Here is a 288358-nt window from a genome sequence, read left to right on the forward strand (position 1 = left end):
GTGACTCTTTGCAATATTTCTGTAAATGCAACACATTTGGGGGGTTTGGTTGATGTATGGGGAACAGTTGCTCCCTATAGCGTGCAATATGAGTCCACACCGTTAGAAATGCTCATGCGACATAGTATTGCTAACCAATTATCACCCCACAGTAATAGTATTGCTTCTAAGTTGACCTTTAGTTTTGTTGAAAACAGTTTGCATTTTATTTGAAAAATGCAAGAACCAACGCCTCTTGCATTCATACGGCCGCATATCACTTCACTGCCACCTCAGTGCTTCCTTGTGGCGCATCTTCAGTCACAGTGGTCACCGTGGAGAGGCTCACATGCTGGAGCCAAATGCAATTATGTTGATCTTATCTGACCAAAAAATGTGCTCCCAGCCGTCAGCAGGCTTGGTTAATCTTGACGTTTTGTGCCAAGAAGAGATCAAGTTTTTTTTTTTTTGTCTTCAATTGAGATATTCACAGAAGGTGCCGTGCCCTTCTGTATGAGTTATCACAGAACGTCTAATTACGACTTTTGACCCCTTGTGGCAAGTCCTAAGCGTGTCTTTTTTTTTTGCATAGCTTGTGCAAGGTGTTGTTTTCATGGCCTTATCCCTCTTTTCATACTTTTTCACAGGTATAGACAAGAACTGCTGTTAAATGTGTCATATCAAAACAGCATTGAGGGTTTTTTTTTCAAACTGATCTAGCCAACAGAGTATAAAGAGAACGCTACTCTCTACTCAACTCTTTTTTTCCCATCGGATAGTCAGACTGCCTTGTCCGAATCGCCAGTGACCCAAAATGATCGTCTTGTACTTCTGTGGACCATGTAGCCCTGAGGGAGAGAAGTCACATCCCTCAGATCCGTGGAGTCTAACAGTCAAGCCTAAGCGCAATTTCACACACAAATTATCCTCTTGCGGTCTTCCCTGAAGATATTCTGCTGTCATAGAGGTCTACTGAAGAGGCCATGTTAGCCTTCTTTAAAGAAACTTAATGGAGCAGTGGTCATCACGTGAACTTTTTGCACCATTTCAAGAAGCTGTGTTCAGATCTGTAAGGGACCCGTTTCATTTTACATAAGTGTAGCACGAAACCTGAGGCAATGTGTTTGAAAAACTTCGGAACCCTTAAACAAATATGATTTGGTCCTCTAATTTTTCAAATATTCATTTGTTATTTCATTCTCTCTTTAATGTTGAAATAGGATTTTTAAATGCTGATAAGCATTTTCCAGCATAAGCGCTGAAAGATTACGATTGCTTCTTTAGTTCTTTAGTCCAACCTGATTCATTTGATACATTGATGTGTTTAATTTGACTTTGTATGCTTTACATCAGGGCTACCCAAATCCGGTCCTCGAGGGCCGACGTCCTGCAGGTTTTGGATGTTTCCCTGCTCCGTCACACCTGATTCAGATCGATGCTTCATCAGCTGGTTTAACAACCTTTTGAAGAGCTCCATTTCATCCGAATCAGCTGTGTTGAAGCAGGGAAACATCTGAAACCTGCAGGACGTCGGCCCTCGAGGACTGGATTTGGGTAGCCCTGCTTTACATGATTGAATTGTGGGAAGGAAAAGGCATTTTTTAGCATCTGTGCTGTCCTTATAGTTATTTCTGAGAGATTTTTTTTCATACAGCTTGTGAGATAGATGACTGGACTTCCTATAAGATTTGACATTTTCCTGATAAACGCAATTCAGATCAGTGTAACTGATAGAATAACTGATCCCTGCCTTCAGTTTAACTTCTCATGTTTCAGGGTCCTGGTGCGCACATACTTTGAAACTTGAAGAGAACAGGGACATTCCTAAGGTTATTGGTAACACCTGTGCTTTTCATCTTATGACCAGTCATATTTTCCAGTAAATAAGTGGAATTATTTGCAAACTGATCCTAAGACACACAAGAAGCACAAAGCTTTCCTGTGAATAGATCTTGAATACTTCAGTTTAAATGCCTTGTATGTCACTTTGGTTGAACTGAGAATAGAAAAAAAGACAATATCAAAAATTTGGAAGCTGAGATTTTATTTAATGGGCTCAGGAACACATCTTTAAACCATTGTCAGTCGAGACAGTTTGTCAATGCATCCGCTAATTCAAGGTTAAACACGATTCAATGCAAAGAAGAAAACACATCAACAAGATCCAGAAATGCTGCTGGCCCCATGCTCATTAAAGACGAGATAGACCAAGAAGTGGAAAACTCTCCTGTGGTGTGATTAATACATTTTTTTATTCATTAAAAATTGGGTGTATCACGTCCTCCAGTCTAAAGAGGAGAGGGGCTAACTGGTTAACAGCGGACAGTCTAAACGCCAGCATCAGGAATGCTATGGGGTGCACATGCACATCGGTTAAGGCACCAGTAATGCAGAAGCATATATATCCTAGTTTTGAACATACGTATGATGTCATTTAAAATCTTTTTCAGAAAAAGCCGTGTTTATGTCAGCAATACAATGGCAAACTATATTCTATACATATCTCAACAGAGTGGCACTGCAGTAAAAAGTCTGTCTGCAATTTAAACCTGTCACGCACTAAAAGGATTTCGTTATTTATGAAATAAACCATGCAAGGATGAACCAAACAGTCAGCACGTTTGGATCATACCAGGCACAAATTCATAATTTAATTAGTCAGAGGAAAACTAGATTTTAAAATGCATGTAAACACGTTTGTCCATTCAAAATGGAATAAAATCGAGCTTCTCAAAGACTAACACACATGCTCAACTAGACTCAATTAGGCCTAGGCACATTGCACATGTTGCCATGCTGTTTCTTTTTGCATTTTTTTGTAAAAGTGTAAGTGCAGCCAAATTCCCAATAAAGCTGTTCTCATTTCCATGTTTTTCTGTTTAGTTTGTCAGATGACGCAATGCGTCAGAAACTGTGATATTGAAAACCAACCTATCAAGACTACGTGCCACCTTGCAGTCACTTAAAGAATTTCCAGACTGTCGCTCTGCTCTAATAAAATTGTGATTTTTTTTTAACCACTGCCTCCTCAGACAAAATCACCATTTAAGTTACTTAAAGACATCTGAGCAGTGAATTCTTATATGCACGATTATATCTCACAGACCAAGTTAGAAGTGGCCGAATGTCTTAAATGTTTTCTGACACAGTCCACAGTGTTGTGGCGTCAGTTTGCTTCTGTCAGTCACCAAGTTCTGACTCAGAAGTTGCCGGTTCTGTCAAATGGCTAGGTCTAGTTGTAACTGTGGCTCGACTCAACAGTGCATGTAACCATGCTGAGTGTAGCAGCCAAAATTCTATGTCAACAAGAATAGGAAAAAAATTTACAGCAACTGCTCTCCTCAATTGGAAAATTATAATTACAGATATGACACAGTACAAAAGCAAAGCTCTGTCAAGGTCTACGGCATTTCAGTCAGGCTGAGGTCTAGACTTTGAATGGATACCTTGATTATTTTCTTTTTCAGACATTCTGTTGTAGATTTCTTGCTGTACTTGAGATGATTGTTGTGTTACATGACCCAATTTCAGCTCATCTGTAGCAGTTAGTGCCATCATATTTGACTCTGGAGTTCAAAGTCAACTCAATGACTGCAAAGTGCCCAGGCTCTGTGGCTGCAAAACAAACCCATATCATTAGACCTCCTCCACCATGCTTTACAATGACCTGTCCTGGGTGTACCCCACCTCTTGCCCAATGGCAGTTGGGATAGGCTCCAGTCCCTCTCGACCTGAGCTGGATTAAGTGGGTGTAGAAAGTGGATGGAAGAATCGAATGCTTTGTTTTTGGCGAAGTCTGATGAGGACCAGATGATTTTTTTTAAATTATGACCTTTTATGTAAAACTTTAGAGTTTAAGCGTTGTATTTTCTTTTTCACATGACTGAAAGCAATCAGAGAGATGAAGGAGGATCTTAATACAAGCCTCCTAACTCGCACGCAAACCTTTTGGGCTCACTTGGTCTTGGAAAGTCTTGGTTCTGTTTTGCTCCGTTGGTAATCCAACATATGTAGTAGAGTCATTTCATAACTTGGTACTGATCAAAGATTTGTTTTTCACTGATGAGGAAGAGACACAGTTTGTGTTTGATAACTGAAACCTAAACCTAAAACCTTAAACAGTAGCTTCAGATCTTCATATCCTGGTATTGAATTGTATAGATTTTTTGTCACATTAATAAAATCATGGAGGACACTATAATTGGGCTACTGTATTTATTCGGGCAAGCCACTTTTTCAAAATATGAAACATCATAATCAACGAAGAAGTTATTGTTTTAGTCTTATTTGTTATTTCTAATTGTGATTAGGAAAGTAGAAGCTTCTTCCTCTTCTTTTTTACGGGACATTTTTGGGACAGGACCAGCCTAACTACACTACAGCACTGTGGTGAGGAAGGTCATCATCGAGGAGGAGCCTGATGCTCGGCTTCCAGTACAATATAGCTGCCTGGCCACCGCCTTCTTTCCCCCCCTTCCTCCTCCTCCTCCTCCTCCTCCTCCTCCTCCTCCACCTCAGCCACTACTGCAGCATCAGAGCCCGGTGTCTCCTGGATGGATCCGTGAAGAAAGACCCCCCCCACCCCTCACGGCACCTCCTCCGCCACGATGGGCCGCGAGCTATTAACGGCGTTGTTGTGTTGATATTGAGATATTTCAGTTATCAAATATGAATCATGCGTTTGATATTTCTGGCCACTTTGCTCGTCAGCGTCCTTTCGCCTGGGCTTCATCCATCACTAGCTTCATCCGGTACGTATTGCAATAGCCAGCTGGCTTCTTTGATTTAATTTTTTTTCTTTTTTAAATGCACTTATTCTTATGGGTCTCTTTCATGTTGCTGGATACGCCTTTCCGTTTCTGTGTGTTGGGTAAAATTGTGTCTGATGGTGCACTGCGAGCTCGTCTGTTCGCGTTTATCTCCAAATATCACAGGGAATTATTCTGTTTAATATGCGGCGTCTCCAACGTGATGGTGCATGAAGGCACACTACAGCATCTCAGCATAATTTTGTTCAGCTCATAGAAAATAGTGATTTTTATTATGTTTGACTGCCACGTTAAAATTAACAGTCGGCTGGACTTTTAATTTGAAGATTTCATTTTAACATGAAGCCTTTAGTGAAAAGGAGCCATTTATATTTTGTATTCTGAATCACCTTAAATGTCATGTGTAGCTGTCAGTCTGCTGCTGCATGGAACCCGTGAAGCTGAGTTTTGCCATGAAGAATTTCCAATAAAGCTGAAGCCACTTTCCTTCAGTAGGCTTTAGAAACACAGGATGACAGCTCTTTGCGTGGACAAGTCAGGTTTCTCATGTCTGTGCGGCGGACTTTCCCTTGCAGTTACTCAAGGAGTAGAGGACGAGGCTGAGAGGGATGCAGCGCCAGCACTGCTGAAGCAACAGGCAACTGCAGCACCTGCCACAGACAACACAACCCACCATGCAGTAGAGCATGCGATCGCCTACCCCTCGCGGTTGATCTACTACCTAAACGAGGACTCGGAGAGCACCTACCATGACCTGAACACCCAGGCCAAGAACCAAGCCACAGAGGGCCAGGTAAGCTCACACTGAGCTGAGACCAAGAGGGGTGTTGATTGTGGGATATTAAAAGTTAGCAAGGCTTTGAAGCTGTAAGCTGATTTCAATTCTTATTAAAAGATTTTAACGTCAGATGACTGCACAGTGTGAGACAAAGCAGGCACGCATGACTTTAAAAGACATGTTGTACATGTTTCTCTACTAACTGGAGTGATTCTGAAGGAACTCTGTCTTTCTGTCTGCATTACAATGTCTCTGGGGTGGATGCTAGACTCTTGAAGATTTTTGCTCCGTAAACACTGCTGCAATCCTTTTTTTTTTTTTCTTTTCCTCTACAGACCGTCCACCTGGCTCAAGCCAGTTTCCAATTAGAGGCATTTGGCTCCAGATTTGTTCTGGATCTAGCACTGAACAAGTAAGTCCTCCCCATCTAATTTAACCGCAGTAGCAAAAGGAATCAATTTCACTGCTAAATCTTTGGTCTGTCGGAAGCTAATATTTTATACAAGAGCATGTTTTTATTAATCTCTTCTATGAAGGTGGAGAAGACAAAGTTAACAAATGCCAAAGAGCCACAATAACCTCATTTATGGAGGACATTTCAGGTGGAAACTAAACCAATGATTTTGATTGATCATACCAAGCATGGACATGTTGACTGCAGTGAGGAAATAGTTTAGCATGGCAGAATGTCAGTATCTTTTGTCATGCAAGGGTTTAAAACTTTCCTGCCGGAAACAAGCTCACTGGCACTATTCTCTCCACAGATAATATGCTAAATATCATGCAGCACAATAGATGTTATCAAGGCTACGATTGGAATGTTTTGCTGATTTTTGAGTCGACCGACTTTAGAAAATTCACGTGGCGGAAAAGATCAGCGAGAATAAAATTAAACAGTGCATTGCCTCAAGTTGAAAAAAATGATCATTGACGGGAATTCAAAATCTGAAAGTCAGTTCAAGACTCAAATCGAAGATACTAAAATGTTAATGCGTGAGACAATTGACATGGAAGAAAGTAGAAGTGTCGTGAAGCTTGCCTCGAGCCTCCAAAGACCAAAAATGAAGTTTAAAGTTTCGGTGCAGCTCAACGGCTAAAGGAAAAATGACAATGATGAAAACATCATTTGCTGACCGTTGTTTGTAAATGGTATGTATCATATATCAGGTCAGTTACCAATGCAGCATTAGCTGAAGATAATGCAATCAGGCTAACTGTAATTCAATTGGTCAGCATGCTGGTTTCAAAGTGCCACGAGCAGTTTTTGCTCAGGTGCCAGACTGCAGACGGAGACGTCTTAATAGGCAAGCATTGAAATGAGTAGAGAAGCAATCATTCTGTGGTCTGCCATCAGTGTCCCATTCAAGCCACTCAGTGATATTGATTCACTCCCTGCATAGAGTAGCTTGTCTACATGTATGACGGCTGAATACAAACAGTTAAAAATGCTGACTGGCTTTTAGATCCTTAAATTGGATTTAAAGCTTGATTCTGTTGTAAAATAATGTAATTTCGAATTGACTTAAGCTGAAGTTGTACAGTGGAAGTATTGCTTTTTTACTGTTGCAACACGCTCATGAAGCCAAACACTTGGCTGCTTAACTGTCTTTGCAGTAGTTTGTGTTGAAGTGCCAACACAGTTGTCTGGAGCAGCTAGCCTTATTTAAACAAATTTACTGAGAATATCTGTGTGGCTTTGTCCTGTTTGGAGTGCACACATTGTATGAGAAAGACAATGATGTTTGGAGTGGGATAGCGGGGAGATAACTTTCTCATCCTGTTCCCCAGATAACCCACACAGTACATCCAACATGTTTTTTTCGCACATTGTCAGGAATCGCTGTATGTAACAACCGAATAGCTCGTGACCTTGATTCCCAGCTGGTTGTGCGTAGGTTGTCTTTGAGAGGCCTTTTTTTTTTTTTTCGTGTGAGAACCGGGGTTTGAATTCTGCTTAGCGTTGTAGCTGCGACAGTACTGAGCTAAATATAGATAGGTCTGCAAGCTGCCAGTGGGTGCTTCTCTATCTGCTCACCTCTTGTTGTACCTGGAATTGCACACTGGTGAAAAGAGATGATTTAAGCCAGTTTTATCAATCTTGCAATGAAAGGAAGTGGATCTTGTCTACAAACTGTCATTTAGTGTTGGCATAGCGGGAATACTTTAGTACTGCTGACTTTTCCTTTGAGCATTTTATTCATTAAGATTTGGAGCAGATTGTTGTGTTTCATGAACAGCATGGCAGCTTTGTGTGTGGCTGCAAGACTTCCTTAGATGTGTTGCCAGACAAACTGCCAGCAGTTTTTGGTCCTCCCTCTCTGCTTCACCTCGTTCTCGCTGCCTCTTCTGCTGCTGCTGCTGCTGCTGCTGCAATGTGCCACTCTGTCTCCTGTTGGGACCTCGGGGCAGGAGTCCCTCCCCGTTGCCCCAACACGCTATCATAGCTCTCACAGACATTGAAGCAGACACACACCTCACGGTGCTCGTGTTCTAGGGCTTTAACCCCCCATACACATGCAAGCACCAAGACACTGTGGCGTGGCCCACTCTCCTTGCCTTGCTTCTTCTGTAAAGCTAAAAATAGCCCCTCACTCAGGAATCACTTAGAGATGCTGCTCATGCCTTGACTCCCCTCTCATAATGGTGCACTTCCTGCTCACGTGCTGCTAAACATCACTCAGAAATGTCACAATGTTCACGCTGCGACAACACTACATGTCCACCAAGAGGAGGGTGTTTTTGATTTGCAAGGTTACACGGAGAAAAAGCGCCATTGTGGCAGATATCGCAGTCTCTTGAAGTCAGCTTACAGATTGAGTGTGTGTAATGGTGAGGGACGCTGACTCAGACGGCAGAAGCTGCTGCCAGGAGGACTGCTGTGTTCAAGGTGAAGCTGATGCTTCATAGCCATTTATCACACGAAGCGTCATTGGCTGCTTTCAGCTTGTTTTGCTTGTTTCTGTTCCCGTTATTTGGGCTGTTCCTCAATCAGTGGTATGGTTTTGTTAGATCTAAGGGAGAAGCTCTATTATTTGCTTTAGATTTTCAGACTTAAAGCCAGAACTGCAGGCCCCTTTGCGACATTAACAAACAACTTAGCTTTCTGCATCTTATCACAGTGTTGCTTGTTTGCATGTTTTTCAGAGACTGCTCATCTGGCCAAAATCTGATGTTGTTTGCACAGCATGTGGCAGGGTTAAATCATCACCCTTAGGAGCACATTCATCATAGGGTTTCCTGAGGGCAGTTCACATCTCAACAACACTTTTTAGATGGATGTGTTTGCGCAAACTAATCCTGGCGCAGCGTGGTGATGAGAGTCTTGCTCAAATGCCAAACAAAGCAGTTTTCCCTGTGTGTTTCAAACCACAAAATGTGACTCAGAAAAATACAGGAAGGCAGGCTCCCTCTGTGTTTTCATTGCAACTGCATCACACTCCTCCAACTTGACTATGTTAAGTTTTTTTATCTCTGCTTTTATCAGTGACTTGCTGTCTTCAGATTATGTTGAGATCCACTACGAAGATGGGAAACCTATCCTGTCAAAGGTAATGTTGGATACTGTCTTTTTTTTTGTATTGTTTTGGTGGAGTCGGGCCCTGATGTTTTTATCTGAAGTAAAGTCAAGGCATATTTGATTGGCGCTGTTGGCAGTTTTGTTTTTTTTAGCTTTTTTACCATACTTTGGCAAAGTCATAGATAGATAGACAGACCGATAGATAGATAGATAGATAGATAGATAGATAGATAGATAGATAGATAGATAGATTAGAGTTAGAGATAGATAGAGTATGGTTTTGTAGAGCAGAAAGAGGGAGGAGACAGAAAGAAAGGGTGAGAGCTGGCCCCTGCTGCTGCTGATTCAGGCATCGAGCTGGGCTGGGCATACTGTAGCTGAATCAGCAGGGTTTCACTCCCCTGCAGCCTCCTGCTGGAGCTCTGGTCACATGATGAGGGAGGGAAAGCACTCTGCAGTATCAGTGCAGCCTGAGATGGATGAAGTGTGAGAGGCAGAGAGAAAGCGACAGTAAGGAAAAAAAGATAGAGGGAGGGGGATGTCCCCTGCTCACCCCGGGTCTGACAGCTGAGTCTCAAGTCGTGCCAGGAGCCACCACACAGGGTTTTAACTTCACATCTTAACAAGCATAGATTGAGACCCCCCTGCAGGAATGCATTGCAAATAAGCCCAACTGACATCTGTGAGACACGCTCTTACAGTCTTAGAACCACATGAAAATTCAAAGACACGATTGTTAAGCAGAGAACTGACACTTTGACGGAGTAATGGTGAAAGCTGCTGTGCCATGTTGCTGCATTAGAACTGTACTCTCTTCCCTCAGGGCGGTGAGCACTGTTACTACCACGGCCAGGTGAGGGGGAACGATAACTCCCACGTGGCCTTATCTACCTGCAACGGGTTGCAGTAAGTGAGCAGCAGAGTCGTGTGCAATCCTTGACGTGCTCAGAATATCTCTGGATATATTCATCTGTTCTCCTTCTCTCCCACTGACTCACTATCGAGTGGCTTCTCTCTTTTCTTCTCTCTCTGCTCGGCAGTGGGATGTTTGATGATGGAGACCATGTGTATCTAATTGAGCCCTTATATCAAACCCATTCAATTGTAAGTTGTTCCTGTTGCAGAGAGCTGCAAAACATGTCAGAGAAATTTCCCGACACCTCAGACACACATGAACAAGGTTTAACTGAAATGTTAATGTTTTCATGATCACAGTCAAGGATATCCTGATTTTTTTTTTTGTTCAAGGTTGTTCAGGAATAAAAAAAAATAAAATGTGTGATTTTTTAAAATTTTTACTGGTGTTTGGACATTGCTTACATTGTTAGCTTTTACTAAGTAGCTCATAAAAAATCAGATTTATTGAGATAGGAAAATATCAGATGACACTGATAGGAAACATATTTATTTCTCACGACCACAAGTTAGTACTTCAGGACTTTAATCGTAGCATCAAACAATGTGAGGGAACTGCAAGGTGTCCTTCCATCCTGCTGTTGCATTAGATCAATTATTGAGTGATCAAATTTTGACAAGGCATGACATATCTTGGCAGGAGTTGTGTTGTCAAACCTGATTTTCTTTTTTTTTAGAAAAAGTAATTCATGCAACCATTTGAGGAAACTCTCTCAGACTTCACCTTATACGAATCAATCGTTGGCATTATTTCATTTTCCAGTATTTTATATTAAGGTGTTGTAGTTAAAATCCATATCATGACATTTATCATAATTTCATTAGATTTCAGTTTGCATGATAAGAAACACTTTGCGTCGGTGAAACAAGACTCGGTTTTGTTATTCGTGACTTTCTTAAATGGCCTTGCTTTCCAATTTTCTCACTGCGCGTTACAGGAGAAGATTGATACCTCTCTATTGAGTGATATAGAATAATGCATCTTAACTAAGAGCTAGTTTCGCTTAGCAGAAACAATGGAAATTGACAAAAACAGCAGACCTCCCTATCCCTTGAATAGAAAAAAATAACTGCAGACAGCCTGTCAGAGCTTTTAGGCTCCATCTACTTCTGTCGGGAGATTAAGCAAATGAGATGTATACTATATCATTTTTATGTAATGTCAAATGCACTTGAGTGGGGCTGATGGGCAAGTGCTAAAGTAAGCTGCTGATGGAGCTTGTTTTTAAGACACATGAGTTTGTAAATATATGATATAAAACAAGCCTCTTGACTAAAAGGTCTATCTATTATTCTAGGACATGGTATTGAATTATCACCCTCTCAAAATAATTCATAAAAATGATTTCAATGATAAAAGTAAAGGTATAAATAAATTATTAAAAAAAAACATACAACTAATAGGAATTAGAATTAGAGTTATCGTGCCTCACATTTTAACTTTTCAGATACCTATTTCTGTGCCCAAATGCTAACTGGTTGTGTGGTCGTAACATCAGTCAAAAGCTAAAGTTTGGAGCCTCCACCTCATGAACACAGTTTGACTGTATTTTGCATGAAAGTTTGCTCTTACTTAGCAGTTTTCAGTACACTTTGCCTCCTCCTGCCTGTCCGAGTTCCTCTCCTGTCTTTCACATATGCTTGCCTATCTCCTACAGGATACAGCTGCAAGGCCTCACAAGCTAAGAAGAACAGCCTTGGATCTATGGAACAATGATTCAGAGGAAAATGGTAAAGTTGCCATTACCGTCACTCATCATCTTACATAAGCTTGTCTATCAGTCTCCGCCTCTGCCCGTCACCATACCTAAAAGCCCTGACACTGTCTTCCTTGCCAAAGCATTCAAGGGCACATGTGTTTGAACTATTTTTTTAATGGCTTTTAAACTTTAACATTTTATTTCGTGAATAGAACTGAGAAATTCACTGTAATGGTGATTGCAGTGTCAGAATTATGTTTGAATTAAGTCAAATAGACCAAATACTTAAAAAAAAAATACTTTAAAAGTTTATCTAAAATCTGTTTCCATTGAAATGTAAATGACATCTTCTTTAACATTTTAACCAGCATCTGAACCTTTTTTTGAGACAGGATTGTACCATTTTTACCTTAATAATAAGTGGCAAAAATAAGAGAAACTGTTTTTGGAATTTCTGGGAAAGGTTTCAAGTTCAAAACCCATCAATGTTGGGTTTAACTCATGACACAAACTTACACAGTTGCAAATACTCTATATGTGTGCTGAAGAGTCACTGTTTCCTTGCCTTGCGTGTATTTGCAGTTGAGGAGGAGCAGCTCCTCTCGGAGCTGGATGAATTATCTTGGCTGAAGCGCAGGAAAAAGCGAGCTGTAAGTCTCTGATCTCACCCTTCTCTGCGATGATACATCAACTTTAGCTCACCCTCCTTCGTGTTTACAATGATGCCTTTATGCTTGTGTACACACAGTCAAAGCTGTGGTGATGCTACAGTTCCAAATTGGAGGCTAAGGAGTGCAATGTCATTGCTGTTTTGTTTTGCAGATGCCGCGCAATGTATTTGAAGAGATGAAGTATATGGAAGTCATGATTGTCAGCGACCACAGTATGGTATGACGTTTTACTGAAAGTTTCAGTTTCAGCTTTGACTTCTTCCATTGTTTTATGCTCAATAATCTCTAGTTTCTAATACACTGTTGAAGTCACATATTTACAAGCAGACTGAAGTAATTACAGTTTATTTCCTCGCCACTGCACAGCCATCTTACCACTGTGAAAGGAGGCGCTTTCTGTCTCCTAATCTGCATTTTGTGAAGAAATCTTTTTGAGGAACTAAGATCTTATAGGGGGTCCTTTCCTTGTCCCTCTTCATGCCTATATCATGACCAAGGGCTAAACGAGTTCTAGTAGGAGAATAATAATAAGAAGTGGTACTTTCAGATTACCCAGAACCTTCTAAACATGTCTGATTTGATTGAATATTGCCAACATCTGTTTTCCATGTTTCTATCTCAGTCATTTCAGGTTTAGTGTCCACAATGTCTTCTAAAATCTCTTAAATCTAAAGTTGTGCTGCAGGAAATAGTTGTGACTCCCTGTAAACCCAACATTCAAACTAAGCCATTCTTTAAGCCCACTTTAATCAGCTGAGGAGACACACCGCAAGCCACAAGCTGGGGCGGTCGAACAAGCTCCACAATGAATGAGGAGATGTAGCAAAAAAGGTTGAATCTGAGCAATAAAAATCTCTGATTGTTAAGTGGTTACGTTCTAAAGCACAAATGAAAACAGCAAAAATCCATAGGAATGTATAACATTCGGATAATTTGGGTTAATACGGTTGGAGATGTTTTTACTGTTTCAGAGCTGGGTCGAAATGTACCTTTAAAAAATGGGTGTGCTACTGAAAATTACACTCAATTACATGTTGTTCTTGCACTTTGGGGGCATACTTCCTGAAGAAATGCCCTCAAGCGTTGAGCCATGACGACACTTGTTTTGCTGGGAAAATACGACAACAACTATGAAGCATGCTGGTGGCATCATCTCGTGGTTGGGATGCTCAGTTGGGCTGAATCAAAGCTCAGTTATCACAATAAATATACGTATGCTAATTTTAAAAAGGCATTAAATGGGATTTTTTTTTTTTGGTAGAACAGATGGCCAAACATGCTATGCAGTCAATGCAGTGCTAATGTTTTTTTGCCGACCATTTGCCCCCCCCATACACACACACACACACACACACACAAAAAAAACAAGTAGGCCTGCCTTATTCACCATCCACATCTTAATCTGAACTTCCATTGTCAGCTTGTTAGCTACAAGTCTGAGTTTGCTCTTTCTTGCAGTGAAAGAGGTTTTGAAACTGGTGTCATGTGGAAGGGAAGAAGAGTTCTACCGAAAATGACTGGCCAGTGGGCAGGCTTTTGACTATCAATACAGATCTCAGACCTCCTTACAGTAGAGACTGGGAATAAGCCAAAATTCCAACAATTTGTTGTCAGAATTTTTCTGGAGGCTCCCGGAAACATTTGACCCAAGCGAAACAGTGTAAACGTAATGCAACCGGGTACTCAAAAAGTGCCTGTAAACATTTGAACTATGGAATATGCAGTGAATTCAAGGCTGAGATAAATAACTCTCGTCATTATTTATGACATTTTGCATTCTTGAAACAAAGCAGTGGACCTTATTGACCTGAACCAGGAAATGTTCACGAGGATTAAATGTCAGGAAATGCTGTGCACTGACTCATTAATATTTTAGACCTACCCTGCTTTTTTCCCACAAGAGGGAGCATTGTCGCTGAATGTAGCACACTGCGCATCATGGAGTGTGCACCATGAAATCACTCTGCAGCTGCTTCATTTTGACTTTTTTTTTGTTTCTGTCTGCAGTATAAGCGACACAAGAACAAGCAGCACACAAGAAATTTTGCCAAGTCAGTGGTGAATCTTGTGGATGGTGTGAGTAAGCTTTTTAGTTATCCTTTGATAAATGTGTAGCTTTTTTCTTTATGTATATGAACCGAATTTAGCATTTTATATTCCGACAGGTATACATTTTCATAGGTGGCCATTAAGGTTCTCTCCTGCAAGTAAATCTGTTTGTCTCTTGACTTTTAGATCAGGTCTAGGTTCATACAGGAAAAACATCTGCAAATCTACAATTTGGATCAGCAGAAACTAATCAGCCCATCATAAGCCATCTTATCTTCAACATATTTCTCCCTGCTCCCAGTGTTATACATCGCATTGTGTGCCCTCCTCAGGCAGTTAGTAAATTCAAACTCACCCCTGGTGTTGTTTTCCTCTCCCTGTGCTGTTTTTTTTTTCTCTCTGTGTCCTTCTTCATTTCTCCCATTCACCGCACCTTTCAATGGCAGATCTTCAAAGAGCAGCTGCATACACGCGTGGTGCTCATTGGTGTGGAGATCTGGACAGATAAGGATCACATCCCCATAAGCGTGAAGCCACTGGAACTGCTGCGAGATTTCTCCAAATACCGGCAGCAAAGCATCAAGCTCCACGCCGATACTGTACAGCTCCTTTCGTAAGTTCTCTGCATTGCTGTTTAGTGAAGTTTAACTTTGGTGTATACAAATTCTTAGTGATTTGCTTTTATGAATCACAAGGTAAAATCTGAAAGAGGTATGTTTTATTTGAATGCAAAAATAATGACGAGAACGTGAGGAAATCTTCGTTTCATTACTAAATACATTTTTTGTTCTCAGTTAATTCAGTTCAGTCAGTTTGAAACACGAGGTTCAACGGGAACCTCTTTGCTTTGTAAGTTTCTTACTGTGCAGCAGCCTGAACTCCTGTGCCTCTTCAGCAGTCATATTACAGTCATGTGAAAAAGAAAGCACACCATCTTTCAAGTGTAAAGAAAAACATCTGGTCCTTACCAGGTGATAAAATTAAGTCAAGACAGCACTTGATATATTACACAGTATCCCTTTTTTATCAACAAAAACAAAAGCCAAAATGCAAAATACGAGTGAGAAAATGTTTTTTTTTGTGTATTTTTGCTGCTTCCATAGAAATGAAGAGGGTGAGTGCCACTCAGGTGCTGCTATTATAATTCACTTGATTAACCGATCATCTCTATTCAAGTATAAGTTTGGGTTGTTTGCTGATCTGGAGCATTTCAGGTCTGTGTTACCACAGCGCCAAGAAGTTAATTAACTGCAAACAACTCACAAGTTACATCTCAGATTCTACAGACCTCTGCAAGCGTGTTAAAAAGTTCATAACAGTGCAATTAGAAAAAAATTGGAGTAGAATAGCTTGTTTCTGGTAAAAGGGTTGTCAGCAGAAACCCTGACAAAGACTGAGGTTTGTAATGTAGGCCATGATTCATAAAACCAAACACAGCATATTAGCGCTTGGACAAACTGTGGGCTTGTTTGGCAGCCACAGGACCAGAGCATCTTGCACTCATTGAGTCAACCCTGAACTCCTCTCCACACCAAAGTATTCTGGAGTCAAATGTGAGGCTATCTCTCTGATAGCTAAAGCTTGGCTGACACTGGGTCAAGTACCAGAGCGATTCTCCCAAACTCAAATCTACAACAGAATGACTGAAAAAGAAAAGAATCAAGGTGGTGCAATGGTCCAGTCAAAGTAATGACCTCAACCTGATTGAAATGCTGTATTTGCACACACAAATACATGCAAAACTCAGTGGACTATAGCAACGTTGTAAAGAAGGGTGGACCAAAAAGACATCAATGTGAGAGCCTGAAAACATCATATAGAAAACAATTACCTCAAGTTATTGCTGCTAAAGGTGGTTCTACATATACTGAATCATGGGGTGCACTTACTGTAGTTTTTCACACAGTGCTTCTGTATTTTGACTTAGTTTTTGTGAAATACAGCAAATGATGACAGGACGTTTTCTTATGATAAGCGTTGCTCGTCGTTTGAGGTTATATTTTACTAATTGTACATTGTACATCTGATTGTACATCCTCTGTGTTGCTTTTAACCCTCCATGTGTTGTTCATGTCCTCCTCTTTGGCCTCCATCACTCCCATAGAAATGTGACCTTCCACTATCGCAGAAGCAGCACTGCATACTTTGGAGGCATGTGCTCTGTGAACCGTGGAGTGGGGGTCAATGAGGTCAGATTCACCGTCAAATATCCAGTGTCACTCTGTGCATGCATCACTACAGCTCGATAATCTCTGGTGTCTCTTGTGCCCACAGTATGGCACCACCTGGTCCATGGTAGGGTCTGTATCCCAGAGCTTGGCGCAGAACCTGGGCATCCAGTGGGACCCGGCATCCAAGAGAAGTATACATGATATATTTTGTTAACTCACCACTAGTGTAAGAGAGGTAGGAATGACAGGCTGGTCAGGGTCAATCTCACAGGGTCCATGGCATGGCAAGACACCACTTACCATCTGCCTGTCTGAGGTTCACTCTCCTTTTAGCTAATATTCAGTCACTCTCCTGCTTCATCTTCTATCACTTCAGTGGAAGCTACTTTTCTGTTGGCAGGCAGAGTTTTCACCAACCTTTACAAATCTATTTATTGCTACTGAGGAACACAAAAGGGCGATACTTTTCCTTTGAGCTATAAGTTTAGCCTTCATGTTCCCATAAGGTTATTTAGCTGGTGGCACAGATCTGCCTATTAAAAGCGTGGCTTATGGAAAGCCAGGCTGAATGCTGATGGTGTCGTTATTCTTTGGTTGTTATATTGTGGGGTTGACATTCACTAACAGTAAACAGGAGCATGGTGAAACTGTTGTACTCCTCTAAACCATAATGTCAGGCATAGTTAGACACCTAAATGTAAGTATGTAAATATGCCTTGTGTTTAAGTTCTTTTTTATCATTATAAGTGTTTGTACGTTGAGGCAATTTATAACTACAGACAGTACAGGTCCTCTTATAGTTGGTCTGTCATGCTCCACCTCCATATTTCTACAGTAGCCTCGTATGGACAAACCAAACACTTGCTTCTGGAGCATGCCTTTTGCTTTTCCTCATTGGTGGCACTTCACGTCTTTTTTGTTGGATAAAATTGCACCACCATATTTACTTAACTGTAAGTTGGTAAAGAGATGTGTTTTTTTTTTTTTATTAATTCCAATTGGAGCAAACTGTCTCCTTACAACCCCACTGCCAGGAGAAACTGATAAACAGATGCGCTGATTTTCTTGGAAAAAGTTGTCCAAAGTGGTCCAGCATGCTAACCATCAGCAAATCTGGTCCCAAAACTGGATTAGGGCGAGTTTGTGAGTGGGAAATCGGGTGAAGGAATCCTTTGTTTTTCAACACAGTGCTTTAGATGTCAGGCTTATCTGCTTCTCTTGATAATGAATGGTTGTTCTGCGCTCTTCCTGCAGAGGAATGCGGTTGTGCTAACCTGTGGACAGGCTGCATAATGGAGGACACTGGGTAATGTCCAAACCACACAAACACACACCCACGAACACACACAGACAAAGTGAGGGATCGCGGACTCAATAACAGATCCTTGTCCATGTGCACTCAGTAATGTAGTAATCACCACTCTGGAAATATGAGGAAGGATGATGTTCGATTACAGTCCTTGTTTTGTGTTCTTAGTTAAGTCTGAATCCTTGTTCAATGTCAAGTTGATTGTTTGAAAATGAGTAATCCCATTTACACGGTGAAGACAAAGGCTACATATTAAATATAAATTAGTCAGAATTTGATTTTATGATTATCACTAATTACTAATTAAAATCTTTGTCATCTTGTGTTTTTTGTCTCAGCGCAACTGTGACTTTGTTCTTTTTTTTTCATTGAATTTCTGTTACGTCGGAGGAACGTAACGATGAACAGGTCCTCAGTGGCAGAAATAAGATATTGTGTTTATTTTGCTTAAAGGAAAATGGGCTGCAGTTCAGCCAGTAATGACTCCAAATGCTCACGGGGTCCCTGATGAGTTGCTGATAAGTTAGAATAATTGGACCTGAATGTAAATTGGTTCTTGCTTTGATCTTTTTCTTGTAATTTTCCCTTGTTGTTTAGAAGACTTTTAATGAGCAAAAGTTTAAAATGTATTTTTTACTTTGACTGAAAAACAACAATGAACTAATCCTCATTAGAAAGAATGAGGACTTTTAATAGAATTGCAGCTATTCTCATAATATAGAACCAGGGCTCCGTCCTCTCTGGCTGGACCGTGAAATTCTCTCTCTTCTCTGCCTCTTCAGAGTCCAGCACCCACAGAAATTCTCAAAATGCAGCATCTCAGACTACAAGGAGTTCCTTTTGAAAGGCGGAGGGTCGTGTCTGTTTAACAGGCCAACAAAGGTTAGATGCCGACATATCCACACCTCAGAGCTGATATAAACAACACATGCTCGCCTTTACACTGTCTGGTTTTCTTTTGGCAGCTGTTTGAAGTAGCACATTGTGGGAATGGGTTTGTAGAAGTGGGAGAGGAGTGTGACTGCGGAATGAGAACGGTAAGTTTCTCTTTACTCCTGTATGTAACGTCTTGTTTGTTGTGGTCTTGTTTGTTCAAATGAAGTGAAATGTTTCCCCTTATTTTGTAGGACTGCTACAAGGAATGTTGCAAGAAGTGTTCACTCGCCAATGGGGCACACTGCAGCGATGGACCATGCTGCAATAACACATGTCTGGTATGAACTTGATGTTAAAGTACAGTAAATGGTGGTTTTTAGTCAATGAAACCGTTTAATATCGTTCTCCTCTCCTTTTCTTGCCAGTTCTACCCACGAGGTTACAGCTGCCGCTATGCTGTGAACGACTGTGACATCTCAGAGACCTGCACTGGAGACTCTGGACAGGTGTTCTTATAGAACAGAATAGAATAGAAAAATACTTTATTCATCCCCCAATGGAGGGAATTAAAAAATGTGTGTTGCACTCTTAATTTGTTATGGATTCAGTAGTTAATTTCTTGTATTGTGAAATTTTAAAGAGGATTGTTAAGAAGATGTGCTCTGTTTTGTGACTTTGCAGTGTCCTCCCAACCTGCATAAACAAGATGGTTACTATTGTCAGGTAAACCAGGTACGAAACAAGGACTTTTGTTTGGTCCAAACAGGAGCAGTCATGCAGCAGAAAAGTGGTTTTAAGAACAGCGGACTTAGCATGTAAATTCACTCTGTTTTTGGACTGAAGGGCCGCTGCTACAATGGAGAATGCAAGACCAGAGAGAACCAGTGTAAATACATCTGGGGGTCAAGTAAGACTATCACACCGTTGATTCACTTTGGTTTATGTTTGTAGAGTGTCAAAAGCTGCTAAAAAGAGGCTTTTGTCACCCGTATCTCTGAAGCTGATCCCTCCTCTTTTTGTTTCAGAGGCTGGAGGCTCGGAAAAGTTCTGCTACGAGAAGCTGAACACAGAAGGAACAGAAAAGGGCAACTGTGGAAAGGATGGAGAGAGATGGGTCCAGTGTAGCAAACAGTGAGTTTCAAATGAAAATGTTGCAGGATATTACAGTAACTAGTTCATTTTATCTATACATATTACAATGAAAGTTATTTATTAGAAGATGGTGTTTAAATGACCAGTGTGTACATATGAAGTCTCATTGGTTGAACAGTACATTAAACAGCTTCCTTTGGCACCTTTCTGTTAGAGGAACAGGACTTTTGTATTAAGCTGTCTGCACATGAGGGTGTGTTTAAAGATTCTGAGATTACAGTGGCCTCTTGATCTGGGATAAGATTCCTAGTTATTTTTTTCAACAGATCCTGGTCCATTCTACTGTATACACTTCATATACACTTTTCAGTTCCTGAAAAAATATATACTTGAGTATGAAATTGTATTTGTTTTATAGACGGTTCAGCTGCAGCTCAACAGCAACTGGCTACTGGTGCAAACTGATCATATTTTACATATCTGTATAAAAATGTGTTTTTCTCCCTTGTTTTAGAGCAATAGAAGTTTTTCCACAAAGGGAAACAAATGTAAAATCTCCCACCTGTGAAGGAAAATAATTAATTTTTTTTTTTCAGTGCAGGGGTTGTTTTGAGAATCCTCACATCCCACAAAAGTTTTGGGTTTTTTTTCTGCTAAATGCTTACATGACAAAATGATATGTGCAATGTTAATAAAAACAAAAGTGTATGTTAAGTAAAATCATACGACGGATACAATCTCTCTGATAAGCATCATTCCCAGCAAAAGACTGTTATTATGTCTACAGAATCATTATCATGACAAATCCGACTAATATAATGTCAAAAAAAGCTTAGCTTCTGTTACAGATAATTCAAACTAAAGCCCTCAGCAGTTATCTAATTTGTTCTTCCCTCCACTTGGATTGAACAAGTGGGGAGAGGGAAGGGACAAACAAACAAAATATCTCTCTAAAAGTTTCCCTGTTCTAAGCAAGACTTTTTTGTCCTTGATGTGCGTGGCTGGACATGAACGAGTCTGAAGGAACTCAGTGTACATCAGATTAAAAAGTGGCATTTCTTTCCTCGCCTTTTCCAGTGATGTGTTCTGTGGCTATCTGTTGTGTACAAACGTGGGGCGGATCCCACGCATCGGAATGATGAAAGGAGATGTTACTCCCACCTCCTTCAATCACCAAGGCAACGTGATACAGTGCACGTAAACACGTTTTCTTTATTGGAACACCTCATTCTCACAGATTTTCCAATACTCGCGTTGTTGTTCCATTTTCATATGAGATTTGATTCCCCTCCTCCTCTGTCCTCATCTTACTCTCTCAGCGGTGCACACGTCCTTTTGGATGATGAAACCGATTTAGGCTACGTGGAGGATGGGACTCTCTGTGGGCCGTCAATGATGTGCCTTGACCACAAGTGTCTGCCCATCCAGTCACTCAACATGAGCACCTGCCCCATTGGACCTAATGGACAGGTGTGCTCTGCCCATGGGGTGAGTCCTGGTGTCACTGATGGTTGTCATGTGTCATACAAATAATTTGTTTTTAAGGTAAGATACAACTTCATTTATCCTCATGGGGAAATTCATGAGTTACAGCAGCATTAAAAATAAAAAAAAAATCATTAAAAAAAACAAAAAACAAATATCAGATCTATTCAAATTAATTTACGAAGCACATTTAACATACCGATAGGTGACCAAAGTGCTGTACACAACATTACACAAAACTTAAATGAAAAAATATTTATTTATCCCACAGGAATTATTTATCATTATATATTATATATATGATAAAATGTATGTAAATACTCAATTTGAAAAAATACATAATATAAAAAAACGTTCCAAAGGATCAAAGATTCACTCAAGGCAGGTTACAAAAAGACACTACATCTACATATACTATATATATGTCATGGAGAGACAGAGAGAATGTGAATGACACAGGAATACATGTTGCAAAAAGAAAGAACTGACCATACAATAACAACAACAACTACAATAACAGCAGTAGTTAGATTCACCATTTCGGTTCATTTAGCATTTATATTTATGAAGCCAACTTACATGCTGATAACGTTGGTCACAATTTGTTAATGTGGTAATTTGGCATACTGTCCATATGTGGCAACTCCTAGTTGAGTTGGATCATTATTAATGTCTTTCATATCACCTATTAGTATATTTGTTAGTGTCAAGGAAAAATAAATCATTTCTCTTTTTTGGATTATTTCATTATTATTCTCTTCAATTCAATCTACATTTTCCCTGCAATGACAACATGTTTTCCATGAAGAAGATTGGATTTAATCGTGCTATGTTTCACTGTCTTCTACTTTGACCCAACTAAGTCCTGCTTGCGCTGTAAGAAACGGGCTTGCCTGTCTGAAAATGGCAACAAAAAAAAGCTAAATTGTTAAAAATGTGATGCTGGGAATGGCTGCTGGGAATGGTCCCTTTTGAGCTACCCAAAATAAACCAGATCTGTCAGCAGTTTTGTTTTTCCCCTCATTACCTCATTTATTTCCATCTGATCCGTACAGGTGTGCAACAATGAAGCCACATGCACCTGTGACACCACCTGGGCGGGGACAGACTGCAGCATGCCTGACCCGCCGAAAGAGCCTGATATCACACCGGATGAAGAACCCAAGGGTCGGTTTCTACCTCTTTCAGCAGCTGGCGATCTAAAAAAAAAAAAAGAATTACACACAACTTGATATGCTCTTTTTTAATTCAGTCAAGACTGATCGAACATTTATTGTATAATGTTAATGTACAATATTATGATTTCATTCGGAGAGTCTCACTGCTACATGTGAGTCAGTTCTGATTCCTGAGTCAGGGTTTCACAGGTGTACAAGGGTCGTAAAGACTTCCAGTGTAAAGAGGAGGTTTATGTAGAATAGAAAAAAAAGAGTGCTAGAGTTGTTTGCTCTAATCCTCTGAATGAAATGAACACACAGTTCAGCTGTACACTGGTACTTTGACCACAGTGGCAATGGGAGGTGCTTTAGGGGGTGGGAAGCGCCATAGGAGGGAACCTTGTTACTTCATCCATGACTCTGAAGCAGAAGCCTGCTATTTGTTTTTGACAGGGTGGTAATAATGCTCCTTTTCCCTCTGCACAGTGAGCGTGGCCACTAACAGGCTGATAGGGGCAGTAGCAGGGACCATTCTGGCCCTGGGGGTGATTTTTGGAGGCACAGGGTGGGGAATAGAGTAAGCATCTTTAACCCTTTCACAGCTCTCCCTCTCATAGTGGTGCCTCAGTGTGCGGGCGGTCTCGTGAGCCGGCCTGAGCCCGTGTGTGCGTCCCGGTGGCTTTGTGTTTTCTTGTGTGTTGTTGATGACCATATAATTGTCATGTGATTGGTTGTTTTCGGTGTCGTGTGGTTGATTGATGGATTTCCCCTTCCCTTTTCCTCCTCCTCTTCTCCTGCCACTTCCTGTTGTTCCCCATTACTACAAGCCTCTTTCTTCATGTTCCCTCTCCCTCTTCTCTCGTCCCTTTCCTCTCTCCTACTCTTAGTCGTCATGTGGTTGCTCCTGTGATCCTCTCCTTTCTGGGGCATGTGGGGCATTTAGATGAAAATAGTCCTGAGAAGTGTCTAGTTAGTGACCTGGCTTGAGCATCAGTTGGAGGCAGTGTGGTGACTGGGACCCCTAAAACATTTTGTACTGCTCATCCTGCAGGTCACATACACATATAACACTTGTCAATCCCTGTTTAAGAAAGCCTTTTCAGTGATGGAAATCCAGGGGCTAGTTCTCTGCACAACCTTAACAGAAATCACTGATATTATCACTGATAACCACCACCTCAACTGACAACAGATAAATGTAAACCTTTCCAGAGCGTTGGCTTGATAACATTCAAATCACTTTACATACTAAAGGGGGCTGAAAAGCATGCATTCTCAGATTCGGTCATTTTATTGTAATATTAAACTTATGGTATGTTTTCTGTTCCATGTGAAATCGTCATTGTATAGTTACATGTCAGTAATACAGTAAGTGAGTATAGAAACTCATGTCTTTTTCCCCATAACCCTTTACAGGTCCTAGTGCCACCAATCTAATAATAGGCTCCATCGCCGGAGCCATCCTTGTGGCTGCCATAGTGCTGGGGGGGACTGGATGGGGCTTTAAGTAAGCAACACGCCGCATGCCTCTCCTGCTGTAACTTTAGCATCCCTGCTGCTTCTAGACACCAGGGTTTGAGCTCCTGCTGCAGAATATGGACCCCAGGGTGGACAACACACAAACCATGAGAAAAACCCTATTGCACCAAGACGCTGGTGAAAACAGCACAATGCTCAACTGAAATGCAGTCCTAGTTGTTTTATAGAGGAGGATGCGGATGAAGTTCAGTATGTATTTGAATAGGAGTTTTTTAAAGACACTGGGGAGGTCCGTGCATCTGTAGCAAAACCTCAAACTGATTGGACGGGCAGAGCTCAAAGCTTGACATGCATGCTCAGCAAACAATCAGATTCTTACAAAGCAGAGGGGAAAGGATACTTTCAACTTTTACTTTTTAAATGGTTTTAAGAAATCACTGTTAGCCTGAATAAATCATATTCCCCTCTGAAATCTAAAGATAGACCTTACAAGATCTCTGAGAAGTAAGCAAGTGTACTTTAAGTTCCAGTCTACCGCTGATTAACCTGCTGTCTTGAGCAGCAGGGGTGTTACCATCTTAATCTAACAGAACTAAGGACTAAATGAGACAAATAATCCTGCAGCCACCAAAGCATGCCAGATAGCAAAGCATCATGGTTGTCAGCAAAACTGAGCAAAAATAAGAAAAGACAGCAGTTTAAGAACCAAAACATTTCTGCATGTTGACTTGTTGATTTGGAGGAGGTCAGTTCATTGCACAAAGGCTGAGCCACACCCACAGCGATTTGGTCCAGAGTTGTCGTCCTCTCATCACTTCCATGATCTTTCTTTCAATCCGTTACTGTTTGAGGCTGAGCCTTTAAATGGAGTGGTGATAGCGACAGCAGAGAGACACACAGAGAGAAGCCAGGACCTTTTTGTTGCCTGCAGCCTTTGTGCCATGGCTGGCCACACCCACCCGGATGGCCAGGCTCCGCCCTAGAGCAGAGCAGAACTCTCGGACCCGCCCACACCAGCTGCCATTGCTGCCTGCTTCACAGACCTGGTACAGACACGGCGCACTGCACTGCATGACCCACGCACAGCAATAGTGCCACCTTCAACTGGCCTACTATTGGAAAAGGTGCATGACAGAGTGATAGAAGCCCCACAACAAGCCACAGTACGGGGAGGTTATGCATCACTCCTGTTGTCGTACTTGTTGTTGTCCCACTGTTGGTAGTAGTTATTGTGGCTGCTGCCGCTGCTGTCGTTGTTCATGTGGTTGTCTCTTCTTTCCCTCCCCTGTAGAGTATATTTTATGTTCGCTCTTTCCTCCTAGATGGTTGTTTTAAGTGGAATAATGTCTTTCCCATCAAAACTGGTAATGAGACATGTCTCCTACACTTCACCGTGTAAACTGTTGTTGCACGCCCAAGCCAATCAGAGCTTGACTGCAAGAAGGCAATAAGAGGGTATTTATAGTCATAAACTGTTTCAAATGATGTTATTGCAGAATAAGATAAAGATTTGTACAGGGATCACATCCATCCACTGGTTACAAAGGCTTACAAATCATGACGCTTGAGGGAATATAAAAATGTCAAGTGTTCTTACAATGATGTCAAAAACAGATTCTACATCATCACAAATTGAGGTTTAAAGGTTTGTGTCTATAAATACCTCTGACTGCCCCGTTTCAGTCAAGGCTGAACTGGCCAACATGGACCAGCCTTTCCTCACCTCACTTGTCAGAAAGTTCACACTAGGAACATTTTCATTTGGCACTCTTAGATAGAACAATAACCTAAAGAGCAATTTGCAGCATTTTCTCATGAGGTCACCACTCTAAACTGTGGAGATGAGTGCGGTTGCTTGTCCAGGTTGCACTAGCTGTGTTACAGACAGGATTATAAGAGATGCTGACTTCTTTTTTCTCTTCTCCTCATAAGAAATGTGAAGAAGCGGCGATACGACCCCAACGCCTCGGCCATTTAACTCAAGGAGAGATGATAATTGCAGACGGACTCCTCCAAGGCTTCTTTAGTTGGCTACCTGACAACTGGACTGCACTTATTGCTGCTGATCTTTGGCATTAGATTTACTTGAAAAAGACATAGTGAACATTTTAACAAATTCCATCGTAGTGACATAATAAATGCAGCCTTTTCAACTCCACCTCACCCATGTATCCCCCTATCCCTCCCTGCTCCCACCCCTTCACCCTGACCTCTATGGAGTGACAGAGCTCCTCTTCCATCCTCTAGTGCCAGTGCACAGGCGTTCAGGCGGAATCCACACCATCTTCTCACCTGGCATGATTATCCACACAAAGTGTGCTGCTTGCTGGCCCCCTTGGCATGAAGAGCCCTCTCTACAGGGTACGGCATGGCTACCAAAGCTATGAATATACTGCAAAAAACATACAAAGACAAAAAAAAAAAAAAAAAAAAAAAAAAAAAGGGAATTATACAGTGCAGGAGAAAGCCTCGTTAAAAACCAAACCCGGTGGAAATCCAGTTCAAGCTCCTATTGTTCATGTTGAGGTGCTGCATGTGGGGACTCATCAGGACAGTGCAGACCACATGGTGAATGCACACACACACACACACACACACACATACACGCGCACCCACACAACTGTATATAAATAAGGAGTTCAGGTTTGGAATTGACGGCTTATTTCACAGGACATCGAGCGCTCGTTTTCTATCTTGGCATGTTGTATAGCGGGTGTTTTTGGCACAGCTATTGAACAAAAGCTGCAACTAAGATTTTGGGCCAAAATGATTTGATCCAGTTAGATTTACAGCTGTAAAGCGGCTGTGGTGTCGAGGAGAAGCATGTCAGTTCTACAGGGATCCAGACTGGGACCACATCTGACAAGATCTCCCCCTGAAGTATCTCCAGAGGTGACTCAAAAGCCAAAGAACCAATCACCCGAACATATGGATGTTGTTGCACACAGAGCACTTTCCCCCTCTGTCTGCAGCTAGCGGTGCCTCTCGTACTGCTGAGGGCATGAAGTCTGTCCATGCAGGCGCTCACCTGTCCAGCCAGGTCTCTCTTAACAGTCCTCATCAACACCCACAATACTGGCTTAGCCTTTTGCTCTCATAAACTCTTCGTAGGAATCAAGTTCAGCTCTTCTGGTAACGCTGCATGCAATCACTATAGTGGGCTTATAATTCTATATGGGAGTCCCCAAAATCTGCAAGAACAATATGCTAAAAAAGATAGGTGCATGTCAACAACAAAAACATTTAACTTTTATTTACTATGCAAAGAGAGATACTGCACAAAAGTATGGGTAACAGCGATATCAATGTAGACAAGGAATTACAAAAACCTCTGCCGTTCAGCTAATCTTTTGTATTTGGCTACTCCCACGTCTCCTTTCATTTCGCTTCAAACTGTGGACGGACATGTGAATAAAAAGAATTAAAAAAGGACAGAGTCAATATTTCCAATGAAAAGCAAGAGAGCACCCTTTTACATTTGTGGAACTGATAATCATTTTTGTGTGTTTTTCATCCAGTCTGATATTTTTAATCACACACATACACACACACACACACACAAACACACTGTATGGTGCCTGTACATATCGAGGCCTGAACAGTTTCCTTGTGCAGGACTACCATTTCCAGTCCAGCTGATAGTTGGTGTGCTCCAGGTGCTGCCATAGCACTGGCATCACTGTAATCCTCCATGTTACTCATCGTCTAGTGTCCCTCTCTCACTGCATCATGTACAGTTGGATCCATTAATAAACAAATTTGACAAATTTTATCTGAGCATTTGTTTCTTTTTTTGTGTGAGTAAATTAATTCGCTTCCACAAGAGAAGATTACGCTCATTACATATATGTTATACTTTATATACAGGCCCACTTTTCCCTTACATTTTACATCTCAGTTTAAAGAGTTAGTTCTTCAGTTAATGCTAAAAGCTTTGGGACGTCTCCCTGTTATAGTGAGAGAAGGGCCAACTTTGAATGTTACTGTAGTAACATAACAACAGAGTAACAGTGTCGTATTCCTTTAGAATACTAAGTGGTCTTAAATAGGAGACGGGAACAATGCTCATGAGCACACACTGAATGGCTACACACACAGCTTGTCACACGTTGATACCATGATGTTAACTCAGAAAGAGCACACAGTTTTTCCATTTCCATTTGACATTTTCCATATTAACCACATGATGCTGAAACATTTAAAGCATGACACTGACAAGAGTCAGTTCATGTCTAAAACAACATTCTTGTGACGGATGAAATTTCTAAAAGAATGAAATAGAAATAACGTATAGTGTATGTGAAGATAAGGGATATTTAAAAGCAGTGAAAACTCTTAGTAGTGAAAAACAGTTGCTTTATTCTTAATGGGCCCTAAATAAAACCACGCATTACTGAAAAATACAAAGCCTCAAGAGTGAAGGTGTTTTGGGTAATATGAGGTACAAGGTGTACTAACAGCGCTACACCTTGTGGGGATGAGGAGAGTTCCCTGGGGCTGGGTGCGGACCTGGGCTTCTGAGTGTTTGTGTGTGTGTGTGGCGAACAGGAATGAATTCATTTGTACTGCAATATCCTTACAGCTTAAAAGCCATATTAACTTATTAACTGTGGATTATGACTGATCTCTTGTAATAATAATAATAATAATGATAATAATAATAATAATAATAATAATAAGGCATTTAGGAATTAAAAAGTCAAATCATTTTCTTTAATCTTCATCGGGTTACCTTAAACAACAACACTGCTAACGTTGCTCCTTATCTACTGAGTGTATACAGCTAACTATATAGCTATATTTTCAACCTTTGCTATCCAACTGACAATTTCAGCAGTTTTCCATCAGTTTTCAAACCGTTTCTACTTCTCTGATGGTGTGATCAACCCAGTCTCACCATAAACCATGAAAGAAATTACATTTTTGTAATCTAACTGGGTGCTTTGTTATATCTATGTACCACCTAACCATTCACAGATGTGATGGAAAGTAGGACATCATGACTGAGAGGTGAGGAAGAAAAGTACAAGGACACAGGAAGACGTGCAGTACAAGTCTTGAACTAACAATCTCTTGGATGGAGGTCAAGGATTAGCACCCTCCAGCATCCCCTACTTATCCTTTATAAGAATTCTGGGTCAAATAAACTGTAATGTGAGGTGTAAAGTCAATGTGATCGCATATGTGGCCACACATTGGGCCTAAATGTCATCATATAGGCAGACGTATGGACACGTAGGGCCTTAACACGCCTCTGTGATTATGTATCTAAACTTAAGCTCTGTTTCAGATGGGGAATAGGAAATGTGGACATTTTACCATTTCTGGGCCTTCAAATTGGAACTCAGTCAAGAGATTGATTTGGTGTGATGATGAGTTTTACACATTCTCTCTGGTATTAGAACTTCAGATGTTGCAGCTGACTCACTGTAAGTACTTATGGCACACCCACTCAAAAATGAACATTTTAATGTTATTTGGAATCGCTGCTTTACACAGCAAGGTGGAGCAGCGTTTATTACATGTGGACTTGACATAGAAATGCTTTTATCTTCACATAATTTCATACCTTATAATAGTTAATACTCCACTACCTGACTTCCTTTCCAGAAGCAATCACACATTAAATTTGTTGTTTCAGTATGAACAGAAAAATGGTCCTCATTTAAAAGTCATAATTTAGTCCTGACAGCGGAAGTGTTGTAAAGCCTGCTCCTTTGCATCATCAGAGGTATGAATGAGTAAGACACCCATCCAGTACATTTAGTGTTGGCCTCTCACTGTGAAAGTAATTACATTTGAGATCAGGTATGCATGTGACATTTCAGTAAAAGCATAGACACGAAACTCTCTCTTTCTCTTTACCACTCTCTGGAACACTGTTCGTTTCTAAGTTTGTTTTTACAGATGGCAGAACTACCCAGGTTTGAGAGGTCAGACTGATTATATTTACAGCTGAAGATATACGTTGAGCACCATACTGTCCTGAGGCTCTGAGTGAAGACGGTGAAAAACAATAATACATTGAAAAATAAAATTATTTAAACACATTCAGCAGTAGTTCTTCAGCATCAAACATTTAGGGTTTTTTCTCTTAAATTTACTTGCAATAGTCGTGTTTTTATGTACAGGAAGACACTGAAATGTGGCACCCGGTGACAATTCAAAGCATAAATGGACATACGGCAAAATGGCTCCCAAGTATACGGAATGCTTATGTATGAATTCATACTCCATGTTAATTTTTTTATTTGGGAGTAGAAAAAGACCAATATTTATCCGACCCACTTTTATGTTAATGAGTAGGCTTGTGGAATTTCTTCTACCTCATGGAATCAGTCATATTTTATCAGAGATAAATGCCACATTCAATATTAAGTTAAGTACTGTTGGTAGAACTAAGAAGCCATTTTAATTAGTTAATTACCACACATGTTCACTTTGCAGTGGTTTATTAACAGGCTATCCAGGACATCATATGTGAGTATCTATTTTTAGTTAAGATGATTGTTAACATCACTAAAACATATAGAATCAGTCATTGTGGTGGTGCTGGAGATTATCCTTATTCAATTTACTTTATGCAGATCATGTCAGAATTTTTTGTTAAACTCAAAGAATTTCAAATGCTTTACATTTGCTCTTGACATTGTTTGTCTGTTTCTTGTTTTGTCACCTTGTGAAGGGGTTTGTATCACCCCAGCGTATTAGATGTGCAAGTAAATCTGCTTTGGCTTGCCATGTGGAAAATAATGCCATGGAGAACATGCAGGAGAGGTAGCCAAGCCAAAAACCAAGCAAAATCCCTCTAAAAAGTGCCCAAAAGTATAAGCAGTTATTGCTGCAGCAAAAATGCAGCAAACACAGCTGATAAAAAACAAAAAGACAAAAAAAGAGAAACAAAGAAAGAAAACATTTCATTTATAAACGTGACAAGCAGCCGCTTGCAAAGGAGGGAGGCACTGACGTCAGTTAAGACCAAACAGGTATTTATTAAACCCCCATCAACACTGATATTTGAGACAGAGCAGCTTAAGAGGTAAGTACAACTTTTCATTGAAAAGCACGACCACTGTCTGTTTACTTTACGTTTATATTTGTGTTAATAGTCAGGCCCAAATTGTGTTTTGCCTTGTATCCAAAGAACTTGTCAGTATCATGATAGACCCACAATTAGCCTGTAATTTAAAAAAAATTTTTTAACCATAAACATACAGTTTAGTGTTTGTATAAGCAGATGTTTCCCTTACAAATTGAGCTTTTGCCATCACATCGACTGGCCTTACTTTTAAACAAAAACAATGAGTTATTTATTTCGCAGAAAATGTGTTTGAATAAGGGTTGCTGCAAAACGAAGTTGATCAATCCCTGGAAAATCTCTTGTCGTGCGCAGATGGTCCTGGTGCTCATTAACTTAGCCGCGGCCGCAGTGTTTGTGCTGACCTGCATGTGTGCCGTGCCGCTGCAAGGCCAGAAGCCGGGTCAGGTGGACCCCCTGGCGGTGCAAGGTCCGGACCCGAAGTGCTGGGACTCGTCTTCGGCTCGGCTGCTGGAGATGCGCTCGCCAAGGATCGCCGACACGGTGTCCGCCCTATGGGATCTGATGGAGTCCCTCAGGTCATCGGACAACGGAAAGCACACGGCGCTGTTCTGGGACCTGGCCCGGGTCTTCTGGGACATTTATCTGGACTGCGTCCTGTCCAGGAGTCACGGCCTGGGGCGGAGACACATGACCTCAGTGCACTCCCTTATTACTGACAGTAGGTGTTCAAATACTCACTTTGGTCTGTTTAGTTTGCAGCCAGACAAATCCATACAGGCCACATGAATTAAACGCAAATGAAAAGCCGGTACAGTTACAGGCTACCTGAAAACAAACAAACAAACAAAAAACTGTGTTTAGGTAAAACTGTGAGAACTGTCGGTGGCTTATTGCGCCTTTTATGAAAACAGTTCAGAAATAAAAACAATCTATCAATAACAGCATCAATTCTAGTTTCATGTACAGGTTTGTTACTGCTGACACTGAACTTGTAATTAATTCTCTAAAAACATACAACAATAGTGTCAACATAATTCATTAAAACCTTTGGAAATATTTCTATATGCTATATTTTGAACCTTCTTGCTGTGAGGAAGCATTGCCAACCACCGTGGGAAGCCCTTAGTTAACATTTTACACAATCAATTTATTCAAAAGACAAAAACAAAACATGCTTTTACACGTGGATAGGTTTCTTGTACTGATAATCCAATAATGATATTATAAAAGGTAGATTATGAACTAGAGCCCCTACATATTTTCCCATACATTTTGGTAAGTTATAGGTTCTGGAAAAGGAGTATTACAAGTAACCGATATGGTACTGGTTGGATCAGGTTGAAAATAAAATGCAGTGCATTTTAACGTACAATAAGAGCCTGCTGTGACATAGACTTTAAACTAAACAGGCCTCAAAATAAGTTTTTAGATTTCATTACACTTATTAAAATCAGAAAGGTATATTTAGCTGTATTACTAAGAAATTTGGTCTTGGTCAGGCCAGTTGTCATGACTCACAGTGTTCTCAGTTTTAGTTTGGAGAACTGTTGCATTACTTCCTGTTTCACTGTGAAGGTTCGTCAAAATGTACGTCATTGTACCTTAAATGACCTTGTGGTGTAGACAAAGAGGTTCAATTCTTCTTTCCTTATTCTGAGCTTTCAAAAAAATCTAAAAAACTAATAGCAGAGTATCTTTTCATTATGAGGGGGTTTTGGTGATTAGAAATGCTTGTCATCATAGTTGCTCCCTATTTTACTTTCATTAAAATATATTTTTTAATAATGACTTGACAGTTTCATTGTTGGGCCACAGGATTCTTATGCAGTCTTTCACACATAAAAGTACGTGTGTTTGGTCTTTGAATTTAAGGTTATGTTCTCAGCCTCCTGCAAATGAAATCTTTGTACCAGGACATAAAGGTAGTTGTCCCTTGAAATGTTATTTCAAAGGTGCATACTGTGATGTACAGAAATGTGACACACTGCTTTTAGCCAACTTGAGGGCAGCTGGAAGCACATTTGTGAACCATTTCCCCTCCTCAATTCCTTTGTGTGTAGTACCATTTGACAGTCAGGTGGGGGCACCTTTTGCTGCTTACTGTCGTTGCAACATTTAAAACTCATTCTGGGAAGGCATGGCAAGGCATGTTCCAGCCCAGAATCCCATAGCTCAACTCCGACGCCATAGTTTATGTGGCATAACCGGCCACAAACTGTCAGACTATGCTTTGCCAGCATTTTCTTATCTCTCATTTTCTTTGCTTGGAGAAAAGGAGCTGCTATGAGAGGATGGATGTTGCAGCGCAGTCAGTATTTCACTATGTGTGTGTGTGTGTGTGTTTCCCTTACAGAGTCCTTCAGGTTCAACAGCTCAGGAGTGAACTCCACAGCGTGGCTCAGTGTAAGAGTGAGACGCAGAGGACACATCGCCACCCTAAAGACTGAACCGAAATAAGACACACATCACACTTTGAGGAAATGTGCAATTTCTACCTGTCTCACTGTAAATATATATTTAACCCTAATGTCCTGACTGATAGTTAAAGGATATTTCTTGTACAGTAACTTTATCATAGACACATTTTCTGTAAGGCACAATCAAGTGAACCAGTACATGAAAACAATCTGTGCTAACAAAAACCTGCCTATCGAGCCAAATTTTTGTTCCTGCTGAAATTGACTTTTTTTTTTCTTTTTCATATTATGAACTCTAGTTAGGTTATTTGTAAAATGACCATGCAGTTAATTTATTTTAATTACAGTGAAATGCTAGTGCCGTGGCTGTAAATGTTGGTCATGGTCCTCGACCAAAATGCACATTTGGCAATAAATGATGAATAAAGCTAAAGCGCATCTCCATGAACTATGCAGAAACCCTCACAAATACAGACTTTGATCTTATTTTACATTAATGTGAGACAGTCTATGATTTTCTAATAGTTTTCATTATCTAAAAACAACTAATCCAGATTACAGATTAAAAAGGGGGGATATACACTTAGTGTTTATACAGAAAACAGTGGGTCAATTGAACATTATGTCACAAATTAATATTTAATGTTGTCTGTACCTAATGTACACCCAAGATGTTGTGAGCAACATACCTTCACAGTGCAAAATACCAAAGTAATGCCTTCATAATTACACTGAAATTCTGAGAGGATGACAGACCTGTGACTTAAAAAATTCTTCAGTTATGTCAAGGCCATTTCCCGTAAAGCCTCTTTAAGTGGCGCAACAAGCACGTGGGAAAATGTAAATCGCATCACTCATTTTGGTAACGTGGCTATGTCGATGGCCATTCTAATTTCATAGAAGTTATCCGTCAGCAGACGTCACAAAAATCAGTCACACAAACGTTAAAACATAACCCATATATTAGTCTATTTATCCCTGGGGAGGAAATTCTACGTCAATTTAATCCCATACACACAGGTAGCTGCGTCATCCACACGTCACAAGCCCTTTCACTTTCGGTTTTTATTTCCTACTTTGTCGGCCTGGATCACGTACGTCTAAAGTTTTTACGAAGTTCCTTTTGGATATTTTGAAGAGACTTTCTCCTCTCCAGCGTCCCTGATGGAGCTCCTGCAGTGAACCCCAGCCGACTCCCTTCCGATCAGCTGAGCAAACGTCTCCAAGCAGGTATAGCTTTGCTGGGCTTTTCCGTAGACACACGTGGTTAAATGTTAAAAAAATGGAGGGAACCAACTGTCAGATTTGAAACACAGTTTATACAGTGGCGCGTTTCGCCACATTTCGGTTGATAGATCTGTTGTCAAGCAATTGTCAGTGCGAAGCTGTGATTGACAGCTCGAGTCGTTGCAAAAATTCTGAGGTTCCAGTCTCAATGAGGCTCAATTTGTGCCCAAAATATGTTTTCGCATGCTTGTGTGTTAACACATCTGTCCGTGTTTCTGTAACCTTGAAGAGAACTCCAGCTGTGGCGACATCACATCACCTCTGTGGATTGATAACGTGACAAAATATATGTATGAGCGTGTCAGTGCAACTTTGGTCTACACCTCTGGAAACTTGTTGTTATTAGACTTTGCTCATGTGATTGTTATCTTGTTTTGTCGTCCTGTGTTTGTTTTGCATGAACTCAAACTCACCCACACAAATTTCACAGTCGGCGTGTCAGTATGCTCATGGAATGCACAAAAATCAGCTAAACATTATATTAATGCCATGATGTGTATATATATTATGTGAAATGAATGTGTGTCTCTAATTTGAAATTGTATAGATTTATTCAATGTCAATACAGGTTCTTAATTACTTATGTTTCCTTTTTAATTCAATTTCCAATTGTATTCCTAACCATCTCTACAATGAAGTAAAAATTCATACAGAAGTTGATTAATCAAACACATAGAGACACTTACGGGCGGAATAAATGGGGAGCTACTGCATTCAGGAAGTAGTTCAGAAATGAATACGGCTAAAAACTGCAACGACTTCATGAAAAAATTACAGAATGAAAATGACATAAATGCATAGGGAAATGATACAAGGATAGGGAAAAATGTACAACACAACGAGGCTACGTGGACGACACGTGCGGCACACCAGGAAGAAAGTAAGAAGAACAAAGTCGGAAAAGAAAACAGTATCCGAGAAGACTACAGACTCGCAGACAAATGTTTTGTCAGGTCAACAATCCGCAGAGGTAACGTGGTTTGGCCACAGCTGAAGTTCTGTTCAAAGCTACACATACATGCACAAAAAGCAGTGTGCATGTTGAACATATTTTTGGCACATCGTGTATATGCAGTGACCAAACTGTTGCAGCTCCTGTGCCTAAAGGAAGTGGTGACGTGCAGGGTTCACTCAGACACCCTTGCTTCATTTTTGGTCAGCACTGCATATTCCATTGGTACATTGGGCGTTTTTTATTTAGTTTTCAGTGAATAGTGTATTCTTCAGCTGAAGAATTGTAAAGTGAACACTGACGGAAAAGGGGACTGACACTGCACAGGATGTGAAGCAGGGTAAACCACATTTCAAATGAAAAATCTCACATTTTCGTGCAGGGGTTTCTTTAAGAAGAAGTCTGTCTGTGCTTCCCATCAGCAACCAGCTTGGAATGACGGAGTGAGTTGAAGCATCCTGCCAGGCTTGACAAACATCTGCCAGATAAGACTGACGGTAAGACAAAATCATTACAGAGAGGTGAGAAGATGACCCAGGAGCTGCAGAGCTCCTATATAGGGTTGTACATGTCTTTGAGTGAATAATCTTCAGTGTGGTCACCATTTCTTTGAAGGCAGACGTCTGCCCTCCTCACACTACCTCATTTATCTGCAGTCACGTTCAGGGCAGAGGGAAACTCACGTTACTTTGATAAAGGGGGAGATCTGGCAATTGTGCCAGCCTGTTAAAAAAAAGGATACAATATGTCACCTTTAATGTTGTAAGTGCTCATTTTGATGAGCCACTGATCGCAGGGTCACGATGTTTCAGGTCTGTGTGGGGAGGCATAACCTGCACACAAAGAAACAACAGACACGAGGAACATGGGAAAGGATATAGCTGCGGCACATTTTTAGAAATGAATAAATGTCACATAGATAGAATACATTAAGAATATTCCTTTTATTGTCATTCAGCACAGTTACTGGATATATTTAGAAAGTTTGTAAAGATCACATTAAATACAGAGCCTTCTCTTGGGGAAATGTGCTTTTTATTACAGAGGACGTAACATGGGACAGGACTTGTATTTACCTCTGATGGGTGATATTTGAATTCATTTAGCACAGATGCCCATTTAAAAAAAAAAGTGGATCAAATCTGTTTTCCTGTTTTTGCGAAAGAGAATTTCATCTGTTGTGTTCCATGTTGCCGAAAACTGTGTTGGGAGTCTATAATACCTGAACATTTTGCCATAAATAAATCCCACTAAACTACATTGAAACTTGTAGCCTACATTTTTGCAGCATGACCAGCGTTTCTTTTATTCATCTATTGAAATGACTTAAATCTATTTTACAGGTACTGGTGGGCTTTACTTCAGCAGGTCTTAGAAAGGGGTCGGGGCCCTCAAAAGTGTTCATAGGATGCACAGTGAGCATGCAAGAGTTTAGGCAGTTTTAGTTTCAAACCCCAAGATAGTTGAGTCTTGCCAATGTCCCACTCATTAATCAGCTTGTTGGGGCTAAAGCTTATAAACAGTCATCATTAGGAAAGGCCAGGCAATGTGAATTTCATAAGAAATGGAAAATATCAGATGCATTGAAGATCAATTTGACATCTGAGAGACCGATAAACCTTTTAAAAAGAACTGCTTGTGTGATTGCTAGAAGGGTTGGTCAGTTTAAGAGTAAGAGATGCTCAGGAAGGTTTAGCTGACTCTGGGTGTGGATGCAGTTGTTCTACTGAATAAATGAGATCCTCTTGGAAGGGCCAAAAAAAAAAGCCTTCCCTGTTTTCTCACTACAAAATTCTGGATTATTAGCCCAGCCTCAATAAGCTTGATGCATTTGTTTGATGTTGAAATTTAAATAAAAATTTTAATGCCGCAACAAGCAAAAGAAAAAAAAAAGGGTGCAGAATTTTCATAAAAAGAAAACTTTGTCATTAAACCTGCTGGTATATTGATCTTGTTTTGTACCTGTGTTGCATCCATTCCCAAAGAATAGAGGATGGCCCAGCGTATCGATGCTAAAACACTTTAAGAGGTACGCCTTGTTCTCAATCCCACCTTTTGTGCATGTTGTTAGTTGTGTACTCCATGCTCCTTTTTTTTTTTTTTTGCACAGGCCATCTCACCATCCTCTGTTTTCTTCTTGCTTCACGCTTAAAATCTGCAATTATTGTTTTGTTGACCCCATAAATCACTAAATACACGGAATAAACAGCTGAGAGGGAGCTATAGACAGACTGCAGAAGGATATTCTCACTTCTCGTGACATACTGCAGCCTTTTCAAGCTATTCTTGACTTTTAGTCACTCACACTGTAGCCTAACACATGAGTAACTAACCTACTACAGTTTCCGGGGAAAATTGCTGTGTGATCTGCACTGCAGTAAAGTAAAATAGTGTTACTGCATGTACAAAGGTCTGAGTGAGTCTGTAGGTAGGTAACGCTGAGGTTTTTTTTCTCTGAGTCACGAAAATAGGAAGTGAGATTAGCTACACCACGAGGCAACACATCTAGCAAAACAACAGGAATTGTTATAATGATTGATTATTACCAACACTGAGACAAGATAAGGATCTACAGAAATGACAAATCACAAACTGTAACTCTACACCTCAGACAGGTGAGCTGTCACATTTTTATAGTTTTTGGAACATTTTTGCCAAACTTCTGCACAGAACCAGCCTTTCTGTTTCTAGGCCTGCTTATAGGAATCTCGTCCTTCCCTCTCCCTGTCACACACAGAAATTCTCATCCGCTCCACCACAAATCCACGAAGGACTTTATTTGAGATTGTTATCAGATTTTGAGCCCTGAATTTTGAAAGCTTGAAAGAAAATGGAAGAACCCACTGACAGCTCCTATGTTTCCACCTCAAACATCCCAAAACATTCCCTCAAAATCTTGATATTATTCTCTGTACACAGTTATTTTACATATGCTAAATAAATGAGGGAGGGACAGTTGCCATCACAACAGCCAAATGTTTCTTCCCAGAGAAACCAGACATCTGAGTGGGCTGCTATTTTGTTTTGAATACAGGAAATGGATTTCCAGAAGCTCCTGCTGGAAGCAGGTAAAGCTCTTAGTGGGGACGAAGTGAAAGCTGTAGCATTTCTCTGCAATGATCTCTTGAGCCAAAACCTGAACTCGGTGGAGTCAGCGGGTGTCCTTTTCTCTCAACTGATGGACCAAGACCTCCTGTCATCCGAACAACCACAGCTGCTGACTGAGCTTCTCCTCACCATCCAGCGTCACCGTCTGCTGCGTTACCTCGGACTCGCTGAGCAGGAATCTAAACCGAGAAGCTTCATCTCTCCCTACAGGTGGGCTGGCACATTTAGTTTCATACCAACAACTGAAACACTAGAAAATAATGTGACGTCAATGGATTGTTGGATTTTGGTGCCATACAAAAAAGAATGGACTGCATATATATATATATATATATATATATATATATATATGTATTTTTTCCTCCTGAATAATTGTTATTTCTTTAATCACTGGCTTCCAAATTTATTTGTTTGATTTTTATTTTCAGTTAAGAGAAAACAAAAGATCAGTCTTCCCAGGATCCGTACTATGAAAAGCTCGGGGGAAATTAGTTAATGTTCAACTCTGGACTTTCAGCATCACAAAGCTGGTTCTTTTTTTTTTTTTTTTTTTTTTTTAATCAGGGTGTATCCACATGGCACTTATGTTTTAGACCTAACCGAAATTCTGGAAGAGAGAGTTCAACACATGTAAAAGCACCGCTTCCCGACCAATCAAATTCCTTAGAATGTGGCAAAATAAAGAAGACATTGCTGCGTGGACAATAAGTCTCGCTCTGACTTTACATGTGCCAAATAGTTGAGTCTCAGCACGGCATCAATGTGTGCTTACGCACAACAAGCGGGCACAACTGAGAAAACCGTCGCTTAGCGAGATCTCTGTTGTACGGATTAGTTCAGCCAGACAACTAGAAGATGGTTTTGGTGAACCTTGTTCTTAGTACAGGCCCCAAAAGTCTTTGCTGGTTGTTTCACAACAGTTCCACAGAGTAGTTTTTGTGATGTTTAAAGTATATGATGTATTATGTATTTGATGTATTAATATTGTCACTATAATGACGTCCATAAGACGGACTTAAGCTGTAACTTCACGAGCTGATTTTCTCTCATCTCAGGAAGCTGCTCTACAACCTGTCTGAGGAGATTACTGCTAAGGACTTGAGAGATATAAAATTTATGCTAAGCAAAGACCTCCCGCGCAGAAAACTGGAGGAAAATGTTGTGAGTGCTTCTTGTTTTCTTAAAATGTAAAATCAGAGGCGTTTCTGACACTGCAAAATCAGATTGTCAGATTAAGATTAGGGTTTTGATTAAGTTAGGGTTGCAATAAAACATTATTTTTTTTATTATAGTTCGGATATTTATAATTTCCCTAAAAAAAACTAAAAAAAGACATTTTCAGTGACAGATTAAGGTAATTATATCTGATGTTGTAATCTTGCTTAACTTTTCAGACTACACTGGAGGTGTTCCTGGAGATGGAGCGAATGGACCTCATTAGTGACACTAATCTAAACAAACTGGAGGACATATTTACATCTGTGCATCCTGCGTTGAAAGAAAAGATCAAACATTATAAAGCACTGCAGGGTAAGCCACCCGTAGCACCAAACATAAGCTTAAATAGCTCGGAACAATCAAAGATTGCAGAATAACTGTTTTAGGGTTAGCTTAAATATTTCATGTCACCACTAATAATGATAAGAATCAGTTCTTATATTTTTATTTATTTCTATTTTATTTGGAAATGGTTGAGTGAGCTTCATGGTAAAAGTTCCTTCAAACTCTTATTAATATACAGTACAGCATCTTGAAGTGTGCTTTACCAAACGGTAGAGCAGGGGATTTAAGGGTTAAGAACTCACAATGACCAAAAAAGAAGAAATAAAAAACGCGCCGAGTGAGGACATCTGCTTACGAGACATTAGGACGATTTCACTTCGACACGTGGTAAATTACTGAGGACTTACTTTCTCCTAAAATGATCATTCCCCCAACAGGAGCTGTGGAGCGCTTGCTCCTTGAAGATCATATAATAGTTCCTCCCTCTTGTTGCACATAATTCAAGATTTTAGCTCCACGTGGTTTTAATGATCGCTGAATGATCCGTTTGCACATCACTTCATAGTTTTCTTTTCCTTTTTTGCACCCTACACCCCACCAACCCCACTGTTCAAGAAACGGGTCGGCCGAGGTCTTCGTCTGTTCCCTCTGCCTCAAACCAGGTACAATGCCGTGTGGCTGCTTTGAGTCTGCCTGAGCTGCAGAGGAAGATTTCCACTTTAAAGTGAACATCACGTATTTGCAGGATACTTTACCCCAAACTATCTGATCTGTCTTTTTTATTCTATTTCTTATCAGGTCTCGGGACCTTTACCGAGGGCCTGCTCCTTTGACACACAAGGTGAAGTCACTTGCCTCTGCTGTGAATTATGGGGGGGCCGTGCCATGTGTATTTGGAAATGTTGCTTCTTAGGATTTCTTAGTTACTGTTTCCAAAGAACAATTAAGATAACTTTGGTGATTATACCTCATAGCAAATTTTTTTTCCTCCTTTTGATGATGGGATATAGTATAAACAGAGTGACAGCAAAAGATAATTAATATGTTTTTTTAAGACTTATGATCCTAATTAACATTTTCTCTCTTTTCTGAAGATTTGCAGGAATCACTTCCGGTAAGAAACTACGAGGAGTCTCTTATGTGACATCAAATTAAATGTGGTTTCAAATTTCTGCCTTTAATGGTTCTTTTTTGATTTTTCTTAAATCCCACGCAGTCCACAAATTCTTCCAACACTTCTGTCGGTAAGTTTTTTATTATTCTGTCTCGAAAAACCTTTTATGGGAGCAGTGCAGTGAATTTATTCATTTTATAGCCTGTTTAATGCTCTCCTAGACTTCAAGAATTTTGGAGATAAATGTTGGTCAGCGACACATGGAGGGAGCAATTTAGGTACGGAAACAAGCATCATTAAGAGCTCCTTATACGTATCTTTTTACATCAGCCTTTTGTCAGTTATTGTCAAGCATCAATTCACACGTTTCACCATTTTAATGTCTCTTCTCGCCTAAAATTGACTTTTGTTCCACATTATAGACAAAAAAGACATTTGTGCAATGGAAAGAATGCCGTCTCAGGAAAACAAGGCTTCCGCTGAGACAAATACGGAGGTGTGTAATTTAAAAAAAATTTTTGTCTTAGTTATACGAGTATAAAATGGCAAATCTTGATGACCGCATAGAGACGGTTTTAAGTGCAAAAGTTGACTAGCAGATATTCCTGGCTTACACGTGTCTAAAAAACTGTTGTCCTTAAAAATCCACATGAAGTCCAGGTAACGTTAGAAAAAATATAAAAATTTATTCCACAAGTGTCACTCAAGTATCCATACACCTGGCTTTCAATACATTATAGTACGGGACACCGTGTGTCTCCACTGCTGGTCTGACGTTCACAACACAACACTTAAATGAAATAGCCCATACTAAACAGAAAAGATGAACAAACAGCCATATTCAATAAAACTTTCTCATCAATGACTATTAGACCAATATTCAAACTTAAGAATATAGAACATATAGTTAAATTACATAAGCAGAAATAAGAGATCGGCAAATCTGTACTTGCCTCATCCAACGGTGTTACGAAGTGTTACAAGTTCAACATCCTGTTTTACCTTTTAATGACTGAATCTGGATTATTGGTTTTATTTTCTGTAGACTTTGGGAACGTATCCCATGACTTCAGCGAGGAGAGGTGTCTGTGTGATCGTGAACAATCACGACTTCAGTAAATCCACTGTGCGTCTCAGTGACCGCAAGGGAACCACGGCCGATGAGAGTAAGCTGAGGAATCTCGAATCTCGAATCTCTCAAACGAAAGCGAGTGTTTGTATGTTTCCCGGCTCCGCCCTGCGTGTGGATGTACCGTTCATCTGCGTTTTCATCTGTTTGCCTTCTTTCCAGGAAGTCTGCGGGAGGTCTTCGGGTGGCTTGACTTTGAAGTACAGATACTCAGAGACTGCGACAGTAAGAAGATCCTGTCGGTGCTACAGCAGCTCAGTAGAGAAGACCATAGTCATGTGGACTGTCTGGTATGCTGTGTTCTCAGCCATGGAACGGAAGGGAAGGTGTATGGTGTGGACGGCTACACTGTTGAGATCACGAAGCTGATGGACCCCTTTGATGGACAGAAGTGCCCCTCTTTAGTAGAAAAGCCAAAGCTGTTCTTCATCCAGGCCTGTCAGGGCAACAAAGAGCAGAAAGCTGTGGAGGCTGACAGCCCTGTAGAGAGTGATGCCAGAGCAGTCAAAGATTCCATACCATCTGGAGCAGATTTCCTGCTGGGAATGGCCACTGTTCCTTATCACGTCTCCTACAGAGATAGGAAGAGTGGCACATGGTATATCCAGTCATTGTGCCGAAACCTTGTCCAGATGGTTCCCAGGTTAGTGAAGCAACATAATAGAGTCTGGCAGATTCTTTCTTTTTTTCTTTCAGTAGTAAAGAGGAACACAATGTCCACAATGGCACATGTATTTATTTTCAAATCTCAACCCAACCTGAAATTGTAGAGAACAAAAGTAATACACTAATCAAGGTTAACCTGTTAAAAATCAACATTTTATATTGATCTATTTATGTTTTGAATATTTTGCCTACAGATATTAATTACCTATGTGTTCTATGATTAGATATGAGAATAATCGATGAAGAACAATTTGTGTTTCATGCCACCACCTCACAGCATCTCCTGTCTTCCCAGAGAGTTTGACCTTGTGTCAATCCTGACAAAAGTGAATGCAGACGTCAGCGAGAAGACCGATTACAGTGGTGAGAGAAAGCAGATGCCTCAACCAGCCTTCACGCTCCGCAAGAAAGTGGTCTTCCCGATCCCCAAAAAGCCTCCACCGAGTCTGTTGGACTGACGATGGCGGACTTTGTTCGATCGACTTGTATAAGAAATATGTGTAAAACTTGGATTTTAGGATATTTTTAGATTAGGTACTTTAACTCAATGAATTTTAGTCAGTTGATTTTAAAGACAAACTATGCACTTTGGTCAAAGAGTAAATACAGCTCTACGCGTTTTCTCGTTTTGTGCGTGTATTCTTTGATGGTTTACAAGATTTGTGTTACTGTTACTGTAGCCACTAAAATGATCGTCTGCACGTGATCTGTGCATTTAATTTGATAGCTGGAGTGAGAGTTTCCACTGTACTTCAGTCCTCCAGCTGATGTTTTACACACGAGAGCCTGTATCCATTGTGAACGTCTCTGTTTGCTCAGACGTTTGGATTTAAAAAAAAAAAAAAGATGTCATTCTATCTCTGGATGTGGGCTCTGGCACAGTGTTGTAGTATTTGCTGAAGAAACAGATGCATTCACATCTCAGCAGAGGAAAATGTTCTGTGCTGAAGAGTTTCATCCACCTCCAGCTTTCTTTGCTGACATGCTTGAGTTTAAATTTTTTTTAAAGATTATATTGAGACGGTTTCGAAGCAGTTTTGAGCATTTCATACATCATGCCACATACATGCTTACTTGCATGCACATATTTTTATAATTTTCTTACAAACCATGTTGTAAGTAATAAGGTTTCTCTACAAAGTCTAATTTATTAGATTGAATTTAATAGAGTGCATTTTAGATCTGACAGACATTTTTGCAGGTTTAAATTGAAAAAATCTGTCAAAAGTCACACCAATAAAAACATTCTTATTACACAAGTTCTGCATTTGGCACGATATCAACTGATGAAAATTATCATAAACTGCAGGGTTCAAATTGTTTGCATTTTCTGTATATCAAATTAAAAAAATTAAATCCATTTGTTTTAAAAAATACTCTGGTGTCGCATCGTTTTTGAGTCTGATGTTTCCCGCTGCCGCGCCGCTTCCGAGGGGTACGCGCGCATCTCGGTGCACACAACTCAACATTACACCTGCACGCACAGGAGGAAAATCAGTTACCGACGCCACCGCCAGCAGGCGGCGCTGGACATCTGGGCCCTACGTTGACTTGAAGTTGACCCGGATGTTGATATAATTTCCCCGGCGAGGCTAGAAGTATGAATTTGCGTTCACATTTGAGAAAACAAGTAGATACATAGATGCCCCGAAAAATAAATCAGACTAGTGTCTTAGAGTTGATGCCCTTTTGATGTTCGCAGTAAAGCAGCAGGTTTAAACTGTGAACATGTCTCAAGAGGGATGTCAATCACCAGCAGTGAAAACTACCGCCGACACAAGGTTAGTGGTTTCATTATCACTAACTGACGCGCTTAGGATCAGCGAAGCCCTCAAAGGAACGTAATGGCGTTTAAAAATCCTCTGCTTGGTTTTCAAAAGCTTTAGTCTATCAAAACACAGTTAACACGGACGCTTTAACACGCACTTTTATCATAACCGGCTGCTCGGTGTGGTCAACAGAGCTGATTAGCTCACAGCATAGCATGAACCGCAGCTAACACCATTTATTTTCTTTAGTTTTAACCATTTCTTTAAATAAACCATTTAGTTTGTTTATTTATATTATTTATATTCATTTTAAATGTTCGTAATAATTCACTAAAACCACCACATGTTGTTCATATAACATATAAATCTCAGTTAAGTTGAGTAGCGAACAGCAGATTGGGGGCTTTGCTACTGCAATGTTTTAGCTACGAGTCAAGTGTTTAGTTTAAGAATGAATCATTTACTCGGTAAAATGTTAGAAAATACCAACTTTCCTATCAACTTCAGATATTTAAGAACAATTCTGACCTCCAGACTGCAGTCAATGCAATTTATTGGGACTCATTACATGATTGGCTGACTTAGTCTCTTTATTTGTAATACTTGTTAGCTTCAGTGTTCGAGTTGATTCAATTTTCTGATAATAGATGAGGAACTACCAGCATAGTGTGTGGCCTGCACTGAGTGCAGGCTTTTTAAAAATGGATTTCTTTGGTCCTGAAGTCTAGAGTAAAAACTGGCATCGTCTCCTCTTAAAGGAAAGTTTTCAAATGAGTGAGCGTGGACAAGGATTTCCTTAAAGAGGGAGCTTGTTTTAGTTTTTTCTCTCAGGACAGTAAAAGGTATCACCGAACCTCCTTTGTCCATTTTGCACCAACGTTCTGAACCTCAGCCAGGTTAATAGTTTGTTTTCAGATCTCCGGTTATTTTTGAGTCTGCAGCTTTAGGTGACAGCGTTACCTTTAAAAGGTGCTTGTAAAGTGTTATCTCGCTCCATTGTCTTGATGGTGGACTTAACACTTTTACTACAACTTTACTAAGTAATTGAAACAGTTTTTAAAGGTGCCATTGTTATCAGCCTAGTTGAGTGTTTTTTTTTTTTTGTACTTGTTGAATGCACAAGCTTAAACGAACAGGAATCGCCGAGGAGCAGCCCTGGAAAGACTCCCATTCAAATCCTCCATGAATATGGCATCAAAAGCGGCAACCTTCCCGTGTACGTGATGGAGAGGACTGAGGGGGAGGCTCACCAGCCCAGCTTCGTCTTCAGCGTGACCATCGGAGACGTCAGCTGCACAGGTATGATACGGTCCCAAAGCCTCTTGGTTCAGCTGAAAATCACACCCTGTCGCTTCAGAAATCCCCGTCCAGCCTGCCACATTGTTGCCATGTGTGCCATTTGCTGCCATGTACTCCTTTATACCTCTTATATTTCCTCCGTGTGCCTGGTTTTCTGGACCAAAGTATCTCACTTCAGGCATTGAACCGTGCTCTTATATGGAAAAAGATGAGAAGCGTTTGCAAAGACGTCAGTGTTGTGATGAGTTTTGTACATTTTCCAACAGAATATAAAACAAAAGAAACATATTTAGGTCTAAAACCGGGCAACCAGGTAAAAAAAATGAGCATATTTTTTTCTCCATTTTTGATCTTTTTAGTCTTCCTGGCAACCTTGATGGTTAACCGTTTACTTTACAGAATAAACTATGTCTGTGGATCTATGATTGTGCCTTTGACTGTACTTTGTTTCAGGTCAAGGAACCAGTAAGAAAGCTGCTAAACACCAGGCTGCAGAGGCCGCGTTGAGTACTCTGAACATAGAAGCTGGACCTGAGTGAGTGGATTCTGATAGGGGAATGATTCTTAAAATTGTTATTTCAAAGGCAAAATATGCTGCTTACAGGTTCTCAAATGTGAATATTGTTTTTTTTCTTAAGATTGTAAGAAGCCTCAGTTAAACCCTTGCAGGAGTTGTAGAGCTTCAGCCGTTAGTCTGATCAAAGCCTTTCACGTTGACCTTTTCTAGACTCAACTAAGGATAATCCTCAGAAACGATAGGTGTGTTGTAGCCACGTACATGTGTGACGTGTAACTGCGGTGCTCTGATGTGCTCTGATGTTGGCGCCCAACAGGAATGTTCCTGGAAAGCCTGACAGTAATGGTGTTGCAGCAGACACGAACAACCATCCCAACTCTGTGGGCTTACTGCAGGTGTGTCACCCGAGGCTTTGCTCTGTCTTTTGTACTTTTTTTGGTTGTGTGCGTGTGTGTGTGTGTGTGTGTGTGTGCTCTCTTCACCATATCAAGCAAGACGAGTGTATTACTTTTGTACATTTTCAGATAGAAAGAAATGGGAAGGAAGCATCAAATGAAAATGGGGGTCAGCTTGTTGGCGCTTTGGCTGGACCTGAAATTTTTGAAAGCTTTGTAAACTCCGTGACGTAGTAAGTGTTTGTCCGAACAATCAGCCGCCACGGACTCCTCTAAGCAGTTGCCAAGCATTCTGAAAATGTCATGTAAACGAAGGCTCCAAAGCAGAGGAATGCTTTAAGAGGCAGAAATAGCAAAGCGCTTTGAATTTGCTGTTCCTTCTTCCCGTAGCGCCAATGAAGATGGCTGTTAACAGGGTTAGGCCAAGTTGAAGTTGAAGAAAACCTTTGTTAGGACTACTCATCCTGTGGAAGTGCGAGAAAGTAAATCCTAGCCCGTGTATGAATGGAAAAGGGGCAAAGAGACTTATGAGGCTCCTCAGTGATGGTACAGTGTTCAGCTGTTCATTAACACCTGCATAAGTATGACTATTTACTCCTGGGGATTCAAAATCTTGAGATGGATTTATGGAAGCAATGCAGCAGTAGTATGTCCTGTATGATTTGCGCGTCTTTTTAAATTCAATACCGTTTTTTTTTTCTTCTCTCTCTCATCCTCACTTTTTGTTCGTCTTTGTTTTTTTCCCCTGTTGTAGGAGTTGGCGTTGCAGAGAGGATGGCGTCGCCCCGAATACACGGTTTTACAGGAGGCCGGTCCACCCCACAAGAGAGAGTTCACAGTTACTTGTAGGATGGAGTCGCTGTCAGAGACAGGTGTGAATATGTTTCCAAGTTGAATGATTTGAATGTCTTTCGTCATGCGTCTCGTTCTAAATCCTTATTTCGTGCTGCAGCCGTAGGAAATTCAAAAAAAGCCGCAAAAAAGGCAGCTGCAGAGAAGTTGGTGGAGAAGCTCCAGAGTTTGTCGGGCTGTTCTGAAATCACATGGGTGCGTGGAATTTTACTCTTTTTTTTTGTTTGTTTGAGGCCTCCAGAGCCTACTCCAACATTTTATTTAAAGCTCTACAAATGATTTACATTTTCTTTGCTCCTCCTGCAGACTCCAAAAGCCAACGTGCGGTTCGAGAACATCAGGAACTCCACAGCAGAGAAGATATCGCTGCTAAGGAGAAACCCCCTGAGCATTCCGAACACGGATTACATTCAGATAATGTTGGAGCTCTCCCACGAGCAAGGCTTTGAGGTCACGTACTTTGATATTGGTAAGACGTCTGTGTCGGTCTTCCTCCTTAATGTGCCGTCTGTGGCTGACTTGGAGCCCAAAAGTTGCAGCTGGATCTGACTTGATGCTGCACACGGCTCAAGCAGCTTTTCAATCCAACTGCAGGGCAGCTGGCTGAGAAGTTTGTCTGCAGCCTGTTGCTGAAAGTCCTCTCCCTAAAGCTCATTGTGGTTCTCGAGTCATGGCCAAAAAACAAAAAATCCACTGTTTTTGCAATGTTTCTGATAAACGTCACAATTAGCATTGATTAAAAGTAACAGTGCTGCACATGTTACTGAGCAGGAGCATCTCTGTAGCCTGGACACACAACTGTTAGCTTTGTTTTTCTTCAAACGATCTACCGAGTGAGTTAATCTGTTTTGTTTGTTTTTTTTTGTTTGTTTTTTACTTTGGTAGCCGCTGACTACGCTGGTTGTGACGTCATCAGCTCTGTTGTTGCTAGGTGACAAACACAATGCCCTTGGATCGCCTCGGGAATGTTCAGCCGCACCTCTCGCTTTGCTACACTTCCAAATTGTTTACTTATTCAATGATTAATACAGTAAAATTCTCCCTTTTGGGATTGAAGTTAAGGTCTATCGGAGGTCAACTATCCCTTATTTGTGCATGCAACGTGTCTGCTGAAAGGCCAATAACTGTTTTAGAACTCTGTGGTACCAGTGTTCCCTAAATGTGACATTTAGTATATCCCTGTTTGGCAGATGAGCTGACGGTGAACGGTCAGTACCAGTGCCTGGCAGAACTGTCCACCTCTCCCGTGACCGTGTGCCACGGCACGGGCATCTCCTGCAGCAACGCACACAACGACGCAGCGCACAGCGCGCTCCAGTACATCAAGATCATGGCCTGCAAATAAACATCACCAGCGCCCGCAGCCCACTCTGTCTCACACACACACTCACGTTATCATGACCCGCCACGACGAGGTCTTTCAGCGATAGGAGCTCAAGACGTATTTTTGTAATCGTAATTGTTACAGCTCCAACCATGCAGCAGAATTTGAGTTTATGAGGAGACGCGTGTAGAACTCAAGTATTTGTATTATATTTTTAAGCAGCTTCAGATGACTGTGTGTTTGACTTTAAAACGTATACCATAAGAGTGAGTTTTACAAAGCACTTGTTTTTGTTGTTTTTATATCTTTACATGCAGCTTTTAGCCATCAGTTCTTTAAATCCGTGTTTTTCCTTTTTAAAACATTTTTTTTTTTAACCCACATAGTTTTTACTGTGATTTATAACGAGAGATATTAATTTGACTTTCAGGACGGCATGCAATTGTATCCTAAGCAAACTATAATTTATTTATGTCACTGCTTGCACTTCCTTCTGCCAAAACACAGTCTTCAGTACAACTCTGCTGTGTTCATCTGCTCGAATCAAAATAAGGCTACATGTTACTTTATATTCCCGACTGCTCCACTGCCAGTTTGCAATTTAACAGATTTACTAACTCGTTTTCTCTGCTGCAAGAACTGAACCCTGGTGTGGGAATGATGGCAGCAGCAACATGTGTATGAATGAAGAAAATAAACTCAATTATCACATTAATGATTGCTGGCGTCTGTTGATGGCCATACAAAAAGGCTGGAATGAGGGAGCAGATTGCTGCGTCTCCCTCGAGAGCCGCAGCAATGAGTCACTCCCGAGGGAGCTGATCACCTGACAGTCATCAAAGTATCAGCAGCATGCCGTCATATGTTAGTACGATGACACTTAGTCCTGAATTGTACACTTTGAAAACCCACCCGGAGAACAAAAACGATGTTTTCATTCAGTCTAAAAAATCATTCATAATCCATGGGGTGTTGTTGTCACGTTCGTCTCCATGACGTAGTTGCGTTGTACTGCCGTTACGCGCCAGGGGCCCAGTACATCCGTCTTCGGCCCAAATATGTTTCAACAAGGTGGGCCAAGTGTATATGTGGGCCACTTTAGGCTCACATCCGGATTAGTCGATGCTAACCTGCCATATTTTGGCCAAAACTGTCCCAAATATGTTTCAACAAAGGTGGGCCAATTGTGTTTCTTTATATGTGGGCCACTTTAGGCTCACATTCAGATTAGTCATTGCTAACTTGCCATATATCAGCCAAAGCTGGGCCGTATTCGTTTTGTGATATGTGGCCCAAATGTAGCATTTACTCCATGGGCCAGTTTAGGTTCACATCTGTTTTGTCCGGGCCAGAAGAATGCCTACAGTGCCGGATCGGTGCCTCAAGTGGCCCACATCCGCATGCTATCTGGGTGGTTTTCTTGTCCGAGTTTTCCCTCTCATAAGCGACTTGCCAGCCAAGGCTGAAGAGCATCCCCTACCCTGGTTTTCCTTCTCCGGGGCTCCTAACATCCTAACATGCATGTTTCTGGGGGGAGGGGGGAAGCCAGAGTACCCGGACAAAACCCACGGGATCAGGGCTCTCAAGTCTCACGCAATGAGCGTGAGACACACGCATTTCAACAAGTTCACACGCTCACACGCCACACATGCCATTTCTCACGCTGAGAAATGATCAACTTCGTCGCACAGAAATTCTAATGGCCGATACTATAAACGAGTCAATGGCAGGTTACTGTGCGCTCGTACAGCTCAGAACTATAGCTCTGGTACAGCTGTCTTGATTTAGCAACCCATCGGCAAATCACAAAATAGAATTTCTCAGCCAATCAGAAAACAGAATTTCTTGTTGCCGGGTGTAAAATAGCTTTCAGCTGCAAGCACGCGTCCCATGAATGCACAGCGGACATAGCCTATTATGCTCTGAATGCGTGCAGAAGTTGTAGACGAGCTGGAGGTGGAAGAGAACCGTCAGGATCATCAGCAGGTCATATCTTCATTTATTTGAATCTTTTATTAGTTACTATAGTTTTCCTACTCCTTGTAAAAGACCAATACCTGCCGATTAAAGTGTTCGTTGGAGTAGTAGGCCTAAATATTCAGCACACACCCTTTGACATGAGCAACTTAATGAAAAATGAAAAATATGTATGAGTGTAATTAGGCTTCCGTGGTTAATTTTTTTCAAAGGTGACTGGTATGAACAGATTCCCAATAAGGCTATCTACAATTGCCAAACTGGTATTAGTTCTGCCACACTGAAATGCTGATGCAGAGAGGGTTTTTTCCATGGTGGGGCTCAATAAAACCAAGACCAGGAACACTTTGTTTCTGAATGGAACTCTGTCATCCATCATGACTGTGAAAATGGCTGACATTGAGCCACAGGGCTGTAAATGGGAGCCCCCAATATCAGTCATCAAGCATCAAAATCTGCCACAAACACTTACAACACTCATAAACAAACACACACAGAGAGGGACTGCTCAAGGGGACCATTTGGGGTTATGTTTGTTTTTCTTAATTTAATTTGTCTGTTTTTTTGTTTGTTAAGACTTATACCTAAAACAATTTATTTTAAAATATAGCAGAATTTAGTGTAAAAGTGAAGATTTGTGATTTTGGTAGCTATAAATAAAACAATTTCTTTGTTCTTTAAGTAGCTAGTTTATGGCGATGGGATACTGCAAGGGACCCCCCCCAAAAAAAAACCCCGAAAGAAACCCCCCCACGCACATGGCCCGGCCCCTGCCCCGCCCGAATCTCACTCCAAGCAAACTTGAAAACTTGAGAGCCCTGCACGGGATACACGGGGAGAACATGCAAACTCCGCACAGAAAGGCCCCGGCTGGGAATCAAACCTGGAACCCTCCTGCTGAGGCGACGGTGCTAACCACCACACCACCGTGCAGTCATAATCCATGGAGTCAAACGGGTGTCTTTGTGGGTTTTGAAATGGCATGGATCCTGTCCGAGGATCAGATACACCCGGGACAGGTCACCCGTCCAAGCACGCGCACTCGCGCTCACTCCTACGGCCAACAAATAAACGTGCAGGACGGCAATCTTTCCTTCTCAAACGCACAAACCACACCGACGCCTCACCATTTGCGTTTTGCAGTTTTATTAGAACAAGCACTATGTAGCAGCAGTGTACAGTGTTCATGGAAAGATATGTACTTTGTTAAAATTGCACTTTAGAAGGTACCCCTTAGGAAATAGATTTAAAATAAACTGAGCTGACATAGTGCTTCACGATACATGTCAGTCCAAAGAAAAAGTGTCCAATTGCAAAAAGAACCCCCCCCCCCCCTTTTTTTTCTTCTTTTTTTTGTGGTAAGGCATCACAAACATTCATTGGCAAGCTAAGTTGTCTAGACATGCAGGTGGAACAATGGAAGAAGAGAGCTTGAGGTTGTTGTTTTTTTTTGTTTGCCCCCCCCCACACACACACACATTCTATGATACAAACACTACGCAAAGCACTGCTCTGACCTCGGCACGCAACTTCTGTGACTCAGTCACTGATGTAAGTGGCAAAAAGAAATCAGCTTTTTGCAGGAGTGCCCCCCCCCCCCCCCCCCCCCCCCCTCACCTTCTAGATGTTCAATATTTATAGCGATCGCAAAACATTTACCAGGTAACAGAGCAGCGCAGAACATCTCTAAACGTCACAAGCATGTCACGGTCGGTTAAAACCCTTCAACTCGTTTACCCTCGAAAGAAATCTTCCATAAAATGTTCTGTCCTCGGTTCGATCCTCGGTGCACATCATCATCTGTAGGCAGGTGGGAGAGTGTGCAGAGTTGGACTTGTTAATGGCATACCTTCTTCTTGGCATGGGATGCCGATCAGTTGTGTGTTTGTGAGGCATTGATAAATGCATTTAAGGCACAGCAAGTGAAACAGACGCTGACGGGTTGGAGCGTTGACTGTGTGATCCGGGAATATTAAAACTACGCACAAGTATTTCTGAGAATTAAAGAAAAAAAAAAGAGGGGATATCTATGCAAAGCACTACTACCTTTTTTTGGTTTGTAATCTATGGTACCATGTGAACAGTGCAGACGCAGGATGGATTTGCTTCACACACGTTTAAACGTCCTCCTTCAGCCCTGCAGTCCAGAAAAACGGGGAATCCATTTAAAGGTGCACTCTCAGTGTGTTTGACTACTGGGGTTGCGGTTGATCAAAGATATTTTGCCTTACTCGGTAAAACAAAAAAAGGGGGGGACCTAGTTAAACATTAAAGCTTATTATCTGCTTTGCAATAATAATAATAATGATAAAAAACAAACTTCTAATGACTTACCCGGCGCTTTGTAGAAGCCCGTCGACATAGCAGTAAATTCTCTGGGGAATCAGACGCATCAATGCTTGAACAGTATACTGTTGCCGGACAAACTTAAATGCTTTAGAGAAAGAAAAAAAAAAAAGAAGCTAAATTTGTTCTTAACGTCTCAGGCCTGGTGCTTTTTTACAGGATGGCCTGCAGGTGTCTCTGGTGTTTTATAATGGACCGAGTCATGGAGCGCTGAAACAACTTCCTCAACAATTAATCAGAACACAAAGTATCCACGATTTGATGATTGATTAATAATGTAGGTTATTTTATCAAGACAAATACCAAACATTTGCTGGTTTTAGATTTACATCATTATAAATTACTCTTTCTTTTTGGTAGTTAGAATCGGGATGTAGATTTAAAATCTCTTTGGGCTGTAGTTAACTGCGATGGGACTTGGTATATTTTTCCTACTTTTCAAATAGAGTATCACGCAGCTCTGTGGCTGCGGCAGGATGTACTGTAGGTAAATACTCTGACTGGAAATGTTAAGACGACCTTGAAAGCTGTCTTGGTGCAGGTAAAAAAAAAAAAAAAAATCCCAAAAATTCCCAATCCTCAGTCTCTACAACATTTGTACTGACATTCTATCATTTCACTGAGAGTGATTCACATTCAGGAGAGAAGACACTTCACCTGCGCCGGTTATATATGGAGGGAGCATGTACGGGTTTCTGTAACCATGTTTAAAATCACACAGGAGAGGGAGGATGAGGCCACCCCACTATTTACACTCCACCATGACAGATCTGTATTGACAGCATTCCCATTTAAATCGTAGTTCACCTAAAACCACATCGACTCATTATGAATGTCATCTTTGGGCGCCGTGCTTCCTCTGCTGTTAACTTGAAATGAGTTCTTTTCCCAGGAGAGAGTACTGCTATCTCACAGATTCAACAGTATTAAAAAGCAAAAATAAATAAAAATCTGCCAATTCACATAATTCTTTTTCATTAAAGTCCAAGATATTTTATAAAAATACCTATTTTTCTTCTCTTTTTCTACAGTAATTGATGATGTAGTAAATATGCCAGTGAAAGCTGCTCTCTAAACATGCACAGTATCCTAGGTAATCAAAATGTCTACTCTAGAGACTAGTCTATCCAAACTGCTGTTGGAAATCAAATGGCTTCAACTAAAAGGCGCCTAATCCTGTGAGCTGTATGGGTGTCTTTTTAAGGCAAGGACAAACTCGGAGGTCAAAAGAGCTGAGGAGAGATCTAATGGAGTGGTAATATTGTTGCCCTGACAACCCAGCTTGGACAAGCACGATGAAGGTGATCCTACGGCATGTTTCCATGGACGGATAACCATGTGGCAGCGCCTCAGAACCTCGACGGAGTCACCGGGCATCGGGCCACCCGCAGTCGCTCCTATCCATGCACGAAGATGTTTCCAAGGTGTTTTTTCGCTTCATAGTGCATAGGTAACAGCCTTCCTGTCTGTGGTGGCGGACACGGAGAGCAGTGTGCTACCACAGGCTCACGGTTGGCTCCATGTTGATGAAGCCGGGGTTTTTGCGGAGCTCCCAGTACGTGTTGTTGGAGACCCATCTCTCCCTGTGATTGGCATCCACCACTTTCCTGGAAGGAGACACGGGACAGCTGTAAGTGATCAAAGCACTGCAGAGGAAACGTCAGCCTGTCACAACTTGATATGATACTTTGTCGTTCATTTATCGAGTAAAATCTGATGATGCCTTCGGTCGAACGTATGCAGAAATTTAAGACTAGAGCAGAGATACTCATTGCGTGGCTCGTGAGCCACATGTGGCTCCTCAAGCTTTAATTGGCGGCTCGCACTCGCATTATAACAATATGGTAACAATAACAATACATCTTTTCAAGTAACATACAGCGAATACTGCACAGTATTAGGTATTTTTATTAAGTTTGCGTTTTTGTAGTACTGTATTAAGTATTTTTATTAAGTATTAATTAAGGCTTGATGGTGTTTCCTAAAGGGGGAACTGTTAAACCTGGCAACGCAGCCCGCTTAAACCACCGTCACACTTGACCGCAGTGCACACTCGCTCCTTTAGCCAGCGCGAGATGCAGGCACAGTGGATCGGATTTAATTAAAAAAGGGCAAAAACCAAACGAAAATCAGTATGAAGATGCCAGAGAGGGGACGAGCAGGCAAATGTCGGGTGTACCGCGAAATGCAGGGACAATGGATTGGTTTTTGGTTAAAAAAGGGCAAAAATCAGCACAAAAACCATGCTCATCTTGAATGTCTCACTATGATTACAACAACAAACTACAAATACAACATGAAGAAAGTCAAGGACATGCATGCCAGCTTCTGCTCATCCCAGTATATTAAGGTAAATGTGGTCTTAATTGAAAATGTATTGGCTGTGTTGTTTCTTTTTTTGTGGGATGTTTTATCTGTAGAAATGCATATTTGCAAAAGGGGACTTAGTATGTTGTCGTAAAAATGTCTCGTCCCTTGGTTTTGCTCTGCCAATGTGGCTCTTGTGAGAAAAATAGTGAGTATCACTGCTCTAGAGTTTAAAACTCGTAAAGTATGCACACGTTAAGTTGGAGACTCATTTTGCATAGTTTTTTACAGGCCATCATTAATGCAGTAAAATCTGTAAAGTTGCACAAACTGTTTGCTGCTCTTTTTATTGAAAAGCTGGTGGTAGAATATGATGAAGCACTGACATGTAAACAGATGATTATGAATAACAGAGTGAGAGGAAGTCTGGCATAAAGCACTGAGACCGCTTCTATGTGAGATTTATAAACTCCTCATGGGACGCTTCGTCGATTTAAAAACCTGTAACTCTGGTGTCAGAACCGGACGTGGGCAGACGTCACATTGTGAACACACGTCTGTTTGGTGTGACTGACTCGTGCCTTCATTTTAGCAGCTGTCTGATAAGTAACTAAGCGCCCAGGGTGGCCGGCTGCCAGATGTGGGAGTGAATCAGTCCCATCAACTGTTACTAACATAGCAGCGCTGATTATCTCACTTCTCTCAGAGTGCTTTGATCGGCTTATTTATTCATGCCACTGTAAATAATAATAATAGTCATCGTGGCTTTTTATTGATGTGTTCAAGACCGAGTATCACAGGGGAGGCACTATCACAGGCTAATAATTCTAAATTGCAGCCAATTAAATAAATATTAGTGGCTGGATGAGAAGAGGTGAATAAATGTTGACATGTGTTCCTCCGTAACTTTGAGAAAAGAGCTATAGGCAGTCGGAGGTAATTGGGATCTTAATTTCCTACTTGTAGTGGAGGAACAGCTGAAAAACCGACAAGCTGAAGGCAGCCCACATGAGGTCAGTATGTCTGGGGGCCGCTCTGTCCTTACTTGAAGAAGAGCGGCTCGTGTTTGACGTTGTTGTCCTCGTTCCACTTCCTCCTGACCCTCTGTGCGTCTTCAATGCGCTGCTTCTCCGATGACGCCATCTCCAGGTTCCCTTCTTCGAGGTGCCTGTGCCAGCAGAACAACACACGCCATGTGGTAAGATATTCCCACAAAGACCGGTGACTGCCAAGCATCATGGAACTCATTGCAATTCTTAGCTCAAAGAGAATTGGCAGCAGAGTGACTTCACCGAAACTTCATCTGCTTTGTGAGAATTCATCAACGCATTTCTGCAGCTGGAGCAAGAAAGCACAGCGTTAGCACGTCGGTACCTTTGATCGGGCCGGAATCGGGCATCTGTACGCGGCAAGACGTCTTTCAACTCAGGGCAAAGCTCGTTCAGTTCAATGGCGAATCTGGTGAAGCCGTAGTACAGCTCATAGTCTGTGGGCATGGAGCCTGACAAAGAAAGGCAACAAAGCCCCCCCGTTAGCTTGAAAGCTAAACTTCCAAGTGGCCATTCATACAGTTAGTTTTAAGGGACATCCAGCAGTGAGTGTGGGTGATGAGCCGATGCCTACCTGGCCTCCAGATGCATTTGGCAGACGGTGGGACACCACAGTAAAGGCCCTCGTGCCATTTTCCAAAAAGCCTGTGGATCACTTTCCCCTCTTGATCCATCACAAATCCTTGAACCTCGTTTACATTCGAGCTCCAATAGTTTCCCTACAACGCATGCACCGTCAGTTTCCTTTCTACGCGATCACATTAAAGTTGTCATCATGTTTGAATCACACATCGACAAAGTCCAACCGTTTCTTACCTTCACAAAAGTTAGTTTGCAGAGGCAAGCGCTGCTCTTTGTGTTTCTTATGGTGATTTCCCCGTAGTGTTCGATCCACCGCCGTCCGCTGAGGATGTTGTGCACGCAGGTGGTGACTTTGTTCCATTCATAGTGATCTCCAAACCTTGAAAGGCAAAGACAACAGCTGACAGGCTGGAAGAGCACAGGCTCAAGTGAAAGCAAGTGATGCGTGCATTAATATATTCCTCTCCTGCCAGCTGTGAATTCTTGAGTTGTTTTTTTTTCAACAGAGCAAAAGATCTACTTTGATCTGGCAGTTTAGTTTAAAGCAGTGGTCCCCAAACTTTTTTCTAAAGAGGGCCAGCTCGCTCTGCATGGCTCTTTTAGAGTGCTGGAGATTTTCCATGTAAATTACAGTAAATATGCCTACTGTATACAGTAGATCCATCTTAGCTGAACTTTAGCCCATTCAATGTAGGCTATTGTTATTTTTTTTTTATGTTAGGCTACTATCATGTTAAAATGATATAGCATAGTCTTAAATGCAAATAGCTGAAATCACAAAATAAGAATAATAACATCAATAATCTACAAAAAAAACAAAAACCTATTTTATTCCAACATTTGTGAACTCACACAATTTTATTTGGCCTAAAAAAAACTTCCAAGAGTGAACAACAATTAAGAACATTTTAATACCATATAAAACCATGGCTTAGAATTGTTTATCCATAAATCGTCTATTACAGAACTTATTTTGCATTCCAACAAGTAGGCTAACAAATTTTGTTTTGACAAGTGAAATTTACACAACTTCTTTCACATCGTTTATCAATAAATCAATAGGCCTACATATTGCAAAACTTATTTTGCAAATGAGTCTAATTTACTGTTACTCAGCTTATTCAACAACACAATGCATGTAAGTTTTAAGAAAATCTTTAAAAAAAAAAAAAAAAGAAGTCACCTGAAGACATAAAAGTATTATTTCCCTTGAGATTAGTGCAGTACTCTGAAAAAGGCTGCACAACAGCGCCAAAACCTACCAGTGGCCAAAAAAAGAATGACATATGTACTTGTCGCCATAGAGAATGAACAGGGAGAAATAAGATTGGTGTTGAAGTCCGGTGCGGGAGGGATGGAATACATTAAGGACATATTCTGGAGGGCCATAAAAAATGACGTGGCCGGCCCGCGGGCCGTAGTTTGGGGACCATTGGTTTAAAGCCTCAAGTTCTCCATCTACAACATTTTGTGCTGGAAACGTGTGCTTCTCCACAAAGCTTAACGTAAAGATAGTTAATTGTGGATTGGAAGTCAATATATTTTAGATTTCTCTGCATATTTGCAATGAGAAAGAGCACATAAATCTATGGTGTCCTTCTAAAGGACACTTCATCAGATGGTGTAAGGTTTCATACGCGTGCTCACATGTTGCATCGAGTCTTAATTCCTCATGTCCTCACTGATAGAAATCTGTGTTTTGTTTTTTTCTATATATATGTTTGATATTCCTTTGTGGAAAAAAAATGCAAAAAGGTGATGACTCAACACACACAGCACTGAGCATCCCATGTGTAAGCGGCAGAGACAGCTCAGGCAGGCTTCCGTCCACACATTTTTAAGAAGATACAGTAAAATTTGCTCTACCGAACGGTAATATAAGACGTAAAAGAGTTAACAGATTGAAGATTCAGCAAACTGTACTGTGGTGTTGAGCTTTTTTTCTGTCCCGCTACACCAGAAAATGTTTTGCACAGTGTATTCTACATCACCGCATTGGCTGATAAACCGAGTGAGAGGTATTTACATTTTTATGATGAATTATGTAGATATTTTTAGTTTTAGTGAACGGGACCGAGACATCTGTTTATTTGTTTTCTTCTGTTTGATTGGTACTTCTTGAGATTATTATCAAGCTTGGTAACCGTGACAAACCCAGTGACACTTTGTCTTCACTACACAAGGCGTGAACACGGAGTGTATTTGTTGAATTACCTGGGAATCGTGAGATTTACAGATCCAATTGGTAAAATCTCCATCGATTTCCCCCAGAATTTGTTTTTCCATCGAACATCTGAAAAGCAAAACAGCAAAAACATCAGAAAACGAAAAAGAAGGCTCCGAACATTAACTCTCAAAACCATATTTCTGGTTTATTTCATAAAAATTTGCAGCTGGAAATGAAAGAGGCTAAATCAAGCCTAGCTGGCTCATATCCGCTAAGCTGTGGCTCTCACGAGGAAAGTCTCTTAGTAATTAGACAGGAAACCTACCTTGCCAGAAGGTGAAGTTCTTAGACTCGCAGTGGCAGGCGGAGATGGGAGGGTGGTGACTCACCTTGGAGAAAAGATGAAATGAAAACAGTCTGGCAGCTGTTGCTCAGATCACACATCACACAAAACCTCCTTTTGATAACAGGTTAGTTCTTAAGATTTAGTTTTTCTTTGAGCCACTGACAAAAGAAAATGTGAAACACGAGTCTGGGCTTTTTAGATAAACTGTGACAAGGTCTTACAAGATAAATCTGAAGAGTCGTGAAACATGAGGCAGAAACTAAAAGCAGTGACAACGCAGACTCCAGGCTTTATGCCACATTAGGTTACCTTTATCTTTTGATGTCTCTTTAATCTTCGCTTTTCTATTAAGTGACTCCATAACAGTGAGACATATTGACAGCCGGTGAACATAACCTAATCAGTTTTTTCTTTCTGGAAAGGCTGAAAATAGCATCTGGTGCAACAAAAAAACACTTCTCGTCATCTTCGGCACGAAGAGCACCAATCTATCAACAATCTTCGCATGGGCTTACCTGCTCTGAGAAAAAACAGAAGCCCTTGTCTTCCCGAATACATTCGTAAGTCTCTCCAAGCAGCGGGTTGAATGGCTTACTTCCTGCTCTGTAGTAAGTGGATGAGTAGCCTGAGATGGCGAAAGCAGCGACGAGGACCTGTCACAGAGTCAAGACAAAACAAACAAGAGGGGGATTAACTGGCTCATTATAAAAGCTTTTTACATTCATGAATCAAACGTAAGCGTTCACAGAATGCTATCAGCGGCACACAAGATATCAAGATAAAGGGATCCAAGGCCGACAGCTGCACTGAAGCGAATCAACACCTCACAGACATGCCTTCCAGTAAGAGACTATTTAGGGTGACTTGCAATGTGGGTCCATCAATGAGCGAATACACAGTAAGAAGTAGGGCTGAACGATATACCGTATCAATATCTAGATATGAACATTCAAGATATTAATATCGCAAATTCAACGATATCAACGATATAGATTTTCCCCGCATGTGCAGCTCAGGCAGTCGCAAACATCATTTTAACGCTTGCACTTATGTAGAGCTGAACTCAGCCAATGACAAACATCCGAGGGAGGGAGGGAGGGAGACGGAGACACACAAACTACATTCACAGAGGGGAAATTAAAAAGAGAAGCATGAGTGCGGAAGATAAGGCCGGCGCAGAATCTGCGCATTCGACGGATTTAGTGGCAAAAAATAAGTCATTCTCCATTATTTGGAGGTATTTTGGATTCAGAAAAGAGGATGTGAACCAGAGCGAGGTGTTGTGCAGGTCGTGCTTGGCAAAAAATGCGACGAGGTAAGGCAGCACAACAAACATGTTCCACCACCTGAAACAACGCCACCGCTGCATGAAGAGTGTATTGCAATGAGAGAAACGGCGGAGAAGTGAAGCCCAAGCAAAGTTTGATTGCTGATGCGTTCAGTAGCGTTACGCCATGAGTCGACGTCCACCAGGCACAAAGGCATTACAGATGCTGTAACATACCACATGCCAACGTGGTGCCCGTGTACACCGTCACAAAAGAGGGCTTTCAGAATGGTTCAGACGCTGGACAAACGTTACAAAATACCATCCCGAACATATTTTAATCAAGTGGCCATTCCAAAAATCTACAACGAATGTAAAATAAATGTTGAATCCGAGCTCCGTGAAATTGAACGTTTTGCCACAACCACGGACCTGTGGTCGAGCCGGACGACTGAACCTTACATCAGTTTAGAGGTCCATTTTATAACAACAAACTTCCAACTCAAGACCCGATGAATGCAGACGTCCTTCTTTTGTATTATGTTTTTTATTTTTCAGAAAAATGCTTCGTTTTCACTGAACCCACAGTCATATCGTATCGATATCGAGATATCTGGCATGAATATCGAGATATGAAATTTTGTCCATATCGTTCAGCCCTAGTAAGGACACAAAAACAGTTTTGCGAGAGCCAAGAAACAAGAATCTGTTATGTTCAGAAGCTGCAGTAAAAGGGTCACCATGGCCTACACCCATAAACATTTGATTGGATATGATCCTTGTAGATGGCAGCTTCTTTACCATGCGCTCAAAGGGATCCTCGGTCTCAGCAGCCTTGTCCAGCAGCTCGCTGTACTCCAGCTCCTCACACATACGCTGCAGGGTGTTGAGGGGCTCGTTAAGCTCCACAGGCATGGACACCTTGGACAGGTCCTTGCCGATGTTGTTCCTCAAAATGTTCCATAGGTTGATGTTGCTGGTGTCAGGACAGGGTGCCGGCAGACAGATACGCCGCCCGTTACGGAAGGCGCTGCCAGCAAAGTCTCCGTTGGCCACTGAAAGGAAAACCCCGCATATTTACTACATTCACTGCTGTTCCAAAAAAACATACTGTTGAAAATATAATCGTTATCTCCTTAAAATCCAGGTTAATATCTTCCATCCAATCAAAAGTCCAAGTACAGGAAAGCTGTAACACTTTAACTAGTTGATTCACTGTCATTTTTTTTTGTGAAACAAATTGTAGTAAAAGTTTCATCAACGTTTCAAGAAATAAAAATGGCATAAATTCTTCAATTCTAGTTTAGAAATGAACAGCTTTTATTTGTTGGTGTGCAAGGAATGAGCAGAATTAGAGCAGAACATTTTCAGACGTCCCACTTATACTTGATTTAAGGGCCACAGTAAAAAAAAAACACGTCGGTACTTAAAGGTGGGGTAGGGGTTCTTTTTCTGGAGCATTTTTTTACATATTGCTTGAAATACTCTTCACACCCCCATTGCAACCAATTAATTAAAAGTTTTGATACAAAAATGAAAAGTTTTAGTGGCCTCTAGAACGTACAATCTAGGAAAAACACTATCCAATCATACTGAACGGACCGTTAACGATGATTGGATTCTGATGCCGTCTATCAAACTGCAATTTGCTCCTCCCTCCCCCTCCTTCCCCCTGTGCGCGTACCCTTCTTCGTGAACGAATTACGCGTCCAGAAGCTTGGCAGGAAGCTAAACTAGAGCCAGCTTGGCTAGCACCTAGCATTATTAAACGTATAGTTAGCATATACTAAATACGGCAACGATCAATGCTTGCTGTCAGAACAGCAAGAAAAGGGTTGGGACTTTTGACCTGTGTATTTTCAAAATGCAGCTTCGCTGGACTCAAAATCCAGGATCTCCTACCCTACCTTTAAAAGTACTTAAAAGTTATATCAGATAAATCAAGTAAAAAGTCAAGACAAGAAAAATTAAGTAAAATCGGGAATTGAACGAGATGAAAAGGTCAAAATAAAGCGAAAAATTGAGCCACAAAGCGCCTCAAAAGTAATTCGTGAGATCTTATATTCCGTCTTAACACTTACTCACGCTTAGTACAAGTCTGTTCTGGATTATGTTCCGGTAGAGTGGTATTACTTGACTGATTATGATCTATTTTGTGATCGATCTAGAAAACTTCCAGCCTTACTGAGGCTGATTATTTTCACAATCTTTTGATACTTTACGGTCTACTTTCTAGCTCTGTGTTGTATGTGACAGAGATGAAGATGGAAGATCCCGTCCCGCCTTCACAGACTTCTTTCATAAAGCCTAAGAGAAGCCCTTGGCACAGAGCAACACTGCAAAGTCAACTGCCTCTGCAACACTGATAAATGAGTTTTCCAGTACAAGCGTGTCTTCGAGAGTGCTTGTGACGTGATAGAGGAAGCACGGCCGATGCACTCAGTGAAATCCCCTGCTTTACTCAATTCTTTTTTTTTGTTTTAAAGCAGGGTATGGATGGATGTCCTGGTGCAAAATTGGACCTACTTTGTCTGGAGACGTTATCAGTCACACTGGCGTTGTCCTCGGATATATTATCGCTCACATCGCTGACATATGACTCATCATCTGAGCCCTGTGAGGGATACAGGTACGGAGAAGAGTGTGTCAGAGCAGCGGAGTATATCACTAACTGATCAGAACAGGAGACCAACTAAGTCTCACACATAGACATTCTCACAGCCATTGCATATTGCCAGTGGCTAGCAAACTGCAGCAGTCATCTGCTATCTGTCCCACTGCAGCAACAGTGGCACGAGACACTGCAGCATTTTCATACTTTATATATAGAAATGCAATGAGGCCACTGATACCATCAGGGAGGAGCAGACTGTAGCTGCTTTCTGTAAAAGCCTCTCTGACAATCTGCTGCTGGTGAGGGTTTAGTCAGCAGCGTAAAACAGATTCAAACAGAGCTGGCATCAGAGCTACGGGGTGGGGAACTGATGACATTCCTTGGAGAATTATCCATCAGTGCATGTCAGGGGAGCTGCAACGCTTCATAGCATGAAGGAGATCTTACATGGTAAATGTGGAGCAGGATGTTCGCAGCATTAAACGAGGGGAGAAGGCAGAAATGGTTGTTTAGAATGATGGACCAAGCTGCCTTTATAACAGAGCTTCAAGCCATAAAATCATGAGCGAGAGACAAATGATTCTAAGACCCAGCAGAGGGATGAGGCCTTGGAGAAGATTCAAAAGGAACCCCCCACATGTGTGTGTTTAAGATTCTGTTGTATGCTTGGTGTTAACTAGCATAGTTAACTGCTGACTAACACAGCGCCATCTTTTTGTGGCTTTTCGACAGAAGCGCTAATTCAACCCACCCCTTGATGCATTTCTATTACAAACGACACGTCACAGTCCAAAAAGCCATATTCTCTTTAAGCCCCGCGTTGTACCTCATTCTCTGAGGAGCTGGCTGACAGAAGCACTTCCTGCGCATCAAAGAACTCAGAGACAGACTCTGACATGGAGAGTCGGCTTTCATTAGAGGCCTGCTGAGTCAGAGGGATCCCCATCTGTTCCACGGCCTGTAGGCAAACACAGCATTTGTTCAGTTTCTCAATACGATGACTGCTTTAAGAACCAAAATGGACCCGGGAAAACAGAAGCAGAAACAACACCAGGGGACAGCACAGAGCTCATAATCCAACAACACAAGTATCCTTGCTAAAGGGCAAGCTCCGATGCATTTCAAATTAGTCATTTTTTTTCCCATTAACATGGATGTCAGGTTTTGCATAGAATAATGATCCTTTAAGTTCACCTGCCAGGGCGGACCGGAAAAACTATCAATCTTTAAGAACAGGAATCAATAATGTAACTGACAAATGCAGGAAGGGAACACTGCGGGTACTTCTCCTGCCACGGAGGATGTAGTTTTATCAATATCAGCATGAGAAATTAGCTCTGTCACAGGCAGACTGACAGCTGTGACCTACCTCGTCAGGCGTGGCGATGATGTTCACACTGACAACTTGTTCATTCAGGACAGATTCAGAGTGGATGCGGTTGAGGCGAGTTCGAAGCTCTGCATTTTGGGACAGCGCCTGATGAACAAAAATAAAATAAAATTCAAGGATCGATACTTTGATTCTTGACCCACTCCACCCTATCATTATTAGAGGCCTGTTACGTTTGTTGATGCACTTATATGGAGGCTTAAGTAACTAATGTTTAAGCTAACCATGTTATTTTAACATAATTCGTTCTGGTTTACTCCCACTGCTCGGCTGCTTATTCATTCTATGAGTTGTTTACAATAAGAAAAAAAAAAAGAAGAAGTAGCACCACTGTGTCTACTGTGGGGGAAAGTAACTACTTTTGGTGTGGACTTTCTGTTCTGTTACTCCGTTTCTCTTCTGTAATTTCTCTGACATTTTACCTGCACAAAAAAAGCTGTAACACACCTGTAACACAATATCTTTAAGTATCTACGTGTCGAAGTAAAGTAAAAAGCAGACCACAAGTAATATGAAAAAATGCCCCTCGTAACCCACATAGCTGACACCCCAGCTGTAGCCATGACAACAGAAAACCCCCGATTATCAACCACCCACAGAGCCCTCCCGTAAAACCTGACCTCCCGTCTGTGACAACCGTGTCACACTAACTTCCAATTAAGAACAAAGCGGAGATAAAGTGGCAAGTGAAACATTTCACTGAAATTATGTCAACAGTTAGCAGAGCAACAGTCCAATTAAATCACTGCGGTGGAGAGACAGCCCCGAGGAGCACAGTTAATGAACTGCACTGCACTTTTCTCTCCATCACCAATTAATATAGGAAAATAAGATAGGACTTTCATGATTCGCTTGCCTGTGCTCTAATCTCCACACGTTGTCTTTTTAATTGTGATTACTTTGCCTGCTTCAGGTAAATTACAGCTTGTGTGTTTCTGTCATCATGAGCGTAGCTGACAGTAAGGCAACTGTAAACTGGGCTCCAGTTCAAAGACACATTGTTCACAGCAGTAATTTCCCTCTGAATGTCCCAGTTTCTCTGATTAATTACGTGAGAAACATCATAATTAGCATCTATAACGTGAAAGCAGTAAAACTTGTCAACAAACAATTGAAATCAACCACGCAGAGCAGTGGCACAGAGCTATCGTGGGGTTTTAGGGTGCTCGTTACCTGCGACAGAGACTTCCTGAGAGAGTTGATCTGGGCTGACTGGTCCGTCTGCTCCTGCTCGGATAAAATCTGTTTGATCTTTTCTTTCTCGATGGCCACAGTGTTGAAGGCCGACTTCAGCAGCGAGTGGACTGAAGAAAGACAAAAAAGAAAGCAAAAAAAAATTGAACTTCGGCCCCCGCCGCACAACAATTCAGGCTTCCTCAGTCGCTTTGCCTTAATCCCTGAATAAAATCTTCATTCTCAAAACACTGATTGAAACTCTCAGTTGAACTGATTTAATTTCTCAAAATAATACAGCACATGCATTTCACACTGGGCCACACAATTCCATCAACTGCTTTTAATGTTAGAGCGACTCTGCATGTGTTCTTAACTTGTTATATCACGTGTGTTTGACTCTCCATAAAAACCACTTACCGAACAAAATACATTATTAACATTATGATGACTGTTATATTACAATTACAATTACACACTTGATTAGCCAGTGACAAAAATGAATCACATTTCGATTAAAATGAAAAACTTTTTCAGTGTTCTGCCCTACTGTCAGCTGTATTTATCAACATGTTCAACCATTTACAGCCAAATCTACAATGAGAAAATATTCGAGCCCTTCAGTCATGGCAAGATGCAAGTCCAGAATTTCAACATGATGAGAGAGTTCAATTTGGCTTTCTTGTGTTCACATTAACTGACACTCGTTTTTCCACACAAACGCAGCACTTGTTACATATGGTGGTGGCAGAAGGGCAACAGCAGACTACGTTATTCTAACTGATGAAGAAGCATTTGATCTTGGCGGCATTTATACACCGGTGGATGAATCCATTACTCGTGACACATGATGTATTAAATTAAGTATGATGAATGAGTTAGCAGGTCATATGAACTGCTGAACTTGATACCTTCACGTACTTACTGTTTTCATGGCTAGCTGACAATTTTGACGCGAACATGCTTGCTTCTTTTAAAATGACACGGGGATGTTCTTAAATCCTTCAATCCAGACTATTTTACTTTACACGATTTGACTTTTTCTACTTTTTTACATTACTTTGTGAAGGAGGCAGTGTCAGAGCAGAGATATTTTTCAGTGGTTGTCAGCAGTATTCCACAAAAACTAACTAGTTTTGGGACTACTGATGGAAAGTAGCCTGGAGCTGAATCTGAGTAAATTTTTCCTAAATTTGCAGGACAGGGCATTGGGTTGGGGTCAGCTGGGGTCCTTCTGGTCCCTCTGGAATTTGCATGATCTCTTTGTGCCTGTGTGAGTTTTCTTCACATGCTCTGGCTTCCAAACGCAGTCCAAACAAATTCCTTATCTGATTTTAAATTCCACTTTGTACCCCGCCTCTCGCCAAGTGCCAGCTGGGATAAGCTCCAGTCCCCAGACAGCCCTGTACTACTGCGGATATCACTAATGGATGGCGAGGGCACTGGCATTGGTGGAGAACATTGTTCTCTGTGTTTCCTGCCATGTAATTCATTAATAATGATGATGTAACCGAGAAACATCTGGATAAGAATAAGATGCAGTTTGCGATATTCCACAATAGGGTTTACCTTTCTGGGCAAGGGTGCAGAATTCCTCCTGAAGTTTAAAGTAGTCGCTGGCATATTCCATGCTGTCTGTCAAGCGTGAGACCGGGGGCTGAAAGTCCACCAGCTCCGCACACAAGTTAGGATTGGATGAGTGCAGGCGGACTGGGGACATGCTTGCAGACAGAGGAACCTGAAGAGAGATCCCAACCAACCACAGAGGACAACTGTCAACCACCTGAAAGGCACAATAACAAAGCTAATGTTTTGTCTCTCTGACAGCCAGACCATCTTTGAGGACCAGGAACCTTGGTCCAACAAAGCGAACAGTAGTCATTCCTGAATGTGCATTGTGTAAACTGTTCAATATTTTGACACGACACACCGACACGTCACAGTCGGTGGGGTTACATGGCACTGAAAGGATCGGATTATTGGCTAAATTACAATAAGAAAGAGTTGAGCAAGGGTAATTATAGGGTTATTAATCTCTGGTCGTGCTTTAAACTGGTTCAAGTCCTATCTGGAGGACAGGAAATATTTTGTTGAAATTGGTAACTGTGTCTCAGACCAAATGGCTATGACCTGTGGGGTTCCCCAGGGGTCAATCCTGGGATCCGTATTGTTCAATCTGTACATGCTTCCATTAGGCCAGCTAATACGCAGCTATAATGTGTCCTACCACAACTATGCAGATGACACTCACACTCAGATTGTGTTGCTGCATCGAACAGATCAGTGTGTGGATGTAAAACAATTTTCTCCAGCTAAACTCAGACAAAACTGAAATCATTGTCTGTGGCCCACAGAAACAAAGAGAAAGTGTTATCCAATTATCCGATCCTTTCAGTGCCATGTAACCCCACTGACTGAGATGCGGCAATTCTCTTTTTGTTTCAGTTCAATTCAATTATTTTGAAGGAATAGAACACAATATAACTGCCTCCTGATTCACACTGCTCATATCCTCCTTCAGAGCAGAAATCTTTTGAATCATAAAGGTCGTAGGACATCAAGAATCTAGGTCACCCTGGGAAGAAGTATTATTAGCGAGTGTAATTAAATTAATCCAAAGAACTAGAAGGTTAGCTTTGGAAAATGTTTCCCCACTTTTTGACTGAGCTGTCGCAGATCAGCGGTGAAACATTTTTTACTACCACACAATAAGCCATTTGACTTGCTCGTTTCAGAAATGTGAAGGTAACTCACTGAGAGGCTTTGTTCTACCACAGATCTGATACATGAAAGTTGCATGCATCGAAAAAGGAAACACATCAAGCAGCATAGGTTAATGAAATAGACAAAAAAAAAAAAGAGTAGATAAGCAAAAAAATGTGTTCAGGCCAAGCACTAGTAAGTGTGCACTGGGCTGCGGACTCAAGAACAAAACAAACAAGAAAGTGAACAAAGAGGACAGAATAAGCTAAATAGAATACAAAAACATAGTCCCCGGCTAAAAACTGTGGTACTGCATTATAGATTACGCTAAGAGTCTCTGCAAACCCCTAACAAACACTGTCTACCACTTATGCATCAAAACTTAGGGTTAGGGTTTTATGTGGGCTATAAGAATTATACATACATTTAGTCAGATATATTGCTTTGAAGTAAGTGTGAAATTTACTGCATGCATGGTTGTTTCAGTTCCTGAGATCTGCAAATATGTAAGCAACCAAATTCTGCTCGAGTGTGTTTGTGTCTGTGAGTGACAGAGTAGAGGTCTGGAGAGTGGTACCTGAAGCTGGAATTTTGCATCTTTTCCGACACTTTTTGTTCTCCATCTTCTGTTCAAGCGCTTTTCTTTCTTTGACAATTCTACGCAATTGGCCTTTGAGGCACATGTGGATCAGAGCATGCAAAGTACGGTTAATAGGACAAACACATTACAAAACAAACAAAAAAAACGTTCAAAAAAAAAAAGAAAACAGGTCGCAGTGAAATGGGCTGGAAACAAAGATGAAATGTGCTGTGTGAAAAATGCATTTTAGTCAAAAACGGTAACAGATTAGAAATGAATAGATCGTGAACCGCTAAGAAGCAGCAGGTGTGCCTACACGGTTAATGACTGCAGGGGTTTTAAAAGACTACACTTTTTTAAGACTGAAACTCTTTTTTTACACACACCTATACACAAACATAGATTCAGACTTCATCCTTCAGGAGAGAACAGTGTAGAAAGAAAACCTAGAAATGAAACACTGCCTAAATAGTTTCCCCTGCTCGCTGTTATAGCTGTGTGTGTCCATGAGTTTCTCTATGTTCATGCAGGTGTGTGTGTGTGTGTGTTTTACCTGCATATCTGTGAAGTTGGGCGCCGACTGCGTCCTCTGTAGTATCTCCAGACTCTGCAATAACCGGCTTAGTTCGGTCAGGTTGGACTGACAGCGTGCGAGCTCTGAAAATAAAATTTACACCCACAAGCTCACAAACGCATTACAAAACAGTCACCGATCCACATTCACATCCACAAGGATTTATCGAAAGGCGGGAGGCATGATTTAATCCACTCTCGTGCAAAAAGATCTGATTTGTTCACAGCGTGAGGAGGGGAAATTGCACTTACCCTCTGCACATTTGTCCATCTCCTCTGACTCCTGCAGCCAAGCAGCCACCTTGCTCTGTCCGTTGCTGTAGGAGGCCGGCAGGCTGCTGTTGCTGCCGCTGCTGGGAGCCGCCGGCTGCCACGGCAAGCTGCTCGGCTTGGCCTGCTGTGGTGACGAGTTAACGGACAGGGTCAGAGAGAAATGTTTTTTTTTCTTTTTCTGAAGCATCGTGTCACTCTCTGTTATTGTGGGCAACGGACTTGTTAGTAGTCCACAAGGAATTGATGGTACTTATTCAAATGGCAATGATGTCGCTTAAGAATCAATATTCTTGATTAATGCCACAACTAATACATAAATCACGATGATTTATCGATTAACTTCGAAATGATTATACCAACAACAGGGGTTTCATGTCACGTAGCATGAACCTGATCATCAGAGTGTATCATGTTCTACACGTTCAAATTAACGTGGCTCATGTATAAGACCCTGTTACCACTATTTTGAAAAGCATTTTAACCTGAAAGCTTCTACAATCTGCTTTATTATAATTGCTGTGGATCAACATTGGCACTGTTCTGTACAGAAAAGCATAAGTAGAGATGCACCGATTGCAATTTTCTCGGCTGATTCCGATCTGCTGCTCACAATATTTTAATTTCTTTTGATTTTTTTTTTTTTAACAATTCAACTGTAAAAAACTAGGATTCCAAATAAGTTACATTTTTATCCGAAATCACCCCAGGCTACAGGGCCTTCTCAGACTACTAAAACTGACTAAACAGAAGGTGGTTTTGTTCAAGAAAAGGAATTACAGCATCTCCTCCTTTATGAACCAGGTGATGGGTATTTTCTTCTTCTTCTTTTTTAGTAATATTAAAAGTTACAGTGAATCTGTTCAGCGGCCAAGACTGAAGGTCAATGCTAGTTTCAAACGACCTGGAAAACAATACGCTCTTTGACAGCTTCTAAGATAAATAATGATCAAAACAGAAAGAATCTGCAGTCAGCTGCCTCTATAAAGGCTGCCATGCTGAACTTTTCCTATTCCTTTGCTGGAATATCTGAGCCTATGATGTGGCGGATAATTCTGACTAGAGGACTGGAGTCGTTCATTAAAGCTGGTCTTCAGAGAAAGCTGAAGCCAGATGCTCTGAATCCAAATCTGACTGATCACCTCTAATGGCCTCCGTGAGGCATGAAGCATCACTCCCAGGAGAAGCTGCTCCGACTGCATCCTTACATTTACCCACACTCCAATCACACCAACAAGGCCGGGTTTCACACCACATTGGAAATAGTCTTGACAAACAATCCATTTTGTAATCCTAATGCTTTGGGTACAATTACCTGTTCAATCAGATTTACTGCATTAGGCAGTTATCTGTCCACAATCCACATCCATTAGTGTAGCAATTAGTCACATAATGCAGGGAACATATCAGGACCCTGGTGACAACTGAAATGTGGAGCAAGTTTTGAGGTCACACCAAGCCAAACAGTTACTGTTGGCAACTGTTGACCTCACCGCTGCTGCGGTGTCAGCAGCACAGAGTCAGACACAATCCCATCTGAATATAAAACGTTTGTCTACTGTTGGCTGGATTTTACTTCCTCTTTTCAGTGAGGTGTCTTGGTATATTGTTCCAATGTCTCAATATCCGTGACGTACTCTTCCTGAATATTAGCTGTAGACTGTTGAAAGCCAAGCTGATCTTAAAGCAGAGATCAAGTGTGAAAAGTAGTCTAACTTCTTGGTGTAGTGGACTGATAACCAGTTCAGATTTGTGAGGGACAGTCTGGATGTTTTTGTGGATTTGCTTTCCTTCTAAGGGTGACAATCAATACCGCACCAGGTCTGTAGCTATTTGTCACACAAGACATTGTAGCCTTCAGCTGTTTAGCCCAACTTACCAAAGAGACCAGAAACATGGAGAAATATCTAGCATGCGGGACAAATATTTGCATTACGACGATGAGCGGAGCCCACCTTTGGTTCATGTACTACACTCGGGGCGGGTTGGGGGGACTCCATGGCAGCAGAGGGAGGAAACGTTCGCATGGTGGCATCCCGAGGAGATCGCACGATCTCATTCTGCCGATAAAGCCGGTGATGACGCAGCTTTGACACCCAGGCATCAAATATGTCTTGAGACTTGACCTAAAGAGGGGGAGGACAATGAGCTTTGACCCATGGTCATCTGATGAGCTTCTGTTTGAAATACTGAGCGATCATCTGTCTTACCTTCAGGTGATAGATATGCTCTTCGGTGTCCAGGTCGATGCGGCGTGCCCTCTTTTTGATGGACATGACAGAGAGGCCGACATCGATGCTGCCATGAAGTTTTCCTTTTTGTATCTGAGGACATTGATGGATACATACACCTTATGGCGTAGATAATGTTTTGTGGTTTATGCACACACATTATTCTTTATTGTCTGTTTACTACTTTTCAGAGCAAATCTATGTCACATAAAGGCCTAAAATAACTATTCCCCATGGTGTCAAAAACGTATGCTCGGATCGTATGATCGAGCACAAGGCCTCGGTCATTATTCCGAACAAGAGCTTCTTGTACCGCAGGGATCGCTCATTGTTGCTCTTGTGGGAGCTTTCCAGAGACTTTCCAGATTAAAGAAGCATTAAATCTATATCAACATGTTTGTTTGAGGCAAAACTCAGGAAAGATTTAGTCTTCAGTCGGCTGTTACACATCAGTTGCTGATGAGTGCCTAAAAAGTTGTGTGCAAGTAAAGAAGATGAAGGACGTTTCTATTTCTGTTCAGAAATGCATAGATTCTAAAAATGATGACTTATGCCTCTCGAATGTGATGCTGAAATATCTTTGAGGGGTTTTGGAATTTTTCATTTAACTTTCACTGTCAGTTCTGCAGATCAGCTGTGTTTTCTTCTGGATCAACATAATCAAGAAAGCTGAAAGTGAAATGGAGCTGAGGCTCTGCGAATGTTGGTGTCACCGATGATCATTTACATCATCGATGAAAAGACTAAGCACTAAAACCCTGTTAATGAAGCGATTACAAATGTGCTGGAATTGTTAGTTTCTTCGTGTATTATTTTTCCACTTCAGTAAAGTTTTAGCTTTTGCGCTGAGGCAATATTGTTGCAGATATTCCAGCTGACTCATTGTTAAACCAAGCAGAGGTCAGGCCAGGCTGCACTGCTCCTGCCTGTGGGTTATAATCAGGGTTACTTACATCAAGAGGGGACTTGGAATACTTCAGGATCCCATTGTCCAGAACGAAAAAACGCTGCAAAGAAAATAACCACCAAAATAGTTAAAAGAGAGCAAGGTCGGAAATGACAAATAGTGAAGAAAATAAATCAGATAACACTCGTTAAAATCAGACATTCTAATCGTTTTCTATAAAAAATACAAATGCAAGAATTTTATCGTTAAAATATTCCACTAAATAGGACTCTGTGTGTTTTGTCTAATCCTGTTTTCTGCTGACATTAACACATCGGCTAATGCTAAATATCAAAAAAATATTCAGTGACCTTACAGGGAAAAAAAAGCAGGGAGGGGTAGGGCAACAACGTTTTATTGGATTGCAAACAGTTGTGTAGTGGTTGTGTCCTGCAGCAAAGCTTCTGTGTGTCACTTTGCCTGTGGATCCTACCTTGTGCCAGCCTTTCAGGGGCCATTTCCGCTTCTTCAGCATAAAGCCTTCGTGTTTGTCAGGCCTCTGGACGTTGCTCTGACCAATTTTCAGCCCCTCAATTATTTCCCAGCTGTCTGCCTCCTGGAGAAACAGAAAAAAAAAACCATACAGCATTGTCAGAACTAATCCAATCACTCTTCTGGCAGAAGACAGAAACTGGGGACACGTTCGCTGTGATAAACAGAAAACATGTCCCTGTTTGCTTTCATGAGGAAAACAACAACAATCACATGTACCACTTCTTTTCACCCTTCCACTACACATTTGAAAGAAAAAAAATACTGCCCTACTGAAGTTCCTCCTGCTCTCTCAGCATTTCCGCTCCATTAGCTTTCTCCTGACTATGCTCTTCCTGCTCCTAGTGGCTCTGTAAATCAAAGTGACGCCTCTGGAGTGGAGGGCTGCCAGGGTCATGCAGGACAGGTAAGACGTCCCACTGTTGTCCCTTTGGAGGAGACACGAGGAAACACGGGGTCATGATTTTATGTCCCATAACAGAGTAACTGATATGATCCTTTTCCCCTCTCTGATAGGTCCTTTTATTTGTATGTTTTGAAAGTTAATCTTAATTTCCCCTCAGCTTTATCTTCCTCAGCATGAGCAGGGCTGCCCCCCTACAGTTAACTGATATTATTAGTATTTGGCTGTCAAATCCCGAGCTTATTCCACACACATATTTTACTCAATCAGCTTTGAGTAAATCAACTCTTCTGAAAGATGTCCAGCATACAGCTTTGAGAACAGTTTTTGCTACTTAGCAGAAGCAACTTTCTCATTTCTAACTGCTCTCTGAGCCAGTGTTAACGAGAAATGATCAAACTACTCCCACATGGTCCTCCATGAAGCAAATGAGCCATTTTTAATGGTCACATACTTAAAAAAAAAAATCGCTCGATTTAAATTCAAACTGAAAGCCATATTTTTCAAGTCCTGGAGAAAAAGCCGGCACTTAAGTTTTGTCCAGTCAAGAGAAAGTCTCAGCTTTAAAACCCAACGCAGCAACTCCTCTGACTGTGCTGGCATGTCTTTTGAATTTGTAATGCAAAACTTGAATCGATAGCAGTGGGCCTCTAAAGCAAAATCAACTCAACATGCACAAGCTTCTCTGGCACAGCAAATAACAGCCTGTGGCTCTCTACGACGTGATGCCAAAAACCTTCAAGTCATCTCTCTGGATGTGCGTGACGACAGTTGCCCTTGGTTTGCAGGACATTTAACAATGGAGACAACAGCTCGTTTAATCTAACAACCATGCGAACAGATCTGTGTGGTAATGAGGTCATGCCACTTCACCGAGGGCAGCCCCTCCTCCGTCTCTCCTTGTGAAAACAGGGAAGTGGAGGAGCTCAAATTCATTAGCAAAATGCAACTCAGTGCTAAAAGCAATCCTATCATAAAAGGGTAGCACGCTACTCATTAGACAATTAGCCATTAGATCGTTATCTGTTAAACAACTCAGCTGTATGATGCCACCATTGAAATGATACATTTCTCAATGCTTCATCATTTAATACACAACAGCTGCCTTAAGGCCAACCTCCTCAACAGGGAATATTAAACAGCAGTCACAGAGCAGAGAAAATGCTTCAGACAAACTCCCTGCGTGTTATTCTGCTGCATTACAAACCTTCAGCTGACCCCAAAACTGATAAATCAATAGTACACTCAATAAAATAAAATAAAAACTGCCTGTGCTGTAAATATTTAAATCCATAACTCGTTCCACGGCAGCCCTTTAGAATTCAAACCATTAAAAAAGGATCCACAACCTCTGGCTCAACGTTAACCCTAAAGTACGTGCTGACTCCTGCCTTATATGGAAAATTAGTGTTATAATGAAAGTTATTTCAGCATGCGAACCAAACGGAATCGGGCCAAAGTGATTTCCTGCGCTCTTCTTCCAATCATTGATCTCACTGCAGAATAATTTACAGCTGAACGAGCAGGTCCTGCTTTGCGAGTTTACCCTTTTAATGACGGATCTCGTGGCAGACTCACTCGGAGGCTTGAGAGAGGTTTATTTCACGAGCCTGCTCCTTTGATAGCCGACACCTTTCCATATCTCCCTTGAAAATTGGACACTTAAAATCAGGACCGACTTGGTTAGATAACAGAACGTCGAGAACACAAATTACAGCGGGGAGATGTGATCACAGCTGAAGTCAATCTATCAGCTGAGTTGTGCCTGTTTCATAGGCCGGGTCCTCAGGGATTCGTCACCTGCGGCGACACTTGGCACAGTAGCACAGCAGACCTTTCAATGATGCAATGAATCAAACTATTACAGTTAAGGTCTCCCTGAGTAGAGAAAAGGACAAACACTCCTCTGGGACACCTTAGGCTAAATCAGCACTATAAATATCACAGCAATAGCCTACTTCTGAAAACCATTTTTTCTTACACGTCTGCCTCTTGTTTAGACATTGATTTACATGCGGGGTCAATCGCTCAACTTTTTCCATCGTGCATTCAACATAATTGCAATAATTCTACTTTAACCCATATTGCTGACTGCATGAATTACTCGCTACATCTTCTTATCTTTGGATTATAGGGTTGCTTTCTTAGGTTGACAGGTTAACTGTCCTTGTGTCTGGAGAAACAGGTTGTTTTCTCACGAGGTAACAAGGACCATGTGTTGTTTTGACAAGATAATACGTTCGTCATTTATTATCTTGTAATGGTGTAAAACAAACAAAAACAAAAAAACATCCTGTGATTTCTTGAAGATAAGTATCTCATTAAAAATAGATCTACAACAAATAGCAGGTTAACTGATGAAATCATTGAAAGAAAATCAATTTCTTTTAATGTTTTGATGATTGATTACTGTCAGTCAGCATTTTGAGCCAAAGCGCTGTTGAAAAAGTTATAAATTTATATACAGTATATGATGATTTGTGGCTTTCTTCTCATTAACAAATTTGTCATTGCCTAATAATTTTGGGTCGCAAGAACAAACTGTAACACAAACAAGACATCTTTGCTAGGGTAAAGGTAGTTACAAAGCATCCAAAAGCATTTCTATTATTTTCAACAAAGACTGAGCTGTCAGTCAAACTGACACAAGTTCACATACAAGAGGCTACAGGTGGGCTCCTTCTGAAGAATTATCAAAGTGGGAGTGGGTGAATAACAGAAAAATGGCAGGAGTAGTTAGTAATCTATAGAGTGATTTGTTTATTTCTGAACAACCTCTAAGGGGAAATAATAATAATGTCAACCATAGAAATTTTCATTCAATCTTACAGGTACTTGTTCAATGCGATCAAGAAGTATTTCACCACTGGCCATTAGATTAGGCCGCTGTGTTCTCCGCAAATCCCTTAACGAATAATAAAAAAAAAAAGTACTGTACTGCTTAGTGGAAAAATCCCCCTCGTTTCCCGCAATCACCACTGGAAGATGATATCTCAGCAGCTACCAGCCGCAGGACAACTGTTGCGAGGATGGGTTTCACTGCAGCGTTTGGCTGGCTCAGCAGTGCGGCCCAGAGTACGAGGGTGGGCTGCCACATGAAGAGGAAGTTAACACCCTGACAGAAGAAGAGGCTCGTGCCCTGTGTAAACACACCAGATTCAGTTACACTGACAGACTGTAGGTGTTAGGTTGTGGGTGAAACATTGCGGGGTGGTAATGCCTTAAGAAATGAACGTAGACAACGTCATTCATGCCTTTTATCAGATCAGCAATATCAGTAACCTAAATATAATAATGCATACTAATTTGCAGCAACAGGTTAGTTTGAATCAGTACATTTGAAATAAATGTGCATTTTACAGTATTTTCTGTGACCTTCAATTCCCTTATAAAAAAAGGGACACCAAAAGGTATCAGTCCCCCAACATAAAACACTATCTTTTTGATGCATGTTTACTCTAAGTGCGGTAAATGACACTACTTTCCTCCAATGGTCCAACGGTCATAGCTTTAACCGTAAACCGTAACTATGGCCGCTCTTAACGTGGCCGTAACTGAACTCACAATCCTGCAATCCTAGGTTCTAATCTATCATTTGAGCCATGGGGCCCAAATGATTGTATCTAGTCTGTATTACACTCGTATTGTTATATCTGGACAGTCACACTGTGGTAGAGTGTCCCTCGTGGTGTCCTTATCCTATGAAGAGGATGATGGCAAATGAAAAATGAATCAGTTTCGGAGAGGCTGTCAATCTTAATCTATGATTAAAAGCACATGTGCTTTCTTTTTCTATCAAAGCATCTCATTCGCTCAAGAGTCATCTGTCAAATGTATGAAAATTGTATGAATCCAGCCAGCTTCCACCAGATATTTTTCACAAAAATACGGTGTGATTCTATCATTTCCTCATATCACATGTTTATCCTCTTGCTGCTCATCGTGAAGAAAAAACATAACTGCAGGAACATCTTGAGCAATTCATTTGCCTTAAATGTGTGAACTACAACATGCATGCGTGTGTGTGTGTGTGTGTTTGTGTGAGTCTGCTTACTGCAGGTGGTGCCTCTAATTGCTCTCATGAGGGTCTCCACAGTGAACAGTAGTTGTCAGCAGACGGTAAAGTGACATGTAGGCTATTGATTCAAAAACGGGGGCCAGGATCCCATTAATGCTTTTTCCAAACAAAACTCCCGTCTCTCCACCAAAGCTGAGGCACTGCAAAAGCTAGCAAGGATTTCTTTTCTGAGTGTCTGCTTTCCAATGGAGGATTTACTCCTCTCGCTGCACATAACACCGTGTATGATGATATCACGAAGGTCAATACTCAACAGAAACACGACGTGTGACTTTGCATATTGTTAATGAAGTCTGCGGACGCTCGTCTATGTTGGAGAAGTCCTCATGTCTTGTTGTTGGGAACAGTAGCTTCCCACATGCTGCACACGTCACGATATCTTCTAGCCACATTAAACTCGTACACAATTTACAAGCCCCTAAAATGCTTTGAATCATCTCTAAAGTGCCAATATTCAACAGCAGTTGACTAAACTCCCTCTGCAGAGGTGGACCGTGAGAACAACTTAAAGTTTTTTCACGTTCTTATTCTGTTCCTCTTGCACCGGCTGCTCTGAAGCCTTAGCTCTACTGCTCCTAAGTCCTCAAAAGTATTTTCTCTTGCTTTAAAACTTTAATGTTTTTGACAACTCATCCTGAACTTGAGAGTGTAATCATATATTTGCCCCATGAAATGTAATATGGAGAGCAGCTGATCTTACCAATTTTTCAAAGCCATGCTTGACTGTTTCAGGGTCATATTGCCTTGTAGAGTAATGTCCTGGCTGGATCCTTTTTCTGATCTAAAAACATGACTGACTGAGGAGTCTGAGGAGGGTGCCAGTCCTGCGATGACACACCGCATTTATTCGGCCTCCCCCCAAACCACAGATAGTTAAACCCGAAGTCTCAGTCACACTTCATCCCTACCGCAGGAGCTTCGTTCAGAAATTACAGGGAAGTGTAATTTTTCAAAGTTACAAATGCACAAGGCATGGTTTACCCGTATCTAACAGACTAGAATAACAAACAATGGTCTGCGTATTTCAGAATTGTGACAAAAAAAAAATCAAATGCAGACTTTTGCGAAGCTTTGACACACACTAATCCGGTTTTCTTCTTTTCTCTCTGCAATGTACAGCGGATCCAGGTCAACAAAAGCCATGATGGCCCTCAGGTGCAGAGCCTGCTTCGGGGTCACTGTTTATAGAACGCTTTCACTCAGCTGTGTGGAGGCTCACATCACTGTCGTTCTACTTATTCGCTCCAGTTTCTGCTCTTGGTGTGGAAACCCCTTAGGCTTGGTTAGTCTGACTCAGTTTCTGTTTATCTGGTCACAGCTCTGTTACTCTGGCAACTCAAACGCTGAAATACATCACAGGGTTGTGCATTGTGGAGCGCTGTGGAACATCGGCAGTTGCCAAGCGACATACATTTAACAACCAATCAGTTGCCAAGCGTACCCCAGCCTTTCCAATGTAGCATAAATATGCTCTGACTGTAATTTTCTTTTTAGATATTTTAGATATTGCAATAATCTACAGGTTTTCTATACTGACTGAATATAATTATATTTGATCAACTCATCCGAATTAAGATTAATTTATCAAGTAAATGTGTCAGAAAGAAAGATAAGATAAGAAAGAAAGATTCTTTTGAAAATGAAACATATAGTCCCCTTGGCAATGAGTCTGCTATCCCATGGTGTCTTATACTTGATGTTACACATGTCAAACCCTAACCACCCCAGTAACATTTTTACAGTTTTACACAGTTTTACAGTTTTACACATAGAGGCATACTTTATTAATTCCCATCTCTAGGTTCCATTTTTAGAATTAGGATTAATTACAGTTTCATGGGTAATCTTGAATTAAAAAATGCCCCTATGTGGAATGCTTGTTAAGAGCAGCTATGAATATGTGCATAACTGGGAAGTGAATCCCAAACTAAAGAAACAATAGCAAGCAATGCAATATGATGCATTGAAAAAGAAATAGTCCAGCCTGGATTTGAACATCTTGCTTCGTGACCTGGTGCAGACTGATCTGTCCGGTGTTTGCTACAGTGGATCGATCAGATCCATGCTTCGGATTAGCCGTGTTGCATTTATTTGAGCTAACTTTAACCGAACGGTTTTAGCTGTAACGGATTTCTCTGGTTCACTCGTCTAAGGAGCTGAACTTTCTCACTCAATACTATAACAATTTAAAGCAATTTTTCTCCTTATTAATCATTTAGACCTAGCCTGGGAATTCCCATGCTGCTTTGCGCTCGATTTCATTCTCACAACAAAGCAAGGCTGCTCAATTTCTCCATTGATGAAATAAATTCACAACTCTACAACATAAAAATTCATGTAGAATATAGCATATACTTTGTTGTCTACAGTAGTAGATCAACCCTCATCTTATATTGAAGCTCCCAGATCAAGGAAGTGACGTCGATGCAGCTTTAGCAGCAGAGAAGCTATTAGGCTTGTGTTGATAATAATGAACTCCTGGACTATGTACAAACTTCAAAATGCATCGTTTTGTGAGTACAGACCATATTTCTACTACTGTAGAAGTTTGGTGTCATGGCATGTGATTTTAGTGTGGTAATTTTGGAGATACTGCCAGGGTCCGTTAGCGCTTGTACTAAGCTATTCGGAATAACTCAGTAACTCGGCTGATGTTCAGCCAATATCGGAAAAACTTGGCTGGATGTCACGGTTCAAATGACCCTAGGGTGAATCTACTCCGAACCATCACTTTAAGTAGCTTAGAACGCAAGTTTACTTTTATTTGACTTTTTTTTCTTCTTCTTCCTCGTCAAATTTCTGTCGTCATCTGGTATAAGTGATACAATCGGCTATGAATCCCGCGCAAAGCAGCATGGGAAGAACCTGATGTCATTTGATAGACATTCGTAGCGCCCAATAAACGGCTCTAGGCATTCGTAAACCACGCCTCAAATACGAGAAAATGCACACCTAGTTCCCAGACCACCATCTCATCGAGATTGTGGACGCGTCAGCCAGGCTAATTTAGACCCTAAGAGATGGAAAATTAGAGCCAAGGTTTAAAAGAACCAGTTTTTTCATTTAATGCAAAATTAAAGACGTTCTCCCCCCCCCCACCCCTCTCTCTCTATGGTAACATTTTTGTCTCTTTTTCTCTCCTTATGGATGCACCAGGCTGAAACATGTAAATTACAGCAACTTTGCACATGACTCTGGTTTGCAAGTAGCTACACTACCGCATCATATTTCACTGCTAAATTGTGACAGCAAACAGCTGCAAAAATCAAGATTCTAATTCCCAATTCAGTTCTTGTTGAGCGACTGATTTGCTGATTATCTGGAGGTCTTGATCAGGCTGGTACACAAAATTAAGAGAATGTACTGCACAGTTAAGTCATTTGTTTTTTTCTCTATAGATCCCTGTTTGGCCGCGACTTCACTTCATCAATCACATTGAAAGAGACCATTAGGGAAAGAGCATTTGGGAAACAAAATGCCAAACCTTGCTTTTAAAAGCAGGACCATGACATTAAAGAAAGAAATAATGGGCAGGCACGCTTAAAGGGTTAAACGTACGCTTCATCAGGCCGTAGGCCTTCGACTGAGGCTTTGTAAAGGGCCCCATTTCTCACACCAGCCTCCTTTTCTCTTGCCCTGCAGACGCTAAGTTATGCTCCAACATGGCCTACCAGAGTGTACCACATGTCCAGCGGAGCACAAAGCTTCCGCCTGTCCCTCATGAAATATTCATAACCCTGCGCCGACGGAAAAGCTGTGATGTCAGAGATTCCAGTTTCGGTGTCCTGTTTCTGCATGGCAGCAGTGACACAGCAGCTCAGTGAGGTAAGGAGGGCCGGGGGATTCGGATGGCTGTCTGCACGGGTTAAGTTTATGCACACCTCTTCTGAACTGTGTAATAAGGGGGCATCTCATCGTTTGCCACGTCTCTGCAAGGTTCTCATTTAGTAATCGGGGAATTAAGGCTGCTCTCTCTTAGCTGATTAGTCAGCTAATCAATTGATAAGGTCTTGTGAGGTTAATAGCTGGTTAGCTTTATTCAAATGAACTTTTCAAAAGGTATAGATAATTAATCATGTGCTGCTCTGTACGTATGAATTCACCTGAGGAGTAAAAAAATAATGATGCAATTGAACAGATTTATCTTATCAAAAGCACTTTGCTAATTTTAGAAAAAGGCTGAATTTCTCCCAGACAGATGCCTCAGATTATTATGAATTTATTAAATGATAAACCGTTTGGCTTTTACGACGGCCGAAGGGATTTCTAGCATGTCAGAATAATCTTTATGTGTTCTGACAGCGCTGGAAATAAAACTGAACTTTGTCTGCATCTGCCCAATACATCAAACAGGGGTTCCGTGTCTGTAGAACTGCTGGTTGCATTTCTCATGATTTATCATTTCCTGAAATCGTTTTGGCCTAGTTCCCCTTTTCTATTTATTTTTTATTTTTTTTTGCTTAAAGAGTTTAGCTGCCTGGAAGACAGCAGCAGTCCAAACTAACATTCACTCCCCTCTAATATCTTTGCTCAATGAGCAGTCATTCAAAGTGCTGCCATCCAGGTTCCTCCTGCTACCAGAAAATTACCTGCCGGCTGTCACGCTGGGAGGAGGAAGAGGAGGAGGCGCTCTTGTGAACCGGAGTGGAGGTCTTGTTCACTGGCGTGGAGCTCCTCTCCTCAGAGCTCATGGCGCGGCTGTGGGGGCCCCGCTGGTAGTGATGATATTGAGACATGTTGGGCACCAGTTGGCTGTGTGGACCTCCCTCAGTTCTGGGCCCCTCAGATCAGGGGCATCCTCTGACACTTCCTCAGGCTCACTGCTTGCTGTTCATCTGAAACAGGAGGATCAGGAGGTTATACTGTTGCACTCACTTTCATCTGGGCCTCTGCACGGCTCTCAGAACGATCCTCCCTCCATTTCTGCTTTTTTAATCTGACTCACAGATCCTGAGTTGTGAAACCCTGAGCTCTTCTTTGAAGCATGGGTTTTCTAAATTCTTCTCATTACATGTGCATTACTGAGTAAGCCTTTCATCGTGTTTGTTATATGAGCTCAGCGCCTCTCAGGATTACTCAGTATACATTAAGCTATAAAATTCAGAAACCCTTAGATATGTGATGTGATATAATACATAAGATTATAACCTAATTCACATTTTTTTTCCTGTCAATCCACAGACCAGGTAATTGACTGACTGTTTTGAAACCTTTAAAGACTTTGTTGTGGTGCCAGTTTATTTCAATTGACCAGCAAACAGTATATCTTTACACAGCAATGTATTAAATTCTGTTGACAACTAACTGGTCTAATTGCAATGATCTCCAGTACTATTCCCCAGTTGCTCCAGGTTGTTTTCCACTGTTTGATGAGCCAAACACCACGACATCGCCAGAGGTAGCGGGCACATTTAGGTTTTCTGCCAAATGAAAAAGAAGAGCCCAGTGACTTTGAGGAGGTGATTTGTAGGCTTTTCAACTAACAAAACTGAATGAAAGTAACAGAAACAGAACGACTGTAACAGCACTATGAATAATTAAGAAATAAACTGTTCACCATGTTAACTGATGACTACCTCCACTGCAACAGATTGAGCCAAAACCACTGTTTTGTGACATAAATCCTCAAAGATTTATATTACCATAAGAGCCGTATTTGGCCAAATCAAAAAGAGAACGAATCAGCTCTATTTATAATGCATCAGACCAGCTAAAACCCACTCGCATTATCTACCCAAAATACCAGCACCCAATAGTTTAACCTTTAAAACCTGTGAGGGTAATGGCAGAGCCGTATTCTGAATGAAACCTTGTATGTTGGCTTCAAAATGACTGGCTGAGCTCAGGCTAGGATAGCAGCGCGCGCGGGGGGGTTGTTTGTTTTCATCATTAGTCATGGCACACGCTGACATCCATAATCATAATACCGCCTGCAGTGGTGCAGTGTAGTAATCTGAGTTTCTGAGCACTGATAAAGCATAAAAACAGATAAACTAACCCTGTAAAGTGGCGCAACTATAACCCAATAGCGAGTATAATCGTTTTTAATCAGTAAAAACATTCAACAATACACAAACGAATCAATAATTGCAGCCTTGGTATGACAAGAACATTCACAGAGAATAACACGAAAGCACCAAATAATATCACTAGATTTCCCATGGTAGAACACAAATAAAGATCGTATACTTCTGTTATGGCGGTATTATTATATTTTTTGTATCTTAAAGACTAAAAACTCATCGTAAAAGACTGCCACAGACAACTGTGTGGCAATGCATGACTATCAGACTACTACAGGCACAGATAATGTCACACTACAGACAGCTTGTGTTCATATAGCGGGCAGCAGATACTGTATACAATACAGCTTCCGAGTATCCTGTGGTTTTTAACTACAGGATGTTTCTGTGAGGCTCCCCCATGTGTCAGGGGAATCCTGCGTCCACAGAGCAGCTCTGCACGCTACGGCAGTGCGCACGCTCGCATGCCGCTGTGCACTATTTGCACACACTATAATCTATAATTCAGATCCTTCAACGACGTCATCATCCCTGCCCTGCCCTGCCTTGTCTTAAGCCAACCAGGATGTAAGCTACTGTAAGACAAGGCACTAAATCCATTCAGATAGTGTATTCCACTTAGCCTATTTAATAGAATGACTCTCCTTGACCTGATAAAAAGCAGAGGTGATGAGCGCTTCATTGCCAACTTTACTGTTTTAACTAACCTGTGAGCGTGAAATAGTGCGCTATAGTCTGAGAGCAACAATGTGGAATACTTTAGGAAACATTTACTGACTCCAATGAGAGGCAGCAGCCTTTTTGCAGAAGAAAAGAAGAGAAAGACGGCAAACTGGATACGAAGCGACTTGGAACAAACGTGAAGAGAAAACGTGTGACGGAGAAGATTGAAATTTATACTCTTTCGCTTCATTTTTTCTCACTTCTATAGAACAAATCCTTTCCCCGCTCAACATGTGAACTCGCTTTGCGATAGCAAAATGTGAATTTACGGTCGCACTGGGGGCAGCTACTGTAAGCCCATAACTCCTCGTTCAGCTAACAGATGTCAGCAGCACAGAGGTGGTGTAAACCAGTAGCGCCGAATGACCAACAAATCAGTCCACAGGCAAATAAAAATGCCAGCATCATAAATCTGACAGCCGCGCATCGTGCAGTCTGTTTGACTGGATGGACGGCAGGGCTGCTCCATACAAAGACAGTTATCATGTTGGGGAATGTCTGACCAGCACTTGATTAGTCATGAGCTTACAGTTCTAAATGCAGTCACCATGATTATGGCCCTCTAAGCAGGAAGACAAAGCAAGGCTGCATGTGAATGCTATGAAGACAGAAATACTTGCTCAAGACACAAACAATGTCAAACCGACTCTCGTCACAAACTTTGACAAAATGTAACGCGCCTATGTAGAGCGAACAGGAGTGAACAGAGTGTGTGTGTGTGTCTGTGGAGGGGGGGTGCTCAGTTACAAAGGAAGGTAAAGTCTTCTATGTGCATCAAAGAAAATATCTGTGTGTCAGGGATAAAGTTTCAAGTTTCAACTTGAAACTTTAAAGAAGAAGCCTGTGTTCCTTCTGTAGATTAAGCACAATTTTTTCTCGAATACATCAAGCCAATTTGCTGTTCAAACTCCTTTCCAGAGAGTCTGGTTTGGATACAGGGCGCAAATCATCCCCTGTGGTTGTGACATCTGGAGATCTAACCCCACAAAGAGGATCCTTCAGTTGTGTGAAGCAACAATAGCACCAGTATGCAACAGTCCGGGGTGAAGATGCTTTTTTTTTTCCTCCAGGGCATTTAGTAAAAGCCTTGAACTGGCGCGAAACATCCCCAAAGTTAAACAGACCGAGCGCATTCACAGCTCAAACGACCACCACGGCAACACATTCTTGTTCTTCACCCTGACATGAAGATTCGGCCAATCCACATTACAGTACTGTAAAAATATAACCAAGTATTTATCAAGTCAATAAACTAAGTCTGATCATTCAAAGCAAACAATCCCTGAGACAGAAGGGTGAGCATTTAGTTATAAAACTGTCATTAAAGCCTCTTTATCACAGATTTCCCCCGGGAAAGGCTGATGTTTTAAAACAAATGAGCGTTGTTACTAAATCTGTTGTGAAATACAGCTGAAATATTGTGATGAATAGGCAGACGACATATTGGAGGGAAAAAAAGAGCCCTTGACTATTATAGCGGTTTGTTTGTGGGAAGCTTTTTCGCTGGCATGTTTTAGGTCCATAGCTCCAATATGTTGCACCTTCAGTCACCAGATGCAAAGCCACTGAAACACCTTTGGCAGATTTTGGGACCGACGTGTTAGGGCAGCACAGGTCTTTTGATGATGGCATTTGGTGCCATCATCAAAAGACTAAATGAGGGAATATCTAAGGGACGAGTTCTGTTAAATCCTGCAGTGTACTGTAGTTCCACCGACTTGGAGAACCAACGCCGAGGCGAAAAGCAGCTGCTCTGACAGCAACAGAGAGGCCCAGTGCCTTACTCGGATGCATCACCTTGGTTGTCATTTCACTCGTCATGTGTTCGCATCCACCTTACAAAGAACGACAGATCAACAGTTACTTCCACGGTTTGAGTCCTTCAGCCCCCTCTGACAGCATGCACAGTGTGTACACCGCCTCTCGCACCACGGCGGCTGGGAGAAAAGCAAGCGCCTCTGCGACCATGAACAGGATAAAGCGCGTATAGAAAATTGACAGGGAGTTTTCATGAATAACTTTTTTAAATCAGCTTTCATACTGGCAGCTTGACAAAAGCGGTCGGTCCCACTCACCTTCACGCTCTGCGGCATGCTGCTGACAGCATCGCACTTAATATATACTGAAGACTTTATCAAACCCAACTAACAAGCTCCTGAATTCTGACAATTTTCTGGGTTTTTTTTCAATCACATGACAAAGGCGAGAAAAGAACAAACCAAATGCAACGACACATTATCACAGCCTATATTAGCCTATGTGTGTGTGCACACGTATGTTTTGCATACATCTGCACACGTTTATTAGCATTGCGGCATTTCTGTCCCTTGTGCCCTCTTTGTTCACACTGATGCACTACTCCATATACTTAATCTTTTCTCCCATCTGTCTCATTCGGTCTAAAATCCATCCTTGAAACAGTCACAAGTAACGTCTGTCGGTCTCATTTCACGCTCTCAATTTTGAGGACGGAAGTTTTTAGGGGGAGTTTTTTCCAATCAAAAGTAATGACAAAAAAAACACAAAAAACAGTTGTTTAATGGGGAAAAAAAAGACACAAAACTAAACACGGAGCTGTCCCATAAAGTGATTATACGCCATGAAATGAATGTGAGGATATCTTTAACATTCAAGGCCACGTGTTCGGGGCTCATTTATTTCCACTCCAGAGGGAATTACAACGAGCTGAGCAAACAACTCTAAAGGCTGAGCAGAAACTTAACACATGCTTCATTTGTGATAATTCTCTTGTTTACAGTAGCAGTGCTTTTGCCACACATACAAAACTTATACGGCCGTCATTAATTATTCAAGCTAATTCAAAAGTAATGACCGAGTAAAGCAGTCTGCGCAGTGTGGCAGAGAGACGGCAACAAATCTTAGAGCACCTGGAGCAACAACCTGCTCCACAGACACGGATTTGAACAAGATGCAACATTCCTGCACGCTCTGATGTTTTTTCTTTTCTTTTCCTTTCTTGCCTAAATGTTTGAGGTGAACTCCAGAGGAGCGGCAAGGGAATAGTCAAATTTCTGTTTCAGGGATCAGTTGAGCATCACAAATAAAGCGGAAACTATCACATCTGTCTTCACGTAGGTCGGGCCAAGAAGGGCAGGAAGAACTGTGCAGAGACAAACAGAAGTAATCCCTCTACATCTGTGCCCTGCTCTGTGAGATCTGAGTGGAGTGAAGGCCTAGCCCTGTATGCCACACACTGCAAGGACCAATATAAAATAAACCAGAGAAGATCAGAGAGCAATCAGGAATCACCCCGTACTGTAGGTCTACGGCACGTTAAAAGCAGCACGAAGACGAAAGGCATCACTTATCACCAACATGTAATACTATAAAGATGAATGGTAACTGCGCTGCAACAAGAGTTGGACGAGAGTCACGTCTGTGTTGTCACCACATCCAAGGAACACAATCGCACAGTATTGACTTGCACTCTACAGTGAAGCAAGTTTGCTGATCCCCCGCTCTGTTACATAATTAAAGTGGGCCAACAGAAGCTGCCTCATGTCTTTTATATTATATTACAGGGTCTTAAAGGACAAGTGTTGTCTGAATTTACAACTGGCTAATAATGCATATCGATTGAGGTTGACTTTTTACCTCTGTGTACAATATCTGGCTCGATGGATATAGATCCTGAGTGACATTTGCGGGCAGTCAGCAGCACATCTCTTTAAAAGTAGGTCTGTCTTTTTTTTTTTTCCCCCAAACAAGGCCAACTGGACAGAGCCAGTTTGTCCCAGGCTGCACACATTACATCATCTAGGTAGAGCTGAGCATCACACTGTAATACGTCAAAGTTACTGCCCCACTTATGCCCATTTTGGACACCGTCACGAAATTCCAGAAGGTACTGAATATTTGCTCATACCTTCTCTGTTGTTTCCGGATGAAAAACATTTGTGAAAGTATTGTAGTTAACCCGTTAACAGGCATCAGTCTTTTATATTTGACCTAAGATGCAGCAAAGTGCGGCACTGGTCAGAACTCAAAGCAGCTGTGGAGCCAGCTGTGACATCCTCCGTACTTGGGGCACACACTCAACCAGTGGAGTCCATGGTGTCCCATTAAAGGCCATATTTTAAGGAAATCATTTCAAATTGTTTCATGTCAAATATCCTTTAGGTTTTGTAATTACATCAACCTTCTAGAGGAAGGAAGTCCAGTTGAAGAAAATTGAACATAAACTGTTTAGGTGAGGTGCTGGGCCTCCGGGTGATGCGGGAGCATCTCTGAGACTGCTCTGGAGGGATGGAAGACCACTGTTCTGAATGATTTTCCTTCATCTGGTGTTTCAATGGTGGTAGTGGAGAGCGCCGTCGAGCACATTCATTCACAATACGCGATACATACGCTTGCGATCTGGTGACGACGAAAACCGTAGCACATGATTCACATCATTTTCATACTCAAACCATTCAGCGACACCTTTGTTCACAATGAATGGGGACCCTGTCATCTTGGAAGATACCCTTCCCATCAGAAGCGTTTCCTCATAGCAGAAAGGGGATCATTTGAAATGCTTTTAGTCATTTACAGCAAATGCTTCCGGCTAAGGCGACAAGCGCCAGCAAAATACCCACAAGAGCATGACGGGCCCCCTCAATGTATGAGTGGCTTCAGATCTTTCCTTGAATTTGCCATTTGTCTGTGTAAAGCACTATGCTTCCATAATATAAAACAATGGGTTGGTGGAGGGGGGCTAATTAAGTTAATAACCGAGCGCTAACCACAAACATGATGGTAATTATCAGAAACTAATCATTAAAGCAAACACAGGGGACGGATATACATGAGTCATCAAATCGACATCCATGCATTAGTCTGGTTACAGACTTAATCCATTAAGCACTTGAATGTTTCAACCAATTTAAAGAGCATGAATGAGAAATTAGCACGGCCTGTTTCACAGGGCAAAAAAAAAAAAGAACATCTAAATCCAACATTTACATTAAAGTCAGGATGGCTTCTGCTTCACGTCCCCTCCCTCTGTCACAAAACAAGTCACACAGCGAAGATATTATCTAAATGGGATGAGTCCACCTTCAGCAGGAGGATTTTTCAGACATGGGCAAGCAATATGTCAGAGAATCAATAATCCCAACCGATCAAAGGAGCATCTATCCAAAGAGCATGTCAGTTCTAAACTACAAATGGACTGAGCTTGCCCATCTCCACTGCTGTTCTTAAATGTATGTGATTCGGGGCTATTTTGAATTACTGCAAAGTCACTGGCTGACCTTCAGTTGAAAAAGGCTGAGTGATAATGTGGAGCAATCCTGGGAGTGACAGAAGTTGGCTAACTTTCAGTAAGTTGGTATTCCAGCACAGGCAACATTAATAAGCGGAGTGTAGAGGATTATGAGTGGAGATCATGTTCTTCACTGATTCCACAACATGAGACAGCTGGGACTGTAGGGAAACCCAGAGGCTCAGTTAAAAAAGGTGAAAATGTCAGTGACGCATTACATCATCAAAGTCAGTTACAGAGTTGGCTGCTTTTGTTGCTCCAATGAGGCATCCATGTTTTAAGGATGCTGGATCATGATAACGTCCGTGTGATGCTGGGTTTGTTCGGGTACATGATGAGCTGTTATCCCTATGTCAAACTAGCAGCTGCTAGCTAGGTCAGCAGCGGCTATGTGGTCACGTCTGACTGGTCCTCGGTGATTTTTTTTCTCAGGATGCAAATACAAAAGGACGGGAGCTGGGGTCTCAGTGGCTGAATAGAGCACTAAAACAGGAGGTATGTACCCCCATTTCAGCACAACACCGTCATAATATGGTAATTTGCTCTACATACGCAACGCTGGCAGCATTCGGGCTGCTTTGAAATAAAGAGAGAAAATCCTACTGCCTTACCACGGATGCGGTGTGATGATCATGTCTTTACAGTTCTTGGCGCAGGAAACAATTGAGGGGGTCTTCCTTGACTGGACAGAGATTCCCAGCTCCTCAAAGACAAGCGGCTTCCATAGGGCTCCACGTGGAATAGATTTATTTCTTCTTGCTCAAGTGGTGAGCTATAGCGTGGCTACAACATTATGGGAAGTCAAAAAAAAAGTGCTGTGTTTGCCCGTTTCCTTGAATGCGGGCTGTGATGCTCAGCTCGGCTCAACTGCACCCCGCTCGCTCCTCCCTGCAGCAACATCGGCTTTGAGCGGGAAGAAATCGCCGGAATGGACCAGGAAGTGGCGGACAGTGGTTGATAACAAAACACGGCAGTGGAGTCACACGAATCTCGGACTGGGATGAACCGGCGACGGGATCCGCACCCGGACAAGTCGTAATACGGTTAGTACCGCGAGCGCATCTTGCGTCAAAGAGCGGTCGAAGCTTAGCTTACGTCAAATACGGGACAATAGTGCAGCTTCGGACATACTGTTTTCAACGGTGAAAGTAAAAATGATTCGATAACCATGAATAATTATCGTCAAAGAAAGAATAAACCCCTCCCCTCCCGGCATTAAAGTGTAAACTGATTTGTGCCGCTCTTTTGTTTCGAGCCGTACTTAGACGGTGTGGTTGCCTAGCAACGGCTCTTACCACCCATCTGTACAATTATGGGCAGGAAACAGGCATTAGATGGCTTTAGTGGAAAGTGGAAAGTAACTGCAGTCCAGCAATTTAACACAATTTAAGGCACCTGAGTAGTTTCTGTGTATATGATACATTCAACCACATTACAATTTCGGAGGAAATACTGTACTTTTTTTTCTCCATAGATGGCTAGCTTGCTAGCATAGCATTTATAGATAGCATAATGCTATCTATAAATGCCCCCCCTTATTCGGGGATGTTGCATTGATGGCCAAACTCCCTTGTACAGCAATGCCTTGGAGACACTCCAACTGTTAACACCATAAATTAATTCATACCTGGAACCTACCCATTTCAAACAAAAAGTTTTTTAAACTTCTAATGTATTATAAAGGGGCCATTTTTTTTTTTTTTTACTAAGGTCTCTGTACAAGATTTTTAAGGCCAAAACCAATATTGATTATACTATATCAGCTTTAAATGTATCTGGCGAATTGGTGTATATATATATTTTTTTCTTTTAGCACATCTCTAAACAACATTAGTGAGCCAGGCACTCAATTTATTTATTTCAATAATTGCATAATTGCCTGGGCATACAGAGTGGCAAAGATTGAAACAGTGCCCCCTGATGGACAAATGGGTTCTGCACAAGTGGTGATTGTGATGCCAACTTTACACGTGCAGTGGATCGGGATATACTGTTAACTTCAGCTGATGTGCCAGTCCAACTCACATTTACCTGCTTCACATTAATGTTGTGGTCGAAGTTTTTTACATCTGTTGTGTTCATTTCGGTGACATTCACATGAGGTATAGGTTGGACAGGAACAAACATCCAAAAAAAAAAGTTTGTAGCTTGGTTGAAGGCCTAAACCTGAGGCACTGAATGTTTATAACAGAAGTATACTCATTAATATATCCACGACTGGCTGATAAAACTAAATTTAAAATGACCAAGCAGGGCAATGTTTTCAAAGGTTGCAACTCTTAAACAAATGAACACAGAGAGGAAACAAGGGATTTATTTTGTTTTTTCGAGATGAAATCATTTAAGTGTCAGAAAACATGTGGGTTACAAAACAGTGTCAGTGTGCCAGACATGTCACTTCCCGTCAATGAGACAAGTTTCTTTTAAGTAGAGGCAACCACAAGACAAACAGGTGATGAATGATAAGTCTGTGAGGTGTGTTTCCAGCATGCCCGAATGGTATGCAAGATATGTTAACAAGATCAAATCGAGATAAAGAAACTGCAAACTTAGCATGGTAAGAGTTAACTTAAAACTACTATGGATAGATGGGGTACAGACGAGCAAATTTTGTAAACAGATGGAGTACGATCCTATTACTTGTCAAAGTGGAACAACTCAAGCATACAACAAAAGTCCTCTACTCTGGTGATGTACAGATAAGAGGGTGATAAGGTAGATAATACTGACGAAAGCATGACACACAGCTAAAACCGGGCAGGCAAGAATTAAGGAATACAGTTACGAATGCTTGAAAGGGAATGCTTGTGTTTTTTTACACTCCGTGGTTGTTGGAACTTGCCTTGGCTACTGGCATTTTCACATGTTGGGGCTGATGGATAATCGTTCTCTCTTAAAAAACTGAGAGTATTGCTCCAGGAAAAGTACCCAGCAACTCTCTCCACCTGCCCGTGTCTGTCTCAGAATTGACCATTAGTTTTTATGGCGAGCATTCCTGACATGGACTCTGACATGCTCGTGACGTTGGAGCATTTTATGGCCACTACGCAGGGAGCAAAGAATGTTTGGCCCAAATGAGGCCCACGGCCTCAGTTTTCTTATATTCGATATTTGTCTTAATCCTTAGCTGAAAAACTCAACCATATATCCACAGTACATGGCTAAAATGAGAGTTTTCTTTGGGGCTTGGGCCACATGTGGCCTTCGCAAACACTTGCCATAACTCATGTCAAAGCCAGCTTATGACATCTGTGCCACATCTGTCTCATACAAGACACGCCCCAACCCAAGTTTGGCACAGCTCATGACCTCATGACCTTGTAGAGCCCTAACAGAGCCATAAAGGCCCAAATTAGCTGACTAGATTAGTTTCAAAAGTGTCTCCTCTTCGGGAACGGATTTACACTCGAAATCCTAAATTCAGTCCCACTTAACACTAGCCTGTCTTTCGTTGCCTTTTTCTTTTAAGATCATTTTACTCAGCTCAGTCTCATGTTGGAAAAAAGAAAAAATAGTTCCGCTTTTTTTTCAGTTTCTATCTTCTGGAAGTAATGCTTGCGTAGTGTCGTGTTTTTATGGATTGTGTTGGTATTTGAAAGCAATTTGTCATTGACAGTAAGTACGTTTTACATTCCCAACCGACGTTTACGTGACTGGGATGATGATACACGTCAGCTGACTGATGACGTTATCAGTGGAGTAACTTCAGGGAAAGGAAGCACGTTTCACACAACGCAAGCGACGGAGCCGGCAGGAGGAGCGAAACTGAAGAACTACAAGTTACTTTAATCCTTTCGAGTAGGCCTTACATATCAAGAAAAGGTGAGACGGTAATTATTTAAACGACGAGTTTTTCTGTGAGTTGCTCTTCGAGATCTGCGTTATCGCGTTTTTTTGTAAATCGACAAAAATGCAAAAAATCTGTATTTTTTTTTTTTTCCTTTCTTCTTTTCCGCTCCCCTCACGTACAGCGTGGTCCATTGTCGGCGGGAGCCTGTTTCCTGAGAACCCGGTTACGTTTTAGTCAGACATTTCAATCAGTACGTTTATTGAAGACGTAGTTTTTTTTTTGTGTGTTTTTTGCCTAATTCTTTATACTTCCGAGAAAATCTTGATGGGACTCGGGACGCCGTAGATTAAACTGTAATACTTTAACTTTGGCTGAAGATATTAAAGATCACCATAAATAGGATAAAACTTAATAGCTGCTTATCCACTGCCTTAGTTTTACATTTGAAATACATCCATAGCAACTATAGAAGTGACGTTAAAAGTTTTGTAACTGCCGAATGGACAGTTGTGTAACTAGGAAGATATCGCCCCCTTGTGGCTGAATGGGGGGCATTGTTTTTTGTTTCATTATAAAAGCAGGATATATGTATATCCCAAGTATAAGTTATTTGAAGATAATAATGCTAACACACCTGCTAATTATTCTATTTGTGTGTGTGTGTGTGTCTTAGAAATATGCCTGCTGACATTAACAAAGGCAAGAAGGCATTTGTCCAGAAGTGTGCTCAGTGTCACACGGTGGAAAACGGCGGAAAGCACAAGGTTGGACCCAACCTTTGGGGCCTCTTCGGACGGAAAACCGGCCAGGCAGAAGGCTACTCCTATACAGATGCCAACAAAAGCAAAGGTAGTTATTGCATATTTGTGCTGGCAGTATTTTCACACTTTTATCAGTCACGCTGATCCATTTTAAACTGCATTTTCCACTATTATCTGCTCACTATTACAGGCATTACCTGGGACGAGGACACTCTGATGATTTACTTGGAGAACCCCAAGAAATACATTCCAGGAACAAAGATGATCTTCGCTGGCATCAAAAAGAAGACTGAGCGAACGGATCTTATCGCATACCTCAAGTCTTCCACTTCATAGGGGGCCTCATCTTCTCCACTCCTTTACCCGGAGCAGTCTTGACAAAATGCTCAGGAAACCAGGACCTCCTTTTTTTTTTTTTCTCTTCTTTTTTCCTACATAATTGTGGCAGAAAAGCAAACCAGTCACTGTCATGTTTGCAAAGTTACCACATTAGTTGTAGCTGTACGTTAATTTTTTATATCAATTGCTCTCTTGCTGTTGAGTAAATTATATCTCCTGGTTTTAACAGGTGTCTTTTTCTATCATAAATTATTGGTCACTGTACTGGCCATTCAGAATGTAGGACCTGAATGCTGTGCTAAACTGTTAATCCTTCGGTTTGTTTTCTTTTCATCCAAGTAGTTGTTTGAATTGTCAGTTTAAAAAAAAAAAAGTCTTTTTCTACCTTGTCAATAGCTGAACGGTCATTTTTCCGTTTGTATGATAAATAAAACTGACACTAAACAATATTTTAAACGACTTGTCGCATTGATTATGGTCCCAGAAGTCAGCAGGTGTTGAGTATTGGGTGTTGTTTCATGTATCTGCGTGACAAATATTCAGTGGAAATCTGCAATATAGGATGTTTTCCTAGTGGGGAACTGGATTAAAGTTATAGCTCATTATAACGGTCAGTTAAACATTGCAACGCATGCGTGGTCTCGTGCTCCTTTGTACTTTGTATCACAGGGCTGGGTTGTTTTTGTGGATGACTTTTTCTTCTAACATGGAATAACTAAATTAGAGCTTAGTTCAACCCAAATAACAGAACACTTGTCAAGCTTGTTTAAAGAAAAAAAATAGAGAAGACTTGAGTGCAAAATGTTTTTTCCCATGGTGTGGTGAGAGTTGGCAAAATATAATAAATCGTATGAAGGTAAATTGTGTACATATAGATACAATTTCCAACTAAGAGGGCCTCGCGCTTCAATTGAAATAGATTCCTGGAAAAGGAGATGCATAACAGAAATCATCAGCTAAACTTGTTCTGTTATCCGAACAGTTGCTGAATTTGCAGTCTAACCTGTGGCACGGCCGACAGCTCCGTCTTGTGTTCAAATGACGCAACAACCCTGAGCTTCACGAGCAATATAGGAATTTGATTATCTGACGCGCTCATTTTGGCAATACAAGTCGACATTGCATAACTTGTTAAGAACCACTGTAGATCTAGAATTGTCTAAAGTTTAGGGTTTGGGAGGAAGACGCATCTTGGAGCTGCAGTGTTCGTTATGAAAGACGCTGACTTCTTTTGTCAAACAACCTTTTCATGGACTGCCTATAAGAACTCATTATTTTATTTAATTAATGTTTATACTTAATCCAGCTAATACGTGATGTTAACGATTTTAACATTACAGATCATATGAAGAAAAGACGTGGAGACTAATAGTAATTAAAAGGAAAACAACCCGATTCATCACATTCTCTGAATACTGCACATGTGTAGATACGCATCTTCACCCATTTGTAAAGACGGTAGTTAAATGTTTCCTAGTTATCGTCACCCTCATCGTCGTCGTCATACTTTGCAAAGGAGGTCAAATGGTTCAAATAGCCAGAGGGATGAGCGCTGGAGCAACCCTGAGCTCCTGACCTTGTGACGAAGAGAGCATCAGCGGGAGCGAGCCAACCACAGCCAGCGTCATTTGCACACAAGAGGGCACATACGACGGGGATGAGCGGTAGTGGCTCTGTTTGAGGATTTTCAATGCCTGTGATAGTCTACACGGGCCTTCCTTTGCTTCTACGTTGCTTCGATTAGGTCTACATTATTGTCTTAAATGAAATGAGCGATGTGGAGATGTTGTGGAGTAATATGCTGGTGCGCAAAAGAAGTCTCCATCCCTCTCCTCACAGTGTGGAAACTGGGTATGTAGCTCCAGAGATGTTCCCAGCATAATGCATCGTGAAAGTTGTGCGATTCGCGTGATTCTCTACTTTCTCTACCCCTGTAAAGCCTCATAGATGACATTTCTCTGCGCGACTTCATGGCTTTGGTTCACTGAGGACATTCTGAAGCACAGACATGGCTGTGTCAAATATGGTGTTCTCTGACGTGGAAAGTTTTCTAGACTCGCATCCAGAGTTATTCGAGGACTACCTGAACAGAAAGGGGAATTATGGCATGGTGGAGAAATGGCTCAAGAATCACCAGGCGAGCAAGAGCCAAGCGGCTGCGGCTCCCGCCGAACCGAGAGAGGAGAAGAGCAACCCGTGCAAGGACAGCTGGGCGAGCAAATGTGATGGTCTGCAGCGGAGAGCGTCTCAGAAGGAGCTGCGCAAAACTTTCGCCAGATCAAAGGCCATTAATGTCAACAGGACATACGACGAACATGTGAATTCCAGGGCGCAGGAGCCGCTGACGAGCATGAGAAGGAGAGCTCTGCTGAGGAAAGCGAGTTCTCTGCCCCCGACCACGGCGCACATCCTGAGCGCGCTGCTGGAGTCCAGAGTCAACATCCCCCAGTACCCGTCCACGGCCGTGGGTTTTAAGTATTACCTCAAGGAACACAACGAAAGGGAGTTTTTCCTGGAGCTTGTGAAAGACATATCTAACGACTTGGATCTAACGAGTCTCAGCTACAAAATCCTCGTGTTTGTTTGCATTATGGTCGACGCAGACCGCTGCTCCTTGTTTTTAGTAGAAGGAACTGGCAACAAGAAAACACTAGTGTCCAAATTCTTTGACGTGCACGCAGGTACCACTGTTTTGCCCTCAATGAACTCATATGAAGTTCAAGTGCCGTGGGGGAAAGGAATCATTGGCTATGTGGCTGAACACGGAGAGACGGTGAACATTCCTGACGCCTATCAGGTGCCTGTTCCTTATTGTGCATGCAGGCGTGTGTGCATATGCATGAGTCACAGAAAGACCAAGACAGGGAGACAGGCCAATTATGTGCAGTTTGTCACTTTATTTCTCATAGTTGATTGTTGATAAGGTAAAGTAACCCTAACCCAACGACTGGGAGCTTGTGAACCAACATTAATTGTAGACTGACAAAAGCTCGAGTCAAATCAAACCAAAGTATTTGAATGAGCCCTCTTTAAGAAAAGAAGAAAATATCTAAAAGTCTCACGAGTAACACTACTTTACTGTCCAATCATAACCTTTATCTGTGGAAACATTGTTGATGCCAGACATTTGTTCAAATTCATGGCAACATTTTATAGAGCAAACCTTAAATCACACTGTTGTCCATCAAACTACCATCACTGTGGACACTTTTATGTCAGTGGGTGGTGGTTCTGAGGAGCAGCACCTAGTGTCCTGTCATTTGCAAATAAAAGCAGTGAAATAGACCCCCCCCCCTGCAAGTCCTTACATCGTGTCTTTACTGTTTACTGTGCCCATGGGTTGCAGGACCGACGCTTCAGTGATGAAATTGACAAGCTGACAGGATACAAAACCAAGTCACTCTTGTGCATGCCCATTCGCAACAGTGACGGAGAGATCATCGGAGTTGCTCAGGGCATCAACAAGACTTTGAGTGGAGAACTCTTCACTGAAGATGACGAGAAGGTAATTTTATCATTACACCAGTGCCCATAACACAACATGTGCGGAAAAGAACAAGATATATGTGATTCTAAGGTGTTGGTTTATCTCACAGCCCGTTGTTATCCTCTCAGTCATTGTCTATGTTGAATACTCATTTTCTGCACCTGTAAAATATAGACTTGCGCGCCCCTCCCAAAGAATTTTTCATTGTCACAATCAGTCAATTTTAGAGCTGCGCAAAACAAACAGAAATGACAGTGGGGACAGTTTTAGATCAGACCATTTCTCATTTATGAATAAATAGAACAGCTTCTTATGAATAAAGTACCACTAAAACATATAAGCACTTGCACACCCTGTGGGTTTCATGTGTTGTTCTGCCCACCAAACAAATGTCCATATAGGTATTTGGTTCTTAGGCAAAGTCGGGTCAAAAATGTCTGCCCAATCTCTTTGGTGCGAAAAAAGCTATGTGTTTTTATGCAGTTCTATGCAATTTTTATGTATCGAGGCCCCTCAGAGGATAAATAGTCATGATTGGTGATCTGGTCACCTCTTTTCTAGTATCCCTCCCAGGCTTGGCTTTGTTTCTGAGAAATTCCTTCACATCTGACTCTGTGATTGGCAAGAAACATGAGACAGACATTCATTGTTCCTTGAAACAACTTGCCTTCATTTGGAACAATATTTGGTAATGTTGTGACTTTTCCTCTTCTAACATCAAGTTTGGCAGTGGTTTGGGTTATGACATCGAACAGATGGCATGACCTTTCCTCAATGCAGCAAATTCTATGAAACTAACACAATGAGTTAAGATCGTGAACAATATTGGTTTACTGTGGCTGATGCCGATTATTGACTGAGCAGGATGGTGGCAAATGGCTCTCATATAAGGCTAATGTCATGTTGTTGTTGCTGTTTTTTTTAGTATTTAAAAAAAAATCTGATTCATGAAATTATGGAATCAGCTTGGTGACAACAGTGTCCTTTGGTTAAAGCAGTATGTCCATCTTCTAACTTCAGCAACCTCGACTTCAGTTTTTCTCTTTGCTGTGGTAGATTTTCTTTTTGTAATAACTACATAAAACAAATCTAAGATAATCCAAAAAAAAACAACCTCGACAACTCATTTTCTCAAAATGGCAAATGAGCATCCAAGTCAAACAACTGATGATAGTGACGCCTGACATCAGCTTTACAGAAATGCAAGACTCGTAGTTTTGTTATGACTGCTACAAGCTGAATTATAGCACAGAGGAAAGAATAACCCCGAAGTAATGCTCATGCTTTATGATTCATGTGTGGCATTTCAAGGATGTTCCTTAGTTTTTTTATTTTGACAAACACTGTTTTGTAGCGTTAGCGGTACACAAGCACAGCAGAGCTACTACACGCTGTCATGTATTATTAATATCAGTGTTCTGAGTTCACAACAGCAGAAACTTAGAAAACAAGAAAAAAAGATTATTGTTGTTTTTGCTCCTTTGTATACTGTGTTTTGGGCAGTGACCCACATGCATGGAACATTTTATTCACTTTTGGGGAATTCTTTGCCACGGCATAGTCTGCACCTGCACAGGAAGACACATCTCGCCAGTGAAGAGGGGGTTGTTTGTACGTTATTCATACAAGGGGAAACTAAATGACTGTGCAGTTAAAAAAAAAAAGTAAATTCAGCAACAAGCTCTTTGTGTTTTTTTTGGGACGGTAAAACAGAGCCGGTCTCTCTTGAGTCATGATTATCAAGTTGTTTTCAGTTTGTTCACTCCACATGAACGTTTTGTTGTGAAAGTGTTACTTATGATTTGGTAGAAATGGAAATGACAAATCAGAAGATATTGATTCTGACATGTGCCCTCATTTGCTATGCTCAACAGCCAATTACACTGAGCTCTTTCTCTGACAGCCATATGGGTGATTCTACAAGTTGAATTTGCTGAGAAAATTAACATTAACAATGGTGATAGGGTGTATACCCAAGGGCATATTGTCGCTTGGTGTGTTAGGCCCCTTAAAGGGGATAAATTAGGAGAAAATAACTTTCTTCTGTTCTTGTGAGCATATATTTGGGGGGGTGAAGTGACCAGCAAGTGTAAAACTTGGTGTATTTTTAGTTCCCCATTGTTTGAAAGATCCTCGATCCATTTGGATTTTCATTCAAAAAGTACGTCACTCGTTAAGTTCACTCCACCTCTGAGCCCCGCCCACTCACATCTACCCTGCTAGACCGATGAAGCCAGCATTGCTCATATGTCCTACATCTACCACCAGCCTCAGAGGATACAAGAGCCAAGTGGAAAAAATATATTTGAGGGTAATCTTTGTTAGCTAAAGACTGCGTATGTGCAGCAACCACTTTTCATTGGACTGTTTTAAACAACTCGATCCATTTCAAGAAACTGAGCAACAAGAGAGATTAGTTCCAACTCTTAGTGCCTGAACATCAGATGACGAAAATATAAGCATCTGAGAAACTATTTGTCATGGTTTATTTATTTTTTCATTTCGCAGTAGTTATCACTAACGGCTTAGGTAATGAAATTGACGTACACCAACATCTGAGAGGTTTTTTCTATTACTTTTTGAAAGGTTACGACGTTACTTTTATTAACTGAAGCTGTAATTTAGACAACCTGCAGCTGTGTGGATGAGGTGTTTGTAACACAATACCGGTCCTCTCCTCACTCTTATTGCTACACTGAACGCCATGTAACGCTCTAAGTGGTTAACACCTGTTTCTGGAAAGCATGTAGGTTTCCAAGAACAATTGCTTGATGACAAAAAATCTTTAAAGGCAACATTTATTGGTATACATGCATGACTACGAGTAATGCCGTGGACATTTCCGGCTTGTTCCACTACAGTTGATCAAAAAGAATTGTTTACGAGCACCTGCTGGTAACTTACAGCTACATTGCTAAATTATTTCCCTCTCGGATCAATAGAGTAACTGTCTATATCTATATATAGAGCCGAAGTGTTTTTGGTATGACTGGAAGTATAGCTTGATTATGTTTGTGTTTACTTCATGAAATTACACAATGGATGCCCAGGTTTGGGAGGGGGCTTACCTCACCAAGAGAGCTGGGTTGAGCACTTGCTGAGTCTCAACCCCAAAAATAAAGAGAGATGTCAAAACAGGGCAAAGACAGGGTCCACTGTGCTTAAAAACAACAGATATTTTGACCAACGCCTGTCTCATATATCTGAATAATACCTCAGAAAAGTGTGTTGAATTGTTAAAAAGGGCGTCATATGTCACCTTTAAAGTTCATGACTGTACAATTAGAAAAAAGACTGAACAAGTATGGCCTGCTTGGAAGGGTTGCAGGAGAAAGCCTCTTCTCTTTAAAAATAACATGGCAGCATGGCTTAGGTTTGCAAAGTTATATCTAAAGAAACAACAAGGCTTGTGGAACAATGTCCTATGGACAGATAAAACCAAAGTATAGATGTCTGGCTATTATTCACAGTACCACATTTGGCAAAAACCAAACAACATATCAGCACAAACACCTCATGCCAACTGTCAAGCACGGTGGTGGAGGACTCATGATTAAGGCTTGTTTTGCAGCTACAGGACCTGGACATATTGCAGTCATTGTGTCGACCATGAACTCCTCTATATACCAAAGTATTCTGGTTTCAAATGTGAGGCCATCTGTCCAACAGTTAAAACTTTGAAACTGGGTAATGTAACAGGACAATGATCCCGAACACAACAGCAAATCTACAACAGAATGTCTGAAAATGAAAAGAATCAAGGTATTGCAGTGACCCAGTCCACGTCCACACCTCAACCTGACTGAAATGCAGTGGAACAACCTTGAAATAGCTGCACAAAAACAAACAGCCGAAAAAAACCTCAGTGGACTGAAGCGATGCTGAAACATTAAGCGACATTTTTTGATGTGCCCACGTGAAAGATTGACAACAAGTCAATCAAGTTTTTGCTGCTAAAGGTGGCTCTCCAAGCTCTTGGATCATGTGTGCACTTGGCTTTTTACTTTTTCTTGTGCTTCTGCATTTTGGTTTAGTTTTTGTTAAATAGATAACGACATGGTGTAATGTGTCATGTGGTCTTGTTCATCTGAAGTTGTACCCACCTCATTTAAGACCTGGTAAGGACTAGATGTTCTTTATTATGTCCTGATACATAATAAAAGTGTTACAGAGCTGAAACACTATGCCCTTTTTTTTTTTTTTATCTCCCCATATGACTGTAGTTAGCTTCAGGACATTCTAAAGTTTTCCATAAGAAGTGTGTTCCAGGGGGCCAGGACACAGGTAGTACCACCAAAAAAAAAAAAAAAAAAGCTTATATGCTGTTTAACATTCAGATTAATTAATGGCTCTTTTGACTACATTAGTTAATAATACCAGCAAAGACTTAATTATGGTAGAGTTTGGGAACCCTAGCTGCGCCAGTTGTCTGTGGGTATTCTGAAACAGATTTATGATCTAAGAGGACTAAAGCAGAGTCTCTGTTGAGTCTTTGAAGTATTTTACTCATTTTTTTAATAATATCCAAGAACGAAGTTGGACCAAACACAAAAATTGATATTACTGAATGTATGTAATATCTAAATATTGTAAGTTAAAGCAGTCACCTAGGGATGACATCTCATACTGAGATACATAGTCTTCTGTTTCTGAATGACTGTACATCAGAGAGGCACGAGGAGCACGTGTTTAAGTCCATCAGCACGCCTGAATGGATGTAGCAGAATGGCGAAGACAGGCTGATACACTGACTGGCTCTCTTGTTGCATGAGCCCATAAAAGGCAAAGAAGATGAAACACGAAAGCACTAAGCCCGTTGTGCTTTTATTCGTTGCTTCACTATAACGAAAGACCGTGGACTTTTATTCATGGTATGTTTTTCTCTGTAGTGTTCCACTGTAAAAATTACATCCATAAATTCCATAGATTGTTCATAATAGGGGGTTCCTTTTTTTTTTATCATTCCCTTGTTTCAAGAGTATATTTCACACTGCATTAACATCACACTAATGCCTGCCGCTGAATTAGTAATGAAATGCGATGCTAGCGTCAGAGAACTCAGTAAGCTTCCTGCACTGCACAGCTGCAGCTCTGCTTTTATGGAAGACCTTTTAATAAGAAGATGCATACTTTTTGAAGGATGAAATGACATGGCAGTAGGAGATGTCATTAGAGGCTTAAATGTACCTTCATCAAGACAAGTTTTTTTTCTCGATGTGTTGACATTTTCTTGCACATTACATGGCTGCTTTTAAATCCCTCGCTGCCTTAATTGTGTTCTGTTGACACTCAGGATTGGTGAACTGTTGGGAGTTTGAATAATGGTTAAATCTATGTGTAATCGCAGTGTCTTATTTTTTGAGAGAACACAGGCAGCTGCTTCATATACAAGTATAAACTGACCCAATCCTGCTACTTCTGTACATGGAATAATTTTTCCGATTTATTTTTTTTCTTCTTTGTCATTTTGCAAGCCTGTTTATACATTAGACATCAAATGCATTATTCCCAGGTACACATTTCCACAAATGATCTCTTACTATCATCCAAGTTCACCCATGCAGTTTCCATCTGCCAATACAGTTTAGCATCTGTGTGAGTTGATTGCAAATGACATTCTCCCCTCATCACTGAGCTCCCTCTGGCTGTCAAAGTCCCTATCAAATTGTCTCAAAGCACTACTGTAATAACCACTTTCACACATTTTCCCAAATTAAATCTGCATTTAAAGAAACAGAGAACACAATATCTGCCCAGAGCCACATTTTTCTAATACATTCCTGGAGGACATTAGATCTAATCAAATTTATACACAGCATCATAACAAGCATGTTCCTTACAAAGTGCTTAAAATGATGTCACAAAATTCCACTTAACTCTGGAGAAAATAGTTCCACAGAGTGCTATTTGCAAAATGTGGCCCCTGTGATAGTAAGGCAACATGTTCATGAGAACGTATGCTGTGCGAGCTATTGAAGTGCTCCTGCCAAGTGTGAAAACAGGAACTCTTTAAAGCAGCAGCACAGTAGATATTGACAAGTGGAGTTTAGAATTTTACAGTTTAGCGTGGCCTTTAAGAATTGGTTGTATTTCTGGAGACCTTAAGAAGACTTTGCCAGTGATAAGACCAAACAACACAAATCAGAAACCTGTCCCTGTGCTCCTCAAGATCCCAACTCAGAGCGAGACAACCCTTTAGTTTAATCCAGTTCACTCCATCTTGTCCAGGTATTAAAGAGGCAAACAAGAAACTAAACTAAGGGCGCATTTAGCAAGTGCATCTTTAGCAAAGACCAAAATTAACAACCAAACAACAATTAGAAATGGAGAAATTATAATACTTAATCAGAGCATTAGCTCAGTCAGAATACAATTCCTTTCATGTAGACTCCTGTCAAAGCCGATCTATCATGAGCAAACAGAGTGAGTTTTTTTAGTCAGATTTAGAGCATTGATGTAAACCTTTTAATTATCTTTTAAATGGGAAAATATAAAGCTTAATCTGTATTATTGCTTTATTAGAAAAAATAGCAGACAAGTAAGTACTTATCCCTGAATTGTAGCATTGGAATTAAATTATATTTTTATATTTATCAGATTGTCTATTTATTTATTTTCATATGTCAGATTAATGAGCAGAAGCACTTTACACATGTAAAAAATAGTTGAGGTCTAATTTGTTGATTTGGTTTACATAAACACACATCTTGTGTGATCCATTTATTTTCTGACCATGTGAAGAGTTGAGTTGAATGCCATTTGGAATTAATTTAAGGTCCCATGCACACTTGGTATTAACAGATGGCGTAGGAAATCCTGTCACAAGAGGGCCCATCTGAGCACAGGTGTAAACATGCGCAGGGTGCATCGGCGATGCATTGAATTCAGATCGCTCAGACCACATTTGGAGGTGGTCTTAGATCTTTGTCACCGCACAACAGTAATTTGCCTAAATTGCTGGCCGTAAATCTACTTTTTACTGTGAGTGGAGCGGTTTACCAATCTCAGGCTTTTCTTCATCTGTCTGCACAGAGACTGGTCCCCCCAAGAGAACTGCAGAAAGTTCAAAAGCCTCAGGTTTCATGTCATTTGTCAGCAGAGTGTACTGACAGAAGACCTTTTAACATCTCAAGCTGCCATTTCTCATCGGGAGACGTGCACTCGTTACATTTGTCCATTTGTCCAAAATGTAGTAGATTCACAATCCATGGTTGTGAATTAAGAGATGGCAACACATCCCTTTGCTTTTTCCCCCCTGTCTGTTCATGTGTCATGACTGGAAGCACAACGCATGAATAGTAAAATGTGTAACCGTGCAGATTTTTATCACTGTACCATATATTCTCAAACATGTAGACCTAACCATGTACATTAATTCCGATCCTAATTTTCCATTTGTCTTTCGTTACCATTCGTGGGTGAGAGTGCAGTAGAAAAGAAACTAATTGCGAGTGGGAGGGAAGTAGAAAAGTGCAATGACTGTGGAAAAATTGTGCAGGATGAGTCTTGAACCAGGAATCTCTGGGAAGAAAGCTCATAATTTAGAACCTTCCACCATTCTCTCCTTTACTGCTATCTTTGTGGCCATTTCAGTCTTAGCAAAGCATTGCAAGAGTAAGGAAAACATAGTAATCGTACAACTTTTTCACCATTGCTGCAAACTTGAATATTTTGCGTAGTGAACACACCCCCAAATGGGGTTGTCCCAAATCAATTCATTTCAATTCTCCTTTACTTCTCCAAAACTTCACAGCCTTTTAAAGTATTCCTCAACACACTTCAATAAATGTGACTCACTCTTAATGTCTAAATTATATCATTATTCAGGACACTGATTATAATTTTTGACTGTGCGGAAAAATGAGCAAGTCGACCATTTTTTTCTGTCCAGTTTGTTGTCCAACACAGCTGACGGTGTGCACTCAGCACGTTACGCACATAGTTGAGTCGAGCTGTGACTGGGTTATTTAAATGGCCCACCGTCCTTGCCCCAGTATACATGCACACGAGTCGAAAGTTTTTGACGGAGGTAGATCCAACACTGTGGACTGTGAGAAAAAACATTCAAGACCTTGTGCCACTTTGAACTTTCTCTGTGGGAGATCATCGTACATGTAAGTATAGCCGGATTAATCAGATGTTGCCTGTTAGTTGCTAGAATGGGGATTTCATCATACGATGCTGCAATCTTAACCCGAGAACTCTAACCTTGATTTTCACCCATGCAGTTGTGGTTATATGACAAGTTCCCAGCTGCTTTATTTATTTATTTAATCTCGTTAATGATTAGAGGTACTGTTCTTTGGTGTTGTATAGCTGGAAATAAAATAATAGTACTTCAATTTGCCATGTATTGTTGTGTATTGATATATTTTGATGTGTATTTTTACACCCAACATGAGTGATGGTGTACATCAGTGTTCTATGGTTAATGAGCTGATTTTCATTCACAATTTCTGATGCGTAGGGAGTTTACTGTATTGATGGACGCTTATACTGAGGCTTCCTCCCACTGTCCAAAAAACATGCATGTTAGGTTAATTGGAGTCTCTAAAATTGTTTTAGGAGTGAGTGTGAGCATGTGTGGTTGTTTGTCTCGTTTGTCTCTGTGTGGCCCTGTGATGGACTGGCAACTTGTCCAGGGTGTACCCTGCCTCTCGCCCAATGACCGCTGGGATAGGCTGGGATAGACAGTTGGATTAAGCGGGTACAGGAAATGGATGGATGGATGGATGATGTACACTTATGCTTCATTGTTTTGACAAAAAGATGCAAGAAGATGGCGCTTTGAAGCAAGCGTGGAGTGCCTAGTTGAGCGTATACATGCAGGAGTGATTTGATCCCCAGCTGCATCATCTGGGTGTGTTAGTCTTGTTTTGAGAAGCTTGATTTCATATGATTTGGATCAGGCTAAAACATATACATGCATTTCAAATGTCGAGTTTTGGTCAGACTAACACAATAATAAGTTTTCTTCTAAGTGTCACGTAAAAGGGCTGACGCTACCCTTCTGGTGACACATGTTGATGCCAGCTGTGAACATACACACTTAAGGCTGATTTATGCTTCAGACGCAAAGCCTCTGACGCTCGGACGCAGAGCCTCTGCGAGCGTCAAAATCTTGACCACTCCCCCACGCAGAGGCTCTGCGCGCGTTGTCGTGCACCTCAGAAAAATCCTGACTACGCGACAGACGCACGCAGACCACCAACGGAAGTGCGCAGACAAAAGCGGCTGTGATTGGTCCTCGGTGTGCCTTTCCGGTTGTCTGTGTGGCTTCCTCCTTTGCATTTTCGCCATCTCCAATAAAAGAAGCTGTTCTTCTTCGATGTCGAGCAACTCCAGATCCATATCTTGCATACACTTTTTTTTTTTTTGAAAAATAAACACTTCCGCCGGCGCCCCCGAAGTTCTCGTCACCGCCCACCGAAATTCTCGCGAGGGGAAACTGCTGTGCGTCCCGAGAAATTCCAGACCGAGGTTGCAGAACCATAACATGAAAAGTGGTTCGCGACCAGAGCAAAGCAACACGTCAAGACGATAGACGCAGAACTATAATCCGCCCTTTAGAGTTGTCCTCTTTTGATCAGATCGCCCACGGGCGGTTGAAACCAGCTGTAAAGAGGCTGGACGGAAGTGGCCCGAGATGCAGTTAGAGGCAGATTTGAGCAAAGACATCAGAAAACTAAAAAAAAAACTCGAAAAACTCTATGTATGTCTTAATTATTTTTTTATTTTAGCATGTCACATTGTTCTACTCGGGGTTAACACGGTTACTTTACAGTTTACACACTTAATTTTAGGATTTTTGATACAAAATTCTAATGTCAATTTGCAAATACAAACATTATGTCATTCTTGACATATTTGTCAGCTCGTAATTCACCCAGGTGTAAAATACCATGTATGACTGCCAGGCGTAGTGGTAGTATGTCGATTCAACGCTTCGGAATGCAAATTTCTTATTCATGAGAGCAGTTCCCAGCAAAACTGGCCTCATCACAAATGCACACAGCTCTGTAAGTCCCCTAATAGTTATGCACACGGAGACATGGACAAATAAAGTGTTGGCTTTGAGATTTTCCTTGACTCGCTTCTTAAGAAACAGTTATGTAAAAGAGAGTAATTGTGGTTAGAAGAAGTGACTGTCCCTGAGGCCACGGCCAGTTAGTGTTCTTTATTTATTTTTATTATACCATTCTTTACTGGTCAGTTCCGAGGTCTCTTGGCAAAAACGTCTTGTTTACAATGCAACCTTGTGTAATGGCCTGCCTGACAGAATGTAATTAGAGAGAGCAGCGCTCTTCTCGAGTTTGCCTGTTAGTTCCACAGGCAGATCCATAGCCAGATCCCCAAAGTCCTGCTCGCTAATGAATCTGCTCCTGCTGGGGTTATTGATGGCCGCTCCCTCTCTGGAAGATCATTATTAGTGAATTCCATAGGACAGCTGAAATAGCATTATGTATGGACTTATTATTGACTTATTGCTTAACATCATGTGTTTTCTGTATCTGAAAACAATCGCATAAGACACTTGTTTTATGTAGCGAGACTGAATGAAGTGCAGAACATTGATATACTCATGATGGAGAAACATCTCATAAAACATTATGATTAATTATGTGGTGCATAATAATGTACACATCAGATTGACATGCCACAAAAGAATTCTGTTTCAGATGTTGATTGAATTTTACCCTTCAAACAATGCTGTTACTCCACACTTTAGACATGGTTATTAAACCAATTTATACGTAAAGCTCATAGAAAATATTTTGAATTAGAAAGAGGCTTGAATGCACGGATTGAACGGATAAAACACAGATATGAATCAAAGGACATAAGGAAAGAAGACGGCGATGCACAAGGAAATTGAAATTTTAAAAAGAGATCTGGAGCATTGGAGAATTGCTGACTGAATGAGTCTCTTTCTGTTTTTAAGTTTTAAGTTTTTAAGTGACCAGTTCAAAAAAGCTACCCAAAGTCTGTCAAATTAGCTATTCTAAATACATATAAGATATTCCTAAAATGAATTCTGCTCTTTTCTGAGAATCACCATGAAGGAGTTGCGGTCCCGAAGGCGCTTAACGTGAGTTAGGGCAGACTAACTTAGTGACTGACGTCAAAAAACGTTTCCAAATCTTTGATGTGCTCGAATGACTTTAATTTAGCTTCTGATATAAGTTGGATGCAGAACCAAAGATTACGCTTTCTTGCATGGTGCTTCACATTCAGGGACAATGATTGTTGCAGCACTCAAGATTAGACCCTCAGTCTTATTCTGGTGTAGCTCAGTCTGAGATTTTACATCCTCAGTGCAGAAAAGAAGCAAGCTAATTTGGCCTGGATGTCAAGGTCTCAGTGAGAAGTAGAGCAAGCTATCATCAGTGTAAAAGCACAATGAAGCCAAATGGCTTATTTCAGTTGTGCAGAGATGCATTCAAAGTTTGTTTGTTTCTTTTTTTGTGGTCTTGATTACAAATGACTAAAGATTTCTAGCTAGTATGAACATATGCTGTATGTATGGCATACACATTATAGCTGTCAGGTTTTTTTAAGTCTTCAGTGTCTCACAGTCTCTTCCTGTCATAAGTATGAGTAAGTATGAGTTTTAATTCAAAAAGCTCTACTGAATAGATCAGTTGAATTTTTTTCTAAAGTTTTGGGTTTCAAAAAGAAAGCTTATAGGTTTTATACCTTTAATTATGATCGCGTGAAAGACACTTGGCCCACAAGTATGGGGTAAGAAATCGGTCAAAAAGAAACGTGCATCCGTGCAAGTAATCCGCGCATATTTGGGAAATGTGTGCGTCTTTGGTTGTAGTTGAGCATAAAATAAATATGTGCAATCTCTAAAAATGAGTCCATCTGTGTTTATAATGGGTTGTGTTTTGATATTTGTCAAAATACGAATTGAAAAGTTACGACATCAAAAAATACATACACAAATCGAAAAGTTACGAATCAAAAAGTTACGAATTCAAAAGTTACGAATACGAATTTCTCAAGTGCAGGAAAGGGGACAAAAATACGTCATCACTGACGTCATCACGTCACAGGCATCACCAGCAGAAGAAAATTCGATCACCCCATCATCGCGGCCGGTGATACTAGAACATATTTTGACTTTGACCACAGTGCGGACTCTATATGACTCTATATTTACTATACTATACTATACTATACTATACTATACTAGTAAATATTTACTGGATTGCGTTTGTGATTTAAAGCATGACACAACAAGGGGCTTCAGCAGCGGATGAACCTGTAAGTTAAAGATATTTTCCCATTATTTTTTGTGTATGAAATGCGCTGTGAATAAACTTGGCTTGTGAATAAACTCGGCACGTTTATCTAGGTAGGTGAGGTAGCTCATGGTGGTAACCACTTAAATCCTACATAAGAGGGGAAATTGTGACAAGTAATGGCAGGATTAAGTTGACAAGTGCATGCAAAATCAAATGTATAGGCTATCCTAATAAATTACGATTGCTGAACAGGAGGACGACGTACAGCTTTAAGTTTATTCACTGCGCATTTCATACTCAAAAAATAATGGGAAAATATTTTTAAATTACAGGTTCATCCGCTGCTGAAGCCCCTTGTTGTGTCATGCTTTAAATCACAAACGCAATCCAGTAAATATTTACTAGTATAGTATAGTATAGTATAGTAAATATAGAGTCATATAGAGTCCGCACTGTGGTCAAAGTCAAAATATGTTCTAGTATCACCGGCCGCGATGATGGGGTGATCGAATTTTCTTCTTCTGGTGATGCCTGTGACGTGATGACGTCAGTGATGACATATTTTTGTCCCCTTTCCTGCACTTGAGAAATTCGTATTCGTAACTTTTGAATTCGTAACTTTTTGATTCGTAACTTTTCGATTCGTGTATGTATTTTTTGATGTTGTAACTTTTCAATTCGTATTTTGACAAATATCAAAACACAACCCATTATAAACACAGATGGACTCATTTTTAGAGATTGCACATATTTATTTTATGCTCAACTACAACCAAAGATGCACACATTTCCCAAATATGCGCGGATTACTTGCACAGATGCACGTTTCTTTTTGACCGATTTCTTACCCCATACACAAGGCTCTCGTCAGTTTTGCACATTTCATCAAGATTTAAGTCAGATACAGGCATACAAAAAAGGGGGGTTGGCAATATCATTTTTATTTTAATTTTATATCTGCTATTCTTTTTTTTGCCAGTGTTAAACGACCACTGCTCTGGGAGATCCTGGCTGAGTATAAGGCATCTCTTTCCTGATAAGAAATATTAGTCAGATATTCGTCGTGTGTAGCCTACAGGTGTTTTTTTGTTTTTGTTTTGGCAGATATTTGGTAAGTAAACATGGCTCCAGGGTGAATTAAAAATGTGGCATACTTTAAGATATTCAAATCGAATCATATCAGGGTAAGTAGTGTAAAGAGTTATATCAGCTATTAGAAAAAAAGAAAATAAAGAAATGCTGGATATTTTTCATGCTTTTTGTTTATGGTAAAGCTGATAGGAGCTTCCCCGTCTGTAAAAGACTAATATTTGTTTCTTTCTATTGTCTTTTTAGATTCTAAATAAATAAAACAGGTTGACTTAACATTGAATGTCCCGACAGTAAACGATAACTGCGTTTCTCAGTCTTTGACACATACGATTCACCAATCAATTGTCAGAGCTCAAACGACGTGATTAATCACACTCGAATATTATTCTGCTTTTATTATGTCATGTTTTTTTTATTTTCTACTACTACTATTCATTATTACTTCTACCATAAAGCACATAAATAAATACAAACAACTAACAGTGGTCATTTCATTTTCTGCAGCTGCATGGAACATACATAAGCTCACACTGTAGTTTGGGGGACTATTTAAGATATTTTGTGAGTAGGACACAGGTGTAGGTCTCTCATATTTATTCATTTATTTGATAGAATTCTGTTCTTCAAATGTTCATTCATGGGTAATGAGTAACAATTACATAATTTCTTAAGGGTTACCGAGATATCCTTATATCAGCAGCTACAGCTGAGTAACTTCCCATTCATGTATTGTTGTGGTGTCCAGACCCTCAGGTCATGCTGAAGGCTGGTAAATATTAGTGGGTTTGTTGTACCGATTGAATTGTTTACACAGCAGCTAGATGCTAAAGATAGATAACTAAACAAAGAGGCAGAGTAAAAAGCACATGACCTAAAATCCTATTGATTCCATGTTATGGGGGCTGAGTGTCTCCCAGATAAGGGTTAATTGTTCGATAACTGTCATCACAGATGTCACAGTTGCAGACACCACAACAGTGGTGAGGAGGACAGAAATTTCGTTTAACTACAAACTAGTAAGACTTTGATTTGATTTCAGGATATTAACTATGCCCATTAGGCCATATCAAGTGCCTACATTATTTATGTGAAGAAAAATTTAAGTGAAATCAGGAATTTGTATTAGCTTAAGGCACAATATGTCAGGACCACTCAGTCAATTGGTGAAATGTCGAATTGGTTGAATTGATCTCTGTGTCCTAGAAAGTAGTAATGCCAGTGAGAGAACATTTCTTATTTGGACTAATTCAAAGTGTAATTTTTCTGAATGAAAAACAGCTTTAATTGTGAAATATAACAGGGGCCTTGCTGAGTTTTTTTTATCAACCAAAAAGATGTTTGTACACGGAGTGTTTCTCTCCAGAGAGTGTCCTTGAATTCTAACAAACACGTTAAAGGCTTTTCCTGTAATGTTCTTCACCCCTGAAATACTAATGAAGTAAGCACACAAAGGGGACTGTTGGACAAAAGTGGATACACATCTCATCACATCAAGTGTTTCATACCTGTAGCTACATTATGTAAGCGTATCTACAAATGTTCAATGTGTGTCCACAGGTGCTGCAGATGTATCTGCCCTTTTGTGGAATTGCCATCTCCAATGCTCAACTCTTTGCTGCCTCGAGGAAGGAGTACGACAGGAGTCGGGTAAGGGCCACAGGGCCAGCAAGGATAATCGCTCCCCTGTCCTTAGAATCAGCTTTACTTCTTCCCCCCTGATGCTGACGTTGAGGCTGTGTATTGATCAGCAGCAGCCCACTTGCTGCCACTGCAGTGGGGATAACAGCGCAGCATGCATTCTTGCATGTGCATTTTCTCTGGATCTGTAGAGGGGGATGGGTCTATATCCAGACGAAGGGTTGGTCCATGATCTACATCTCCCTGGGAATGTTAAAGATGCACTAATTCATGTCAAACATTGATCTGTGATGGAAGTGAACATAATGAGATCACAGTTCAGTGAGCAGAGGAGAAAAATGAGGAGAGCTCCCTTTACACCATATGATTTTTATGTGCCTGTGCATTAAATTGGATCGGCACTGCCTTAGATAAAGGGCCTAATTTAGTTTTATTGGGGAAAGTAATCACGTTATATCATCTGTTTGGTTTATGGTATAAGGATGATGATAATAATCAGGCTCCGACAGCTGAGCGAGGCAAAACATCTTTATTTAAAGGGTCCTCTATCTTACCTGCTGACAGATTTCTCATTTGGTGGGTTTTGCAGTACCATGTGGCTCATTTTGTTGGGAATAATAACAGTGGTTATTTTTTTCTGTCTCTGGTGTTCAGGCACTCCTGGAGGTAGTCAATGACCTGTTTGAGGAACAGACTGACCTGGAGAAAATTGTCAGGAAGATCATGCACCGTGCCCAGACACTGCTTAAGTGCGAGCGTTGCTCCGTTCAGTTGCTGGAGGACATTGAGTCACCGGTACTGTTTTTCTCTCTGCTGTCCCGCTGTGTATACGTCTATCTGTCAGCGCATTTGCACAGGGGCAAGCCTTCTCTTCCAATCTGCCTCAATTTTGTTCAAGTAAATACTCTGTGTCTCTTGGAGCTTTAGTGATTTCTTCCCTTATACTTGTTTCAGGTGGTCAAGTTCACAAAGTCATTTGAGCTACTGTCCCCGAAGTGTAGTGCAGACACTGAAAGCAGGTATGTATTATGCTTAAACGTTAAACTCTACCTTGCACCTCAGTGAAATGTTTTCATTTTCCTCTTATCCCCAATATCAGGCTAGTTTAGCCTTTCAGACATCTTTCTGATATGTGTTTTTGCCTCAGTTGGTGAATCCAACTACTGAAACGGCATAATTTCAGTCTGTTGAAATTACAAGAAGTACAGCAGTGATGACATTAGTTTCCCTAAAGGCTTGTATCCGAATAATGAGAGTGAATGTGCTGTGTGTAATTGAATAAGAGGATTTGGTGTCAAAAGGTGGGAAAACTGTAGGATTTCTAATGTGCCCAGAAGCCACGGTTAACTCTCCAAGGGAATGACTGATAGAGAGAAAAAAAAGGGGACGAGAGCAAGAAAGCAGAAGTTAGAGCATCATACCGATGAGGTGGGCTCTACATCCATCACTGCATCTCTAGCTCCAAATCAGTGTCTTTCCATCCTTACTCTTAAATGACAAAATAAACCACACAGAGGATTTGATTTGTTGTATTGGAAAGTGAAAACTCAGCAACAGCTCTGCAATAAATGTGAGTCGGAGGTGTGAGCATTGACTCAGGTGTTTCTTTAGCAAAAGTGTGGGGGTGTTTGGCAACGAGTAAGACAATCACACAATTAACTTTTCATTACTTCATAAGCTGCTGAAGACATTTAATGACATCCACTTGTCCTTGAGGGGAAATAAGAACACCCCTATGCAAGATCATCAGGTATAAAAGGGTTTTTTTTATTTTAATTTTTTTACTCAAAAAGCAATAAGAAAAAAAAGACTTTTATTGTACTTTCACGAGTTATCAGGTTAATGGGTGTATTAGCAAAGTATTCATTGAGAATCAGACTTGGTTCAGCACTGCTTCTTCATTGTGTTTCTTTTTTCACCTTTCCATCTTACTTTCTGACACTAGTTTCAAAGACAGTATGGAGAAATCTTCTTACTCAGACTGGCTCATCAACAACAGCATTGCAGAGCTGGTGGCATCCACAGGACTACCTGTCAACATTAGTGACGCCTATCAGGATCCTCGCTTCGATGCTGAGGTAGAAATTCACTTCAGTGGGATTTTATCAGCGGGAGTGAAATGGGAGTAGAACTTGTATGACATGTGTCTCTGATAATTCTAAATAATCCAGTTTTTTTTTTTTTAACAAAAGCAAAGCTTACTGCTTAGCCTTCGGGTGTTTCACTGCTCATCTTCAGTCCCACTTGGCTGGTCACTTTACAAGACCTTCATGTCACACATCGTAAAAATGTCTTCTTAAATGAAACTACCAAAGATGTGATGTTGGATGGCACCATAAGTATGAACGTCTTTAAGACAAGTCAAAGCAGTGAAGGGAGATATCACTGTCAGATTGTAGCATCCATCCCTGAGCTGTTTATCAAGTTGTGTTGCCTTACAAGATGTACAAGATGATTTCATAACACATTAACCCCTTTTCAGACACACTTTGCTTTCCATTAATCCGGTGGTAACTGAATTTTACTATTTGTCTGATTGAATTTGAAAATTTTCAACCCATCCACCACCATTTTGTTGAACTTCATACTCTGTAACTCTGTACAGGAAGCTACTCTGTAAGTGTACTGTAACTCTAGAAGGACTTGCAGGGTCTTTTTGTGGCGGTGCAGCTTCTCACAACAGCGACAAATGTTTCCTCAATTAAACAACACCTAAAAGTTATGCTGTTGCTGTAGTGCTATTAAACCCTCACAGGAAAACAGTGATTGTTCAATAAGCTTAAACATGTAGAAATGTGACATTTTCCATGTCGTTCACCCCACCTGCGTAGCTACCTCACTAAAATGAATTGTTATGGCGATACAAGATGTTGTTGCGAGAAAACTGACTCGATAAATGCAATTATCTTATACCTCATATCATGTACTGTCCAGTCTCAAGAAAATAGCAACTATTGATGTGTGCATCGTGGCTCTTTTTGTCATTTTTTTCTTTCACAGTCATGTCTGAATGAAGCGTGAGGAACATAAACAGGAAAGTGAACATAATCTGAGTGCCTGAATGCCATTTCTTTAAGAGACTGATCAAGCCATTAATGTTACATGTACCAATGAAAAGGGAGTGATTTTCCCGTCTCCTGTAAAAATATCTTAAGCTGAATGCTGTCCTCCTCCTAAAAAAGTCCATTCTACTCATATCGGTCAGCTTCACTGGCTCAAGCAGGCACCGCCCACCATTACCCAGCAGCTTTTTTTTTTAACCATGGTGTTCGGATTTAAGAATTCAAGAAGCATTTCATTCACACTTAAAGCTGAATCTGATTTCACCGTAACTTACTTAACTAACAAGATTTACCTAAACGCCTTACATATGGCCCTATGGTCTCATCCAGGTGTGAAGAACTCACACAGGTTAAAATGGCTGCCAGTCAGCAGAACTGATATGGTTTTTAAGAAATGTCTTCAAGAACAAGAGTAAGGCCCAGTTGCCCTTGAGGTAGTACTTTTATCATGACCAGCATTAAATCTTGTTCTCACTGGCACCATGTGGTGGTCAGCTGTCAATCCATCTCTGTAGGATGCACTAGAAAGCAATCAGATCTAAACAGAATACCAGCAATCCTCTCCGCATATGGCTGCAGGCAGCAAAAGTTTGACGTGGACAACCTTAAGTAACAGTGACAGAAAATCTGAAACTATGCGCTAGTTTATTACAATACCTCTGCGGGTTGGCTGTGGGAAGAGTTACCAGCAGGCACTCACCGAAGTGAATAGAGATAGCAACTTGCTGCTTGCCTCTGCACAATGCATCCTGCAGTTTCTATATTTCTATCTACAGAAGCATTGCTCTTCTGTTTGAGGTGAGGCACGTATACATAGTTAATAGTCCACTGGTGAATTTATTACAAGAAACCTGGACATAGTTTTAATTTTTCAATACATATGCTAAAGCTATAGCCGACTTTGGGAGCAGGTACAGTCTCTAAGTGCCTCACTTTGAAGAATAAAACCATATTTTTTAAAGAGGTCTCAAATGCATCAGTGTTTAACACTCCACTCATTTCTCTGAAATGAGCAAATTTAAAATACACCATAATAAAATCTGAATATATTGTCAAGACATGGTTTTTCATGGCAGCTGATTATAATCCTCACTTTTTACAGTATTTCCTCTTTTTTTTCTTTTTTGTAGGCTGACCAGTTCTCTGACTTCCACATCAGGTCTGTGCTTTGTGTCCCTATATGGAACAGCAACCACCAAATCATTGGTAAGTTAACAAATTGACTCTTTTCCACTGATCTATGCACTTACACTTAATAGATCATATATAACTGTTGTAGAATAATCACCACTTTCAAAAACATTGCATATGTTAATAAAAAGTTATCATTGTAAAAACAAGATGGTCAGAAATAAAAATGAACATTGCACCTGCAATGTGAAACCTGAATGTAAAATTGAATAAAAACTAAATAAATTTGTAGCTATAAGGCCAGATTGACACGTGCGCATTTCAGGCATTAATGGTCTCACTTCTCATTCTATCTATCAGTGTGACTTCCCATAGAGTTGGTAAACAGGATGCGGAGCACGACTACAATCGTTGACTGTGATTCCAGCTAATCCTGATGGTGTTATATGCATGATCCAGATTCTTTGCAGACCAGTCAACTTTTCCTTCTCGGAAACTTTTCTTTTGTGATCCGAAATATTTCTGAAACAGGAAAGAGTTTTCTCCTAAGTGTTGCCACTAATAGGCACTGGATAGTCTAAAATGTAATTCTAAAAGTAATTATAGACCATTTAGCATTGTAACTAAAGTTAATCCGATCAGATCAACCCTGCATACCTTAGGCCACACGTCACATTCCCGATAGAGTTACACTGTATAGCATCAAAAGCAGGGGAGAGGGACGAATGTGCATTTGTGCAGCTGAGACTGCACGTGTGTGATGAGATCCATGTTGTGCAGGAGGTGGAGTTTCCCTTCTTCAGCCAGCGTGCTTTGTGTTTGTGAATCAGCCGCGGGCTAACACCAGACTGACACTCTGATAAATCATTGATCTCTCGTCTGGTTCTGGTGCTGGATATTGCAGCGAGGAGCAATGATAGCCGCTCCTCTCTGTCCGCTGAGATCTGACGCAGGAAGTCATTAGTTTTATTTGAGTACAAAGTGATCAGCATATCTGCTGCAGATGGTTAGTTAAGACCTGAGTGCGTCTTTGCGTAGGTGTAAGTGCATTTCTCAAAGAAGGGAGAGCGAAAGAGGAAGAAGAACCGAAAGAGTAAGGGGAGAAAGAAGTGCAGTGCGTGGGTGGCACCTGAGGATGCTGAGTGAGAAATCATTACACAAACAAAGCAGCAGAGATGAAATTCTCAAGTCAAGGATACAGTCAGTTAGAAAATGAATTTTCTTGTGTCATCTGCTGAGGTTAAAGCCAGCTCATTCAAAATGTAACAAGAAATATGAGGGTTATTGGCAAATTTCACATTTTCTTGCAAAAAATGTGCCATTAAATTCCACTTTAATTACTGCAGCTGCGACTGCAGTTACATTTTGGATGATTTATTTTCAAATGTTATGAAAATACTCTCGGTTAACAAGCCAGATGATCACTGTGAAAAGCAATTTTGCTTTTGCTTCTACTTGAATTGCTGAAATAATTGTAGACTTTCATTGCATGAATTGCTGTTTCATCACAAGTAAACACAATTATAACCGCAGTTGGATTTTAACGAGACACATTTATTTCTTACAGATCTTGTAGTTTACGGTGTCAAGATTAAAATCCCTCACCCACTGACCAGTATTATAACTATATTGAAAAAAATGTTTCTCCCAAGGTGGAGGTACACTATAGTCTGACTTTACAAAATTCCACAAGACTTGTACTGCTGGATTAACTTTCTATAAAATTGCAAAATTGGGCTTTGGCTTTGATAATATGCCAAAACATTCTCGACCTCTAAGTCTTTGAGAGCTGGATTTTGTGTCAGCCACTCCAAGACATAAATGTTGTGCTTTTGAGCCACTCATGTGTTGCTTTGACTTAACTCGGGAAATCAAGAGTTCCCCCGTTTTTTTTAATTACTTCTCCCTGAAATGGGGTTGTGTATATTACTTATGAGTAGTCATTAGCTTACCTGCAGGTCTACTGCAGGTAAGTACTGCACACAACCCCACTTGAACGATAATATTATTTTTAATAACAATAATCTCTTTATAGACAAAGAACTGTTTAAGATAACAGTCTGTTGTTGATGTTACACAAAATGTTGATAACTATTTGCTGCATGTCCTGTTTTGATAAGCCGCCCCTGCAGAAAACCAACTTTTTAGTTTAGCTTGGTTGGTTGATAGAATTCCTCATGGGTTAACGCTGTGCTGAGCTGGTTGCAGCTCAGGCCTGGTTTTGTGAAGCCCTAAGCAAAATTTGACACCCCCTCCACAGATCGCCTTCAGTGAATAAACTGCATTGTGCAGTCACACAACACGCCAGGTCATCTATTTTTAAAACTTGTACTGAAGCTATGAATTATTGTAAAATTTGAAAAGTGTTTTCACGATAAAGAACACTGGTTTGAATAGGAGCGTGGTATAGTTAAACATAGTGCGGCAGGCGCGGGGCTTTAAAGGATAAGACCGGTTTTTTGACATTGGGCCCTTGATTTCACATTATAGCATGATGTTCTACTCACCCCTGCTTGTTGTTGAACATTTGGAGCTGTTCCGAAGATATTCGAGAGGCGTCTGGCTGCTCTCTTGAGATATTCGGCCATGAAACGGTTTCCTATGGGCAAGCTTATACAGGCACAAACTATGCTGTTTATAATTTATTAATTACTCTACACTAGCACTGATAACGTGGAGGTGCGTCGCTTACTTAAAAAAATCCGGGTTACTAATTTTGAATTTTAGCCGAATGAATAAATAGGCAGCAGGTCTGTGGGCTGTCTGTGGCAGTAGCACGACGATGACGTCAGTAACACCCACTTTACGACGAAAAAAACAAAATTACAATAACCCGGATTTTTTTAAGTAAGCGACGCACCTCCACGTTATCAGTGCTAATGTACAGTAATTAATAAATTATAAACAGCATAGTTTGTACCTGTATAAGCTTGCCCATAGGAAACCGTTTCATGGCCGAATATCTCAAGAGAGCAGCCAGACGCCTCGCGAATATCTTCGGAACAGCTCCAAATGACCAACAACAAGCAGGGGTGAGTAGAACATCATGTTATAATGTGAAATCAAGGGCCCAATGTCAAAAAAACGGTCTTATCCTTTAAGCAGTCGTTTAGTTTGCTTATGCTTAGGACCACTTATTCTGCAGCTCATCACAAATTACAAACTGATTTTATAGGGAGCAATACTGTAGTACATTTGAGAAAACATCGGCCGTGCATTTTAAATTCTATGGCACCATAATGAAAATTGCTCTCAGTTACAGAGCTAATTCACTTTCAAGTATAGATTGAAACTAAAATGCAACACTGGCAGGTTGTTTGACCTTTTAGGCATAAATGACAATGGTAATGTATTCTGTAATTACAATTTAGCATAATTCCTCAGTGACAATAGAAGTTAGTCTAAATCAAGTAAGTGTTTTGACATTATTATCTACACTTTTGTGTTTTTAATTACATGGAGAAGCTATCTAATCAAAGAAGACTGGTGCCACGTAAAAAAAGGCTTCAGTCCCACAGCAGCATTGTGGACAATAATTCCTTTTCAAACATAACAGTAACCGAGCGCCAGTTTCACCAAAGCTTTTTGTCATTTTGTTTAACTTTATATGCCCTTTTGTTCATAACTTTACCCAGTGTTAAAATCATGTTTTGTCCCTGCTAAATGTTAATCGGTGATGCACATCTGTCAATAACACGTGTGGGTTTCAGCCTCCTTGAATTGGAGCCTGGTTATGTGCACAAACCCATGTCAGGCTTCAAGTACCAGTGCTATGCTTTTTCTCATGTAAAGAAACTGATTTTGTGCAACAGGCGTTGCTCAAGTGCTGAACAGACTCGATGGGAAGCCATTTGATGATGCAGACCAGCGTCTCTTTGAGGTATTACTCTCGCTTCTGTCTCTTTTCCGCATGGACCATCTCCTAGGTGTTTTGGAAACTGTGATTTCTGAATATGATCCTTTTTTTTTTTTTAGGCGTTTGTGATTTTTTGTGGACTGGGGATAAACAACACCATCATGTACGACCAGGTGAAGAAGTCTTGGGCGAAGCAGTCTGTGGCTTTGGATGTAAGGACACCTCAACTCTTTCGGTTACCTGTAATTGCCTTCCTGCTTTGAACAGTATTTGCTTAAATTTGCGAAAACATTACAGTGCAAACTGTCTCAGACTGTTGACCGAAGCTCACTTCGTACTGCTCCAGCCTCTTTTGGCAAGCCTGGATGTCTTGAGTTGGCTGTGTTTTGTGCGATCCCTGAGATTATTTTCGGCTGATATTGTCTCCTATTAATTCTCCTCTTCCTTAACTTTTCTTTAAAGTCAACATATGCTCAAGGGTGACACATTTACCCAGAAGTCATAGGAAACAACAGCTGCTATATGAGAAATGTAAAGCTTTTTTTCACTCTTTCTCTCTCAGGGGTCTTTGTACTTCTTTTTATAGTCTCATATTTCCACAAGAATGTACGCATGAAAAAAGTGCTGATCTCTCTTTGCAGATAACCTTCTCACAAAGGTTTTATTGAAAATTAATGAGAGGCAGTGAAAAGCAATCCCTCATCTGCCCTACAGTTTGTAGCCATTCAGCACTAGCCAGCCTTTACACTATGTCCTTAGATTACAAAAGGAGCTTTCGGCTGCAATATAGTAGTTAGTACCAGTGTTTCAAAATGAGACCAGTAGAACACAGTTAGCTGGAAACAAATCGAGCATTAAGATGGGAGAAGCTGAATGAATGTGTATGCTCTGCTTCTGGCATCTCTGAATAAACATGAGTGCTTGTGATCAAATAAGCAGCTGCAAGTCTGTGCAAGGTATTTCTCACAGGGAATGAGAGGAACCAGTGATGGAATTGGTGCTGACTGTTCTGATTGTTCCCGACGCAAGTGTTTAACTTCCTCATCTGCGAAGTCCACAAGCATGCACGAACACCAGTGTGCCGTATTTGCTTCTCTCTGAGTCTCATAGGGGATTTTAATGATTTGAAAAATACAAAAGACTGAGTGGCACTGTCATTATTTTACAGGTTCTGTCTTACCATGCTACGTGCTCCAAGACTGAAGTTGACAAATTCAAGGTAACTGATATTCACTGTTCACATTTCATTTGCCTCACCTTAGCCCATTTCTTACTTGCACTTACTGTTCTGGGAGGCTTCGGTTATTTCCACTCTGAGCTTTACAGGTTTGGAAATCCTGACTGAAGACGTGATTGTTCTTAATCTGTAAATAGCAATAAACATAGCTGTAACAGGAAAATAATGGCAATTTAAAAAAATAATTATTTAATTGTGAACAAATGCGGTGATTATTAATGAAACTAAAACCTGTTGTAATGTTATGACCCACACCAGCTATGTCCAAAGTTAAGTATTTAAAGCATTTTGATGAAAAATGTTGTTATTAACCAACTATGAAGCAGCAAGTTTACAGTACCTAAGCATTTATTTTCCATTACAGCAGTCAACCAGTTCCTCTAGTTTTTAGCACCCTAAAATGGTTTCTAGCTTCCCCCCCTACACACACACACACACACACACACACACACACACACACACACACACACACACAGACACAAGCAGATTTGGGTATGATTTATTGTTAACATTTCATTTAAAGTGTTGTACAGTGGCTTGTCACTTGTTTCTGTAGTTTCCAGCCAGATGTGGTCAGATTAAAACTTAAAATAAACCAAAAAAAAGATAACAAATGTATTGTATGTAGTATGTATATGATAGGCTTTTAGTAAGTAGAGATCATATTCAGCAAAAAAAAAAAAACCTCATTATGAAACACAGGTATGTGTAATTAAGGGATTTCTAGTGGTAAGACTCCAATTAGAGGCAGCAACATACTGTATGAACAACAGAGTCCTGAATGAGGATGGGAGGTAAGAGCAGGAACCCTCTGGAGTCTAGACACTGGTGATTGTTATGACAGCTGAAATACCCTGGACAACCCAAATAAAGAGGATATGAGTAAGAACAGGATATCACAAAAGGTGGCCTGAAAGGCTTAGTGAGGGACTAACAATAATATTTCAAGAACGAGGCCTATAGGCTGATTAGTTCAGACAAAGTGGGGAACTAGATTATATGTTGATTACTTCAACTCTACTGCTCACTGCTGTGTTTAAACTGCAACTGTGGTTTAGTTTATTCATTTCACATGTTGTCAAGGTAGCTGTAGCTGTTGGTAACTATTAGAATAAGAATAGATTTGGAGTGCAGACTGTTATTGTACCCTGTGATGGACTGGCGACCTGTCCAGGATGTAGCCTGCCTTTAGTCCAGTGGCAGCTAGGATAGGCTCCACCCCCCCCCCCCCCCCGAATTGGAAGTGGGTATAAAAAATGAATGGATGGATGAATCGTTATTGTTATAATTGTTATTGGTGGGATTGCTGCAAAGCTCAATGTGAAAAATAATCTACAAAATTCCTTTTTGTTTTTTTTTGCACACTAATTGCACAGCGTAGAAAAGTGATTAAAATCCCAAACTGAACATCTTTTGTTTTTATTTGATTTTTAATTATTTTTAGATTCCTACTCTTTGTGCTTGAATCCTCCAAATGACAAGAATGAGCCCAAACGCCCCAAAGACTCCAACACAAAATGAGAGTGGGATTTTCAGAGAAAACTGGAAGTGAAAGTGTTTTTAACTTGCCTGTTGCCCAGGTGAACACTCAGGTATCTGTAGTCCACCACCACTTGCACCTGCCAGGATAAAAATAGTGTTTGGCTTCCTCCTAAAAATCCTCCGATTACTTGTTTACATTCAAAATAAGTTGATTGTTCCCACTTCATTGCCACAAAGCGGTGGACCAATTCCCTGTACTTAACCTCTTGTTCGTCACTGATACACCTGCAGTCATCTGAGATGTACTGGTTGTCTGAGGTGTACAGAGTGAAGAAAAATGGTGAGAGTACAGTCCCCTGTGGTGCTCCTGTGCTGCTGACGACTCACAAACTGCAGTCTGTTTGTGAGGTATATAATCCAGGTAACTGTAGATGGACCTACCTGTATTTTCTGGAGCTTCTCACATAACAGTGCAGGCTGAACTGCATTAAAAGCACTAGAGAAAAGAACATGATCCCCACCGTGCTGCCTGCTTTGTCCAGATGACAGTGGGCTCGTTCAAGCAGATATATGGCATCGTCAACACCAACCCTACAATAAGCAAACTGTTGTGGGTCCTGAAAGGTGGTCACTTGCGTCAATGTGTGTCGGTGAAACCCTATACAAGGTTTTCAATATTCCTGCTGTGTCCTTATTAGCACCCCAAGCTAGTCAATTCTATTAACTTGTGATCTCACATTCCTCATGAGGATCAAGGAGAGAGATGCTAAAAACTTTCTCCACCTCTTTCTCTGTCTTGATTCTGCCTAACATCCATGGTGTTTCTTCTACAACACGTCAAAGATTCTCGTCTAATTCTGGGCATTAGTTGGCTTGTAAAAAGCTAAATCTGCTGCTCCCGTTTATAATAAACTCTTCTGTTGGGATGTGAAGTCATCACGAGAGGTGTTAAAGACAAATGTACAAGAAGAAATGACTTGAGCAGCACAGCTTCTGAACCAGTGCTGAAAAGCTATTTAAAAAAAAAAAAATTTTTTTTTTTGCAGAAAAAAAACTCATTGGAAAATTTTAACAAGAGCAAAATATACATAATATTGTTGGAACTGCGGCATCTAGCTGCAGCCATGGTGTGTGTGGCACATTTAGACAGGGTTCATTATCATCTGACAAATACAACTGAAGCATCGCAAGAAGTCAGTTTGCTTAAAATCCTATCAACCGGTTTTACCAGGAGATAATATGTGATACCACAAAATTACTTAGCTGCGTCTTATTTTTGACCTGGGCCTCTTCAAATCTAGGCTAAAAACCTACTTATTTAGGATTGCTTTTAATACCCAGTAGTATGATGACACTTTTGTCTTATTTTATCTTATTCGATTTAGTTGTATTTTATTGCTTTCACTGTTCTTTTATTGTTTTTATTTGTTTTTACTTATTCTTCTCTTTATTTATTACCTGCTGTAAAGCACTTTGGTACATCGTAAGGATTGTCTGTAAAGAGCTGTATAAATAAAATACATTTACATTTATATAGCAGTTTGGATGAAAACAAAGTGGCAGATATGCTGATATATGATGAACTTGAAATTTTCACCACAGTATTACTTTATGAGCTATTACGAATGTAAGTACAGATCTGTCAAGATTTTCACGGTTTCTATACAGGAAAAAACTAAAGCTTCCCACATGATGTCATCCACTGGTGAAACTTATCATCACATGAGATGTAATCCCTCGCTTGTGTTGATGATAAATTGTGTGACAATACTGAAAGGTTTACTGCAGTTGAAAAGGGAAGAGCACAATTGTGAAGATAAAAAGCACCAGTAACAAGGCAACAACACAGATAAAAGTGTAATGATGATAATTCCACTAACCCAGTGCAGGCTGAAACATCAAACGCAACTACTCCCATGTGCTACCCTAGCAGCTTAGACTCCCACTGTGGCTTCATTTCAGCTGAACATGTGTTCATTTTGACACAGCATTCAGCTCCAGTAAAGCACATAGCTTTGCTCTAAACCTCTGAATTAACTGGACCGCTGCCAAAACACAACTAAACTAGTCAGTTGACAACTGACACTGATGGGGAGAGGTCCCCCATTTTTGTTGCACGTTTGCTTTTTCCATTTTGTACTTCACTCGTGACCTGAAAAATGCTGTATTTACTGTGAATTCAGGCCCGCTAAAAACAATGACAGCTGCTTTGAGCAAGACCTAAATTTGAGATTTGTGACCCACTTTTAAAGATTTAAATCTCAAGAAAGGATAAGAAGGCCTGCTGTTGTTCTGCTTGAGGCAACAACGAGGCTCGACAGCGTCAATCTTGAGAGAATCTTGAGAGTCCTGAGTGATGGACTGAAACATTGCTGGTTTTGGTTCTTGATGTGGTGTTATCTAATGAAGACAGTGTCTTCTGCATTTTGCGGTATGCTCTCACTCTCAGTGCAGATTACAATTTTTGCTCTGGTGGTGCAGATAATTGCTGTGATATAATTTTATTGTTCTCCTAGATGTGCCAAGGCTTTATAGCCAATTCAATTAAGTCATAATAAAGAAAATAGCAATATAAAAGGTGCTGTATGATTGTGCTATATCTTGCTATTTTACAGAAGTATGACCTGAGGAGAGTAAACTTTCTTTTATGACTCAAAATCTGGATATATAGCTTGTGATGATTTGCTGTATTTGTGGCCCTTTGATTAGAATATCTTCTTTCTAATTAAATAACAGTTTATTGTTATCTTGAAAGGGAAAGGAAGAATCTATGGCAACAGAGAGGAAATATCGGCAGCCAGTCTTGTAGACTTCATTTTGAAGTTTCTGCAAAGCACTCTGGTAACACACAAGCATAAATATGGGCCAACAATTCCCCTGCGACAAACAAACTAATTGTGGCATTTGAAATGGATTACTTCAATCAATAAGCAATCATTTCCCATGCATTATTTATAAAGATGAAAAAAAAATCTGAAAACATATCTACATTTTTAATTGCCATGACATTTCTGAAATATAGATATGACCTATTTTCTCACACTTTCATGTGTAGGATTTTCCCCTGTGACCACAGCATAGTAGGATTCCTGCTCTTTGGTGTGCTCATGTGATCTTTCAGCCCCCCTCATCCAGCACCATGTTCTGTACCGCCCCCACCTCCCACCCTTTCTTTCATAACTGTTCTACATATGGAGCCTCATTGAGTATCCTTGCCTAGGATTCCACTGGAGTGTAAATGGCAGTGAGAAACAAACCTGGCTGACATTTATCACCCGGAACTGTGAATTAAGAGGAGCAGAATACCTGCTGACCTAACAGGCAAATGTTTGTGAGGGAAACATTGGGCTCTGGTGGCTGTAAAAGAGGAAGAGAGATACAGCTGTTCTGGAACCGTAGCACAGATTGGCAAAAGTGCTTTACCTGAACACAATGCTGGTTAGAAACCTTAAAATGATTACAAAATGCTGACAGGCAGAAAGGACATTTCCTCCTCAGATAGTCACTGTGCTCATTAAACAAAGAAGACATGCTTCTGCATGAATGTGGCTAATTGGAATCTTGATTTTGTTTGAATAACAATGGAAAAAAGCTGTTGATGATTACTATTGCACAACTACATTTGTCAATGAGCTCTGAAAGTAAACAACAGTGAAATCCTTCAGTAAAGCTCCCTCATTAATCTCAACCCTCTCCAAATGAGGCCTCAGAGTCTTAATTAGCATGTCTTCATATTTCCATGTATCATCCGAAAATGGCACAGCATCCGCTGACCTTCCTATCATCTTTTGCTGTGTAGTCTCATGTTCTCATTCCTCCTCTTTGTTTTCTCCCGCCGTGATGAAACAGGCTGCTAACATCCCTCTGGTCTGCGAGCTGGGCATTGATAAGCTCTCCTTTGATGACTTCTCCCTGGACGTCGACGCCATGATAACCGCTGCTCTGAGAATGTTCATGGAGTTAGGAATGGTGCAGAAATTTAAGATCGACTATGAGGTGAGACCTCTGACTTTCTCCGTCTTCTTTCCCTTTGAATACTTGACTGAGTTTGCCCTGAACGCTGAAATGGATCCCCCTGAAGACAGCTGACCCATGTGCTCATCTCTCTCTGCCCGTCTTCCCCTCCAGACACTATGCAGATGGCTGCTGACTGTCAGAAAAAACTACAGAATGGTTCTCTACCACAACTGGAGACATGCGTTCAACGTTTGCCAGTGCATGTTTGCCATGCTAACGGTAAACATCCAGCTTGATATATGTTTATAGAGGCTCTGAGCTTTTGCAACACATCTTCGTACAGTTAGTTGTCCTCAAGAAAGCTCTCAGTTGATCTCAGTGACACTGATGATTCTATACTTTTAACAAACACACACTGCATTTAAAGATTAGATTATGGTTAAATAAACAATAACAAAAGCCTGACATATGAGGATTATTATTATTTTCTCAATTTTAATGACAATTGCTTTGTTTAACCGACAGTTCTTCAAATCAAAGAAAAGAAAATCAAAGAATTTGATTTTTCCTTAAAAAAAGTTGGAATCTATCCATGAGAAATTACTCAAATCATTTTCAAAATTGATTTTTTTGACACACAACCATGCATTTGAGCTCCACCTCTACAATGTTTAATCTATGACACTTTATGACACACTAGGGGTGCCAGATAAATGCAGATTTGTTGTACAATGAAGTACAATACGCCACCTAGATATCCACCCTTAGTGTTGAAGGTGTTTGTGACAGTAACATAATCCAAAAAAAAACATTTCAATTTAATATTATATTTCATGGTTCTTCTTCTGCAGGACCAGTGCATTGATTTATTTATTCTTTTATCACAAAAATACTTTACATTCTATTTTTTTTTTTTTTAAGATAAAGTATCATGACGATTATTTAGCCCATCACTGGAAGTACAGCAAGACGAGTTGGCTTGAGGACATGGGAGAAAAAATGGGAAGTATCAGGTTGCAATGGTACACCTGCATGAATGTGACTGGGGATTGCGCGGGAGATAGTAGCTTGGCAGCTGATTAATGAGCCAGTGACCTGTGCTTAAGTGTAATAAATTTATGTTAAGATTTTGTTTGGATTAGATTTTAGACCTGAGATCAAATCACTGAGATTACAATTGGGACACATTGTATTATTAACTGTACAAACTGCTACTTTTGTGCAGATATGATTGTTTGAATAGAGATCCCAGGAGAATTAGTTAATGCGGTTCCTTCTCTTTATCAGGTCTTTGGGGCGACATGCTCTCACACACATCATAGACATGCACACATTCTCTTATACAAACATCACAGTGTACTTCATTTAATCAAGTGCAGCATTAATGCGAGGTGTCCCATCTGAATTCATTATTGGCAGAGGAAAAGAAAATAGTAGTGAGTAAGCTGTTCTAGGCCCCTCCATTCTTCCGCCATATGTTTTAATGAGTGGGCTGAGGACCTCGCTGTCTTTGCTGTTATCCCCACAATGACCTATGGTGACTCACTCTGCACATGATCTCCAGAACCCATTCATCTGAGCCATAAATCTGGATGTGTGGTGCTGCAGTTTCCCAGTGGCATTTCTTTCAGGATGCTGCTGCTCTCTGAGTGTTTTTCCATTTTCATTCAATGTGTCTCTCCCAGCTTCATAAAGTAATGCATCAGCTTTTCATATAGAGCGCATGCGTGTGTCCGTTTTCTTATTTGCCTTCTGTCATCTGTGCCAATCAGACGGCCGGTTTCCAGGAGTTGCTGACAGAGGTGGAGATCTTAGCACTTATTGTAGGCTGTGTGTGCCATGACTTGGACCACAGGGGCACCAACAATGCTTTTCAGGCCAAGTAAGTGTACCTGCTGTCTCCCTCTGTTGCTGCAAAACACACACATAAACACGCTGCCTCCTACACTCTGTTTATAGTGTGTTTTCTAATCTGTACCAGTCTGCAATGGTCCAGCTGCTGACTCATTTAGATCACCAGATAAAACTGCTATTGAGTTACTTATAGCCAGTGTTTTCTTCCCTCACCAAGGTTCTAATTGTGAACAGAATCTGAAAGCCAAATGGTTATGAGGTGCAAGTACAAAGATATGATTAATGAGAATCTGCTAATTTCCTTTTGCATGTGAAGGTTCAAACAATTTGGGTCTTTTTTAGCTGTTTTTAATTAATGCTGAAATACACCAAAAGCAGCAATTTAGCTCATGGATTCCAATATTGGCTGGAGTTACATCACAGTATGTAGTACTCTTGGTAACTTCAGGAGTGTGTGTTACTTATTTTGAGCTAAATGCTCTTGAAATCTAAAAAAACAGTTTCTTAGACTAGTGTTAAACTGATTTAAGTGACACAAGCAAGACAAAATGGTAAATTGACTCCTGACTGTCGTACCATCTAACGTCCTCATCGGGGAGTGAGCTGTAGTTTTATTTTGATTTCTGTTTTTTTTTTTTTAATATATATATATATTTGACATACTGTAAAATCACAAGTACAACAGGAACATTTTTTGGAAACACCAGGAAATAAAGTTTTGCAATGCAACATGAGGGCATTTTTCTATACATTTTAGATAATGACCATATTTTGTGTTCGACATTTCAATTTCAGCTGCAGTTTAAGTTATGAGTCTCTAGCTTCTTTTATTATTGAGCCATAAGCTGGAGACAGAACGCACAGTGAATTGATGAGGTGATCGCAATAGAGTTATTGAGCATACTTTGTTTCTCAGCTAATGCGGAATATTGATTATATTATCCTTATTTTTATTTTTATTTTATTATCCTAATATGTGTGTGTGTGTGACAGGACGGGTTCAGCCTTGGCTCTGCTTTATGGGACCTCTGCTACACTGGAGCACCACCACTTCAACCATGCTGTTATGATCCTGCAGAGTGAGGTGCGCTATGTTCTAATATCTACTGCAATGCAGTTACCATTCTGCCTCTGCTAATGCTTACCGCTGCATGTTGTTGTTGTGCAGTGCTTTTTGTGTTATGTGATCACAAACACCGTTTGCCACCAGGCTCGTGGGGCGTTAACCCCCATCGCTCTTGGAGGCAACACATTTTTTAAACTGCAACCTATAGCCAAAATAATGCAACGGAATCTCTTCAGCTAAAAATTATCTTTATAGAATAGAATAGAATAGAATAGAATAGAAAAATACTTTATTCATCCCCCAATGGGGGAAATTCAAATTAGTCAAGTAGCAAAAAAAAAAAAGATAAATATTTACAATGATTGTATATTAGCAACAACAATAATAATACCAATTCTAATAAAAATACTACTACTACTACTAATATTAAATGACTAAATAAAAAAAAATCAATCAATCAATTTGAGAAGAACTCGGCAGTCACTGTTAAAAAGCCTCATGGCTGTGGGAACAAAGGACCTTCTGAACCTCTCAGTCCTGCAGCGCAGAGAGATGAGCCTCTCACTGCAGCTGCTCCTCTGTCCTGCCAGGATGCTGTGGAGAGGATGTTTATTATTCTCCAAAACAGAATACAATTTCCTCCTCATCCATTGCACCACCACAGCACTGAGAGGGTCCAGCCTTCTGCCTCCAAGAAAACTGGCCTTTTTTACCAGTTTGTCCAGGCGCCTACAGTTTTTGTCTGTCGTGCAACTTCCCCAGCAAACAACAGCATATAACAGTGCACTCTCAATGAGTGTGATAAAACATGCACATCATATCACTACAGACATTGAAGGACCAGAGCCGTCTCAGGAAGAAGAGATGGCTCTGGCCCCTCCTGTACACTGTTTCTATGTTGGCAGACCCCTCCAGTTTATTATCCAGCACCATTAATAGCATCCATTGCTCAACAGTTGCATTAGACTGTGTTAGTTTTAGCCATGTATACATGAAATAAGTACAATGCCATCTAAGTGTGCATTACATGAGCACATTCATGATACATTTCATTGTGCTGGTAGTCTGAGTAATCACCAAGCTGTGGGCCTGTTTTTCTCCAGACATTTTAAATGTCAGCAGGAAAAACACAGGTGAAACTAATTTGGTACCAAAGCCTCAAGTGTCCCAGTAAACTGTGAAACCAGCATGAACAGTACCAAGAAACCAGCTAACTGGACTGCAATTATTCTTAATAACACCTGGCCTTTCCCTGCCATCACATGCCAAAATCTGCAGTGAAAACGGTTCATTAATGTTGCAGGTGGAACAGTGAGAGAAGGACTGATTCTACTCTCATGTCTGTGCCTTCAGATTACTCTAAAGTTACAAGCCAGCAGACAGGTAGCTTAGCTCAGCATACAGACTTGAAACGGAAGGAAACAGCGAGCCTGGCTCTGTTCAACAGTAAAAAGTGGCAGCCAACCAGCAGAGGTTCCAGGACAACTGTTTCCAAGGTTATACAGCTCACAGTAGATTCGCTATTAAAGAGGTCACATTAGGATTTCTGGGAACTTCCATGTTTTTTTCCATTTTTTTATATAAATTTCTCAGCATGTAAAAGGCCTGTAGAGCTCTTAAGCAAAGTTTCTCATAGAAGACTCTGACCTGAAACATTTCACTTTGTACTCCAGGCTTTCCTTCTGCTACTTATCTACATGAACGTGTAACAGATTTGCATCATGCTTACCTGGTGACTAGTTTGGAACTCCTCAAATAAAGAACGGCACCTGTCTTGCACTACGTCATTTTCTGAGTAGGACTAAATTGCAGAACTCTCTTCTCAGGCCCCTCCCATGACCTCAGTCCTCAGGTCTCTGCACACTAAGCCAGTCGGATTTTGCAAAAGTTGACGACTTCCACTATGCAAACAGGCTAAACGTTCACTTATTTCCCCTTAACTATCCTCTAAAATCAGTATCAAAAGGATCTGAGGTGAGACGTAAGCAATTTAATTAGCTTTTTTGAAATTTTGAGCCAACATGCGTAAGACACTCTGCAACACTCTATACTTTTTGTTATCACAATAGTGCTCCTTTCCAAACCACTGCACTAAACTAAAGGAAAGTCCAAATATTAAAGTGTAATCATAGATATATGTGAAGCACATTGCAAATATAAAAAAACAAAGCATTTGTTGTTTGTAACATGACGCTGCAAAGATAAAAATCTACAAATCTTGTCCATTTATCAAGAATACAAATAGCCTCCATTACGCATCTAAAGAAGTGAGGTGCCAAACCAAATAAACCATTTACCTTACGATAAAAACTTGACATTGTAAAGTAATTATTGTTCAATAAAACAAATTAATGAATAAAAGAGTGATATTAAGATAAGCCTTACAGGTCTAAGATGAATTAGGTGTATGCAACTAAATTGCTTCCCAGCTCAAATCTTTTTTCCTAAACTTATTTTAGAAGGTGAAGTTTCATCCATCCATCCATCCATTTTCTATACCGCTGAATCCGTCGGTCGGGTCGCAGGGGGGCTGGAGCCTATCCCAGCAGTCAATGGGCGAGAGGTGAAGTTTCAGTTAAGGTGAAATAAGTAAAAGTCGAGTCCGAAGTCATTTATTTATGCTCAAATCTGATTGGCTCAGAGCACAGGGCCCTGTGGAGGAATATCTCACGAGAAGCCTGAGAAATGAGGTCTGCAGTTGGACTGTATGGCATTTAGACTAATCTGTCAACCAACCAAAGCTTACTGGGCATTTTTAGGAGAAGGATCTTATAGACACAGGAGCTGAGTGCTGCTGTAGTAATGTACAATATGACAAAATAATGTTTTGTTTTTTTTTAACATTAAAATAAGTAGATCCCCAAAATAAAGTTGCAAAACTCAATTAACATAGCATGGGCTCTTTAAAGCTGCAGTCGGCAGGTTTTCAAAATTGCGAGTCTAAAGTCGGAAAATTCGAACTGATACAACTTTCAGGTCCCTCCCCCTACCTCTAACAAGCTCCGAATCGCCCCCCAAACCCCTCCCCCTCTGTGGACGAGGTTGTGCACGTGAGTTCACACCAGTGTGAGCGCAAACAAGCTGGGGCAGACTCATGCTCAGCAGCATGTGCACAAGCTGTGATTGACAGGTAGGATTCCTCCACCCTAACTTGATTGGTTAAAAACAGCCGGAAGCGCTCGGTTTTTGCAAGCATGATTACAGGCTTCAGAGGGAGCTACAGATTTCGTTATTTTTCCTAAACAGCCTATTTAATATTCTACTTCCAGAATCCCATGACAGTTCAAGCTAATATGACTAAAAAAAAGTTGCAGACCGCAGCTTTAATGGAGAAGGGTAAAAACCAGGGAGCGTGTTTCTCAAAATGTCAAAATATACCTTTAAAGTCACAAGACTTGTACAGACAGCGTAACATAGCAATACATTGTAGAATTATTATAATTACTATATAACTTTCCATTGAGATAAGTAAAGTATCTTTTCATTTGATTTGATTTAATTTTGACTGGAGCGTTAGAATGAGTTCCTGCAGCAAAGGTTATTAGAATGAATCTATTTGGAAAAATGTCTGTTACCCTCTTGAATGTCTGCACTTTAACCACATTTAGATTTTTTCATTTCAGAACTGCTGTGGATGTTCACACAAGGCGAAATAATGTGTCACTGTCCAAATACTAATAGAGCTGCTTATACATTTTATTTTTTGCATTCCCCTAAAAGAAACCAACAAAAAAAGAGTAAGAGGCTTGCGCTCACTGTGCTCGAGGGCAGCCATGTGTTGCCTCTGTGCGCTACATGTTAGCGAGTAAACAAATAGCTCATGCTGCCCTCAAATCAATGTAATTACAGAGATGATAGATTCGTGGTAATTACTGGAGAGAGACATTTTACCAGGTGACTGGGTTTTGGGAAGATGTAATTGGAGGCGTTTTGAGGGAGCGTTTGAGACGAGGCATAGTTGTGTGTTCCAGTGGCTTCATTATCGTGATGCTGACAACACAGTAAGCTGACAAATGTTTGCTCGGAATATCATACATAGTGTCTGTTGATTCTGGAGGTTGAACTGCCGTTGTCCTTTGTTAATTATCATACAAATGAATAGTGTGGTTAATTCAAATAGATGAGACAGCTCATGCTTCAGTCAGCCAGCCTGCACGAGCCATTAATGAAAGTGTAAACTTTAAAACGTCACTCATTTCCTTTGTATCTCCCAGTCTCATTTAGTCCTTCTCTCCCTCTGTTTCACTCGCCTCCGTCCTCCGTCTGCTTCAGATGTGACAGAATGAGAGACGTCCTTTGTGTTTCTGCCATTACGTTGTTCAATATTTTATGGGAACCCAGGAGTTGATGAAAGGTGTTACGGGCATGCTGGCACAATTTCCAGAGCTGAATATTCTGAAAATTCTAAAGAGCTTTGCTAATTCCCAAACCTTCCTTCAGAGGAGAGGGCCTAGGTGTTAAATTGAATGTACAATACCCGTAGTGGCAAAAGCCTGCTTTAAAGATAAAGTGAGATATGCTGCTTACTTATTAGAAGCTGCAGGGAAGCTGCTCCCCTGCACAGACCCAATTAGTTTCATTGTAGCGATTCCTGTGAAAGGCTTTTTCATGTGTCACAGTAGGAAAAACTAAAATCTCTCTTTTGCCCCCTTATGCACCACGACTTACTCTATACAGATAGAACTTGATGCTTATAAGTGTGGTGTTGTGCAAACTACAAGACTGGGGACATTCTTTTTGAGTCGTGTCCCACGCATGCTGCTTTTGGGTTACAGATGCAAAATCTCCTCGAAACAAGCATCCAGTTGTTCTGCTCCTCATCTTCTTCATTTGTTTTCTGAATGGAGATTGATCCAGGAGCAAGAGTGATCAAAACCAACCAGGAAGGAATGACAGTGTTTTAGTTAAAGTGTTGTTTTGTTCTTAAAGGGATAGTTCGCCTCTTTTGACATGAAGCTGTATGACATCCCATATTTGCAATATAATTTATTAAATTTGACTTACCCCCCGCTGCGTCCTGTAAGCCGAGTTCCAGCCGAGTTTTGGCGTTGACGAAGGTAGTCCGGCTAGTTGGCTGGGGCCACAAAAATAAAGCGTTTTACTTCTCAAAATAATATGTGTTCAAAAGAGTAATACATTTGCATCACAAAATCGTTCATTCAGAAAAAGTCAGACCTGGCGCTATTTTCTCTCCCTTCATATCAATGCGTTCAGCCACCTGCCGCATCTGTTATGGTGTTTACTGCTCGGAAGCAGGGGACTGCTCGGTCTGCACTTCGGTCTGCACGGTCTACACAGCGTTGCAGTGATACGAAGGGAGAGAAAATAGTGCCAAGCGATTGTGAGGTCTGACTTTTTCTGGATGAACGATTTTGTGATGCAAATGTATTACTCTTTTGAACGCATATTGTTTTGAGAAGCAAAACGCTTTATTTTGGGGACCCTAGCAAACTAGCCGGACTACCTTCGTCAACGCCAAAACAACGCTAGAACTCGGCTCACAGGACGCAGCAGGGGATAAGTCAAATTTAATAAATGATATTGCTAATATGGGATGTCATACAGCTTCATGTCAAAAGAGGCAAACTATCCCTTTAACTCAATGGAACCTAGAACTGAAAATATAGTTTTTATATGTTGGTCTTGATCTTGCGTCACGCGAAGGCGCATTATTAAAAGCGATGCCTGTAGCTGCACCATCCAGCCCACATCTCTCCTACATATGAATGTGTTGGGGCTTCTTAAATAGAATACTTGAGAATGGCATCTGCCGCTCTGATGTGTAAACACTCTTGTGGACAATTGATTCCAGTGTTTGGTAGTTGCAGTTCTTAAAAGGAGAGTCCAGTTTCCTACAGTGTAGATAAATATTAGACTGTTTTCTGTTGAAAGAAAATACTTCCCGCATGGGCGCAACAAGCTATGTGCCATCCAGTTCCTTTACACCCAAGAGAAGACATTTTTATGGCTGATATATGTCCAAAACTGGGCAACTCACACCAAAACAATTTAGATGGCTAATCAACCCTGCAGGCTACAGAGAAAACACATGCAGTATATTTGATTTGGGGGTGAAATTTTTGTTCAAAGTGGCCTCAAGCTGCAGTTGCCTCATGATGATGAGGGTCTGGGCTGGTAATCATACTTTTTTCTAACTCAAAATTACCAGATTGTTATCATTTTTCCTTCTCTTGTGCTCCAACGTGTGCTGACATCACTTTAGGATGTGTATTAGACTTCAGTCAGCTGGGGCCACAAAATGCTCTACAGCTTTTTTCCACATATGCAGTACTCCCAAAACCTGTGTTGAATTGACTGAGTTCAACCATTTAATGGTGTTCATTACACAGTGGGATACAAGCTAAAAGTAGTGGATGTGCCAGTACTTGTTTTTTCCCTATTGTAGGAATTTTTCAAGGCATTATATTGTGTGCATGAATGTAACACTCAATACTGCAGTTTAGTATGTAAAATGATTTTGCACACAACCCTGAAATTGTCCACATTGTCATGACTGGGACACTTGATTAGGACATTAAAGTTAACGTTTGTGTGTATTCTGTTGTGACACGGCAGCTGTGAGCCTGTAAACTTAAACTCCATCTGATTTTGTGCCTCACAATATCAAAGCAACAGCAGAAATGCCTAAACTAAGGCAGCAGGAGCAGGAACAATTTACATTTTTTATGTGTTCTTTCAGCACGGATCCCCAGTTTGCACTACAAAATGCTTTCCCAGCATTCATTGGTTAAAACAATGTCCACATCTGCAGATCAGTTTCAACAGAGACCAGTTACAGCAATCTGAGTCAAACACACCAGAGCATTTACTTCTCAGTCCAAACTTTGTGTTGAAGGCTAACTGTGATCAAGCCTAGATGAGTCTGGTTTATTTAAAGTTCACAGAATACTTTCAGATTAACCAACCTCTCGGAAGACTGCACACCAACATTTTGTCAGCTATTTTAGTCCTCATTACCTGTTACTTATCTAAACAAATCCAGTGCAAAAACTAAGATAAATGGCACGCCCGCCAAGTATGTTCAATAATTCATGCAGAGCCTGTGGTCTTTTTATTTAAAGCTCTTTGTGTGCAGTTGTAAAAGTGCAATATGTGTTTTTTATCATGTCATATGTGTGTTTGGGTCTGTTTCCACAGGGTCACAACATCTTCTCCAACCTCTCATCCACAGAGTACAGCGACCTCATGCAGCTCTTGAAACAGTCGATTCTGGCCACAGACCTCACGCTTTACTTTGAGTATGTTCTGCTAAACACACTCCTTTTTAAACTGTAAGTCACGTGTCCACAGACTCCAGAGTACTGATTTTACATTTAAGGAGAGACGCACTGACAGCCTCTGATCCCCTCTCTGTACAATGCTCATTAAAAGGTTGGAGGGCTTTCTTTTAGTTTACACCACCCCCTTGTGGAGCTGATGTAATTTGCACCTGCATGTAAAGATTTTCTTGTCTCCCTTTTAGGAATAGAAACACGTTCTTTGAGCTTGTCAGCAAAGAAGAGTACAACTGGAACGTGAAGGCTCACAGAGACATGTGCAGGCAATGACCCACATCTTTTTCCCCTCCTTTCTCAAAATGGGCTTTTGAATAACATCACATTTACTAAAGCTTGAAATAAACCTGTCCTCTTCCCAGATCCATGATGATGACAGCATGCGATCTGGGAGCTGTCACAAAGCCATGGGAAACATCGCGCAAGGTGACAAATACACAGTGAACACACTTAGTAAAATGTGTGGATGTATTTAAAACATCTTAAGCTAAGGGGAAATATGTTGGGAATAATCAGCACTTTTAAGTTATTTTCAAGCTCTCTTTTCCTCACTGTAGCTTCTAAAATCATGAGAATTGTCATTTTTCACAGCTTTTTAACACTGAGAAAAAAGGGAGTTAATAGGATAATGCCTGTAAATGTAAGTCACAGCCCTGCTCAAACCTCTTCTGTGTCCTCAGGTCGCGGAGTTAGTAACGAGTGAGTTCTTCGAACAGGGCGACAGAGAGAGATTGGAGCTGAAGCTCACGCCCTCTGTGAGTAAATCAAACCAGCTCTGCTTTTGTGCTTTTTGCAGTTTCTCTCACCTCTGTGCCCTCTAAGAGCTGATGATGCCGAAGCAAAAGATATATTTTCTCTGCTGTGCCAAAACTTACTGACTGTGGAGGAAACATGAACGCTTGTGTCTCACCGTGTGAGAAAAGTGTATGGTCAGCTTGAGCGCTCCACTGCCTTGCTGCTGGGCAAAGAAAAAAAAAATATGCTACAGATTTTGTCCATTCATTCATCTACAAATGCACAGACAAAACTTATATTGGTGTAAAAATAGCATATAATTGAGGAGAGACTTTGGTCTTATTGTCTTCATTTATAATTATTTTTACTAACCTGAAAGCTGAATTCAGCAGAAGAGTGCAGTCTGTTTGATTAAGGAGTTTTTAAGGCTGAGCCGTGTTGCAAGTCCTTGAAAGGAAAAAAACAAAACAACAGCTTTCTGTGTGCAATTAATGACTGTTGAGTAATCGAGCCAGGCCACATTGCCACCCCTCTGAAATAACTAATTCAGTAGCCTCAGGTCTGCTGCTTGTGTCAAACCTTTAGCGCTCTGTGTGTGGGTGTTGGAAATGAAATATTAACTTCTGAGTCGTACCCGGTAACTATCTCTGAAGCACAGCCTCGGTGGAGCCTCTTAAGTTCAGGCTGCGGAAGAATGAGGGAGAATAGAAAATGTGCGTGAAATAAACTCAGTTGACTCGAGAGCTGACAGACAATTCTCTTTAACCAAAGCACTAAGAGCAGCAATTTAGGGCCTGAAAGCCTGAGAAATGTAGAAGAAAAGTAATTCTATCTTTTGCGTTACAGGCTATCTTTGACCGAAACAGGAAGGACGAGTTGCCAGGGCTTCAGCTGGAGTGGATTGATGGAATCTGTGCGCCACTGTACGAGGTAACATTTTGAAGATTTACAGCTCTCTGGCCTTTTATTGTGTCACGCTTGTCACACATCAATATTCGACCTGAGTGGACGCTGTCCTTCCCCAGTTATTATCCCCTCAGAAAGAAAGTGGACTATGGGCTTCACCGCACACAGTTATGAAATTACTGACTCTTGGCAGCACACTTTTCCTTCGACACGCCAAAAATCAGGCAAAAATTTGACTGAAGAATCTTTGTGAAATAAATTTTAGGAATGTAGTTAGAGCTAGGGGTTATCTTTCAGGAAACTAATGCTGTGTCCTTGCTGCGATAGTAATGCGTGAGTGTGTGTCTCCGAATGACATAAGTAGAGCCTCTCCTGCCCCTCCCACTGCCAGCAGCGATGGTTGAGTGGGAGGAAGAAGAAGGCTGACTTACTGAGGAGCTCAGGTCTGTTAAGACATGAGGCATGTTGGAGTTAAATTCATGAATGTCAGGACAGAAGAGGAGTTGTGAAAGGAGTCAAGGATAAAATAAATCATTCATTCTCACAGCACTGGGGGATTTTCTCTACATTTTGCACTGTGGAAAAACATTACTCTTTGTCATTATGAGTAGAAAACAAACCATAGATCATCTTCATGGCTGCTGAATTATCCCGCGATCAGTGTCAAAAGTTAAAGCGGACTAATCTTTGCCGGGCTCCGTTCTCACTATTGTTAATGTCTGTGTTGTGTAGATAAAAAAAAAAAAGCATCAAAGCCGTGTGTGTTTGTGTGTTGTCTGTGTGGGGGGTTTGTCTCCACACCGCCTCATTTAAAAGGCTGATGTTTGGAGAATGCAGATATGGAGCTCACAATCATGCTGCTGCCAATTAAACTTGCAAGGGGGAGAGCAGAGGAAGTTCAGAGGCGGCAGGTTTTTTGTCCGTGGGCGGAAGAGATCTTGTTCTTGATCTCGCTGATCTCCTTATCCTGGTGGTGGCTCGCTACTTTGTGGAATATTAATCCCCCATTATATAACCTTCCATCTTTATACCCCACCATATGACAGTCCCTGTCTTCATCCTCTGAGTCCACCCTGGAATAATGATGCTGCGCAAAACAATGATGTCCCACAGAGGGTGTGGACTGCTGAGAAAGGACATTACCTCCCCCACTCCCTCAAACATTAAAAAGTGTTCCTTTAAACCTCCAGTTCAGTACATCATGAAAGTCACAGCTCCCTATGGGTGGCATGAAATCACAGTAGAACTTGAAAGATTATGAGCCCTTTTTGATTTTCTGGATACATAAATGAAACAAATGACACTAAAATATTAGAATCTGTCCTTTATTTACTGAGCAAAATGATTCCAATATTACATATCTGTGAGTGAGGAAACTCACAGATAACTGTTGATCGGTCCTGCTCATCATCTTGGAGGAATTTCAGCCCATCCCTCCATACAGAACAGCTTCAGCTTTGTACGTCAGCATGTCCTCTCTTCAGCTTCTCAACATTTCTGCTGGATTAAGGTCGGGACGTTGACTTGGCCATTTCAGAACACTGACTTTATTATTCCTCCTGTTCTTTGGTTGACATTTTTTTGTGCTTAAGGTCATCTTGTTGCATGACCCACTTTCTGTTGGGATTCAATTGACTGATGTCCTGACATTTTTCATCTGAATTCATTATTCAGTGAATAAAGACAAGTCATGCTGACCCAGATGCAGCAAAAGAAGCCCAAAATACATTTTTCGACATGTGGGACGAGATTCTAATGCTGGAATGCTGTATCTCCTCTCTCCAAATTCTTTTTATTTAGACCTAATATTGCCTTTTGCTTTGCTCATACGACTTTTAGAAAATTTACAAGCAGCAGTATGCTATTTGGAGAGCAGTGGCTTTCTCCTTGCAGGCCTGTTTTTCACAACATTCATGCTCATTTTTCTTCTCATGGTAGATTCTTGACAGCCAGTGTCGTAGAGGCTTTTAGCTACTCTGGGTTCCTTTGTGCCCTCACAGATTATTACATACTTTGCTCTTGGAGTGATCATTGTTGGTCAACCAGGATAACAATGCTCTTAAATGTTCTTTATTAGTGTGTAATCTATCTGAGGGTTGTTTGGGTCCAGAGTATTTAAATCTGTTTTGTGTAAAAGTTTCCAGCCTGATGAGCAACTATTTTTGTTCTTAAGTTCGTTGTTCATTCTATGACAAACTTTCACAAACATGTTTGGAATATCAGCCATTGATAGACCCCTCCCCCCCACACTTGACTTTGATTGATTGATTGATAATAGAAGTGCGATCTAGAAAGCGCTTCTACTTACTGGTACTATATCTTGTATTGGAATATTTTCCTTGAATACATGACAGAGTATTATATTTCTGCCTCATCTTTTAAACTTTTCTAAAGGATTCACACATAAATCCTTTAAGTATGATTGTCTGTAAAAAAGATTAATTTTAATCGGTGTATTATTTATCATTACTATTATGGCATATTATAATTGGTGTTCACATTAATTCATTCACATTAATATACCATAATTTCCAGAATGGTGCTGCCCTTGAGGCAGGCAGTCTGCTGCAAGCGGCTCTGCACATACTGTGTCTTTCTTTTAATCTTCTTGAGATTTTCTACTGAGCTTTTTTCTGTGAAAACAGATTTCTGAAACATTCCTCTGTGCTGGTTTGAATGCTGTGCTGCTGGAAGGTCTTCTGCTGGTAACTGGCAATTTTTTTATATCGTTATAATACGTAACCATGGCAACAGGAAAGTTTTTAACCTCTTGGAGCAGCTAACTGAAACTTTCCAAAGCCCAAGAAATGCCTGGAAAAAGCCCTCCAATCAATGTGTTGAAGAGGAGACGTCTAGGACACAGAGCAGGAAGAAAAAGGAGAAAAGGGTGTAAGAGGATTCAACCATTTTCCCCCCCCCTTTATCATCATCGGAAGTGTCAGATTACTGGCAGATAAAATGAACAAGCTTGGACCCTTAATGAGGACACAACAGGCATATCAGGAAGGCAATATTATTTCTTTCTAAGACATAGCTGCAGGAAAAACTCCAACACCTCTCTATTCAGCTTTCAGACTATATTGGCAGACAGAGACTGCAGACAGAGCGGTATCAGGGAAGGAGGAGGATTACAGTTCTTGTTAACAACAGATGATGTAATCCTGAACATGTCACTGAGAAGGAGCATCTGTGCACCTCAGATGCTGAACTGTAGGCTATGACATAAAGTCCTGAACTGGACCTCATAAATGCATCTTGTATTACATGTGTGCATCGAAAGCTCTGTTAATTAGCAGCAGTGATTAGTTGGTCTTATTGGTCGTATTTTATTTACCTTTTCACGCATACAAAAGACAATCCCCTGTGCAGATATTCAATTCTCACATACATATTTATCCAACTCTTTATTACTATGGATTCCCATATGACTCCAATATTTGGGTAAAAAAATAAAGTTTGCACTGGTTTTAGGAGTCCGACACGTACGTGCATGTTCGTGTTTCCTTGTGTGACAGGGTTAATGAAACAATAACTAATTACACAGACTCCTCTGGAAACCAAACCGACACAGTAGACAGTGTTACAGGAACAAAATCCCCTTGTCTGGTGGGTAATTTATCAAATGGAGGGTGACAGGTTTCACTACATAGCCTGTTATACCTCAACTTAGAAAAATGAGAAAGGCAACTAATCTCAGTCATACATGCGCTTCTAATCTTTAAATAGCAGTCATTTAATGGACTGCAGCTATCAAGTGGCTCTTTGTTGCAGTTATTGTGGTGGGATGTTCCTTGTATATTGTTTCATATGTTTTGTCTTTAAGTATAATGCATTTGACTGTAATGTAAAGTGTGAGTCTTAGAGCTGAGCTTTGCTACCTATCTTTTTTTTTTGGGGGGGGGGGGCTGCCATTCACAAATGGCAGCCAGTCCAGGTGTTGTTTTGTAGAACAAGTACTTACATGACATGTTGTAGATGTAGTACTGACATAGCTCAGGGGAACTTTGGAGAAGAGTTTGAAATCTTTTTTACCATACAGACAACTCGTATTTTTTCATCCACATACCTTGAAGTGCCTATCTAGAGGTATCAGACAGCAGATTTTGGAATAAAACACAATGCCCACATACCCACACTTTTAAATGCCTGAATTTTTATTTTAGTGCCACAATACTATGTTCTATGTAGGAGTGTATGATGAATAAACAACTGAATATAGAATATATGTTTAGTCTAAGCAACATTTGCTATATTCTTGTCTCTTGTGTCAGAATTTCACGTGGTCTTATGATTGTCCATTGCCCTTCCAGTAGGTCTTTGGTGTGCACGTGCGTTTAGTGTGACAGTTTGTTCATTTAGGAAGCGTGTGACCCATGCTCAATCCATTTTTCATTCCTTTTTCGGACTATTCTGAACCTATTTTTTTAGAGTCATAAAGGACGGGCGGATGGGCGTAGTGCTTGTTTTAGGAACGATGGGTAATTGGATTCCGTTCGTCAGTTTGTTCACTGCCACAGCTTGTAAAACCAAGGTACTGGATTCTTGTTTAGCCATGACTAAGAGGCAGCTTATTGAGATGGATTCGTCAACTGCGAGACAAGGCGTGACATGAAGTTGTGAATCACACAGAAACGCACGTGATTTAGAAACGAGATGCCACCAGTAGATTGGGTAAAGATGGAAGAGAAGCCTCATTAAGCATCTACTGGGATTTAAAAAGTCATTTCATAGGGCTTTTCTCCTCTTTTCAGTCACTTAAAATGCAGCGTCAAAGAGTCCTAAAACACACTTTTTGGATCATTTCGATGATGTGTTGCGACACAAAGAATAATTAGACCGATCACTGTGAAGGTGTTTTGACAGCTGTTTTCTCAACAAAGTAATGTAAAAGCAAAACTCCATAGGCTGTGTGCCGCCAGGAAGAAGCTTCCAGACATCGAAGTCAAAGGGTTTGTCTTTTATATTGGTTTATTTATACTGGATCTACATATTTTCTTACATCTGCCCATCAGTAGATTTTGTTGTTGTTATGACTGACAAAAGGATATTCTGAAAAATTGAGACTGTTTGATTGTAGTTGGTGCATATTTTCAGTTCTAGGTATTTCACAGGCAGTCATATAATTGCCCACAGCACAACATACCGCAGTGGCTCTCACTGGCCGTAGCTGATGAGAAAGGCAGCTTTCGAGTTACAAGTCACAAGTCCCTTCTTAGCAACTATCATTCCTCTAAAAATCGTATCTGTGTTGCTTTAAGTTGCGCATTTTTAAGTTCTTGCCACTCTTTCTCATTCTGTGAATAGGGAACTATGAATATGCTGATCTGGCCCTGCCCATATTTCCACCCACCAGCAAATTCAAGTGGCCTTCCTTACTCTGACTCACCTATGCTATGCTATGGCCACTTCTTTGGAATAAAAGGCAATTCTCAAGAGGAAGACACTTAATTACACAAGGTTGATTGCAAGCAGAAGTGTCAGAACGGCAATGTATTGACTTTCTATTGTTTTCTTTTTTTTTTATTGATGTTTTTTTCAGTTACATGGTAAGAATAGCAAACAATGTATTCTTTTTCAGTATCTGCTCAGTCTTTTTTTTTCTTTACAAACAAACAGATAAATAAAACAAACAAAAAAAAAAACTACAGTCCAGCAACAACATACACATCAAGCCAGACTTACAACACCAAACCTAGATCAACAAAAAAAAACAAAAAAAACACAATATCCTAGGAAGTCTACATAGCATACATATCCTGTACCTGGAAAAAAAAAAAACAAACAAAAAAAAATATATATATATATATATATATATATATATATATATATATATATATATATATAAATATATATATATATATATAAATATATATATATATATATATATATAAATATATATATATATATATATATATATGCAGAGGTAGGTAGTGTCATCCTTACATATCCAGCAAAAGTGGACAAGATGGGAGATTTCCAGTGGCGTAAAGTTATCCTGCACCCTGTTATCATAGCTAAACGACACCATGATTTTCGGCGTTTTGACATTTGAATATTATTTGGAAGCAGTCCCAAAAGACACAATGAAGGGACTTTCTATTGTTTTCAACAATATTGAAACTGGGCTCCAGAGTCGAGGCTGCTAGTGCTAGTAGCTGCTTGCTGGCTCAACCAGTCAGACTTGCCTTTGCTTCTTATTTAATTGGTAACTCACAGTGTATGCACTTTAGCTGTAAAGCCCCACCTAGCCAGTCAGGACTGGTTTTCTCCAATGTTTTGCCCAAAACATTTGGACTGTCTGACCTCACCTTTCGGTGACTGTAGGTGGTGCTCTGCAGATTCAGTGCAGAAACCCTCAGACAGACAGTGGCATTGGTGGCTGATTTTGCTCAGGATGTCTTGTAACACATAGCCTACATTAGATCTTTTGGGCATGTTAACCAGGTTAAAATCTTGATTTTTGAACGTCTTCAAGTTTCTTTGGAGGAAGTACATTTAATAAACAGTTTTAACACTTTTGCATTTGTAACCAGCTGTGTTTTTTCTTGACTCACATCATTGTCCTTTCTTCTCTTTCTCTCTCTAGACTCTGGTCAAGTTGAGTCCTAAACTTCACCCGATGCTTGACATGATCAGAGCAAACAGGGCCAAGTGGGAGGAACTGAACAGGAAGAGACAATGTGGCCAGAGTGTTTCAGCACCTGCGAGCCCCTGCAGTGGCGACAACGCAGAAACCAGCGGCTGCAACGTGGCCAAAACTGGAAGCGCGCCCTGCTGCAGCGGCGACACTGATGGCACACCGTTGAAGGCAGCTAGTTAGCTTCTGCTGGCCACCTGATATCTTAGACCTGTTTTTTCCTAAATGCAGTCTGCAGCAGAGGCAGTGCAGTGCATGCAGAGGTTCTTGGGCTCTGCTCCTCTTCGCTTTTGCTACTAGAGTTGAGCTTTAGACTTGAGTGTGGCGCTATCATAGAGGTTTTTCCTGCTCCCTTCAGATTCCCTGTGCTGAAGGATGACAGAGCTGTGTTTGGCAAGCTTGTTGAAACAGCTACAAATCCGCTGATGACACCTTGTCAGAAAGAGAACAAACCACTGTGTCAACATGTCAAGGAACACCAGCTATCCTGGGCAATGCACAGATTTTTAACAAAAGACATGGGATGCAATGTTTATCTCTGCTGCGGTTTGTTTGGCTCTTGGTATCTTCTTGTTGCTCGCATTTTGTCTGGGGTAACAGACATTTTTTGTAAATCTGTAAATAGGCTATTGAGTTATTTACAAGTGCTGTTTTAAAAAAAACTAAAAAAAAAAATGTATGCATTGATTGGATTGTAGTGTGGATTTATGAAGTGGTGCAGAAACAGCAAGACCTATGACAGTGCTTGCAATGCAAATTTAATTCTCCGCTCCCTCCCTTCCTGTGCCTTGTTTTAGGATCCTAATGAAAAATGCATGGCCTCTTTGCTGAGGTTCTTATATAGTATGGAAATCCATGTAGATCCATGCTGAATTTCTGCCATAATTTGTAAAACCAATGACAGCAGTTATTTCTTGTTAGCCCTTGTTAGCCACTAAAAATAACATTTTACATATGAAGATATATTTTGCCCAGTTTTATAAATGCAGGTTCTCACCTCTCTCACACACACAAACACACACAAAATGTGCCTTGAGAAGTTGTTCTGATAAAAAATTCATTTCTGCAAGTCCTCAGCTCTACTGATTTATTACTGACAGCTTTAAGCTCGAACAAAATGTCACATTTTATTTCCAAAGCAGCAGTTAAACATTTTAAGAGCTACGCTGTGTCATCTATAAAGGAAGGTCTGTGCCACTCTCATTATTATCTGATAAATGTAGGGCTACTGTTGATAGCTGGTAAACTAAGTTTAGAGTTAAGATTATAAAAATGAGACATCAATTAGTCGAACTCTGACTAAAGGCAACAAAAACAACCTACATTTGCGACATTTCTTTTTGTTTTATTACTTTCTGTAAACCATGTATATTCACAATTTCAAATGTTCTCATCAAAGACTCCAGCAACATGCACAGCAGCATGCCTTATTAACCATCAAACAAGTCTGCATCATTGATTTGGTGTGTGGAGAGAGCGAAATACCATTTTTTCAAGGGTTTAAAATCATTGTAACACCATTTTTACACCTTATTTCAGCCTTGACACTGCATTGAGTCTCTTGTGAGTTTCTTGATTTTGTTTTCATTTCACGTTTGGTCATATTCATATTCTGGCCCCTGGTCCTACCCCTCCATTTTGCAGAGGTAAGGTACCCGTTTTCTTCTGGGGATCAAAGCGTAGTGGTCATTCAGTCCCTCAGCTATGATGTTTGGAGCCATTTGGATGGCGGTATGACCACCCTTACCTTTGCAAAAAGGAGGGTTAGAACCGAGGATTGGGCCGACGTGTCAGTATCTGACGAGCTGGAAGTGAGACTGAGCTTTTTTGGCTCTTAACATTAAGATGACACATGTTTGTGGTTTGCAGAAAGCATAAAATGCCAACATTATATTTTCATTTCACTTTGGCAACATTTGGCTTGGAGTTATGTGTTGAATTAGTTAAACCGACCATGAACCATTTTAAAGACTCGTAATTAGGGGCTTTTTCCTTGCTGAGAACCGTTTTCAGGCAGTGTGTTCTGGTTGGGTGATCTGATTAGAGATGGTGGGCAATGGTCTAATCATATTATGTAAACCCAATCCCAACCCTTGAGGTTTATTGTTTGTAACCCATGTGAAGAGCCAAATAATGAATTTATTGTGTCATTTGCAGATAGGTCATTAAATCTTGCGGGTGAATGAACTGAAATAAGTCCCATTCCAAACTGGTCTGTATGTCAGTTCTTGGTCAGTTGCCAGTGAATGTGCATGGACACACTCATTCCTCTGTCAGAATACACTCACATAGATCCAATTTTTTTTCTTGAAGCCAATAGCCCATGCAGACTGAAGTTAGCACAAGATAACCGGTGGCCTAATAATCAACAGGGCTTCATCAGTGATTTGCTCACTGAACATATCATACTGATATGTTGATTTGTTTTTCATCAGTTAAAACATCATAAATGCGACGGCCTTATTGGAGATCATGAGGAAAAAACACGTTTCAGCCACGGTTTACGCTGCCTTCAAATGGAACTCCTCAGCTCATGACTGTGACATGAGAAGTCAGGGACACCTCTCGTGAACTCAGAGCTCTCAAATGTCCAAATACAAGCTTCTGAATGCCACAAAAGGTGGTCGTTTGTTTGAACTCCTGGCAAGACAGTTCGAAGGCACCGTCAGCTCTGTGAGGACGGAGCTCTGGTCAAGCACAAATCTTTTTAACTCATTGCTTCCAGTGACTTGAAACATATGTCTTCTTTGGATAGAGTCAAGCTAGCTGTTTCTCACTGTCTCCAGTCTTTAGAAAGTGATTACGTATATATTTCCAAAAATGGCAAACGCTTGCTTTAGTCTTTTTTCTGGCCTGTTCCTCAATGCTAAAAAATAAATGCTACCAACTGAAAACCCGAAGACTGACACACTGACACATGTAGTACTTAAGTGCCCATGTAATATCGAAGCTGTCTTTGATATTATCGTTATTTTAATTGTTATTACAAGCATTATTTTTTGGGTGAGAGTATGCCTCATGGATAGTGTTGTACCTTTGTTACCTGGAGTTACAAATGTGACTGTGCACATTGTGTGGCATGGATCTGTGTGCTCTATTGTATTTTAGTTCAAGAACTCAATTGAACCAGAAAAAGTTTTTGAATTGCATGTTTTCTGCAGTTTTAAATCCAACCACTTATGTAGCAAACAAGTGAGCCAACAAATACCTCATATTTTCACCAGTACATACTTTATCTCGTCAGACATGCATGACTTAAATTCTCTTGCATCATGTTGCGTGGGTTAAGTGTGAATATTGCCGTTCTATTTTTCTATTAGGTCTCCACATGTGGGCAACTTTCTTTTTTTTTTTTTTGCAATGTAACCTGCTTCTTCTGTTTATTTTTTTTTCCTCTCCCAGGTTGGATTTATTCACGACAGGCTCATCTGACAGAAACTCAAGGCATGAAAAGGCAAATGTGCAATGTTTCTGTTCAGAGTTTAAATAAAAAAATATATATCAACATATTTATGCTACATGTGATCTGATTTTCTCTGGAATTAAACTCTACAATGGTGATTCATTTTGCCTCTGTAGTCGAATACAACAAGTAATTATAATTTAGCCTTCTGCTTCAAATATACATGGCATTACATGTTTTTTCTATGTCTTAAAAATATATATTGTTGATTATTAATTTTCAAGACGGCTGCCCTTCCTGAGTCTTTTTCTGCTTGAGGTTTCTTCTTGTTAAAAGGGAGTTTTCCTCTCCACTGTCACCTCATGCATTCTCAGGAGGGGGGAATGGATGGAAAGGAAATTTCCATGTGATTGGTTGGTTTACATAACTGTCAACTGTTTTTTTGTTGGTTTTTTTTCGAATCGGCACTGTCTCAACTGGACTAATTTGGATTTCAATGAATTTGATTTTAGCGGATTATTATTGCATTACAATGACCTAGATTAGGTTGAGTTTGAATTGGGACTTCATGTTAGAAGTGCCATGAGATGACATTTGTTCTGATTTAGCAGCAAATAAATAAAACTGAATTAAACTAAATTAGTAAAACATTACTTACAAATAGAAACATCAGTAATCCAATAACACACATAGCGTAGACGTTTTTCCAAAATTACTTTTAACATTTTAAGTACATTGTTCCTCTTTATATGTGCATCCCTGACAGGATCAGTGAAACAAAACTGTGAACGCGTTATTTGAAGTTAGCCTAACATCATTATTAGAATGGCCTGTAAACACCAGAACTTTCTCACTTTTGAACAGTTTTGGCTGTGTCTATCTGCACGTCCCACATGGAAAAGAATCATCATTGACATGAGGAACTCCACAGGATTGGGTCTGCACTTATCAGATCAAAGCACTGACATTTTCTTCTCTTTTTTTTACCAGAACAGATTCAACCCCAGCTAATGTGCTGCTTTTAGTCTAACTCCAGACTTCAACCTGACAATGAGGTAAACAGTAGAAATCACAAAACTGCAGAATAGACTTGGTTACAAACCGTGAAAAGAATCCTGGTTCAGATGAGACCAAGATGCATTCATCTCCAACATGTTTGTGGTGAACCTGTTTAAGACGATCACAGTGAAAGGAGTGGGGATTATAATATGGGGCTGCGTGAGTGCCAAGATTTTGGGATGACAACAGATGGCATAAAAGAATATCTGTGAATGTTACAAAATACTGTCTGACTAGATGACTCCCAGTCTCCAGAAGCTCTGTAGATGAGGATTAAAAGATTTCAATCACACAGCCAAGATAAGAGTAGAACGTTTAAAGAAAACGAAAAGTGAAACCATGACTTGGTGGACTGTAGGCCCATTTCAATCAAAGGCATACAGATCATATATAGTCTAAGCCAGGGCTTTCTTTCTTTTTTTTTTTCAAAGAGCTCATATCATTTTAGCAGTTTTTCCTTTAATTTCTTTTCTTTGTGATTCCACAGAGGCTGCACACTATAGTAGAAATCAAAGGTGAGATGACTGAGAAAGAGAGGTGGAAAGATAACTCTGGGAAAAGCTCGACCAATCAGACCTGTTTACAGTGACAAGGCCCACCTAAAATGACTGCGGGGATCCACACTTTTAATATAGTGAAACTGAACTGTTGCACAGTGGGTTTTCTTATTTGTGTTGCTCACTGTACTGTAACTAAACGATTCACGGCTTTGTCTCAAAGTTTCTATTTCTCCAAGTGCAGTGCTGACCTCATGTGGACATGTGCGTCTTTACACACCATTTCGATCTCTCAATGAAATACAGCAGATTCAAGCACATTCCATTGAGATATATCTGGATTCATTAGAAAGGCAAATTGCAGGACATGACTGATGATCTGAGAGAGATGAAAATATAAAGAAATTGTAAAACCTGTGATAGACTAACCAGTCTAATTAGATATAAGCTGAATTCTTAATCCCTCACATATTATCTGTGTCTGCAGAATTCATTCACACAATCCTGGGTATAAACCACAGCATATCAGCTGCAGTTCATTTCCTCGCTCAAGGCTGAGCTCTGCTGCCGAGCTCTACTGCCGAGCTCTGCTGCCGTTGATGGGTGGCTATGACGTCAGCCAGCAGTGTGTGGGCGGCTGTGTGGGAGTGAAGACGACTCCCAAATGAGCCCGTGTGTTGGAACAGACAATAAATAAATAAATAAAAAGCCTGTCATGAAGCGAAAGACAGGCTCCGTTAAACTCTGCCGTACAGGATTACCCTGAGCTCTGCATGGCACAAGCAGAGGCAGAGCAAACAGAAACCTGCTCTCAGGCTCTCGCTGACCTTCCCCAGCATGTCTGACAGTATAAATCAGAATGACCACTGCAGAGCTAGACTGGAAATGTTGCATGAGATAAAAACATTTCTGCCCTATGAATAATAATGCTCATGCACTATGGAAGGAAAAAAATAATCAGGGGGAGTGATTTTAGTTCAGTTTATTGCACAAACAGCATTGACAAAATGTACTTAGATGTTACAATGTTGTTAAGAGAAGTGGAAAATAGACCCAAAAACTAAATTTGAAAGAAAATTTTTTTGGGAAAAAAAAAAAAAAAAAAAAAAAAAAGGTACAGTCATAACGTTCAAAAGCTCTCACACATTTTTTGACACGTGGGGTTAAATGCCAGGTCCCATTTGTAAGTCTTATTTGGAGGAATAAAAGGACACAAGAGGTCCTTGAAAATGTGAAGCACAGATCAGAAAGATAAAAAGATGAAAATTTCTTCAAAGTGTGTGGTTACATGGTAAAAGTCCAGTATCAAAATGTAGCACAACACACTACCGTTCCAAAAGCCTTTTACAAACTATACAAACACTAAAGACTCTACTGTTGAAGGTGCTGCAGATTTTTTTCTTTTCTTTAAGGAAGGAGGGGCTGGGGGTGCCAATCAAACAATTATGGATCAGAAAAAGTAATCAGTATGAGCATGATTTAAATCAGTTAAACTGAAGGTTTCAGCATGTGTAACAGTCGAAGATTTACATGTAAGAGCTCAGAAGATGGTTAAATCTTTGCATATAATAATCAACAAAGTAGAATTAAGTTGTGTATGAGGTTACAAAATGACTGTGAACGTGGCGGTTATGATATCAAACACGTTCACAGTACGTTTGCACGATCTAATGGATTGAGTCTTTGGTACGATGTGAGCACCGCGATCCAGAGGCCTTAAACTGAAAACATGGTCAAACTGAAACAAGCGTGTTTGAAATGGCTTTTCTTTTTTTTTTTCTTTTTCTCCTTTTCCACTTTGCTTTTTCAGTAACAAACCGTGCGGGTTAAACGCTTTCAGTACAAAAACTAAACACACAAAAGCACATCTCCCTTTGCAGTCATACTGGACAATCGTAGGACCGCCGTCAATTTTGAAGCACAAAACAAGGGTTGAGTCGGGTTCGTCAGAAGAGGCACGCACAAACACACTCAGTCCAGATACAAGTCTCTTATGGCAACAGGTCGGTACAACAGAAGGCAGGAGGGCAAGACGAATAGAAGACACTGAGGACCGTCAAGACTACTTCTCTTCACAAAGGGACTCACTGAACACAAGTGTGCAGAAGGAGATGGGAAGGCAGACAAAAGCTTTAGAAAGCGCATTCACCTAGAAATGACCACTAAAGAGGTGCTCCCACACACACACACACACACACACACACACACACACACACACACACACACACACACACACACACACACACAATAGGAACATGAAAACAAGTGCATTTTGCTGTTGGCAAGAATGTTTAAAGAGTTGATTAAACAAAAGCAAGTATGACAAACATCAAAGTTTTGCTGCATCAAATTGCGTCGTGGTCGTCGCGTGAGAAGCCGAGGCCGCAACAAAACAGTATAAATGACCTTCAACAAAAATGACGGTGATTGTTACAGCAGATAAGTGCATTATACAGTAAAAGAAAAGGTTTGGGTGAATCATTTAATGGCACCGAATCACACATTTGATGTAGAAGACGATCTCTGTCCGTTCTACATTCACATTTAGTTTCTGTTAATCCGAAAAAATGGACAAGATTCTTTTTCGGAAAAAAAAACAAAAAAACAGGTGAGATAGAGACTGACGGGAGCAGAAACTTAGAGGAGGTTCCTGTTGCCGAAGATGTTATTGGGGTCCACGTAGTCCTTGACAGACTTAAGCATTCCAACGCCGACATTGGAGACGGTCTCTCTCATCCACTCCTTCCGAAGTTTTCCCACTGAATGACATAGAGAATATAAAAAAAATAAATAAATAAGCAAACCAAGGAAGACGACCATGGGGGAGAAATGGAGGAATCGGCATGGCTGATTGCTCAGCAGGCTGCTGGGAGCCAATCAATCTTGTGAGAGTGAGTGAATAAACAGAGGGTGATAAATGCTTTTATTCAGAGAGGAGAAATGTTTTGCATGGCATGATTTATGGAGCTCAGCAGACTATCAAACTCATTAGGCTCTGTGTGTTCCCAAAGGAGGGGCCGGCTGGCGACTGTAGCGGTCCGTCCCCAGCTCCCTAACTCCGTGGAGCCACCACTCCTCTCCAATTCCCTCCCTCCCGAGTCACCGAGAACCTTTTTTTTTTTTTTCTTCCTGTGTGTTTCTGTCTCATTGTGCACACAAGCACCACTCCAGCTGACCCACGAGGGTGTTGTGCTTCGCTTTCCTGGGCACCGCTCTGTGCCCCGACATTGGCCTGATCGCCACGAGGGCGCCAAAGCCAATCACAGAGCCCCACACAATGGTCCTTTGTCAGAGTGACTTTGGCCGTCTGCCGCACCTCATCATCCCACCCAAACCCCCGAACAGGAGGAGCGAGAGTGGCTTCGGCATGAAGCCTGGTGAGGGTGGCCATAACTTCACCAGCTGTCCTCTCTGACATACTCCACAGCGTCTGTGCCCGACAGCAGAGTCTGGAGCCAGAGACAGGGCTGGAAACCTTCCGTTTGTTCAAATCGTAAAACAAACCCCAGAAACTTCTATCTCTACAGTGCCAATAAAGCTGAATACTTTAGAATATTCAACTGCTTTTAGTTGATTTTTTTGGTCAGACTTCAGACTAAAAAAAAAGTCAAATCTGTGACTCAAAGGTACTGAAGATATTTTGCCAATAGCCGAGTCAAAAATAGACCAAAAACAGACCAAGGTGGCTTGTCGAGGAATAAAGCTGTTACTAAGCTCAGCAAGCAACTGTCTCAAGACCCCCCCCCCCCCAGTCCAAGTCTTTCGGTGTATTTTTTTTAAATTCGACTGAATGCACATTATAGAAGGAAGAGGAATTAATGAGATAGAATATCAAGCAGGATGGACACAGGAGTGTCAGTTTATATCCTGCATCTGTGGTCACATGTTAACATAAAGTACATTATCCTTCCAGGGCAAATTTATTCACCATAATTGATCCTAATTAATTGCCAAATTGAAGAAAAATGCTCAAAATTCGGTGGTACTTGTTGCTCGAAAAGCATTTTTTGAAATTTTGAAACATTGATTAATTGTACCAACAGAATGTGTTAATAGACAAACTGCCGTTTTACCTTTGACTGCCACCCGTTTTTGTTTTCTTTTATGCAGCAGAGTTGGGTAAATGTTAACTTTTGGAGGTCATGCCAGTGTTGCAGAAACGCTCGATATCTTCATTCCAAAACTCACAAAGATAGATGTGAGAATGGAGCAGCTTGGGACAGGTGCTGTTCGCTCAGAAAACAGTCAGAAAGCAGCAGTGCAATAGCTTGAGATTAGATATAAGAGCCTGAAACGGTAGGCTCTATGATGGGAGTGTTCACGCAACTTCCTTTGCCTTTTTCCTGATCACATGCTTTTCTCTGCATCAGCAGCAGGGAGCCCCAATGTTGACAGGGCATGATGAGGGAAGGGGCCACCCTGACGCATTACAGCGCCACGTTATCAAAGTCCAGCCAGGAAATCCAGACGGGGATCAGCCATGAGGCCAGTGAGGCCCCGTCTCCTGACAAAAACTGGCCAGACAGCAGGGTCACCAGGGACTCTGATACCACACAAACATCCAGATGGTGACGGAGGGACCAATCAGCTGCTGCCCAGTAACTAAGACAGTACCCAGCTCTCTACCACCCCCCCCCCCCCTCCTCTTTACTTCTTCCCCCTTTTACCACCTCCATCCCTCCCTCCTCGAAGGAAAAGGAGAGAAAACAGAAGGTGCTGGGACTGCATCATTGCCTCCATCACTGTGATAATTTACACATCTATCTTGTCATATTCTCTCTTTCTTGCTTGCTATTGCAATCAATCTCACCAGGCTTGGTCTATGCAGCTGAGACATGCAAAGCAGACCAGGTAGCTATTTCAGAAATGACTTTTTTTTTTTCTTAAAAACAGAGTGATATTTCTCCTGTGTGGAAAAGCCTGGGGAAGTTCAGGGCGTGAGGGGGAACGTCTCTAAATCAGGTTATTCTTTTTTGTCTCCTGAGCGCAGTGACCTGTGTGGAGGAGCAGCGGGCAGAGTTTGTGAGATTGAAGCTGTGAAAGGCCACAAAGTGAGGTGATGATGCTGGGTGCCCTCATACAGCGAGGGCAGCAGAGGCTCAAGAGGAGCGCCGACTCTCTCTGACAAATGGGGGTCAGCGCTTGACAGGCAGGGAGAGGAGGCAGCCCTGCGTTCCTGAGATATGGCCTGGGCGGAGTATTGGCTGAGAAGCTGTGGTGCAGGGTTGATAGATGGATGGCGCTCCTCGTGACTGATGTCGGACAACTCTTCACCGCTGCGACACTGGCGACCTAGTTAAAGAGGACGCTTCTCCCGATGTTCTGGCTGTAATCAAATCTAAAGTGTTTATTTCTGAACTTCAGAAATTGTTGTTTTTGTCAAAAAGCAGTCGACACGTGGCGGTGTTAGCGGAGCGTCCCGCAGAGAAAGGGTCAGAGCGCTCTACACGCCCAGATTCCCTTTCGTTTGCCCACGCAAGCACAACAGTGACCTGCTGTAAATACAGGGCCACAAAAATGTATATTTCCTCCAGTGCCCTCCCACCTCACCATCCTTGACTACATCTGTTTTGTTTGATGCACAAAACCCAGCGAAACAAGCTCCATTTGTCAAGCACTGATTGTGGGCAGACAAACCGGCCTGTCTGCGCCCAGATAGTGAGCCCCACTGTTATTAATCACAATTACAGAGTGGGCTTCGCACACACAGGAGCTGCATCAATATCCCCCCCCCACCCCCTCCTGGAGCTGCTCAGGGTGGTCGGGCCACCGTTTGGAGGTCAGAATACAGCCAGCGATAACGGCAGCATCATTTACCCCAACCCGCTGCCTCCTTATTATTAGCAATCTTTTAATTTTGAACCCGTCCCCGCCTTCAGGAGAAATTGTGATTTAATATCGCAGCTGATTCACTGCATACTGTTTTTGACAGGTGTGATGAATAGCCTGAAGTGATGTATGAAAACAGCGAGGCGGATGGCAATATAGATAAGGCAGCCATTTCGGTTAGCCCTGATGGGGCCCAGAGAGTTGTTTCGCAGCCCTTCCCTGCTCACGTTTCATTTGGTCACTGCTGAAATGAACAAATAGCAGAATCATTCATCTGAGCAGTGGGAAAAGATGCTGGACATGTGAAGGAAACAGTGAAAGATCTCAGACCAAATGCACATTTACAGCACGAGCATAGAAGTGCGCGCTGGGAAAGCAACTGGTTTTTATGACGAAGGCGACGCAGGTGAAGGTACTGATATCACACTGTTCAATTCAGTGTGCTTTTTCTGAATGATCTAAACCTGCTCTGTGCAGTGTGAGAAAGAAGGCTTGTTATTCCAGTAGGAAATTAAAGTTCGGTACCTCCGTGGTGATGTGACAAGCTCCCTCCATTGGCAAGGATCTCTTCTCTAGCTGCATGCTGCAAAACACAAAATAAAATACATTTTTTCATTTTATGATGCCATATTTCAGCATTCCCTCCACGGGTCGCTGGATCTTTGAGGAGGACAGAGGATGTCACAATGTTTCTGAGAATAAAACTCCACCCACCTCCACTTGTTCATACACATGCACTGGATCACCGAGTCCCCTGTAGTTGAAGGCAAAGTAAAAGTAGACACAGGCACCGGCGTCATACGTCTGCGTCACCCTGCACGGACAAAACGCGTTTAAAGGAGCGGGAAAAAAAACTCTGAAGATGTAATCTAAAATAAAGGGCTCGTCTTTTGTCAGGACCGTTTATGTTTACCAGAAAGCAAAGAGAAAACTTAAGCACAGGCCCCTTTAATTACAACACTGGCATACATTATATAGTAATCTAAATCGCATTACTGAATCATTTGAGCTGTATTAAAGAAAACAATTTAAAAAAAAAAGCTGCCTCTAATCAAAATGCCGCTTGAGTTCAGGTGCAATAGCCTCCGAGTTAAAATGAAAATGCTCCTTCAGTTTGAATGCTGGATCTTTGGCCTCCCTCCCTGCGGAGGAGCAGGGTGCAGAGCCCTTGTTCATTTGACATGGCCCATCACCTGGCACTCTGACTGTTCTAGAGGTTAAATGGACAAATCAATCATGTGACAGACTGCAGCCGGGAAATGAATGGCTGTAGCATAATCAGGCTGAGGCCTAATCTGTCCGCAATCTGCGAGCGGCAGCCTGGTGCTCCTCAACCAGCTCGCCGTCTGTCTGTCACATTGTCCATCCGTCTGTCTGTCTACATAATTCTGGCTCACTCAACAAGGACTGGGTTACTGCCTGAACACTTTGCGTTTGGAATGAATAAAATATCAAAACAATTGTCAAACAAATGGTAAAAATCAAGAATTGTGTATGCTTAGATGTTAGTGTTTTTGGTTTATACATATGCCAAAAACCAGTGAAAGTGAAAGTCTTTCTTTCTGTTCGTGTTGAGACGATGAAAACATGGATGAATTTAGTGACATTCTGAAAGGCTGACATGTTATTTTCACAGTTTTTACATATCTAAAAACAAAGTACAAAAACATGTGACGTATGGATGTTCATGACAGCACAATTAGAGTAAGACAGAACAAATGTGGCTCGTTTGGAAGGGTTACCAGGAGAAAGATTCTACTTCTTCTGGCCTATGTGTGCCGAGCTGCATCGAAACAAACCACACGACTTCTGGAACAATGGTCATGATATAAATAAGACTAAAGCGGAGATGCTTGGCCATAAAGTACGGAACAATGTTTGGTGAAAACCAAACCCAGCACATAAACACAAACACCTCATACCAGCTGTCAAGCATTGTGGCAGAGGGCTGATGATTTGGAATTGCTTTTGTCGCCACAGGACTTGGGACACTTTGCAGTCATCGAGTTTACCATGAACTGAATGACTTGGCTGAAAATAGGTCACGCAACAGGACAATGATCCAGATACAAACTCAAATACGTAACAGAAAGGCCTGAAAAAGAAAATAATCAATGTGTTGCAACGGCCCTGTGAAGAGAGCCGGGCATAAACCCATGCCAACAAACTTCAACATACTAAAGCAATACTGCAAAGATGGGTGTGACAAAATTCCCCCGCAAGGATGTGAAAGACTGATAACCTCAAACAGAAAACAATCATTTCAAATTATTACTGCAAAAGGTGGTTTCAAAAGCGACTGAATCTACATTTTGGCTTAGTTTTTGTTAAATAAACGATGCCAGTGTGTAATATGCCACGTGTTCATCTGTGGTGGCTTTTACCTCATTTTAAGACTTGGCAATGACCATATTATCATTTTTCTAATTATGTTATGATATGCAAAACCTTACGACTTAAAGAACAATTTAAAATCTTACAGCAAGCACAACAACATTATTTGTGCAAAGGGTAAATCTACTTCTTGACTTTTTTTTTTATGACATTTCGTATTGTTGCTTTGGTCATATGGCTTGTTTATATAGTCTCATATCAATGAAGAACAAACAGACTTGAGAGTGAAGGCCTCAGACAGGGTATAGAAATCGGAGAGAAAATGGGAGTGATCTTTTCATTTTGATTAATTGATTGATTCATTTCACAATTAAAAACATGATATGCAGGCATTATATTTGCACCAGTGTTACAGCTTGCAATAGGCAATCAGTATTGCTTTTGAATTTGTGTCAAAAATATTCTTATTAATTGTTACCTGCAAGTGGATAATGGTGGAAACTGAACTCCTTTATCTTTACACTCTCGAACGATGCGCGCCTTTACATTCCTGCAAATGTCCAACACCCTGGAAGTAAATGTAATGAAAGATTTAATAATTCATGACTAAACAAGATGACATTGCATGTAGCTCCTGAAACATTTTTGTGCATTTAAAACATAACAGTGTTGTGCATGAGGAACAGAATTAATCAAATAGTGGTGCAAAATGATCAAAATCCAGAAAGTGGCAAGGAGGCCAAGCAGGGGGAGGGCGACAGACTGACTAACACGACGACCACTGTGCGACAGATTCCCACTGGTGTGGAAATGGCCGCCAGCCCTAAGCATGTGCAGCCGTGTGTGCACTGTGGAGGATGGGGAGGAGGATGGGTAATGAGCCGGGCACATATGCTCGCCTCGGTGCCTGATCTCTTGGTCTTTCCCGTCAGGCATGTTACACAACAGGGAGCTGCACGTGCTGCTGTTTGTTGCGCGAGAAAGCCAGATGACGAAAACGTGTCCAAAAAAAATGCAGATCGCACAACGCGGATGTGAGGTGACCTGCATGTGACAACGTCCCCATATAGAACAAATAGTCAAAGGCCTGTGTCCCCTGTCAAATGTATGTGTCAGTAATGGCAGAGCTGTAGGCTGAAAACTACAGCTCCACAAGCACAGTCGTTTAAAGCAGAGGTGAGGGTGAATGCAAATGACAAGAGGCAAAGAGAAATAAAAGAAAGGAGGGGAAACAGGAGCAGGAGGAAAACAGTGGACTGGATTTACCTGTCCCAAGGCACAGAGGTTTCAAAGGACTCCCCGATCACATAGTAGTCCATCCCCAAGTCCTGGTTGGAGGACAATACCAACATTAGGAGGCTGATAAGTTAATACATTCAGCACATTTGCATGCAAAAGCTGAAAAATATTTTTGACTCATTGGTTGAGGGGATTAAAGGTGAAAAAAGTCCACCAGCCAAATACAATTTCAGTCTAGCCAAAACTAGAGTGACTTTTTTTGGTTTCCGTTTCAGTAAGTCTCTTTAATGTGAGGCATTATGTTGCACACAAAGTTGAGAAAGAGCTAAATCTTGAGCAAAATTATTCTCTTATTGATCAATAGTTACTCTGGGCAAGCCTGAAAACAGGTCTGGATCTCAAAGCTCTGCAGAATGCGTTTGCTGTGAAATACATTAGATAAATCAAGGATACACGTTCATTCAAAGAAAACAATTATGGATGTTTCATAGATTTAATCAACTCAATCCAACTCGTCAGACCCCTCTCTACTCTGCAAAAAACCTTCTTCCATGAATGCACAGTCCGTGGTTAGCTGTATTCCCCAAAGTCCTGCTCCTATTCTGCATATGGGTGGGGGGGGGGGGGACGACTAATGCTGTGCACACCAAAGAGAGAAGCAGTGCACCAGAAAACAACATCAAAATGTGGCGCAGACTCTCAGCATAGCTTTTATGTTCATCACAATTACCCGCAAGTGTGGCGGGGAGATGCTTTTGGAACGTGACTAGATGCATCAAATCAGGATACACAGTTAACAAAGGTTTCACGCACCACCCAGTAACCTGTTCAAAGCAGAATGTAGGCTCTGACCTTATTGGGAAACAGTAGCATTCCAATTTAAACTTTAGTACAGACTATGGAAGAAACATCTCTCTACGGTATCCCTATGAGGTCTTTAGAAGCCTCTTTCGTTGCTAGCTGTCTGTAGATCAAAGGAGTAATGATGTACAACATATCTACAGAAAGTTAAAAGCAGATAAATCTGTTCCGACAAATGTGTTATGCGTTACGCTCAGTTTTAGAAGGACGGTGGCTTCAATCGTTTTGAAAATGCAGATGTAATGCTATGTTATGAAGTCATGCTGTCACAGCTCCATGATGGTTGTCCTGCACGTGGTGAAGCGAGAATATACCAAAGACTTCTTCTTTCTCAAGAAGAAATGCACAGATGGCGTCGAAAAATTGGAAGTAAAACCACAACAGAAAGCTGTCAGTAACACGGTTACTGAAGTAAATGTAAAAGCCCTGCTTGGTGATGTTTTTGTGATCATCAGAAAGGCCTCTAACGCGACTGACCTGAGTCAACTCTCTATTGTTGTTCTGTCAGTAGCCACTGTGCTCTCCTGCCTCAGTGTTGGACACACTGACAACAACTGTGACCAGATCAAATCAAAGACCTCCTGAGGTCATATTCTGCAGCCTTTCATGGTTGCTCACTATCCTATCTGCTGTCAAACTGCAATCACCCCGCCCGCCCCACCTGCCCGTTAGCTCAGTCGGAGAAAAAGCCAGAGAAGTGACCCACCCGGAGGTAAGCGATGACAAAGGTCAACATGTAGCCCCTCTGCCCATTGTCCTCTCCAGCTGCCAGGCCCCTGGAAAGACACAACGGGGTTAATATTTAACAGCTCTTTTCTTTCAGCTTTGTTGCTCAGACCGCTCCCCCTCACAACAGCTGTCTTAAGGCCTGTCAATCCAACAATGTACAGATCAATGCCGATGTGCTCCGTGCGTCGCCACAGGTCAGCCGCACATCTATCACCTGCAGTGGGTAATCACATTTTCATCTAACATCCAAACTAATCAGGCCAAGCTCATTAGAAAATCACTACATTGATTTTTCACCCTTCTTCCTGTTTCCCAACACCAGAGGAAAACATTCCTCGCCAAAACCCATGCGAACTAATCCATCACTGACACTTTATCTGATGGGTGATTACGATTTCTTTGAAATAATGCAATTATGCAGAGGATGCTGCATGAAAGTGACAAGCTCCTTCAGCTTTAGTGACGTCCTACCACCCAGGGAAGCAGTCCAGCTACCTGGAAATCTGGGCATAGGGCCACACAGTAACACTAACAGTAATAGATAATGAATAGTCCTGATCCGGGAGGAAATCAGTTACATTGACTTATTGAAAGAGACTGGTTTCTTATATTCAGCAGAGTGATGGCTGAAATGGATCACAAATGGATGGATATGGGCTCTTGAATTGAATACATATTTAACTTACATTAAGATACAATTACAATGACGTACATTCTGCAAATCTCAGTGTTCAGTTTTTGTTAATAAAAAAAAAAAGAAAAGGCAAAAAAAGGCATTTTCATGCTCCCATAAACTTGCAGATGACAAACTTCTGAGGATGTTTTAAAACACTTGATAAAGCTTTCTTCTTCTTTTTTTTTAAACAAGGCACTTTATGGTTTATTGGATTAAGAGGAATATGCCCAAGCAAACAGAAGAGTGGGCTCAGAAAATAATTGAGTAATGATACACTTAAAAAATAAGAACAGTATATGAGTTGCTAATTATGTCCCTTTAATGTAATGACAGAAAACCAGAAAACGGGTGTTTAAAAGAACGCAAACTTTTGTTTCTTTAACCACCTTTTTTTATTTATTTTTTTTTATAAATCAAAGTAAAGCTTGGTTATTTTCTGAAAGCAAGATTACCTTTTAACATTTTCGACAAATGAAGTGTGGAAAGTAAATCCTGACCATAAGTAAGGTGTATGGCAAAAGATAGGGCGAACCCATCTGAGAGACTACTGCGCCGTTCTATAAGCTTTAAATCAGGTTAAAGATACTGGTTCCCTCTCAAGCTGGAAGTCCTCACTGATCTGTTTCATGATCAATCACATCAGCAGAGCACTACCCAGCTGTGTCCTCTTGCCCTACCCTGTCCTCAGGGGACTCTGCCCCACTATCACTGCCCAAACCACACTTTATTTGAAATTACAGGTGATCTGACAGAAGGACATCCACAGGTGATCCATCAATCCACAATGAGGGTAACTACTGAGCAGAAGACCTCAGTCTTTTGTTAAAAAAATAAATCCTTTTCGCTGCTTCCGCTTACTGACCGAGATCAGGAGAGCTTCACACCATGCTTAATGTTACACTAAATGACACTTTTCCGTGCTTAAACGGCCCACGATCTTTTCTCTTCTTGTTTCAAAAACAACAAAAAGAGCAAATACTCACCCAAATTTTGCAGCGATGTCATAAACTTGCTTCTCGTGCTGCAAAACCTTCTCGCGGTTTCCCTCAAACAGCAGAGTGGCCACACACAAGCGGTCCTGGTCAAACCCTTTGAACTGGAAATTAAAAACGCTCGCTTCAGTTTTCACGGAAAAACACCCGACAGCGCTCACTTGTAACTATCGTCATCGTCTTTCCTCGTTTATTTGATTTGATTTGTGATTATTAACCTTTGTGATGTAAAATTTCTTCAGCCCATCCAGAAAGGAAGTAAAAAGTGAGGATACTTGAGGCTTGAGGGCATGACCTGTGAACATATCAGAGAAGTTAGTTTTTAAAGGGTGGACTTCACAAACTGAAGCCACCTTTCCCCACATCAGACAAAGCATGACGCCATCCGCTTCCATCCTCCAGAATTCTGAGAGGCCAAGCGAGTCAGATTTATTTGGGGTTTCAAACTAAAGAAGGAAATATAAATGGCAACATTTGAATAACTTTATAACTGGCCAGTGGCTGCCATCGACAGCGACTATAAATCAGAGATTTTTTCCGAAGGGAAGTGGGGTTGACGCGGTGATATCCGTCTTCCTCACCCTCACTTTTTGATTTATTCCTGATCGGACGCACAAAAGCGCCTGCGGACAAGCGAAAATGAGGGGCTGGGGCCAATGGGATGGTTATCAATCACAGCAGGGAACTCATGGGTGATGTCACAGAGACTTAACAGTTCATTTATTTCCCCCCATGCTCAAGTCACTTCATCACTTAGTGTCCTAATTGTTTCTATTCCAAAATGTGATTGCAGGTCCTAAGGTCTCTCACAGCCATCATAGTAGTTAATTAATACTTAAAATCCAGAGAGACAAAGTTACACCTTACTCTTCTGCCTGCAATTTGGTTGCAGTTGTTTTTACACAGATTACCACATGCTGTTGTTCGTATGTATCAAGACAGGCAGTGCTAAATGGACCTGTAGTCTCAAACCCAAAACAACCTTTGAAAATATCAATTTACCGAACAGCCAGTATGATAAAATATAAGGAGGTAAAAAAAAAGGTGTCTCCAGTTTTAAGCATTGTAAAAAAAAAAAAAATAAATAAATAACAATACCGGTCACTTTATCTTTCCTACTTAACGCTAAGAAGTGCCTACACTGTGAAAAGTGGAAATATGGGAGAGATAATGAGATCCTCGGGGACCTGGGAACTTTACAGAGATCTCTGGCAATGCCAGAAGCATTCCAGCAAACCTCAAGTAACAACATCATAAAACTTCAACGCAACAACTACTTAATTTTTGCCAGGGTTATTTTTCATTGTGCCTCAAGTGTGTGTGTGTGTGTGTGTGTTTCTGCTGCAGAAATAATATTCAATTTAACAATCTGATGCTGGAGAAACCACACAAATATTTACTAACTGAAACATCAACTGAAAGATTGAGATTATGCAGTTTGAGAAAGAGTGTAATTATTTAAAACCCTGCCACGTGCCTCATGTTTCAAAGCTCTCTAATTAAAGCTGAAGGGTTACAAAAGGACTGAAAACGAGGGAGTAAAAAGGAAAAAAAAAAAAAAAACACTCCCTGGAAATGAAAACCAGGTCAACTCAAGTCCTACTTGTACAGTGAGGAGTCACCATAAGACATCTGTCACTTAAAACAAGAGTCATGTTCACCCAAAGAAAGGATTCCAGCAGTGACAGACCGGGCTTTAATGTGAATGATCACACAAAACTTACCAAATTTAAATTGTTCATTATCCATGAGACGTATAGATGCTGGAGCACACCTCTGGGGGATAAAGAAAAAAAACAAACAAACAAAGGTTTGTCCGTGTTAGTTTGAAACAAAGTTCCTGCACAAAAAAGTCAGAATTACAACAATTAACCGAGCCAAAATAAAGCAAACCCATATTATTAGTATAAAGATTAGATTTTGGATACTTGTTGGATGTCACAATTGTATGGTCTAAAGACCCCAAGCCACTTACTTAGGTACCATGAGAAATACATAAGGTTCTCTGTTTAGGTTGTGACAAAAGAAAAGGAATGGAGAAATGAAACTGCTCCCATTGTGTGAATTTACTAATGATGTTGGATATGCATAAAAAATAAGTCCATCCTGGTGCTCATAAGCGTCCAACTAAACAGTTGAGGGCTTGGTGTGTTTAAGCTGCGAGGTAATGGTTGTAAATCGTGAACCTACTATATACCACTAACAGACACAAATTACTCTCAATAAAGGGCTTAAATGAGATTAGAAAATACGAGACGACTTTGACTTTCAAGGATGTTGTAACTGTAAACACTTTCTGCTGTGTCTGTACACCCGGCACATAGATCTGAGTATTAAATGGGGGAAGAGTTGAAAACAAAAAAAAAAAAACATCCAAGTCTCATTCTCAAGAGTGCGTTAAGCACAGATGAACTTGATACCTGTTTGGCAACCTCTCGAAGACAGGCGACTCCCTGCTCAAAGCTGGGGAACACCACTGAGCCGTATTTCTGATACTCTGGCATGGGACGGATCTTCATTGTTACCTCGGTAACCACACCCAGGGTTCCTGTGGAAAACCACCGAGATTTTGAGAAGAACAAAAAGAAGTCTATCATTTCCCACAATTTACATGACCCCACGTCTCTCAGAGTTGGGCTTAAAGAGCTTTTAAAAAGGGCTCTGGTGCACATCCTGAGGGTCAAGTGGGTGACCTCGGTCTCACGTTTCATAGTAGATCTGGTTTTCAACCCCACACCGGGGGGACAACTAAGATTTATCCGTGTAGGAGCAAGAGGAAATAAAGCAGGGCACTATCAAAGGCACCAAGGCCAACAGCAGCAACACTTACACAGGTACAAGGAAACCTCTGGCTGACATTACGACCCCCTCAAAACTGTCAACCATTAGTGGCTGCTGCTGAAGGACTCACGTTGCTCGTTTGAAGAGCATCAACTCTCCTTAACTCTCCTCCACCATCTACTCCGTTTGGTGCAGAATTTTCGGTTTAAATTTTGAGACCCTACATTTGTTTTTCTATGATGAAGTACTAATAATCGAGCCATTATGAACAGCTGGCACTTGTGAATGACTTGTGTAGCTAATGAAAAATATCCAAAACAACTCCTGCCAACTGTTACGATCTATTTCACACTTTTGGACTGTGAGTGTATCACTACCAGATGAATTGCTGTGTGGGTTGTGTACGTCATTCGGGAAATTGGTTTTATTTCCAGCCCTGGCAGAAAGGAAAATGTGGATCATTTATCAGCGACGCGGAGAGCACATTTATACGGCACTTAAAAAAAAAAAAAAGAATCATTGTGTCAGTTCTGCCAAAGCTGGACTTTTTAAAATGCATATATGTTTGTCTAACTGACATGGTCTGAAATCAAAACTATCAAACTAACACTCAGAGGTAATTATCGTGGAATCGCTCGAATAGATTTAAATGGAACTAAACTGCACATCCTCCAAAGCTCTGTCTCTTTGTGTCTTTTGGTAAAAACAGTGAAGTGTAAGTGTAAATTTATACAGCCACAATCCCAACAAATCTGTTTTTTTTTCACATGGCTTTCGTCTTTCTTTTGTCTGATGCCTTAAAGTGCCAAAGACTGGGACTGAAAAGCGGCCCCACTAAGCCTCTTAAAGCTTCCCCGGGCTGTTACTCTGCTCTAATAAAATCCGGATTTTATAACCTCATAGCTTCATCCGACAAAAATCACAATTCAGGTAACTTAAAGACGATGTCTGTGCAGTGACTTTGGCTATAATTACATGGACAACGATCTCCCACAGAGAAAGTTAGAAGCAGCAGAATGTCTTCAACTCTTTCCCCTTACTTGCGTGAGCTTTCGTCGGGTGGGTTTAATCTCCCGCAGAAGACATGCATGTAAGGTGAAGTGGCAATTGTAAATTGCCCTAAAGTGAGTGTAAATAAGCATGTTTGTCTCTGTCCAGAATATACCCCGCCTCAAACCCCATGTCAGCTGGGATAGCCTCCATGACTCCCTGTAGGATGAAACTTGTGGAGTTTGTGTGGACAGAAAATTAATCTTTGCTGATAATTCTAGCACTATTTTTAGCCTCTCAGACGAGAGGATTTGCTGCTTTATGTCACAGTAAACTGAAAATATTAACAGAAACCATTTGATGGAGTCCGATAAGATTTAATAAACATTTTTAACAATTTCTAGACATTTAACAGCCCCAGGAAGTCCTCTATATTCAATCTTTGTAAACCAAACCTTTTGCTTTGCTCCTAAAGCCAAGACCAACTGCTTTATGTACGAATCCCTCGTGAACATCACTATTGTCCATTAGGAGTCTTCATCAGCCAGTTCTGGTTTTTACTGAGCCCTCTTATGTATCACTACATGCCACACGCTGCTCTATCGTGGCCCGCTGGAAAACACAGTCTCACCCGAGAAATGACTCCTCCTCCCCAACGGCATGCAGGAGGAGCCACTGAACAAGAGAGCAACTGGAATTTGGAGAAAGGGAGATGGAGGAGCTAGACATTAACATAGTGAAGGAGGGTGAGAATGAGGGAAAAAAGGTAATAAGAACACCGGCATCAGAGAAACTCGGTGCCACGGAACAGTGCTGAGCAGCTTAAGCCATCTTTACTATTTGCCGTATCTATTGACAAATTTCATTCGGAGCATTAGCATTTGTGTTCTGGAAACTATTCACAACATTAAGTAACAAAGATTTATGTATTTTGAAAAAAAACCCCACAAAACTGAGTAGAAACATTTACCACAGTGAAACCGAACAGAATCAATCATTTCTAGATAAGCATTAGTTGGCTGCACATTAAATTATCTGCTGCTGAAAGGAGTTGAAAAGGCAGAGGGATTATCACTGATCCCTCCAATCATTCCTTACGCCGGTTGAATCAAGAAGAAAGGACTACTTTGCATTCAGGCTACTTCAAGGTCAGGGAGATAGATAGACCCTGTTGTTGTGCAGAGAATGAGAAGCTTGAGGTTCCACAGCAATTTCTAATAAAATTGATGTGTTAGACTTAACATGCAGAGCATAGTTGAGGGCTTTTAATGTGGCGCTTTGCTGTTGTTGGTGTGGCCTACTGTCAGGCTGCAGGTTCCTAGGTTGAGGAGGTAGATCATTTTAATGAGACCATGTGGTAGGGTGACCTACTTGTTCCACTGTTAGTCCTCCCAGATGAGCATGAACTCCCAGAGATGTGTGGTCCCGTCCTATCTCTGCTTTGTCCTCTGAAACCCAGCAGCAAGCTCATCTTTGATCGTATTAATCCGGACTGGTTTCTTCTTAAAGCTCAGCGTTTGAGATATGGTGCGGCTTACAAAAAGTGCTTTGCAAAGAGTACGCACTTGGGCATTCTGATATTAGACTATTCTTTTCAAAAACTCTTGTGGAAGGCGTCCGTGTTTACTTCACAATGTTTTCAGGTGAGCAGCAGTTCTGATCAAACATAAAGCAGCCCTACGAACAAAATAAAACAAAATAAAACAACCTTTGCCAGCATATATGTCTCCTCCTTTACAAACTGAACAGATTTTTGTGAAGAAACCCCTTTGGATTTTCAGTGGACTTGTTACATGGGCTGCCCCTTCACTTTACAATACAGCAGATCCATCTTTAACGCTCTAGAACTATGGATGCACACTATAATAGCAGCTGATACATAATTGGTCAGTCTATGAAACAATTATTGTTATTGTTCAAGTCCATTGCTCTTTAAATTGTCCACAAATGGGAAACTTAAGTTGGCAGTATCGCCATCATCCTTTCTCTACTGATTCACATTTCGGTCACGTAACTGAAGCTATGTGAACGGCCAACTCCAAAGACTTAAACATCATTCAGGAGTGCAAACATTTTGTTCACAGGATCATTAGCCATTCGCTCTCAGAGTCATACTGTCAGGACTGCACACACATGACGCCAACATCATCTCTGAATTATGGCAACTGGTAACCAAAACATGAAGCCTGATCGTGAGCACGTTTTCTAAGCTGGCAACTTCAAAGGGGCTTATATGTAAACCAGCAGAGTCAAGTCACCACCTTTCAAGACTTGCATTGAACTAAATAAAATAAACAAAGACTTAAAGGCGGGGTAGGGGATCTTTTTCTGGAACATTTTTTTACATATTGCTTGAAATACTCTTCACACCCCCATTGCAACCAATTAATTAAAAGTTTTGACACAAATATGAAAAGTTTTAGTGGCCTCTAGAACGTACAATCTAGGAAAAACAGTATCCAATCATTGTGAACGGACCGTTCACAATGATTGGATTCTGATGCCGTCTATCAAACTGCAATCTGCTCCTCCCTCCCCCTCCTCCCCCCCTGTGCGCGTACCCTGCTCCGTGAACGAATTACGTGTCCAGAAGCTTGGCAGGAAGCTAAACTAGAGCCAGCTTGGCTAGCACCTAGCATTATTAAACGTATAGTTAGCATAAACTAAATACTAAATACTAAATACGGCAACGATCGATGCTTGCTGTCAGAACAGCGCTCGTGCACCTTCGTGCGCGTTCATGTACTCTAGAGGCGTGCCTTCGGGGGGAAAGTGAAGAAAAGGGTTGGGACTTTTTACCGGTGTATTTTCAAAATGCAGCTTCGCTGGACTCAAAATCCAGGATCTCCTACCCTACCTTTAATGACCAAATTTATTTAAAAAAAAATCTTCATTTTTATCTTATTTACTGATCTGGCAGTGAAATCACATACAATGAGCACAAATTGAGAGTTCTGCTGCAATCCCAGCCCAGCCAGGGAGCATATTGCTGAGCTTTGTTGGGCCAATATAAAGTTTGTATCCGCAGCTGTTTAACATAGCGATGCCAAGAGTCGCTGAACCCCCTCATTATGTACGGGGAACTCGGCATATGGCAGTATTCTCTGTGGGCATTCACAAGGACAGGGCACTGCAGATGGGGTGCAGCGGACACTTGCTGGTTCCTCACCAACACCCCCTCCATATCTGCTTTAAACCACTGCTAGTTAATATGTAAGCGGCGCAGACCTTGAGAGCTGTCCTGATGTTACCGTTTTATCAGAAAGGCCCACATGCTCAAAAACCCACACGAGCACGCGAGTCTACACGACTGTGCTTGCATAGTGCGGTGTGCTGAAAGAGTGAGCAAACCTTCTGAGCCCATGATGAAGTGGTGGATATCTGGCCCCATGGACATGCGTGGCCCCTGACAGCTCTTTTCAATCACCCCTCGTGGAGTTACCATCTTTATGTGGATAACCTATCGAGTGACAACACAGCAAAATAACAAACAATGGTATCATTTCCTTTTGCAGACATACTACTTCCAGAAAAATCTCAATTTGGATAAGAGCATGCTTGCAAAATGTGTACATTTCATAACCGATACCACTGCATTTTAGAGGCGTTCGTAAAGTCTACAAAACTTTAGCTGATAACTTTCCCTCTAATTGCTGTGCAGTAACTTGTGAGCCCTCACATTTGGTGTATGGATCAAACAAGCAGGGAAGTTAAAGGGAGGGGGATGTGACTCACCAGGTCCTCAATGTTGCCATAGATGTTCTTCTTCATGCCTGATGCTCTCGTTGCTACCCAGCCCCCCAGGGAGCTGAACTCCATGGAGTCTGGCTCATGTCCTGTACAGTAGCCGCTCTCATTAAGCTGAGATTAAAAAAAGAAAAGAAAAAAGGACAGACAGCGTGTGTTTGTTGTGGTGTTTAAAAATGAACCAAAAATGTTTGGAAAACTCTGATGTTGTAAACCCGCAAGAATGTTTTAATAACAAGCAAAAAAGAAAGAGCAAACAAAAGGGGAAAAAAATAATTGCAGCTCTGCTGCTGCTTTTCATTGCTTTAGTTATACTGCAATGTAAAAAAAAAAAAAAAAAAAACTGAAGTTTTATAGCACTGCAGATTTTTTACAACAGCTTAAAATAAACCAAGTGGAAGGAGAACAAAACATCTGGAAGTGGGGATCGGTGCATTATTTGCACAGTGTCAAATATCAGTCAGAGTGTATTACTGTCGTATGTAAAATAATGGCAGTGAGCTCGAGTGAACTCCAGTGTTCACCTCCAGCTGACAAACCTTAGTGTTAAGAACATCAGTTAACAGCAATAACAGAATCCTTTCCATGTTTTATGAAAACTTGTGAGTTACACGGGAAACACATAAGACTATTGTGATGTAATAATGCTGCACAACCCCGTCCACTGCACAAAATACCACAGAGAACTTTGTTACGGCCAACATGTCCATTACAGCGTACCTCTTAGATTATCTGAAAGAAAAAGACCTTTTGAGAAGAAAAATTGTTCAGATGCCCTGTCCCTAAGGCTTTGAGAAGGGTGTACGGGTCATCAGAAGCACATTAATTCTACTCAAGGCAGCATTATTTTTGAGAGATTGCATCTTTTGGCAAAACGCTCAACAATAATGATACTAAAGACTTTAAAGTACGAGAACAATGCCCCCCAGAAGCACAAGGGTAAGGCAGGCCTCGTTTTACCACACACTCCTCTGGAAGGCAGTTTATAATTCAGACCCATCTGGTCTATCAACTCGGCCCCGTCTAAATGCAGAGGTGGAGTCTGCTTTAGATGCAGCTCACGCATTCCTCCACATCAAACGCCCGCTCCCTCTCCATTTTTCTGAATTAGCTTGATGGGGCCATCTGCTCATGACCACCATCTCACTCTCTAATCTCCCCCCATTCAGCACTGTACTCCCATCTCAAACTCTTACCCAAACCCTGTTCGATAGACTGAGCAAAGAGGAGCAAGGTGACTGAGCATGCAGAGCCAGCATAGGAATAGTCATACTGTCCGATTGCCGGCAGTCAGTGCGATTCACTGAAAATGGATGAGCGGTGCTTACCAATCTCTCAAGATCCTGACCGACAATGCCAGCCTCCACGTGTGCAGTTAAATTCTTCTCGTCGATCCACAGAATGCGGTTCTGTAAAATGAACACAAACACGTGACAGAGGAAGTCATAAACACTGTAATTTAATGCCTTACGGCTAAAAGAAACTAAAGATGCTGCCCAATGCTGCTTTGTTTGAGTAGAGCAATACCACAGGTTTGATGTAAGTTATGAGATCTCACTGTGAAGGCCATCTATCATCGTGCAATTAATCTAAACTCTAAGTCTGTGTGCATCTGTTTAAGGAGACAGTCCCTTTACACTAACCTCAGAACACAAAGAATTTATTTGGGTAATTGCGTGCAGAGGAGCTACAGGATGGAGATTACAGTCATTTTACATGAGGTTAACATCCAATTCCAAATATATTCCTCTTCTTTAGTCCACAGAGCACGTGGCTTTCCCCTATCTGCAGGAAGTCATGTCATACCTGCCATCAATTATTCTCCAGAGGTAATAAACTTTATGTTCCCATCACATTGCTCCTTTCATGTGTTTCCATTGGAGCCACTTCACCTCTGACCTCCGACTTAGAAAACTGGTCACTTATGTCCATGGCATCAAACTCAATGACCGGTAAGGCTAGCAGCATCCGGACAGCTTGTATATCACCTACATGTGGGCCTGGATCAAAGGGCTGTAGTGTACTGTTGAGCATTTTATATTCCAGCCAATGAAACATCATCATAGTTACGGAGAACAACCTTCTATTAAAATTAATGGATGATGCAACACTTGGGTTGTGTCTCAATACACACAAGCAGATACAGCAATTCTTGCTTTGGCAGCAATTTAAACATCTCTGTGTTACTCAAGTTTTGAATATAATGACACTGCATTTATACAAAACAGAAACATTTTTGGTAAATTCTCACTGTTGTAATGTAGAAACAACAAATTGTTTTGCAGGATAAATAAAAAATTATTTAAACGATGATAATATATCTCTGTGGGCTGTTACGTCAATTGGCTGCAACAGTATTTTGAATGTTAAGTACATAGCATTTGGTGAAAAAAACAAAAATGTGCTTTGAATTGAGTTTTGGGAGACCACTACTGCCAAAACTGGTTTTCTGTTCTCCACTTATAAAGAGAGAAAAAAAAAGAAAAGAAAAAAAATCAATGAACTGAGTCTCATTAAATAGGTCAATAAATGGAGACACTCACAGCGATAAGCACAGAAAGCTTCTGTGAAATTACAGTTCCAACTGACAAACAGAGAACTCAAAGCTTGCTTTATCCAAAAAAAGTGCTAAGACAGTGTCATAGTGTGTTAAAGTAACTCCAATGTCACCTATCCTCATGTACAACGAGGATGTTTACATACCATCTGTGAGGTATCCAAAGAGACAATGGATCGAGTTTCCTCTGGGGGGCACTCTAGGGCACTAGAGACACTAGTCCCACCTAAGAGAGAAAAACAACAGTTAGAAGAGACCTCTTTTTTTCCCTAGCACACATTTTGACTCGTCACAGTGAGGGAAGCTCAGGTGGAATTAATGACGGCTCGGTTTCATTAAGAGCCCCAGGAAGCCATGACCGTGATCCACAATCAAAATGTCACGACAGGAGTTACTATGGAAAAGCTTTTCCATAGGGTTTGATGTTTTCAACACAAACACACTCCTGTGCCAGCATGTGACGCAATAGTTGAAGAGTTTAAAGGCCACGTGAATGCTGCAATGTGTCTACGATGCGGACTGAAAACTGAAGCTCCCAAAGATTTCAGAATTTTACTCAAATAAACTTATATTTTAAACCATTTACCTAGAACTTGCTTCAAAGACGACATAAAACACTGCTATGTTTGCATAGTTTGGCCTCTCTCGTTAAAGCGAATACGCTCATATTCATCAAACTAGAAAGGTACAAAGTAAAGCGGTACATAAAATGATCATTTCAGCCCCCCCAAAAAACAGTGGGGAGGCTGCAGGATGTAAGTAACTCATTCTATGGGTGTAACTTATAGTATTCTTCTGCAAGACCTGATGCATCAGGATAAAACTGCAGAAATGAGTGACTTATTAATGACGAGTTTTTCGCATGAATCTCCGCAAACTGGCCCAGACAAGATAACTTCCTTTAACCATCATGGAATGTTTTAATAGAAAAGCGTAACAAGAGACAGTGGCATTGCCAGGCCAAAAAAAAAAAAAAAAAAAGGGATAACATATGTGCTGCAAATATTTGACAAGTTTGGGACGGTAGCCCAGCAGATTGCTTGATATAATTTTTCATTTCCAAGCAACATAACAAACACAGCAGTGTGGCAACCTTTGCACAGTATAGCATAACCTTATTTCTGATTTACTAATTAGAATTCAATCACAAGCACAGGATGGGGATGAACCATAATAAACCCACGATCATGAAATGGAAAAACACAAGTGTCCAGAACATGTACGGTGTGAAAGCTAATCGGGATGATCGAAGCTTTTGATCCTACGACTCACCTCCGTACGGCATCAAACAAACATTGTGTTTGCACGCCAGCTCCACAATTTTCGCTACATCATTGTGACAGTCTGAAAAACACGGAACATCAGTTTTAATAAACCTGGCAAACATAAATATAATAAACATTTAGTAAATGCCACAAAAAACACCCATACAATATATATATATAGAGAGATGAATTGTGTGTGAGCCACATATAAATATACTGTAGATCGTTTGAGCCATTAGAGCACAGGGAAAAGCAGAAAGGCTGGGTAGCTTTTGATTTTGCCTGGGGCCTTCCTCAGCCAGAGTCAGACTGCGTGAAGCTCTGCTCTCTTGGGTGGGATGTGCTGGATCAATACAGATGTATTTTAACCAATCACTGGGCCCACATCCATTCACGCTGGAGAGGTGAGTGAGTGGGAAGAGCAGCAATACCCACCCACATGGACGTGCTTGACTGGCCTCAAGTGCTTTACGAGGCAGTGAGAAATGCTTACATTCTAGCGCATTTTTTATTTTTTTTTCTTCATCCAATTAAATATACAGCTTTTGCCAACAGATTACAACCCAACAACCCGAGCATCCACTTAAAATACACAGTTTGACTTTGAGGGACAACTGAGGAATGCAAATTATGGATCGAAAATGTTTATTATACACAGTAAATGAGTGTATTTGCCAGGTTGCGAAAGTTCAAATTCGGTGCCAGCGTGGACGAGAATATGCCTACAGTTGCTTGGTGATTTGCTGCCCATTTGGGAGATTGCTAATCAAGTTTCAACCATCAGTCAACACTCATTTGCATGATAAAATAGTACCAGCCATAACAAGAGAAAACCAATCTCAGAATCATAATTCATGGGTGTACTGTGCAGGGCCAGACTGTGGAGTATAGGGTGTCACCCATCCTCCCCCTGACGCTTCTTATTAAGCTTCCACTCATACATATTAATATCCCTGCCTCTGCAGAGATTAACCCTTTAAATCATCTAAGCCAGTGGGAGGATCAGTGATGCTACGTGGGAGGAGAAAAACAGATCGGTTTGGGGGGAGGGGGGGGATCACAGCAACAACACAGCTTCTGAACTCACTCGGCCAAACCACCATATCTGGAATGCGACCAATTTTCCCCTCTCTCAGAGCAAAGATCTCATGCAAGCAGTGGCCTGCAAGAAAACACACACATGCTAATTAGACATAAACTCCTTAATGCTAAACATAGGCCGACGCAGGCTGCAACATTTTTAAATTTTACACCGTATATGCAATTGATTTTTGCCTTACCGTGAGCACGAAACACCCGATCTTCTGCATCGTGAGCGAAGGGAATACCTGTGGATTTCAGCTCTTCCACGAAGGCCTCATTTAGAATGGGAGGCGGCACAGCACTGCTGCTCAGAATGGGCTGAATCAAACCAAACAAAAACAGAAACATTGTGGTTTCAAGTGCTGCATACTCCCATTTACTGAAAAACACAACGACAAAAACATGATTTTCACTCACTACTGCGGGAGTTTTATGCTGCAAATTGGCACCAAACGTGCTTTCGAACCAATCTTTGAGTCCAGGAATGACCATACCACTCAGCCTATACCTGGATGAGAAATGAGAACATTTTAACTGAAAAAATCTTGAGTAGAGTATGAAGTCCAGTGAGGCCATTAGACAGAGGAGCAGCGACAAGGCTGCTCCTGTGATCGCTCTCACTGTCTCTTGCATAATTGAGCTGCTGGTAAAGCCAGCGTATCAGGGAGCTGCCTTTGTCCAAGACACAGTGAAACACAAAGAATAATGAAAAACCCTTTGTGACAATGAGCAATAAGAAACAGAACACCATCTATTCACCCCAGCAATGGCTGCTGGCTAAAATGCAGGTATGCTTTTACTTGGCAGGGCATGGAGCAGTTTGTAGCAAGTGCTTGAACAGGAGGAAACCATTTGCTATGCAACATCCTGCTTAGCTAATTACTCAAAGTACATCCTCATGCATACCGTGCCCGTTCCCAGTGTCCGTGTTGACTACAAAAAACATCAACCACCTACGGCTCTGCTCATATCATGGAAGGCAAAGTCAAGATGTGGAAGAGGCTATTCTTTCCGTTTGAAACTGGAGAAGACTGAAGATAACAGGCTTTGTTTCTGAACACCTGCAGGCAGTCAAATTACGTATTTACTCCTCCTGTACTCTGTAAATTTCTAATTTTTTCCAACACCCTAAAATTATTCAATTCTGAACAGATGGGAAAGTTGTTCCTGTCAAATGAGCATTAACAGCATTCAGAAAGGCTGAAAAATCACAACCGGCGACCTTCTCAGATGACAAGGCACAGTTCAAATGCCAACCACTAGGTGGCAGAAGCACCACATTGTTGTGAGCGTAGGAAGGAGACAGCAAATGATTTCAAAAGCTGGGTTCAAAGTCGTGGCTGTGAAAGAGATCAATGCACAATTCCTGCCTCAAGTCACACCAACAGAATGAATCCTGAGGCTTAATGCAGTCCCTAAAACAAGACTAAAGGGAGTGAATGTAATTGATATCTCTAAATCACCAACTGATACAAGTGAGCAGTGCCTTGGAGCAATGTGTGAAATTGTTACCTTTTGCCAGTAAATTCTGCTTGGCCTTTCTTATTGAAAAGGAATTTTGAATCGCTGTATCCCCAGCCGTTCCATTTCATAATCTCCTGCCTGTGGAAAAACAAATATTGGCACAGATTAGGACAGCAACTTGTACTCTTAAGTTTAGACATGAAATATCAGAGGGGGTTACAAAAACACGTGAAGGTTATTTCTGAGTGATAGATACTAATGTTGCCAGCGCAGTCCCTCTGAGTTCATACGGGAAAGCTCTTCCTGAAAATCGCAATCTTCATATTGATATTTGAATCTCCAGAAATGTTGGAAATCACAGAGAAAATTTACAAGTCTCCAATTTGTATTCATCAATGGATGACCTCACTCAGAGCTGACAGATCTACAGAGTGGGAGGCTGCTGGCATGCGCACCTACAATATTCCCAGGTTGCCCATCAAACCAAAACACTTTGCACACAGTCAAATAGCATATCCATCAACAGAGGAAGTTGTCGGAGCGGTGAGCCATTCTCGTCTAAAGCGTTAACCTACTTTACATGTATTGCAAATGCCGTCAATTCTTATCTGCACTTATTTTAAGTAGGGCTCTGTTCTTCGCTGCACAAAGAGAAACCACACTGGGAGGAAGCTATCTTATTTTGACGGTGTTCCCACAACATGGCCGGGCTTTGCTGTGAAAATAGGACGCGTTGTTTTCTCAAACAAATGCAGTTCTTGCTACGGCTAAGGGCCATATCACTGTATTTGCTATCAAAGCTAAAGCTTCATTATCTTCGCTTCATTATTCCTGCACAGTTCAGATCACAAGCACGGTTCTGTTTAAGGGCACAGCAGTAAGAAGTCTTAAAAAATAAAAATAAAAAAAAGCATCTGTTGCATGTTTGTCCATCTGGAAGCAAGGTCTGTCCTCTGGTGCTCCTCTTTTTTTCTCCCCTTAAGAAGTTTTAATTTGGAAAGTTTTGTCATATGCAATATTTTATCTGAGAATAAAGGATGCCAGGTGTTGTGCAGATAGTGAAGCAAATGAGTGATTAATCATTCTCAGACATATAAATCAACTTGGCATGAGCTAACTAGATACAGCATAAAGGAATGTGAACAAATGGAGCTCAGCCATTTCACAAAGACAAATATATATATATATGGATGGATAAACTCTGCATATAAGTTGTGAATAAGGTTCCTGAATCTTACAATGAGCTTAGCTAAAGATATTTCATCAGTGACTGCACAAACATCTAATCTGTTGGCGTTTATTGCCATACAAAACAACAGCACAAAACTGGATTTATTAATTAATTACCATTGTTTTTTTGTATTAGACCACTGGAATTCAGCAAGTGCATTTAATAAGCTGGTTGGTAAATGTATAGTCTACATTATTGGTTGCTTTTCATCCAAATGATGAATTAGGTGATTAGAATGGGAACTTGGCAGGTGCATCCTCCGATAAGTCCAATGCCCTATTTCACAGTTTTATCCTGATCTGCAGCAAAACGTAACACTCGCTTCCTTTGCCCGTGCTCCATCTCTCCACTTAATTCTATGAAATGTGGCTCGGTAGTTCTAGCACATTCTTGCTGTTAGGACACATACCTTCACCTCAACCTTTGCCTTGGCGGAGGAAACATCCAATTAACACTGCATCAGTGGTGGTGTATGACGCATGCTTCGACTACAAAACGTACTACAACTGAAGATCTCACACAACCTGCCAATCAGGAATTACGCTTGACAGCATTTCAGAAGCTATGTCTAAAAGGAAACACTGGGAATGTCGGCAAAAACCGCAGGGAGGCTCAACTGAGTAGGTGTATGTGGCGAATCACATAATAAACAGTGAGAAATGGTCATTTTATTAGGGATGTGGGAAAGCACAATAAAACAAAAGAGAGAGGCAAAGAGCTTCCTGACACCTGTATGCATTTGGGCATAATGGTACTATTAAGTACAATAGCTTTAAGTGAGTCCATAAGGTGGTCAGGTAACAATGCCTTGTGAAATTCTGTAACTACGCTGCTTCAATGACACTGATAAACCAATGCCGCCCTTTGTTCAACTGTTCACAGTTCTGTTTAGTCTTTTCCTGTTTTGTCTGTTCCATCTTCTTCTGAACTGTCAAGTTAACGCTTGAATAAAACAGATGGGTCTAGAAGACATCATATTTTCCAATACCATTCTTATAATGAATCCACCATAACCAGATGTTAATGCGTGTGGGCGCTTCCTCCAGGAGTAACTGCTATTATCTCAGACTGACGCTAGATGTCAGCAATTATGGTGGCATTTCCTCAGAAGGAACTGAGCAGGCAATAGGTTGAAAGTCAGGCCACCAACTGTCCTGACCAATCAGAACAGCAGAGGAGACAGAAGTTTCATTGTTGCGCTGCATCAACTGTTGTTGCTGTATAATTATACGCGATTTATTTATTTTTGATCCTCCAAGTGTGTCTGTATATAAAGGATCTGATCCAAGCGATTCATCCGCAAAGCGTATCTAATAAACAAATTGAGTATGTTACTGCAAGAAATAAATCACACAGCACGGTAGCTACAGATAGTGGGTGATGAAAAGGATGAATGATACATTCGACTAAATGTAGCTTACGTAAAATTCAGCCACTTCGACTATCGACTTTGGGCATCACAAAATGCCAGAACAGCAAACATGCCAACACTTGTGTTAGGCTTTTACGTACTAACTGACAGTGACAATGTCTCGTGAGACTAATTAAGCTATGTGTCACAGGTTACATGACGAGCTAACTTTGGGAAAGTCGACCAAACCAAACTCCTAGCCGCACCCACTCCATAGCAAATGAATGGCTACTCTGTAGCCGAGTGACGTTAGCTAGCAAGCTAACTAATATCCGATTTAACAACATTTAGTAGCGTTTTTAATGTCTAGAGGAGAAGTGACAGCTAGCTTGTCACTGTAACCCGACTGGCTTCCTTCAAACTGTAATGCCCTGCTGTTTGACTGAACAACTAGTAAAAGCCCCTGAGAATGAACTGTAGTCCACCACTCCATCACAGCCTTGTACCTCCTCCTGGGCACCGTCTTCCCCTCGCTGGAGACATCTGGTTTGCTCCCTTGGGCTTTGCACTCCGCGGCTCGGATAGCTGTTTCACCCTCCACCGGTCTCTGTAAATGTCCGGCAATTACGCTCAGTCTGTGCTGTGCAGTCCGTTGACTGTCGGAGCTGCCGCCGTTGCTGTTGGACGCCATGCTGCTTCCGTGTTTGTGAGGGGAGGGAGCGGATCCGCGAGCGGCTCCACGAGCGGCTGTCAGAGGTCAACACAGAAAGTGCGCTGCCTTCACCGACTGTAGGAAATGTCGCATCCAAGCCACAGGAATTACATTGAGGTGAAAATGTTCACGAGTGCAAATATGTTCAGCTGCCAGGTTTAGAGACAGAGAACAGTGGTGGGATTTTTAGCATGATTTAAAAGTAATAACCAATAGTAACACCGAGGTTGTACGTGGTGTGTATCAGCCGTTAGACCAGATTAGAGCTGAAATTTAAAGGTCAGTCAACCGAGGTGTCAAATCATCTTACAAAGGAAATGCCAAACTTAGCAACTAAGTACTTTTTTGTTTGTTTTACATGGTACTACACTACATCTCTTATTAAAAAGAAAAAATTGTTAATCAATCAGTAATAAGAATATAGCACAAATACAGCCCTTTATCATTTAATTTCTGGTCCAAAGGCCCAAGAGATCTGGGAGCCCCTGCTCTGAGCTAATACAAAACATTCCACATAGAAAGACAATGACTTTCTAAGGAATCAACACAACCACAGTGATACACACAATTGCCTCAAAGATACACACAATACCAAAGTAAGAGGAACTTAGAAGAGAGGGGGCTATGTTTATGCCCGGGGGTCTGCCTCAAGTGTGCAAGTTATGGGATTGGTTTATGTTTATAGTTTTATGCCAGAATAAACATAAGAGGAAGGCACTTCTGCCTATAATTATTGCAGAGTACATAATTAAAGCATTAAAAGTGACTTTTTTTCTTTTCTTTCTCCTTTCAAATTAAAATATTGCAGTTACACAACTGACACGTTTCCTTTTGGCGAGTTAACGACATGCACTGAACGCACCATTTAATACGTTTCCCAGCATACCTTGCAACGAAGGACCGGTTGCATATGCGCCACTCATTGTAGACTGGAATTGCAATTACACTCAGTTTACAGTTGACTTAAAAGATTTACTGTATGGATTACTCCAATAGTTTTTATCAAGTTAATGAAATTAATGTTTTGCAGGGAAAGTTTAGTCAGTGGAAACTGACTCAGCTGGGAGCAATGCAGGATAACAGAAACATACAGCTTATCAAACCTGAAATAAGTTTATTTGACTTTATTGTTGCAGCATTACTACAGTGTAAAAACATGAAAGTGAAATGGTTCTAGAAACAGTAACTTGAAACAGTGTTTACCCTCCTGCCTCACCTCCACTCAGTCACCTGACCAGCGTGACTAGTGCTTCCATATGGCACAAAGCCTAGCTCTTAGAGTAATATTTTTTACACATGGTAAGAATGCAAAACTGATGAGTTACAGCGCTGTGGAACACAAATTAAACCATAGTACTCTTTGTTTTTTTAAAGAAGGGCAGAAAATTGACTGTTAGAAATGTCTTAAACAGAGAGAAACTTTATTCAATAGAACAACCATCTATAAAAAGAATTATTGCGTCATGCTGGGGATTGATGTGTCCAGATGTTTGCAGCTTAATTTCCCACGGGTTAAAGTATTAACTCCCAAAACAAAGTTCTGTAATGCACTGACTGCAGGCAATTAGAGTCTAAGTGTATCACAGAACTTTATTTGGAAAGCCACAGTGCCACCTCACAGGTTTGTCCTTGTGTGGAACCTTATCCTCCTCATGGCAAAACGCTCCTTCCTTAAAGAAGAAAAAAAAAAGCAGGGGGGAAAAAATAAATTAAAAAAAGGACAGACATGTTAACCGCGTTAACTACAGCACCTAATGTATAACCAACAAAGAAAACAGCCGGCTTCATTTGGACGCTATAGTACAATATGCAGCTCAGTGCTTTAAGAACTGGGCCCATTGCTGTTAGGTGGGACTTCTCCAGAGTCACACAGACAAAGCCAGCCAGGTGGATTCTCACACAGCTCTAAGGAAATAATTAATTGGCGTAATATCATTTGGTTAAGTGCAGAGCTTGATCCAGAAGTAAACCCTCCCCCAAAATATGATCCTTAGTTACTTACCTTCTCAAGCTGGACCATCTGGTTGCAAAGTTAACATATCAACCAACCTCTGACTTGACGAACATGTTTGAAGTTTACACTTTGGGTGGTATCTTTTTAAGGGTTTCTAAACTCCTATGCCAAGGTGTCATCAATTCAACCTGTTGAGCTTCGAAAAACTTTCTGAACTAAACAGGCCAAGGATATGGAGCCATTTGCTAAACAATGCAGATAGATATGACAGCCACAATGACATCAAAGAAGGCCATCTGACTTCCAGGAGTTATATCAGTTTTATGATAGTTGGGAAACATGGCATTTTATCCGCAATCAACTGACAACAACTTCAGCCAAGCAAAATAATAGACACAAAACAAATGGTGTCAGGTCCAAACCACAATATTGACAATGATATTCCAATGAAGTGATACAATAAAGACACGGTATGTTCTTCTAGTCATACTGTACCTGATATAGGTAGACGCAAAGGAGCAGCTGCAATCCAACACGAGGGGAAAACAGTCTAGAGTACCAAAAAGCAGAAAGCGAGCTAAGGACATTGCAGGCCGAGGCTGTAGATTGACAGTGCAAACGGCTGTTTTAATTGCGGTTGATGTCCGTCTGCGGACTTGCAGCGCTCTGATCGTAAGGTGACTACCGCCGCTTTTACCTTTTCTTGCCCAGAGCTGTGCAGTTCACTATATGCAGCTGGAAGAATGTCGACGTGGAGCTGCCAAACGTGAACGCGTGTTCATGTCATGAGCGCGCACGAGGGAGAGAAGGGGAAAAAAAAAAAAAAAAAAAAAGGCTTTTTAGAGTAATTTCACGCAGTGGCACAGTGAGCTGCACTTTAGTGCGAACTTCTTCACACATGGGTGTTCGAGCCAGGACTAAGTCTGTCCTACTACCCTGACATATTTCTAAAGCTACTCAATAAGTCTTGATAAGACTCTTTACGCAGATGAGTCAAAGGGATTCAAATGTATTTGACTGCAACGATCGTCACTATATGTTGCCGTTAACATCCATCTTAAATGGTGCAGAAGCGACTATTGCCACACTATTTAAAGTCTACCATAAAGGCAAAGCCTTCTTGGAAGTCTCTCCTGTCCACCAGCGTTGAATGTCGCGTCCTTTCATTTGGAAAAAAAGAAAAAGAAAATAAATTTGCTGCCAGATTGCAGTATAAAAATACCATGGTAAAAAGGAAAAAATTAAAGATTCAAATAGTTTTTATGGATAATTTCTTATTCAGGACATCTGCTATGTTATCATTGTTGATGTTAAGGTGCTATCTTATTGTTGTAGTTCCTCAGTGTAGAGTCACAATTTACTATAGAGTTGTTCTAGATGACCTTAATCTAGATAACTACAGCGCCAGGGATGTTGAAAGTATGCAGACAGCATGCTGAGCTGGTAATACCAACAGTTATTTAATGCTGCAATGACAACACTCAAAGTATATAGGGTGCTTTAGTGAAAGCTGTATTAGCAAAAATATTCAGAAGAAATGTGAAGTTTTTGACCCCTTTGCTGTGATATTTTTGCAATGATATAATCTAGCCATTGGAAGTTAGACATATTTCACTTACTTTTAATCGTGTTTCAAGGAAAACCCAAGCTGCAGCTACAGATGCCAGTGGCATGCAGTGTCACTGAAAGTAGCAGGAATCAGAATTACTTACAGTACTCAAAATGACTCTTTGTAGTCAAATGCTGCACAGCAGTGAATCATATTCTAAACTGTGTGCTTCATCTATATACCTGAGTAACATTCTACTGAACATATATATATAACCAAATTCAGTTAAACGTATGCTCCATTATGAATAGATGGGTACATTCTGTCCCTATGCCAGTGGTGGAAAGCAATCAAAAGTACTTTACTATTTAGATGTTTATCTAAGTATGTGCATTTTTTCTTACTCCCAAACTATATAAAGAAGTGCAAAGGGAGTAGTGCTAGTACTGGGGTAAAATATAATGTTGTTTTTTTTCCTTTGATGTCAACATATGATTATAACCAGGATTTTCTACCACAAAAGTGGCATCCAGAAAAGGCTTTTGAGTCTTTGAAGACCAACAATGGGCTGTTGGATCCCAAAATTTGTCAACACATGTGAGAAAATCATTGAAATGTTTAAAAAAAACTGTGTGTCATAGAAAGATTGGAAGGGATTTGCATATTTTTGCCTCTGCAGTACGCAGCATTAGCAAACTATTCAAACAATCTGGAGGAAGCTGGTGTTTCGAGCCTAAATGGACACCAGTGATCCCCGATCCGTCAGACATCACTGCATCGAGAACTTTGATTCATCAATAGGTGACATAACCACATGGGCAAATGAGTACTGTTGTAAACCTCAAAATTCACAAATACAACTTAAAACTTTACCGTGCAAAAAAGAAGTCTTATGTTAACCTTGTCCGGAGGCGGTGCCAACTTTTCCGGGGTTTGGAGGCCTCTGGTCAGACGGTGGAATAATGTATTGTGGTCAGACGAATCAGTATGCAGGAAATCTTTTTTTTTGGAAGAAATGGATGCTATGTGACTAAAGAAACTAAAGGGACCACCTAAACTGATTTCAGCAAAGCCAGGCTCTGTAAGAGTAAGTATCCGTGTTCTAGGTAGAGCTCGTTCAAGCTGATGTGATGGCAGCACTTGGCTGAGTAAAAAAGAGAGTACTGGACTTGCCTGCATGCAGTTCTGACCTGTCCCTGTAACACACACAAATTTTCTAGACCAACCCAGCTTTTGTCTGATTTTGGAGTTGTGGGTGGTTGTGATGCCAGCAAACTCAGTGGCCTTTCCCAAAAAAGACTGACTCTCTCCACCGTTAAAGATTCTTCATATTTGGAAAAAAAGAAAGGATTGTGACAGATTCTGACACCTAAAAGTCATTAGATGCTTATAACAGCCTCAGCAAAAACTCTGTTTGAACTACCATAGTATACATCAGTACTGTCCATCCAATTCTTATACCTACTTTATTCATTTCAGGGTCTCAGGAGAGCTGGAGCCTGTCCCAGCTAATATACTTCCCTTTTAGAATTCAATAGTCTGTATAAATATTGATTCGTCGTGTAATAACATATATTAACTGGGTATAATGACGACTTGATACGGAAAGTTTACCGCGTCGCTCTCTTGATAACTTTTTGTGAGGTTCTCCCTGTGCCAGTGAATGACTTCCAGGGGACATCAGGGCCCCAGGGCCTCCGGCTCCATGCTGCCATGGTCACCAGCAGAGGGCGCTATGCACCAAACAAACTCATGCTCGTGACGACGTTAAATAATTGATGACAGATTATGTATTTCTGTTATTCATCTATTTGTCAGTTTATTTACTTGTTTCTTTATTCCATGTGGTCGCTTTCAGGCAGCTTGAAATGAGTGGTAGACATGACAGATGTCGGCTACAGTTTGTACAGCCAGTGGTTATTACCATGTTAAAACGCACATAAGTACGTTGTGTAATTTTGCTGCTTGGCAGAGTTGGTGTAAAATGCCTTAACTGGTTCCACGCGCATGCTCACAGAGCCCTTATCTCCAGCCTCATAGGCCGCCTTGAGTGGGACGATCCCGGCGCCGCCGCTCGGTGGGCAGGGCCATATAGGCTCACAAGGTCTGGTGGAAGCAATATTTCTCGAAACTCAGCTGCTGCTGCCGTGACGGACTATATTGGCATCGGGCCGCTCGCCATTTTAATCTGCCATTCGGGGTCTAACACACATTTATCAGTTATAAGGCGATTTTTTAATTTTTTTTTTAATTTTTTCCACGGCAGGACAGCTCTCCATGATGATGGAAATGGAGGCGATCCGTTCCAGTCAACAGGTAAATAACATTTCTTATCGCCAGAAGAGACACATACTTCTTATACAATCAATGAGGCAGACGGACTTCAGGTGCACTTCTTCTGTGTCTTACTTCAAATAAGGCAACTCACGTCTTTGTGACAGTCCACTTATGGCAGAGTTTAGACTTTATAATGTAGAAATATCAGCTGTGGTGCTGTCAGGAGTCGCTGCTGTGTTTACTTATAAAACATTAAGGTTTGTGCAAGTCATCCACTAGTGACGTTATTCCCCGGCAGGAAATCAAGCCAGTTTTTATTTAGACCTCGCTGACATGTCCGTGTTGTTGCCGATTGTTCCAGATGAAAATACGTTTGTTTATTTCATCCTGAGCGAGGTGAAGTTTGGTCAGTAGAAAACCTGAACTCTCAAACGTTTTCTCATAACTCTGCCCCTCCTCCTCCTCCTCCTCCCCCCCCCCCCCCCCATTCCTCCTCCAAGCATGTGATCCCGCATCTGATACGGAGAAGCTTCTTCGAACCGCTGTGAAGGATTAATACTGTTTTCTCTGTTGTTGCCGTTCGTCATTCAACTCGTTTGGTCACGTAAAAGTACCACAAAACCCCCGGACTTGTCTTGTTTTCTTAGAAATGCTCATATATAAACAGAATGACGTGTTTTTTTTTAAAAAAATTTTTTTTTTTATTGACCAGCCCCCAATTCTGTAATGTTTGGTTAAAGCTGTCATAAGAAAGGCTTCACAGGAAGCACAGAGGTGACTTATGAGGGCTTAAAGTGCTGCTTTGGAACATTTGCTGCTGGTCAAGGGTTCACTACCACTGAATTGTGATGAAAGAATGTGTAACAAACCACCAGAGTCAGATCCCCTTTGAGGCCCTTGTGTTGGCCTCTGAAAGGTAAATGAACAACCCACGCTATAAGCAAACATATTTGGTGGCCAGAAAAGCCATTAATTATTAGATGGGCTTGTTGTGAGTATGTCTTCTTGGTCCCCCTTTTTTTCTGTTAGCTGGTATGTTAACTGTACATTCGGTCTACCTTTCAAAATGAGGACATGGTTGTTTTACTGGTATAGCTGAATATTGTCAGGAGACATATCTGGGAAATTTAAGTAGTTTCCAGAGCTAGTTTCCTTGTTGTGGTGCCAATCTCGGTCTCGTGACATCTGTGTTACCACAGTTAGGGCTCTCAAATAAAAGAAGAAGAAAAAAACAGACAAAGGAAAAAAAAAAACCCACAGTGTTACACATTTGTAAGACGTTTTTAAAATCAATTTTGAATGTGGAACATTTACCGGCTGTTACATGTAAAACAGCCAAAGCACACGTTGAGTGACAGTGAAAGTGGTTCTTTGAACCTGAACTTGTAAGACTCGTCTGATGGGCTTGAAAGTTGCGAACGACCGAACAAAAGGAATTTGGTTTTTTTTCTTAAGCGTGGAGAACAGTGGTGACTACAAGTGTGCGTTCACACGTCCCACATAGACATTTTTGGGGACTTCCTCATTCCCGTAGAACCCATAATTTCTGGTTGTGTGCTCACCTTTCAGTAGAGGAGTGTGATTTATTGTTGGCGGCCTTAGTAATGTGTAATCCTCCAGTGGTCATGCTTCTGATGCAATACTAAGGCAAAGGGGTTAGTGGGTTCTTATTTTGCAATGACACAGTCACTGATTGTGTCAACAATGTCCAAAAATATGTGTCAGTGACAGGTTGTTTGCTATTAATATTAGTTTGTGAAGGTTTATGCCCACACAATTTTAGTTAAGAAACAAATCAAATAAGAAAACATCAGACAGTATGTTAAAAATAGTTTCACATCCTCTTTATTGTACATTGTTCTGCGGCTTGCTTTATTTCCTTCAGTTCCCATTTGTCTTCTTCTCGTCTGGTCTGGCTTCAGAACTGAATATCATGAGGCATGGCTCATAAGTTATGTTTATAAGCAAATCTGAGGAACAAATAAGTCACATGCTCAGTTGGTTTCTTCCGTATGTTGGGTTTATGCAACATCCTCAGGCCTTGTGAAACTGTTTCCTTCTGTAAATAAATTATGTCGAAAAAACAAAACGCCAAGAGGGAGCGCAGTATGATTTATCTTTCTCAGTGTTGTTTAAAAAGGCAAATAACAGGCAGCCCGAGAGAGGAAATCTACAGTAAACAGAATGAAATTATACTTATAGTTGTTCCTGTGCTGGGTCTAATGTTCCGTTATGAAAGCAGGACTCAGCTTGCTGTGTACATGAATGTAGGATGAGATTATCGTTTACAGTTCTGAGATCAGTTGTCAGTGGTTATAGTTGTTTCCTTTCTGGGAAAACAGGAAGTAATACAATGATATTTTCACTTCTACAGCCTTACATACCTCATTTTATTTACTTACATTTTATCTTTCTAATGTATGATAAATAATTGTTGTGACTCTTGTCCTCCAATCTCCACACGACTCCATTCTAAAATCGCCTATGCACACAACTTTACACTCCAGATTTTACAGGTGCGTATTAAGATCGTTCGGGCTTTCTAAACCAACTTGAGGTTAGATTCTAATTTGAAACCAAACACAATGACATTACCTGATTGTTGGAGAGTTTGAATGGGAGAAAAGAATTCACACCTCAGCGAAATGAGATGGGTAAAAGTATCAGATTAAAGCCTTCTGCTGGTGTGTGATGGTAACAAGGGAAACGGAGAAGGGCATTTATTATTCATTCTGCTTCTCCCACTTGACATTAGCGCCTGTGTTGTTGTCAGCGACCAGATACGGAGGGACAGGGTGTGGCAGGTGCAACAGCCACACTTCACAGCAGGGACGCTCATTCTGGCTCCAGCACTGATCTTATTCTCACTGCAGGACTGCACGGCTGCTCACAACTGTCTAAGGCAATCTGCGGTTGTCTTTCCAGGACATGGACCTGATTGACATACTGTGGAAGCAGGACATCGATCTGGGTGCCAGGCGCGAGGTGTTCGACTACAACCACCGTCAGAAGGAGCATGAGCTGCAGAGGCAGCGGGAGCTGGAGGAGGAGAAGAGGCTGCACTTGCTGCGGGAGCAGGAGAAGGCCCTGCTGGCACAGCTACAGCTAGATGAGGAGACGGGAGAGTACATACCTTGCCCGCCAGCCAGCGCCCCGCTGCAGGCGGCCGTCCCACCCCTCGAGATTACTCAGGTATAAGCACATGCCATCATTACTCATGTCAGAGGTGAACCACTCCCTCTTCATTTGATAGGCCCTCGTTGTGTTGTAGCTAGGTAACCACCTCATCTAATATAATTACGGAGACACAGGTGGGTCTTCAGTTTTGCATTTGCCAATTGTGCACCATTAGCTTCTCGACAGAGGAGTCATGTTGTGTTTTTAAAAGATGCGGTGCGACAAAGGATGCTGAGTTACAGCTACAACTTTCACTTCTATTGCAGAATGTCGCTTTCACAGAGGAGACCGGCGATGGCATGTCATTTGATGAATGTTTACAGCTCCTGGCAGAGACGTTCCATGTAGAGGAAACCGAGGTAAGCACATCGACTTAACTATTACCACAAACTAACAGCCCGTAACACATCTTCTAGTTGTCAAACACATGTTTTGTCTCGCAGAATACTCCAGTTTGCCTGGACACACCCGCCGTTTCAGTGCCCAGCAGCAGCAACATCATGATGTCCCCCGAGGAGCCAGCTCTGTCGCCAGCCGCCCTCTCCTCAGGTCAGCTGACACCGCCACAGAGGATGTCTCCAGACTTGGAACAGGCCTGGATTGAGATTTTGTCCCTCCCTGAGCTACAGGTATAATACATGGATTCTACTGCTGCAGTGTTATGGCGCTCTGCGTTGTGAAACAAATGCCCAAAGAATGCATGAATAGCAGGAGCCTGGCATTAGGGGACAAACGCTTTTTTGTTTGCCCTGCGAGAGTGGGGTTCTCACACATGTGACACACGTGTGCGCAGCTCACTCCGCTGTGATTAGGTTTCATTGTCGAGACAATTTAAAGCATGAGAGAGACCATCACGTTGCAAAACCAGAAGACATCTTGTTTAGAGAGGGTGTGGCGGTCTTTATACCTTTGCTTACTGGATGAAAGGTGAAGATTTGTACAGAGTTTTTTTTCAGTAGCTGCACCTCATATTTGCATTTGCTTATGGGTGTAGTGGCATTACATTTGTTGCACTGACCTGCCAATGGCTACACTAAACTACACTCCTAATAGATAAAAGGCATTGATCTGGCAAGTCGTTGATAAGACTTGCACGGGAGAAAGCAGAGTTGTTTGGAAATGAGTTTGGACTCTGAAAAGCTGCTTTGTGGAGATACAGTAGTTGGTAAACTTTACTACAACATGAATGTGGGACTTTTGAACAACCAGATAGGTAGCTAGTCTTAGATATCTTCATAAGATACCATGTGCTTCAACCAGCTCGTCCAGTATTTGCCAGTGACACACCCTAAACTGTAACAGTCCCATGCTCCACTGGACCAGGCCTTGCCAACCAAAAAACCTGTTAAGTGATGTTAACGGATATACATTTCTTCCACGATTGGGATTTTATTTAAAACATTTTTTTCCAGGTTCCAGTGTCTGAGGATAATGACTACCTTTATCCCACTTGTGCCAAATAAATAATAATTCGAACAGATAAATCAGAGCTTCCAGGAAAGTTGAAGCTGTGGTGTCTGCAGTTTGGATTGTTTCCTAGGTGTGGCCACTGTCTGTGTATGAGATTCCATTATCTGTTGCAGAAAAAATGGAAAGATTAGTTAGTTTTTATATTAGGAAGTGGTTGGGTGTTTCTATGTGCTTAAGTACTGTGGCACTGTATGGGAAAGGCATACTCCAGCTCCCAGTATCTAGTCTAGTAGAGGAGTTTAAATGTACTAAAGTTAGGACAGAGCTCCTGTTAGCTGGGAGTAAAGATGTGGTAGTTAGTAAGGTGGTTCCAAACCCAACCAAGGGGAGGAAGTGGAAACCAAGAATGGCAGCTCAGGAGGCAGAAGCAACTCTTAGACATGCAGAGATTGTGGGTAATGTGCAAATAGGCTGGGGAGGCTTGGGACTTGGCCCAGGCAAACCAGTGTGGAGTAGAGCAGGTCCCAAGGAGAAGAGAAAGCTAGTTGTTGAGCAGGATCGTAGACAGGAGGAAATGTTAAGGGGTGCAAAGGCAGTGGCTCGGGCTAAGCAGGGACGGTGGTTGAATTGGGAAGGTGTAGAGAAGAAAAAGCTTAGTTGGAAAGAACTGTGGAGTATGGACGAAAGGAGTATTAGATTTTTGATAGGGGCAACATATGATGTATTCCCAACTCCCCAGAACCTAAAATTCTGGGTAAATGGAGACCCGTTATGTTCGTTATGTTCAGGTACTGCAACTCTAAGGCATATTTTGTCAGGTTGTAAGGTTAGTCTGTCACAAGGCCGATATACATGGCGACATGACCAAGAATCATTTTTTGCATTTTACACAAAAGAAACGAGTTTGGCACTTAAATAGTAATTTCTGCCTTTTTTGTCTTTTTTATCTAATTATTATTAATGTTCTCTATCTTCCAGCAATGTCTGAACATGCAAATGGAGGACACATTGGAAACCACAACTTACCCTTTTCCAAATGGTCCTGAAGTACAGAATCCAAACTACCCAAACCATCAACTAATCCAAACTCCAACGTTTTACCCAACGACGAGTCTCACAGATGTGAAAACAAACAGTTTAAACGTTGGCCCCGCAGAGTTTATGAATACATTTGATGGCTCCGTGTCCAGTGTGTCTCCATCTGATGATCTGAGCCAGATGACAGTGGACGCCCCTCAGTTAAACGCAAACTTCAGTGCAGAAAGTTTCTGTGACATGTTTTATCCCAGCACTGTGCTTGAAGAGAGTGGCGGTCAGCACAGCGTAGAAGGAAGTGAAAGTATGCCCGACATCCCAAACAAGGCCCCTTATATGCCCACGGACCTTCACAGCCTCTCGCCCGGAGATGCACTTGACAGAAGCAAACAGAATCTGACAGCAGAACTTCCAGACTCAGATTCAGGAATCTCAACTAACGCAAGCCCAAATGCTAGTTCACCAAGCAAATCTGTGTACGGAAGCGGCTCCTGTGGTTACAGTGATTCAGACATGGAAGAGATGGACCACAACCCAGGGAGTGCAGAATCAGACTACTCAGAGATGTTTTCATTAGATTTCCAACCTGATGATTTTGTGCCTGTAATACCAGTGTCTGCACCAATTGAGCAGCCCCAGCATCTGGAAAAGAAACCCAAACAACACAAGGTGGACCCAGCCGAAGAGGGTGGTCACGACGGTGCTCCCTTCACCAAAGACAAATCGAAAAAACGCTCCGACTTGCGTCTCTCCAGAGACGAGCAGAGGGCCAAGACCCTCAAAATTCCTTTCACCGTTGACATGATTATCAATCTGCCCGTGGATGACTTCAACGAGATGATGTCAAAGCACCAACTGAACGAGGCCCAGCTGGCCCTGGTCCGCGACATACGCCGCCGCGGCAAGAACAAGGTTGCCGCGCAGAACTGCCGCAAACGCAAGATGGAGAACATAGTCGGTCTGGAGACCGACCTGGACTCACTGAAGGAGGAGAAAGAGCGTCTGGCGAGCGAGAAGAGCAAGAACACGACGGATCTGAAAGAAATGAAACGGCAGCTCAACAGCTTGTACCTGGAGGTCTTCGGCATGTTGAAGGATGAGAAGGGGAATTCTTATTCCCCGTCACAATATTCCCTTCAGCAGTCAACCGATGGCAGCATCTTCCTTGTTCCTCGCATTAAAAAGACTTTTAAGAGTGAAGACAGCCACTTATCTCCGTTGTAATGTGGTACTACATCATCATAGGATCCTATGCAATAACTTTGTAGTCACTCAGCTTTGGGCTTCAGCAGCTTAGCAGAACTATTGTATAGTTTTTGCTTACTTCTCTTGAATGTTAATATTTTTGATATTTTACTTTTGTACTCCAATATCCTCACAGATTCTTTAACCAATAGTCTGTAAATATAAACATCACCTGCTTTTGTGATTGATAAAAATGTTACTGTATGTGTATATATATATATAAAAAAAAGCCTATTGTATATATCATATTTCTGTATGTCAATGACTGTTTCAATCATTACTTCTTTTATAACTTTACCCTGATTTGCTGCCTATTTTTATTTTTATCCTGACTTCTATGCTTTTCAATAAACTATTCATATAACTAAGTATATGGCCTCCTTTTTTTTAAATCTGAAAACACCACCCTGTGTTGTGTACTGTGGCCACAGCCCATAAACTGATTGATGCCAGATGGATCTATAGTCTAAGGTACTGTTACATAACTTTCCACATGCTCAAGTCAGTCCCAGACTTGAGGGCTTTGCCAGAACTTACAAAACATCTAATAAATGGAAACGTTGACGTTAACACAATACTCACCAATTGTAAACCACTTTCATAATCTGCTTGTCTTTTATTGGAGTAAGCTTGTTTTCACAGTAACCCAAATCTTTTAATTCTGTGAAACTCCTGGCAGAAGAAATCACACCCACCACATTTATTATGTTACCCAAACAAAGCGTACGATTGTGAAGCAAGAGTAAAGTATGCTCACTGTAAACCATGCATGACAACTTCACAATGGAGCGTTGGGTGAGCATAATCAAAGCTAAAGCCCACGTCATCAATACGGCCTCTGCACACACTTTCACACAGACACTACCTTTGATCGCCCAAGCCCCATTATCTGCACGCAGTAAACAGATGAAAGTGGTAACGAAATCAAGGCTTCCTGTTATAAAAGAAAATCAAGCAATAAAGCAGATACCAGTTTTACTGTGCAGTGCCTTATCTTTTATAGCACTGCGGGGGGCTTTGGAGCTCTGTTCAGGAGAAACAAACAAACAAAAAAAAACACCCACTGTATGAAAAACGTTTTTATTTAAAAACCACAAGTCAAACTTTTACATTTTCATATTTGGCATGAAAATCCAAGCTGTTCATCAAACTGAGGTGTGTTTTGTCACGATAGCAAACGGTATTGCAACTGAGAACTGAAGGCACAATGTCATGAAAACGACCTGAAAATGTAATCTCCACCTGCCTAAAATCTTAAAATAGTGGCACAAGGGTCTCAACCTAAGTTAATAAAAAAATAAATAAAACAAGTACATAGATAAATCCTAAATTAAAAATATTACAAACTGCAAACAACGTTTTACAGAGATCTTCATGGATCTCGCCCTAAAAGTTAGAAGTACAGCTGCATCCCCCCCCAAATGATCATTTTCATCCTTTTGCAGTTTCATCTTTGCTCCATAGATGTAGACAATTCTTTTCAAATCAATGTTTACGGAAGGAAGTACTTTTTATTTGAGCAAAGTATTGAGAAAAGCTCTGTTAGTTTAGCACAAACAGGTTCAGTGTGACTTAAAAAGCTTATTAGAAGCCCTTTGGTAACCAAAAAAATTACATTTAGAAGACAGCTTTTGTAGCAAAAGCAGGAGTTTAAAGGGCTTTTTAATTTTTCTACCTAGTCCTACTAAGTGATGAGAGAATGTTGAGGATTTCCATATTTCTACATTTCAATACTGCTATTTAGACGATTGTGTTTCAATTACATATAAATAAAAAAAAGAAATATATATTTTTTTGTAGATGTTATAAGAATATCAATGCATATGTTTCTAATTTCTACAGACTTTAGAGGTTTGGATGGGACATTTGCACCAGCTGTGATTAGCATTACTGATATCTGACAAACCAAGCAGAGAAAAGCTTTCTTTTATTTGGGACTTTATATCACTTTCGCTCTGCCTAGAGTTTCATCACTTTCTGAATGAACTTATTGGCAATGAGCACACTAAGACAAAAAAAAAAGAAGCTTTCGGGGTGTACCAAGAAGCGGAACGAAAAACAGATTTCTTTCAACGATTTTGTTCGAAAGGGTCAAATGCTGGACGTCGGCCTCCCATCTGAATCTCAGAACGCTAATGTCTCGCACCTTACGTAATCTTAGTGTCCGCCGTTTAATCACAATATGCAGCTTGGGAAAATATTTTAAAAAAACAGTCTTACCCATCCAGAACCTTCCATGTTATCAGGTCTTACAGATTTTCAGCAAGACGAGAATGCCCATTTCCACATCTGCAAATCAAGCAAAGTGGTTACTCTTACCTGCTCCATCTTCCCAAGTCAGCTTTTGTGAAATATTCGCTCCCTTTTCTTGTTAATGTCTGACATCTAGAATTTGCTGGTAAAACTGCTGTATCTCACTCAACAGGATCTCCAGTGTGTCCAGGACCTAGTCTTTCTTCGCTAGCACCAGCTGCTGGAGAGTTTAGCTAGCCTTGGAAAAGAGATAGACGCTCACTACCAGGCACGACACTTCAAGCTTCCTCCATGGGCGTTGTGCTCGATGCTGCCTTCTCCCTTCTCTCTCAAAATGCTGACTGGTCCACTGTGCTGGGGCTGAAGGCGTCCTGTCTGACAGTCATCTGCAATCTTCCACACTAGCGATGCTGAGGCCCAATTGCAGGTGCTTGTGGCATTTAAATCCTACTTCCTCAACACTGGCATTAAGCTGTGTATGGGCCCTTCCCTAGGACTACCCAAAACTCCCTTTTCATTAACCGTGGCATAAGTAAAAGCATACAATACTGTACATATACATACACACTACATTCACCCACAGATATATCAATAATACTTCCACAGGTGGGATAGCTCTGAACAGGCTGATGTGCTACACCAATGTCACAATGAGCAGGCAACATATACAGTAAATTGGTAACTCATTTCAACCTTTTCTTACCCAATGATGCACTGAACCTCAAGTTACTTTACTACACAATTTTATTCGGTCTTTTTTTTACTAAATCAAAATATTTCAACAATCTAGAATTCGGTTTGCAGGGAACAAGGGGTGTGAGGGATTCCCTTATTTCTAATCCAGGTTGTTAATATCCGTTGACAATGGTACTACGAAGGATTTACACACTGTGCTTTACATACAAAATCAAAAATACACTTGAAACATAGTAACTTCAGAAAGAAGAAATGTGAAAGTCTAGCTTACCCAAGGGCCTGATTTAACTATACTATCTGACAAAGCTTGAGTGGCCTGAAGAAAACTAATCCATAATATAAAAAAAAAGGAAATGGTTCAATTCTGACTTGAGATAAAAAGAAAAGAAAAAACACACACATTACTCTTTATCCCTGATACCACAGGCACAATACACACTTCAGAAAAGGAAAACTTTCTCAGGAGGGAAACATCTATCACAATTAGGGAAGGGCATCATCTGCACTCATGTCTTGTTCATACAGTCCTTCTTCCATTAACTTCTCCGATTTAGCTGCAGTAATGTCTGACATGTGTGTTCCTCTAATGCTTTCAGATGACTGCCTCAAAGTAACCTGCAGCTTTCCTGACAATTCCTTTGCTCATGTCCTCGCCTCTCCTGCTAAGAACTGAAGCCTGTTGAATGGATACAGGATAGAACAAATAGTTAATCTGCACTTTCATGGGCTCACTCTGTACTGTGCTACGAGGGTGGTGTGAGACTGAATGCAACTTACCAGAACATGAAATAATTAATACCGCCGTGAGCCATAGCCTCCTCCGCCGCCGCCGCCACTGGAGCTATAGCCACCTACAGTTAAAAAGTGAGTGCCACAAAGTTCTTCTGTTAATTCAAGGGAGATGGTGCTGCCCTAACTTGACGCATCATTTAGAAATCTGACTGTTGCACAAAGATTTGGAGGGTATAACTCACCGCCATAGGGTCCACCCGAATTTCTGCCACCAAAGTTATTTCCCTTCATGGGCCCATAGTTTGACTGCTGTCCGCCATAATTCCCAAAGTCGTTGTAATTACCACCACCTCCGTAGCCTACAAATAAGCCAACTTTAGGGCAAAGCTTTGTTTCTATTTACTAAACAAACCTTTGCAGTTAATAACATTTTTACCTCCACTATTCCCTCCATAATCTCCATCGCAGTTGCCACCAAATCCTCCACCCTGATTGCCATATCCTGGACCACCACCACCACCACCTCCATAACCCCCTCGGCCACCTCCATAACCTGGCCCACCACCATAGTTTCCTCCTGGGCCTGTGAAAGACGGTAAAAAACAATTAAAAAAAAGGCTGTTCACACCATCAAACTTTTTAAAAGTATTGCCACAGTGCTGGGAGACACTTTCAATCTGAACACTATTAAAAGTGGCTTTTCATAGCAACTTACCATTGTCAAAATCATTGCCGTAACCGCCACGACCTCCACCGTAGCCCCCTACCAAAAACAAATTCAAACTGTGACTAGTTTGTAAAATGTTGGAGCCTCGTCACGGGACGCACCTTCTCCGAACAAAAGCAGGTCATGTTGGTTGAATATACATAAGAAAGGTAAAGTGGAAAATAGCCCCGTGGTAAAGTAGTAAAAGGCAATGGTGTAGTTTCAAAATGAAATGCAAGCAATGCATCTTTGGATGGCAGCCATGTTACAAAATCCCATTTGTCTCAGATTCTCTGTAAACGCAATTTCCACATCAGTATTGCCGATTGCCGCTTATAAACTGCTGCTTATTAAGAAACTCTATGGAAAATCCTATTAATTATAGGCAAACTTTTATAGTTGATAACAGAATGTTTTATTGTCCTATCCTTTTAGAGAGCTGCACCCAAGCCTGTCCGTGTTGGATGAATAATCATAAAACTTCACTCTGCGTGGGATGACAGCTACTCTGATAAACAAGTGGTGCCATGAATTATCTTTTTAATAATTACAATGTTTAAAGGACTTTAAGTCTACTTTCATGTCGTGCCACTCCCATTTTTTGTAATGATGCAGTTATGTCGCAACATTCAGTTTTGATTGCAAACTTTGCCCTCCAATGACATTTTGCTGGGACGGATTTTTTCTACCCTGGATCCGGGTCAAAAGTCTTGATTTATATGGAAAGGCATATATAAGACAATGAACTAATAAAAAATGTGTTTGGCGTGTTTTTGCATGGTAAAGGCTTGAGATATCTCTCAAAAATGCAACCTACCTCGACCAAAGTTGCCACCACCTCCAAAGTTACCGCCTCTCCCCATGAAACTTCCCGATCCTCCACTCCTGTCTAAAATACAAAAAAATTAAGAAAACTTGCTTTACATCACCAAACTCACAGCGGCCTACGCTACACACAATAATAGTAGGCACAACCTGGCTTTTTATTTGGTATGCTTACCCCGGTTACTGGACATAGCATTCATTTCCTGTTTAGACAGAGCTTTCCTGACTTCACAGTTGTGGAAGTTAATTATGTGGTATTTCTGGGCTGCAAGGAAGATGTGGGAAGAAAACAAATACACAATCACGCACTACTTTTATGTTTAACATTAACCAATTTAGAATTTGAAACAACTGCATACCGACAATTTTGTCGACAGTGTCATGGTCATCAAAGGAGACGAAGCAGAATCCCCTCTTCTTCCCTGTCGAGCGTTCCTCCATGATGTCAATGCATTCAATCTTTCCGTATTTCTCAAAGTACTCCCGAATGTGGTACTCCTCGGTATCTTCCTTGATACCGCCTACAAATATTTTCTTTACTGTAAGATGTGCGCCCGGTTTGTTGGAGTCCTAAAACAGAGTGGACCAGTGAGCACTGACCCCACCAAAAAATGCTGCAGTAATGTCTGCTGACCAGTTAGACATTCATATTTTCACCTCTCTGGACACGGCCCTCTTTGGTTCAACAACACGGCCATCTACTTTATGAGGCCTTGCTTTCATTGAATCATCAACCTCGATTACAGAGGAGTACGTTACAAAGCCGAAACCTCTTGACCGCTTGCTGTTGGGATCCCTCATCACCTAGTAACAACACAATAATAGCAAGGACAGTCTGAGTAGTTGTTTTCAATCAGCTTGGTATGTATTGTTTTGCCATCCTTCAACAGATTATGATTAAATTACAAACCACACAATCTGTAAGAGTTCCCCATTGCTCAAAATGGGCCCGCAAACTCTCCTCTGTTGTTTCAAAACTCAGACCTCCGATAAAAAGCTTTCGGAGCTGTTCGGGTTCTTTTGCATCACGGTTCTGGAAAGAAAGAAAGAAAGAAAGAAGGAAAGAAAGAAAATCAGAAACAATACTGCGGCTGTAGGAACCTGAAACCCATCACAATCTTTTCCTGCAGAAAAACAAAAAAAGTTTCAACACACAGATATCTGCAGTACAACCAAGTATATGTTGACACCTTGCATAGCCCAGAGTTGATATCTTTTAAGACAGTAAAAACGTTTCAATTTCTTTTCAAAATACAATGTGAAAATACAGCAAATACAAACTAAGGTGTACATGTTGAATATATCAAAAAATGTTGGTTTGTCATTCAAAACAAGACTTAAAACGGACATTCTGACACAACAAAGTAACAAACTAACAACAGTACACTTATAGGACTTGTTGATGCACCTCAGTCAATTTCATACTGGTATAACTAATTCTGAATAAACAAAAAAGTCCACAAAGACAACAGTAAAATTCCCTACGGGCGTCCAGCAACGCCCCTACCAGTGGCGGTCCCGATAACAGCTTGTTACTCTGCCTCTGATGCAACTGACTATATGAGACACTGTCATATCATGTACAACCAGGCAGACGGATACGTCGCACAAACTGAAAATATCGGCTCAATTAAAGAAATTCATTCCTTTAAGACAGCCACGGCCCACAATTTGTGTTACTCAGGAGCTATCTTGACATTAAGTAGTAGGCACACACATTGGCCAATAACTGACATTTGTTACGGTTCTGCTCTTTTTGTAAACATAACCTTCATTTGTGTATATAATGTCAGTCGCATAAACGTTCTTACTATTTCATGTCAAAATGGCTGCTCTGAATTCAGGGGAGTTAGCCTTTGACAGCTAGCGGTAGCTTACTTCTGGACAGCCGCAGCTCTAGCATTTAACTATTACGCTAAAACATGCATGTTAACGCACATGCTTTGGTCAGTGGTTTGAATTAAGCGTAAGCTACAGTTATATTTAATATAAGGACCGAGATACGACACACTGCCTGTCCGGTGTTCGGACCATCTGTATAGCTCACAGTATATTTTGTATGTATATTACAGCTATTAGCTTAGCTGCAGCATTAGCTCATGAGAACGTCACTGAGTCCTGAGCATTTCAGAAGCAATGAATTGCACGACCATGAAATGCACGTTCTCACCACTTTAAAATATACCTTAAAAAATACCCGTGGCTTTTCTGAATTCTATGCATTCGTGTTTTTCATTTGCGACAATTGTCAGCATCTCACCTCCATTTTGCAGCTGTCCATGGGAGGAGATATGAAGATGTCACGTGACAAACTCTGCCTGATTGTGCTCTTGATTCCCATCATCAAAATTCCAAATCAAGCCTAAGAAACCCTCCATAGTCCATGCATACACGATATAATGCATTACTTTATGCATTTTAAGACTGTTCTTTTCTTTTTTTTTGTATTTAAAAAAGCATAATTTTTACGTTGTTTGGTAGATAGTCTATGACTTTTGCCTCACGACGTGCGATACAAATGGAAATTTACGCCATCTACTGGTTAAAGAAGAATACGTCTTGAACAATTTTCACCCTGCTGGAACTCAGGCCGCAATGACTGAAAATAAAAATAAAAAATAAAAATGTGTTATCACACTCAGAGTTACTAAGAAGACAGAGCTGGAAATGACAACACAACGACTTCTACAGAAGCCGGTGATGTTTCCTGTGGATTCAGCATCGCTGTGATTGACATATGCACGTCTAAGCAACTGTATTACACTGTAGGATCTGTGACACATATACATAATTGTGCTTTTTTATTCACATGGTTTTAGATGGATAAGTTAAACCGTTGTGATACTGTACCCATTATGTTCAGTGCAGCCATCATTTGTGTGGGAATAAAATATTTAGTTTGCTGTGAATCAATTTGACCTACTATTTGTAGTGAGTTGCATTCTTTTGAAAAAGTGCAGGATATAAACAAAGTATAAATTAAATCATTGTCTTGGGTTTCTTGTGGAAGGGTCATTTTGGGTGTATTTTGGCTGTGAGTTGTTGTTATATGGACTCTAAACAATTTAATTAAACTGTAGTAAATCTTCAAAGGTGTGAGGAGGCTTATGTATGCCAATACCTCACTGAAGTTCTTCTGTGACCCTAAACTCAGCCAGTGTTCTTGTTACTTTAGTCAGTGTTTGTGTTGCACATGCTGTGTGATGGCCTACACGGTGGTGGGGTGGTCAGCACTGTCACCTCACAGTAAGAAGGGTCCTGGTTTGAATCTCAAGCCTTTCTTTGTGGGGTTTGCATGTTCTCCCAGTGCCAGCATTGGTTTTTCTCCAGATATTCCAGCTTCCTCACACCATACAATAACATTAATGTTAGGATAATTGGTGATTCTAAATTGACCATGGGAGTGAGTCTCAGTGTGCATGACCTGGTGATGAACTAGAAATCTGTCCAGCGTGTACCCTGCCTCAAAATTGATGGCAACTGGGATAAGCTCCAGCACAAAGCGTTTTGGTCATTATGCTTTTTTATATATTGTATGCAATACGTGTTATGATGCTCTTTAAGTGGCACTTCTGTTGTTAACTTCACAGTTTGTCACTGCAAGCTGTTGAGCTGTTCAGCAGGAATTTCTCAAACCACACATCCTCAGATCATGACAAAAAACATTCTGATCATTTTCATTTTTTTTTTGTATTTTTTTGTGTATCTCCATGATTAGGCCAGCATGATCATTGAGCCGGATGTTACTTTGCCTCGTTGAAGCTGACCAGCATCTTCAAATATATGACAGTTTTACGGTCTAGACAATGTCTGTCATTAACTTTATTGTAGTATGTGAGGAAAATACTGCCCCAATAAAAGGGGTAATATTTTCTGACACTGTTAATGATTAGTATTTATGATCAGTCCATAGTTCAAATCTAAGAGCAGCCCAGTGATTTGTTCCTTTTACTCTACTGCAATTACTATATTTGCTTAGAGAAACTGAGCCGTTTTCTTTTGTTGTTGTCGTGAATTACAACACTGCAACACTTTTCTTTATTCTTATCTTTTACTTACCTGCAACATCATGCACTATCAAGGTAAACGTGTGAAGATCATCCTCAACTTTTAAAACTGGACCCTGCTAGACCATTTCGGGACTGTAATGACATTGTAAAAATTAAAAGGTCATATATTTTCTGTATATTTGTAGTGCATGAGTGTGCAGCAAGGCCAATGTGACACTTATCTGAAGCCTGCGCCAGCCGCTGCTGTTGAATTAGACCAGATGTTCTGGAATGTATACCAAATTTCCTGCTTTTTTTATGCTGCTTCTGTTTTTCTTTTTTTCTTTGTGTTTATTGGAACTGGCACTGAATTCCAAAAAACATTGGAATCAAGCATACCAGAGCTTTTGCTGGCATAGTTTCGAAACTAATAGCCCTCTGATGACCCACACTAAAGCTTTGTTGCTGAAATGATTCATATTTCAAATACACATTGTAATCATATTAAAGCTAGATAAAAGAAAAAATGAAGCTGATTCACCGATGTTTGATGATTAAGTTATTCACTTAGTGGAGAATTTACTTATGCGACAAAGTTATTGTGCAAGAGAACATTTTGGAGGTATGTGAAAATGCATTTTTTAGGTCATGCTAGAATCAAGAGGAAAATATAACTTTCACTCCACAAGTCTAATCTGACAGCTGAACAGCCATGGTTATTAGTCGCATGCATTATATGCATTATGGGGTGCTTGTAAAATGTGAGACCTTTGAGCAGGTAAAACCACTCAGCAATAAATGGTATGGATAGAATTCGCAACCTGATCAGATGCCACATTAAAATGTGACAAACAAATCAATGGCCTAGTCATAATAATCCAGCAATGTGATAACATATAATGGATATAACACTGAAACGAGCAATTCTGCCTCCAGAAGAGTATTTTTACGTATCACACATTTCACAAGTGTACTTTCATTCAATGATTCAAATGATTTGTTTTAAATGCCCCCTTCCACCACAGCCAAATTCATTTGAGGGGAGAATCTATATGGACAATGGTTTAATCTTAACAGGACAGAAATCATTGCATGTTCATTACTGGTTACTTTTCCCTCAAAGTTGAACAAATTGAATGATTAAAAATGGAGAAAAACTTCCGTTATAAACGCATTATTTAGAACAACTTTAACAGTAACTTGTAAACATTTAACCTGATTTTCATTGAGGTTGTCCAACAGCACAACGAGAAGGTGTAATGTAACTTGCTGGTTAAGGAAACTGTAGTTACACATTAAGTGTAATTGTATCCCCGAGACACTTGTGACCACAATAAAGTAATGCTCAGCCATTATCGTGGCAGAATCTCACGGCTAAAAGATTTGCAAGGAGAAGATGGGCTGAGTGAAGCGAGTGCAGTGAGAGCAAACAGAGCAGTATCAGCCTCTTACAGATGCAGTTTGATGGATGCTCTGTGTACACCTCCTCGCCCTCACCTCAGGACAACGTGTTTGTTTGGGTGTTGATCACACCCCTCTGTCTTTGTACCTAACTGCCTCCTGACACTAAGATATATCACTGGTCCCACACACTGCTGCCGTCCATGGATTTTTCGATTCCGTGTGCTAGTTGCACCTGCTTTTTTTTTTTTTTTTTAAAAGAAGCATTTAAAGATTTAAGATTAAACATATATTTTTAAGATAGTTTAGTTGTTATATCACTGTAGTTTTGGGTGTTCATCAGAACTGGGCATGCCAGGCCTTTAACTTTGTCCAGTGCAAGAAAAGTAAGATTTAAGTGCAATTAGCAGTTCATTTATATCAGCTGAAGTAAAAACGAATAAAATTATTAGTTAATGATGCTCGTAAAAAGTCTTGGTCTGCCCTGATTTACCATAAAACTGTACAATCTCGGTCTTGATTGTAACTTTTTTCTGTGACAACTGAGTGATATAACGACCCTCTGAAATAGAGGGGGATGACATCTTCGTCTGGGCTAAAAGGCAGCACTTACTGAAGAACCACGATTAAATAATTAACACAGGTTTTATATCCATTTTACACCTCCAAATTATGGTGTGCCATATATCTCAGAAGAGACCGAAGAGAACCGTGTCAGCAAAAATGTCATGTGTGGTAAATCTTGTGAGGGAGGGGCCAGTGGATGCAAATCATTTTTGCAAGGGAAAGGATGACATGAGTATAATCTTTCCCCCTCATTCTTATAAGATGGCGCAGGAGAAAACAGACAATATGTTGATACAAACATATGCTCGCATACTGTATTTATCATTACAGTGTGTAGTTGGCCTTTGTATCACTTTACATTGATTAAACTGACAGCAGGGCTGCTCTGATTGTGTTTGGTGTTTGTTTATAGGGAAAGTGATCCAACAGCAGATGGCACCACATTATAATGCTCTATAACACAATGTGTATGTGACAGGATCACACACAACCCCCCCCCCCCCCCCCCAAAAAAAAAAACAAACACATGAGATTACTTTTACAAAGGAACAATGAACCCATCATTTTCATACACAAGGCTTTGAATCTTCACAAAGCAACCAGCTACACCAAGAATATGACCTTTCAAGTGAAGGCCTGATCTGCCGGGGTTTTGCTTTTTGCTTTCAATGTCCTCTAGATGGCGCCATGGTCCATGAAAAGGTTGGTCAATTATTTGTAATACACTTCACTTTGTAAATGTCAAAATCTTTTATATGAAATTATGTTTACCCTTGTGTCACATGTCTGGATACTTGATTATCTGCAATAATCCAAAATCTTAATTATGGTTGTTGGATTAGTTTTCATAATTAATGTCATGATGGGGATGCATTTTCATTATTGGCCTGTTAGCTGTTGAGTGGAAAAATCACCTTTGAGGGAAACTGTTTCAAAATGATTGATTAATTCAAGACATTGCCTCATAACTTTTAGAATATTTGCAGGGGATAATAGCAAGATATTCAAAATGTTTTTGCTCCCAATATCTGAAAATCATACAGTGCATGTGCATCTTTTCTTGTGATAATCACTAAAATGTTGTTGTGAACTTAATGTTCTTCACAAATGCTACCTCCCACTGCCCATTGGGCCTGTTGCATTAAGGCTGACCTTGTCCTGAGAAAGCGTAGACTTGGCTGCATGACTCCTCTGGGGAAGCCTGCCGGCCATAACCTGGGTTTGGGCAGACGGACGTACGCAAGTGGAAACTCTGAGGAAATGGAGATTCAGAGCAGGGAAACCAGGGAGTCAATTTAGTCACTGTCTACTACCTTTTCGCATGCAAGTACAAAGCCAGTCTCACATGTTGGTGTTGATGAGAATCTCCCTCTGAGGAATTTAGGGACAGAACAATTCCTAGCATCTGTTTCCTGCTCACTTGCATGCAGGAAACTGAGTGTAAATCACACCAAATATAAATAGAATCAGCATTCAATTTACAGAAGCAAAAGCTGGTCACCGTGGCCTTGCATTTAGGTTCTTTTTTACTCTAAAATGTGTGTATTTGCTTTCAGAAGACTACGCTCACTTCAGTCTGTCAGTCATTGAACTGCATTTGAATTAAAATGTTGAACCCTGATCCTGAGAGTTAGAGTTAAATTCTTACTCTTGAATGTATCGATATATCAGATGAATATACTGTATAGTACGCTGCTTATATTTCTCAGCAATGTAAAACTATAAACACGTCACATAAGTTATCTCATAAAAGAACAACACGAACTGACAAGCTCAATTAGTGGAACGTTTGCTGCTTCTTGATATATCATGATTTATATCATTATCATTTTTTGGAGGGCTCGAAGACAGGCCGGACATGTTGTAACGCAGATTTTTGCAGAAATTTTACATCACAGTTCCAGGACTAAAACATCAAGTCAATCAAACAAGCATTTTTCTTTCTTTCTTTTTTTTTTTACCAAAATCATTTTATCTTTCATATTCAATTTAATATATTTCTTAATGAAATAGGTTTTATTTTCAAACAATATATAACTGTAGATTTGAAAACAAAAAAACTGAAACAAAAGAGGCTGATGTAAGCCAATTTGTGTTGTAAAATCATGGATTTCTCCATTGTTTTTGCATTGAATATGTCCTCATTGTTTCAATTAATGCGTTTTCTGTGGTTATCGGAACTAATTATTAGTTAAAGATGGATTTTCTTGTTTTGTGACAGATTCCTCTAGCTTGATACATGATGACCAAAATACTTTGCATTGATACCCTCAGAGAGGCCAGGACAAAGACTTTTTTAAATTGCAGGCTTTCTCCAAATGCTCTGAGAGAGCAATAAAGTGTGCCACATGGTTTGCTTTTCAATCTATCTCCAAGTGAACTGGCATCTCTGTGAAAACCGTGTACACAAAATACAGACGAATCCAAGAATGTTTTTTCTTTTTTTCTTTCTCTCCAAAAGAAAAAAAAGGAGGTATAAGATGTTATTATGCTAGGAAACAGTCCAGTACATTGGTCTATTGATGTCCGGAGAAGAGACACAGATAGTGTGGTGTAATAAAAGCCTTTATTTACAGCTCTTCAGCAGAGAGCAACAGAGGAGTGCTGAGTTTCCTTCTGGCACTAATTGACTGCCTGCAGCAGGAGAAACATAGACTCTCACCCTTTCTAGCAGACTTCTCTCAGATGTAATAATAAGCACTATGTTTTCTCTCAATATACTTCTAAATTCATTGCCCTCAACAGCTAATAGAAACAAGTAGTCATTTTGATAACGTAGGAACTGTATAATGAAATGAAAATTAGGGTAGTGTACAGTGTGTTGTGCTGTGTTACCCTGTATCAGTTCACTGTGTAAATGTTGTAAGCTTACAGTGATCTGTGTAGCTCTAAGGCAATTGTGTGCGGTCCATTCAGAGCATGTCCCTTCTTCCTGGGTGAGATATAAAGAGAGGGGGGGAGGCAGGTTAGGGAGGCAGGGTAACCATCTTTCCCTTCCCCTAATTCTTGTGCACAGGCAACAAATGACCACAAAAGTGCTGCTTTCACAGTTTTCTGTGGCCCGACGTTGAGCTCCGGGCAGAGCGAGACAAAGGAACGGCGGGATGATGAAGTCCCGAGCAGTGCAGGGCAGGTGTTTCCTTGGTCTCTTGGGACCTGCGGAGTACACCTGCCCACTACTAACCCACTGTGATGGATCGATGAGGCAGTAACTGACTCAGCACTTTAAGAGCTCTACCTGGGATTTGAGCACAGAGGACCTGATTGAAACACACTGTCATCACCCAAACAATAACACACATCCATCTTGGAGTGCCGACTCCTCTTCTCTCCCCAGTGCTTTACTATCACTGAGAATGATTGTACTGTTGATGAGACATGCAGACTATTGGATGAGAAGGAACAGTTAAAATTTTCAGCAAACATGATGTGAAACGACACCACCTGGATACCGTACATACATCTGCATTACCGTGAGGCTGTTGAATGATGACCTTTGCACCCGGTGAGACGCACACGGGCATGCACACAAATCCATAAAACTAATGCATGGATTCAGGAACACAAAATAATTCCTATTCACTCACACACACACTCAGAAACAAACAGAAGCAGATGCACGCATCTCTTCAGTGTTCTGAATTAGATGATCCTCCATTTAAAGAAGAATAACCATAAGGTCTGCATGTTCCCAGGAGTAAATGACTAATGTAGTATAATAGCCAGTGCTGGCACGGGTCATTTTGCAAGTTGGCCCAGGCAAATCCTACCTGTTTGTTTTATCCAGTTGGAATATGATTACTATTAATGTGTTTCAACACATTTTAGACTTTACAACCAGTTTTCATCATACCATATAATGCCTATTGTAATAATTAGGGCCCATAGATGGCAAAAAATATAAAAATATTCTCCAAGTAAAATATGTTTCATATTAATTTATAGCAAATAACATTGTACAGACTGTACTTTCTGAAGTGATCTTTACATATCACTGACCTAATTTAAAGTTTTGCTTCATTAAAAGCAAGTTTAAAGAGGTGTTGATACAATTCAAGGATACTTGCTCACTTTAATTGTTGAAAACCTTCCCCGGTTTATGCTAATTCATCTTAAAACACATGGTGCTGTGAAACATAAATCACATGCAATGCTTAGACACAACTTTGGAGGGAGCCTGAAGCATGCTGAAGCTAATCTAAAAGCCCATTGCTATCAGTTCTTTTTTCTTGCCTTAAGCAAATACTTCTGGGATGAATACACAAGAAATAATGGATTGTTCCCTCTCAACATGCACAAAACGCTTTATTTCACAAAATAAATATTCCAAATATTAATATAAAGGTTGAAAATGTGTGTTAGTGGTACATTAATGGCCTCTCAAAAATGGCTTGTATCTTTGTTGCATGATTAGTGGAATAAAAAATATTTGGAACAAAGTATGTTTATTCAGGAAAATTCCAGCTGCTCTCCCCGGCAATAACTGAAATGAAACAGCGAGCAGTTTATTAAAATATTACTCTTATGGGTGAGTAAATGAGTAAATGTTTGGAGAGAGAGTGCAAGCTGTTCCACATGGTCGTGGCATCAGAATATCTGCTGCACTTTGCTGTAGTAAGCCACGCTTCCTTATCTTGTCCTGTTCTGCTTATCTGGCCTGTGTACAGAGTTGGGTCTGTAACCAGCCTACACCTCACCCCATGTGGATAGAACGGCCGCTGTCCCACACATCCGTCCACACATACGATGGTTGGTGTTTTGTGCTGTGCACCTCTTATACACGCAAACACCTGAGCATCTCCCTTCACATGCTTGTATGAAGCAGCAGCAGGGATACAGTGCTGAAATGCCCCTTGTCCAGGCGGCAATGACAGATTTAAAGGATGTTGTGGACGGAGGTGGACAAAGGCTGGCCTATGGAGGATGTGTGTGACATGTAACATGCAGCGGTGGCGTGGAGTGATGACATCCTCTGTTTAATGAGCACGGCCCATGTTAAAGTGAGCTGCCCGCCGCGGAGAGCTGTAAATCTGCCTCCTATCATTGCTGCCCCACTAATACAGGAAGTATTATCTAATAAGTGCAACAAGGAGGACTAATTTCACCGGAGCCGATACCCCCCACGTGCAGTTCTCAAGCTTCTTGTGGTGGAGAGAATAACCCAGTTAGGAACTTTTATCACTTGGAAGTGAGTGTGGGGTAGCTTTAGTGGGACAGGCAGTGACCAGACACTTCTTTCTCTTTGAGTTGTCTTATGTTGAGGTTAATAAAATCGAACATGGTGCCAGACAAATCCCAGATGTCTGGTTGCTTTGCTCCAGCTGCCTTTGCTCTGCCACATTCCTGGGCCGTACTAGAACTCTAAAGGACCTCTGTGTCAGTGCCCCCATTCTGGCCTGCCCTTCAGCTCTGATTTGTAGAGTGCTGGTGTCAAAGGGGACTACTTTGTAGATGGTGTGCTCTGCTTACCTGTTTCCCCACAGCAAAGGCAATAAATGTCACTCTACGACACTCTCTGGACTGTCTCACTTTGAGCATTACAAGGGTTCTGAGATAGACGCAAACACACCTGATTAAAAGTCAGATAACTTGTTAACAAAAGTCCAAGACATCACAGCATTTCTAACTAGAAGGCCCTTTAATACCAGGATTGTAAAAAAAAAAGGCGATAGCCACTTTCTTTCGTGAATGTTGTGTCTTGCATTTATCTACAGCTGTAATGCAATTGTGTTTCAGAGTTTTCCTCCATTGAGCAGGGGGTAATTGCTGACTAGTCTTTTAACCTTATTAAATCATCCAGAGGCGGTGTTGGAGAGAAGATGGAGTTGATGATACTGCACCTCTCGTGCTTTTAGGAAAAAGAAAGATGCTGACCGCACTTCATCCTGGGGATTGTACACCAAATTCAAGCAAAGCTGCCACAGCTAATTAGAGGGAAAAGGAAACACTATGACAATCACCATGGGATGAACCTCAGGCTGTGTTGGCAGTGTTCTTTATTCTTAGCATTTTTCACTTTTTTGTGCAAGTTTACTTCGCAGAGTTGTTATTGTTGGTGTTTTTACTATTATTTTTATAACCCAGCATTGAGTTTATTGTCATAAAAATGTATATGATTCTTACGCATGACAGTTGTCAGTTTTTATTGCCACACATCAACTGATAGCTATCATTCTATAACTTTGATGTTCATTCTTAAAAACACACATTTACAGGTTTGATTGCTCATGGCCATTTTTCAACACATTCAAATTCACAATATGACTGCTGAAACTCCAAAGAGCTTTGGGTCTGAGCTTAATTAGATCCTGTGGAGCTAAATCAAATCAGCGCAAACGAGAGCAGAGAGCTAAACCCTCCCTAAACAAACATGTGTCTGTTGTCTGCTCAGTGTGATTGCTATCTCAACGGGACTCTGCCTGGAGAACCAGGGTTCGATGAAAACAGAACCACCTCTCTGTCTTTACCTGTTCTGCTAACTTCCCATTCACCCTCATCTCCTACCTCTCATGCATCTTTCTCAGCTGTCAACGAGAGACTGGATGAGAAGGATGGAGAGTTTTTGCCTCTTACTCCTCCCCCTGCTCACACTGCTTAACCTTGACAAGTCAATTTGATACAAACACAATTTGCTTATCTCCTCCTGACATTACCACTGCTCTCCCTGCTGCAGGGGCATGGGGTCTGCTTCATTAGCATAGCTTACGCTCATAATGCATATACTATAACACAATGACCACCCTATTTTTATTATGCAGTCTTCTACTTTAGCCTTTTGTACTCTTCACAGGAAAAACTGACTAACAAACTACTTTTAATCGTCAAGTTCTGGCTTCAGCCACAATCACATGGGTACCCTACTCCAAAGTGTTTAGTCAAAAGTCTTGTGCATATATATGCTTGTTTGAACTGACGCTCTCAGCATCTGCAGAGCACCCCAGGGCCAGAGAAACAGTCAGCTCCCTGCAGGGTGGCTCCAACCAAGGTCCATTAGTCACAAGACCCTGGACACCTCTCGCTCATCCCACCACATAAGGTGGTGTAATTGATACCCATCAGCTGCAGCTATAATCTCCTCGGTGGGAGGCAGGATGTGCACCTTGTGTTTGGTTAAGAAGGTACTGAGCAGGGTCCAGGACTCTGGGCCTGTCTCTTTGCCATCACTCCACTTGAAGGTGAGATGATTTAGGGGCCTGGGAGAAAGTTAATTTCTCTTGATCATCGTGTGCAACCTGGAGCCTTAATGGCGGGCGTAATTAATTCTGCTGATGTTAATCACCAGGGCTGGTCCCTACAATTATCAGCCCTGTGCAGATGGGGCGCAGCGCAGACATGAAAAATTAGGAAAATGAATCTGTAATGGGGTGGCAGATCTAATCTGCGTCAGAGAAAACAAAGTTAGGCAGAGCAAAGAGCCCATTCCAGGTGAAAGCCACCAATACCGACAAACCTGTGTGGCAGAGCTGAAAAATGTTGCCCTGTCCAAGGTGTTTTGTAATTACTGGGGCATTGAATTGTTCTATTGTTAATTCATCACTGTTGCAGAGGTTCGGTTCAACATCTCTATACTGGGCTATGGGTTGGAGAGGAGAGGAAGCAGCCGTGGCCACAGGCTTCTGGAGTCACTGTAAGGTTAATCAGGTTCCACTCTCAGTTGTGTGGGCTTTGCAATCAACTCTTATACTCGTCACTGTATGCAGGCTAAAATATGTAAGACTCGTGTACAAATACCCCTCCCCCAGAATAAATGTGCACACTCAAACACACACTCATGGATTGCTTCAATCATAGGATCTGATGGAAGAATTACTAAAGCATTAGTGGTCAAAGGACAGATACTCCCAGAGGACGTTTCCTCTGCCAACGTCAAACAAAATTAAGCAAAATACAACTGATTAATTGAAACTGCAGAGCAGCCATTTTTCAAGCCCTTACTTGGCTCTGGCAGTTGGGCATGCCGTCATTCCTATTTGGTCAGCTTAATTAGTCTTCTACCTATTTTGTCTTTAATAAGGCATGCCATAGCCCCTTAGAAAATCTAAGACGTTAGAGCGAATCATTATTCATCATCATTGTTGTTAGAATGGTGAAAACCAAGCAATAGACTGAACTGCTGGCTATGATTTAGTTTAGAGCGCATTATTAATGAGTTGAATAAGCAAGTCTGTTATGTTGTTGCAATGGTCCCTTTGAATATCAAACACATTTAAATATTGCACTTAATGGTAAGCCAGAATTAATCCAATGGACTGTTTCATGATCAAAGTTATCTGTTTCCTGTGTTGTAATTCATTACTTTGCTGACCACATCTTTCAAATGGCAAAACCACCCACCTCTCGATTGTCAAGTTATTTAGCCGTAATTACAGTTGTGATCAATACACACACATCGACAATATTACCTTTAAAGTTTTTTCCAATGTATATCAAAGGTCAAAGGCTCAATTTCGTGTAATTACTCACTGGGGGGAAGTGCAACTCTTGTGGTGAACCTCAACAAACAATAATAGATGGACCAGCTGGCTGTTCATTGTTCTGTGGTCAGACGTTTCACAGCAGTGGTGACCAGGTGTTTACACAGGGCACAGCCACACAGCCTCACGGCAAGGGGAAGGACATGAGCAGCATTTAAAGGAGCCATGCAAAGGTCTTGGATCAAAGAAAAGACATATACAGTACAGCTACACGTGTAATTCAGACTGAAATGAATACTTCCTGTCCTTGAAGGGCTCAGAACATTCTTTTACATGTGGTAACAGTTTTTGTTCAAGCACCCCTTGAAATCCTCAGAGAGGACACAATGACGAAGATTAGTATGGTCATAATTCCAGGGGATTATATGCTAATGCACTCATGCCTGTTTGTGTGGGAAAATTGCATTGTAGTTATTAGTGTGACATCAGAGCTCTGAGACGCCATTTGGCAAATGTCCTCATCTGCTCTCAGATGCCCTCCAAGGATTTACATTTTTATTACAACATGAGAGGGAAACCAAGATGATACAGCAGTAGACGCAAAGACCAAACCCACAGTTTAAAGGATTTAATTGAATGTATTCAAATGTGATTCATTGAACAATTACACTCTCATTCTGCAAGCACATAGTGCAATTGTTTTGCCTATACTAGGTTCTCCTCCCCTTTTCTCATCTTCTACACTCCTACTCCCTTTAAATTAGAAATCGGACTGGCCTTTGTAGGAGACACTGAAGAGGAATCAATAGGTGCATTAATTACAGCAATTCATTACCCAAATAAACATGGGACTCAACCTTTGCTGGATACAAATTCAGAGGATGTTAAGTGTTTGGCTCGAGACAAAAGCCTGGAATCCCTATTGCATTAATCTGAGGGATCAAACTCCGCTGAGTGCCAGGGTTCCTCCTGGGAGTGTCCAGCCTGGGATCAATTCCTGTGTACCAGCAGTGAGTTATGGCCACCGAATACAAAGGTGGTCATGTGACATGGCACCGACACAGCTATGCTGCTGCTGTGGTGTGTTCTATCTGTCTTTCTTTTTCTCTTTGGCACTTAATGGGAGTCCTGCTGGCCAACAATGTAGTTAGCTAACAGGGCAGGATCCTGCTCCCCTGATCCCCAGCTTCCATGCTTTTTCTAGGGTTGGGTCTCTTGCATACAGGGCCTCTGAGACTCCTGAAGGCTCTTGATAGAGGACGAAGGTAAAGGACATCCCTCTCCCTCGCTGTCATCTCTGCAGTGTGTGTCTGTTTGTGAATTATATCTCCAATGGTGGCCATAATAAAACATGATAATGATGGATTACACCAATAAATTACTGTTGAGTGGATTGTTAGGTCAGATGCGTTAGTGTGCGTGTGTGAGCCACAGCAAACGTATGATTGCCCTGAACCACCAAAGAAACAACCCCCCCAGCAAGGTAAACATATACAGGCAAATGAAGTGCAAACAAAGCACATACTGCGCGAATACTGTGTATCATGCACGAAACTTTACACAGTGAACTCTTAAAGTTCCCCTTATTCATTTATTGAGACTGGCTTAGAGGGATTTACTGCCCCCCCTTTGTTTTTCTTACATACTTCTAACATACTGAACTCATTATTATCAAACTGTGATGGAAAGGACACATAAATGAGCGAAGACAACTCTGCCAGACTCCATTACAGCACACAAATGATCCAAACATGATCTTTGCTTGAAGAGACAACAAGGCCTCAAGGTATCTGCATCAGCAGACTATGGTGGCCAGGTAAGTTATGAGTGGTGTGGGAGGAAACTGTGGTGCTAAGGGGAAAAAAAGAAAAGAAAAGAAAAGAAAAATACCCTGTCTCCCAATCATTCTGCTCCCTACTGATAAAACTTCACATAATGTTGCATAATACTCTTTTATTTACTGAGTTCCTGTCCTTCAACATTATTGACACAAGGCTGGAATTACAGACTGCAAAAAAAGAGATCTGTTGGTGAGTATCCAATGCATGGGCCACATGATGGTTTACGTATGTGCAAGGCTACTACGACAAGCACACACATATGCAAGCTCTAAAGCTGACATGTCCTCAGTGTATAAATGCTTTCTTAATAGACAAAATTCACAATTTGCCAAAATGCTTTACTTCATTTGTGCATACAGAAAGCCAGTGCAAAAACCTCATCTCACCGAAGGATGTAATACATCAGAGAGGTTCTTCCTGGGTGAGCCACGGAATAAAAACAGGGTCAAATATTGGACAACAAAAGCCACGTTTCCATTGCCATTTTTGATGCGCGATAAGAAGAAGAAGAAGTGAATAAGAAAAGTTGAAACAGTAAAAATAAAAGAATTTTCTACTATTGCACGAACAAATTTAAACACTCATTTTAAGTAGTTTTTGCCTGTGTCCCACAAAGTCTTGACATGCTTTAGGGGGATTGGAGACAACTTTACAAATCATGTCTGACATGGAAAAGATAAAACTCACCATCTGTTTTCTGACACACAGTAAACTCACGTAACTGAAAGGCATCTTCTCCGATATTAGAATATCCCAGATATTTACAGAGATGAAAGTAATACCTGAAAAAGGGCTCCCTCCATTTTCCTTTTGTGGATGTCTGTCACAGTACTTGTTCTCATTTTTTATTCTCTAGGAAAAACATTGCTGATACCACCACTGTCTGGTTGCGCATACACATTCTAGTTTATTTGCTTCAAACCAGTCAATGATACACATTTATTTATCGAGGCATCTTTTCCAAAGGTCACTTTAGATTTACTTTACAAATGAATGGAACTGACTTACGTCTATCTCTGATGATGCCTCTTTTCCACCATAGCAAGGGACACAACAAGATACTTTATTACCAAATAATCAGTGTATTATCATGAACATACAGTATATGCAGCCAATCATAGTTTTTAGAAATTAGAATTTAGAATTGGCTAAAATCAGAATTAGTGAGTCAGACTTTTAAAAAATTAGGTAATTGGTAATTGGTAATAGTAGCAATATGTGCACCTCTATTTTCAGACTAACAACTTGAAATGTTGAAAATACTTTTATTAGAAACTTAATAGGATATATATAGCTATATCTATATCTATATCTATATAGATATATATATATATTTTTTTTTAAACTTGGGTTGTGCAATGTACTAATGTGCTATATTAATGCTCACTGAGTAGCGCTAATCAACTGAGTCCGTCTGAAGTTGGATCGGACTTGTTGCATATCTTCCCCCTGGACCATCATGCAAATCTCAGCAAAGATTTGCATGATGGTCCACGTTTGCATTTTTCCAGGTTGTGCCAATAAAGTGACATCCTGGTCACTTGCAGTCGTTTTGGGATTAGACCAGCAACACTGTGATTTACAGCTGAGGGGTGGCAGGGTATGCACAGCAGCCGCAGTGTGCACTTAGTGAGGTGGAGCAATATGGATGTTTTTTGATTGAGAAAATAGTGACAAAGTAAACAACGGTGGGATGCAACAGTGATGATAAAAACCTATATTGCGTTATTTCCTGAACTTTGTTACATTTATTCCGTTTGAATTGTTTTAGAATGCAAAGTGTTACTTTTCTTTTGTCCCTGTTCTCAGTAGCTGTTAGCTTGGCTCCTCAATGAAAATTCATCCATTCTTTTCCAGAGGGCCCAGTTGAATAGTCTATTTTGCTTTGACTACCATCCTGTGAAATGACCCAGAAGTATCTAAGAAGCAGCCAAGACAAGTTTGAATTCTCTAAATGCTGAGGAAAGGAGCTCCAATGCTTCCTTAATTATTTAGCATGGTACCAAACCATCCTTACTGAGATAAAGGAGTTGTGTAATGCCGTCCCTTAATTCCTTGTGCCCAGCAGGACTTTTAGAGCAATGCTTGTACTAACTGTGATTCATGTAGATAAATATGAGGACAGTAGGAGTGTGAGCAGGCTGTGACAGCACTATATTGGATTTAAAAAAAAAGTTTTTCAATCCCTTTTTCAGGTACGAACTTTGATGATAAAGTAATTGTCTGTGTTATCTCTAATATGATATATATATGCCATATTTCTTATCCAACAATATTAAACTATGTAAACTATGTAATGAAAATTTGTAGTTTCAGTGCTGCAGACCTGTCACATCACGACTTAATATGATTCTCATTGTCTTTTTCTAAGTACTTAAGATTTTTTCCTACCAGTCAAACCTCCTTTTTTGTATGTTGTAACCTGAGCCTTTCTGTTCATGTTAGTTCAGGTTATGTCAGTTCCTCTTGTGGAGTTCTGAGTGTCCGAGCTTCCAGATTTCCCACCAATTCATTCATGCTGCCACCTCGAGAGTCCTTCAAGGAACTGAATGGCTCAAAGTTAGGTTACAGTTTTTGATTTGGGGCTACAGCTCTGGTGTGTCACCCATAGGTTATACATTGTACAATTGATAAAGCACTTTTAAGAGAAACAAACCTCTGAAAACTAAACCGAAACCTACCATGTAATTTGTTGTAGGTTTTTTTCCCCAATAAGTTTCATGGCTTTCCTCTACACTGTGTTCCAGAGGGAAATATGTTTCCCTTGCAGAAGATTAAAACATTCATGCTTGAATTTCTTCACCATTTTATTTTTTTTGTTGTTGTTTGCTTCACATTTGCAGAAATCACACTTTGAAACCAAACATTCAATACAAAAAACATGTTCCACAGTATATCCCTGAAATTGGAAATATGATGATAAATTGTCTAAGATGCTGTGCACAAAGTCTAATTACTCTTATTTATCTGGCCCCTAAATCCCCCTTACCCTCATATGGGAGAAAGGGAAAGTCAGCAGAGAAACTTTAATGGAGAATAATATAGAGGAAACTCGAGCAGAGCAAAAGCACAAACATCCGCTTTGGCAAACACACATAAATAGATGTAGAGAAGAAATTAGAATGATGTATTTGAAAGATCTTCTTAAAAAATAACTTATTTGAATATATAAAATATGATGCAGTATATAATATGATCATATAGTCTTATAATATTCCAATTTCTTGTAATGAGGCAAAAGGAATAAGACTACATAAATGAATGGATAATTAAAAACATCTTGCACATTTCTGTCAGAATTTTGAGGGATGAGTATTTCTCCGCAGCATATTCACTGGCCTCCCCCAACACTCCCAGTGTACACATCTGGGCTTAAAATGTTGCAGATGCCATTGGCATCTTCCATAAATTGTGACCCAGTTTATAAAAGCTGGGTACTATAATAATGAACTAAAGCCAGCTGAACTCACAGGGTCCACACTTTTGTGCTCATCTAACCTGCTTGTTTAATGTGGAATGACATTTAGTTGGCCCAATATGCTCAGCAACCCGGAGACGATATCTGACCTGACCCACTTTTCATCTATTGCACAGCCGTCCTCTCAGCGCAGAACTTTAAGAACTCTAAGGTCATCTCTGCAGTGATGAATGCAGTTTTTTTTCCTTTAAGAAATACTCCCATCTTAATCATTCAAATAAATGTAAGCTAATGAAAAAATAGTAGTTTTCATTTATAGTGTATTTCTGAACTCTGTTAAAGCTTTAAACCATTCACTTCCACCTTTCAGCACTTAAAGCTAAAAGGTGATTAGTTTTTCATAAAAGTCCATTTGAGTTGGCCACTATCCAAAAGTGTTACTAATTAAAAATCAATCTCTGGGCCATTAGCGCTAAGGTGTGTGCCAAGGTTGTGTGTATCAGAGGATCATTTGTAATGAGGCTAGCTTTGAATCCGAAGGAGGGAGAGAGGACGGGATGGGAGTAAGGGGAGGTACAGATCTCAGATAATCCTGGGACCTGCTGTTGCTCAACTTAACAATTGATACAATGTGTAAAGATGCTGAACTTGTAGTCTTCACTAATTGATCCACTTACCCTCATCGGGAGAAAGCAGAGAAATAAATGTTGGTGTTCATTGCATGCGAGAGAGTCCATAGATAACTGTTAAAACTGTATTTGTTGCCCTGATTCTGATGGCTATGGAAGGGATTCCAGAGGAGGAAGGCATTTGTCTGCTTTAGCAGGAGTGTTGTTAGATGTTTATGTGATAAATGTAAGCTTACTCAGACCAGCACCTTGGGAGCAGCAACCTGGAGCCTTGGACTCTGGATCTTATTAAAGTTACAGGGATGTATTTCATAGCACCTTTCTAAATTCTGCCCAATTACAGAGGTGTAGGTAGTACTGATGCCTACCAATTTGGCCCCTTGGTCCAAACTCTAAAGCACCACAACTTTTATCAAACTGGACAGAGCAGCAGTGCAGTTTGCAGAACTGTGATAATGTTGAATGGCGCTTTAACAGGGCCCAATACCACAAGGGGTTTGTGGAATATCAGTTCTGCTTTTATGTGATATTATGTGAAATAAAGTGTCTGCTCATGCATGTTGGTGGCTAATGTCTATCCCCTCAATGTTCTTTATGGTAGAACAGCAGCTAATGTGGCATAAAACTCTGCCCTCTAGATCATCTACAGCAATAAAAGTGAGGCCTTGACTGCATTAAAGGAATAATTGTTGAAAGTACTTTGAAGGTGGTTAGTTACACCGCTCTTTACTTTTACACACATCTTGGTTTTGGGTTGATACACCTTTGGGCTTTGGGTTACACTAGCTATTCCTGTATCCATTATCAAGTGAGTCCTCCCTTGTTCTTTTTGGGACCACTATATTGTGCTGCATGCACCATTAAAACTCAAGACATGTCATGACAGTGTAATAAAAGAAGGTTAAACACCAGTAAGGTAATTTTCCAAAAACTGCAGTTTTACAAGCGGAAAGGATAGCCTATGTGCAACCTTTCATTTGTTTATGCTGCATGAACAAATATAGCGCGAATAGGAAATACAGTATGGGCAACATGATTTTGATGTTTAGAATGATGATAGCTGTCTTTTTATAAATAGTTTTATACTCTACATCCTCATCTAACACCATTTTAATCAGGTGTCGGAAAAGGTGCATTCAAAATTTCCTTCTCTACATAAACCTGTCACGTTTTTTAAGTTGGTATAGCTCGTGCCTCAGATGTGTGTGTGCGAATATGCAACAGCTCAGCTCTTTGGAAGAACAAGTTTGTTTGGCCCAGTAAGAGCAATAAGGTGTACGTAGCTGTCAAAATCAAAATGTAAAGCAAATGCAGAAGAGCTTATTGTATTGCCATTCACCTTTTCTGGAAACCACAGTATATCAGATGCCAAGAGAGAACATGTGTGATATGAAGTGTTTGCCTTAAAAACAAGCAACAGAGTGTATTTGAGTCAACACAAAGTGGGGTGCTGGTGGTGGGACTTTTTCCCTATAGACAGCTGTGGACTGTGAGTGCAACCAAAGTGCAAACCCGTAAAATGCAACTGTTTTTATTGTTTTATTCTTAGTTTCACCTGAGAAAGTGCATTCAAGTCTCTAAGAAGTAATATTTAACAGGATTTAAAGATACTAATTCATCTAATGCCAGAAAAGGACTGTTTTCTTGTCATGTTTTCTTACACATTGATTGAAAAACAGACATCTGCCTCAGATCTTATCAAAGAAGTTAAGAGGTGTTGCATCTCCAGCAACTGTGTGTAATGTGTGTTTTTGTGTGTATGTATTTGTTAGGCAGGTCAGTTAAAAGAGAAAATAAAAAGAGGCATCCAATTATCAGTGCACCACAATGCCTAGGCAGTCAAATGTCTTGACATCAAAGGTAGTTTGATAAAGTCCTTATAAAAAAGGAGTGAAGTCCTAATGAAAATATATCTATCATCACGAGAAAGGAACACAGGGAACAGAGCAGTACTCAGGCAGACAGGGACAACAAGAGATAGACAGGTAATTTAGTCAGTTTATCAGTGATGTGAAACATGTTCTCACACATTTAAGTTTGTAAAGATGTACAGACAGCACTTTTCTGAGAGAGAGGTGTGAGGATAAGAGTCAAAGTGAAAGCCTGAGACTTCAAATGACAGCAGAGGAGACAGGAGAGCACAGGCTGATGATTAAACTATTGAATTAACAGTGCCCCCCCCCCCCTTAACATTGTTCTTGAAAATGTTTCTGTTTATTGTAAGCCCCAATAGTGAAATGAAATAGCCAACCATGATTAATGTGCAAATACCCACATGGTAAATATTCATAAAGGTGCTCAATCTGTTTAGGCAGTTTATATCTTTTATTTCAAAGAGTATTTGAGAATCTGAAAAAAAAACAACAAACTGATTTTTATGAGAAAAAGAGACTGATAGAGCAAATCAAATGGTGTAGTTTTGAGAGTGAAAGGAGGAGATAGCGTGTGTGTTTGTGTGTGTGTGTGTGTGTGTGTGTGTCAGAGAGAGGGAGAGACAGAGGTGTTGCGTGCTTTTGATAATACATGAGCCTTGAGAGCGATCTGTGGCTGCTGTGACAGTGGAAGCTCAAGGAGAGCTCAATAACAGAGCTGTCAATGTATTCCCTATTTGAGTGTATTTTTAGTGCAGGCATCATAGGTCTCATGCATATTTCAATAGATACTTTGTATATTAGGTGTGAGGGCACACACAAACTGGAGAGAGGACTTGCACAACATGACTCCAAGAAATATGGGCTTGATTCTTAGATTTGACAGAATAGCTCAGAGTGGCCCCAGATAGGTTTGGTTTGACTTTCAATGGATGGGGTGGGGAGACCTTCATTGATTGCATTTTGAGACAACAAAGAGATGACATTGAATTCACTATAAGGGATGAGACAAAAAAAGATGTACAACATATTCAACTGGCAGCGCCAACAAATGTGTAATATTACACTACAAACAGGAGAAAATGAATCGATGCCTTGGCATTCAGGTGAAGATGCGCACAAACACATGCATACACAGAAGACTTTAAGTTGTAAGCTGCTGTATAGATTGGATTCTCACAGACTGGACGCACAGGTATGAATTCTAATCAGTGCCGTCTCACATCACATTCAAGATATATCATCACGAACTTGATGATTATGTCATATAACGGCTCGGTTTCTCTGTCAGATTTAATCAATTCTCTGTTAGGTTAAATGAAAGTTTATGAAGCTGTCATTGCTTCGCTGATGGTTCTGCCATAATTTTGCTGCCATATGTATATTTGGTGACATCAGAAAGTGTGCCCCCTTCCCCTGGATGTCATGGCTGACTACCCATAACCTCGCTGCGAAAGCAGATGCAGTTAACAGACCAACAGCCTTTCAGATTCCACACTAGGCTCTGAGAGGATCTGAAAAGCAGTTTTTTCCATGACATCGTGGTCTTGGAATTCACTCTCTGTGATAGCTGGATTCTATTAAAATATCTCCCTCTGTTGCCTTTGAGGCTTTACTTTAATATGCATCTATCAAATTAAAGCAAATGTATTCTATAAACGATTCCTGTTATGAGACAAGTGCATGACATCTCCCAGGTCTGGATAATGTCCGGGAGACAGCTCTATCTTTAGTTGTACAGAAGTCTCCCATTGAAATTTAGCTACAATCTGTCAAGCAGGGTTAAGCATCCTCAGATGTCTCAGTGTGTTGCTACACTTACAGATTGCACTACACAACACTGCCAGGAGATGGAGTATTTCTTTGTCAAGATTGTGATTGGATTCCATTAGGACTGAGGTGTTTTACCCTTTGTTCACTTAACATCTGTCCAGATATGAAAAAAAAATATTCAGATAATTTTGGCACAAACCATCTACAGCTGCATCAGGCTTTAACATTCACGCTTCAACATCTGGTCCTGGTGATAGATTTGCCAGATGAAAGATTTTGTTAAACCACTGTCAAGTACTGTGTGTGACTGATTTCTGCTCTTATACAAATACCTCCTCCTGCTAAGAAAGTTTGCAGCTGTTGAGAAATAGATGTTCAGCTTAAAGTTTCACACCTTATTTCCCTTTTGTATCATTGCCATACAAAATCCACATGAACATTACATATGATAAATAGTTTTTCATATGAAAAATTATTATTTTCTAAGCTGATTTCACAGCTGACACTCACCATAAATCATTAACTACATAAGATATTAACTATCTCTGATAATGATGAAATAAACATGTTTATAACTTGTTTTTTTAACTATAGGATTAGCAAAATTCCCATTTAAGTACTCGAAAAGTAATCCCTACAAACTGATGTTGATGTAAATATTAAAGTATTCTGTATTGTGAAACATATATCCACTTCTTTAAGGCTTTTTATTTATGAAGTGAAGATGCTGTTTGTGAGGCATTTTTGATCTCATACGTGTCAGCAGAAAACAAAAGATACATACTGGCTGCTCGTTAATAAACTGGGGAAAGGAGTGCACAGAAATACTTTGAGGGGAGGATGAGTTTAATGAGATTAAGTCAAATTCAGATGAATTCTAAGAGGAGTATAAAAGGAGAGGTCTTTTCAAGACTGCAAGCTTACTTAGAGATTTAATTACACACAGAATACCAAAGTCAAAATATCCCTAGACCATTGGAAATCTATTGCATCTATGGATTGGCCTAGAACTTTCAAGGTGCTCTAACGAGAGGGAGAGGAGCGGTCACATTGATGGCAGAGGGGGCATCAGATTTCCATTATTGACTGGTGCAGATATTGCACTATAGCGGTGAGTAAATTGGTTCCTGAGGGGTTTTCAGCTCCTTGAGCTGGGGCGAAGTGTGTGGACGTTTAGCCCCACCCCCATCCCCTGTAAATCGTAGTGGCGGATCCCTTCCAGTCCCTCACTGGCGCCGGTCCCCCTCCTCTGATCAATACCTAATTCCAGCCTGTGCAATCAGCTGCAGTTTCCCTGGCAACGCTGATGTTACACAAGTTGAGTGCTCACTGTTATAACAAATCATTTCCTTTAAGCAGATGTAATTGAGTATTTGTACAGTGGGCTGTCAGCTGAGACTATTTACATCAAACCTGAACCTGCAGGACATTAGTTATGCCGGTTCTCCAAGGGAAGAACTCACCAGAGCTGGTGACCTTACAAACCAGGAGGAAGTAACTATGGCAACACAGAGTACGATGAGGCAGTGCAACTCCAGAGAGGATCGGGGTCACAGGAGTGGAGGAGATGGGATGGGCCCACTTTCTTTTCAGGAGGGGTGAGCTCGTAAGGAACACTTGTAAGGAAAATTAGTCACTTGCCCTTGTTTGCAGCCAAAAGACAGAGGAACAAAAACATGACTGATGTACCGTCACCATCAGCTGCAGTATCAGTGATAGTATTAGTTTTAGATCAGTTAGCCTTTCTTATATCTACTGGAACAAAGACAGTCTAACTTACAAATTCAGTTCAATAAGTATCATATTTTGGAGAGGTGTGCATGGCATGTTGTGTCCAGTTAGATCATAAAATTAAGGTGATTTTACAGCATCATTCAAAAGCAAACAGAATATATTTACACAACAACATGCAGTTTTGCACATAAAAAGGTTAACAAATCACTGTACTTTTTGTCCATGTGGCAAGTCTTCAGACAGTTGGGGAGCCAAAGTAATGGCATGATTTAGTCAGCACTCATTTCCTCAACAATCAAACACATATTTTTTCCTTTTAAGCTTATTATTTGTTCAGTATATTCAGCTATGAACAACTGCAGTTGCTGCATTTGACTGCTAATAGCAACAAAGGTAGCTAATTCCGAGCTGTCAGGATAGACCTCCAAACAAAACCAAAAATAGTTCACTCATCCTGTTCATCAATTACTTAGCAGAGATAAAAGCGATCATCAAGTAAAAGCTTTGTTGAATAATGGAATTTCTCACCACTTCCCTCACAATAAAGCCCAGTGGTCTTCTCTGAGTTAAGCTTTAATCAAAATTTTGTCCATTTATTACTTAAGCTGAAATGAGAATTAGAGCTCTGCAGCCACACTGGCTGATACCAAACATGATAAAAGATCTATTGGTGTTCATATGAGAAAAAGAGACAGAGAATAATCATCCACACTTCATACAGTCTTTTCATATCTGAGCATATTCATAGTCACGGTCATGGGATCGGAGCTTTTTTTATTGTACTTTTTCACTGTTAATGACAAAATACAAGTCTGAAACAGTTTCATTACTCCCAAAACAGCTAAATCCTTGTCAACCTCACAATCACAGTCCTTTATTGGATAATAATGTAATCGTCATATTACAATTGCTGAACTCCATAACATAACCAGTTAAATCTGATTTCCATTATCACTCTCTTAAAGGCAATTTTACTGCCGTTTGTCAAAGTTATTGGTCATTTATTCCTGGCGGATGATAATATGTCTCAGTACAGTGAAATGTATAACAGTCTGTGACTCATAAAGACATAAAGTCTGGAGCATCGGGTGATGGTAATAAATAGTTGATTGTTTACGATCACGCAGAATGAATGATTTACTCAGTTTTCCGTAAATCAAATGTTTTTAAAACCTCTAAGGTGAGCTGCAATGTTTTCTTTAAGACAAGATGGCAGTTTTTTTACATTCATCATCTAAAATGATGTATGCCGTTTAAAGTTATGAGCAGAAAGTTATTATACAAAGGGATTGCAAACAACATGTAGATTTGTAGGTGTAGTTTTGTAGATCCACTGTAAACTTTTGGTTGCTGTTGCTTGATTTGCATCGAATCCAACAACTGAAGACAAAAAAGCACTCTGCATTTTCTCTTTTGGGTTCTTAGTCAGGAAGAAGTTGAAAGAATGACCTCCAAGTCCTTAAACAATATTACAGCAGATACAGTTACAAGGATCCTCGTGCGTTTGCTGCTGGTTCAGTATAGATGAACTCCCCCCTGGGCCTCAGTGGCCTCTGATTCAATCAGCGTGTCTCCACGTCCACTGTTTCCTGGCACTGATATATTGCAGGGAGCAAGCGGTGGTGTGTGCCGTCACTGCGTGGATCAAGTTATGTCACAGCCATTTCACAGCAGCTGCAATTTTATTCAGTGGCTGTTCTAAGATGCTGAGAGGTGAAGACATTAGTTTGATGTGTATGGGTATGATCCCTTTATCTGTATCTGGATTGAACCAGGCAAGATGAAGGTCGACCGGATTTCTTAGTGCAGACATAAACTAAAAGGGCAGTGGAAGTGAGTGAATAGAGACGGAGACAAACTGGTCTTTAATAATTACTTAATCACCCAAATAAAAGCTTTAGCTTGGTGTTAGTTTTATTTTTTTTCTCATTGTCAATAAATCTCTCGAAAAAACCAACAACAGTCTAAACCATGTGGTATATACTGGTGTATATATCCCTTGTCTCAGTGTCCATCTGCTCTACTACAGCAGTGACATGTGCAGGACAAGCTTGCTTGAGCTTGGAAATTATAGTTGATAATGTCAACACACGACCAGTTTTCAAGACAACACAGACTCACCAAACAAGGTCTTATCCAGAGAAGCCATCAGACCAAAGTGAAAAATACAATCATCATTGTCAGGGCTTTCAATTCATGGACGACATCATGTACATCAAACCAAACCTTACGCATTAACATGCTTTATTTTAGCTCTGTGCCAGCACTGAGGAGTGAAATACACTCTCAAACATAGTTTATACTGCAATAATAATAACAAAATAACTATAGTTACCGCATAACACAAGCTTGTGTATGTCGTGTCGATGTTTTTATTGAAGCCCAGGATGCAGGCTAGTGATTACCTTTAGAGGTGGACCACATGTTTTCACGTGTGAATATGAAACATGATGCAAACTACATTTCACCGAAATTAGCCAACCCGTGGAACCTTTACAAATAGTTAAATGATTGTTCCAAACGGGGAAGCACCGCATTTTTTACGGCAAACAGTGAGTATTCACACCTGTGATTGGTAATTATTACGGAGAGGGTAATTATTTACTTATTATTTGAAACACTTATGGAATAAAAAAGGCCAAATTTGAACATTTGTAATTAAATATGATACTAATAGGAATTTGACTTAAAATGTGCATATATTGATGAATACATTTTTATTCGTATGAACGTAATGGTGTGAATATATTTCATTTGAGCTGCATTGAATCTTTGTCACTCCGAACATACTGTATACCATCGGTCGACATTCTCACCAACAGGTTACAAGCATTGCAAAAATGATCAGTATCACAAAGAGTACCCAAAGAGAAGTAAAAGTCCAAAGACACTGTATCCCCAATAAGTGGGAGCAAAACACCTAGACGAAACCAATAGATACATTTTTTGATCTAAATCTTATTGTTTCCAGTAGTGATTTTTTTTTATTTTTTACAAATCCCCAACACCTAAGCACCTTTAAAAGAAGCATGTTTACCGCATCTGCTCCACACAGGCCAATGAGAGGGCTCTGCACTTGATAGAATATGGAGATATTCTAATGTTAATCTGATTCAGACCTGAAATTTCCATATTACCAAATGTATTCTTCTGGTGCATGTTTTATTCAAGGTCATATTGTGTTCTATACATTATAGTATGACAAAATGCTGAATGTGATTATATGGCACTTATTCAACTTGTCATTTCTCACAAGGGTTAAATAAACACAAACTGAATTAAGCGTGACCATTCTTCCCTCTTCTAAGGAAAACAAAAGCTGAGAAGGTGCTTTGCATATTCTCTGACGCCTCTCCACTAACACATGAAACGCGATTTAAATAGGAGCGTGCTTTCTTCTCCTGTCAACCTCCTGTAAATGTTATTAATGGCCCGAAAAACATCTTTTAATTCCAGATATAGATTTTTTTGTGATAGCCAAGTGTCACTTCTCTGACTGAAAGTACCAGCTTGTGCCCATTTTTCAAGACCACAATGAATATTCAAAAGATGTGCTCTGGAAAGGGTGAAAAAAGAAGAGGGGAGAGTTAACATTAATTAATATTCGTTGCAGTAAAAATGAAAGCTGGACCAGCGCTAATTTCAATAGACAATTAATCATGAGGCCCAGTAATTACACCGGGGAGTTTACACATGATTTTTTTTTTTTTAAGGGGCCAGAGAAAAGGAAAGGAGATAATCCCCTACCCATCACAATCACTGGTTTCCCACCAATCCCTGCAGAAAGAGCAATTAGAGCAAACAGCAGCAGAGCAGTAATTGTGTACCAGGAGAAGACGAAGGCAGAATCTTAATTGCAGTGAACGAAGATCACTTGCTCTCACACCTGATTGTGGTGAGGGAAAAGAATGTGCAGGCCAGAGCAAGTCTGTAACACCTCCAGGTGCCGGAGTAAAAATAACCCTAACAGGAGCCCCTGCTGTATGTGGGTGTGTAGCACACGACATGTGGGCATCCAGAGTGCCCCATTCTAGTTCTGTCACACCAAGGCTGCCACATAAATAAGTCTCATAGGGCATGTTACCATTATTTCACATGTTTTCTTTTGGCTCTAAAGACTCCCGTTGGCTGATTCCTTAGAGTTGAGAATGTAAAAAAAAAGAAGCTTTTAGTGACCTTTGTGATATACAGTTAACAGGAGTATAAGTAAGCGTTATCTTATAGATAGCAGTATAGGACAGTTCTGTTCTCTGGTTAGACTTATAACATGCAGTGGAAATAGTGCTTTTTTTTGTCTATATAAAAGTTCAGATTATAAGCACCAAGCAAACATCTAAAGCCACTAAACGTTAGTAGCTTATATGTTGTGCAGAGCATTAAGAGGCTAGTTGTGTGCAATGATATTTAAGTGGATATATTTTCAAATATTTGTACACTGTGAAAGCCTTTGGAAGAGTAACACTTTATTTTTATATGTGTTGGGTATCTTACTAAATTTGAATATTTGTAATCTAATGGCTGAAGCTCACATCATGATCATGATGTGCCCGGTTTTAGTCCACCTGGAGTCATTTATCGCATGTGACAAAAAGCAAAATAACCTTAAAAATGATGATGGAGGGGTGGTCGGTGGCATAGTGGGTTGAGCAGGCGCCCCGTGCTACAGTCCTCGCAGCAGCTGGCCCCGGTTCGATTCCTGCATTGGACGGCCCTTTGCTGCATGTCATTCCCCCTCTCTCTGCCCCCTGCTTCCTGTCTCTCTTCAACTGTCCTGTCCATTAAAGGCATAAAAGCCCAAAAATAATAATTTAGTAAAAATGATAAAGGAAAAAAAATAAAGATCTGTGGTTTATTGGTGTCTTTGCACACTTTGTCAATGCGACACATCACATAGAATTCAAAGTACAGTGTTTTCTGTAAACTGAAGTGAATAACTGTTTTGTGTACGTTGTGTATGTTTATATTGTCATTTGATGTTTCCCAGCAAAACTTTAGTTTTAATAGGTTGTCTCTTTTCTCTCAGATTGCATTCTTGTTTTTTTGGATTTTTCTCTTAAACATGCAGAGTAATATGCACACATATGCAGAGCCTATGTTGTAGCTGCGTATCTTAAATAGCTCATAACGTGGCATATACTGTAGCCCCACTAGAAATGCAATCACGTGTTGTGGTGATTTAGCATCTGGGATGGGTCTGCTTAATATGATGTGTTCACACAGCATGCCATATCTATTATATCTATATCACATATAATGCCTCTGCTCTGTCGAACAAAAATGTAAAATGATTGGGCTGCATTACATCAGGCTTGTGCATAATACCAATAACCAGTGTTCTTCCTGTGCAGCTATGGTGTATTCAGTTTCCGCTTTTCTATACCGCTGTCAGTCCGCTTATAGACTCAATTGGTTCGGCTATCTTAAACATCATCTTTTCTAACGTTTTCCCTTTTATTGCAGCAATTTTGGAAAAATGTGACTGTTGTTCAACATTTATTAAAATAGGTCCCCACGTACCCATGGAACCGGTGAGAATAGCACTTTAGTAGAGTCCAACTGCAGACCAATTGCACTCATACAGGCACACAGTAGGTTCTAAAATGGGAGAAAGAAACTAGCTGTGGGAATGGGTAACTTTTATGCCTCTGTTCACACACAATTAATGCAAGAGGGGATGATTGATGAAGTGTGAAAATGGTTACAAATAAATCCACCAATCATGTTTTATGTTTTCTACACTTCTCTGAGTTGATATCTGTCCTTTTTTTTGCTAATAATAGAATAATAGATTATCATAACTATTAACTCCTGCTCAGATGCTTTAGAAGCTTACTCACTTATACTTTTATAAAAACATACATATATGATAGGAGCTCTCAGAGCAGGGGCCACATAAATATTTGCAGCAAAATTGATTCTCCTCTGCACCATAGTCTATTAGTGCTTCCTATGAAATAAACCTATTGATTTTTTTATTTATTTGCCCAATTACTTTACAAAAACCATGTTTCATATTATCTGAGTGAAGGCTGATTCCTATTGAGTCTCAGTATGCATGAACTTGTTAGTAGAAGCTTTCGTTTCCAAAGTCCAATCACAGAAATAAAACTCTTCTATCGCTTTTGGAAGCTATTATTATTCAAATATTGACTGTGGCGGCTTTCTGATTTTAAGATTGTTTTATTTGTTCTTCAAGCATCTTGATTTCCAATGTCCTCAGTTCATATCTTATGTAGTGACATCTCATATTTTCTAATCAGGTATTCTCACTCCTCCGAGCTGATCAACAGATCAGATCTTCTCCGTCTAAGATCCTCCTGTTTTATAGTTGCATTTCAATAATGCCCTTACGATTCCAAACACTGTCTATCAGCCACCCATTCATTTTAATTTTAATCATCCAAACAGTTACTTGTATTTCCAATGAGGCTCTTGGTTGTTTGACTTGTCTATTTCATTGTATCATTTTCTAATTACACCTCAAGCTGTTAAGCTCTGATCTTAGATCTGCACAAAAATGTGCATGAATAACTGCAAATTGCGGTTACAGTGAGTTTGAGCATGTTTATGAAGAAATGCATTGGATCAGGAGGTAAAATATGATGTGAGGTCCCTGCAAGATGGTGTTGAAATACCGCGCTGTCAACACATTACCACATCACCTCATGGTACGGTCAGGGCTCACAGCCCGGCCCTTAACCACACTGTTGTTCCTGGACAACGATTGCCAGAAAACATCCAACCATGCTAATAATTGCAATTTTTTTTAACTGCAGTGTGTTTACAAGATTGCTAAAAAAATAAGAACATTTCAGTCAGAGTTATTGATGGAATCATAGTCAATGTGTTCATCAAAACAAGATTACAGCCAACAACTTCATCGTTCATAAAAACATAGTTTTATCCCGTCACGACTTGAGCGTGTTCACAACTTCCACCTCCTCATCCTTTGAGCCTGGAGAGAAATATGCAATTTCCTTTGTGTTTGAAATGTATGACTTCTTTATTTTACTGTATGCCATTAAAAGCAGTTATTCCTATAGCTGCACTAACTTTAATGGCACATATCTCAGGTTTGATTGATTCTGTAACTTATTTGATTCAGTATTTTAATATGTGATAAGTTATAGAATAGTTTACCCAACAGTACACAAAGTAGTTTAGAATAACTTCAACTAAAAGCCTATTAATGCATTAGTTTTTACCAATTTTACTATGATCATTTTAGTGCCGTCATTTGGTGTATCTTTGCACATTTTACTTTCATAGAGTCTTAGTTATGGACATTCTCTGATCTTAATTCTATTTCCATCACTGCATTCACTTTTTAAAAAGTATCACAAGATAACTGTTTCAAATCAGATTAGATATTGGCCGTAAAAAAAGGAGACATGCGAACATGCCTACAAAATCATATATATATATTTGTAGCATTCATGCAAAACTATGTTCAAATGCAATTTTTTCCAAGAGACTATCTAGATAGTTCTATATCTAGACAGTCTCTTCGAAAATAAAAGGGGTTTTGAATATTTCATTTGCAAATTTTATTTGATTCTGTTACCATTCTGGTGTGAATTTAAGGATGTAAATCTTGTAAATTCAAGCAACAAACCTAGTCAAGCTCTTTTTTTTTCTGTAACGTAGTTAACTTCGTGCCATCATTTCAGAGATATGACAAAGCAGAAATGCAGGATTTTAGTGATTTTAGTGTTTAAAGAAGTGTTTCCAATTCAGAGCCGGCTAATCGTTAAGAAATGAATTAGATCCACTGTGAATGATCAGTGCCGCCCATGATCTTGGATTATTGTGTAAGAGGATACAAGGACAGGCGTGCCGGAGCGTCATGCTTTGACCTCAGCTTCCTGTTTAACGGTATAGCATTTCTGTTTAACTTTATAATCAGAGCTTTATTAATGCAATGCTTTTCTTCCGTCTAATAATGAAACAACACAAATAAAGTAAATTGTGATCAATGGAGGCGAGCAGAGACAGATGAGGAGTGTGTCACACTGGGGATGATACCAATTTATCTCTTTAATGCATCTCCATGGGGTTCTCTCACTAAAGGATACAGATTACTGAACCCCTTGTCTCAGAGGGAAATGCGTGAGAAGAATCCATATAACACACAGAGATGGAAAGCCTCTCTCTCATCTTGTATCATTCATGGTTCGTGGTCACTCTCTACATCAAATACAAGAATCCAGCTAACATGCCTACACATATTCAGAGGAAAAGAAAAAAAAGCACCATTTTTTTAAATTATGTCTTCATGTCACAACCTTAAGTCTACAATGTAACAAAAGACAGACTAAGCACTACAGTAGAAATAAATTACATTTAGAGTTTTTGTGTCTTGCTTTGATTTCATGTTTAAAACTTTAGTTTTATTTAGTTTCATTTTATGTTTTGTGTCTCTGCCTGTCCCTGTTTTATGTTCGATTGAATTTGTGTCTTTCTCCTTTGTGAATATTTGGATCCGTGTGCCATGTGTGGGATGTTTTATGACAACTAAAGGAAAACAATTGAGAAGCAGACAAATCGGAAAAGATCTGGCGTGACAAAATGAGCAGCTCTGGGTTTTTCCACTTTCTAGGAAGGATGAGCCATAAAACCTGAAGCTATAAACAACCAAAGCTTTGCAACAGGGACGAGTCAGAAATCAAACATGTGCCGGTGAATGAGGACAAGGCAAGACACACCTCCGCCGTAAACAAGGGATTCCCTGCAGCCACGCTCACAAACAGAAAGCAAAATGAACCAAGTCACTGTGTTGGTTTGATACAGAAAACAGTAACAACAAAAAGCAAACATTTAGAGATATGGTCCTCCTCACTTTTAGAAAAAAACAACACTTTTTTCAGCTAACATGGAGACAGTGATCCCAAAAACCTATCATTCTTCATGATACATGAACATGCCAAGCCAGATGCAGCTATGTGATGTCCTGAATGAAGAAACCAAGTGATGTCTCCATTTATAAACATACTTTCATTCATGGAGTTTCCACATTTTCTGAGCAATGGCATTTCAGCAGACCCAAGGTCAAATCCAGACTAGGTCATAAATTGTTCTGTTTGATAGCCAAGCTTTGCCTCAATAGCAGGGGGAAGGCCAAACCCATAAAAACGTAACTGCGGGCCCGACTGCCAGCGTTGTTGTCCTAGGGATCATGAGATGGTCCTAGCGGAAGACGTTTCATGGTAAATAAAGACTGTCATTGTTGATCATTGGCATGCACAGGGGGTTCAAGGAGAGAATAGCTGCCAAAGATCACAATGGCAACCTCAAATATGTAGCCGTTCTACATGCTACTATTTCATTTGTTGATATGAAACAAAGTTTGCAAAAAATAAAGAGTGGGCATGGAGAAAGGAACACCAAAAAAGAACCGTGGATAGGTCTTGAGTTTTTCTGCCTCCACGGGACACCCACTCCACCAGCTCAGCTTCCTGGTGAGATATTGCAGAACTAAACTTTTAACCATTAAACCCCTTCGCCTGTAGAATTTTAGTGAGATACTGTAACGCCCATGAGATTTCTCCCCATGTTTTTAGTTTGGTGTTTTATCATGTGTTAATCATGTCTTAGTTTTTAAGTCCATGTTTAGTTAAGTTTTGCCATGTTTTAGTTTTGCCATTGTTTTTCCACAAATTTCCAAAAATTCTGTGGTGGTCATGTATTGTTTTCTGTACAATATATGAATTGTAAATTTTAGTCAAAATTGTGGCTGATATCCTGATGGATGAGGACTATTGTGTCTTCACTTATACCATATAATATATGATTAATTGGACCTATATTCTTTGGAACATCAGATTAACATTCTGGCATTTCATGTATAACCAAATTATTAATATGCAATAGATTTTGCCTGACAAATTGTTAAGAAATTCAGCTCAACTCATTTCAATGGTACTTTATTATTCCCCAAAGGGGAAACTATATTGTTGCAGTATGAATAACTGTTATAGATATGTTTGGCTACAGATACATAAAAATTTGGAATAGATTTATAATTAAATTAGGATCAGTTGACAAACTTCTTGAAACTTGAAATGTCAGAGAGATGTGGGGTAAAAACTTCAGAGAACACCATGAATTGAATGGAATGCTATTTGCAGCTTGGCATCAACTTAGCTGATGATGTCATACTTAGCCTTGGCATGTAACACGGGGGAACTCTGCCGACAACATGGACAAAACTCCCAGCCAACAGTTCAACATCTCTTTATCTGCCCGTATCCTATCCTTTGAATGTGTCAATAGACATTACTTCTAATCAATTCTCAACAGAAAGAACAAAAAAGCTAATTAGCTGTGAATTTAACATTTGGTGTCTAACAGGTACATGCAGACTTGAAATAAATCACAACATAATCCTAAAGGCTATGTGATGTAGCTTTAAAAATCTTTTGTCTATTGCACATGGGATGAAAATGTATTGCAATGCTGTGAAATACAAAAAAAAGTTCCGTTAACTCATTGATAGTAAAACTGAATACAGTTGTGTGTATAAAAACTAACATGATTTTTAATGAAACGGTGCAGAATAAAAGCCAGTAAGTTCCTTTGAAGTCCGGATAATTAAGATTTGGTTAAAACCCAAACAACCTTTCAGGTGAGCTCATGAACTCTATGTGGTAGGCAGTTCTCAGTGTTGCTAATAGTGGTTGCTGAGTAATATGAACACATGAACAAAGGGTGATTTGCTTGGTAAACTTAGGAATCCCTAGATGGACCTCCTTGTAGGCCTGGACAGGCCACACCTCGCTCCTGTAGCCACCACCTCCTCTGTTTCAGTCAGCCACATCTGCTTCTCATTAACACCGTTATAATGAGCCTTTGCACCTGAGGTAAATAAAACTCGTCTGGCTCTCTGTGTGCCCCCCCCCCCTCACATCTAGAGATCCTACACCAATCCTCTCTGTGCGAGCGGTGCTTGCTTTTGCTGCTATTTTGGGGGGGGAGGGGGGGGGAGGGGGGGGGGCTAAGATGCACCCCCTGGACCTGGCCTGCAATTTTTTTTTGTGTGTGTGAGCGTGTGTGTTTCTTAGAAGACATTAAATGTCGTCAGTGGAGGGGCTACTGGCTGCACATAAAACCCCCACAGGTTTCCCATTCACAGCATTGGCCACAAAGCAGATAATGAGTTCCATAAAACTGTCAGGAAGGAAGAATGGATGTGAATCAAATACACCAGTCGTAACTCAGATGTTGCTCTAAGTAGCTGGAAGAATGGTAAAAAATGTTTTTCTCTGGCATTGATCAGAAATACTAAGGTGTTAATACCCCGATAAGAGAACAGACCTGGCCTCTGCTGGTCTTGACTCTGACCATGTCCAGTTTTCATTCATGTGGAAACGTATGATATTCTTCCAAAATTCACTCAACATGGCTAATTGGTTTGATCTGTTTCTGTGTCTTCACATTGAATGGGGCAACAATTGTTTTTTGTCGACAACCAACTCATATCCTGCAAAGGCGGATGTCTGCAACAGCTGTTTCTGCAGAATCGCTGTGTGCTGGTTGATATATGTTCTCTTTGAAAAATTCCGCTGCTTACTCTCACTTTATGGTCCCTTCATTAGTCCTGATATTTGGTTAAACGCATTAAGACTTAGAAAAATTGCATTTAGAATTGTGCACAATTTTATTATTGTAACATTACCATAAATATGACATCCAAATAAACCCCCCCCCCCCCAAAAAAAAAATCTGATTTAGTTAGATGTGAAGCAGTGGGTGAGTTTGAACAACGCTGTTTTGACAAATGAACATGACATGCAGGGGGAAAATAATTTGACAGGTGACAAATGCTGAGCAGTGATACAATCTGAAAAGCAGGCCACCTGAAATATGACTCACTCTATTAAAATCACTCATGAAGGATATTGAATAGTTCTTTAAAGACTTCAAATATCTGATAAAAACACATTTTCATTTGATTGAATATTTTCATGATGACTACATCTCAGACAAAAGCACAGACTTATGCTTATTCCAGCTGTGTTTAGTTATTATTTTGGCATGCCATGTGTTTGTTTGTAGGAGAACATAAATCTCCTTAGGGAGTATTTATTCAACAATAACTTCCTTGGTCAATACTGTTGGTGATGAAAAATACAGTGTTCAATGAAATACAGTGCAATAACAGTGCTGCAGATGTTCAGATGTTTAATAAGAAATGTCTGTGATCATGGTTGAAACGAACTCAAGACTGATTACTTGAAAGCCACACAATAACAGAATAGATTTATAAGCACTAACCTCATTTATAAGTTATCTGGGAATGGCATAGATGTGGGTTTTAGTTAATATCAAAAGCAAGTTTTTCTGTCAGTGTGCTCATTATATGGAAATAAAGGCTCAGGCAGCAGATGGATCCAAACTAAACCTCAGGGAGCATGATTGGTTAAGAACACTGTCCAAACAAGCAAACAAGTATTGCACTGTACTTGAAACCACTGATGATTTTTCTCTTTCTCCTGTTGTCCACAATGTAGGGTTACATCCAGTTGATCATCCCGGCATCACCGGTTATCTTATTGGAAATACGGAGCTATTGCTGACATATCGTTTATGCTCACATAAACGATACGTCAGCAATAGCTCCGTATAACTATATCCGGAATGCCAACAAAGAATGCAGAACTTGCTGGCTTGCAAAAAAACAGAAAGAAGTCAAAGCCTGAAGTTTGCTGTTTTTTTTTTATTAAAATGGATTTCGACATCTCATATCAGATTTGGTTGTTCAAAGTAAAACCGTCTATGATTTATGATCACATTTCAGTTGAGTTCAACAGACTTTCTCAATTTAGTTCTCAGACTCTTTTCAGTTCCAACACAAACAAAGGAGTCATGTACAGTGAAGGTCAGATCTTTTCTTTCTCTAAAAGTTAAAAGGCTACTGTAAATAATCCCAACATTGATTAGATTACAAATATATATATATATATATATATATATATATATATATATATATATATATATATATATATATAGATATATGTATTTTAATTTGGACCCATTTTGTCGGGGTATATATTGTATGTTAATAGAGGAGTCAATGGGGAATTTAAAGTGAAATGCCTAGATTTGCAGGGGTGCATCAGTATGTTCTCAGATTATCAGACAACAGCGTTTAACATTGGCTATAAGATATAAGTGCCTTGAGATGACATTTGTTGTATTTGGCGCTATATAAATAAAAATGAATTGAATTGAATTGAAGATTTGGAATTTTTTTCATCTCGGCTCCTTTCCACCACCACTGACTGGTTGCACTCTGGATGAAAAAAAGGAAGACCCTCAAGGTAAAAAAAACAGAGAGGAGCAGCAGTTTTTAAAAATCCTTAAGTGCAATATTTCCTCCTTTGGCTATGCTGCTGCTGCACCTCTTCACCAAGTTGCTGAAGAAGGGAGTTTTAAAGAGAGGGTATATACAAAACATAACTTTGACTCTTCAAAGAGTGATCTGGCAGAGGGTGAAATCCGCAGCATAGTCATGGGTGTGATGCTTCCAGCTGACAACATGATTAAGTTTCTTTATTCTATCTTCTCTTCCCTATTGCTGTTTCTAAATATCAAACACAAAACTAAATGTATTTGTTCCCTTCTAATTATCTGATACTCTTTGCTCAAGCATGGATGCAAATATTGCCTTTCGTAAGCATCTGCTTTGTAGGTTATAAAACATGTTTAAAATCGGTGATTTTCTCTCTCTTTTCCTTTGCATCCTCCCTCAGTGTACTTAAAAAATAACTAAACGCATAAATATTTTCGTTGGTTACGTATGCCTGCTGCCTAATTATCTGTTATGCATTTGTTTTCTCTCTTCCACTGTTTTGTGTTTATTTTCCAAAAGCCAGTGATATACTGTTCATGAATATATGCAACAAGGGATAGCAGCTCGTTCTCGAGGCCATAACTCATAGGCCGAAAGTTGGCCTTATTTACATTTTGAACAATACACACCTGATTTCTCATTTTGTTTTAAGCCTCGTGTGTAAATCTTTATGAGAACGCATATAGCTGGTGATAGTGGAGAACTTCACTGTGTAACCAAGTAGCCGACAAGAACATCTTCAGCATGTTGCGCCTGTTTCTGCTTCTGAGGACATTTTCTCACTAAATTCCTCATTTTCACGACACTTCAAATGTATATTTTGGATGTATATGGTGCCAACATAATCACAGGACCTTACTAGAGGATAAAGTGATGATATGAATCACTTAGCTTTTTATTATTGTCGTCATGTGTGTACTTTACAGTGTTGCCACAGCAGAGCGTGCCGTGTCGGAGTGAAACTTTGGTGAGGTTAATGAATAAGCTGAAGATCTCGCACACCCAAATGTTATTTTTATGACTGTCTTTGGCAGGGAGCCTTTGGTTTCATTAGACTGTGTCTTTAGCATTTATGCGCTGATGGGAACACAAGGTTTTGGGGTTAGAGACACTTATTCTCTAAATGGTGCTTCGCTCATTCAGCCACAGGGCAAGTCTAATGGAATCTGCTGATCCCTACTGCTCTAAATGGCATCCGAAAAGAACGACAGCAGCCCAAAGTCTGTTTGAGATTCTGTGCACAAGTATTGCCAGAAGTCACACATTAAATATTTTATATTCAAAATATTTGAAAGCTATCAATAAACTTTATAAAAGCTCTCATAGATCTATAAAAGTATCTTTCATTTTGTTTGCATTTTCATCTGCAATGAATTCTCACTTTCCACAGGCAATGAAAGACAACTGTGAATGTGTTACGTATTTTATATTGATTGGGTGTGCTTATTTAATTCAATTGCTACATATCCATACTTGGCGGTGCAGTGAAAATCGTTTGAGAGTCAATGTGCGGAAGCAAGCAAGACAAAAATAATTGACTGTTTTCAAACTCCTGCAGGCAGCAGAATAACTAACCAAAACAGCTCCCAGGGATGTCTGAAATTGGTTTTGCAAATCCTTCAACCGCATATCCAAACCAAGAAAAATGGTAATATGGAAATCCATTTCAAACTCTACTGTGCGCATGAAGTTTATTTTCTTTGTTCATTTGTTTGTTTCTTTGTTTCTTTTTTCCCGTTCAGACACTTATTCTCGTATACAGTGGTATGCTAATAGACAGGAAGGTCTGCATTGGTTGAAAGAGAGACAAGGTGTGTGTGCTTCTCAATCCTGACTGTTTCAGGGTGTACAAAGCAGATGCAGTGAGGTGGAGCTCTCCCCCACAGAGCTGTCTCCCTGGGTGCCTGGAGGTCCACTTCCAATCTATTTGCTGTAATTGCCGTCAGAGTGTACACCTTGGAGTCTTCTAATTCCCTCTTTTATTTCAGCCACCATGAGGGAGACCATCTGTCCTCCTGCCCGCACTTCCCCCCACCCCTCATCAGGCGTTGGGTCTCTCCCAGTCTGCACAAAAGCACGAGAAGGAAGGCACACGCAGACACATATACAAATACAACATGACACAATTTTGTCTTGGGTTCTGATACATCACACCAGCCAGTGTCACATAAATGCAGCAGAGGGCATGAGAGGGGTTTTATGAGGTGTGAGTGAGGATGGCCACAGCACTGCCACATCAAAGCTTGTCTTGTTAATGAATGTAAAGTAACAGTTTTTCAACTGATGACTTTTTTCAAATTCACTCCTTTTTGCAGAAATCCAAAGTTGCTGAACACAAGCTGGCCTTCTTTACTTTAAAAGCTTAGGTTATATTGTTGCTGCTAGTTCCTGTGTCCTCATCCCCTGACAGCAGACTCAGGCTGTTTGCAGGTACGACAGCCTTTTGTTTGTTTTCCTGAGGTGATCACATTTTGTTTCAGGGACCACTGCTTTGTTCCAGACCACTGGCTTGGCTCCAGCACTGTCACAGGACAGGTGCTGCACAGGTGCATCTTTACCTCAGCTTTACATCTAAGTGTTGTCCACAGGCTCTCTGAGCCCAGAGCATCTTCTGGCTGTGAATGTCATGCTACAAATCTTCTGAAATAGAAACTGGCTCAGCCACAAATATTGTTCTGCTTAAACAAACAATATTAATTAAAAGAAATGCTGGTAGAAGGTCCTCTGTACATAATAATAAGTGACATTTTCTGTGTCTATCTCACTGCATCCGTGCTCTCTCGCTGTGTCTTTGTTTGTGTTTTTTTTAGACTGCAGCCACGGTGTCTGGGGTGCGACTGATTTAAATACCATCCCATCTCATTAACATGCACAGATAGAGCTGCGAGGGCCAATTACATTCATCTTGTCATGTGGCTGGGCTTCCAAGTCGTTAATATTTTATGGCAACACGCTCCCCCAGCCGCAGCAGCAACACACCAGTGCTTTTACATTATTCCACAGCTCAGGACATGAGATCAAAAACATCCGCCTGAATCTGCACACTTCTAGGTCATGACAATACAAGCATGAAAAATGAGAGGAAGCAGAAAGTGTTGGAACTCCACATGTAAATATTATACCTGATTATTGTCAGACAAATCATGTTTAAAAAATAGAAGAAGGATGTAAATGTTTATGTTGTTACACACATTCATTTCTGTTGAAAGTGGAGACATTTAACTCGAAATAAAGCATATCTGGAGCTACGTATCATTCAATCAAGTATTTGAAGATACAATTATGTTACAGTGTAACAGGGTAATGAGTCTGCATTTAAATAGATCCTACAGGACAGAGGACCATAGCCTGAGAAAAAAAACAAGAAATAGAAAAAAATCTGTGCAAAAAAGCAAACACAACAAAACAAAATCCAGGAAGAAATCCTCCACAATGCACCAATTAATAGAAAACAACAACAAATGGGAAAACACTGCAATAATTCAGAAATCGCGACATTTCCAAACAGTTTCATTAAATCTGAGCTGTTGATTAATTTACATAAATGCTCTGGTGGGCATTTACATTATAGGGCATCACGTTCTCCAACACAATGGGACATTATCTGTATTTCTCATCTCACATTACCCACACAACTCTCATCATTTGGTAGTATAATTTCTTGGTTTCTTTTCATTAAATTTTTGGACTTCAGGGATTTACAGAAGTGACATCGATTGTTGGCTAACCAACTGAATACCTCTGGCTTTACTTTGCCCTTCTAAGAATATCAGGGATATTATGTTGACTAAAAATGCTATAAGCAAGAGAAGCCATCTCCAGATGCAGTGTTTGTTAGTCCGCTATGGGCTACTGTAGAAACACGGAGGTGCAACATGGTGGACTGCTGGGAAAGGGACCCATTTTTATTGTCTGTATATATGAGTAACTCAAAATGATTCCTATTTTCTGCTCAAATGAAAACATAGTAATAGACATTGAGGTTTTCTTTTCTTTTCGATGGGGGTGGTCATATGCGGGAGTGAAGGTACATTGTGGTAATGAAGCAGCATGTCACCAATAGCTGTTAGATGATTTATTAGTTCATAGTATTAGAGCTCTGGCAAAGAGGAATAAGCTGTGTAGGAATTAGACACAACCATAACAATCTTGTTATGGTATTTCTTTTATAAAAGTACTGTTATCGCCAGAATTAGTTAAAGGAACACAAGAGACTTAAATTATTCTCAATGACCTGCATTGAAAAGCAATCTTTAATGGATAATGTGGAAATGAATGAACGAATCAGTAACATTCCCGAGAAAGGTAGTCTGCACCTTGTTTAATGATTTCTTTGTAGAAATCAGTCTGTTCAGAAGACAAATCACACACCCACACACTTTTGCTTTCTTCCTCTCTCAGCTGATCTGCGCAGCATTTCACTTATATGCTTCATGAACTGAGCTAAATCCAAATACAATAATCCAGGAAAAATCTATGTCCGGGCTCTTGTCATTCTTTTAATGACTTCTCTAATGAAAGTGGCCAGTCTTCAGAACAGTGGCTACAGTTTGGGCCTCAGTGGCTACAGTTTGTGCAGAGTGGGGATGGCCTGAGGAGACAAGCCCAGCACATGTCTGACTGGTAACAGCAGCGTACACTGACTCGCCTCCTGGCTCTGTGGCGATACGCTCCAAGATTGATGTGTGTTCCTGACAATGGCCATTTATATAGTGAGATGCTGCTTGCAATATGAGGGAGAGAGTCACTTAGCTGAACAATTTCCTCACCCAGCATGGTCCTTTTGCTTCATCTTGCCAGCACAAATCATATTTAGAGAAATTGCCTTGCTTTTAAACTGTACAGAGTTGTGCCATATTTTTTTTTTTATCACATATCTAGTTTGACAATAAAGGGAAAAAGAGATCTATTCTGCTAAGTTGATATGTAATAAAATAAAGAATAAATCACTGGGCTTATTGATACAGTGGATTTATTTTTTTACCTTATGGCTGAGTCACAACTTAACATTTATCAGAATGTCGAGCAGTTTTATTGGAATGTCTTGACTAACAATATGGTTTGATGCCAGGCATTGGATTCATTACGTTTTTGTGAGATCATGTGAAATATACTAACATTTGAGCTTCAATTATGGCACACAGCAAAATCACAAATAGTGGAGATTTGTTGTAAATAACTCTTCATTAATATTTTGACTGAATGTTGCAAATGACCTCACATTCCAGTGAACGCTGCATTATCTATTGCAATTCAGCAAACTGAAAAATGCTGCATCTATTACATTTCTAGGTGATAAACATATAGATGCACATGGTATGTTTCTTGGATAAATACAATAGAAACTCCTAATGCTTACACCATGAAATGTCAGATAGATTTCATTTCTTTTTCCAGTAATGACATCATTCTTTGAAACAATCACCAGTACAAATGAAAATATATAAGCGAGTCATAACAACAAAATCTTCTGATCATTACTCATGTCTCTTATCTGTCTGTTGTATAGCATTTCTCATATCTCATTTCTCAAACAGACAGAATTACTGAAGCGCGAGGTGGGACCTGTTCCACATTTTGCATATCAACCATCTTCCTGCTGACAAATGTTAGCTTTAATAAAAACCACAGAATAGAGACGGGACCAGGAGGAAAGCCCACCAAGCATGGACTGGAGCTGAGACAATTTAGCAGGAAATGAAAAGTAGAATTGTCAGTGGGGAATATCAAAATCCTCATAATCATTTGTCAAACTCCGATCTATATCGTTTCCGCTCTGGTTGCGTATCTATTGCAACCAAGACTCGTGTCTCACAACTTTTCAGATTGTGCTCTTTGTCTGCAGATTTTCAAACACAACTGTGTTTATTGAGCGAGCATTTGTGTCATCTGCTGCTGCAATTGGAGCAAAACCTGAAAGCAAAACATAACTTTCTATCCTTTCTTTTATCAGTGTAATGTGTATTGATTATCACACTGCACCACTTATTACTGTGTGACAAGAGTAAAAACTCGCAGGCATGTCACAATCTCAAGACTTTGATCATGTAATACACAACTGCGTGTTTACAAGAGCATTTAACAATGTTTGTAATTTAATCAGCACTCAATTTAATTGGGAATTAATTGCCGGATTTGGCAGGAAGAGAGGAGTTTTTGAGACAAATGGTGCGTAAAAGAGAAAGAAAACAATTTCAGTATGTGTAAAAAAAATGCTCATGTGGAGCAAAGAGGGACATTTGTACACAAACACACACACACTACACACACATATATAATATGTATGTATATATATATATATATATATATATATATATATATAGTTTATTTTTCTTATATGTGTTTGCTTGGCTGTGCTCCATCTTAACTTAAGCCCTCTGTTACAGCCAGCAGCCAGAACCAAGCTAAATGAATAGATACTGATTAGTCTGTTACAGGAATAATTTCAACTGAACTACCATCTGGCAAAAAAAGAGAAGGCAATATATAAATAACTACATAATATTAAGCATTAATAGTAAACTGTGTAATCTTGATATGGAAGAATCTTCTCCTCTTTACCCAAAATAGTGCAGATCCTGTTCTTACCAATCAGAACTTTCACATCTTGATCTTGCTTTTTGTTTTTCATACAGTAGATTTGTGACTTGCCTTTGTGGAAGCAGTGATGAACTGTGTTCACTGACAGTTATTTTCAGAAGCATTCCAGAGCCCAAGTAGTGATTGATGCTAAGGAATTCTGTACGTACAACCTTTCATAGAACGTTCAGCTTCTCCTGGATGCTCCTGCTGACCTGCGTCGCATCTTGTGTGTTATTCTTTCACATTTTGCATCTCATTTAACACATGTACTGTGAGAGGATGACACCATGTTCTGTACTTCTACCCTACCTATAACTAACATTTTAATGATGCGAGAAAAGCTTATCATTAAAGTGAACATGGATTTGTATGCATGCCATCGTGTTGATATAACACTTTCTTCTATCAACTTTTTTTACGAGAAGAAAAAGGAAAACTTCTAACTTATAGCCTATTTTGTAACTGGTCAGGAAGGATAGGAAAACAATCTAAACAAGCAGATAAATGAACACCATTAATGCGCCCAATATTTTTGTAAAGCTGCGCCTCCAAATGGAGTAACTCTGCAGTCTGTACCAGGAGAGGATTATTTCTATGGGATAAAAACCTTTATTCGTGGAATATCAGTGATCCTTTCTTTGCAAATAGAGAGGAAAGATTCATGTTACTGCTAAAGATCTCTGCTGATTTTCAGCTCAAGAGGGAAAAAGAATATGCAAAAGCCTGAAATTTATATGAAGAAGTTACGATTTTGATGGGATTAGGAAGAGGCACTTAAGAAGTAAAAGAGGCAAAACAAGAAATAGTCATACAGGAATGTGCAGATAAACACTGGTAGCAGCATTTACATGATAATAAAAGAAAAGCATATTTAGATGCAGTGCCTCTTTCACTGCGTGCCGTGATGTTTTCCTAATCTCACCCATGTAGTTTTTAATGTGTAAACCACACAGAACAGTGACTGGAACCAATTTGACATTCCCGAGTAAAGTTACTTTGAAGAGAAGAAAAAAAACCTCACTGGTTGAGACAGATGCTGAACTCAGAACTACAGCTTGACAGTCACGTGTGGCTTCCCACAATCCTGTCTCACAGTGAACTGGTTATTGTCTGTGCATCTGTAAAATAGTCACACAAAAATGATTTAGAGCACTTTGTGTGACAGAAATCCACATTTGCCTTGCACTTTCACTCACAGCACTGTTGCTATTGTGCACATTACAAACTAATTAAGATTTTAAATGAAAACTAAATATTGTTTTCCTGGATTACTTGATGCCGAGTCCCTCAGCTAAAGACACAAAATACGCAGGGCACGCCAACACATCATCCTACTGAAATACATTTCTTTGAAAGCTTTGATGAGTGGCACAAAAAGGAAGAAATGACAAAAATAATAATAACAATGATATAAATGTAGTCTCCATCAGCATGAATACAACGTTTTCTGTTTTGTGACTATTTTGCAGTGTGGTGTGATGCTGGGCTGCACCACCACTGTCATCCTCCAACCCTCCATATTTGGTCTTTGCTGCCAGTTAAAATGTGATAAACAGTCCTTTTGTGAAAATTCCACGAATTATCTTGTGACAATATCCCTCGATGCGTTTATTACATGCCCAGATTAATGTTAGAAAATTGTTTCATAATATCTTTTGACAAAACATTTGTCAATATTCTCAAATGTCCCATTTGGTTTTGCATTTGTGAAGACAAGCATTAAAAACATGAAGCCTTTATGAGGCAGAAGTAGAACTTTCAGTCTCCTTGCTCCAGCCAGGGTTATGTCACATCACAGGACAAGCAGTTGAGAAGGAAAGTGGAGAGTGCCAATTTTGAAAAATAGGATTCTCTTGGCAGGCATTACTCATCAAAAAGGAATATTGTGCCAGGGTTTTTATTTCAGCTTTTATATATACGATATTGTATTTTCGTGACATTTAAGTTGTTCGTGAGAGGATTGGACATATATGCTGGTCTCACCATCAGATAAACGTTTCATTGCTCCGGGCACACATCAGTATGATTAAAAAGGGAACTCTATAGTTATGTGAGCAAATTATAAAATGCTGACGAGAGAAACGTTTTATTCTTTTAGTTTGTTTGTTGTTGGTAGCCATGTCGCTACAACATAGAATACCTGGATGTTTACTGTTTTTAAGGTCTTGATAAAATGGCGCTCAGCCACAGATTCCTGTAAAACCAAGTGGACTACTTTAAGTTTTTGCAGGACAGGCGTCTTCACTTTAATCCCCATAATGGAATCATCAGCTGAGTGTTTGGTGTGTTAAACGTCTGCGCACATGCTGCAACAACGCAGCTCCAACACGGAGCACCATTATTAAGCTGAGAGCAGGTTTAGCACCAAAAAGAGCCACATTTGGGAGTGCAAAGTCTTTATAAAACAGTTTTTAGCAGGATTGATTTTGTAAGAATTATTGAGCGAAGATATTCAAGAGTTTTGGCTTCTAGAAAAAAAGAAAAGAAAGAGTGTTAGATGCACAGACAATAACCTGTTTAAAATAGTCTATGCAGTGAAGATAGGGATATATGATGTTAATCAACACATAAGTGATAAAATCAGAAAGGATGCAAGGGCAGAATTTGATTTTCTGGATAAATTAACCTCGGCTCCGTGACAGCTCACTGACAGCACGCTGGGGGAAGACCACATGATGAGAGAGAAAATACAATTCCCACCAACTCCCTCCTCCTCCCACTGAGCTGGTGTGAAGGTCTGCCAGGATGATGTGCCAGGGCATGTGGGTTCACACTTCAGACTGGCCTCTGATTAGCAAGGGAGCAAGGACATTTTATTTCACTACATGAATCATTAAAGACCTCTAATATTGTACAACCTGTGCAGAAGTTTGGCTTCTTCTAAGCAGAGAACCACTGAGGATTGATATGTTAAAAGTCTGCCAGCAGTGTACAAAGAAAAACTTAACAACCTGGTAAGTGTGTAAACAGTTTTATTTTCACGTTGCACTTAAGAACAGAATGTGAAAATCCCTGAACACATGCTTGGCTATTTTAGTTGCACCCTGAAATGTCCTGTTCTCCTGTGGCTAGTTTAGTTGTTTTCTGTGAAGTTCAGTAAAATATTCTAAGCTGGATGCATTGTTCTTACTCATTCTCCAGCGTGTCTGGCTCTGAAAAGACGATAGTTGTGGTTCGCCTTTAATTGCTCCATCTGTATTGGACCCATTGGGACGCTGCTGCCTCAGATACTTTCCCACACACAGCCTGAGCTGATAACTTCCACACAGACCCAGAGCAGAAATGCTATTGCAGCAGTGAACTTCATTAAAGAGAAGAATACGCTACAGAGGAACTCTGCGCTTCAGGTTGCGTAATCAGACGTTCCGAGCGGATGAATCATGGTATAGTATGCTAGAGCCGACTGCTACATTTACTTAAAGGATGTTTCCATCACTGGTGTGTCATCTGGAATCTGTTCCCTGGTACCTATGCTCCATTCCAAACCAATTAGCACTTGATGGTCTGCGTGAAGGTGGTTTCCACTCCACTGAGAGCTAATCTAAATAGTCAGTTCTTTGCCAACCAGCAGATCTTTGAGTTTAAGTACCAAGAATTTCAAAGTGAAACTCTTTCATTAGCAGGAGCATGTGTTGAATATCTTCTATTTTAAGCTCTTTATTCCATAAACTATATTCTAAATACAGGTTCTCTTTGATGGTGTTTTACTTCATAGCTGAGTGAAAGACAGAAAAGAAAATTAAGAGTATTAGATGAAGTTCATTTTCACGTTTCATCGTTTCTAACTCAGTTTCTGATGATTCACATTTTTATAAAAACAGAACAAAAACCACAGAACAACTTTTGTCACAGCATCATGTGGATGGAGAGTTTGTTAGACATCATGGTTATCGGATCAGTGTTTTAGGAGAACAGAGATCTCTTGGGATTGCTGCTGGGCTTTCAGTCTCTCTTTCATACCCTACTTGTTTCATTGTCTGACAACAGGAAAGAAGAAAAACAGAACAGATTTTTCAGTAAATTGGTTGTATTCGTAGAGTAGTTGTCATCCAAACCGAAGGTCGACAATGTGACCACCTGTCAAGGTGTCTTTGGGCAAGATGCTGAACCCCATATTGCCCCAATATGTTCATTGGTGTGATTAAGACACATTTGTAAAGAGTTTTGAAGAAGCTAGACAAGGTTAAATAGTTGCTATATAAGGTACAAGTGTGGATTAGTTGTCACATCACGGGATGTGACTCGACGGTCAGTTGTAATCAGGATTTTGTACAAAAACAGTATTCCCACTTTGAGCATTTAAGGAGCAAAGACTGGCTGAGGATCTCTACTTAGTCAACAAATGTGTGAGAAAATCACTTAACTGTGTGAAAACAATATTCCCTTCAGAGCTATCGGAAAGGATTTTATCCTGTTTGGTATAATTTAATTGAACCTTTCAAGCAATATGGAGAAATTTCAGTATGGAAATGGTGCAAGCCATTGTTAGTCACCTATGATCTTTGATCCCTCAGACAGCATGCATTAAGAACTTCAAACTTCACCGTGCCAAAATGAAGCCTCGTGGCTTCACAGGGCCCGGAAGCATCTGTGATGGACCATCACAAAGTGGAAACGTGTATTATGGAGAAACCGAAAATCTTTTTTTGAATATATGAACGCTGTGTACTTCTGATCAGAGACAAAAAAAGCAACAATTCCAAAAGCCATGGACTGTGATGACATGTGGTTGTATCAGTGAATTTACACAGCAAATTTACACTTCTGTACATGACAGAATAAATTGTGATTTTACAGCAATAGATGCATCTTTTTCAGGGACGCCCATGCATTTTTTAACAAGACAATACAAGATCCTAAATGGCACACCTTACAAAGGTATGGCTGTGGAGGAAGAGGGTATGTTTACTTGACAGGCCTTCCCGCAGGACTAAACTGTCCCCAGTAGAGAAGGTGTGGAGACTTTTGTAATGATGTTGCACACCTTAAGATTCATTTGCAGAAAGAAAGTAATGTCACAACCAGGGCCGTAGCCAGGATTTTGGAATAGGCGAGGTCCATGAAAGCGCACGCTGAAATTTTTACAATATATATATATATTTTAAATTATATAGTTTTTAATATATAGCCTACATTTATGTATATGTACAATATATATTTATATTTTTTATTGTATTTATTAAATTACAGGTCACACAAGAGTTGTATTGTTTAAATGTCTTTTAATTGTATAAACCAGCATTTATTTTTTTAAATGTACTGTACTAAATTTACATTTTTTTTATAGTACACCACCATGTTTTTAAAGAATATAGGGGGTAACTTTGAACTTGTTGAACTGAATGATGAATGGTAGTGATATTCCAAATTAAAAATAATATTCAAGTAGAAATAAATCATTGCAAATTACAGCCCCTAAAAGTACAAATTTACAATCAAATTACCTTTCACGGATAGTCTATGCTTTTACATGAGCCTATGTTTTTAATGTTCATATTTTATGCAGCTGATGGTGTCAGTCGGTCTTTTTTTTTCTCTACTAACCAAATGACGGCTTCTTAAAAACAGTGACTTATCAAATTGCTTCACAAAGTTGTCAAAGAAGACATCATAGCCTACTCATAACTCATTATGCATAGGCTACTGTTTTAAAACTGTTGGCTTTGTTGCGCCCAAGTGCTGCGCTGCGCAGGCTCGCGGTAGGCGTCCATTGTTCCGTCAACGCAAGCCGTATCCAACGCATTCAGTTCATTTTCAATGAAATCCGGCCGATCCCTCCAAAACTCAAATTTTTAGAGGGAGAAACTTCGGTTGGTTAAAATCACAAGTTATTTACTTTCCCCCGGAGCCATTCTACCGTATGTTCTATCTACAACTTCGTATACACGCCCACTGTAGTAGCAACACGGCGACACTAGGCATCCAATCCGGCGAGTTAAGTTGATGTGACGGAACAATGGACGCCTACCGTTAATCACTTGCGATGTCTGCCGAATTGCGTTCTGTTCCACGAGTCGCACCACTCCACTCGCACAGTCTTTTTCACTCACACAGGCAAAAAACGAAAACAAAGCCCATGGATGTTAACCACAATCTGCAAAGCACATTTCACAGAGGTTTTGAGGTTTTTGATGTTGTTTGATTCAGTTGGGCATTTTTGGCGGTCCAAAAAAAAAAAAAAAAAACCTTGAATGAAATAAGGGAGGTCCAGACCTCGCTGTCCTCTAATGTCGCTACGGCCATGGTCACAACACAGTGATGACATACCAAAAAAAAAACAGTATATGTGCTCCTTAAAACACAGTCTCACTTCCTTTGTTGAACCAGATGCGTTTCAGTGTGTGAAGACGAACTGTTGAATCTGTAGAACTGTGGAAGAGTCCAAATTAGACATTCAAGCAGAAGCAGTAGTATTTATGTGTAGTACTCTGTAGTTATGTATCATAAAACGTTATTACCTACAATGGAAGATCATCTATGGTTGAACACTATTTTAAAAAGGGTACAAGAACCAAAAGGTTTCACTTTTCTTCGCTTGCTGTAAATGCATGCTGGAAAATGAATCAATTCACACACATAATACACAAACAAAGCACGAGGACAGCTCCGACTTCGTGTAAGATTTTTTTTAACTGTGGTTGAACGCTGATTTAGTGCAGACATCGATAGCTGCTGTTGAAACAACTTGATTATCACTGCACTTTGACAGGATGAATGTATTATCAGAGGCAATTAAGGTGTCATCGGTGTTTGCACAGAGAGATGGATGACAGTTTGATGATTATGATGAAAAGCTATACGCTGACCCTGAATGAACTGACATTCCGGCTATCCGACAAATATTCTGGTGGCTGTTTGCTCTTCCTTTGTTATTGCTGACAATATGAAAAAAACAACAACAACAACAACAAAAAAAGCAGATTATCTTGATAAATACTTTACAGGACAAGAACAAAAATGACGATGAGACCGTGGTAAAGGCCTAAAGCAAAAAATACATTTTTAAAAAAGCATTTTCTACTTACATCCTGATTGGCCGCAGACATACACGCCCAGAAGTTCTATCAAGGGGAGGGACCTATTTCCTCAAGGCTTTCTCCTGTAAGTGCAGCTTGTCTCCCTTGACTTTATTTACAGTCGAAAACTCTTAAGTGAGTGCATTAGTGTGAGAGATTTATCACTCAAGCCTGTTTCATTTGAGAGGCACTGTAACTCTTCCTCTCCGTGCTCTGTAATAACAGTACAGAAAAATGTACACTAATGCAGCCGTCAGAGGAGTTTCTGTGAAATCTGCCCTAATCTGGACGTTTGGTGATGGCTGGTGAGGAAAGGAAGTGCAGAGTAATGATGTTGATAATTGAGAAAATAGGTCACCTGGGACATAAGGTGTTTGCAGGTGGAGTCAGTGGAGGCATTGCTTTGGTTACGGGCTAAAATGAATCCTCGAAAATGTGCTCAAAATACAGTCAGCCATGCTGTCACTTCAGTTCCAGCAGCAAAGACTGATCTGTTTACACAGCTGAAAGATTCAGGCTTTGGCTTTAAACTATTACTTCTCATATCCGAATGGAAGTTTGCTTCAAGTTTGAATCTTTTTAGGAAAGTAGATTAATCCAAGTGCTCGGTTGCTTGTAGAGGACAATATTCAGTGAGAAGGCCAAGCATTTATTGTCATTCATGTTTGTATGTTGTGGTTAATCATTATTTCCACAGGAAATCCTTGTATCACGCAACGACCCCGACCTAAAACACACTGACACAGAAACACACACACAGACACACATACTCAATATTGAATGCAGCTGCATCTCCCAAAGGGGAAAGGGTAATTTGTCCAGCTCAGAAATAAGGGTCTCTCCGTTTCTCTCAGCAGGATGATGAAAAACATGAAACCGTGCTGCTAATGAAAAGAACACTCAGGATGTGTATTATTATTCCATCAGTCTCACCTAGTGAGCCCTGGACTGAGTCCATACCAGAGGAAGGGCCGCAGCTTTTCCACCCTCTCCTTTCAGAGTGATCTCGTGGTAGGCTTTGACTCGCAGATTTCCTCTTCATTCATTCCACAGGAATTTGGCTGCCATTTCCTGAGCAGAGGAGAAGGTTTGACTGGCTTCGTGCAGGGCCAAGCTGGTATTTATCTAACCACACACTGGGCTTGATTCATGTGAAACAAGCACGCCCTGTAAACAGCCTCATTACTGAACCCCAACACTTCATTACTCAACAGGCCAAGTCACTGGCTGAAGAGGGAACTAAAAACGGTGCAAAGCGTGGTTTGAACACATTTGCTTCGATACGTCTACAAGCAGAGTGATGGATTTATCTCTGAGGTAACATGAGCTTAACATGAGACTGATGCGGTGAAACCCTGGCTGAGAGAACAAAGGTAAAAGTGGCTGACAACTCAGCCACCATGCCTACAACAGCTTTTTACTGTACAGCGTTCAGCTCTGGTATTACTCACCTAAGTTGGCAAAAGGATATAGTATTGACTGAAAAGTGAGGGTTTATTCCTGACCACAGGGTCCAAGATGTCTAATGAGACTGTTGGTCAGTATAGACTTGAAGCACTTACAGCAGCCCATTGCAACTTCAAACAAATCCAACCCTGCAGCAATGTTAACTTCATGTCCTCATTATCCTTCTGCTAGCACCGTTAATATTACAATTTGCACAACAACAAATCAACATAATGCAGTCTAATACTTAATTGGATCTATCAGTGATGAAAACGGACATATTCATCACCTCCTAACTGCATTACGTTTATCACAGTGGGAATCACAAATTATTTCCTAATGTCCTCTGTCATTTAATCTTTTGTATTTGCACAACAGGAATTGGGAGGGAATCATTGCCCCTCTAAATCTATTTGTCGTACCTCTCAAACTCACAGCTCTCCTCAGCATGGGTCACCTGTAATTTGTAATGTTAAATAAAGGGCAATTCATTTCCTGCAGGGGCGAGCAGTGAGCCAGGCTAATACTGAATCAGCCACAAATTCAAATTCATTACCATCTTGGTGGCGAGCAGTGTCTGTTCATGTCTGCATGCTGTCATGAATATTACAGCAGTCTGAGTGGCTGTGACAGCGACGCAAGAGTTCCAAAAGCGCTTAATATCAAGGTGAAAATCATGAGTCAACAGAGAGCAAAGGCATGGATTACCATCCTTTTGGTTCATGCTTCTGAAATATACATGTATTGTCACAACAAATCCTTGTGAATTTAGACGAGTAAACACAAACTATGTAACAACAAGTTCAACAATCTTCTGTTTTTGTCAACAGGCTGTATTGGATTGTAGTAAATCAGATTTTCAAATAGAATTTTGAGTTACACAGTTCAACTTGAGGCTTTCTGTTGCACCCCCTTTCAGAGGTAAACATTGCGTAGTGTTTTAATTAAATTAATCATTATTTAATTATGTAGTTACCCTGAGGATGAATGTATCTGTAAGCCAAACATGACACAGATATGAAATAAGATGCGTGTTGATTCAAGTGATGGAACATACCTTGAGGAGTCACAGTCAACAAAAGTCATTTCTAAAAAAAGCTTCAGTATTTAGTATTATCATAATAACATAGAGAGAAATCAGCATTTTAGCCTGTGGCACTTTTAGTAGATTTTATTACAAATACTTGGTCCTTTGTTGCAAAAGGAAATTTGTTTTTACAATGTTGATATCTAAATAGGAATTAGGTAAAAAGTTTGAATGCTTCCTCCACTACTGGATTTTCTTTTTTTTTTCACACCAGCTGTGTCTCCTGAATAGCCAGGCAGCAAACTTTCTTGACTTTACTCCACCAGTGTTTCTTACAATGTTTTTTCTAAACATTTGTAGCTGTGAAGCGTTTAATATAATTTAGCCACTTTAGACAAAAAGTCACCAAAATAGACCTGTTGAATGCATTTTACATCAATTACTTTGATTTTATTTTAATGTGTGAAAACCTCTTTTTATTCAAACTAACTCTTTACAAGCAGCTAAACTAAATATCAATACGTAGAGTAAATAAAAGAGACCGCTGGTGTCTTCTCGCATACAGCAGGGTATAGTAACAGTGTCTCAGAACAGAGCTCTCGTGTGTGTTTGAGGAATGAATGTCCTGTAGGATCTGGCCACAGTGCAAGCTCTGCTGCAGAGCTGGGACTGTGTTTCTGTCTGGCTGTATTCACCTGAGCCAAACAAATGGTTGTGTCAAGTTATCTCTGCTCATATACCCCTCCAGTCCAGAGAGCTCCATTTTTCAGCTGGAAGCTGCTGGCAAACGACTATGGAGGAAGGTGCGTGACCCTGATGACTTCAGTGGCACTGCAACCAACTGTGAGACAGAAATTGATTTTGAAAATACAGGCAATGTGCCTGGAAACTGGTAGGTGTTTCCCATAGGCTCTATGATCAGATAAAGGACAACAAAATGCTGCTGACCCTGCAGGTAACAAGAGATCTTTGATATCGAGTATTGTCTCTGATAAACATTTTTGCATTTTGATAGGCTTCAAGGATTTTATGGCTTTTACATAAAAACTGGATCTGATGAGAAGATTCAGCTGTGCTCAGATTACTACAAAAGCATGAATATTTGCTTTTTCATCTAAGTGCTTCTTATGTGAAACTTCTCAAATCTGGGCAGACATTTATCGGTCATTTCAGCAGGAGTGGAGGGGGAATTTTATAAATGCTTGAGGCCGCGCAGCAACACTTTCTCATGCCAAGGCAAGCTACAGTGTTGCTTCTGTTGATGTTGAACAGAAATTATTATGACAGGCGACATCAGACTTTCTGATCCTGCAGAAGGGCTGCATTTAGTGTGGAGTGTGCAGTGGTTTAAAGAAAAATGTTCCCGTGTCTTCAGCTCTCTATTTGCAGAAGGGATTACAGAGGCTTTTTCTGCCTCGCGCTTTCAGTTCTGATGCTGCCAAGAAGAAAGAAAAACAAGAGAAATTTGATAAAACAAGAAGACGTTTGGTTATCACCTGAGTGCCTTTGGGGGACAGCAGGAGCATTGTAGGTAAATGTTAATGTTGCACAGTTGTTTAACAATTTATTTTTTCTTAATAAAATGTGATAGCTGATCAAAAGCTACTAAAAAATAACCACAAGCTGGATGGAGACCTTCAGCAACCACATTCTGTCTTCTGGTTGTCTTGCAGTTTTGTGTCAGATCCCCATGAACCCAGCCAGCAGGAGGAGTAGTTTCTGCAGAGCTTCAGCTTCATTGTCATGTCCAGGCTCTTGCCTCAGCCCTATTTGGCCTCCTTGACAGCCTTAAATCATATGAATAGACTGAGAGAGAAGCATCTGCATTCCACAAAAGTAGCACGCTCCATCTTGGATCATGTTGAATGTTTCACTGCACGCATGAGAAAAGAGAAATCCTTTGTGATGGAATTTACGTGAGCCTTTTTCTCACAGTTTAATGCACATCGTTTGTGGAGGTATTATTTTGAATAGAGACACAATAACATTCAATATGGGATCGCGTGTTCTAAAAGTTTGTATAGAACAATTTGCACAACACAACTGAAGTTATGTGTGTGGCTTTTTGTCGATAGACTGACAGTACAGCCTTCTAGAATTAAAATGAAATGATCAAATGTTAAAATGACTGTTTAGTTCAGCCACAAGGTGGTGCTCTAAGAGGACATTTGTGCACATCGTCATCAAGCTGAAAGACTGTAATGTATTTATGTATTTATTGTGGGCTTACTACAGAGCAAAGCATGCTGCATGCGGCCTGATACATATAATTGGCCCTATATGATGCCTGTGTCAAACTTTACAACCAGGTTATTTATGTGCTCGTTTGGCGCAACCTTTTCTAGTGTCAAGAGTCTTCGCGGTAAGAACAAAGACAGATGAGAGGCCTGATCAGGATTCATGTTTGTCAACAACATTTACTGCTCCAGCAGAGGGACAGGATACACCGAGCACAGGGAGAAAATGGTGAAACAGGGCTGGAACAGTGGCCGTGAACAATGCAAGAGGGCGGCTGCCAGGTTTTATGGTCTGGGATCCTGCTCCCAACCCCCACACCCACCAAGTCCCTCTTCCTTCCTGCGATGCACTGTAGTTTACACTTGAGCCACTATGAACCACGTTTGCTGAAAGAAGCGAGGCAGAACAATGAAACAATAAGGCGACGTACAGAGGCAGTGCAGAACCGGTGAGGAATGCTTGACATGTGGTTTGTAACACCTTCATGATGTCTTCTCACTCTCTTATTGGAAATTTTTTCTATTGCTATTGTTTGCCTAATATTCTCCTCAGTTTCAAGGATTCAAAGATGATAGTAATAATTGAAAAGGTTTTTTTTTTAATAAATGTAAAATATGACACATTTTCCCTTATCCTTTTCTGCTCAAACTGTCATGGGGAGTTGTGCTTTTGAGGGGCCTTTAAATGTAAAAAACGTAGGTACTCAATATCCGTGTGTCTGTAACATAAACAAACCAGAGTGACTGTTCCTTCTGAAGCCACAGAAAACAGCTGTGTTACAGATTTGGGTTTGTCAATTCACAATGACAGCATCAGCTCTGAATTTCACCATGTGCTCGCAGACTGGGAAAACAAGATGGACCATGGTTCAACATCCCAGTCTAGGCACACACTCACTCACAAATACACACGCTGAAGGGTGACAGGCTATGAAGGAACTTGTTTGTGACAGTGCTTTAACAGCTGGAACGGTGGTCATCCATCAGCATTGGGTTTGATATCAGGGCCGGCTCCCTGGTGGGTCATTGACACAGATGACAAACCTGTCCGAGGGAGTTATAGAGCTGCCAATCCCTTCACTATGTGCCACTTACTCAACTCATATTCACCCAATCGCAGGCCAGAGACTGGTGAACAAGTGCACAACCCACATCCTCGATAGTCAGGCTAAATTCTGGCTTCTAGTGGCATTTTCTAACAAAGCTCCATCTATAATTTTTCCACTCCAAAACATGTAAAAGTAGCTTGTTGAGAGGTTTGCATAAAACCTCTAACGGTGCATATTAACACTCCATGTCGCTGGTCAGAATACTGTATTCTCCACAACAGCAAACAATACACATCTACACAGGCATTTACAGCTCCAACTATATGACTGCAATAAAAAGCACGGCAAATGAGGCATTCCGGGAGCCCCAGGCCAGATGTTGAGTGAGTGGTGTGTGTAATAAGGCTTAATGAAAGGCTGGAGTTACCAAAGTGTCCAGGGAACGAGAGGGAATAAACACAACATAAACAAGTCCTAAAAATTAAACTTGTCAATCTGAAACATGCTCTTTGCAACTGTTCCAGATACTGAGGGAAGATTGAGATTTACTCCCACACCCTGGATCAGTTTCACTCAATTTGAGCAGTCACATACACATTCTGCTGTGGCACAGAAGAGAGGTACACTCTGTCCCCTGTTTTGGAGCTCTGTGCAGGGTCTGCAGAGGACCACCATGTTTTCAAGGTGACTTTATTCACAATGAAATGAGGCTTCCTGCACAGGGAGCCTTTCTGGTTTACAACTTCCTTCTTGTGGCGACAATCCTACCAAAATATGTGTCAGGTTGTTGAACAAGAGTGTTGACGTTCACTAAAAGTGAAAAAGGCTGCGCTCCCTAGGCCAAGCTACTCTTTTTTGTTTTTTTATCCTGAATTGTACAGAAATCAGATGCTTCTGTTGCAGCGTTGGACAGATTAACACATCCAGCAATCTCCATGTGCATGTTTTCAGCTCATGTGCAGATATGATTGCAGTTACATTCTGCTTCCCTAAAAGTAATACAGTGCTGGAACTGCTTTCCTGCATCCTCCTGCAAGCCAAAGGGGAGGTCACTGCCTCCTTTGCAATGAGATAACGTTTCCTTATCAACTCTCTGCTGAAATGAAGTGTTTGATGTTTGTATGCTGTGGAAATGTGGCAGCAGTAAATCAAGAGCATAGTGAAAGTTGCTGTAACTTATTCATTATAAACCTCTCATTTGAACACACTAATAATGGAGCTCTGACAACAGGAGGGAGAACACAAGCCAGGATGTGTGATTAATGCTGCAATGCTGATTTTCTTAGCCTCTTCAAATGAGAGAGGAAACAGCTGCATCGACTTGAGCAGCAAGAATATACAACTAAATCTTACTCCACCAGTCCATTTTCATGCTCTCGTGTTGAGCCTGATAGGGTCCAGCTCTGAGCAGACTGAGTGCTCATAACAGGACAGTGAAAGGATGTTGTTGATCCTGAGAGCTCATAACAAGACAAGACAAATTAAGGAAAGGTTAAGAGATGCTGGTTGCTGCACAGAGGTCTATTCACTTAAAGTGATGCATTGCGAAATTGCTTTCCTGTTGGGCGGAACATTTATTTCACATGATGGGTGTAAGCTTACCGTGTCAACAAACAGGCTCTCACTTTGTGTGTGGGTGCTACCTGTACTTTGAGGTATTACTCTTCCGGAAAGTTTAGATGAATGTTCACCGCAGACTTGTGAGGTGGCTTAGAATTCAGACCCATTTCTGAGGCTGTTACGTATGACACTTTGAATGCACAGTTTGGTGGTGCAGAGAAGTGGACGCAAACAACACTTCATCTGAATCTATTTACAACATTGATCTTTTTTAAGGTTTCAGGCAGATAATGGGTCTTCTTTTAAATCCTTATTTTGTGTCACTGCAACTAAGAGTTCACGCAAACGCAACCATTTCTCCAGCAACATGTACAACAAGATCATTCTTTAATAAATCTAATATCGATTCAAGGATCTTTATGAACTCACTCCACAAAAGGAAAATATACCTACAACAATTTCCACATATAACTGGAACATATTTATGATAAAGATATTAAGTAGTGATTGGCAGAATACACATATACACACACCTTTCCCAAATGTTTATGGCACTCACATTCAAAGGGAATGTATATTTGTTTACAAAGAACAATTAATATTATACAGGCTCAGCACTAAAGTTCAGAGTTTAGCAAACATGTCATTTGAACTTTAGCTGTTTATAATAGGCAGGTCCATGTTTAACAAGCACACCCAGAGTTAGGTAGTAACTACATGTATATCATTAGGATTACACCATCAAAGACAAAGACATGATTACATTTTGATTGCATTTATAAAAAAATTCAGGTGGAGCTACATTTTCTGTGCCAGGGTTTATAGTAGTTATGCAAATATCAAAGTCTGCTTGTAAAGTTTCATGAGGTTTTTGTAACAGCTGATATGTTCAAATGCATATCACAATGAACTTCTCCTTCCAGCTTTAAAGTTTTGCCAGCGGTGACTTAACTTTCATTTTTGTTTTTAAATGATAATTCATGGATGATGGAGTGTTTATTTGCAATGAAAATACTTGAGATATTTAAAGAGAAAAAAAGTGGAAGAACCTGAGTTAGTATAAGGTGCGATAATGTCTTTGCTTTTGTATATTGTAAAAGCAAAAGTGTGAAGACTCGATTGTATATTTCTTTGCAATGCAATCAATAATGTCATAAAGTTCAAAACTTGGCATGCAATTTGTATTTAGTGACTTTAGTAATCAGATCAAACTTTGTTCACATCACAAAACACTGAGGACCGGCCTGCGTCTGTCTCAGTTATCCCGTACAAATGTGGGTGATCAAGTGGCTGGGTGTGAAGTGACCAATGCTGTGCCAGAGAGATAAGCCAGAACTGAAAGACAAGCCTGTCCAGTTGGCCAGGTCAACATATCTGAGTCAGACACACAGCAAATGGCACACCGTTTGTCTCGGGTTACTCACTGTCAGCAAGGGGGAGCAAGGGCCTTTTCACCAACACCAGCACCAATTTCTGCTGGGCTCCGCCATCCACACAAGCCCGCAAGCACACAGGAACAGCATGCAGGAAGTACCTCATCACCACACTATTTCTATTTCCCAGACCTACAGCTGAGGGCTGACAATGTTTTCTTTCTTGAATAAGCTTATGGTTTATAGTGAGTAAAATATATCTTTATTCACATTTGTCTCACTCTTTAAGCACACACACACAGACCCGCCTGCACACACAAAAAAAAAAAACATGCTAAATTCTACTTCTGCAGTATATATAGCATTACGCTATCAAACAAGCTGTTCACCCCTGATTTTGTCACTACTAGACAGTGTGGAGTCCCGTGGGCCATAAAGCTCCCTTTATTTACAAGTATAAATTAAAGTTATATAACAAACCATAAAACTGTTATATCAGACAGTTGCACCGGCAGTTTCCTCAAGCTGCCGCTCTCGCTAACATAGTCCATGGTATGTCACTAATGCATGGGTCAAACATGAATGTCCTGCCAGGGTTTTTAGTAGCCTTGTAAATATCAAAGTCTGCTTGTAAAGTTTCATAAAGTGCTGAAATCTGTAACAGTTAGTTTCTTTTACTGTCGGTCCGCAGAAATTTACAAAGCTGTTGATGTTAAACCCTGTGCAGATTGACAAGTCATCTTATTACATGTTGGAGTTATAAAAGGAGGCTCGTGCATTGGCTGCCTGGTGGCGAGCTGGGGGAAAAGACAGGGGTTCACGTCTGTGTGGACTCTGACACTGTGAGTAACCACTAGAGGGCAAAGCAGCTCCAAAAATCTCTCATGACTCATGTTCCCCTCAGTTGCCTGTGATTGCTGAGATACTCCAGATGAAAAAAAAAGATAAAGATGTTCAAGCTGATAATTAATTCGCTCAAGATGCAAAATAGTTATTAAAACATGTAATATATTATCAACAAAATTTTTTTTATAAAATGAATGTTTATAGTTGTACAGATTTATAATTCTTTTTTTTTTCCCTCATTGGACTTCGCCTTGACATTTGCCAGAGAGGAAGAAGGATTTAATTGAATTCAAGATGATAAAGAAATATTATTTCTTGACAGATTCTATTGCTAAATAGGACCAGATTTTTTTAAATTCTATTTCTTTTTTAGATTCTTTTCCTAAAATCATTGCCAAGCGGAGGCTAAATTGGAAAACAGGCTTGTGATCTTATAAAGAGACAACACACATTACATCCTTCACAGACACTGAGGGTGCTGAGATGCATTGTATTAAGTGCTTCCTGTCATGGAGTGGATGTGGCCGTGGCGTGGAGTTGGACTCACTGGTCTGCAGCTGCTCCCCTTGGCTGTGCCGTGCTCCACAGAGAGACCCGCAATGCCTCTGTGAGTCTGGGCCTCAGGCCCCACAGCCACCTGGGCCACAGGGAGAAGGAATGTGCTGACTTAATGACGCACCGTAAATCAGACAAGCCACACAGCGATCCTGGCGCTGCCATTGGACAGCGCTGTGCCCCGAAAGCCCATCCCACTGTGAATTTGAGCCCCGTACAAAAGGCATGTGGAAACACAGTATGTGGAGCCACTCAGAATCCGTTTGCATGGGGAGATGTTCTGCGCTGCTACACTCTGGGTTGTTCCTCCTCTCCAGTAACCTCTGCAGAGGTCGGGGAGGTCTCGGTGAGGCAAGATGGAGAGCAGAAGGGTTGAAACTGAGTGCAAGGAGCTGTATCCCCCCCAAGGATGATGGGAAGGCAGTTGGGGGCATTGAGGGGCTGAGCACTGAGGCAGACTGCCATAAGTGATTGCAGCTGCTGCTGAGGCCTTGAAGTTGGCTACAATAACATCCAGCCAAGTCAGGCAGATGACAAGGTGTGAGGGAGGCTGTTTGTTTTATTCCTGCTGTAGGTGCCAATTCAAAACAGGTAAACACAATAACAGGAGTGCAATCCAATGTTTTTGAAATGGGTAAAGTGATAGATTAAGGATGATTGTTCCGTTATCATGTTCATTCAAGAAAGAAATGCCTCAGCTCACATTGTCATAAGTCCCTTTACTTAAGCAAATGTTTTTGCACATCTGGTGTGAATATTCGTAGATGTTTCTTCAGCCATCACAGATGCATCAAATTTGTCAGACTCTTTCAGCACTTCCCCAGTGAATGTGCACTGTAACTTTTGTCTTCACGTTATTCTAAATCAGACAGTTGTCTCTCAAATGGTATAAATTGCACAAATGATGCATTTGATGAAGACGTATTTCACTTAACTGCATAGAACACCCGTTTCTTCCTCTCAGGATTCTCCTGTCCAACTGAATGTTGTCATTTCCAGCGCTGCAACAGTGGAGAGGCTGGTGTTGAGCGATGCTTCATTTTTCTCCCCAGGACTAACTTCTCCATGCAGTGTGGGAAAGGACTAATGACAGTCATGTTAATGATGTTGACACTCCCACCAGCGCCAGCCAGCGTACAGTAATGAGGGGAAGTAAATAGCAGGTAGCTGACAACACGGCTGCTTCCGCTGCCACGCAACTAATGATCCCTTTCACACCCTCTGAACACACTTTGTAAAGATGACAACACACAGTTTAGGAGGGTAAATCCTGCCTTTCTTATACCTTCACTCGACCTGTCAGTGGAGAATCCATCTTTTAAAACATTATCCAGCAACATGTCTTCGGTACATCTGTACTGTCTTCATAAATTTGTGGTCCCAAAGGGGATAAAAGACCTGACAAACTGATCTGCAGCTGTGCAGAAGTCTGACTGGGAATTAGCTCTTCTCCTCTCGTTGGACTCATCGTAAAAATCTTGACAGAAGTATTGCAGTCTAACAGATAGCATGACTACTGTGCCACCCATTCTTAGAAACACATCTTTGTTTTCCTCTTGGAAAATTAGAATTTACACCAACAAATCAGTTTTGTGCATACTATATAATATGCAGCATATGCTGCCCAACATGCCTTTGAACTTGACTGCATCATGCATCTGTGTCTGGATCAGTCATGTACAGTAACATTTCTGTCACTAAGTGGAAGAATCAAGCAATGCCCAGGTAATCTGATAGCAAGGTAAAAAAAAAAACACACCAAAAAGAAAAATGAGCAGGGCTGAGTCCTTTGATTTACCTGCTGTGTTCCTCTCATATGTGAGGGTATGAATCTGTATGACCCTGCTCTGAACTCCAAAGTGAAAAATTCATTCACCTCTGGAGCGTTTGTACAGCATGTGAAGATTGATGTTTGTGGAAGAGCACATGACTAATGATGTCAACAGTCATCTCGGCAGTGGAAACCGTTATTATCATCTCTAGCATGAAATGACACGGGGGCCTAATCTGATCCCTAAACAAACTATCACAGCAAACACAGCCCTCTGCTCTTGGCTCACGCGAGATCATTTCCATCCTGAAATCAGTGGGACTGTGAAATCTTCAGTATTAATGGCTTCCCCAAATGAAAACGATCTCAATGTTACAGCGGCGTGTCGTACAAACAGGACATGGTGGATGTTCTGCAGAGCAGCATGTGATATATCTCATGTGATGAGCATCAACCGCATTCGCCATTGGTTGTGCCTAAAGACATACAGCCCTGAAAAACAGCATGAATCGGTCCCGGCAGCCGGGGTCCTGACAGATTCCCTGTGACACTCACTATGAGCAGGCTTCATTGATCACTGCATAAGCACACAATTTGGCCTATGTTTTTGAAATGTGTTAAGACTTTTCTTTTTGTGACAACATCTGATCATTTGTTTGAATTTATAGGAGCTGTTTAACTTTTCTATGCACATTTCATGTGTGATACAGTATATCCCAAAATAAGCCAACTGATGTAAACTGTTGTGAAAACATGCCTGGATCTGAAACTTTTCCTGACCCTTTATTCTTAAATCACAACTGGGTTTGTGTTTATTTGGTTTGAGTGTGTTTGCGTCTGATTGAGACAGACGGACATACAGAGCAGGGGGGTGGATGAGGAGGAAGGGTGGAGCTTCTATCAACACGGTGTCTGTGGAGCACAAGGACTCTCTGACCCTCCAGTGAACTTTCAAGGGGGTTGCAGAGGCCACCAGAGAGGGCAGAGGTCAGCATTCATGCTCATCGCCAACAATGCACTGCTTTGCCAACAGCACAGAGAGGAGACAGTCACCACAGGCTGCTCATACGAGCCTGAATGTAATTAGGAAAAACAGGCTTTTGTGCTATATTTTTGTGTTATTCTTTTAGTATTCACTTCCCGCACAATTTTTTTATTTTACCTTAAAAAACAGATTAAGTGGCCACATGTTGAGTATGCTCTATACTAGAGCAGAGATAAGTGTTTATTGTGCACTTCATGTAGCATCCATAGTATAAATTGTACCATAGATATGCATACACTGTGCTTGACTCACAACACTGCCCCCAAAAGGTTTGCAAAATTGCCCAACAAGTCTATTTGCAATGCATACAGTTGTCTGCAAAATGCCCAGTCATGTGCAAGTTATATTCAATTCAACTTCATTGCTCACATTCTGGGTAGAGTACAATAAAAACGCATTTTACTGCACGACAGAAGTGGAAACAGCAACATGAAAATGTGCATGGAGATATAGAAAGGAAAGTAAATGTACACAAAGAACAATAAACTGATGTGGTAATAATAGAGATAAATCATGTAACGGTGATGTATATGAAAAAAACTAAGCAATTTACAGATAGTAGAGTACAAATGAATTCAATCATATTTGTAATGGCCTAAAGTTATGTAAATGGTGCATTTAACTGAGTGTGTAGTTATTCCATTCATTATTTTATTTTATTGTATTTTTAACTTGCCAAATCATCCTGTATCCCTTTAAAAAATGTCTTTAAACTGCTTCTTGCACTGCAGGAATATGGGACTATCCACTGAGGGGATCTTAAAATTAAATTTACTGATATCCACATTTACAGTACAGTATTAAAAAGCTGGATACACCCAATCATTAAAATAATTTTGACTACTAAATTAATCTTAACATTGGTGGAGTGAAATTTATTGAAGTGCTTGATAACACGTGTTGGCCTCCTTTTTAAAAAAAATCCTGAATTAATTGACTCTTCTATGCATATTTTGTGAAAAAGACTTGTATATCATGTCATAGGTGTCCCCTATCTATTATATGTTACAGCATACGTTGCATCCTTGAACAAAGAATTATCAAAGCACCAATAAATCACAGCGTGGTCATGTAAATGTTAAAGAGTGATCCAAACATAGTATGTGCTGGTGGGTGGTAAATTGTTATGTCAGCACAGAGCTTTGCTGAGAGGGGAGTGCAGAAATGTCCATTTTGTCCTTGTGGCAACAGCATGAGCACCTGCTCACCTGCAAATACCCTCTCTGAGACGTTTGGGGTCTGATCCCGCTAACTAAAATGGAGATGAGCGTGCATGTTTGCTGCTGTGTCTGCTGTTGTGCTAAGCAGCAAGTTGACAATGAAAAGACAGACGGACAGCAAAAGGATGTGTCTGTTGCGGAACGATAGGAGAGTAGCTCAGCTTTGCATGGCCCAGTCGTATGTCCCCTCTGTGTCCCCCTGAGGCCCTGCAAACTGCTGAGCAGTAGGAAAGCAGCACACCAGAACAGACAGGCCCAGTGGTGCACCCACTCTGCAAAAACACAACAACATATCCCACCATCATAGCCCTCCTGATGCATGCACATATAAACATCTGCATGTACATCGTCCCTGCTGTTTGCTGCAGTGCTAACTCCACAATTCTAGTTGTTTATCTATAATTAAACTCAGCTGAATTTTCCAAAAAGAAAGCATAGTTGAGATGCTTGTGGGTGTTTTCACTTGTGCGCGTGTCAGCATTTAAACAGATTTTCCATAATGTTTATTAAAAGCAGCTCAGGCCTGTATTCCTCCTCTAATCCACTAGGGGGTAAAGCTCCCCACACTACACGACTGCTGATGTATGCAGCAGGTTTAACTGCATCTAACCCCGTTCCCCCAGACCAGACCTCCCTCTGCTCTGTTATCCACTGGTCTAAATGAACCAGTCCACCTCCGCTTGATTAACATGATGTAAGGTTCCCCTAATTGGATCCTCCGCAGAGTAAGGACTTGTTATTGTAATGTGTTATCTATTTTCTGGATTTCTTCTGCAGCATCTGGGAGATGTTGTCATTCCAATGATAAACACCATTTTCACTTGAGCCTTTATTACTAGACACCGTGTGCAAGAAATGGAGATAAATGAGCATGAATTCCCAACCTCTGATATGAGACTGTATGCTCTCACCCCCTGTATACCCCAGCACTCTGCCAGCGGCCCTTGCTTCCACATGGGAGCTGCACCAGCTAACAAATGACCAGCAGGATTACACATTTTAAGCATGGAGGGGAGGAGGGCGGCTGGATTGTTTTGTAACCACATATTGAGGAAACACTCTTCAGGAGAAATTAGTTTGCTGTTTGACTGTTTGGCCTACCTAATCCTCATCTGAAGAATGGATAGACTGATTAGTGGCTCTACCCCTGTCCATGAGCAGCATATTTATTCACTCATATATAATATCATGCTTGTACATTCACTTCTTTGGATTCCTGACAAGCTGATATTCATCTTGAAGTCATTTAATGTGGTAAACTGCAGCTCGCTGAGCTTTTTAGGAGCCACAGTTTTGAGCAGTCAGTGATGCAGTACAGGACTTATGAGAAAACTGGGAAATTTAAAGCGATCTTAAGACCTTCAGTGTGATTTTTTTTTTAATACATTTATTTTTTTTTAGCAATCTTTATATGTGTTTTTTGTTGGCTTGAATGTCAAAGTAACATCTCAAAGCTAATGTCCTGGTCTGACTCCTGACCCAATGCCCTCCTGACTTAAGTTTCTCATGTAGAGGTTGGAAATCACCTCACTGTATGCAAAAGGAGTGCCCACTTTTACAATGAAAATAATCGTTTTACATCACAATTCATATCAGAATCTAATAAGAGCAGCAATTTTTGGCCCACCTTAACCTGGTGGTGAACTCTATAGTTAATACGCAGCAGTTATTATTTTACCATCAATCAGCAGTGAGGCAGGCAAGCTGCTCTCTCACCTCACTGTGCTGCCTTGCAATCTAATTGTGCCGGAGCTTCATCAGTTTCCAGAACAATCAATTCCTCCTCCAGCTTGATGCAGGCAGCCATGCCCTGGACTGCTACGCAGCCTTTAATATGAGCTCCATCGTCCAGGCCCCCCTAACCAGAGAGCCAGGAGGCAACTCTGTTGGCCTGACTGGCTCTGGCTACAAACCTGTGTTCCATCATCTTTTTTTTTTTTTTTTTTTTTTTGTGGTATCTCTCCTGACAGGTCAAGTCTCTTCGTGAAGCTTTGAAAATCAAGATGTGGCGAGAATGTGATGAGACCCTTGAGGAAGTGGGTGAACTTTTGAACTGGTATGCGGGGACAGTCAGGGGCAATGCAGACAATATTAAGTGGCCCGCTGCCTCTGAGCTGTCACTAATGGGGTAAACATTGACATATGAGCGCAGTCTCAAGCAACAATTCATCTGAGCAACTTTGCTAACCTTGAGAGGATGCACATCCTCCTGTCTGTGACCATTCCAAACAAATAGAGAATAGATTATGTTCATAAACACAACAGGAATCATGCTTGACTAAGATTCATGAGCCCTGAAAACACATACTGTGTTCTGCTTATAAAGCTGCACTGTAAATGTTATGTGTATTATGATACTATATTTATTACAGTACAGCAAGTGCACACCTGTCTATTGAGACACTTATTTTTATTTCAATAACAAACTCCTCCCTCCTGTTTTCTATGGATGTGCTTGTCAAGAAAAAGGTTTATATCAATTCATTTTGCTAATTCATAAAAGAATCTCAATATAATGACACAACACGCAAGGAGGTAACCATGTGATGTGTTTCAGAATGCTACAGTGTTGCCTTTGGGTTTTGGTTCACGCAGTGCACTAAACTTATTTATATGTCATTGCTCGAGATGAAGACATATGGCTCTTTTAAATCTCCTAACAATACCAATCAATAACCATGAATGTCTCAGTATTGTCATATTTCATATATCAGCTCCTTTGTTTCACGATGACAGTGATCATTCTCTACAGAGTCGCAGTGTGAACGCATGTAAATAATCCTTATCCTGATCACAGTCATGTGAACTTACCATACTGGCATCTATTATTCTATGTGGTCTAATAGCTCTGTAATCGTGTTGCATAGCAGGGTACTGCGGAGGTTGGTTGTGAGTGTAGACTATAAAATAAACCTCACTTCATGTGACAAGAGCAGAGATTTACATACATCTGAGAGACACTTTTGGTCTGCCATGCTGAGCTATAAAGCGCCTTATGGTTAATATAAGCCAATCCAACACCATATAAGTGCTTTTTTTTTTATCTTTCCCTTTGCTCAGGCTACATAGACAAACGTGTGTGCATGCTTGTAGTAGCTACTATTTAGTGATAGATTTATGATTAAGAGCACAGCAGGATAACGTGCGGGAACTGAACTGGTTCCAAGCCGAAGCTATCTGTAACACTCACACATTTCAAAACAGCCCCAGCAGGAAAACAAGCTGTTTTTTTGTGTTTTTTGTACTAAATAAGGGAAATTCTCATTTGTACACAAACTGGCCCCTGTGCTGCATGAAAGCCGGGCTTCCTCTCAAATACAGTAAGTGTTGATGGACAAAAGTAAAATGAATAGGCCTGTCTCAAACTCACAACACCTCGCGGACACATTCATGCACCAAAAATAACAGAGAGTTTCTTCCTCGTGCTGCTACACAAAGCACAATTGAGAGTGATGTGTGCTGCAGTCAGGCAAAGGGTGAAGTACGTGGGAAAAAGCACAAGCGCATAACCGCCAAGAGGCATGCAGCAGGAGAACTATCTGTCACTGGACTTTTTGCAGAACTGTGACAGAGGAGCTAAAAATGACAGTCTAATAGCTGGGATGACATTTTGTTTAAAAATGTGATGACAGAATGATCCCATGTCTCTGTAACTGTAGCTGCTGCTGGGCCAGGAGTCAGCTATTATTCTCTGCTTAGCCACTGTCTGTCTTGGTGGTCACTTTGAGTGCTGCTTGTAATGGGCAATGATGAGTCTGAATGACTTATGATAGGATCTCCCATGTCAACCCATGTCATGCAAATATTTATGTCCAGTAGGCGCAACTGAGTTAGCGAGCACATGCACATGCACTGATAGACGTGATAGACTTGCTAGTGCAGCAATGACAGAACGTTTCTGAGGCAGTGGCCTACTTCCTCTTCCAGTCCCCAGGCTTTGCCACCAGCACTTTGCCAGGGCACTGCCCCCTCTTCCTCTGAGAGATCCTGTGATTGAGAGGACTGAGTGTGATGTTTACTTTGGCTCCACCTCAGTGAGAAACAGATGGAGACAGAGACAAGGACAGAAAAAGACAGAGGAAGAGAAGAGCAGGCAGATAATCTCAATGTTTTTTTTTGTTTCTCAACAGGCAAAAATCTACGCCTTTTGTGTGCCGTGCTGTTGCTGCTGTTTCACATTCAAGCAGCAGGCGAGTGACCGAAAACATTTACAGCCTATAGGGTGTAATCAAAAACATCCTTGGTTTGTGATATTGTACATCTCAGCTATATTTATTCACGTTTGTAGGGAGCAATTTCAACTGTGAGAGAGCTGATAAATACTGGTTGTGTCCTCCCATTGTGAGGGAGCAGTCTAAGTGGTGAACTCTCTCTTTCATCCTCTTCTATGGCCTGTGGCTTTCTCAAGCATCAACATTCTTCCACTTATCTTTATAGCCATTAGCGCTGTCAGCCTCCCTGCGTCTCTGCTCTGGCTCACAGTTAGACCCTCGCTGAAATTCCATGAATATCAGTTGACAAGTGAGACGCCTTAAAAACTTAATTCGCAAACAAATTGAGTTGTTTGTGTTTCTTGAGGAGTAAACAGCGAAGAACGAGAACTGGAGAGAGGACTGTGTAGACCTTTGGTTACACCTCTGGCCTGGTTGCAAACGCACACTTACGCACGAGACAAACTCTAAAACAAACAGTACAGCTTGAGTGGCCACTCACTGTCTCTTTGAGGGTGAGTGGAAGTTGATTGTTTGGGGAGGTTCTGTGTGATAACCGACTCTGCATGTGTTCTGCTAGATGATATTACAGATCTGGATGCACACGACAGTTGCACACAGCTTTAATCAGAGCAGCCTAATACATGAGCAGTCAGATATGTCATTCCTCTGTCAGGGCAGAATAAAAAAAAGATTTGGATCCAAATCATTAGGTTGTTAGTGACATATTTTTTGTCTTATTTGGCTGCAGAGGCTAGTGGAATGTAACAGTTATATGTATAGAGAGATCATTTATCTTTTTGTTATACAATCCTGCAAATGATAAAAACAAATCTATCAAAATTGGGCCTTTTTGTGACAAAATGTTTATACATTTTGCATGATTTGTCCAATGTGCTGCACATTTATTTGAACACCCTAGATAAGCTAGAATATCCTACAACATCAATATGTTGTTACTATGATCATTATGACATTATTTTCTATCAAAACTGTTTCAGAATCAACTACCCCACTTATGCTGATAGACTTCGTTAATGTTTTGATCACCTCATTCAAACCAATTAAGCTTGGCTGAATATTATAGCTCTCTTGTCAACAGTCATCAATATGCATACAATAGAGTGCTGAAAATAACAATTAACTTGAACATGCACCTCTTATAATAGTATAGAAAAAAATTTAAATGGTTTTCCTCAAAAAGGGGAAGATTTGTTGCTGCCTTGTTGAATTAGTCAACATTAGTTTGTATTTACTGTATCTAAAGACACAATTGCATAGAACAATCTGGGAAAAGCACCATGACTAAAATAATTTGAATAAACTATAATTAGTTTAAGCATTTGCACTAAACAATAACACCATAATACAGTATATGAGTTACTATTAAAAAGCAAAAGTTGCTCCACATAAATGAGCAAAAAACAGGAATCACTAATCTATTGACTAAAACCATCTTAGCAAAGGTGAGGTGGGCAGTTTTCCTGCAGGTATCTTGAAGTACCCCTGGCGTCCTATAGAGGGAGTATGGTGTCATCGCTGTGTGAGGAGGAAACGCACTCACACCGAGACACTAGACCACACACTGATGGAATCCTGTCATCAGCTTGCAATAACACACTTTAGCTGACTTAATCCTAACTACAGAGCCGCAGAAAAGGAAGGTTCTTCAGTTCATGCCAGTGTGGCGTCTTTCACGCCCTCCCAGCATTCACTGATTTGGGTGAAAAGTGTCAAACAACCCTCGTATTTTACACCAAGTTGTTAAGCTTGCTGCTCACTTAAATCCTATTTGAACAAGAGGAGCAACATGTTTCAAAAACTATTCTCTTAACCAAACTGCCTTCAGCTATTGTTGATCGTCTAATCCCTCATGTAATAGGCTTTGGAACAGACAACATGAGGATTTAGCTAATCCCCTATTAAGGACCTGCCTAATCCTCTTGAAACTCCTTGTATACACATCAACTTAAATTTTGTAGTAAAAGCAAGGGTCAAAGGGATTAACCTCAAAGAAAGTGATCTTTTTTGCATGTCTCCATAATGAAAAAAAATATTTAGGCAAGGATGTTTTTGGCTCTATTGTACATAGAATTAGAACAGATTACACAAAAACAGAGGCTGCAGACTAAACATGCAAATTGCCTCTTGTAGCATTACTTCTGTTTTGTGCACAGATTCAGTCTAAACAGATCTGTTAAAAAGTTTGAGTTTCCTTTTAACAAAACACTGATGCTGTTTATCAGAACATTATTTGCATAATTACATTTTAATGTTTATTTTCTAGCAAATGAGCAAGTGCTTCTTTCATATTCTGCTATCAAGAAGTAATCATATCATTGAATTGCTATTTTTCATAGTTTAAATCTTTGTGTGATTGTGAATTCCTCTGTGGCTGGAAAATGTATATCCTCCATATGCTCTCTGGCTACTGATGTCAAGGCAGAGTGATTAGGTGGAAGTGGAGTTCATGTAAGCAATGGTGAGCACAAATCGGCCCCAGAACTCCCCACAAGATGCTCACACTCACTGAGCAAGCAGCACTTCTACATAGAGCACTGAGATATGTGATATTAAGTAAGAGGCCATAAAACCTTTTCTGGACCCATGTGGTCGGCTAATAGTAATAGGGAACAGTCAAATGTATATTCAGGTTTTCAATGAAAGCTTGTTGAAAGTATAATGATGTTAAAGTGCTGTCACGGGAGTCCCAGTCCGATGTTTTATTGGCTGTTTATTTTATTGAAGGACTAGCCACGAATCTAGGTAGCCTTCAGTGATATTGCCACAGAATGGTTGAGCTCCTCAGCCTGCATGAGAGATTTTTATTAGCCAAACATTTGTTTCTCCATAATAAAGGCACCCAGGACTATGTCTTCCCAGTTCAGTGGTGAAAATAGCAAACAGATGTGTGTTTGGTCTTTACCCTCATCTACACCTCACTGAATGAGCTCCTTTTTATGATGTAACCTTAAAATGCAAAGTTTTACTTGAAACAATAACAAACATTGGCAACTGTATGTTGCTGCGTTTGTGGCAAAACTGTTTATGACAAAGGAACACTCACTGAGTATAATTAATTTGTATGGAATGACCTCTCTGAAGCCCATGCAACCTGAGTTAATATCATAGCCAACAGGAATTTCTGCTTGCATGGAAAGCTGTGTGATGATTGTTTTTGAGTCTTTCGAAACCCTGGGGATGAAAATATCATTTTTTCCCCACAATGCTCGGTTCCATAAATGTGGATGGGATGCTGCATGGGCAATTTTTGTTTCATTTACTCAGCTCACTAACTGTTGGCTACACTGCAAGATGTGATAACTACAGCAGTAACATTTGGTGTATGGGACTAAATCCATTACAATAAGCATTTGCATAATACAGTTGTGTCATTGAACAAATGAGGAGCATGTAATGATCCAATCTGTGTGGGACAGAATGAACGCTGCAAGTAAATATGTAATGATTTCCACATGGCTACACATCAGACGAGATGAACAAAAGACCCTCCTTGCTTTATCAATGAGTCTAGTCAGCGCTAAACACATCAATGACCTCTACACAGCTATTGGCTTCAAGTGCTTTAAATCAAGCATCAGGTGTACATCTTAAGAGACTGTCCCTTGGCAAGTAAATGCACCACGTATAATCAGTACAATAAATACTCACAAGCTGTTCGAGGCAACTGACAGGCTGGTGACTGATGTGGTTGCAGGAGAGTGGGCTGAATGGATGGCACAGATCAGTCTGATGAGGTCAGAAAGCAAGCATCTAGCTGCATTTGGCCCAACTGATCTCCAATTAAACAGGGCACTGACATCAAACAACAGAGCAGACCACGTGAGCAGCCTCTGAATCTCTCGCCAAGACATGTCACACACACCCTCTTAGCTCCAGCCACAAGTTCATGAGGGGAAAAAAAAACACCCAAACACGAGCCTGTTTCAGAAGCAACTGTTGCACATAATTTTGTCTTTATATTCAAACAAAGCCTGCAAAGGCTCAATGGAAGTTCTTCCTTGTAGTTATCTGCTCTGATGTTGCATACGTGATCCAGTTTCTGTGGGTCTGTTCTGCTCTGGCAGCCCCTCTGGGGAGGGAATAGTGAGTCCCTTTAAAGACTTACGTGGCGATCACATTTCTTGCCTCAAAATACGAAGCCTCCAGTCAATATATCTATGACTATTATCAATTAATACATCTGTCTCCATTGCAGAGGTCTACTGACCTGCTAGCGGCCTGACCAGGCAGTGAACTCTTGCATTCCTAAAAAACACGGTCATCCAGCCTCTGTAATTTGTCATGTTGGAAGTTGACAGTAAAAGGTCATCCACTCCCATCGCTGGAGGCAAGAAAAAGCACCAGGATGAAAGTGCACGTTCAGACGACGGCTATTACTTGGCTCTCCGTATTTGTATAAGACAGGGAAGACACAGACACACACTTTTATCTAATCTAGGTCACCTATCTGTTTTATACTTCCAGGACTATCAGAAAGCCGAAGCTCTAGCTTGGTACATTAAAAGGCACTGCAGCATCTAATAATCCAACCATTACAAGCCTTTATGATTGTACATTATCATCATCATAATGTGTGGAGGCTTCTCTGTGTTATAAAGCCCATAAATACTCTTGGATGTTTTAGTATCTAATTTAGTATCTCCATGTTATGGACAAGACACTTTCCAAGACATGCAATAAAATATATCCTTTCTGAGAGTAGTTCACATTGAACAAGATACAGCTCATGATATTCCTGTCCACTTCACTGATACAAAAACATATCAGTAAGCTCACAGCACCTTCCACCAGCTGCAATATTTTAAGTTGCTGTAGTTGCACATTTAGTTTCAAAGCCGACAAGCTATCCCTTAAATCGGGCCACCTCTGACTCCACTCCAGAGCGAGGGCAGGTCTGCCAGCAGCTCATCCATCATGCACAATAACAATTGATTCCCAAACATAAACAGAGCATCCATGATATAAGGGACAGCTGGATCAGGAGGAGCATGGCTGAGGAAATGCACTTTTAGACATCGTGGCTGAACAGCCCAGCTCCTGTCTGCTGCCCTCTCTCCCACAGACTGGCATGATTTAGTCGGGTCCCTCGCTTCCTGCAATTATTTTACTTCCGAAGCACAACACAGTCTGAGCCAAAGCACCATGACACTGTGGGGTTTACTCTAATGACTTCTCCGCTTCATATATAGGTGGGCTCCATTAAGAAGAGGATCACTAAAAAAATTGACTGAAACTGGTTCCTGTCCTTTACCTGAAGATTTTCAATTTATATGGAAAAGATTTTTGCTTTCAATTGTTAAACTTGTCCATTATGAGTTCATTTAGTAATTAGGCTGAGCAGTCTCTCCGTTTTAGGGTAACAACTTAAAATGTCTTTTTTTCTCTCGAAACTCATTAACCCAAAAACCTTCGGTTGACATACAATCTGAAAAACAACTCTTCATGTTGGAAAATTGTCACTAAAGACAGTTAAAGTTTCGATAATATCTTAAGGAAAAATGTTTAGAATTTGGTGACAGTGTAGCCGCAGATAACAACAAACTAAATACCCTTCTATCACCTTCTATTTCCACATATGTAGAAATAGTTGCAATGGCAGGGGTCTGCAGTGTGTGTAGATTTAAAAGACTTGTGAAATGAAGAAAATATAATGATTCTTATTTCCATGCAGTTGTATGTTGATGGAAATATTTCTGCCAATAGATCACAACTGGTACCTTAAATAACATGATTTATATATCTAAAAGAGCTCCCTTAGAGTGCAGTCTCAGCACTGCCATATCTAACATGTTTTAAGAATCTGCACTTTGCCCCTGCTCTGCCTCTCTACCAAGTTTAATGACATTTGGCATGGTTGTTGTTTTAGATATTGCTGTCAGACAGATCAACTATTAAGCAGGCAACCAGGAATGAACACATGCCTCCTTGATGTATTCAGAACAGGAATAATCAGCCCAGTATCATGCCAATACATGTAACAGACCTGCCGGTCCAGTGAAGGAGACTTACTCAGCGTCATATTTTGTCTCAAGATGCCCTGATATCAAGAGAGAATGGATAATAGTGTTAGTGAAGATGTTTCCATCATGTTTGTAATATTTTAATTTCAACCAAAATTATACATTTCCTTACACTGAATCACATAGTTTTGGTGCATAACAAAATTATGTTTCTTGCCCAAGGTGTGAACTGGGTAACCATACGTCAAAGTTGGGGATTAAACCACAGACCTTGCTATTGATGAAGTAAAAGTTAAACTAAAGCTCAGCCAGAAAAGACCTCACCCCTGAAGTGAGATGGATTGTTTTCTTTAAAAAACAAACCAATTTTCAGTGCAAACTCAGGCTGTACGGATACCAAGATTGGAAGACTGGCAGAGCACCCTTCAGGTGGGAATTTGAACTTGACCTGGCGAGAAGCGTTGAATCATCTACTGGTTGGTGGAGTCAGGGTGGAGGTGGGTGCCTGCAAGACGAGTAGGAGGGACAATGGGTGAAAGAACCATTTTTGAATGAGAGTAGATGGAAGGGCTGAAAAGATGCAGCGACTGAATGAATGAGAAAGAGTAGGACGCCGAGGGATAGATGATGAGAGACTTAGGAGGGAAGACCGCAAAATTACCAGGCTCAATCTCATCTTTGAACCAAAGTCAACTTTCAGTTAAAAAAAAAAAAAACAATGGTTTCACAGGGGACGTAGAGCGTAGCCTTCAGGGGCTATGGGGCTTTTGTAGACTAACCCAAAACAATATGTCATGTACGACATATTGTTTTGTGTTTTGACACAAATATGACATTCACACATTCAGCTACATTTAATTCAGGTCTATTACATGCTTTCCCGTGATATCTGTTTGGAAAAATACACTTAAGAAAAGAGTCAGTCTGATTAATGAGAACTTTGAGTTGCAACTTTAAGAACATATATTACTTTTAATGCCTCTGCCATCTAACTTGTAATGGTGCATTTTTAGAGTGTTATTCCTACTTTTACATAAACAAAGGATCAGATCCTCACTGATTGTGCAAAACAAAGAATGCTGCTAATAGCGTTCATTGTAAAAAGGGCATATCACAAACAACGAAAGACATACTGTACAGTGTAATGGGTTATTATGTAAGTATAATAAGCCCAGTTTGTGCCCCTCGTAAGACTCAGCAAATGAGGCTGAACAGACGTAATATAAGTCTTTAAATCATAGCGCCACACTGAGTGTGTCGTCAGCTTTCGACATAATATCTTGGGCATAATACCTATTCTGTTAGCAAACAAAAGCACCGAATAAAACAAACACAGAATAGAACTGCCAGACACTAACCTGAGAGTTAACTTTAAGTGCTATAAATTCAGGGATAATCTTTACAGACTTCCACAACCTGCTTTTGTTTTATTGAACACTGTGGCCAGTGTGTCCACACACTGCAGATCCAATTCAACTGTCTCCTCTATCTTAATTAGGAAATATGTGTATGTTTTATTAATTATTCATTGATAATCTTCTTGACACAATGTGGAGCAATTCCGTTAAGCTACATTGAAATATTATCAATTATCATGTTTTAATTTTTACCCAAGTGGCTCCTCCATCTCCACTTACATTACCCTCCTCTGCTCTTCCATGCAGCATTAGAGAGGCATCATTAGTGAGGACCAGTGGGAAGGCTGCCCGCTATGGAGCAAATGGAAGTCATAAAGCAGCACCACTCATCGCATGGACATTACACACCGACCCTCCCAATTCCTCAGCCTCTGCAGCCGGATGACAGTCTGCACCAATGACACGGTAAACCACCGGTTCTTCAAACTCAATTTAGTCCGGTATTAATTATTCCTTTAAGTATTCTATGTCCCTGTTAATATTGAAATTCCTAAATGTATAAGGTTAAGAGCGAGCATGTTGTGGCACACTTACGTATGTGATGATACAATTCCCATTTGATGGTAGCTACCTAATTAGGACTATAGCGAGCTGAATACTGCAAGACTCATATATCTTTGTTATACCAGACAAATGCTCCCCTTGGTGCACGACCACAGCAAATTCAGAATTTTTTGATGACTGAAACTTCTATTAACTTTCATTTAAAATTCAATCGACGTGGTATGAGGAACTACTATACCTCCATATCCATCCATATCTCGATGTACCGGACAAAAATGAATTACCCATGGTGCTAAATTAAATTTGTTGCAGCACAGCCTCAAATCCTCAGAATGTTTGGTGCCATAAGTAGATTAAAATCTCCCTGTGATGTAAAAATATTCAATACCACTGCTGTAAGAGCTTTCAGGGAGATGCTGTACTGCTGATGCACTTTGTGCTGTCATCTCATCAAGGTGACAAGAGTTCAGGTTTTCTACCCAAGGGCACTGTTGTCCATTTGAACCCTTGGCCTTTGGTCCAGAGTTCAGAGGTGCAGACCAAGCTCCATTTAGACATCCAGAGCTTTGCTGTCATTAGTACCTGCAAAAAGCTGATCACATGTAAGCTTTAAGTAAATTCCCTACTTACGTGATAATTATAATGACTATAGATTCACAATCTAGCTGGAAATTATATCACAAATGATGGTTTAATGCACTGCTGCAAGTGTGGTAAGCACAGTTTTTATGAGCTGGCAGCATGTGGTTGGAATGAGCCTTAATCTATCCCATAAACACAGCAAAACTGCAGTTATTTATAGCATAATACAGATAGCTCTTCTTAGTTGACCTGTTAGACTTTATGGCACAGAAGCTACTGGGATAACACTGTCTAAGGTGAGCTGCAGATCACGTTTGTTTAGAGCTAGAGCAGATTATAAGTGCACAGCTTGATGAATACTCACTGTGAAGATAACCATCTTAGACCTCAATTTTTCTTTTTTAAGGAGTCCCACAGGTTAGACTGAGCAGATTAACTCCTTTATCCTCAGTCTGCCCATTTGTTAAATCAAAGCAAAACTGATATGCAGGAAAAAAAATTGGCAGTCGTGACCTACAGTACACCAGCTGGTGTGTTTTAGGATCTATGCATAACACCAAAATGTAGCAATGAGTGAATAACTTAATTGCAGGATCATTCAATTAACTGCAGCAATGTTTCCAACATGTGATATGTGAGCAATTGTTTACTGGCTTTTGAGTGTATATTCTTGCCTTTTAAAGGAATCTATGTGCGCCTGTGTATGTGTGTGTGGGAATCAGTGCCTTGTGCGATGGAAAAAAAAAGAGAAACTTGACATCTAATGGAATCAAAATGCTCTTTAAGTGCTTGTGAGGTTGAAACAAGTCTATTGAAAAGAATAACAACATGTGTTTCTTCAAAACAGCACGTATATTAGGAAGATAACATTTAATTTGGTTGTGACCTATTAAACAATTACATATCGGTTTTATTGATTTGACAACCACAGTTTAAATTGGGATTTGGTATCAACAACAGAGAAATATTTTACATACAAAGACCTTAAGTGAAATAATTATTTGTGGACACAGAATGGTGGACTTGAAAGTTATATAATCATACAGACTACAGATTTACATTAAATAGAACGTATTCTGATTTGAGCTGATTTATCACTGAATGTACTCTGAATGTGGCAAAGCCACCAGCTGATGAAAGTATAGATGAGATCAGATGAGTCCACATTTTAGCTGAATTTGAGAAAGAACTGACATATGGCTTTTCGTGTCAAAGATAAGAAAGACCACCTAGGCTGTTAAAGGTGCTAAAGTCAGTATCTGCAGTGAGGGGTGCAACAATGTCTAGGTCTGTGTGAAGGTACCACTGATGGAGAGGTGTATATTGGAATTTTGGAGGGACGCGTTCTACCCTCAAGGTTCATGGAAGGTTCATGCTTATTTCAGCAGGACAGTACCAGACTTTGCTCTGCCAAACTCACAACAGCGTGGCCTCATTTGACAAAGTGTGTGTTTTTTTGACTGGACTGCCTGCAGTCTGCACCTGTCGTCTGTTGAAAATGTATACTGCGTTATGATGGTGAGAATCAGACAACAACAACCACAGACTGTTAAGCAACTGAAATCCTGCTTTCAGCAAGACTGGATTCCTCTGGCAAAACTCCAACAACTGGTATATTCAGTTCCCAAGTGATTAAGAAGTGTAATTAAAAGCAAGGATGATATAACACAATGCATTTAAAAAAAAAAAAAACTTACCTCTATCTCAAATGTGTTGCTATAGCAAATTTCAATATTTGCTTATATTTTCCAGATTAATGAGGTTGGTCCGCGCTTTGATGGATTGTCGACCTGTCCTGGGTGTACCCGCACCCAATGGCAGTGGCAGTATAGATGGATGGCTGGATGGATGAAGTTGGTCAGTAAAGACGCTAAAATATGTTTATTTTGCGTCTGTGTTTGTAAAATAAAAGCTCAAACTAATTATCAAATTCCAGCTCTTATTTTTCTTTCTCTGGAAATAGGGTTTCCATATTACACTGGCCACTGAGTGAGCTATTTTCTCACATGAATTTTGAAACACCGTGTGTTTGTCTCTACATAACAACATATACATGTTTAGATACTTACAACCAGGTTTTGAACTATAACTCGTCAAGCTGGGGGAACTGACCGCTGGACCAACAGGCCAACTAAAAGTTGGTGCTGTGCCAGTCAGAGCAATGATGATGAGAGGGTCCACAGATTGTAATTCAACATTATACACATATTCATGAAATTAAAATATTGGAGTGTGGAGGTTCAGTAATGAATATGCCCCTTGTATGAAAACATAACTCCAAATGAAAAAAATCTATTAAAATTACATTTACATGAATTGAGTCGATTTAACTCACTTCCTTAAACAAATTAAACAGCCTTGCTCTTTTTTTTACTAATGTTCAATAATTAGTAGCGCTGTTTTCTTTGATATAGCTCATATTCATTAAAGAACCACCTGTAGATGCATCTTGAGGCCATAAAATTCCTCTCCAACAATAATTCCTTTTATTTTCACTGGAGGAAACAATTTGGATGTGGTACAAAAATGATCTCGAATCTCTTTCCTGCCTTACAGTCTGTGGGGATCCTATTCTGCAGTAATGGTGTGTAGGGTTTGTGACATTCAGTGCTGATAGAGGACATCATTTCACAGGAGACCTCACAGAGCAGCTAGACCAGGAAGAATGTGGCCAGATGGAACTGGGCTGAATTGTCAACATTTCCCTGTTGGCTAGCCAGCTAAGCAAGTTCCACAGTGCAGGCAGATTTTACATTCAGGAGGCAAGAGACACTGCACACACACCAACCCACACACAGACACCAAGACACTCGCACACCTACGAAAAAAAGCACTAAAACCAAAACTAAAGTGAGTGCACAGAGCCTCCTGTGTGCCTTGTGTGAGAAGGAGAGGACAAAGGTGAGGACTGGCTGTAATAAAGCCGTATGCCCGCTGTTAAGAAATGAAATGTAAAGCCATCACCGTGATCCATCTTCATTAAACAATTTCCCTCTCCCTCTTGCTTTCGAGGGTATCAGTTTCAAGGGGTCAGGTGCTATTTCTCCTCCTCTTGGGTGTTGGCATGTGTTTAAATATACTGTAGAGCGCAGCGCCAGTGCAGTGAAGCAGAGGAATGGGAGCCCATTGGTCCCGTGCCGATTGGCTGCCATTCAAGGTTACTCTTGGAGGGTTTCCCATCACCCCCCTCTAAGTGATACATTGCAATCTGACAAATGCAAACTGTGACATTTAGGAAAGCACTGGGAGAATAACTACTGTTCTGTTGTTAATGTCGGCTCCTCACTGCCAAACTACACTGTTGGGCAGGCAGCTTTACAAGCCTGATGTCCATTAAGCAGCCAGATCATTCCATAATTATACTGCAAGCATTTTACAATTTTTTTCAAATATCTGTCCTCAGACATTTCAAGTTTTATGAGAGAGAAAATGATCAGCTGAAGAAACGTTACCCAGTGCGATATATATGTACTGGTGATAGATACTGTACAATTGAGTCCCATCAAAAATTGCCTTTAACATCTGTGAATACAACAGCTTGCTTATTTTCATGCAAAGTTTTGTTCTGCTTGTAATTCATAAACAAGCGGAGAGTGTGAAAGTAGATTGATTAAGAACATCTAAACAGACCATAAAGATTAAAGTTATTTTTTGAAGGTAAACAAAAAGTTCATGTGCAAATATCAGATGCGGTTTTGACAGTGTAACTATATGATTTATGCTCTTTTTTTTCTAATCTCAGTCAGAGATGGTCATACTATTTTTGCTGATTCACAGGGAAAATGCTCTGTGACAGATCAGATGAATTGCCTTTTCCTCAAAGTTAAAGTTTGTCTAAATAAGAACTCTGTGATCAATCTTCAGTCTTTCAGTTAAGTTTATTGTCATGACTGGCTCCTCGTTGTCTGAGTTGTCGCTAGGCATTTTCAGACAGCTGATTACCTCATCACTCCAGGGCAAATCTGTTAAAATTTGAGAGAGCAGGTGCACATCCCGGTGTCCTGTGCAGCCAAAATAAGCATTGGAGATAAGACATGCAAATTTTCTGGAATCCAAACAGAGTTGTCATAAAAAAGCATGGCAACTCATAGCATACCATGGAGAATAAATAACAAGAAGGAGGATGGACAGATGGGGGAAATCTCCTTCATTTAGTTCCAAAATGCAGCATGCTCTTTCAATGTGTGGTTGCAAGGCATGCATTTATCATACAGCTCCCAGAAATTGCTCTATTGCCATTGCCACTGAATTACAGCCTTTTGTAACACGTTGGCTTTCTTTTCCTTTAATGTGTCATTTACTGCAGTTTCTTCTAATCCGCTTTGTAGACAGAGGTGAATGGAAATGGTGCTGTGTGTGTTTTATGCAAATTGCAAGATGAGGTGATTAATTTATAATGGGTTTCAGAGCAATTGAAGGCAGCGGGAACTGATCAAGGGCAAGGACATTATAGAATGGTACAGGCTGCATAGGGGTGGCTCTGCTTGCTCTGCACTGTACCACAGCATGACAGTATCTCATTACATCTAGACAAAACACCTCCCCCATTGATAATGAGCATTTTTCATGGGGAGGGACTGTTTTCGTCTCTTGTTGTATTTTCGTGTTCCAGCCTGCACATCATTCTTCATTTAGCTAAATCATGTATTGATCCAGCTCTGTATCTCATATCCATGCACTATAATGCCTGGTGTACTGTGCATGCAATTCGCCTGAGCCTCCTGGAGATGTTCTTGTTTACTGCAGGATAGTACATATGAACTGCAATGCATCACCATCCACATTTTAATAACAATAGTCTTTATATGGGCTAAAGAAAATATGCGTCATTCAGACTTTGGCAATGTCTTTGATAATAAACACTCACATGTAAACTAACATTGTTTTCTCTGAGTCTCGCATGCTTTCCAATTCACGCAGCCACAACTTTCAATGGATTGCAAACATTGTTGTGTCTAATTTCTTTGCCTGGAGAAATGAAACTGGAAAACTCTGTTTAGACGTTAGATGTCTTTCATAGCTGATTGTGGACTGCTGAGTGGGCCTGTGCAGATCCAGTCGTGTCTACTGTTATTTTATATGATGAGGCATAATATTTTTCTCAACATTTTTACCCTCACTCTTGAACCAGTTCTCATTTTAGAAATACAAAATTATTGAAGAATACAGAATCTGATGCTCCCAGCAGCTTCAACAACCTTCCTTACAGATTACAAGATGCATTATATTCGTATTCAAAACCCTGTGAAGCCTAGGCATTGAGGAATCCACTGATCGTGCTTCATTCATAGTCACAAGAAATTATATAAGTATCATATACAGAGAAGCAGAAAAAAATCTAACTGTAATTCCTAAAATGAGACTTTCTCACAGCCTTTCATTTGTCTTGTTTATATCAGTCCATTTGTGTCTCACAGTATGTATATTGAAACAAAAACTAATTTATACCAGAGCTCTTCTGCCGTGGAGTTTTAATTGAGTGATACTTAAGATCTTCACAGATGGCTGCATCGTTTTCACAAGCTTTTTGGGTTCCCAAAGGTTTTTCACGTTTTCCTTTTAACATGTCTATAAAAAAATCCTTTTGATATGCACATAGAGTATTGATACCCTTAAAAATGTTTGAGTATTCAAAAATACTAGTGTTTAAATACCAGTATTGCTTTGAAAGGCTGATTCATTTTTATGATTAAAAGCACTGTGGAGGAAAAGAGGAATCTTTGTATCCAACATGATCTCGAGTAATTTCTTGTATGTTAAGCTTTTGGTGTCTCAATTTGTACTGTTGAAATAATAAGGTAAATGTTTGGGTACAAGTAAAAAATTGATCAAAATTTGATGTGCAATAACCCTTTTAATGAGAACAGGCTGTTGTATCCTCTACTACAGCACCATTTTAGTAAGGTTTTTGAAGCTTGGTTGCTTTCTGTCCCTGCTGCTTTTCCTGAGTTTATGACATTAAATATTTAACAAACCTTTAGCAACACTGAGATGGTGGCATTTTGTGGTTTACTACAAACTTAATAACTCCAATTGAACCATGGGAAAATGCGAAAAATGTATGTTGGCCAGCTTGCAAAATGTCGCAGCAGACGAATGATTATTACTGTTTGAATACATGACTGGCCTATGATTAACTTGCAAAAAATATTAATCGTGATGTTATTTATTCCACCGTCCTCTCTTTGTTCGGCTCGGACAATTGGTGTGTTGTCTGCTTTCTAACTGAAGTGAGCAGGAGCCCTCAACAGCTCAAGAGGCTTAGCAGAGAGACACAAAGCAGCCGTGGCACCGTTCATACCTTCAGGTGACAGAGTGCTGATGATTATAGCAAGGACAATGCCCTGCATGTGTCAAACAATTGGCAAATAATTTATGTCATCTTTTCCACTGTTATTTCCGTGGAGGGCACTAACTGTGTTGCCAATATCAAACCTCCTGCAGAGAAGAGGCGAAAAAAAAAAGGGACGTGCTACAAAAGACTGATGGAGGGAGAGAGGAAGAGGGAGCAAGAGGAGTGGGAGTGGGGGAGGGGAATAAGTGCCAGACTCAGCTTTTTCCTGACTGAAGATGCACAGCCATCTGTGAGGAGACAAACACACGTATGGCCATCATTTGTCCAACATCTTACGTGATGTGAAGGCTTTTCACTCGCCATGCCAACCTGTGTGGCGGATGATGTATGTGTTTCTTCAGTCTCGTGATTACTAGCATGGAGCTGCAGAGCAATGCTCTTCACCTCATCAGTTCCACAGGCTGCGCTCCAAGGTGGGTGAGGGATTCTCTGCAAGATGGCTTCTGACACACAGCACAACCAAGGCGTAGCAGCATGAATATTATACAGTGCATTTCACCACAGCCACCCACTGTGAATAGATCAATCGAGGTGGATGAGGTGAATTATAATTTTAATAGAGTGCCTAGGTACAGTAATTAAAAAGAATGATTATATTTTCCCTTAATTTATGAAAAAGTGGAAGGCGCATCGGGGTGATGTTTGCTGCTCTGGTCTTTTGTGTACTATACACAGCATATTTGTTCCTCAAATGGGCTTTGATGGAAATTTTCAGGGTACAGTGGAATTGCAACAAAATGAAATAATGGACATGCATTACTCTATTTGCTTATTCTAGTTTTCCTTCATGGTGGTTAATGTTCCTTTCGTGTCAAATGTTGTAACGAAAAATAGTACACTGTTTATCTACCATATAGCAGTTGACCTGCATGTACATGACATTTTTTCCTCGTTGTCTCCCAGCCATTAATCACTGCCAGGATTTAGGCGAGCATTATTAAGTTTCACTTAATTTGGAAAATTAAGCCCATTGCTCCTTTTGGTCCATAATTATCTTTCATGGCCAGTGGGTGATGCGTAACAGGTTTATGTATGACTAATACAGCACAACCAAAAAAATAAATATAACGCCAAGACAACAACATGGTGTCATCAGCCAAGCTCAGAGACAAGTGGGTGATAATTGTTGTACGGAGCCATGGGAGCAGTTGGCTGTTTTAGACAAACCAGTAAAGCAATAGAGATGAATCCCAATAAACGACCTCCTGCAGCAGGCTACCTCGGCTGCGGCCCTGTTAGATTTGGCTCACAAGATTCATGCTTCAGTGAAAGAGTTTTTGTTAACGCTCTGAAAACTTCTTTAAACCTATCTTTAAAAACATTTTACAACAAATTGGACTTTCATAAAAAGTTTGTTTCCATTATGTTAGGTTCTTTGTTTCTGTAAAATGTGTCACTGGAGATTTTATAAAAACTTTTCTCACGTTGCATTTCCAATACTGTTGTGGAAGTTAATAACACACAATCTAATGAAATTTAATATCTACCAGATATTTTGTAAGGTTGTCTTCTCGGCCTCTCAGAATTTCAGATCTTTTCTACATGATTACCATAGCTATACACATACACACACACATATATATATAGATAGACAGATAGATAGATAGACATATTTATACAGTTAGATGATTGATCCATATTCAATTTAAGTTGGTTGAGGTCATGCACAATATTGTTTGCCATCTTCCATTAAAATCAGTGAGCAGAAGCCTGCAAAATTACATGGAGGCTAAGCACATAAAACACCAAAAACATTTGTCCTGGCTGCTGCAGTAGATAAAAAAAAATACTTTGCAGAGACCAATAGATGCTTCAACAGTTCCAGATCCACATCTTCTGACCAAATGAGATGATTGTTAGAAGAAGAATGCTGCACAAGTTGGTGAACATGAAGAACAACACTGACCAGTGATATCTCTAGGATTTAAAGCTTAGCATATCCAATATTGCCCGTGTCAGCTTGTGGGAAAGTCATATAACCAGTTAAAAGCAATAGACATTGTCCTCCATTTCTCTTCTGTTGAAAATTTTGATGAAAATACTCACATCAAGCATGCGTGCATAAGGGAAGTTGACCAGACCGATATTCCTGCTGAAATAATTTGTGAGCAATGGCATAAATGCTAAATGTGTGATTAGATCAGCCACATGCCATGCCTAAGTTGCAGGTCAGTCCATCGATTTTCTATACACAGGCACTCTTTGGGTCAATTGAGAATTACCAGTTAACGTACATTTTTTGGATGGGAGGAGAAAGCCACATTGGCACAGAGAACATGCAAACTCCTTACATAAAGGCCATAACCAAGATTCCACCAGGAACCTTCTTGCAGTGAGGATAGTGCTAATAACCACACCCACATGCAGCCTGTTGAAGGTCTAAAGAATGTTAATTACTCCGATTACTGCACTGTTAAATGGTTCAATAAGAATGTGATTTTGCTTTGTAGTTTTACTTTCATACAGAATATAGTAGAATAACCCAAGAGGGAATTAGGTTCATAGGGAAATTTCACAAAATCAATGA

At 40.5% G+C, this 288358-nt stretch overlaps 9 protein-coding genes across 16 annotated transcripts; 6 read left to right on the forward strand and 3 right to left on the reverse strand.

Annotated features, from left to right (window-relative positions):
* The first annotated feature begins 4499 nt into the window (after window positions 1–4499).
* On the forward strand, window positions 4500–27706 carry adam23b (ADAM metallopeptidase domain 23b). Of its 4 annotated transcripts, none has more exons than XM_075479616.1 (26): window positions 4500–4730; window positions 5324–5541; window positions 5862–5938; window positions 9011–9074; window positions 9867–9949; window positions 10084–10147; window positions 11617–11689; window positions 12241–12308; window positions 12481–12546; window positions 14337–14405; window positions 14825–14991; window positions 16483–16567; window positions 16653–16740; window positions 17804–17855; window positions 18641–18740; window positions 18824–18895; window positions 18986–19072; window positions 19160–19240; window positions 19416–19466; window positions 19578–19641; window positions 19760–19865; window positions 20904–21023; window positions 21146–21314; window positions 22367–22478; window positions 22955–23045; window positions 25880–27706. In XM_075479616.1, the coding sequence occupies exons 1-26, from the start codon at window positions 4655–4657 to the stop codon at window positions 25923–25925; spliced, it is 2349 nt and encodes a 782-aa protein (XP_075335731.1). In that variant the 5' UTR covers window positions 4500–4654; the 3' UTR covers window positions 25926–27706. The 4 variants fall into 4 exon arrangements, with proteins under 4 accessions (XP_075335731.1, XP_075335730.1, XP_075335732.1 ...); XM_075479615.1 differs by lacking the exon at window positions 22955–23045 and adding an exon at window positions 23885–23975; XM_075479617.1 differs by lacking the exon at window positions 25880–27706 and adding an exon at window positions 23885–23974.
* Window positions 27707–34470: 6764 nt separating this feature from the next.
* casp10 (caspase 10, apoptosis-related cysteine peptidase) lies at window positions 34471–44541 on the forward strand. 2 transcript variants are annotated; one of them, XM_075479619.1, is made up of 14 exons: window positions 34471–34636; window positions 36028–36142; window positions 38680–38963; window positions 39809–39914; window positions 40148–40283; window positions 40872–40918; window positions 41055–41097; window positions 41351–41370; window positions 41473–41500; window positions 41592–41648; window positions 41793–41866; window positions 42416–42536; window positions 42662–43142; window positions 43461–44541. In XM_075479619.1, the coding sequence occupies exons 3-14, from the start codon at window positions 38683–38685 to the stop codon at window positions 43621–43623; spliced, it is 1557 nt and encodes a 518-aa protein (XP_075335734.1). In that variant the 5' UTR covers window positions 34471–34636; window positions 36028–36142; window positions 38680–38682; the 3' UTR covers window positions 43624–44541. The 2 variants fall into 2 exon arrangements, with proteins under 2 accessions (XP_075335734.1, XP_075335735.1); XM_075479620.1 differs by having other exon boundaries at window positions 36068–36142.
* Window positions 44542–44730: 189 nt separating this feature from the next.
* prkra (protein kinase, interferon-inducible double stranded RNA dependent activator) lies at window positions 44731–50036 on the forward strand. Its single transcript, XM_075479621.1, has 8 exons — window positions 44731–44946; window positions 46058–46233; window positions 46687–46768; window positions 47067–47145; window positions 47900–48017; window positions 48098–48192; window positions 48304–48466; window positions 49188–50036. Exons 1-8 carry the CDS (start codon window positions 44894–44896, stop codon window positions 49340–49342), a joined length of 921 nt encoding a protein of 306 aa, XP_075335736.1. The 5' UTR covers window positions 44731–44893; the 3' UTR covers window positions 49343–50036.
* Window positions 50037–52910: 2874 nt separating this feature from the next.
* Window positions 52911–91854, reverse strand: osbpl6 (oxysterol binding protein-like 6). 3 transcript variants are annotated; one of them, XM_075479623.1, is made up of 23 exons: window positions 91439–91854; window positions 83405–83650; window positions 74276–74398; window positions 73850–73903; window positions 72876–72989; window positions 72621–72791; window positions 70648–70792; window positions 70376–70479; window positions 69820–69912; window positions 68109–68277; window positions 66540–66670; window positions 65346–65453; window positions 64803–64934; window positions 63889–63976; window positions 62164–62417; window positions 60611–60748; window positions 60075–60138; window positions 59797–59875; window positions 57817–57961; window positions 57575–57719; window positions 57326–57452; window positions 56997–57119; window positions 52911–55251 (listed from the first exon to the last, which is right to left on the reverse strand). In XM_075479623.1, exons 2-23 carry the CDS (start codon window positions 83549–83551, stop codon window positions 55140–55142), a joined length of 2766 nt encoding a protein of 921 aa, XP_075335738.1. In that variant the 5' UTR covers window positions 83552–83650; window positions 91439–91854; the 3' UTR covers window positions 52911–55139. The 3 variants fall into 3 exon arrangements, with proteins under 3 accessions (XP_075335738.1, XP_075335740.1, XP_075335739.1); XM_075479625.1 differs by lacking the exon at window positions 83405–83650 and having other exon boundaries at window positions 91439–91853; XM_075479624.1 differs by lacking the exon at window positions 69820–69912 and having other exon boundaries at window positions 91439–91853.
* A 2685-nt stretch (window positions 91855–94539) lies between these two features.
* On the forward strand, window positions 94540–96166 carry LOC142396652 (cytochrome c-b). The gene is made up of 3 exons (XM_075479627.1): window positions 94540–94649; window positions 95291–95466; window positions 95569–96166. The coding sequence occupies exons 2-3, from the start codon at window positions 95295–95297 to the stop codon at window positions 95712–95714; spliced, it is 318 nt and encodes a 105-aa protein (XP_075335742.1). The 5' UTR covers window positions 94540–94649; window positions 95291–95294; the 3' UTR covers window positions 95715–96166.
* A 1518-nt stretch (window positions 96167–97684) lies between these two features.
* pde11a (phosphodiesterase 11a) lies at window positions 97685–150911 on the forward strand. Its single transcript, XM_075479626.1, has 20 exons — window positions 97685–98514; window positions 99064–99222; window positions 114105–114194; window positions 114840–114980; window positions 115140–115204; window positions 116131–116263; window positions 118378–118453; window positions 122191–122258; window positions 122354–122446; window positions 123403–123453; window positions 128803–128949; window positions 129082–129189; window positions 130683–130792; window positions 131758–131848; window positions 138989–139089; window positions 139314–139391; window positions 139488–139551; window positions 139806–139880; window positions 140707–140790; window positions 147353–150911. Exons 1-20 carry the CDS (start codon window positions 97726–97728, stop codon window positions 147584–147586), a joined length of 2757 nt encoding a protein of 918 aa, XP_075335741.1. The 5' UTR covers window positions 97685–97725; the 3' UTR covers window positions 147587–150911.
* A 2417-nt stretch (window positions 150912–153328) lies between these two features.
* agps (alkylglycerone phosphate synthase) lies at window positions 153329–182238 on the reverse strand. Its single transcript, XM_075479628.1, has 20 exons — window positions 181998–182238; window positions 178958–179047; window positions 177863–177953; window positions 177643–177763; window positions 177450–177524; window positions 176370–176441; window positions 175244–175323; window positions 173869–173949; window positions 172529–172654; window positions 172145–172253; window positions 167443–167570; window positions 166747–166798; window positions 165241–165317; window positions 165014–165126; window positions 163332–163401; window positions 161792–161853; window positions 161004–161093; window positions 158906–159005; window positions 158717–158774; window positions 153329–155121 (listed from the first exon to the last, which is right to left on the reverse strand). Exons 1-20 carry the CDS (start codon window positions 182180–182182, stop codon window positions 155000–155002), a joined length of 1902 nt encoding a protein of 633 aa, XP_075335743.1. The 5' UTR covers window positions 182183–182238; the 3' UTR covers window positions 153329–154999.
* Window positions 182239–187807: 5569 nt separating this feature from the next.
* nfe2l2a (nfe2 like bZIP transcription factor 2a) lies at window positions 187808–195221 on the forward strand. Its single transcript, XM_075479629.1, has 5 exons — window positions 187808–188022; window positions 190909–191175; window positions 191427–191519; window positions 191604–191789; window positions 193549–195221. The coding sequence occupies exons 1-5, from the start codon at window positions 187984–187986 to the stop codon at window positions 194827–194829; spliced, it is 1866 nt and encodes a 621-aa protein (XP_075335744.1). The 5' UTR covers window positions 187808–187983; the 3' UTR covers window positions 194830–195221.
* A 701-nt stretch (window positions 195222–195922) lies between these two features.
* On the reverse strand, window positions 195923–202362 carry hnrnpa3 (heterogeneous nuclear ribonucleoprotein A3). 2 transcript variants are annotated; one of them, XM_075479632.1, is made up of 11 exons: window positions 202323–202362; window positions 200973–201095; window positions 200720–200866; window positions 200422–200632; window positions 200238–200327; window positions 200055–200126; window positions 199247–199294; window positions 198968–199114; window positions 198774–198890; window positions 198577–198650; window positions 195923–197139 (listed from the first exon to the last, which is right to left on the reverse strand). In XM_075479632.1, the coding sequence occupies exons 1-10, from the start codon at window positions 202341–202343 to the stop codon at window positions 198592–198594; spliced, it is 1035 nt and encodes a 344-aa protein (XP_075335747.1). In that variant the 5' UTR covers window positions 202344–202362; the 3' UTR covers window positions 195923–197139; window positions 198577–198591. The 2 variants fall into 2 exon arrangements, with proteins under 2 accessions (XP_075335747.1, XP_075335746.1); XM_075479631.1 differs by lacking the exon at window positions 195923–197139 and adding an exon at window positions 197148–198475.
* Window positions 202363–288358: the final 85996 nt, after the last annotated feature.

The sequence above is a fragment of the Odontesthes bonariensis genome, chromosome 12, assembly GCF_027942865.1.
Source record: "Odontesthes bonariensis isolate fOdoBon6 chromosome 12, fOdoBon6.hap1, whole genome shotgun sequence".
Classification (NCBI taxonomy): domain Eukaryota; kingdom Metazoa; phylum Chordata; class Actinopteri; order Atheriniformes; family Atherinopsidae; genus Odontesthes; species Odontesthes bonariensis.

Excerpts from the sequence above, each read along its gene's own strand:
- adam23b (XM_075479616.1), top strand. The coding sequence starts at position 4,655 with ATGCGTTTGATATTTCTGGCCACTTTGCTCGTCAGCGTCCTTTCGCCT. Across the intron at positions 11,690-12,240 it reads CAATGATTCAGAGGAAAATG|TTGAGGAGGAGCAGCTCCTC; the intron begins GTAAAGTTGCCA and ends GTGTATTTGCAG. Across the intron at positions 21,315-22,366 it reads AGGTGTGCTCTGCCCATGGG|GTGTGCAACAATGAAGCCAC; the intron begins GTGAGTCCTGGT and ends TGATCCGTACAG.
- casp10 (XM_075479619.1), top strand. The coding sequence starts at position 38,683 with ATGGATTTCCAGAAGCTCCTGCTGGAAGCAGGTAAAGCTCTTAGTGGG. Across the intron at positions 40,284-40,871 it reads ACATTATAAAGCACTGCAGG|AAACGGGTCGGCCGAGGTCT; the intron begins GTAAGCCACCCG and ends CCACTGTTCAAG. Across the intron at positions 41,649-41,792 it reads ACATGGAGGGAGCAATTTAG|ACAAAAAAGACATTTGTGCA; the intron begins GTACGGAAACAA and ends TCCACATTATAG.
- prkra (XM_075479621.1), top strand. The coding sequence starts at position 44,894 with ATGTCTCAAGAGGGATGTCAATCACCAGCAGTGAAAACTACCGCCGAC. Across the intron at positions 46,769-47,066 it reads AACATAGAAGCTGGACCTGA|GAATGTTCCTGGAAAGCCTG; the intron begins GTGAGTGGATTC and ends GGCGCCCAACAG. Across the intron at positions 48,193-48,303 it reads GCTGTTCTGAAATCACATGG|ACTCCAAAAGCCAACGTGCG; the intron begins GTGCGTGGAATT and ends CTCCTCCTGCAG.
- osbpl6 (XM_075479623.1), bottom strand. The coding sequence starts at position 83,551 with ATGTCTCAATATCATCACTACCAGCGGGGCCCCCACAGCCGCGCCATG. Across the intron at positions 72,792-72,875 it reads AGCATATCTATCACCTGAAG|GTCAAGTCTCAAGACATATT; the intron begins GTAAGACAGATG and ends CCCCCTCTTTAG. Across the intron at positions 55,252-56,996 it reads CACGAGCCGCTCTTCTTCAA|GAAAGTGGTGGATGCCAATC; the intron begins GTAAGGACAGAG and ends GTCTCCTTCCAG.
- LOC142396652 (XM_075479627.1), top strand. The coding sequence starts at position 95,295 with ATGCCTGCTGACATTAACAAAGGCAAGAAGGCATTTGTCCAGAAGTGT. Across the intron at positions 95,467-95,568 it reads AGATGCCAACAAAAGCAAAG|GCATTACCTGGGACGAGGAC; the intron begins GTAGTTATTGCA and ends TCACTATTACAG.
- pde11a (XM_075479626.1), top strand. The coding sequence starts at position 97,726 with ATGGCTGTGTCAAATATGGTGTTCTCTGACGTGGAAAGTTTTCTAGAC. Across the intron at positions 123,454-128,802 it reads CTGAAGTTGACAAATTCAAG|GCTGCTAACATCCCTCTGGT; the intron begins GTAACTGATATT and ends GTGATGAAACAG. Across the intron at positions 139,552-139,805 it reads CATGGGAAACATCGCGCAAG|GTCGCGGAGTTAGTAACGAG; the intron begins GTGACAAATACA and ends CTGTGTCCTCAG.
- agps (XM_075479628.1), bottom strand. The coding sequence starts at position 182,182 with ATGGCGTCCAACAGCAACGGCGGCAGCTCCGACAGTCAACGGACTGCA. Across the intron at positions 172,655-173,868 it reads GTCAGGATCTTGAGAGATTG|CTTAATGAGAGCGGCTACTG; the intron begins GTAAGCACCGCT and ends TTTTAATCTCAG. Across the intron at positions 172,254-172,528 it reads ATGGCAACATTGAGGACCTG|GTTATCCACATAAAGATGGT; the intron begins GTGAGTCACATC and ends GTCACTCGATAG.
- nfe2l2a (XM_075479629.1), top strand. The coding sequence starts at position 187,984 with ATGATGATGGAAATGGAGGCGATCCGTTCCAGTCAACAG. Across the intron at positions 188,023-190,908 it reads CGATCCGTTCCAGTCAACAG|GACATGGACCTGATTGACAT; the intron begins GTAAATAACATT and ends TTGTCTTTCCAG. Across the intron at positions 191,520-191,603 it reads TCCATGTAGAGGAAACCGAG|AATACTCCAGTTTGCCTGGA; the intron begins GTAAGCACATCG and ends TTTGTCTCGCAG.
- hnrnpa3 (XM_075479632.1), bottom strand. The coding sequence starts at position 202,343 with ATGGACAGCTGCAAAATGGAG. Across the intron at positions 200,867-200,972 it reads GAACTCTTACAGATTGTGTG|GTGATGAGGGATCCCAACAG; the intron begins GTTTGTAATTTA and ends TGTTGTTACTAG. Across the intron at positions 199,295-200,054 it reads TGGTGGCAACTTTGGTCGAG|GGGGCTACGGTGGAGGTCGT; the intron begins GTAGGTTGCATT and ends TGTTTTTGGTAG.